This window comes from Phoca vitulina, unplaced genomic scaffold, assembly GCF_004348235.1.
Source record: "Phoca vitulina isolate PV1807 unplaced genomic scaffold, GSC_HSeal_1.0 scaffold5, whole genome shotgun sequence".
Lineage (NCBI taxonomy): Eukaryota > Metazoa > Chordata > Mammalia > Carnivora > Phocidae > Phoca > Phoca vitulina.
In genome coordinates, this window is record NW_022589708.1 from 60662999 (window position 1) to 60951356 (window position 288358).

Here is a 288358-nt window from a genome sequence, read left to right on the forward strand (position 1 = left end):
AAGAAAACATCTAGAGGTAAACACTGCAAGGACCACCAGCAGGAAGAAGGTTGGTGTTTCTGAGATTTTTCCAAGTCGGGGCTTAGAGAGTACCGAACAGGAGGAGAGGTGAGGTTGGAGAAGCATTTTATCTCGAGTGCAATGGTTAAGCCACTGACAAATTTTAAGCAGAGGAGTAACACGATCTGGCTTATATTTTAAAACAAAATCTTCTGGCCACTGCGATAAAAATGGATTGAATAGGTTGGGGTTGGGCTGAATGGGGGAAGGGTTCAAGAGAAGAAGCAAGGAAAGCAGGTTACACTGGTAGTAGAGGCCAGAGCATATGGTGATTTGGACTGGGATAGAGGTGATATAAGTGGGAAAATTCAAGATCTACTTTGGAGGTAGAGCTGATAGGACTTGTTAATGGTTTGGATAAGAGTTGTGAGGAAAAGAGAAGAATCAAGGATGACTCTTAGAAACTTAGTTTTGAACCACTGAGTGAATGATGCAGTAGACTTAAAGATACTGTTTAGGAATGTTTGGAACACCTATTAAACAGTTAAGTGACAAAGTAGAGCAGCATTAGATATGAGTTTAGAGTTCAGTGGTGAGGTCAGGGGTAGAGATAAGGAGAGTCAGGAGCATAAGAATAGTATTTGACACCATTGTGGTAGGCTGAATAATGACCCCCCAAATATGTCCGTGTCCTAATCCCTGGAACCCTAAAGGACCTATTGTTCATGAAGGCACTTAAAATATGTTTTTTGTAGGTCTCACACAACACCCAAGGTAAGTATTATTATTTTCCACTTAATAGATGGGGAACCTGACGCTCAGAGAAGTGGAATGCCTTGTTCCAGGTCCCAGAACTGGAAAATACCTGTTTCACTTTCAAGTGCCTTACAGAATTTCTGCAAGGATGGGTAAAGAGTTGCACTGTGTGCTTTGAGACTGGTCCTTTGCAGCATACTGCCTTGGCTGCCAAAAACCTGCCCTAGAAATGCATTTCTATGAGGCCTGTCATTTCTTCGCCCAGCTCTGGCCTATTATTTTTCTGACCTCCAGAGCCCTTGCCAGCCCAATCACACCTCATGGCCACTCCTCAGCTAGTTTGTTAGCTCTGGGAGGGCTTAGTAGGGTCATCACATAATGAACAACCCCACATGCCAGGCCCTGTGCCAGGCACCTAACTTTCATTCAATAATCACAATAACTCTTTCCATTGTCTTTGGAGCGAGCTAGAAAGGCTGGATTACTGGGGAATGGAAAGAAGACAGGACCAGGAGCAAGGGGAGCCTGGGTTCAAGTCGGGTGGTGGGGATGGGGGGTGGAGGTGGCGCATAGCCCTAACTGGGAGCTAAAGTAACCTTGGTTTGGTAATTTAGTCCTTTAAGAAAACCAGAAAGATTACACTACAGATGATTTCGAAACTCCCTCGAAGATACTTGTAGGAGAGATTCTCTTCTTTCCCCATCTCTAGGGCTCCACTATTATAGGCAGCAGTCTGAACCAAGGGTGTAGTGACCGCCTGCCTGTTCAGCCCTGGGCTGCCCCTCAACTCCCTCCTTAGAGCTGAGTCTGGGCCGCGACTCAGCCAATTGCCCGGGACGCTGCCGGGCTCCGAAGTGGGCGATAGGTCATTCCAGGATAAGGGAGAGGAGGCTCTGAAAAACTGCAACTCCCAGGAGCCCTTGGGGCGCCACTCGGCAGCCCGGGCATGGTGCATGCTGGGAGCAGTATATTGCCTCCTGCCGTGGCAGGCTCATTGTTAAGGCAGCTCAGGACAGGTAACCCGTGCGCATGCCCAGTCACGTCCCAACTAGTTCGGCTTCTTTCCTTCCTGCAGGATTCTTCTCTTTCCGGCCTCGCCCAGGCGCGCTTTTCCCCGCCCCACCCCCGCCCCCTTCTTAGGGATTTTGGAGGGGGCGGGACCTCTGGCAAGCGCGTTCCCAGGGGTGTTTACACGCGCGTTCATGGGAGATTAAAAAGGGAGGGGACCAAACATTGGATGTGGAAGGTGGCGAATCTAGGAGACCGCGGCTAATGGAAGGCGCATGCGTTCCAGGGGCGGCGCTGCAAGGCGTCGGGAATCACGGAGGGGCGGGGCGGAAACGGGCCAGTGAGCTGACGCACGCGCATTGGGCCGCCAGCGCCCCGCCTCCTCCTTCAGGTTTCCTCTCCTCCTCCGCCACTCTTCCGGAAGTGCAGCCGCCCTCGCGCCCACCAGCGGCCACCCCCTGCGGCAGGCACCGCCCCCTCCCGGCTCCGCCCCCCAGCTCTCCGCCCCCTCCTCCGGTGGTGGCGCCGGCTTGCAGCCCGGGTCGTGGCGGTTTCGGTGCCCCAAGCCGGGAGCGCGGAGTCGTTCCCGGACCGGCGGCCAGGCTATGATCGCGGGTCCCCGGCGTCCCGCTCCGGTCACCCAGAGTCCCTGTCTCAGCTTGTGCCCGTACCCGAGCGGTCTCCTTAGCCCGGCCCCGCGGCGCGGTTGTCGGCGGCACCCCCGGCGCGCCCCCTCCTCCCGATGGCGGCGGAGATCCAGCCCAAGCCGCTGACCCGCAAGCCCATCCTGCTGCAGCGGGTCGAGGGGTCCCAGGAGGTGGTGAATATGGCCGTGATCGTGCCCAAGGAGGAGGGCGTCATCAGCGTCTCGGAGGACAGGTACGGACCGCCGCCCCTCGGCCGCGAGGAGGGGCGGGACGGGCCGGCGGTCCCGGAGCCCGCGTCCCGGGCTGTGCCTCCACGTCGGCGCAAGTGTAGACATACTCCCCCAAGTTTTTATTATAATGCGCATCCTGGTGGTGCTGGTGTCCAGCTGAGCTCCGCCGCCACTGCGTGGCTCTGGGAAGCGGAGACCAGACAGCGGCGTGCGCTCTGGCCTTGCCCGGGGCGGGTGGCGCAGGCCGGGCCAGGGTGGTCCTTGGACTAACTGTGCGCCGGCTCCTGGACCTTGGTCCAGCCCTAAGGACCGGAGGGGAGGAGAGTGGGGCCGCCCAGCCCTGCAGGTGTGTGCGTGGGGAGGATGCTCCGAGAGCCTTTGCTAGATAACTAAGGGTTTTGGAGTACTCTGGTACAGTTCTTAGGGCTCCAGACGGAAAGTAAATGCCACTCCCTTCTCCCAGACAGTCCCACCGAATCCAGATCTGCTGTACATCTTACACTGAACTCAATGAATATTGCAAGTTGTGAAGAGAGTATAACTTTGGGCTTCTGCCCAAAAGGAGAGGTGCCCTTCTCTTCTTTGCTCTCATTTTCTTATTTCTTCGAGCTCAAGGGGAAGCGCCTAGAACTTGCAAGGGACCACTGCTGCAAATAGCTCTCGAGTTCCTTCCCTTTGCTTGCTTCCTTTCTTTTTGCTTAATTTTGCTTAATTTGCAGAAGTGGAGCCAGTTGTTCTGCCTTTAATAATTTCCCTTATTTTTCAGACAATAGCGTTTGCGCTTTAACTTAATTCATTTAATATTTAGAAATTAAGCCGATGAAGCTGATTTCCATAGGAATGATGCTTGAATATAGTAATTATGGTATTTATCTAGAATTGTTTCGATAATACCAACTAGCGTTCTAAAAAATGTAACACTATAGAGGTATATGACAAGGGGCTTTTACCTTAAAACAGTAGTTAGGTTTTCTTAATGTAAATTCAAATTATGCTGAGGTAGAGAATTTTTTTCTCTGTGACCAGTACAGTTGCGGGCAGGGGCAAAGCAGCAACGGGTTCATTACTGTCTTTATAGTCATTTCAGCACTTTGTATGCAGTGTGGCCTCAAAAAAATTTGCCCGATAGGTCTATTCATATGATGGATTCTTCAGTATAACTAAGATGAGTGTATTAATCATACGTGTTTGTCTACATCATACTCCCTACAAATGGCCAAAAGGTGCTCTATTCATTTCCTAGATCCAATGGGGAAAATTGTAAACATAGGCCAGTGGCAAGCAGTCTGCAGTGAACAGAAGAAATACATTGCTGAAATGGAGTACATGGTTTAAAAACCTTTTGAAATTCACAAAGAAGTTTATAAATGTTTAGTTTTTTGATAGAGGCAAAATTCCATTAAGGAGATTGCTTCTGGACCTAGAAATTTGTTACGGATTTGTTTCTAAAGGGATATATTGATGTCACTTTCCCAGTCTATAACTGCTGTAGATGAAACTGCTCAACCTAACTGCTGTAGGAAATTCATAAATAAGTTTGTTGAGTCAAGTAAATGAAGGAGAAAGGTGGTTAAACTTAAGCTCCTTTAATACTAGTTTTGAAACTTTTTGCTTTGGTTGATGGTTTGGGAGTAGAGGTTAGTTTTCAGGGGTTTTTTGTTGTTGTTGTTGTCTTAAGAGTTCAGAGAGATTTTAGAGGTTATTTGCTCTAACTGCTTCATTTTATGGATGAGAAAATTTAGGCCAGAGAATTTACCTGCCCCAATTCAGGTAGCAGGTGGTGAAGCCAGGCTTAGCTCCTGAGTCTCCTGATTCCCCTTTTAGTGTGTTTATCTTGAAGGAAGCAGCTTAAGTAGGATGCATTTCAAGGTTTTTGGAGAAGCTGAAGTAGCATATGTGAAAGAAACTGAAGGATAAATCTCATTTGATTACAGGACAAAAATGTGATGTTTAGCTATATAGTAGCTTAATTTTCACTTTTCTAGTCTACAATGTAAACTAGAATTATTCTATTAAACTAGGAATTATTTTATTATAGAGTTACTGTTAAATAAATAAGGCCCACCCATAAGTCCAGAATTATTCTTTACATATATTTTACTAATACTCAAATTGACAAATCTGTGTTTCCATGCTCACAAGTGATAATAACTTTGTTATTTAGAGCTCAGTTTTGATTATGGTTTTCATTAAAAGAGAATTGATATGTATTCTTTCAGAATCCACTGTCAATGCCATTTGACATAATGCTAAAGATATGAAGATAGAATATTGATTTTCGTCAATACATACAAAGCCATTTCCATTAACTGCTTCAACTAGAAACTAATAGTTTTCATTCCTGAACTCTAAGGTTAAATCACAAATAACGTCCTATCCTGTCTGGCAGTGTCCTGGAAGTTCTTTGGAAACCTGGTTTCCCTTTTTGACCTCTGAATCCAGATAGCCTTTATCTAACCTTAGAAAACACTTAACATTTTCTATTTTAAACAGTATTATAGATACTTACGGTCCAGTCATCTTCTCCACCGCAAGGCGTCGGGAATCACGTGTGTGATTTCCCGCGTGTGTCTTATTATTGTAGTATCTTTAGGGCCTAGCAAAGTGCCTGACATTTGTTGTGTATCAGTGACTGATATATTTTTGTTGTTGTTTCTGAAAGCATCTTAACTATTATAGGCATTTAGTTGATATTTGTTGATTGACTTTTATGACAACCTATTAAAGCCCTGTGTGGACAAATGTGCACTTTTGGGAGGAGTGGACTGGGTGGTCTTCAGGGTGCTTTAAAACTTTGAAAGTCCATGCATTGCTTCATTCATTCCATCAACAAACATTTACGTTTCTGTTGTGTTCTGAGCACTTGCACATACTACATTGGTGAAATGGCAAGATCCTTTCAAGATACAATTTAGTGGGGGGGTGGGAGGAGTTTTAGAAGATAATAAAACAAAACCACAACCTCCAAGATTTAGTATTGAAAAGAGAATTTTTGGATGGGGAAGAGTAGTCGGATTCCATAGCCCTTATTGTCTCCTACATTTTATCTTCTTTTGGGGGATTCTTTCACTTGGATTACCATTTTCATCCTACTGCTGCTGTCAGTAGAGGGTTGATAATATTCTAATCATCAGGCCAAAGAGTCAATAAAAACCCTCACCCTCAGTTTATCTTAGCACAGTTAGGACAGCCTGGAACTTTGCTGGATACCAAGGAAGGAAATATAAGGGAACATAAGAAATATAAAAACAATCTGTTTTCAAAGTTCAGATTTCTGGTGCTATCATAATACAGAACTTGTTCTGGGAACTCCCTGGCCATTTCTGAGATTGTCTTTGCTTTGCGTATAGCTAGATTCTGTCTCTAGGGGACATACCCACCTTTGGTACTTTAGGTTCCTCATGTCCTAGCTGCCTTCTGGACTGTCTTTTCTGAGTGGATGCTATCTTAATATTCCTTGCTTAGGAGCTTCATACGAGACATCTTAGCTCGATTTTGATTAACACTGATATCTAGTCTGCAGCTTCCCAGGGGCTCCCTTGTCTTGTGATCGCCTCTTCTTCAGTGATGAAGGCCAGGAGAGACCTCTCTCCAGGTGGGACCCAACCCCATCACGTTTATATATTCTTTATATGCATATTTTAACACAAGTCAACAATCTTGGCGTTCAAACAGAGAGTTTTAGTAACTCTGGGTAGTTACTAGGGGGCAATTAAAGGAAATTGTTCCTTCACCAGGAGTCTGTACCTTCGCAGTGGGTAAAGGGGGGTTCGTTTTTATCTCAGTATAAGGAGATGTGCTGAAGACAGGTACAAACAACGTCCTCTGGGGTTACCGAAGAATCTCTGCTCGCGGTGGTTAGAGAAAAGGAGTGCTCCTACAGATGGGTCTTGCAGGATGACTAGGAGTTATGTGAAAAAGTGAGGGTAAAGAGCATTGTAGGTAGAGAGGGAAAAGAAAACTCTCATTCATCGAGAAGCACTAGAATGGACTGGTTAAGAGTATAGATTCAGGAGCCAGTCAACATGAATTCAGAACTCAGCTCTGAGTGATTTGAAGAATCTGGAAAATTAGTGTCTCCAGAGGAGTGACTTTGAGTGAAACTTTCTAAAACCTCTAGGCACAAGAATTTGAAATTCTTTTCTGGATAAAAAGATCCAAGGCTGTGGTGGTGGGGTGTTGGGGAGGAGGCTCTGATGGGGGTGGGGGTGGGGGAGGAACTGTTGGGGATGAGTGTAATGGAGAAGGGAGTGTGGGGGACCTACCACCTTATATTCTAATTTAATTCAGGACCAATTTATGCAGCATAGTTAGGGTTCCCTGTAATCCCTAAGGGCAGACAGAACCCCACTCCCCCTGCCCCCCACAATGGTAAAAGAGTCAGATTTTTATCTCCAAATGAGGAGATCTGGTCCCTAGTGCCTGACACAAGGCAGTATATATTCATTGAATGAACTATGCAATGGCTGATCAATCACCAGTTTGGAATGAATTGGGCCTGAGGAGGTGGTGAGTTTCCTGGAGCAATGATAGAGCAAAGATATTTGAGATGAGTCTGAGAGAAACTTAGTAGCTTGCTTTCACCCAGGGTAAAAATACAGCAGGGGATGGGGTTGGGAAGGGACTGGGACAAGAGAAGGGTTGGATTTTTTTTTTTTTTAATTTCTAAGGTGTTTTTTGTTTTTTGGGTTTTTTTGTTTGTTTTTGTTTTTGTTTTTTTAAATTCTGAACTACTCGATTCTAAGTGGTCATGACTACTTGACTATTTCTTGAAAAGATATGTTAAAATTTCACTTCATTTTATAAATCCTCATGCTCTTGGTTGGATTTACCATTGGTTCTTATCATTGTGAATTGCACTATCTCAGTTCTCTGAGAACCATTGTTTCACTAATATTTAGACCTTGGCTCAGTTCAGCTGAGTTCCTGGTAGTTTTAGGCACCATGTATTTTATAACATTTGCATCAAAAAAATATTTTTGAAAATGCAAATCAGGGGTTTCCCACAGTGCAAGCATCGTTCTGAAAGTTGAGGAGTTCTTAAGAGTGATGATATGAGGTCGTTAAAGTGGACAAAATTAGAACCCATCTAAACAAATTTTTGAGTGTGTCATGTCTCTATTTAATGGCATAAAATTAATAAACTTTCAACTATGCACTTGAGACTCATCACTTGGTGGTAATAATTGCTGGTTTCAAGGTCCCAAAATGGGAATTTACCCCATGTGATTGTTAAAAATTAGACCTTGATGCTGAATTCAGAGCATGAGGCAGTCTTTATGCCAGCAAATCTGTCTGGAAACAGGCTGCTTCTGTGTCTCTAAAGGTCAGAATACAGATTGACTTTTTAAGAAAAGATCACTATGGGAAAGCTTGTTTAAGGAGGCTTACTGGAGGAGGCTTAGCTCCCAGTGACCCCAGAGCTCCTGATGGTTCTGAATTTCCTACTTAATGTATGCACTTAAACCAGATTCTGTCCAGGACCTCAAAGATCTTAATCAGGGTACATTTCATCTGGATATTGCAGGACAATGGAAAATTCTGACCCTCCGAAAATGAGTGATTCTTGAATTGTGAAATCCTGACCAACAATCTTATACCTCACGTGTTAACTAAACTTACTTTGAAAAGAAAAATAGATAAAAATCATAGGATGTTAGTAGCTGGACGAGGAGGCTTTAGAGGGCTGATCTTTTCCAAGCAAACCAAATCAAAACTGTTAAAAAAGAAAATGCTACTTTTCCTTGTATAGCATCTTTCCCTGTCTCTGTTTTCATGTTGAATTTGGCTTTGAGAGGGAAACATTTTCTATTTGTCATTGAGAATCATTTTGATGTCATTAAAAAGTTCACAGTTTTGGGGAAATTAAAACACTGGCATTTAGAAATCAATAAGTAAATTGTGACTTAAGATTATTTCAGGTAGTGAGCTGTTGGTATCTGTAGCAGTAGTCTAGATTATATACAATATATGCTTACCTGAAAGGAAAATGGCCATCAAGCCAAGCTTTTCTTCTTACCTACAGTATCAGAACAGAAGGAATTCAAAGGGCGCCTGGGTGGCTCAGGTGTTAAGCGTCTGCCTTCGGCTCAGGTCATGATCCCAGGGTCCTGGGATCGAGCCCCACATCGGGCTCCCTGCTCGGCGGGAAGCCTGCTTCTCCCTCTCCCACTCCCCCCTGCTTGTGTTCCCTCTCTAGCTGTGTCTCTCTCTGTCAAATAAATAAATAAAATCTTTAAAAAAAAAAAAAAAAAAGAAGGAATTCAAAAGGAGATAACACTTGTTTATTTTTATTTCAATAGATCTTCCAAGGAGATGCTATAGTTAACCTAAAAAATGACCTAACACAGAAAAACCAACTTTGCTTGTGCAACTTCAAGCAGTCTCATTACTTTTTTTTTTTTCTTTCTTTTTTTAAAGGGCAGGGGGCCTCCTCATCCAAATGTTGCATTTAGGCATCAGTAAAAATTAATTCAGGGGCACCTGGGTGGATCAGTTGGTTAAGCGTTTGACTCTTGATCTCAGCTACGGTCTTGATCTCAGGGTCGTGAGTTCAAGCTCCACTTTAGGCATGGAGCCTACTTAAGAAAAAAAGAATTAAAAAAAATTAATTCAAAGGTGTAAGAAACTAGCAAATGAGACCAGAAAAGAAAACAAAGTCATCTGCCGGTTTCTTGGCAGGGTACGCTGCTTTGTGCTCTCATGTGCCTTTAATTTAAAGATTCTTGGAGGAGAACTGGGCCCGGGAGTCTGATCTCAGCTGTCCCCAGCATTGACCTTGGGCACTTCCTTGGGCATTTCATCACTCCAAGCCTCAGTTTCTCCCATCCGGCCGAGGAGCGTGTAGGCTTTCCTAGCTGAGACTCTGGCAGTGTGGCGTGCCCACGTGGTGACTAGAGAGGTGTAAACCGTCTGCAAGCGCATCACCCTCAAACCTTGAGCCGAGGGAGGTGTGCAGAGGGGGAAAAGTAGCATGTCTCTGTGAGGCGGCTCCAAATGCACAATGCTTTCTGGAGCCTTTGGAGGGCAGCGCTGTTTCTGCCGGGATGAAATATTAAAGAGGCGTTTGTTTTGTATCGGTGCGTAATACTCAGTTGAACTGGATTCACTACATTCCTACTTCTGGATGAATCCTTTAGTTTCAAATAACTGAACAGTTTAGCTCTGGGTGGTTTGCTGGTCTCTGTGTCAGGGACTGAGTGGTCTAGAGTAATGCTTTTGACACTTCTTAGACCACCTATCATAGTGAGAAATATATTTAGCATTGCTACCCAAGACTGTTAGACTCTCACACATACACAGGTATATAAGTGAAACCAAAGTTTTGTAGAATGGTACCCTTTAAATGTGACATGCTTGCAACAACAGAAATTCTGTTGTTGTCTGTATGGTTTCACTCATGCACGTGATTTTGTGAACCAGAGCGGGTTGAGAACGGCAGTGTGGAATACAGAGCTTCAGAGAAACTGTCCAAGGTTTGTAGGGTTTAGAGAAACTGTCCAAGGTTTGTACCCTCTTTCTCTCTGTGAGAGAAAGTTTTGGAACCCTTCCAGCCCGGAGCCAGAGAGAGCTCAGAGAAGACCAGGAGCACAGCAGACTGAGCAGCTGTTTGAGGGGCTGCATTTTGGCTTCTTGTGATGTGTTCATTTATTACTGACTTTTAGGACTCAGAAATGGTGCTTCTCATCCAAATTATGAATGTCAGCTGCTCACCTCTCTGTGAGAAAAAGCTTTTCTTTTTAGCTGGTCTTCTTCGCTTTTTACCTATAGTGTGGAGCTATTTGGGGATTCTATGCTTTTTCCACTTGTTTTATGTTTTTTTTTTAAATTTTATTATTTTTTTTTTACCTTTTTTTTTTTTTTAAAGATTTTATTTATTTATTTGAGACAGAATGAGAGAGAGAGAGAGAGCACATGAGAGGGGGGAGGGTCAGAGGGAGAAGCAGGCTCCCTGCTGAGCAGGGAGCCCGATGCGGGACTCGACCCTGGGACTCCAGGATCATGACCTGAGCCGAAGGCAGTCGCTTAACCAACTGAGCCACCCAGGCGCCCCTTTAATTTTATTTTTTTAAGCAATCCCTAAACCCAACATGGGGCTCAGACTCATCGCCCCGAGATCAGACTGAGCCTCTACCGACTGAGCCAGCCAGGAGCCCCTGTTAATACATTTTTTATCTTTTCCTCAATTTCTGAGGATCCATTTGTAGTTTAAGTCACCATAACAATCCCTCTGGAGTATGTTTATGTTTTAAATAAAGATAATATAACCATAATAAGAAATAATCACTCCTAAACCTCATAACACAATGACTGTTAGTGTTTTATATATATTTCCTTCTAGAAGTTTTGCTAATGCAGCTTTCAAAAATAGGACTGTAATCGCTACTTTTATTATTCTTGCCCTCACTTAAAAGTATGCCACAGCTATCTTGTCTTTAGCCATCATTTTTAGTGGCTGTATATTTTTCTTTTACTTCAGTTTGCACTCATATTTATGTAATGCTTGCACTGTATGTACTTGGCCCTTTCTGAGCAAGACATCCTGCTCTCAAGGTACTGATAATCTAAATGTTAGGATGAAAACTGTTAGGCATATAGGTATTTTTCCCCCCAGATTTTTGGATTATTTCTTTAGGAAAAAGTAGAAGAAGTTTGCCAGATTGCTTTCCAAAATGCTTGTGCCATTTTATAATATTAGTTTATAATATTAGAATATTAGTTTTACCACATCTGACCAGCCATAGGTATTATTTTAAAAATCTTCTTTATAATTTACATGGTAGTTTCTTCTGCCAGGGTGGCATCACTCTGGCACTTTACTCTGTCAGTGTGTCACATCCCAGACTTGCTCCGTGAAAGCTGGTGGTCAGGAGATGTGTGTGACTACTGGCCACGGTCTTCTCCTTTGCAGGCTTCTTCCTCTTTCCGTTTGCCATGTTGTCCTGAAACGGTGTGTCCATTGTCCCCACTGGTCTCTTGGCCCTTGCTTCATTGATGTTTAATTTGTATGTTTTGGTTGGCTTGTGAATATATATTTTTAAGATTTTATCTATTTATTTGTTTTAGAGAGAGAGAGAGAGTGTGGGAGATGGGCAGAGAGAGAGGGAGAGAGAGAATCTCAAGTGGACTCCGTGCTGAGCGTGGAGCGTGACATGGGGCTTGATCTCACGACTCTGAGATCATGTTCCAAGCCGAAACCAAGAGTCAGACGCCCAATTGACTGAGCCACCTAGGCGCCCCTGAATATTTTTTATTGACTTGTTTACTTATTATTTTTCCTTTTGTGAATTGTCTGTTCCTGTCCTTTGTCTGTTTCTCCACTGACGGCTCCTGGTTCTTCTGTACAATTTCTTGTGTGTGTATTCCATAGATATAGTAAGGATATTAACCTTTTGTCTATTGTATATCCAGATATATGTCTTATCCTCTGTTTATTTTTCACACAGAAAACATTTACTTTTGAATTGAACCATCTGTCCTTTCTTGCTAGTGAAGTTTCTTCTATCATTCCTAATTTGGGGAAGTAATTTTCTTTCCCCAGGGAGTCATTGCATATGCATGTTTTGTTTATCCTGGTTACATAATTTGGTGAAAAAGTAACCTCTTGATTTGTTTGGAATGTGTTTCGTTGGATGGTGTAAATTGAGGAGTGTAACAGGTTTTTCTGAAATTTGCTATTGATTATTTCAACGTCATTTATTGAATGGTCCTTATGCTTTCTTTTGTATATATTTGTGAAACTGCCTTTATCACAAAATTAAATTCTCCTAATCAACAGGGCCTACTGTGGGCTTCTTTTAATACTGGTTCTACACTTTCAGTTATTGTAACTAATGAGTTGTTCTGGACAGCATCCCATTATTTGTCTCTGATAATAGCCTGAGTCTCTCTGGCCAGGTTGGTGAGTTAATAGGACTGGCGTCATTTGGCTCCAGACGACTGGCTCTTTCCCAAACTTTAGGATTTCAGAGTTTCAGTTTCCACATCTGTAAATTGGGCATAACGAGTCCTCCTGGAGTTGTTGGGAGGTTTAGATGAGCTGACATTCCTGCAGCACTTGGCTTTGTACTGGGAGTGTAGATGGTGTTTGCTGAGTAAAGGGGAGTTGTATTTTTTATGATACCACTCATGCCTCTAAGTAGGTAAGCTTTTCCTGTTGCTATGGTTCCATTAAGGCTTGACTATTTTAAGAGTCACCTTGGATACACAAAGGCAGGGCTATTGAATTTTTGTTTGTGTGTGTTCATAGAGTTCTGAGCCCTTGTTTCTCTTCTCTAGATATAGAAGGGTAATGTCACTCTGATTTTTTTTACTGCCACTTCCCAGACTTGCCCCCCGAAAGCCAGTGGTCAGGAGATAGATGTGGCCGCTGGCTGCTGTGTTCTCCTTCACAGGCTTCTTCCCCTTTCCATTTGTCATCGTCCTGCAACGGTGTGTCCATTGTCCCCACTGGTCTCTTGGAGGTCAGGGGCTGTATCTTCCATGTATTCCATGGGGAATATTTTGAGGTAGAGTTGTATGTCTAACTGAGCTACTCTCAGCTGGAAGCCTGGGCATTATAAGCCTGCAGCTGGTGGGTAGAGTTCACCTTTAGGCAGATGTTGACCCTATGCAATGTTTCTGGAAGTTTGAATTAGTAGCCGAGTCTTAAAAATCTGGATTTCACATAAAAGTCCAGATTGCTGGCCTCTCTTGACAGATGGGGAAGATGTGGCTGTGCCAGGCCTCAAGCCCCTTCCTGTGGGCCCCTTGCTCGGCCCACTGGCTAAGGTCATTTGGGCAAGGCCACGAGAGGGACATCCCTGCTGCCTGCTGGTGGGGAAACTGCAGATGAGATGCAGCTTTCCTGTCTTCCTCTAAATCTGAAAGGCAGCACTTTCCCTTGTGTGGAGCCAGTAGTTTGAGCTTTTTGGGTATTTGGAAGAAGTGGAAGAAATGGAAAGATATCCAGAGAGCCCATATTTCTAAAAAATTAGGTGGGGGTGGAAGGAGGAAGCACATATGTTAAACCTTGAGACAGCTTTTATAAGCCAGCCTCATGTTATACACAGTAAATATATAAAATAAAGGCAGGTATTGGTAAATTAGGCGGCGCATTTATCCCCTTATCCCCTCTCTGGAGGCTTTGTAACAGTGTTGGGACCTGGGGCTCAAGTCAGGGAAAGTTGGATTTGACACCTGGTGCTGCATCTGCCAGTTGTGTGATGACCTGTGCAGCTGTAAAATGGGAATTAAAATATACCTACCCTGTGGGATTATTTTGAGTGTTCAGTGATGCTGTGCTCCAAAGTGCTGCATCTAGCCATTCCTACAGGAATGTTGCGGTTTGCCTCCCTTCCTGCAGGCTGTTTTTCTAATGCTTTTTATTTTTTTAAAGATTTTATTTAAGAGAGAGAGAACAGGGGCACAAGCGGGGCAGGGGCGGGGGAGGGAGGAAGAGGGAGAAGCAGGCTCCCCGCTGAGCAGGGAGCCAGATGTGGGACTCGATCCCAGGACCCTGGGATCATGACCTGAACCGAAGGCAGACACTTAACTGACTGAGCCACCCAGATGCCCCTGCTTTTCTAATTCTTTAATAACTGTCTTGTCCCTCTAACTCTTCCTTGTCCCTTATTGTCTTTGAATCAGTCCTTCTTTCCCTTTAGTTTTCTCCCCACTCTTTCCTTACATGCCATTGCTTCTGGAAAGAGGACTCAAGCATCAGAACTAGTTCTGGAACCCTCTTTGATCCTCTTCTGAACTGATTTTTTTTTTTTCTAAGATTTTATTTATTTATTTGTCGGAGAGAGAGAGCGCACAATCAGGGGGTGTGGCAGGCAGAGAGAGAAGCAGGCTTCCCGCTGAGCAAGGAGCCCGATGTGGGACTAATCCCATGACCCTGGGATTGTGAGCTTTGCTGAAGGCAGACGCTTAACCACCTGAGCTACTGAGGTGCCCCTGAATTGACTTTTTCATAGTTTTGCATAATGTATGTGAAAATGCTTCATATACGTCAGGTCCTATACAGATGTTAAGGACTGTGACTCTAAATACAAAACACGAATGTATACTTTTTTTTTAATCTTAAGATTTTATTTATTTGAGAGAGAGAGAGAGAGAGAGTGCGTGTGTGTGAGCAGGGGAAGGGACAGAGGGAGAGGGAGAGAGAATCCCAACCGGGAGCCTGACACAGGGCTTGCTCTCAGACCCAGAGATCAAGATCTGAGCTGTGAAACCAAGAGTGGGTTGCTTAACTGTTGGAGCCACCTAGGCGCCCCAGATGTATACTTTTTTGAATCTAGAGAGTTTGTGTTTTCTTTATGTTCAATTTAAAAGTAGATTCTAGTGTTAAAAAAACCTGTAAAATTATAGTTATTTTGTAGATCTGGATTAATATTTTTCTGGAGTCAGTTATCCCAGGACCCCAGGATCACGACCTGAGCCGAAGGCAGACGCCCAACCATCCGAGCCACCCAGGAGCCCCTCAGTTATCTTCAATAGAAGAGAGGCTTCCCATGCTGTTAGAATTATAATAATCTGTTTTAGTGCTCATTGGCATTTCTGGCCCTTGGAAAATACTAGCTGTCTGATATGTTAGAGGTTGATTTTGTTTGCGGGAGAAGGGGTGTTGGGAAATCTCTAATTTATTATATTCTGATTTGAATGGCTTAATAAGTTCTCTTTATATCTCAAAGCTTAGATTGTTAAACAGTTTTGAAGAACGCGTAATTTTTCTCCAGAAGGTAAGATTGAATTAGAGAGGCTAGTTATGCTTAAACAGTAGTTAGCTGAATTAGCATGCCATTTGAATGGATTAAATTGGTTTGGAATTTGGTTGCACTGTGGAGAGTCTATCAGATGTACACAACGTAGATCTTTGCGCTTTATCTGAACAGAGTAGGAAAAAAGCTGAGAAAAAAGTTCACTCCGTCTGAAAAGGTTCACGGTAGTGCAGGGAGAGGAAGAGGTCCGGGCAAGGAGTCTTGAGGCTCCAGAGAGGTGTGTGGGTTGTCTGTAGGTACATATATGTGGGTTGACCTTTTTCTCTGGTATGATCTTTACCCCACCCCTCTGGTTTTAGTTTTTTTGTTTGTTTTCTTTTCAAGAATGCCCTGCCGTCACACGTGTATAGCCTCCCCCATTATCAACGTCACTTACCAGATGGTGCATTTTCACCAAAGTCCATAGTTTCCCTAGGATTCACTCTTGGTGGTGTATATTCTATGGACAAATGTATAATGACATCATTGTAATACCAAACAGAGTATTTTCAGTGCCCTAAATATCCTCTGTGCTCTGCCTGTTCATCCTGTCTCCCCCTTGCCCCCAAGCACTTATTCTTTTTATTGTCCGTAGTTTTGCTTTTTCCAGATTGACTTCTTTCATTTAGTAATATGCATTTAAGTTTCCTCCATGTCTTTTCATGTCTTGATGGTTCATTCCTTTTTAGCACTGAATAATAGTCCATTGTCTAGATGTAGCACAGTTTATCCATTCACCTACTAAAGGACATCTTGGTTGCTTCCAAGCTTTGGCAGTTATCAGTACAACTGCTGTAAACATCCCTGTGCAGGTTTTTGTGTGGACATGTTTTCATCTCCCTTGGGTAAATACCAGGGAGTACAATTGGTATTTGTACAATTGGCGAATCGTATGGCACAAGCATGTTTAGTTTTATGAGAAACTGCCAAACTGTCTTCCAAAGTGGCTGTACCATTTTGCATTCCCCCTGGCAGTGAATTAGAGTACCTATTGCTCCACAAATCCTTACCAGCATTTGATGGTGTTAGTGTTCTGGATTTTGGCCATTCTGATAGACTTGTAGTGATATCTCATTGTTATTTTCATTTGCATTTCCCTGATAACATGAGGTGGAGTATCTTTTCATATGCTTATTTGCCATCTGTAGATCTTCTTTGGTGAAGTGTCAAGGTCTTTGCCCCATGTTTTGTTTTGTTTTTTTAACTTGAATGGTTTGTTTTCTTCTTGTTGAGTTTTAAAAGTTCTTTGTATATTTTGGGTATAGTCCTTTTTTGATATGTCTTTTGTAAATATTTTCTCCCAGTCTGTGGCTTGTCTTCTAATTTTCTTGATATTGTCGTTCACTGAACAGAAATTTTAGGTTTAAAGAAGTACAGCTTATCAATTCTTTCTCTCTCTCTTTTTTTAAGATTTTATTTACTTCAGAGAGAGAGAGCGAGTGCAAGCATGAGCAAGGGATAGGGCAGAGGGAGAAGCATACTCCCCACTGAGCAGGGAGCCCAATGTGGGGCTCGATCCCAGGAACTGATCCACCCAGGCGCCCTTATCAATTATTTCTATCATAGATTGTGTGTTTGGTGTTGTACCTAAAAAGATGATCACCATGTCCAAGGTCATCAAGAATTTCTTTTATTTCATCTTCTAGGAGTTTGTAGTGTAAGTTCCTGACATTTTGTTTGTGGAGGCATTCATTTCAGAAGGCATCCATCTTGAATAAACATGTTGCCAGTTTTATGACACAGCTTCTAGTAAGACAACCAGATAAGGAACTAGGCCATTCCCACACATGAAGGTCCTTGTTTCAAAAAGCTCTGGGTAGAGGGGGAGACGAACCATGAGAGACGATGGATTCTGAAAAACAAACTGAGGGATCTAGAGGGGAGGGGGTGGGAGAATGGGTTCGCCTGGTGATGGGTATTAAAGAGGGCACGTTCTGCATGGAGCACTGGGTGTTATGCACAAACAATGAATCATGGAACACTACATCAAAAACTAATGATGTAATGTATGCTGATTAACATAACAATAAAAAATTTTAAAAAAGACAATTAGAGATATTTGATTAAGGGCTATCCATTAGATAATAGCATTGTACCAAGGTTAATTTCCTAATTCTGCTAAATTAACTTTTGTTATGGAAGAGATTATCCTTTTTTAAAGGAAATACATCCTTAAGTATTTCAGAATAAAAAGGCATCATGTCTCCAATTCATTCTAAATTGGTTCAGAAAAAAAAAATAATGATAGGCACATATATATGGCAAGAACAATGGTATATATGTGATAAAATGTAAACATTCAGGGCATCTGAGAGAAGGGTATGTAGAATTATTTATACTATTGTTGCAATTTTTTTGGTAAGTTTACTTATTTAAAAATAAAAAGTTTAAAATATATATATATTAAAAAAAAAAGCTCTGGGTAACCTAGGTGACTGCTTGAGAGACCCCACTTCTCCCTTTCAGTGCCCTAATTCTTGCTCTCATGTTTTAAGTTAGCCAATAAAGAGTGAACCCATGAAACCCTAGACACAACCCTTGGACCCTAGTAAAGGCAGAGCCCTGGGTCCATTCTCTCTCTCTTTCTCTACCTGTGACCTTGCTCTGTGACCCTCTGGAGTGCTGTGTACTATCCAGAACTTGTGAGTAATAGATCTTGTTCCTCAAAGTTCTGTAATGGTTTCTTGTTGAAATGCATTTTGCAGTTGGACTAAGAACCCAAGAGCTGGCGCAGCCATAAATAGGGGCTGTAGCAGGGGAAGTGTGTGTGGCGCTCGCTACGAGTGGTATGTGCGTGCAGGCATTCCTAATGGAGGGTGCTACCATCAGTAGGCTTGGGACTGTCAGAACAGAGTTTTACAGTTTTGCATTTTATATTTAGGTCTATGATCCATTTAGAGTTAATTTTTGTAAAGGGTGTAAGGTCTCTCTAGATTCATTCTTTTGCATGTGGATGCCAGTCTTCTGAGCCCATTTGTTGAAGAGACTGTCTTTGCTCCATTGTATTACCTTTGCTCCTTTGTCAAAGATCAGTTGTGTCATTTATGGGGGGGAGGGTCTGTGTGTGGGTTCTCCATTCGGTTGCATTGATCTTTTGTCTGTTCTTTCACCCATACCACATTGTCTTTGTTACTGTAGCTTTATAGTAAGTCCTGAAGTCTGGTAGCATTAATCCTCTAACTTTGTTCTCGTCTTTCAATATTATGTTGGCTATTCTGAGTCCTTTGCTTCTCCTTACGAACTTTAGAATCAGTTTGTTAATATCCATAAAATAATTTGCTTGGATTTTGATTGGTCGCATTGAAAATGCACATCACGTTGGGAAGAACTGATGACATCTTGACAGTATTGAGTCTTCCTATCCATGAAGGTGGAATATCTCCTCATTTATTTAGTTATTCTTTGATTTCATTCATCAGAATTTTGTAGTTTTCCTCCTATAGATCTGGTATGTATTTTGCTAGATTTATACCTAAGTATTTCATTTTTGGGAGTACTAGTATCAGTGGTACTGTGTTTTTAATTTCAAATTCCTGTTGTTCATTGCTGGTATATAATAAAGCAGTTGACTTTTGTATATTAACCTTGTGTCCTGCTACCTTGCTATACTTCTCTACTCTGTAATAATTTAATATTACTAAATGAATCTTTTAGGGTTGCATACATCTGGAGATATATATCAGTATCATTATTGAACCCAGAAGATCCATACACACTCTTTAAGTTGTGGATTTGTTGATAAGTGAACAAAAGGTTAATTTATTTTTTTAATTTATTTTTTAATTTAATTTTTTTTTTTTAGAGAGAGAGAGAACGAGTAGGGGGTAGGTAAGGGTAGAGGGAGAGGGAGAGAGAATCTCAAGGAGGCTCCACACCTAGCACGGAGCCCACTGTGGGGCTCTATCTCATGACCCTGAGATCATGACCTGAGCCGAAATCAAGAGTCAGACACTTCCTTATTGAGCCACCCAGGTGCCCCCAAAAGATTAATTTCTTGAGATTGCTCTGAGTAGCTTCCAGTGGTCCATTGGAACCAAGATGGTCCTTTTGTATGTTTGACTGTAATTGACATTTTTATATTTTGGCATAGGTCCTTGTTGATGTCTTAACCACTGAATAATTACTGGGAAATTCCATTCTTGAGCCTTCAACTGAACTTGAGCTAGCTTGAAAACTTGAAGTATTGGACAGTTTTTACATAGCACGATATTAAGTTTGTCCTTTTGAGTATGTTGTCATAGTATTTTCAGGGCCCAGCATTGCTTATTTCTACTTTTACAAAACTTGGTAATTGGTCTCTTTGTTGCTTTTCTTGCCTAGTAGTCCATTTCCATATTGTGTGGAACAGTGAGGTTAAACTGGTGACAAATCCTGGATGGATTTGCAGAGAGATTGGGATCAAAATGGTGAAATATTTACTTATTTGAAGTGTAATTTTGCTGGGAGATTGCCACAATTTGAGAATTAAATAATCATAGTACAAAAGAAACAAGATTTTTTTAAGGTTAAAAAAAAAAGGTTGCTTATTTGGGTAGTTCATTTCCCATGGGTACTAATTAATCCATACCATAACTGAAGTTCTGAACATTTGAACAAAAAATAGCAGGTAAAAACAGCTAGATACTAGCAGTTACATTTAAAAAATAATTAAACTTGGTTTTTAGGTGATAGTACATGCATGTGTGAAACTCAGAAGGCTCTACTGAGAGAAGTTAAGCTCTTTCCCACTTGTGGGTTTTATGATTTTGTGAAAGGAAAACTGATAGGATTTGCACATGCTCTGTCTGATATGTGGCCTGATAGGATCTCTTTGGGCATTTCTGCTTTCGCAGCTGTAAACTTCACTTGTAGAACTACTCTGGGGATTAACAGTGCTTGCATGTGGCCTCCGCGGCCTCCTCCTCCTCCTGATCTCCTGATAGCTGCATTCCCTCAGCACCCTCTTCATGTGTTTATTAAAACACCTCCTTACATGCATTAAAATTGTTTATCTGTTTACTTATGTCCTGCTCTGGGATCCTCAGCACTGTGTTTTTTCAAGGCCTCTGGCTCAGAACTTAAAACATAGTAGGCAGAATTGGAGCAGTAGAGGTTTGTGTTGTGTGTTATAACGTTCACAGTGAGGGAGGGAATCTGGAAACCAGTTGTCTTCTAGTGATAGATAATGGCACAGTCTCTTAGTACAGTGAGCTGAAACCAGCTCTGGAGTTTACTGGCAGAAGGCTCAAGTATCCTGCAGAATCTGAGGACAGGGATGCATTTGGGCTCTAGTAATAGAGCTAAAGACTGGAACATACGGAGAATCCGGAAGTCCTCCCTCCCTGTTGCTCATGGGTTTTTCTGTGTCTGCTTCATTCTTCTCTCTTGCTCACACTGGCTTTCTCTTTCTTACTTAGTCCACATGGCAGAACATGGCTGCCATCTGCTCCCAAAATGTACGTGTTCTACTGTAGGGAAGCAGGGAGATTGATGTCAGGCTTCCAGTCCTACTTCCAGAGTTCCTTGGGGAAGGACTTACTGGTCCAGCCATGGTCACCTATTCACTTGAGGATTATGACCACAAGTGGGTTCATGTTGCAGGTTATGGCAATCACTGCGGCAGCCCGTGGAGGGGGAGGGCAAGGGCAAGTGTCAGACAAGAGTTGTAAGGTACACAATCGAGCAAGTGCCCACTTCTGGAACAGCGTGGGCATGAGACAACACTGTGCCCTTGTAGCTTGGTGTATTGTTGGTTGTTGCTCTAGTAGCAGCAGAATAAGGAACACTGACTTCCTTTTCTCATGATCTTCATTGCCTTGTATTTTTTTTTTTTTTTAAATCTGCTCATATAGCACTTGGCACCATTTTCTCCTCATCACTTCATTTGCTGATGTGACATGTTGACTGCTATTTTCTCGTAGTGAATAAAAGGAGGAGAATGGGTAGGTATTTCAGTATGAATGTTTCCTGAGCAAAAGCCATTATTATATGACAAATTTTAGCACTAGTGAGTAGACCCCATATGGTAACCATATTTTCTAAACTCCAAAACACATGGCTAAAGAACAGTTTTTTTTTTCCTGATGGATGATCTTATATATATATATATATATATATATATTTCATTATATTTTTAACAAACTCAGATTTGAAAAATGACGTTAAGCACATATGGGCACGGTATGTATTCCATTTCAGGGAGAAGGTTGGAAAGCCTCAAGAATATTAATAGTAGTTAGTAATAGCTAACATTTATTGAGTACATACCATGTGCCAGTCACTGTGTTAAGCCCTTTTTGTGCCTTTTCTTATTTAATCCTCAAGATGATTTTATGAAGCTAGTATTTTACTCTCATTTGAAAGATGAGGGAACAAATGCAGCCAGGAATAGGCAGGGTGAGGATGTGTAACCCTGGGTCATTGGATGCCACAGCCCTTCCATCCAGCCTCACTGTGCCATGCCATCTTTCAGAGGCCTCTATGGAGCGGGAGAAGGACCAGCCTCCACGGGTATCACAAAAGGCCGAATTTGGTTTTTCAGAGGCAAAGCTAGCAAATCAGCTAACTGGTCAACAAATTATAATGCAAATTAAGTAGAAAGAGAGTAGGCATCCTTTTACATCCTTATGATACCCTTCTTTACCTGCTCCGGGTGTTGGTCTTACAAAATTGTAGATGTGAAATCAATCACCCAATTAAAAAATGGACAAAGGATCAAAAAGAATGAAATCTTGCCATTTGCAATGATGTGGATGGAGCTAGAGTGTATTATGCTAAGCGAAATAAATCAGTCAGAGAAAGACAAGTACCATATGATTTCACTCATATGTGGAATTTAAGAAACAAAACAGATGAACCTATGGAAAAAAAAAAGAAGCAAACCAGGAGACAGACTCAACTATAGAGAACAAACCGAGGGTTCCTGGAGCAGAGGTGGGCAGGGGGATGGTTTAAATGGGTAATGGTTATGGAGGGCACTTGTTGTGATGAGCACTTGGTGTTGTATGTAGTGATGAATCACTAAATTCTACACCTGAAACCAGTATTACACTCTATGTTAACTAACTGAATTTAAATAAAAACTTGAAAAAAAAAAAATGGGCAAAGGACCTGAATAGACATCTTTCCAAAGAAGATACATGAGTGGCTCACAGGTATATGAAAAGTTGCTCAGCATCACTAATCATCAGGGAAATGCAAATCAAAACCGTATTGAGATACTACCTCACACCTGTGAGAATGCCCATCATCAAAAAGACAAGAGATAACAAATGCTGGCAAGGATGTGGAGAAAAGGAAACCCTTACGCACTGTTGGTGGGAATGCAAACTGGTGCAGCCACTATAGAAAACAGTGTGGAGGTTCTTCAAAAAATTAAAAAATAGAACTACCATATAATTCAGCCATTACACTCCTGGGAACATATCCAAAGGAAACAAGAACACTTATGTTGTAGGGATAATCTGTGCCCCCATGTTCATTGCAATGTTATTTACAATAGCCAAGATATGGAAACAACCAAAGTGTTCACCAATGGATGAATAGATACAGAAGTTGTTTATATGTAATAGAACATTCCTCAGCCGTAAAAAGAAGGAAGTATGCCCATATGTGACAACATGGATAGACTTTGAAGGTATCGTGCTAAGTGAAATAAGTCAGACAGAGAAAGAAAATACTGTATGATCTCACTTACATGTGGAATCCAGAAAAAAAATCGAATTCGTAGAAAAAGGGATCAGGTTTGTGGTTATCAGAGGCAGGGGGTAGGGAGAGGGAGAATTGGAGGAAGGTGGTTATAAGACAAATAAGTCCTAGGGATGTGATGTTCAATGGGATGACTGTAACTAACACTGCCGTATGGTATATTTGAAAGTAGTTAAGAGAGGAAATCTGAAGAGTTCCCATCACAAGGAAAAAAAGGTTTTTTTTTTGGTGTCTATGTAAGATGATGGATGTTAACTGAACTTACCGTGGTAATCATTTCATAATAAAAAAAAAAGGTTTATTGACCTAAAATAAACAAAATTATAGGTATGACTTTGAGCTATATCAGAAAGGGCTATGAATTTATTGATGAACAACAGGGACTTTGAATGAGGAAGGCCTTTTAGGCTGCATGGGGCCTTTATCAGTTAGGCTCAACCAAATATAGGCTTCTGTTTCTCATACAACAAAACATCTGGAGATAGGTGGTCCTTATCTCTTCTTGAGCTGTCATCTCCAGCCGGCTTTCCTCCCTGTAGTTCAAGATGGCTCTTTGGCTTTCCTCCCTCATGGTTTCAAGATGGCTGTTTGGCTTTCAGCTTTGCATCTGGTCATAACTTTATCGCAAGACCACCTAACTGCAAGGGAGGATGGGGCATTTGTTTGTTTGCAACACTTTAACAAAATTGGATATTGGGGAGATGAATAACTAGTAAGACTGCTCATCTGAAGCCTTTGGCTAGGGGAACTACCCTATACTATTTTGACCAGTGTTGGCTTTAAGCTTGGGAATCGCTTTGTCTCCAAATGGGTTCCATTTCAGTTTCGTAGCCTGTAAGACTGATGTCAACTCTTCTCCTCCCCCAACTCTGTCCTTTCTGCCTTTGCCTCTTGGAACGGATTCCCAGATTGGCCTGAGTGCTGAGGTCTAAATCCTTATATCTGGGGACCTGTGTTCCTTAGGTTAATGAATGTAGGCCTGAGACTTTGATGATTAATGTGTATGAGTGCTTTGGCCACGGACCACCCTGAAGTTCATCGATTAATCTGGCAAATAGAAATATTAGAAAGCTGGCCAATTCTTGACAGCCTTTTAGAACCACCTGAAATCATTCATTTGCTGTTCTCATTTAGATGCCAGATATTGAATTGCTGGAAGAATTTGTAAGTGTTCAACCACTGTGTGTTTTCTAAACTTGCAGTGTGTTTTCTATTAATATTTATATTCAGAATATCTGGAGCAGAAGTACCTTGCGGAAGGTTTAAATTAGAGGTGTGTGGTAAGGTAGTGGTGCCCTCAGTGCTGCCCAGGAGGGCCTGGAGCAGCTGGAGCCCACCCCTGGGCTGTGTGCTTCTGGCTGGGGAAAGCTTTGTGTAGGTACTCAGGGTGCCAGAAAAGGTCGGGAAGCCCTTCTCTAGGCACACTCATGGCTTTTATTTGTACTTAAAACAACCAAATCATCAAACCTGGCCACATTTTCTCACTGACATTTTTGAGCAAGATATTGGAGAATCTTTTCTTTTTTTTTTTTTTTTAAGATTTTATTTGAGAGAGAGAGACAGAGAGAGCATGGGCTGGGAGGAGAGGAAGAAGTAGGCTTCCCTACAGGGAGCCCGATGCGGGGCTCAATCCCAGGACCCCAGGATCACGACCTGAGCCAAAGGCAGACGCTTAACCGACTGAGCCACCCAGTGCCCCAAGAATGTTTTCTTTATATTGTAATATAAGTAATTTGCCTAAAATTTAAATTGTAGAATTGTTCTTGGGCTGTTGTCAAGCAATGTCCTTGGTAGACATGGTAGAAAGAGCGTGAGAGAAGGACTTATAGGGCCTAACTTAAAATCATGCTTCTCTCACTTAATCTTGATTTTTCTGAGGGTCAGCTTCCTAATGTATAAAACAGGGAGAATAACGCCACCTTCTTCATAAGATTGTGGTAAGAATAAAATGAAATAATGGACATGAAAATACTTCGTGATGCTCTGTTAGGGGTCAGAAAGTCCCACGGCCATAGGCACAAGGCATGTAACATGAATGAGGGAAGCAGCGTGCTTTGAGAATAATTAGTTGTAAGTAGGTCGGGCCCCGGTGTCAGCGGGACAAGAGGGTGTAGCGGGGGTTGCGGCAAAGTGGAGTGCTAGCCTAGTGAGAGAGGACAGCAGCTTCTCAGATCTAGCAGATGTTTGCCAGGTGGGAATGCAGGCCCAGTGTCTCCAGATCCCTGGATTATCCAAGAAGTACTGGAAACCCAGATATTTATGTGACATCTTTTAAGTTTTAAAGTTATTGCAGAAACTGTTTTTACAAACTCTACAGACCAAGCAAAATATTAACACGGGCTGGAGTCTGCCCATTGTGTTATAAATACTAACTTCTTTGGGGAATAATGCATGCCAATTTATAATACTCATTGACAAAGTTTCCAGTGAGGGAACTTGAGGGTTGCCTCCCTCATTTTGTGCTCTCAGATATTTCTACTTCAGATTCTCCATTGAAAGTTTCTTCCCTGAGTATGTTGAGGAACATCACTATAATCCTGCCTCTATCAAACAAAAACTCATGAGGAGAAACTCTCTTAGTGGTTAGGAATCAGGCGAAGTCTTGACTTTTAGTTATGAAACAGAGATACCCCTAAAGTGTAAGGAACGGGGAGTCTATTATGAGCCTACAGGAAACATCCTGGAACCCAAGGAGGGAGGGAATGTGGCTGAGCCTTATGAACATCAAGGTTTGGGAACAGGAGAGACTTGAGGACTCTTTGGAGCTGTGCTTTCCAATATGGTATCCACGAGCCCCATGTGACCATTTAAATTTAAGTTTAAATTAATTAAAATTTAAAAAACCAGTTAGTGGCATTAGCTGCTTTTCAAATGCTCAGAAAGCACATGGGGCTGCCAGATCAGACGGTGCACATTATTGAGTATTTCTGTCATTGCGGAAACTTTTGTGGAGCAGCGTGGACAGAGGAACAGGGGCATGAAGTGGGAGGTCTAGTTAAAGGTTAAACTCAATGATGCTGGTGCCTGAACCGAAGCATGGGCAGTGGGGCACATTGAAGGATCTCAGGCTTCCTGAGGAAGGTGAGTCCTGCCTGGGAAGGCAGCATTGCGTAGGGGTCAAGAGTGAAAATTGGTGTCAGATTTGAGTCTGCTCTACATTTCTTAGCTGTATGGTCTTAGACAAGTTCCTTAAGGCTCAGTTTTCTAGACTAAAAAAATAGGGATTATGAAAGCCTTGGGAATGGATGCAATAACCCAGGGAAAGTAGGTAGAATCAGGAGGGGAGAAAGTGAGAAGTGTGATCAATGAAAATGCTGGGGAAGCTTGCAATGAGGACTGTTAGTGCTAACCAAGTTTCTAAAGATGAGTAGATTCTGGATTTTTGGGTTGGTCATTGTCCATCCCCATAAGGATAGCACATTGGATTGAGCGTATGGGCATTGGAGTCAGACTTGGGTTCAGGTCACCACATCTAGCTCTGATACTGCATAATTAACATACAAGCTCTCAATTACCTGGACCTGTTTTCTTATGTGCCAAATGGGCGCGGTGATAGAATTTAGAATTTATTTCAAAAGGTTGTATTAAGGGATGTATTTCATATAGAGATTTAGTGAAGAGTCTGAAATAGAGTAAATATTCAATAGATGTTAGTTTTTGTTATTTAAGAACTTATCCTTGAAAAGTGAAAGTTCAATATTGAATAATAGAGAATCACAGTGGATGTGGATTGTACAAACATGGAGAATTTTTACCAAATATGTGTTATTAAAACTAAAGGGCACCCTGTCAGAAATTTAGAATGTGAAGAAAATAATTTTGGTATAAATGAAAAAGTGTTACTTTTATGTACCCGGTCATTACTGTGGGACTCATTACCCAGAGCCTTATTGAGAAATACATTTAATAAAGTTTAGAATACTTGAATGCGTGGATGGTAAATACACACTGGATGATTGAAAAGGGTGCTGTGCGTCTGAGAGCAGACATAAGGTGCTCATTGGGAACTAATAATTACATGCCTTTCAGGGACCTGGGAGGAGGGCTTTCTCAGCATTTTATCATGATGAGTTGCTTCCAAGATGATTCTTTTTTTTCCCCCTGGTTACTCTATGGGATTGTTCTTCTCTTTCATTCTAGCATAAACCTGTACTAGGCTCTTCTTACTTTAAATCAAAAAGCACAAAGCAAAGACAGCGAAAGGTGGTTTGGGTGGTAAAGAACGCCAGAGAAACCTGTCTGGATTAAATCCCAGCTCTCCCATTTATTAGCTGGGTGACTTCTCTCAGAGAGGTTAAAGTCATTTTTAAAATGGGTCATGTTTGTGAGGATTGAAGGACAGAAGGAGTTGTATGTAAAGCTCTTGGCACATGGTAGCAGTTTTAGATGTGAGCAAATGCATTCATTCAGTTGATACCTCCAGTTTAAAGTTTAGATTTTTTAATTTTAGCTTTTATCTTTTGGAGGGGAGTTGTGTCCCTACTCCTAAGTACAGTGTCAGGCACATTATAAGCACAGAATAGCTGTGCATTAAATTAATAATCCAGTAATTTATGTAACTGTTTGTATATATGGAGAAGAAATTGCCTAGGGGTAAACCTGTTCTTTCTGCTGCTTATTTACCGTCAGTGATGCACCCAGATCAGGTATTATTATTAACTGGTTATTTGGGAAACAAGTACTCTATAAATGGTAGCTCTTATAATAATCCAGAAACTGGATTTTAAAGCAGAAAATTCACCTTTCATTATGGAGCTATTGTTTGGCTTTTTTTTTTTTTTTAAACAAATTATATCTTGTCTATATCAGTGATCCCACTGAACAAGAAGACCACAGTAGGCTTATAAATGCGATATCGTATTGAGAAGTGACTTGAACCTCTTTTGTTTTTAGAATCATTTTGATTAAAAAATGACAAACGTAATAAATGCTAGAACTCACACTGTGCCACTGTATTTTCAGTTTTTTAATAATGTTATCTACTTTATATGATAAAATTAAGAGATATTTGCTGGTGTTGTCACTCTTAATTTATGATTCACGGTACCTACCTGCATGGCAAAGTAATAACTTCTCACCATTTAATCCTAGAGGTTGTTAGTTTCTTTCCCATTGAACAGACGAGGTAATTGATCTTGCTCTAATACTCTGTGGCAGACAGCGTCCCGGCAGTGCCAGCGATCACTTATCCAGTGACTTCGACTTCATGAAATGTGACTGAAAACCAGAAAATAAGCAAGAGTAACCTGTAGCAGCCAAAATGTGGCATAAAAACTCAGCTCTCTAATTTGTACACTTTCCTCCTAGAAATACCCTTCAGACACCTACTTATATACCGATATTATACTGAAATATACTTAGTGAAATGTCGTATTTCAATGGCTTGAAGTTCCAGTTTTTTTACCTTTAAATATTTCTGACGTCAGGGTTAGAGGCTTTCAGCAACACTCGTGGCTTGCCCAGGATTCGATGAGTTGGCTGGGGTGGCTGGTAGACGTGCCTGGACTTGTTCACGTGGCAGAAAGGCAGCATCAGGAGAGAGCGCCCGCCCAAGCCCTCTCCCAGCTTCTGTTTGAGTCACATTTGCTAATGTCCCATTAGCCAAAGCAAGTTACAGGGCCTTGCCCAGAGTCAGGACTGGAGAAATACTCTGCCTCTTGATGAGAGGAGCAGTCAGGTCACGTTGTAAAGGTTTAGACGTGCTGGGATGGGAGGGATTTCTGAGGACATTTTGGCAAACAATCTTCCGTGATATTAAAATGAATATCATAATTTAATTAGTGTTTTTTTCTTTCTTAGTCATACATAAAATTGTGTATTTTATGACCAATGGCATCTTAGAGCTGATGAGATACGGCATATGTATTGGGTTACTGGGTTTTTTAATTAAAACAATACATATTCAATGTAAGAATTTAAAATAATACAGAAGAATAAGAGTTAAAGTGCTTCCTAGCCCCATTCCCCCACATCTCAGACCCTGGAAGAATCCTGCACAAGAACAATTTGGCATATACTTGTGGTAGGCTAAACGGAGGCCCCCCAAGCACGGGGACTTCCATGGTAAGAGGGCCTTTGCAGATGTGATTAAGTTAAGGATCTAGAGATGGGGAGATTATTCTGGATTGTTGGGGGTGGGCCCAGGGTAACCACAAAGGTCTTTAAAAGAGGATGAGAGTCGGAGGAGGACGAGAGTCAGAGGAGAAGCAGTGTGAAGATGAAGGCAGAGATTGGTGAGATGGGGTCACAAGACAAGGAATACCAGCAGCCTCTAGAAGCTGGAAGAGGCAGGAACAGATTCTCCCCTGGGGCCTCCAGAAGGAGCCAGCTCTGCTGACACCATGGTTTTAGCTCCTTAACTAAGACTCATTTTGGACTTCCAACCTCCAGAACTGTTAAGAGAATACGACTGCATTGTTATAAGCCATTAAGTTTGTAGTCATTTGTTACAGCTATAAATGGAAATAATATATTTGCTTAATTTCTTGCTTTTAAAGAATACATGGTTATTGACTAGGAATTCAAGTAGAGTCAAAGTATAAAGTAAAATCCCCTCTTTTTGATCAGCTTTTCCCATGATCTCTGGAGTACCACTGTTAACAGTTTCTTATGCATTTCTTCAGAAATAGTCACATTCAGGGCGCCTGGGTGGCTCAGTCGGTTAAGCATCTGCCTTTGGCTCAGGTCATGATCCCAGGGTCCTGGGATCGAGCCCCATGTTGGGCTCCCTGCTCAGCAGGGAGTCTGCTTCTCCCTCTGCCTCTCCCCGCTGCTCACGCTCTCTCTCTCTCAAATAAATAAATAAATAAAATCTTTTTTTAAAAAAAGAAATAGTCACATCCATTCTCTCATTTTGTACAAATATGATCATATCAGGTATGTGTATTTTGTTCTGCAGCTTGCTTATTTAATGAAATGTATTCTTGGGTATTTTCTTATCAGAATAAAGTGATTTATTTCATTCAGTACCTTAATTTATTTTACATACCCTTTTAGAGAACATTTAGGTTGTCTTCACATGTTTTTGGATGTTGTTTGCTTCTGTTTCTCTTTCTTTTCCTCTGCTGCAAACAGTGCTGAATGAAGCAGCTTCTGCAAACATCATTGGCTATCATCTACAAATATAATTTAAGCAATTGAATTACTACCTTAATGAATGTCGGTGTGTGTGTGCGTGTGCACGCATGCATGCTGGAGTGAGGGGGGAAGGCTGTATCTACCCATTCAACTCTTTGCCTATAATATTTTAACTCTTTTTTAGAGTTCTGTATATATGAAATACACAGAAAAGCACATAACGCATGAATGTATAGTTAAGTGCAGTATTGAAAAGAAATCCATGTCAAGACATTTAATACTCTTGGCCCCTCAGAAGGACCTTGTGTGTCCTTTGCTGATTACAACCCCCAAGAGGTAAACAGTATTCTGACTTTTCATTTGCCACTATTTAGTTTGGCCAGAATGCTAACAAACTTGATCATCTGGCCCTCAAAATATTAGGACCATGAAAAGAGCTAATTAGGGTATTCCTAATAATAAATCGAGAATTGACAGTTGACCTTAGCAAAATTACAGGAAGTGGATATAAGAACTAAAAACAAAGTGAGAGTTTGGGACATTTAGTGTTAGAAAAAGCAATCTCTGTGCAAGACTGTAGTTCCTGGGATATCTATAATTAAGGCATAAAAAATGTTTAAGAACATAGGAAAATATTTTAGGAAGAGTATCATAAAGGTGATGAAAAGAAACAGTGGTATTTGAAAAGACATCTGTCTGTTACCTTGAAAATTCACTCAGGGAGGTTGCCTCAGTGTGCTGAGATGTCAAGTACATGCATCCATTCATCATATGGTGCATTAGGCAACCCCATCTTCATTTTTAAAAGCTAAATTGATTCTAAGGGAAGTTGATTTAGAGCAAGCCCTGAAGGTCTAATTCTTAGTCTGTTCTCTTGCCGACTCCCCAAAGGAGTTCTTTCTGATCAATGCTGATTAGTCAAAGATGGAACTGAAAACTCGGCACATATAGTTTCTTGTCTTTTTTGACTTACACCCAAGCCCAGAGGGTAGCACTAAAAATGGCAAATATGAGTTCCTACTAGGTTTGGCCAGGTTCTGTGGTTGGGTGGCGAATACATGAAGATGGATATGCGTAGATAGAAAGGATATCACTCACCTCAAGCAGGTGATAGCTGTGAATATCTTCTGAGTTGGATTCAGAGTTGTATCATCTTTGCTGTTTTTCCCCCAGACATATTTGGCTTTCTTTGGCCTAAGAGCTAACTATCTGATTCTTTCCATTGGTAATTTGTATATGGATATGAAGTCTCAGGGATTTGGGAAGTAAGAAAAAAAGCAAAGTTTAGGGAAGAGTAATGAGTTTATCTTTCGGTTGCCACTTTGTGTGTTGCACACAATAATGGGAACGGTGGGGGGGTTGGTGGCTTGGTTAACACAAAGTAATGCTTTCACACTACCCTCTATTTGAAAACAGAAATAGGAAATCATGTATCTTTCTCAATAAAAAGAGCAAATTTGGGACAGCCTTGAGTGAATATCTCTAAAGGAGCTAAGTAAAGTGAATCCTTAAAAAGCTCTGCTAAATACTCATTTGTTTAGGAAATACACTTTTTCCCCCCTCAAATAAATGTGCATAAGTATTATGTATTTATTGTATGAAATTAGTAGAGAAAATTCTTTTAATTAGAAGCCAGGTGATGAATATTTGCTTAAGTACCTCAGTTTCATTCCCGTTTCTAATTTGTATGATTCCTTGATATCATCAAACTCTATTTTTGCAAATATGAAAAATAAGGCAACTAAGCCTTCTTTGCATCCAGTAACATCATTTATCTTGCTTTGTAAGGATTGGTGTGAATTTACTTGTAAGCTTCCTCTATAATGTCAAAAAAATACGAAGTATAATGTAGAAAGTATAATGTCAGATTTACTGTTAATGGACAACAGTCATGGCAAACATGTAGGTTGTTCTCCGGATTCTCAGATTTTATTTTGTGTGTATTTGATTGTTTTTAGAGTATAGATATTGATGCTATTTTAGCTCTGCCCTTTGCAAGTATCATTTTCATTTTCAGAACTGATAGCTGATACGTGGCTTTGCTTTTGGGCATCCATCCAGAATTGAGGGAAAAAAGCAACAAAGAAGAGTCTGGTTAACACATCCTTTCTTCTGTTGGAGAGCACCTGTCCATTTTTCCCCCCTAGATTCATGGTTTTATTTGTGGGTGGTGTGGGGAAGTAAACAAAAACCAAAGTTATTACGGTTAATTTAAAATTATACATATTCTGATACCTTGAATTCAGCATATGTTGGTGATTAAGAGTGCTGGTCTTCAAAAGTAGTTATGCAGTTAAGTGTGGTTATATAAGCACCAACTAGGCAGGGATTTTGCATTGTTCACTACAGTATCCTCAGTGCTTAGAATAGTACCTCATAGTAGATGCTCAGAAAGTATTGAATATAGGATGGAAGAATATATTGGCTGTAAAACCTATTGCTGATGCTTCTTATTACCAATCTGCATATATTTGAAAAATGCGTATATTCATAGTAGTTCAAAACCTCATATTTCATCATTACAATTTGAATGATGGTCACTATAGTTTGCTGTTTTGTGATTTTTTACAAAAGAATATCTTTTCAGTGAATCTATTTCATCATAAAGATTTTGGGGAACTATTGTTTCCTTAATATACAACATTCTTGAGTGAATAATAATCTCTTACATCTGTAAAGCATTTTATACTTTACAGATTTTTCATGCTTTACCATTTGGTCCTCACTGCAGTAAGGGGTTCCTGACACTGCTGATTATTTGCCCAGTTGTCTACTTTATTCTTTCTGGTTCGTTGAACCCTGATTTTGTTCAGGTGTGTACCCCTGCCTCACATAACTTAGGACTAAATCCCGAGTAGTCTAAGCCTGTTACAGTAAGTTCATTCCTTTTGCCAGGGACTAGTTTAGGAATGGGCATGTGACACCATTCCGGCTAGTGATCTAAGAGGGGATGTCTGCTGGGGGTAACGGTACATGTGGGAAAAGTTCCCTCCCCCTTTGAAAGGGACACACAGGAAAGAAACATCCCCTGTTTTTCTGCCGCTTTTGGTCATGACTGGATTTGACCACCTGGAGCTGCTACGGCAGTCTTGTGACTAGAGGGAAAGGTAGACTAAAATTAAGTTGGATGCTGACTATAGTGGGAGAAAAAGACGGAAAGAACCAGCTACCAAATTAGCCAGCCCTGGAGCTACCGCACTGCTGACTTCTTGTTACCAGAGAATAAGTTTTTCTTACTCCGGCTGACTGATAATTGGTATCATTATTGCCATTTTACAGGCAAGAAGTGGAGACTTGGAGCTCTAAATGGAATGATCATCACTAGAGGGTGAACTCACTATGGAAGCCAGGAGAATTAAAACACATATTCTAATTCCTTGCCTGGTCGTCTTCCTGTTTCCCAGTGTAGCTTCTCTATAAACAGCCCTGCCTCCCTACTTGGGAGGGAACCATATTACCAATTTAGGTATTTGTGTTTGAAATACGTTCTAGACAATTCCTAATTATTTGGTGATTAATTACCTGTAACAAATACTGCTTCAAAATTCTTACTGATGCGGTTACCAACTTTTCTTAATTTGGCTGACCTAAATGAGAACTTTCTTTACAAATTAACAACTTGAAGAGAAGTTCTTTTACAACTAAAGTAATTTTAAAAATTGTTTTGTGAATATACATTCCAAAAAGTTTGTTGAACTCTGCCTAAGTCTGTGGATATATATTTCAAGAATTGTGTTAAGTGTTGAGAAGTGGGATGGGTTCATTTATAAAGGAATTAAAATGGCAACTGACCAACCTATTGGATTGAATGAGAGAAGGGACTACATGTCTGACTTCAGAAGCTGTACTGACATTGGCTAATATGAAAGCTTTTGGTTGACCATATACATGATGTTCTTTGTACTGCCATTCTTTGTTGACATTCTGTCTGCATTCCACCCGCTTTTCTTTTCATCTTCCTTCCCCCCTTACAGGTAGAGGGTAAAGAGACTGTGACCAGTAGTATGTGTCACATCGCTTCTTATTACAGAGGCAGATCAGGACAGTGTTTCAATCTGAGTAAGGGAGTTTATTTATAGTTGAAGAATTCAATTAAAAAATATTCAATGCCATGTAAGAGATACTTGCTGGCGGAGGATTAGGTATTTTTTGAAAGACCATTATTCTTGGAGGCAGTGGTGGCTGATAGGAGGGAGCAGCAAAGAGGACTGAGCTAGTGCCCAGTCTCCTAGAGGGGATTGCAGTCTATGGCCCCCCACCTCCTCTTTGCCCAGTTGAAGAGACTGCTGTTCTGCAGAGGAGAGGACTGCTGTGGGGGGTAGAATCTGTCTTCCCTCAGCCCTTGCTTCTTCAGGCTTAGAGAGCTGGCTAGCTGAAGCGAGAGGACTAGAAGAGGACCAGCATTTTGAGTCTGTTCTTCCTGGTAGCAGAGTGGTTAAATAATTCCTCCAGCTTGTTCTTTTCCTCCCTAATCTAGGGAAATACATGGTGGGGCTTTCACTGGGTTCCTACTGGGATATTTTCTTAATTCTTAATTTCATTTAAAACTAAAAGTGAGCCCAAGTTTTCGGGGATTAATGGCAAAATAAAAATTTAGTCTTGTATAATTATTAAGAATTCCTCCAATGCTGTGATTTTTTTTTTCCTTCAAGATCTCTTTTGTCCCTAAGATTTTACTTCACAACTGAAATGAGTTGTGTGGTGTCCTGATAAGGGTGATTGAACCCCAGGATTAGCGCAGGTGACAGCATATGTTGCTGATTACTGACTTCTCTGTAGGGTGCACTTGGATTTCTACTTGAAGTGCTTAATGATTTGATTTCTCCTCTTTAAATTAATGTATCTGTGAATGGAGAACTTGCCCTTCAAACCAGCGTAACTTCTGTTCAGAGGACCACCTCAAGCCGTGAAAATGGGAAGAACGCTTAAAAATCTGTATGAAGATGTTGGGTGAATCATGACATGGAGTTTAGATATTATATTCTGCTGCAATTAACAGAAAACAGAAAATTACTGTCTCAGACCAGTTAAAGGGGTTTTTTTCCTCTTGTAATGAGAAATACAGAGGTGGGCATTCCAGGATTGGTCAGAACCGTCACAGACCCCTTCAGCCCCTTTAGTGATCTTATCGATTTGAAGTCTCAAGATGGCTGCTCTCCAGCCAGCATTGCATCTGCCTTCCAGGCAGGAAGAAGGGGGAGGGCAGGTGGCAAAAGGCAGATCGCAGCTGCTCCTGTTCTCTTTCAAGGAGCTTCCTGGAAGCTCAGTTCTGTGACTTCCACTTATATCTCGTTAACCTGAACTGTGTCATACTGCCACCCTTAGGTGTACACAAGGCTGGGAAACATGGGATGTGTCGTCACTCTGAACACAACTGGAATTCTGATGGCAAGTATTTTGGAAAGAATTGTGTGTCTGTTTCTAAATTAATGGGACTCGGGAGGAATTATAATAAAGGAATATTTATTTTTATTTTTTATTTTTTTAAAAATTTTTATTTATTTATTGAGAGAGAATGATAGAGAGAGAGCACATGAGAGGGGGAGGGTCAGAGGGAGAAGCAGACGCCCCGCTGAGCAGGGAGCCCGATGCGGGACTCGATCCAGGGACTCCAGGATCATGACCTGAGCCGAAGGCAGTGGCTTAACCGACTGAGCCACCCAGGCGCCCCAATAAAGGAATATTTATTGAAAACAGCATGCTGGATGTTGCACTGGTTGCTTTGGGGGCATTATCTTATTTAAGCCTTAGCATTCAGAGAGACATATCATGTACACATTTATAGTAAAGAATAAAGTAAGTTCAGGGTGGATTTAAAGAGCCAAAAACAGGATTAATTGTATTCTTTGTGGAAATGTTCTCACAGTCAACCTATGAGCTTAAAGGACTTTATCTTGAAACCCAGATATTATAATGGGAAATTTTGACAAATTTAAACATATTAATTTAAAAAAATCTGTGTGTTGGTATGCAGCATTCATAAATGAAGACTTGGAGAAAATACTTCCAACATAGATTTAAGAGTCTTAATATTCGTAATAGATAAAAAGCATCTATAAATAAATAGTAAAAACATAACTTTATTTAAAAATATGGATAGGCATATATTTCTCTGAAGAAAATATACAGATAGTCAAAAACTAGAAAAAGATAGTAAAAGCAATATAAATTAAACACTAAAACACCATTTTTTGTAATTCCCGCTTCACAAATATTTTTATTTTTATTTTTATTTTTATTTTTTTTATTTTTTATTTTTTTAAAGATTTTATTTATTTATTTGAGAGAGAGAGAATGAGAGAGAGAGCACATGAGAGGGGGGAGGGTCAGAGGGAGAAGCAGACTCCCCGCCGAGCAGGGAGCCCGATGTGGGACTCAATCCAGGGATTCCAGGATCATGACCTGAGCCGAAGGCAGTCGCCCAACCAACTGAGCCACCCAGGCGCCCCACAAATATTTTTAAAAATTAATAATAACCAGTTTTGTAAGATCTAGGGAGAAAAGGCACTTTCATATACTGTTGGTAGTCCTGTTGGGTTGATACCATCATTTTTTTTTCTTAGGTAGTCTCCATGCCCAACATGGGGCTTGAACTCACGACCCCAAGATCAAGAGTTGCATGCTTTCCCGACTAAGCCAGCCAGGCACCCTGATACCATCATTTTGGAGAGCAGTTTGGCAGTACCTGTCAAAATGCAAAATGTCCATACCCTTTGACTCAGCAGGTCCATTTCTTGGGATAAATTTTACAGAAATATTAGCATGATTTTACAAGGATGTTTATTGTAGAATTGCAATTAAATAAAAATGTGGAATGAACCAAAATATCAATCAGTTAGGACATGGTTAAATAAATTATGTTACAGCCACACAATGTAATTATTAACTGGCGAGCTGTCCGTGTACTATTAAGTAGGCAAGTTGCAAAGTAATATGTATGTGACACCTCTCTTAAAAAAGTGAATCTATTTATGCACATAAAAGAATTGGGGTAAGAGATGTGATGATTTTTCACTTTTTGTACATAGATATTATTTGAATCTCAGGCAGGGGCAAATCGTGTGTGTGTGTGTGTGTGTGTGTGTGTTTTGCGAGAATGATTTGCCTTTTTTTAAAGTAGCTAACAACTGTTTTAAAGCAGAATTTTAAAAAGTAAAGGGATAAATACATTTTTGATTCTATAAAAATTCTAAAATGCAGATAGTGATTTTTATGGCTTGTTTCCTGGGAGTGGTAGAGGAGGAAATGATGTGTAAGAAGAAAACAGTCTAGATTAACAATCTAAATGACAGACTATTGGGAGAAAATGTTTTTTCACCTACCTCCTATGAGTCAGGATAGGCTAGATTATAATAACAGACAGCCTCCAAATTTCAGGGGCTTACATCACAAAGATTTATTTGTCACTCCTGGTTCATGACTATTGAGCGTTGTCTGTGAGCTTCCCTCACAGAGCTGGTGGTCTGAGAGGCTCCACCGACTTGAGCTTCGCCCCTCACCGTGACGAGGAAGGGGCTTAGCGGAGCCTGCACTGGCTTTTAAAGACTTCTTCCCAGAAGTGACACCCAGCACTTCCACTTACTCTTTATTAATTAAAGCAAGCGCTATGGTCATGTCTGAATTGAAGGAGGCCAGGAAGTGTCATTCTAATGTGCTTGGAAGGAGGAGAATCTGAGTACTTGTGAGCACCTTAATGGCTATCACAGCCCTTCCAAGGGGGACTGTGAGATGAGCTTCTAGAACAGTGCCTGGCACATAGTTCTGGTGTTACAAGGGTTTTCGTTTTTATAGATTATTTATACTCAGCTAGGTGAATTTCTTAAGAAATATGTATGAACTGACTTGCATATTAATTGAATCAGTAGGCATTTGTTGAGTTCATGTCATTGTATCAAACCTGTGGAAGTTAAAGAGATTTGTCTGTATGTAGAGATTTTTAAAGTAAGATTTTGTGAAAATGTTTCTTAAATATTTTGAAAACTCCCTCCCCCCAAATTGTTTATTCTAACTGTATCTATAAAGAAAGTGTTTATTATAAAGGCAATTTCTGTGGGGCTTTTGGTATATTTTTATAAAATTCTAACGTAGTGAGGCCTTAATCTATTTAATAAGAAATTCCTATTTATGGTAGCTATCAGGGATGTATTCTCTTTTATTTATTTTATTTTAATTTTTTATTTAAACAATTTTTTAAAGATATTTATTTGAGAGAGAGAGTGCAAAGAGAGAGAGAGAGAGCACGATCCAGGGAGCAGGCCAGAGGGAGAGGGAGAAGCAGGCTCCCTACTGAGCAGGGGGCCTGACACAGGGCTCAATCCCAGGCCCCTGGGATCAGGACCTAAGCTGAAGGCTCAGACGTTGAACTGAATGAGCCACCCAGGCACCCCTTATTTTGATTTTTTAAAGATTTTATTTGAGAGATAGAGGCAGAGAGAGTGTGAGAGCATGAGCGGGGGGGAAGGGCAGAAGGAGAGGGAGAAGCAGTCTCCCTGCTGAGCTCGAACCCAGGACCCTGAAATGATGTCCTGAGCCAGAGGCAGACGCTTAACCGACTGAGCCACCCAGGCGCCCCTCAGGGATGTGTTTTATAGCAGTAACTCTTTAGCTATGTTTGTTTGGGTTTGGCTGACAGGGAAGGTACATTCCATCAACAGAAAGGAAATCTTTTTAGACAATATTCTGTACACATGAAGTCCAAGTACAGAGTTCTTTACTATTGTGATGCCCCATCGTTTAGTATAGTGCGAATAGTCTGAAGTTGTCCTCTTCTGGGCATGATGGAGTTTCTCCTCCCTCTGATCTTTCTTCCTTTTCTCCCTAGTTCCCTCAGTCATTTTCCTCTTACTTCCCTGAAGGACTCAGCTCTTTTCCATCCTGTCTTCTCATGCATGAGCAAACGTTTCACGTCCTTAGATTGCTTGGGATGGATGAAGACAGACAAACCTTTCTCCTAGGATCTGGGGGGAGGTAGAAAAATCTCTCCTGCCACTTCAATAAAAATGGTGGGTTGACTGTCCAGAAATTTCAAGAAATGTGTCCGTAGCCTGATTTATTTGAGAAGTTGGCTCACTTTCTAGGCCTTAAATTTCCAAGCTAACATGTTTGATTTACTGGTTGTCTTTTTCTTCTCTAGTTGTTAAATAGAAAAAGCTCTTAAGTCGTCGTACTACTTAAAGAAGCTTGATTAGAAAGGATGAAGCTACCCATGTGTTTCTACTTCTCTTAATTGCATCTGCCATTTATTCATTCAGCAGCCTTGGACTGACTGTAGAAATCAAAGTCTTAGGAAGAGAGGGATCACACCTTAGCTGATGTGGAAATATACTTTAAGGCCAAAATTTGGGATGCCTCTCAAGTACAAGGGATAAACACTCTACAAATTCAGCAGTATTTTGTCTCGTGACCCTGGGTCACCTGGGTTCGGTGCTACATTTTGGCAGCACTTCCTTTTTTTTTTTTTTTTTAAAGATTTTATTTATTTATTTGACAGAGAGAGAGATAGCGAGAGCAGGAACACAAGCAGGGGTGGTGGTAGAGGGAGAAGCAGGCTTCCCGCAGAACAGGGAACCCGATGTGGGACTCGATCCCAGGACCCCGGGATCATGACCCAAGCCGAAGGCAGACGCTTAACGACTGAGCCACCCAGGCGCCTCGGCAGCACTTCCTTAAGAGTATCAGTAAAAAGAGCGTATGAAGGTCACATTGTTTTGAGCACTGGCTCTGCGCTCGCACCGTGTTATTTCGCATAATCCTCATTATTAGAAGTTTGCTTTAGGCTAACGGATGGCTTGTCTCTGACTCTGCGGTATTGATAATAAACTAAGAATTGACAGTGTGGTGCTTCAATAGTTAATCTGTCTCTGCTTCCAGCTTCTTTTTTTTTTTTTTAAGATTTTATTATTATTATTTTTAAAGACTTTATTTATTTGACACACAGAGAGAGGGAGAGAGAGCACGTGCACTGGCAGGAGGAGTGACAGGTAGAGGGAGATGGAGAAGCACACTCCCCACTGAGCAGAGAGCTGACGTGGGGCTTAATCCCAGGACCCTGAGATCATGACCCGAGCCGAAGGCAGACGCTTAACGACTGAGCCACCCAGGTGCCCCTCTGCTACCAGCTTCTGAGCTTCTTGAGGGCAGGGACTGTATCTTGTTCTGCTGTGTATCACAGTGGGATTCCACAGCGTGTGTCGTTAAAGTTAGGTATATGAATGCCTGTGTAGGTGGATGGATGGATTAATAAGCGGAGTCAGTCCAGATGTACCACCTGGTCTCTACCCTGGAGAGCTTCATGATTTACAGATAATGAGTGGATCTTGAAATCATCAGTAGATGTCTGAAGGGTTTCCTGTGGTAGAGTATATGCGGCCTGTTTACCTCGTATAAGGTGAACGTACCCGTTGCTGTTGCTCCTGACCTACCCCAAACCTTCACTGTTAGTATACGGCGTCAGCCTGTGACTAATCCCCATTTTCCCAGAATGTTGCTGGAATTTCCCTGGACACAGAACATCACAGTTGCAGAAGATGGGAGGCTTGCCAGAGCCACACAATAAAGGCCTGGGGTGCCTCCTCCCTCCCTGTCGCCATTGTGAGTGCTGGGAGAGGGTGTGTTGAAGAGGGAGTAAGCAGTGCCACATACCTTTCATCAGGCAGCTGTTCCAAGATGGCTGGAGCTTATCCACCTCTGGTGAGGCTAGAGAAGGGAACAAAATAGGTGATGCCTTTTGCCTCTTTATAAAAATGTACCGTAAGGGTGAGCGGCGGAGCTCAACGTAGGAAAAAAAATGGTGCCTCACTTTCTTTCTTTGGCTTTCCTTTTCTCTCTCAGCTATGTCTGTTGGGTCATTCCTCACAAGACGTACTTCTTCCACCTTCCCCAACAGGCAAATAAAGAGGAACTCCAGAGGGTGTTTAGTGGAGGTTCTCTCCCTGACCCTTCCACAATTAGATAATGGGACTGAGGGCGCTCACGTAGGATTGGGGACTATTTCCCTCACTCTGCCTCATGCTGTGGGCAGTCAGAAATAAGGGTGAGAAGAAGCAGTGGTTACTTATGGAACATGCAGGCAGAGAGAATGATTCCTTATTTTTGAATCATTTGGCATGATCCTCCTTACAAGCCCCTTCCCACTATGGAAGTGGATGGGGAGAGCAGCTTAAATATAGTGTAATCCAGTAAAATTAGTCTGATGCAACAGTTTAAATGGTTTTTAGGGAAATGGTCCTTTTTAAACATGTGAACTGCTCTGATTCTTACACTTCCTTTTCCTTAAGGGTCCTCACTAAAGTGGCATCTGGGGAAGGGGGAGAGGACTGGGTGCGGGGGGGGCGGTGGTGGTGGTGGATGGGATCTGGAAACCCACCTGGTGACCTCCAGAGCCCTTTTGGCTCTGCCATGAAGCAGCTGCTCTGGCCCACTGCCCGGCCTGGAGATGGCTGAGGGATGACGCCCCTCCCTGGAGTCTGCTGCTGAAAGCTCTCGCAGGTCGAACTCCTGTTTTGCTTGTCATGCTCCGTCATGCCTGGTAGTGCTCCTGGCAGGCTCCACTTCCCTTTGGCTCTTGCGGCCATGCTTCCCCTCTGGGCCTCTGCCATATCCTTCAGCCAGCTCTTGGCCTAGTGATCTGGCCCCCTGTGGGTTTTGTAGTGGCGTCCCCTCGCCCCTTACCAGGCACTCCCATGACCCCCCGCCCACCCCACCCCATCTGCATCTGCTCACTTCTGTCTCACCCTGTTCAGGCAGGATTTTCTGGGTCTCGTGGAAACAAAACAAAAATCAGGGCCACGGAGGTAAAAAATCAACTCCAGCCATTGTTCCGTCTGACTTTGCTGTAGCACTGTTGACTTTGATGGAACTGACCGGACCCAGTTGGTGTGGTGTGGCCTGCGAGGCAGTCTTTTCCCAGAATCCTAAATGGGAAGCATGGCAGAGGCCTTCTTTCTTCTTTCACCCTGTGAGTACACCTTTCAAGAGGGGAGGTTGGGACACACCTCACCCACTTCCTCTCCTGACTCTGGCTCTCCTCTTTTCGCATTTCCCTCTGGGCCAGGCCCTGCGCCCTTTTCCTCGTCCTATTAGGTTAGAACGTCCCTTCCATATAAAACATGGTGATCTAGTCCTGTTGGCTTCCATGTGTTTACTAAAGTTGAAGTGATTTAGAAAAATATATTTTCTCTGTATAAGGCATGGGATTCCTGCTGCAAAATCATGTCCGTCTCCTCTCGTCCCCTCCTCCCTTCTTGCATTTGGCAGATGGACACCTCCGGTAGATTGAGGGCTAGTCATGTTCAGTACAGGTACACTGATAGCCCCACAATACTCTCTTCGTTAAATCGGTGAGAATTAAGGGACCTTGTTTACCTGGGAAACAGCAGACTTTAAAGCAATCGAGACTATTCTGAATTGAATATATCTTTTGGACTTCGTATCTTAAACAGAGTTAGAAATAATCTAGTGGCAGCTACCTCGACTCTGAGTGAGTTTTAAAGAACACAGTGTGATGGCTGGCCAGATTGGTCCTTTTGGGTTTCCTCAGGCCCAGATGACAGCTGCCATCTGGAAGAATACGGAGAGGACTAGACTGGTTGCGGAGCGGCCGCATGTACTAGTGATTCAAAAATCTGGGTGGAGCCTGGAAAACCAAACCAAAACAGAACTTCAGTAGTATGATGTTGATGAAACTATCCCGGTTAGTAGTGTAGTGGGATTTTCTGTTTGTAAGTCAATACAAACCACACTTCCTTCCATCCTTTTTTCTTAATTTTGTTTTTATCTTTTTGCTCTGTTGAACTTCATGTAGAACATTGGAGGTGTGTGTGTGTATGTGTGAGAGAGAGACAGAGACAGAGAGAAAGGGAGGGACGGAGGGAAGGATGGGATGTTTCGCTTCATATTAAATATTGCATTTTAGGTTTGTAAAATGCACTGAAATTGGAGGTTATTCTTTTCCCTCTTCACAAAGGTACGGGATTAACTCAGAGCACATTTGTGTTGTGATTCACTCCAGGAGGCTATATGCTGACAGTGCAGGGCTTTGCATCCTAAAGATAATACTTGAATTTTAAAAGGATGTTTAAGTGGAGCCCTTGACTTTCTTCTCTGTGTTTTGAGACCCTTCTTTAGGTAGTTTCTTTGTTTTTATTATTGTTCTTTATTCCAGTCTTGTGAATCTGCCCAGAGATTTATAAGCCCACTCACATTTCCTTGCAGCCAGTGTCTCCTGTGGCGGCCCACTGGTGGGTGAATGACTGTTCTTTTGTGCAGCAACACACACAGACGGCGTTCCGTAGACCACTGGCTCTGTCTCTAGTTACATTATCTGTCTCCAGTACATCAGGAACAGTTTACAAGTTTCAAATTCTGAACCTGGTAGAGGGCAGACTCCCTCTGTAAAATGAAAGTTAACTAGGAGAGATTTTACAATAACACTGATTCAGTTTGCTCACTTATTAAACATTTACTTACTATCTGCCTGGCACTCTGCTGGGTTGTGAGCATAAAATCACAGGACACCCCGTTTTGTTCTCCAAAAGCTCGCAGTCTGCTCAGGGAGGCAGGGAAGTAAGCAGTTACAGTAGAGAACTTAAAGTAGAGAAGTCTGATCAGATAATTTATAGTCTAAACTGGGACCCTTTTAAAAGTAAAAGTAAGGGGCGCCTGGGTGGCTCAGTCATTAAGCGTCTGCCTTCGGCTCAGGTCGTGGTCCCAAGGTGCTGGGATTGGCCCGCCCGCATTGGGCTCCTTGCTTGGTGGGAGGTCTGCTTCTTCCTCTGCGGGCCGTACCTGCTGCTTGTGCTCGCTTTCTCTCTCTCTCAAAATACATAAATAAAGTCTTTAAAAAAAAAATAAAAGTGAAGGTAAATTTAAAAACAAAGACGGTTAAGATGGGGGGAGCCTGGCTGGCTCAGTCTGTAACCTGACTCCATCTTAACCCGGTTAAGATGGTAAATTTCATGTTACGTGTTTTTTCCTGCAATTAAAAAAAAAAAAGCGAAAGTAGGTGCTATTACTATGTAGGCCAGAACAACAGACATAAGCCAGGGCAGACTGGCCAAAACAGATAATGGACAACCTACCAAGCACTCTAGTAGGAGGATGAAAGGGAGAAGAAGGAGCGGGGAGAATGACAGAACTGTGAAAGAACACCAAGCCTTGCTTTCCTCATCTCTAAAATGGGCATAGCACCTAATTCATAGGAGTTGTTAAACAGGATTCAGTGAATTAATTCAAGCTCCTGGGACTGCCTAAGAGTGCAGTAGTTTTTAAAATCTCTTTGAGATAGGGAAACCGAAGGGATCCCATGAAAGAAAAAGCTGGTTTTTTTTTTCCCCCTTTGCTGCTTTTCCTGCTTCTCTTCTTGCTGGGACCTGCACCCCCACCTTACACATGCCTTCAGGTATGTCCACCTTATAAAGATTAAGGAGTTAATGATTTCTTTGGAGTCGTCCGGCCCAATAGAGAACATCTAAAGAGTATCTGGATGAGGTCGTCATGAATGTTTTTCAAGACCACTGACTCCAGGCACCTTGATGCTAAGACCCCTGGCCCCAGGGTATAAGTGACTTATGGAGGCCACCTGAGCACGCGTCCCTCTTTGACCAGTTCCTGGATGCCTGAGATGACACGTGCCCCGGTCCACCAACCTCAATAAAAATTCCAGACCCTAAGTACAGATGAAGCACGTGCTCCTTTTCCTTTCTGAGTCTCCGAGACGCTCTGTCTGTGTCTGCTCTCTCAAGGTCTTCAATAAACTCTGCTCTCACTTCCTTTTGGCTTGCATTTGATTTCCATCCTTTGCAAAGCCAAGGACCCTCGTGGCTAGTCCTGCGAGACCTGCTCTGAGTCCTCGGACCTGGCCTCCCTTCATCAGCTTCAGCCATTTTTATTAGTCCCCTATGATTTTTCTTGGTTGTAGATGTCCATACATTTTCGTGTGTTTTTTACACAGGACAAACCTCTTGACAGCTGTCAACATGTAGGAATGCGTATCGTGTGAACATTGGGAAACTACCTATTTCCAACTTTTTCCCATTCCCTCTAGAAATCCTGGATATTCTGTGGTTCCTGTCCTCCCAATCTTGTGGTCGTTCCGTCTTTCCACAATAGGCAGTTATGACAGGCAGCTCTTTTTTAAGGGATGGATCCTTTTTTTAATCCATTGAAGTTCTTCACTGTCTCATCCCCTCCCCCAAGCTTCTAAAATAGAGGGCCAGGCTAAAGAGACATAATTAAATGGGTCTGCTCCCCCTGCCCCCTAATATTCCTTTCAAGAGCTGCCTTTGAAGTGATCGAACCCTGTTTTGAGATAATGTGATAAAGGATGAAAGATTAGAGAAGGGATCAGGTTGGAGGAGACCACTGTATGGTACAGTTTGAGTCATTCAGTCAGAGGCTTCTCCAGGCATACACTTTTCTTGGGCTAGTTGTGGACAGATGACTGGATTCTGATAGGTTGAACTTGCTAAAAGCAGGAGTTCAGATTTTGTCAGAGACACTCTAACCCTGTGTTTCAGGCCTTGCGTGATTATTTATAGTTCGGTTCCCCAGAACTAGGGTGTGAGCCGTCACTCTTGTACTTTTGTGACTCCTGATTTGCTTTTCCCAGTTCCATTCATCCCTGGGAGTGGCAAGAATCTTGTGTGTTGGGTCTCCATGTGCTGCAAGAGGCCACTTTCACTGTGCTCGTTTCACTTTAATTCATCATGGGTTTGGCAAATGTGAGTTGAGTTCCTGACTCTGTCTCAGGCACTATTCTAGGCAGGGGATAATATTAGTAAACAACATGAAGATCTCTGGCACTGTAGAGCTTACATTCTGGGGTGAGAAATAAACAATAATCACAATGGATAAGAGTGTGTTAGAGGGTGAATAAGCAGCCTGGAAAAAACACAGAGCAGGGTAAAAGGGCTGAGAATGCAGATATGGGTTGGGGGGAGGTGAAGTTTCCACTTTTTGCAAAGGAATGGCCAGGGCAGCCCTCACTGAGGGTGCTAAGTCCTCCCTGAGAAGGCGATATTTGAACCAAGATCGGAAGGGTGAGGGGCTAGCCGTGGGGCTCCCTGGCACGGGGAACAGCCAGGGCAGAGGCCCTATGGCAGGAACATCCCTGATGGTCAGCGGGGAGACCATTGTGGCTGGGAGGAGAGTGCTCAGAGTCAAGGTCAGGGGGACGGTCACAGAAGGAAGCACTGGAGACCGTTGTGAAGATGTTGGCATTTCCTCTGGCAAAATGGAGGGGTTGCTGCAGAGTTTTGATTAGAGGAGTGCTAAGAGTTCACTTATTTTAATGGGATCAACTGACTCGTGTGAGACTCGACCAGGGGCAGGGTGGGGGGGATTGGGGACAGCAGCTGGAGGACCAGTTAGGAGGCCAGCCCGTTGCAGCAGGAATCGTGGCTTTGACCAGGAAGGACTCTGGTGGCAGAGGTCGTGAGAGGTGGTAGGGTCCTGGATATGTAGACTTTGATCATTCAGACTTGACTTAGGGGTTTCTGGTCAGGTGTATTCTGGTGGTGCAGCACTGTAGCCAGAACCATTCCTCGTATTGGTGTGATGGTTTCCTCCTCTGTTAAGGTCACGTGTGTCTAGCACTTGTTTGTGTTAATGTTAGAGGTGCAAAATTCAGGTTTCTTGGGTTTCGTCTTGTTTCAAAGCTGGAATGAACATAGCTGTTTTTTAGTCTCGGTTATGTAATAAAGAGGAAAAAATGTATCTGTTTTTCTTAAAAGTAATAATCTTTAAAAAAACAAATAGATAATATACAGAGCAAAATTGTTCCACCCAGGCCCCTGGCAACCACCATTACAGTTCGGCTCCTGTTCTTAATAAGAGTCAATTAAAATATTCCTCCGTCTGGAGGGTTTCAGAGGTTCAGTATAAAAATGGAAATCATTTATAGAATAAGTATCTCCGGACTTGAGAGCTAAGCAGAAACATTACTGAGGCCAACTAAAATCCTGTGGAATTCAGCCAAGATTAGCCAGCTCAGAGTGCAGCCAGCTCTGGCTGAGGGCAGAATGCTGACAGGGCAGGGATGAGCCAGGACTTCCAAAAGGAAACCGGTATCTGCAGAGGGAATTTTCACCTGATGTAGTATTTCATACTTCACACTCCAGCGTGGTACTTCTGTTTGATTGTTTTAATATTGTCCTACATTGTTCATGTAGTTATGAGTAAGCCCGGCGAAGAATTTATGGTGAAATAGAATAGAAACCATGGTTGGGGGCGCCGAGAGCCCCCCGGCCACCACCAGGCCTGTTGCCACACCAGTGACCTTGCAGTGAGGATCTGAGGGAGGACGGATGCTGCAGGGGAGCTAATACTTGAGAATGTCACTGGAAATCTCCGACTCTTAGATGGGTGAGGGTGTGAGGCCCAAGTGTGTCTTTAGAACAGAAATTCTTTGGCAGTAGGACCTACATCTTTTCTTATTTTTTGTTAGTACTTGTCGCAGTACTAACTTGTGCAGTAGAGGCAAGACCGGGCTTGGAGTGAGACTGGTTTGGTTCAGATGTCAGCTTCCCGTGCTGTTATCTGTGAGGCTCGAATCAGCCTCTGCAAGCCTCAGTTTACTTCTCTGTATGGCAGTTTTTCATGTATATTTGCTAGAGGTCTTGGAAGGATCATCCCAACAAACACAATAGTACAGGAAGCATCATCTGCCACGCAAGGCTCATTAAATAGCTCCTTCTTCTTTCTCCACCAGTGGCTCAAACGATTCATTTTGATTGACGATTAACATCGTAGATGTTTATAGCTTATTTAATTTTGTGTAATGAATTATATTATATTTCATAATTCATGCGAATGATGGGCAGGGTCTCAAACAAACTGAAACAAGCCTAACAAAAATTTTTATTTCAGTGAATTTTTTGTCTGCAAATTTAGTGAATTTGATGTTTACAAATTCTTCGGTGCCTCTTGTCACATTAGGAAAGACAACAACAATAACCGTAAAGGCAGAGCTTCATTTCTGTTCCTGTGGATGGAGAGGAGGAGGGGGAGGAGCGAGTAGGGCACGTGATGTAGCCACAGTCGCCTCCACCCTGTGTTTGAATGGAATTCTCTTACTTGAGGATTCGGAATAGCCCAAAAGGGCTTTAGAAGCTGATTGCCCAGCATTTAACAAATAGGATTACAGCTAAAGATTGAGCAGCAGGATACATTCTTGCAGGGTTTAGACATCTTCCAAAGACATCTTTGTGTGCTCAATGGAACGTTTCCGTTTATAGCTGGGATCCGTTTTGATCCCAGTTTTAAACTGTACACTTCCAGTTTCCTTGTGTATGAAATGAAGAGTTGGCCTCGATTATGTCTCAGGTGTCCTTCAGGGCTGAAATCTTTGAAACAAATTGTGAGATCCAAAGTTTCAGTGTTAAGCTGTGGAGAAGCAGTCTTGAAAGATGTGTATGAAATTAATGGATTGAACTCTACACGTGGGAAGTCCCTCACACTGTTCCATCCACCTCATCATGTGGGGAAGGTTCACAGGAAGAAGTCGCTGAAGCACACCCAATGAATAGTGTCGGTTTCTCCTGGTCTGCTTTGGTCTCTAAACATTCATTTTGTCTACAGTAGATTTAGGGCACAGATGGTTACTGGTGTTAATTAAATATCTAAAAGGATTTGAGTCCCTTGGAAATTGATGCATTATAACCATGAATTTATCTTAATATTATCTTTATGGAACGTGGCACATGAAAAGAGAATTTCGCTATTGGCGAAAAATGGATTTCGGTTTCCTGATTTAATGTGGTTTTAGGAAAGGCTCTCGAATGATTAAAGTTTAAAGTTCTTCACTGCAACATGCTCTGTTTATCGATTTTAATTTTCCTGTATTTATCTTTGAAGGCTGTAGTCAGTAAAGGGAACTGTTCTAGAAAGCGTTACACCCTATGTAGGGGATAATCATTAACGACATCATGAGCTTTTTGTATAGAACTATTATGCATGTGGTGGAGAATTAGAAAACTGCTACTTGTGACAAATCAATTCGATAGAAGTCTAATCGAAAAACAAGAAGAAAAGTCCCTGTGTCATTATGGCCGAGAGGTCATCGAGCCCCTTTCTTCAGTGGCACTTCTCTTTTAGTTCTTTTGAAATATGTACTTTTTCCCCCAGTTTATACAAGCATTTACATTCTGATAAAAAAATATGGAAAGTCCAAAAAGGTATAGGAAGCAAGAGGTAAGAAACCACCCATGATCTACCATGTTGGAGGAACCACTATTAACAGATTTCTGTTAGCTCTTTTTTTCCCTCCAATTTTAGTATAGTTTTATGTATACAATCTTACAAACCTTGTTTTTGCCTAACCAGCACACTGAAGAGGGTGATTGGGTGGAAAAATGGAGCCTCAGCCATGAAAGGTACATGGGAGCCCCTGAGTCAGCCTGGAACTGCCTGCCTTCTGGCCTTTTTGTTTAAAAAACAAATCACTGTGGTTGGAATTCTGTTATTTGCAGCTCAAATCATCCTAAACTGAGAAAACTGCCTTGAATTTATTCATTCTTCCCATGTATGATTCCTTACTTTTGCACACAATGAACATAGAGCCTGTCATCCATAGTGGACTATACGCGGCCTTTCTCTTCTCATATCACATACAATTGCTACTTTTTTTTTTTTTTTTTTTTTTTTAAGTAATCTCTACATGCAAAGTAGGGCTTGAACTTACAACCCCGGGATCGAGAGTCGTATGTTCTACCCACTGAGCTTTGAGGGGGAAGGAAGGCGCCCCTTGGTTCCTTACTTTTGTAACATGTGAATGTAGAATAAATTTCCACAAGTGGAATTTCTGGGTCAAAGATTATATGCTTTTTAAGGTTTTTGACCTCTGAGGATTTCCTTTTTTTTCTTGTCAGCTCATCATAAGACTTTAAGAACATTTTTTTTATTTTAATGAGTTTCTGGTTTTTAAACTGGTAGAGTTTCCTCTTTCTTTCTTCTTTTTTTTAAGTGTTTGGTTCACCACAGTGCCTGCAATGTTCTTTCTTTCTTTATATACACCTCTTGGAGCAAGTACTATATGCCTGGCACTTTTTGCAAACGTTGCCTCATTTAATAAACCCTGGGGGTGAGTGATATTTCGCTCTTTTACCCAGTTTGTGAGTGTTCCTCTTTTGTAGGGGTATTTAACCACTTAGTGTTCACTGAATGTTTGGTCTTACCCTGGCATCTTGGGTTAGGTTTTCAAAATTATTATCCTTTCTGATTATTTACCTTTTTCTAAGTTTTGTGTTGCTTTATTTTGTCATTTTTCTCTCTTTTAAAGCAGAAAAACAGTTCTCTTTGTGACTTGGGAGTTACATGCCCAATTTTGTTCTTATTGTGAGTACATTTAAAATTTGAACTTATTTAACATTAACAGTATCTGTGGAGTTCCCATAAACGTGCTTCAGCACGTTGATTCCTTCCTTCCTTCCTTCCTTCCTTCCTTCCTCTTACTGCCTAAATTTTATTGAAATACTTAGAAATGTTTGTTCATACATTTTTTTTTATGTTTTGCTCCTTTAAGCATCATTGCTGAATATTTCTGTCATTTCAACACCATTAGCATCGTTTTGTTAGCTTTATTGTTCACTGCTATTTCTTCCATACTTCTGTATGTCTGTACTTTTTTTTTAAGATTTATTTGAGAGAGAGGGAGAGAGAGGAAGAGCATGCACGCAATTGGTGGGAAGGGCAGAGAGAGGAGGAGAGAAATCCTTAAGCAGATTCCCGACTGAGCACAGAGCCCTACGTGGGTTTCGATCCTAGGATCCTTAGATCATGACTTGAGCTGAAATCGAGACTCGACTGAACCTCGCAGGCGTCCCTCTGTATGTCTCTACTTCTGTAGATCTTCTCCTTTCTTGAGTTCTTTATTCTAATTTATTTTTTCATTTGCTTGTATGTCCTCCCTTCCTTAAGAATTTTCTTTCCAAGGTGCCTGGGTGGCTCAGTTGAGCGTCTGACTTTTGATTTCGGCTCAGGTCATGATCTCAGGGTTGTGAGATGGAGCCCCAAGTTGGGCTCTGCACTCAGCAGGGAGCCTGCTTGGGATTCTCTCTCTCTTTCTTCCTCTGCCCGCCCCCCGCTCAAAAAAACAAAAACAAAAAACTTTTTTTTCCAGAAAGGGTGTATGGAAAGTATATTTTTCTTATGTATTATATATTTTTATTTCTTATATTTCTTATGTATTCTTACATATTTCTTCTGCTTTATAATATTAATTTTAGTATTGATAATTTAGTTAAATTTAGACTTCTTTGGCCACAGTCTTTTCCCTTCAGAGTACTGTAAATCTTATTCCACCGTCTTTTAGTAGTTAGTACAGCAAATGAGAAGCCCGATGTCCATTTCATTCATGTTCTTTTTTGTTGTTGTTAATCTTGGTGGAGATTCAGATGTCTATTTTTCTCCTAACATTCAGAAATTTTGGGATGTGTGGATCTTTTATGATGAATTCTGCCAAGCTCTGAATGAATAATTTCAGTCTGAAAAACTCATTTTCAAGTTCTGTTTTTTTTCCCATTATTTACTTAACTATTATTTCTCCTTTACACAATCATTATTTCTCCCCTGTTTCATTTTCTCTTTCAGAATTTCGATTATGCACACATTTGAGCTTCTGGATCTGTTATTCAGTATCTTTTCTTTCTTTTTTTTTCTTTAAGATTTTATTTATTTACTTAGCACACGTGCAAGCAGGGGGAGGGGCAAAAGGAGAGGGAGAGAGAATCTCACGCTGACTCCGTGCTGAGCGCAGAGCCCAGCGCAGGGCTTGATCCCATGACCGTGAGGTCATGACCTGAGTCGGCCACTTAACCGACTGAGTGCCCCCAGGAGCTATTTTTTTTAGTGGTAATTTCCCGTTTTTCCTCATTTCCCTGTGAGTTTTGGGAGATCTCATTGAACAGCCAGATCTCCGCAGACCCGCCTTGGTTTTCTGCGGTGGCCAGTCTGCATTTCCCTGCCTGTTTTTTTGGCCTCCAGTTTCACCTTTTATCTTCAAGTACTATTCCCTGTTGCTCCTATTCATCTTTCATCCTGCTACCATTTGCATAGGTGGTTCACTGTTCTTGGAATCTTAGTGAGAACATACAGTTTAAGATTTGTAAACTTGGCTTGTTTCTCACAGTTACCCTCATTATTCAGCTGATTCCACTTCTCTTAAAATATCTGAGTCTTTTCTCCTGTCTCCTTTGCTAGCTTCTCTGGTGGCTCATCTGCCAAGTGAGGTCTGGTCTGTTCAGTATCGGTGACTGAGATATGCTTTGTCAGGGATTGTGGAGGTCATTGTTCCGTTCTTTTCATTACAGGCAAAAAACGGGGAAAAGTTGGGTTGATTGTACTTTCTCAGCAGCGGCTCAAGAGTTCTAGTAGTCTGTGTGGGGTAGGGATGGAGCTGTGGGCAACGGGAGACAGCTGCAGGGCAGAGTACCCCTTTTGTTGAGGAACAGTCTCCCTTTTGTGTTGCGTTGGCAGCTCTAAGCCGACTGGGGTAGTTTGCCTTCACCCTGAATAGCCGCCTGGCCTGGCACCCCGGCAGAAGCTCCAGCACAGTTCTTTGTCCCACGCCGGTCTTGCTTCCAGCCTCTGGTCCAGTTCACGAGCTGTCCGCAGGATCTGAAGAGGGGACCCTGGTGGACTTGGGCCCTCTGTGTGGTGGAGTGCTTAAGAGGTTAAGCTTGAGTCGGATAGCCATTGTGTTCTAATTCTGGCTTTGCTACTTACTGGCTGTTCAACATTGGGCATCTTGTTTAACCCTCTGAACACCAGCTTCCTGATGTATCTAATAATACTGAAATTTGTTAGCAGCTTAAGGCACTTCATCGGGCTTCCAGCTCTCAGTAGCCGGTGGATGGTAGAGTTTTGTTGCGAGTGATGTCCCAGGGACTGGCTGCTGATTGGGCTCTCATCTCATTATGCTCCTTTCCTAAGCCATCCTCTGCTGACGCTCTTCAAGGGTTCATGTTTGTGGATGAGGCTCTTAACTGGCCAGTTGGTAGTGAAGAATTTTCCTTATGGAGTTAGCTGGGTCATTTTCACAAAAAGTGATGAGGAAAGGGAGTCATGTGTCATACTAGTTCCAGGTGCTCACATGTAATTCTTTATTTTCTTTTTAAAGACTTATTTATTTATTTGAGAGAGAGAGGGAGAGAGTGCACATGCGTGAGCAGGGGGAGGGGCAGAGGGAGAGGGAGAGAGGGGATCCTCAAGCAGACTCCCCGCTGAGCACAGAGCCCAATGTGGGGCTGCATCACAAGACCCTGAGATCATGACCTGAGCCGAAGTCAAGAGCTGGATGCCTAACTGACTGAGCCACCTAGGCACCCCTCACATGTAATTCCTACAGTTTATTTTAATAAATGGTGTGAGGTAAGGGTCCATTTTTTGGGAAACAAATAATTAGGGCAGCACCTTTTATTGTGTAATTTATCTTTCCCCCATTATTCTTAATAACTTTTTAGTATGCTAATTAGTATATATGCTTGAGTCTGTTTCTGGGCTTTTATTTTTTTCCACTGGTCAGTCTATTTAATCTGCGGTAGTGCTATGATGTTTGAATCTTTCTTTCTTCAGTGGCAGGATTAGTTGTGAAGAGCATGGGGTTTGGAGACAGGCTGCCAGGGTTTGAATTCTCGCTCCTTTAATTCCTAAGAGGTTTACTCAGCCTCTCTGTACCTCAATTTCATCATCTTGAAAATGGACATAGTGGTAGTGCCGATCTGTGGGACCTGTGTAAAGATTAAATCAAATAATTCTCATAAAGTGACTAAAACTGAACCTTGCTTAGTGTTAAGTGCTCACTAAATGTTACTCATTATTACATCTCAAAATTTCTTCCCATATATAACACAGATGTTTGTAGTTTTGAGTCCACCTTTTAAAACTGGAGATCAAAAAACTGTAAAGATTCTCTTCTTCATGATCTTCTTTCCCCTTATTTCCAAGCAGAGATGTGGCTTTAATTCTACAAATAAAAACACCGAGAACTAATAGTGTAGTCTTGCAAAGTCCCAGAGGTGTGTTTTTGAGAAAGTGTGAATAAAAACCTGACTCTGGGCTCATGAGTCCTGGGACCCCATTTATACCCTCTTGGTATTTCTAGTACTAGTCCTGGTTTGTAATACATACTCAGTGCATGCTTTCCAAAATGAAGGAGAAGGAATACTTTAGCCTTTTAAAAAACAGAGTTTTAAAAAATACTGAGAGGGGCACCTGTGTGGCTCAGTTGGTTAAGTGTCTGGCTTCAGCTTAGATCATGATCTCAGGGTCCTGGGATCCGCACTCAGCGGGGAGTCTGCTTGTCCCTCTCCCTCTGCCCCACCCCCTGCTCGTGCTCTCTCTCTCTCTCAAATAAATAAAATCTTAAAAAAAGAATGTAATAGGGACTCCTGGGTGGCTCAGTTGGTTAAGCAGCTGCCTTCAGCTCGGGTCATGATCCCAGGGTCCTGGGATGGAGCCCCGCATCGGGCTCCTTGCTCGGTGGGGGGCCTGCTTCTCCCTCTCCCTCTGCTCCTGCTGCTTGTGCGCGCTCTCTCTCTCTGACAGATAAATAAATAAAATCTTAAAAAAAAAAAAAAGAATATAATGAAACCGGGTTAGAGTCGATTAAACTTTTGCAAAGTTACAATACCTGTTACCACCTTAAGAATGGCAAAGGCTGATTTTTCTCAAGGTATTCAGTGCCAAGAAATAAATTTAGTAGAGCAAGGAGAACTTTTTGGCTAAAATGTTTTATATATACTGATCAAAGCGATTGGATGTGTTCTGGTTGGATTAAGTGGATTTCGTCCACACTGACAAGGCTCGTCCAACGCCAACAAGAGTTGGAGGAGAAGCCTCGTAAGGAAGCCCTCATTCTTTTCAATGGCATAAGAGGAGTTGGGAGAGAAATTAGGATGTGACCATGGTTTTCTGTGCCAGCGTGAGTTGCAGCTCTGGGTAGCTGAGAGGATTTGACAGAACAGCATGCTGTTTGTCTTGTGTACCTCTAGGCCTGTTAGAAGTGAGTAAATCCAGACCTACCTGAAGCGCTGTGCAAGGGGCTGTAATGCCCATCGGCCATTTTCTTTGCTTCCTGTCTTCTGTTATCTAAATAGTGAAAAATTTCACCAAGCTTCCTGCATTTCTCCTTTGCTCAGTCTGCTACACTCTGAGCGGTCAGACAGCCTCAGAAATAAGATGGAGGCCAGAGAGACTGAGGCTTCAGTCAGGCTGCCTGGAGTGCCTCCCGGTTCTTCCCTGCCTGGGGGCTGAGGTGGGTGGGCATGTGCACACTGTAGTTGCTCATTTTTACAATGGAGATGGAAACAGGATCTCCCTCCTCGAACTTTTCTGAGGATTCAGTGAAGGAAAGCAAGTAAAGAACAATGTGTCTTATATAAAAAAATGCTCATTAGGGTGGCATCTTAGTCACTTTGGGCTGCGGTAACAAGTTACTGAGGACTGGGTGGTTTTCTCATGGTCCTGGGGGCTGGAAGTCTGATCAGGGTGTCGGCATGGTCAGGTTCTTGGTGCGAGCCTTCTTCCAGGGTTTTAGATGACTGTCTGTCTTCTCGTATCCTCACATGGCAGAGAGATGGTGTTTCTTCTTAAAAGGGCACCATTCATGAGGGCTCCACCTTCAAGACCTAATTACCTGTACCCAAAGGCCCCACCTCCTAACACTATCACATTGGAGGTTAGGATTCCAACAGATGAATTTTGGGAAGGACGTAAACATTTAGTACGGAACAGTTGTTATTATTCCTTCTACTACTACTGCTATTTCACTTCCTCAGCTAATAGAAGGAGAGATGGAAGCTTTACTCTAACCATACCACCACTCTCCATTGCTCTTCTGGTGTCCCCATATCTGGGCAGATTTCTCAGACTTTGGGAGTGCCTGCATACACTTTAATCTGACTGGATGCTTATTGGAAGGGATGCCCAGCAGAAGGTTTTTAATCTTTTTTACAATGTGCTGGATGCCTACCTTTGTCTTCCTTTATATATCAGGAAGCCCAGCATGTATTTGTTGGGCAGTTGGTGATATTTCTTTAAAAATGCCAGCTTTTGCTCATTTTCAGGTTGCTGTGTTAGCTTCAACTGCCTTCCGTAGCTTACATTCATGCATACAAATTACTCATGGACCCTGATTTGTAAACATGCTTTAGACTCAAAAATTTCCCCATTTTGCAATTATCTAAGTTATCTTGGCCATGGTTAACTGGTTATTATCAAAGCAGACCTGTAGGCCATGAGCAGTGTAACTTGGGAAGTGCCATTCTAGCAGAGAGGGCAAAGAGAGAATTGACCTTGACCCACTTAGGCAAGATGGAAGACAGCCAGTTCTTTGGCTTTGTGTTCTGTCTTTTTAATCACAGAAAGTGAAATCATTGCAGCAGTCACTCAGGCTCAGTTAATTGAAAGGACTCACAAGATTTCCTAAAGTATACTTACCTGGGGCTTTAGTAAAGACAATGGATACAACACAGCAGGAGAAAGAAAACACAAGGCAAATATCGAGGAGGTCTGGTACATCCCAGGTCCTTTCTCATTTGCTCACAGTACTTTTTGTTTTTGTATCTTGAGCCTTCAAGATACATGTGAGATAGTTTGGCCTAGACAAATAGATCAGTGGAACAGAGTAGAATCCACAGAGACCCACCCACATACACGGTCAATTGATTTTTGACAAATTCAGTGGAGAAAGTATTATCTTCTCAACAAATGATGCTAGAACAATTGGATATGCACATATTAAAAAAAGGAACTTTGACCCATGCCTTATACTTTTATAAAATGAACACCGAATAGATCATAGACTTAAATGTAAAACCCCAAACCACAAAGCTTCTAGAAGAAACATAGGACAAAATTTTTGTGATCAGAATCTGCATTTTACAAAATCCCCAGGGTTATTCTTATGCACAGGAAAATCGGAAAAGGACTGCCCTATAAGGTGTGTGTTGAAGGATGAGTACTAGTTATGCAGGTGAAAAAGGAGGATGGGGGGGGAAACAAATGTTTCAGCAGAGGGTCGGCATGTGCAGGGGGCACAAGGGTATGAGGAGGGAGGGCATGGCTCTCACTGCATAAGTTCATGCAAGAATTTTCACCACTGTGCAGTGAAAAAGAAAGAAAAAAGACAATATAATGAGTTTTTTATATCTAAAATTAAGTTTATTCAGATTTTAGAATTCTCAGATCACGTCCTTCTTCACTTTTTGTAAAATGAAAGTGCTAGCAAATTGTAGGGTTTTTTGGTTTGAAATGTTTTTTCCTTGGCAAAATCAAAAGCTGACAACCCTGTGTTTAACTCACCACCCTTTTAGTTTTAGTTTTAGTTTCTCTCCTGACCTATGAAATCCAACCAAGTTTGGCCATTACTCTTAGAGAACTAAGAGTAGTTGGGTAGAGTATTGGGCATCTGGGGCCAGAGGAGCGGATAGGGTTCAGATTCTGGAGGACCTCGTAGACCATGCGGGTGGACTTGATGCCCACATCTCGAAGGTTGAGCCCTAGTTGGATTTGCATTTTAGAAAGTTGACTTAAGTGGCGGGTGAAGGGATCAGAGAAGAGTGAAATAGGAGGCAGGAGACCAGGTAGGAGGCTTTTTTGGGTATCATTGTGAGTGAGACGAAGGCAATGTGATACAGCAGAGTGAAGACAGACTTCATTTACATCATGGAGGTGGAATTGACAGGAATTAACATCTATTGGACAGAAGAGGGAACTTTACATTATTTAAATTATTGTCTGACTTTAAGTTTTGGTGAATTTTGTATGCCCAAATAAGTATGAGTCAGCACCATTCTCAAACCTCTTAAATGGATTGATTTAAATGACTATGGAGTGGAGTGATTGAGCATCTGTGCAGTGTAGTCCCTCAAAGACAAAGAGAAACTCATTAAAATGAGATCAGAGAGTTAATCCATCTTCACACTTAAGTACCCATTCATGAAAAGCTACGCTGTGTGAGTCAGAAAATGCTGATTTCATTCATTTTATTACGTATGTAACTACTTGGGAGAATGCTAGCTAGTAAAAATATTGGGTACTGCTAAGCTTTTTGGACGTTTATTTTTGCAGGGATTAACTCAATACTGCTGCATATTATGTGGAGCAATAATTTACATATCGTGCTTGATTTACAGAATGGCTTCTGGTGAAGGGGCTCTGTGGTTTGTCAGCCTTAGCTCAAGATTCTTAGGAAATTCTTTTTTTTTTTTTTTTTTTTTTTCAGAGAGAGACACAGCGAGAGAGGGAACACAAGCAGGGGAGTGGGAGAGAGAGAGAAGCAGGCTTCCCGCTGAGCAGGGAGCCCGATGCGGGGCTATGACCTGAGCCGAAGGCAGATGCTTAACGACTGAGCCACCCAGACGCCCCAATTCTTAGGAAATTCTTATGAATTTCAGAATCTTTTTGGAAGTTAATGAATTCTTAAAATAATTTTAGAAAATAATTTCGTATCTACTGTTACTTTTATCTGACTTCTCCGACAAAAATACAAATGAGAGTTGACTAATAAACAGAAGATTCTCTTTCTCTGGGTTCTCTGCATTTAATGAGTTAGCGTGTAAGCTTTTCTGTTGGTATGGCTTAAATTTCAGCATGTTTTCCAAGGGAGGTCAAGATATAATGAATTATTTCTAGACTTTTATAGACTTTTCTTCAACCAACACATAAAGAAATTTTGCTGTTATAGGTTCATCTACACTGTTTTACACTGTGTACTTTGGTACATCAAGGAAGTTCTATGGGAGCTTATGGGGGAGGTTCGATATGGAAGGAAAGTTAATGTGATTTTGATTTATGGGCTTTATTAACCTTCATGAGTATATATTATGTATCTCAAAAACCCATAGGAAGGGAGGTGGATTATAGGAGGAGAGGATATCTGTATACTATGGTTTTTCAACATAACATGAAATTTTTCAACCATTCATGCTAAACCATCACTTTATATCGAGCAAAATTATAGAGGGCTACTGTTCTGTGTTTATTTGACTTGGCAGAGTAAAGATGTAGTATCATTTTCTTTTTGATTTTCCCGTTTTATACTATGTATTACTACAAAGCATGTCCGATACATTTAAAATTTGTGAGAAATATGATTAGTCTTAGTTACTATATAAAATAGGCTAGATTGTAAGGGCTTCTGTAATTTTATGATTCCACTCAGTACTTGTCTCTTGTCATAAGGGAGAGCAGATGGATGTTCAAAATAATGTAGATTATTTAATATGGAATCTGAATGCGTTTATGCCATTTAGTGTTTTCCAGTAGTGAGGAGAATTTAATCCCCTAATGAAATATATTTAAGGACTGCAGAAAATAGACATTTTCATCCACTCTGCTAACTTCAAAGCAGCCCATATGCTATTGTCTCCCTTATCACTTACATGTGCTACTATAATTTATGTATTGAGAATATTTAACATGAGAACTTTAAAAATGTTCTAGCAGGTTTATTCTGATACTTTGTATTGATTTCTTTTGGACATATATGCCAGGTAATTTGCCTCAGCTGTTAACACCTTAAAAGCATGACTTTTTCTAGGTTGTTCATTCATTTTAGAGACCCAGAAATTGTTTGTTATCCATTCTCTAGAAATAAAAAGTGTTTCATTTGTGAACTATTTATTAATATCCGCAAAGGGTTCTGGAAGACCTGGTAAACCAATTCAGATTGCCAACTGGATGACAAAACTGTTTAGTACTACTTGAAATTAATATCCATTACTATTTCTCTATTCATAATTCCTCTGTATTCAAAGGAGGCTATGCCTTTCTGTTACATACAATTATATATACAGTTGTTATGAGTTAAGACCTCAAGATTTTTTTTAACAGATATTTTATTTTTTATTATTTTTTAAAGATTATTTTATTTTAGAGCGTGCAAGAGCAAGCATGTAAGCAGGGGGAGGGGTGAGGGAGAGAAGCAGACCCCTGCTGAGCACAGAGGCTGACCAGGGGCTCAGGAACCTGAGATCATGACCTGAGCCAAAACCAAGAGTCAGATGCTTAACCGACTGAGCCACCCAGGCACCCCAACAGTAGGCTTAAGTCCTCTAGACTCTGAGCACCTTCAGACATTCACTAAGAATGATGATATCTTTGCTTTACTCACCTTAGGGTGTTTTGTAAAGGATAAAGAGAAATAGAGGAGGGCAGGCAAATGGATGGATTTTATATTTTCTGCCCTACTTTCTTTAAATTCATTAGTGGAAGTTATTTCCCAAAATAATGTCTTGCCTAACTTGAGTCCATATTATTCATGGAGAATTTCCAGTCACCACTGAAATACAAGAGGTAGTGTGCAAAAACGTGTATGGCGTGTTTCTTATGAGAACATGGACAACAAAGAAAAAGTAGTTATGATCTAATGATGCATGACTGGATTCCTGTTTTCTTTAACAAGGCCCACATTCATTCTTAGAGAATATTTTCTTTGCCTGAAGTTCTAGGACATCAGGGAAATGGGAGCATAGCTGAGTTAATTGTCGTAGTCTGATAGTTATCTAGGAAAGGAAATGATAACTGTCAGGTGCCTGGGTGGCTCAGTTAAGTGTCTGCCTTCAGCTCAGGTCACGATCTCGAGGTCCTGGGATTGGGCCCCACATTGTTCTACCTGCTCAGCAGGGAGTCTGCTTCTACCTCTGCCTCCCTGCTTGTGCTCTCTCTCTCTCTCAAGTAAATAAACAATCTTAAAAAAAAAAAGGAAAGGAAATGATAACTTTTGATCTGATCTGGGCTCATTTCCCACCATCGATTATCTTCATCTTAGAATTGACATTTTTCAAAATTTCTGTAAGAGGCTGAGCCATAGTCTCTCAGCTCTTGCCTCTTACCCCTTCTCTATATTATTCCTTCCAGTTATACATATCTTAGAGCTTTGCATTCTCATCTTTTTCACTCTTTCATATTTTTTAACTTTGAATATTTTCCATATCTTTGTCTTCATTGTCTTGTAGAGTGTTTTTCATTTATCTTTTAGTTTATAAATCCTCTCTTTGATTGTATCTAATCTGTTCCATTTGTCCATTGAAATTTTTATTTCACTAATATTATATTTTTCATTTTCAGAAGTTCTATTTGTTTTATTTTCAGTCCACTTACTGTCTATTTTCAACCTCTTTTATTCTTGAAACATATTAAATGTAGTTATTTTATATTCTATTTCTGATTTTAGTATCTGAAGTCTTTGTCGGTTGGTCCCTTTTTGCTCTTTAATTTTTTGCTGGCTCTCACTCTGATACCTAGTTTCCAGGTGGGTTTTGTCATTTTTAAAAACTGGATCCACTCATTTCCCTTAGAACTTCATCTGGGGAATTTTTTAAGGTCTCCTTGAAGTTGAGTTGCTCCATAAGACTGGGTTTGCTTTTGTTTCTTTGGTTGCCTGAGTACATGATAAACCTAGGACCACTTAAAATTAATTTCTCCATTAGAGGGTTCTCAGATCACAAAAGCAGAATAAATTTGTACCAAATCTTTCATGAGGGTCAGCTTGTGGAGAACAGCTTGATTTATTGATTGATTGATTTTTATGTAGATAAGTTTCCTTGCTGTCCCATTTTTGCATGGGGGGTGGGATATATTTCTTATAAACTCTTGCACCCAGGGTGTAGCCTTTGGAATCCTGGCTTAAATAAGGTTTCTCATTAGATTCCCCATGTTGGTTAGGCTCTAGACCTTTTCTCCTATAGCCCATGCCCAGTGTGACATTAAAATGGATACTTAAGATCTACAGGGTCCAACAGAAACTCTTAAGGTTAAAAGGGTAATAGTTAAAAAATTGCTCAGAACTCCCTCATTAGAGTTTTGGGGATCTGCAGATTCCTCACTTTCAAACAGGTTTTCAAATAACAGCAACAAAAAGAAGACCAGATTCTACTAAACTGAAGCCAGCATTTAATTGCTTTAATTCAGAAGGTCTTTCAGTGTCTCTTCTTTCACACTGCCGAAAATCAATGAGATTTTCCAGCTTCTCTTTCTGGGAAAGTGAGTTGACTTTGTGAGGTTTTTCCTTGTTTTTCATATATGGGTAGTAACTCTGTCACAGTCTGCCTTCATCAGCTGTGTGACTCTCTAGACTGGAAATGTTGTAGCCGCCTTTGGCTCTTTCTCCATCCTGTGATTTCTTCTTAGAGACGGTTCTAGGGCATGGTTCTTCCTCCGTATTCCCCTGCCACTACTCTATTATAACATGTTGATCACTAGAGCAGGCGCTCAACTGGTCTTACAGCTTTTAATTTTTCTCTTGTCTAATCCAAGTTGCTTGCTACTGCCAATGTAATCTTTTGAAAACATCCCCTTTCATTATGTAAACTTACCCACTTACACATGGTTCAGAAACTGTCCTTTATTCCTTTTTTTCATAGCATAACAAGTCTGATTCCTCCAAACCATAGGTCCCAGTTGGATTTAGATTCTGGAAGGGAATCTGCTGCCCTACCCTGTTGGAGTGGGCAAGTGAATTCCCTTTACACATTCTCAGCCAAGGATGCCCTTTGCTGCCCCTCTAATGGCTGCATCTTTGGCAACTCTAGGAAGGTTACACTTTCAGAGAGATAGAGAGCCTGTTTCTTTTTTAAAAACGAAAAAGTTTTTTTAATGTGGTAAAATAGACCTAACAAAGTTTACCATTTGAACCATTTTTAGGGGTGCAGTTCAGTGACATGAAGTACATTCGCACTGTTGTGCAACCATCCCTACTATCCGTTTCCCAAATGGAAACTCCATACCCATTAAACAGTAACTCTCCATTTGCCCCTCCTCCCAGCTCTGCTTTGTTTTTTAAGATGTAACAAGATTCTTGGCCATTTTGCTACATGTGGCTGCCCTGGAAGGGAGCAGTTCATCTCTTTTCAGATTCAGAACAGTGGCAGCCACGGGCATCCTCCGAATCACTGCTCTTTCAGTTTACTATTTCATTAAGTCCCTGTTGAGCATTTATCACCTGCCTGCCACTGTAGCAGGCTGTAGGACTATAGCGGTGAGGAGGATGACAACAGACACCCCCCCCCCCCCCCACCGCTGTGTATAGAGGCAAAAACAATATTTAAATCTACATCGTTCCTCTAGCGATCCCATCCATATTCCTCCTAGTGGGTGATATTGATGACCGTTCTCATATTGTTGAATTGCTCAGACTGACAGTTCAAGGCTGGTACTCCTGTTTCTTTTGCCTGTGAGGGACTCTGGCTGAGAAGCAGATGGCACTGCTGATGCTAATATCCAGGAACCCATCCAGCCTCTCTGATCTGGTGCATTCCTAGTGCTGCCCTATGGGTTACTCTTCACCATTGCACTGGGAATGTGTTCTTTTTTTTTTTTTTCTCTTCTATTTCCTGTTCTTTTTCCTTTTATGTATTTATACGACCTTTTCCAAGCACCTTCTTTGGGCTAAGTACGATATATATTTGAAGTAAAAGTATTTATAGGTATTTTTAAAAATCAAAGGTAAAAATATTCAAAAATAAAATTTTTTTTTGAAGTTCTCAAGGGATTTATGGACTTGCTAACCAGCATTGACAGGCAATGTGACTGTCCTGACATTGGCAAGATGCAAAGTGATTCTGGAGCTTCATTCTGCCCAGGAGTCTGGTAGGCTTGCCAGGGGAGTTATGCTAATACGAGAGAGCCGATCTGCAGGTAACAGCGCTGAGGGCTGAGAGGGAGGTTAGTCTGGGAATCCTAAAACCCACAGCTATGCAAAGACAGGAAGCTGTGCTTAAACATTAGCCACAAAGTTTAACCAAGAAAACAAACAAAGCAAAGCTAGAATGCTAGGAAACTAATTGCAGACCCAGAGTAGTGCTTAATAGTAATGAAACCACACAGAATTAAGACTTTACGGGGGCTTCTTTCTCTTGAGGCCCTTACTACTGATTGACAAAGACAGTCATTCCATGTATTTTGTGTGTGTTCATAATTTCTCACCTGCCGTATGTGTCCATTTAACTTCATTTTGTAGATTTTAAAAAACAATGAACAGACTGCCACTTGATTGTGATGTTTAAAATTCTAAATTGTGAAGGCTTATATGACCTTTGGTTTGAGAGAAGGGACCCAGCTGGTTAAAATACTGTCTGGTGTTGGCTGTAATAAGCATGCCTCTGTAGCACGTGACTGCAAATGACCAGAATGGCTGTTATTGTTTTTCAGGCAGGAATGCCATTAAAAGCTCCAGGTTTTGAAATATAAACCAGCCATGGCTATTCTTCAGCCACAGATTGCTAGGTTGCTACGGCTGTGAGAAAGAAAATCCAGGTGTCTGTGATTCAGTACAGTTGTTTAGGTCTGATGTAGTGGGTGGTTATGCTTGGCATCGAGCTGCCTGGTGGGGTGGTCGAGAAGCTGGACAGCGCCCAGCTTGAGCTCCTCTGTCTCAAACCCCTGGTTGCCTTAATTCACTCCACACAGCAGTCTGTCTAGCTGTGGAGAAACCCTCCATACAGAGATGCACGGTGTTTTGTAGACGATTGGGTTTAGTTTATTCACTATATGTGATCTGAATGCATATAATGAGGATCGGGTAGTCTGTTTTTATTATAAATAATCATAGGAAAATGGCTTTAAAAAAATCTTTTAGGTATGTTTTCCAAGAATTTCTGCAACATTATTTGCATTAGAGGAATTTTTCCCCCTTTACACAAGTCGCTGTAAAAACTACAAAAAGTTATTGACTGCCATCCCATTGCTTCAAGTTTTTCTGTTCATCTGCCGATCGCTAGGGGCTGCCTTCTGTTTGTATTGAGGTTGCAATGTGTGATCTATTAGAAAAGTATTCCCTGAAAATTCAGGGTCTTGAAAACACAGTCAGCATCACTACTCTCCCCCACCCCACCCCCTGCCCCCCCAAGTTACTTCAGCGGTGGCAAAAATAACAATTGTCCCCTGGGAAATGAAGCTCATTGCTATGGTAACTAATGAAGGTTGCATCATTCTAGGGCACATTTTTAAAAGCCTGAATTTCAACATGGGTAGACGCCTCGTCTTATTTTATTCAGTAGCTTAGCAACCTGTGGTATACTGTTTGTCACCACCCCCAATCTTCCCTCTTCTCTCAGAAAAGTGACCTATATAGATAGTTTTTTATTATGGGCACGTTTTCACTGTGAATTTGGTTCAGTTCTTAGGTATGTTTATAATGACCTTATTTTCTGGACCCAAAATGAGGACACGTGCTGTGTCTGAGAAGTGAAGGCTGTTTGTTCTACATCCTTGGCGGCCCACACCTAAGTCATTGCGGATCTTCTGCGTGCTGCACCCCTTAACTGTTGGTGTTATTCTGGGGTTCGTCTTTGGTCTTCTTTGTTCTTCTTACTTACCAGTGGCTTAGCTACTGCTTATGTGTTGGTAACTTTGCAAATCTTGATCTTCAGCTCAGGTCTCGAGACGCCCATGGACTCCCAAGTAGGCAGGCAGTTCACTTCTCGACAGTCCTAACTGGAGCATCCCCACACGCAGCAAGTTCAAGATCAAGTCAGCATTGCCTTCTACAAAAGTCACTTCCTGGTGAATGGGACTACCATTCATGCAGCTCCCCACACCCAGTCAGCCCCCGAGTCCGGATGCTTCCACCTCCTAAGTGCTCTAACGTCTGCCTTCTTCTCTTGTCCCGAGCCGCATCCTTTTTTGCCTGGTTTACCGGCTAACCAAACTGGTCGCTTCAGGGTAAGCAGGCTTCTTCCAGGCTTCCCCAAACAAACAAAAAAATTGTGATTTTGTGACTGGCTGGTTGGCCTTCAGTGGCTCCCTGTTGTCCTCAGAGTAAAACCGAGCCTCGGCAGCATGGCCTACAGAGCCCTGTGTGGCCTCCCGCCTGCTCCTCTGTCCAGCTGGTGTCTCCTTACTCCCATCTTGCCCCTTCCTGCCCCCACGCCTCCTTGTGCTCCAGGAGCACACTCCCACCCCCGGCCCCCTTCCTCGGGTAGATGCTGCCCCCTCCTGCATTTCAGACACCGTCATCTCTGGCACGCTTTCCCTAACATCTAACCCAGGCTGCATTTCAGAGTTAGATGCCCCCCATGTTTCTTGAACAGCATGGGCTTCTCCTACCCAAGCTCTTACGTGGCTGGGTTGTAATGCCTTGCCACCTGCCGCATGCAGTGGGTGGTGCGTTTTGGAGAACAGAGGTGGCACTTGTTTGTGTTTGTGCTTCCAGTGCATTTCCCATACTAGTGCCTAGTAGGTGTTTAGTGAATGTTTATGAGTGGATCAGTGATCAACAGGTCAGTGATTGAATGTACGTAAACGCGCTTGTGAGGCAATGGGGCAGAACCCCGAACTTTGAGATTTGAATGGTCTTGGAAAATCCAAGTTGTTCCAGTCCCTGCAGTTCATTGCCTCCATCTATATTAAGTGGATTCTCAAAGACTGCTAGAATTTAGAACAAAGGGTATATTTTTCCTGGATACGATGGGGGTGGGAGTGGGCCTGGTCTGGTGCTTGGCCGTATGTGTGTGGGTGTGTGTCCGTCCGTGTGTCTATGTGTCACACACACACAGTTCAGCAACTCTGGGTTACTAAACTCTGTTGCCAGCTTGTGTGTATTTAGCACAGTTCAAAACAAGAAAGTCAGGTGCAGACTAAAATTTGGGGATCTCATGAAGGGAGCATTTGACTCCCTTGCTGGATTGAAAGTTTGATCACATTGGCTACTGGGGGGGCTCCTGGGGAGGGCTGCCTGGGAGGAGGTCACACCTATGCTGGTTAAGGTTGTAGTGGAGGCAGGCAGTGGATTCCATTCTTTGGAGGGAGTTGGAGTGGGATGGGAGGCAGGATCGGAATGCCCTTCCAGTTCTCATTTCTTTAGGGTACTGGTAGACCCTGGAGCTATAGAATGAAGAATTTACAGTTCCCTCCCCATCAACCCCCAGCACAGTGTGCAGATTTCTTGGTTTCAGATCAGCTTCTTTGCTGCTATTCTGCACAAGGTCTCTGCAGATGTGATCAGAGAATTTCCTGGCAGTGGACAGGTTGGGGGTGGGTGGCTGTGGGGAGGAACTTTTGACTGATCCTCTTGATCTGTTGGAAATGATGAGTACCACTTTTTGGACCTGGCATGGAGCTTGGCCCTGGGCAGACGCCGAGTATGAGAAAATGTGATTCCTTCTCTGATGGTATTTAGAGCTCAAGTCAAGGAGCCAACTTGTGCTGATCATGGTGGAGTGTTGATAAATACTACAGTTCATCCAGCATCTTGTTTTCACCTTAAAAATGAAAAGAAAAAGAAAAACTCTTTTAGGTTTAAGGAATAATATTTAAGGCCAATATTTAAAAGTAATGTTTACCTGTTGAAATGTGGTGAATTGTGTCCAATATAGAATAAGATGATGCTGTTTTCAAAATAGCCCAGCTGCTAAACTGACTGAGGCCCCCCGGGGATATCTTGTCATATTATTTTTGAGACGAGAATTGCTTCTTTATCCCAACTGTCCCAGTGTCTGTTTCTGCCTTTGGTGAGAGCTTGGGGGAGAGGGTTAGGAGGGGAGAAAAAGACAGGACCTGGTAAGGTGGACGGTGCAAGGTGTGTGGCTCTGTCGGGTTCCTGTGAGCCCAGGGCTTTGTGTGGGGTGAATGCAATTTCTCTGCTTTTCAGGAGGGGCATGCATTTTTCTCCAATACACTGACCTCTACTGGCTTAACCATGACTCTTAATCACAGCTGGTTTTTTTGAATTTTTTTCCAAGGAAAAAAGTTTTTCACTTACTATTAAAAACGTTTTGTGTTGCTTTAAAAATATAATTTGCAAAAAAATTAATACTTACAGGCTTTGTATAGTGGAATTTACATTCATCTAGGAAATTCCTAGCTATGCAAATTTTACTTTTGACCTCTAGGATGTAGTGCCCTTTTTTTTTTTTTTTTTAACTGTTAATACACCTCTAAAGATAAGGGAACAAATATTTTAATAATAATTTTATTTTTCATTGTAAAATTATCAATTGCTCTTAATACATGTTGGTATAAGGAAGGCATTATGTTTAGTGAAGAGAGTACAGAATTTAAAATAACTGCAGGTTATCGATCTGTTCGGGCAAATTGTTTAAATTCTCTGGGCCTTCTCACCTGTAAAGGATGATTTCTGTTTCATAGAGCTAGTGTAAGGAATATATGTATACGCAGAGTGTTTTGGGGGCTGTTGTTTCTGTAAAAAGGCTTGTCACTATTATTAAAGTTAAAACTAATACTAACCTGCCACCCTTTTGACCCATACAGCTATTTAAAAAAAATCTTAAAACAGACGTGTATTAGCTGTATTGTTACGTGCCTTTTTTACTGGAATTTTTAGAATCACTGTTACCTAAATGTTTATATGTACATACGTACATAGATACGTATCTATATACCCTTATAATTTATGCATCTGCAAGACCAGGAGCATCGATTGCACTAACGTCATGGTAGTGTTACAGTCTGGGTGCGCCTGGCTTAGGTGCTCCCTTCAGCTCTAATCCTCACAGAAGAAGCTGGTCCACATCTATAGTTATTTTAAACTCAGTACGTTGGAAATGCAACTTGCTCTGTTCTCCTGCCTTCCTGTCCCTCCCGTAGTGGGAAGAGTTTTGCATAGTGTGGTGGTTGAGAGGAGCAGCCTTGGAGGCTAGACACGGTGTGGGTTCAGATGGTGGTTCTGTGTCACCGGGGGGCTCTCTGTGCTTCAGAGCCCACATTGGTGACATGAGATTAATAATTGTTGGGATTGTCGGGAGGCCACGTTTGGAATTTTGTGGGCAAAACAGTCCCCTGAAAAGCCCGACTTCGTTTTTGTTTGAGTATAGTAGTATCCATAGCGAATGACCTCTGCCAAGTGTCCTGTCTAGCTTGCGGTCTGTTGTCTTCTATTTATTGGCCTTTGTGCTCTGCCCCTCCCTCTCAGGTCACTGTAACATCTGCTAAGGAAGAAGAGGAGAATGAATCTAGCATAGACAACCAGCAGTCTCTGCCGCCTTGGACTAACGTATTTTCATTCATCCAGCACATATTTACCATGTATTTGCCATGTGCCATACACTCTGGCAGCCTCTGGCTAGAAGAAAAGAATGTCCTTTGTCATCATGCTGTTTTCTTATTTTTATTTTTCAGATAATAAACACATTTACCAGTGGGTAAATCAAATAACAGATTGTGGCCAGTGCAATGAAGGAAGTAAATGGAGTAATAGATAATGCCATCCCCCCCCGAGCCTGCGACCCTTTCCCATGTGGATTACATACCTTTCCGACATTGCCTTACGTGGATTCCAAATACCTCATAGCCCTTATCGTTCACAGTTGTAATGATGTTCACTTGTGTGTCCACGTGGAGCTCCTGCACGATGTCTGGCACATGGCAGATACTCAGTACATGTAAAAGGAATAGATAAAGGAACAGGACATCTTTGTAAGTTGAGGAGAAAATCCCTTACATCAAGGATTCAAATGTTCGGTACGTTGGCAAAGCCAGAAAGGCTTTGGATCTTGAACTGTCCCAAGCTATGGTAGATTCATATGTTTTTTTAAAAAAATAGTGATAATAATGACAATAATAATAATTGTTGGCAATTACTGAATGCTTGCCGTATGTCAAGTACCTTACATTTAAGGGCACCCAGGGGGCTCAGTCGGGGTTGAGCGTCTGACTCTTGATTTTGACTTAGGTCATGACCTCAGGGTCATGAGATCGAGCCCCATGTCGGGCTCCACACTCATCGGGGAGTCTGCTTGAGATTCTCTCCCTCTCTCCCTCTGCCCCCCCCCCCACGTGCACGATCTCTCGTTCTCTCTCTAAAATAATAAATAAATCTTTGAAAAAAAAAAGAACCTTACGTTTAATCTTCACAACAACTTTCTGCCATAGGTTCTAATTATAATTCTCCTTTTTCACTAACTAGGAACTCTTGGCTAACTCAAAGACACCTCTGATTTAAATGTTCAAAATTGAGCTCATGATTCTCACCCCACGTCCTGCCCTTTTCCATTGTTCCTCATCTCTGAATGACCGCACTATCATGTAGTTGGACAAACCCCAAACCTAAAGAAAGATGTTCCTTTCCTTCATCTTCTCTATCCATTGACATGTATTCGGATCCTGGTAACAAAATCCATCTAACAGTGATTTTGGGTAAAAATAAAGGAAATCATCTCACAAACAAGTCTACAGTTATTCTAAAGAGTTGGTGGAACAGGGGCATTATTGAGGCCAGGCCCTTTCTTCCTTCAACCCTGTGGACCTCAGCATGTCCACTTCTGTCCTCAAGCTTGTCTCATGATCGAAGGTGGTTGCCTCAACTCCAGGCAGAGTCTGTATTGCTTGTTCTTCTTAAATGTTTATTGTGGTGAAATTCACATAACATATAGCAAACCACTTTAAAATGTACAATTCAGTGGCATTTAGTGCATGCACAGTGCGGTGTACCCACCAGCTATCTTTAGTTTCAAAACTTCGTCATCACCCCAGAAGAACACACCATTACCCACTGAGTAATTACTCCCCTTGTGCCCCCACCCTCATCCCCTGACAACTTCTAATCTTTCTGTCCCTATGGATTTGTCTATTTTGGACATTTCATTTAAAAAAATTAAACAATATGTGACCTTTTTTGTCTGGCTGCTTTTTTTTTTTTTTTTTTAAAGATTTTTTATTTATTTATTTGACAGAGAGAGACACAGCGAGAGAGGGAACAGAAGCAGGGGGAGTGGGAGAGGGAGAAGCAGGCTTCCCGCTGAGCAGGGAGCCGGATGCAGGGCTCGATCCCAGGACCCTGGGATCATGACCTGAGCCGAAGGTAGACACTTAACGACTGAGCCACCCAGGCGCCCCTGTCTGGCTGCTTTTACTGAGTGTAGTTTTTGAGGTTCATACAAGTTTAAGATGTATCAATACTTCACTCCTTTTCATGGCTGATAATATTATATTATATATACAATTTGTTTTTCCATTCATCTGCTGATAGACATTTGGGTTCTTTGTACCTATTGGCCATTGTGAATTGTGCTGTTATTTTTTTCTTTTTAAAAAAATTAATTAATTTTTTAAATTCCAGTGTAGTTAACATACAGTGTTATATTAGTTTCAGGTGCCCAGTGTAGTGATTCAACAATTCTGTACATTACTCAGTGCTCATCATGATTAAGTGTACTCTTAATCCCCTTTACCTATTTCACCCATCCCCCACCCACCTCCCCTCTGGCAACTACCAGTTTGTTCTCTATCTTTAAGAGTCTGTTACTTCTTGAATTCCACATATGAGTGAAATCGTATTTGTCTCTCTGACTGACTTACTTCACCTAGCATTATCCTCTCAATCCATCCATGTTGTTGCATATGGCAAGAATTGTGCTGTTATGAAATACATGAACACATATCTGTTTGCATACCTGTTTTCAATTCTTTTGAGCACATACCTAGGAGTAGAATTAGTGGATCATATGGTTTACTGTTTTTTTGAGGAACTGCCAAACTATTTTCAACAATGGCTGCATCATTTTACATTCCTACCAGCAATGTACGAGGGTTCCTATTTCACTACAGCCTCTAGAACACTTACTTCCATAAAAAAATTATTATAGCCTTCATAGTGAGTGGGAAATGGTATCTTACTATGGTTTTGATTTGCATTTCCTATTGACCAGTGATGTTGAACATCTTTTCATGTGTTTGTTGGCCACTTGTTAATCTTTGGGAAAATGTCTAAAATTACTAAAGTCCTTTGTCCATCCTTTAATTGGGTTGTTTGTCATTTTGTTGTTGTTGAGTTGCAAGAGTTTCTTACATAGAATGGGCACCAAATCTCCATCATCTATATGATTTGCAAACATCTTCTCCCATTCTGTAGATTGTCCTCCCATTCTCTTGATGATGTCCCTTGTTGCACAAAAGTTTTGAATTTTTAAGAGGTCTAATTTATTTATTTTTTTGTGCTCAGGCTGTGGTGTCTAATTCAAGAATCCATTGTTGAAGGCAGGGTCATGAAGATTTGCCTCTGTGTTCTCCTTTAATAGTTTTAGTTTTAGCTGCAATATTTAGGTCATTGATCTATCCTTAGTTTTTGTATGTGAAATTGAGGTCCAACTTCATTTCTCTGAGTGTGTTTATCTAGTTGTCCTAGCACCATTTATTGAAGAGACTATTCTTTTCCCGTTTTAAGTATCCTGGCACCCTAGTCAAAAATGTATGGTCCATAGATGTTTGCGCCTATCCCTGGACTCTCTCCTTCACTCTGTTGATCCCAATCTAACCTTCTGCTAATAATACTATGCTGTTTTGATTACTGAAGTTTTGTAGTAAGTTCTGAAATAAGGAAGTGGGAGGCCTCCAACTTTGTTTTTCTTTCCAATATTGTTGTGGCTATTTGGGGCTTTTTGCAATTCCATGTACATTTGAAGATTGATGTTTCCATGTCTGCAATAAAAGTTGGAATTTTGATAGGAATTGCATTCAGTCTGTAGATTGCTTTGGGGAGTATTGTCATATTAATATCCAGTCTTCCAATTGATGAACATGGGATGCCTTCCCATTTATCTTCCCATTGTATCTTCTTTGATTTCTTTCAGCAGTGTTTGTAGTTGTCACTGTGCAAGGCCTTCACTTCCTTGGTTAAATATATTCCTGGGGGTTTTATTCTTTTGGATGCTGTTATAAGTGGAATTGTTCTCTTAATTTTCTTTTCACAATTCTTGTTGCTGGTATATAGAAACACAACTGATTTTTGTGTATTGATCTTGTACCATGCAATTTTGCTTAATTTGTTTATTAGCTCTCGTAGTGCTTTTGTGGATTCATTGGGATTTTCTGTATGTAAATCAAGGTTGTGTAAAGCAAGGTTGTTGATTGGAGATCTTTCTTCTGTTTTAATATAGGCATTTATTACCCATTACCCTCCGAGTACTGCTTTCACTGCCCCTCATTGGTTTTATTATGTCTGTTTTCATTTTCATTCATTTCAGAATATCTTCTGATTTTCCTAGCAATTCTTCTTTGATCCATTGGTTGTTTAAGGTTATGTTGTTTAATTTCCACATACTTGTGATTTTTAGATGCTGCAAGTGCCTAACTAGACTTTAGAGTTCTGAAATAGTGATTCTGACAGTTCTTGCCAGCTCAGTAGCTGTTTTGGTGTAGGGACTGATTCCTGGAGCTTCCTACTGTGCCATTTTCTGTGATGTCACCTGTATTTATTTTTGTTGAGGTAACAGTGTCAATATTAAAATGTCGTACTAGGATATTAAAAAAAAATTGTTTAAGTGAAGCTGCTATGTATATAAATGGTGTATGTATGGAATTACTTTTTACAAATTATTTGCCATTACATCTGTCCCTCTCATAAATTAGGATAGTTGAACAAGAAGATGAAATTTTTGCATGTATATGTAGTTTCATCACTGTATATCACTACATTTTATCTTGCGGCTGTGCGGAGAAAATGGCATTTCTTTATTGTGTCTGTAGTTAGTCTAGTTTTTCTCTTTCTACTCCATACAGGAGAAGACCCATTGATCAGCTAGGGGAAAAATCCAATACAATTTAAAACTTAGTCTAGTACAATGACTTAAATAGTGTGAGATAAAGATACTCAGTCTTTGTCTGCTTTTTACCCTGGATGATTTAAGTGTTTGGGGTGAGGGATGTGGCCTATATCATCTCCCACCAGTGGGGAACTGCTTATTTCCCTTGGTTTGATTTCTGCTACCTCCTTTGGCCTCTGGAGGAATGTTCCATTACCTTCTCGATGTGTTTGCCTTGCTGGCCTGTGCAGATGATGTCATGGCTAGTGTAACTCATGGTGGGGCCTTTCTGGTTGGTGAGAACCTAGTGGTGCTCCCTGACTGCTTCATTTTCTCTCTGGCTCCTTCTCTCTGAGCTCCTCTGGGTCTCTTCCATGTCTGTATCTGGGCCTACTGGCCCGGAACTTCATCCACAGCCTTTGCTGCAGGATTTCCAGGTTCCACCTGGGCCCATTGGTCAGCCTTCTAGCTCAGGAATCTGAGTCTCAGAGTTTACATTACCTGACCATGACTGGAAAAACCCTCTCTCAAGGCAATGGCCTGGCCTGTGAGACTATGGATTTACTGTGTAACCCTTCTGTGTATGTAAGATGCTTCATTTTATCTCTTCACACTTCCTTTACTAGTAAAACCTAAAACTCCCTGGACAGATGAATGCTTCCAGCAGACTAAGGCAAAGGTCACAAACTTGGACACGCAAAACAACAACAAAAGTAGTGATTTTCAAACACTTTCACTGTTGCATGTGTGTATGTAGACATATGTGAGGATAATACTTCAAGAGTAATGTAATTCTAAGTATACACAAGCCTTAAATTTAAGGAATATACAATCTATGAAGAGGCATAAGTGGTGTGCATATATATATTTATATATAAGTAAATATTTATGGTTGAGATCTATATGTATATAAAATATATATAGTTAAGATGTATATAGTTAAAGTCAAGAGGTTTGGTTTCTGTCTGTCAACATTTTCCCATGACTAAAAACGCTGTGATTGTTAACACACATATTTTTTCCTTTTGCAGGACCGTTCGTGTATGGCTAAAGAGAGACAGCGGACAATATTGGCCAAGCATATATCAAGTGATGCCTTGTAAGTATCTGGATCTCGGTCTTTAAAAATCAGACATGGACCCCACCTCCCCTTCCTTTCCAGATTGCCTTCTCTGTATTTTCTTCTTGAGTAGGGATGTCTGAGGGTTGGGATTATCATTATAATGGAAAGTACCATATTCAATCATTTTAGCTCTCAGTATGTAAAATAAGAAAATTGTTCTGACATTGACTATATATTCATAGTTTCTGAATAAGATTAATGGAAGAAGGACTACAGCACACAGGCTCTCTGATTACAGCTGTCCCCCTCTTTTCCAACTTTCTGTTTAACTTTTCCGTGGAGTACTTCCTTCAACATTTAAAATTTTGCCCGGTGATTACATTTGTGAAGTAAGTTTGTTCTTGCGTTATTGTTATGTTAGTCATTCAAATACAAGACAGTCAGCTTGATGATTTAGTTCTCACAAGGATTTGCTTAAGATTGAAACATTCTAATTGGAGGTTAATCTTATTTTCTCAAGCTCTTATATGAGAAATATGTCCTTGGGCTGATAGCTAATCTTTGAAATATATTTAAAAAAAATATATATGACTGATTCTTAGATTGGTGTGCTGGCAGAAGTTCTCCTCCAGGGAGAGAAGAGCTGGCTCCTCAAAATAGGAAATTTCTTTTTAGTCTGATGTTTTATTGTTAAAAATTAGTGAAGGTTGGGCATCCTGTTCCATGTTTATTTGAGTATAAGATAATTATTTAAATTCATTATTAGGTATATTAGTAAACATGTCCCTGACTCCCCTTCCTTCAGATCTTAATTAAAATTGACACCCTAGAAAAATGCCTCAGGTTTGTTGTTTGGGCCAGGTACCCTCTGGCTTACTGCAGCGTGCACCTCTTCCCTTGATATGAGTATCCTGATTTGGGAAGTATATGCCACAGTGTACAGCCAAAATAAATTCATGCTAAATTGTAGATGTGATTAAGTTTATGCCTCTGGCAACAGAATACTGTGATAACTTAAACAGCAATTTTGCTTGTTGATGAACAAATGAATTATTAAGGATATAATGGCTTTCTGTGATTTTCAAATTATCTTTGAGGTTTTGCGTGTCTTTAGAATTTTATAGTAAATAAATGATAACCACGAAGCTGAACCAAGTGGTCAGTCCTGCATTGGGGAAGAAGAAAATTCTTGTGATTCTTATATTGGCCCCTGACCTGTTGTGCCTCCAGCAGACGGCATTCAATAGCAAAAGGCCTAAGTGAACTTTCTCTTTAAGCTGTGGCAGTGATGAGGGCTCAGGTAAAACGAAAGGGAAAGGAATTCTCTGATGGACTGTTTTTCCTGATCTTTGAGTGATATAACCAGTCTTATCCGTGATCTTGCTTTTTTCATCAACCTTAACACGATATCTAACTAGAGGAGGTGGGGAAGGTCGGGATGTCTGTCACTCCCATGACCATGAAGACAGAGGAGAGTCAGATCTGAGCAGAATGATGAGAGCTCGGGGATGGTGAGCAAGGAATCTTCTTGAGATGAACACAAATAGGAACTTCATGGAGACACAGGATCCTAAACAATTGCTTCTCTGCCCCCTTCGCCATACACACATATCCACAAACATCAGAGAATGATATTCTCTTTATTTGAATATCACTGAGAATACAAAGAAGCCTCTGCTTGCATTTTTATCATTTATGAAGCTGTATGAATAACTATAGGTTGCTGTAGCTCCTACACCAGGCAGAAGTGCTCAATACATAAATGCTTATTGCAGACTTGAATCTGTTAGTAAAGAAGAGTGCCGAGAACAGCATCGGACATTTTCCTAGTGATTGAACACAGTCTTTGAGAAGGAGTACCCTTGAATTATTTGCATATTTTGCCTATAGCCTTCTACCAAAGGGAGTGAAAAAGGCATTACTTTGCTATTAAAATGTGTTTCGACCAGCTGCATTAGGGTCACGTGAGAACTTACTAGAAATGCAGATATTGGGTTCCATGCTAGATCTACTGAATCAGAATCTGCATTTTTAATAAGATGCCTAGGTGATTTGAATGTCCTTTAAAGTTTGAGAAGATTGTCTTCTGGCATTATAGGCAACATGCTGATCTATTTACACACATTTATATGAACACATAGAAAGCCTTATGCATATATAGTATTGATTTATAAATACATAGATTTAAGTATACATTATAAGTACACATTCTCGTGGATCAAACATTTATTGCGCACTTGCTGTATACAGGCCATTGAGCTAGTTGCCAGGGGTTGCAGATGAATAAGGTGCGTATGGTCAAGGTGATTTCCATAATCTTCCATTGTTGGATGGCTGCCACTACCACAGAGAGGTAAAAGAACAGAAGGCTATGTTCTTTACATAGCCTTGGCTTTTATGTTCCTAGGAATTGAATGCATTCAGATAACATAGTAGCTGATCTTTGAGCAAGAGTCCGTTTTGTTTAACTTGAGAGAGGCAGGATCTTATTGCATAAGGAATTATGCTATATTTTTGGACAGTTAGAAAACCTGAAATAGCTTTGAATTTCCAAAGGATTGTTTTGCATTTCTTTCTATTGAAAGGTGTTTTGTTAAGAGATTACTTAGTCTTATCCTTAAATAACGGTTCTGTGGTATTAGTTAAAAATAAGTAGAAAGGTACAGGATATCTGGAGGCTATGACATGGACATCACAAGGCAGATATGACCATATGATGTGTTTATAGTGGTATATAATAAGTAGTATTCCAAATCCAGAAGAGAACATAAAGAAAATATCTTATACATGTAATATATGGCTTATTTGTTTATTTTGTTTATTAAAATACCTTTTAGTATAATATTTGTCATGTTCAGGGTAGGATAGTAATGTTTTGTAGCATTGAGAAGAATTTGAAGTTTCACGGATGGGAAGAGCAGAAGGCATTAGATGAGAAGGAGTGAACGGTGAAGGCTAAGTGTGATGGTTGGGAGTGAGCCTGAAAGGTGGGTAAATGTGAGAAGGCTGGATGAATTTAGGGTGTGGTAGACAAGAGAAGGATAAGGAGCAGACACATCATGATCAAAAACACACCTGCTTTGGGTGTGTGCCCTCATACCCTGTGTTTTCTGAGAAGCTCCCGCTTCCCCTTTAGGAGGGAACCAGGAGAGACCAGACTTGCCTGGTTAAGGCTATTGGCTCCTGAGCCAACCTGATTTTCCCAGGATTTAGAATTTGAAGTAGGAAGTGCTTGTTTCAAACCTCAGCTGGTCCCTTGAGCTGGGAACATGTAAACCTTAGAGCTGTGAGGTATTTAAGTGCGTAAAGAAACAGTGAAAGCTGATCCACTTAAAAGGAAGTATGAATCAGAGAGGAAGGGCCACTTGGCTCTAGAGAGAGAGAAACCTAAGCAGGTGATGCCTGGAGGTTTTCGTCCTCCTCCCCCTGATCTCCAGAAGCCTGGCTCTGCTCCTGCCTTTGAATTCAAGAGATATGTCCATTAGTGCTTACATTCACTCCAGTGGGTTTCTGTTCCTCCCAACTGCAAGTTTCTGACACGGCCTAGCCTTGATTGTATACCTCCCAATTCCTGTCTGTTCAGTTTCTCCAGGGTCTCTCTGATCTTTAAAGAGAGAAGACTGAGCCGTGTCCCAATTGATGCCACTGTGATGTTGAGCTGAAAATAGTCTGGGATGAGTGAGGGCAAGTAAAGAAGAAAAGCAGAAAGAAATATTTATCCTGTTTAATTTCTTTGGACAGTTCATTCAACAAATTTTAAAAGTTTCTTCCATACTTGGGGTGCCTGGGTGTCTCAGTCGGTTAAGTGACTGCCTTTGGCTCAGGTCATGATCCTGGAGTCCTGGGATCGAGTCCCGCATCGGGCTCCCTGCTCAGCAGGGAGTCTGCTTCTCCCTCTGACCCTCCCCCCTCTTGTGCTCTCTCTCTCATTCTCTCTCTCTCAAGTAAATAAATAAAATCTTAAAAAAAAAAAAGTTTCTTCCATACTCAACACTGCAGTGTCCCAAGGATATAGTGGTTAAGTAGGGCAGATGATTCCTGTCTTCATGGTGTGTACAGTCTAGTAGGGAAGGCAGACTTAAAATAAGCACTACTCATGCTGTGTGCTGAGTGTTATAATGGGAAAGAAACAGGCGTCATGGGAACATGGTCACAAAGGTTCCCTGAAGAAAGCCCCATTTAAAACCCTGCTGTCGGGGCGCCTGGGTGGCTCAGTCGTTAAGTCGAGCCCCACGTCAGGCTCCCTGCTCAGTGGGAAGCCTGCTTCTCCCTCTCCCACTCCCCCTGCTTGTGTTCCCTCTCTTGCTATCTCTTTCTCTGTGTCAAAATAAATAAATAAAATCTTGAAAAAAAAAACAACTCTGTTGTCTATAGAGAATTTGGGGTGACTGATGACTTGTTTTGTAGTTTCCTATGTGCCAATGTTTATGGATGAGTGAGAACTAAGAGCATTTCCCTATCTAATATTCTTTCAAAAAGCCTATCTTCTTGACGTACCTTGTGTGATAGCTGCTTATTGCCTATGACGAGATCAAGTTACAGCATACCCAACTGGGACCTGCTTGAGCTTGGAAACCAGCGAGGGTTCTTTCTGAGGGTATAGAGTTGAGGTTTCAGTTGTAGCCATAAATGATTATTTGTTCCAGGCTTCTAATAGATACCATTTCAACCACCACATTTGCATCTCTCTACAGAGGGAAAAAACAAAACATGAAAAGCATAGGCATTCCCATTTTCATGATTAAGTTATTTTAGATTTACTTTTTAAACTAAGTTTGCCATTCATGGGGTCAAATAAAGGGATGGAGGAGAGAAATCTCAAGCAGAAGCCAGGGTGGCAGGTGTTTGAGATTTTACTTAGTGTATTAAAGTATTGAGTATCATGTATGGGCTTTTCCCCTTGGGCATGGAGAATAGGGTAAAGCAACTTGGCTGCCAAAGATGTAGTGACTAGGAGGTTAAGAGGCCCAGAGCCTCAGGACTGAGGGTGTGCTGGACAATTGGAAAACCTCTGTGGGTTCTGTAGTTGGCCAGGGCAGGCAGGTGGAATTTACTTTGGCTCCTAAATGTTTATGAATTTGTCCCCAAAGCAAAACAGAAGACAGTTTTTCAAAGATAAGTACAAATCAGAAGCACACCTAACACAGCAATAAAATGACCTGTTTTTTTCCAGCTCTCTGCCTTGGCGTGGTGAGCTGGCATTTGCCCGGTCTAGAGCTGTGTGCCTGGGCCCCCTCAGTTTTCACACAAGTATGGCCACTTGGCCATTTGCTCAGCTAACTTTTAATGTATAGAAACTCTAGTCCTCACTGAGAAGCATAATTCTGAACCGCTGCTTCCTGGTTTTTATCAAAAGCCTGGTTGAAAGAAAGACTATTTATGGAGGGCAGTATGCGGGCTGTGGGGTCTGATGGCTCATCAGCACAGTTCTCCCACTTTGGGTTAGCCCTCTGCGGGAATGCCTGCCTTCATTGCGCCCTCGCCTGTTCTGATGTGTGCATATATGAGCTGCTTTATGGCTGTTTTTGAGGTAATTGTCTACCATAATGCTCCGCGCGCCTTTGAAGAAGCACTAAGGGGGCCGGAAGCCCTTTGCTTTCTTACCAGCCCGTGTGCTACATCGTGTTGGGGTGATCCAAATGGATTACAGGCCCTGAGAGCTGATCTCCGTAGCTGGGCAGGTGAAATCCAGTCATCTGGGCCCTGCGCATCTCTTCCATTGACTCCAGTGGGCTGTTCAAATCTAGTTTTCTGTATGTATCATGAGGTGAAAAGGGTTGGGCGGGACAGCTCTAGGGACCTGGTTCACGGTCCTTATGGATAATGTAAAACATGGAACCTATTTTGTTTGCCAACAGATCTTTATTTTCATTTTCTTTCTGTTCCTTTTTTTTTTTTTTTAAAGATTTTATTTATTTATTTGAGACAGAGAGAATGAGAGAGACAGAGAGAGCACATGAGATGGGGGAGGGTCAGAGGGAGAAGCAGGCTCGATGCGGGACTCGATCCAGGGACTCCAGGATCATGACCTGAGCCGAAGGCAGTCGCTTAACCAACTGAGCCACCCAGGCGCCCCTTTCTGTTCCTTTTTTTTTCCTTTCTGTTCTTATACATATTTTCCTTAGTCGTGGCATTTTGCTTATTTCTATTGTTTGGTTTCATTGTGTCTGCTTTTTAAGTCATTTCAAATTCTTTGTGAAATGAGGTAGGGAATGCATTAAATTATCTTAGTTAAGACAACTAGAGAGATGAAGTTTGGACATAGGCTTACTGTTTACATGCAGTTCACCCCAAAATATGTATTTTTTAAGATTGGAGTTTTCAAAATAGCGTGTAGGTTGGAACCTGTCCCTGGGTGGCAAACTGGAATTGGATTTTCATTTTTGCTGCCAATTTGCTGAGTCATTTCAGGCAAATCCTTTACATTTTTCCTTGCTCTGGAGGCTGATGAATAAACTGTCCTTTTCCTTTGATCTCAGATTTGCAAAAATATTTTGGTTATGAGTTATGTTAAATAAGTAATTTATAAAGTACTTTCACGTTCTTGGTGCTTAGCAATATAGACTGTCGTTGCTGATCTGAACCCAAAGAGGATTAAGACAAGATTGACCGATTTGTGAGGTTGTGGCTAGATTGGTTTCCCTTTCCTGTGTGTTGGAACTTTAGTTCTGCAGCAACAGATAACGTGAAATTGAGGATTTAGAAAATTAAAATGAGTAATATGTTCGTATACTGTATACCTGAAATGGAAATGTGTCATTTTGTATGTAAATCGCAAGTGTTGATTTTTCCATTGGTCAAAGGAGAACTTTGTATAATTTAAGACAATGGGTGGAGCTCGTTTGTGTGTTATCCCACCTCTTCTACTGGGTCTGTTGGCGTTTTGGGGGAAATTCATGTGGATAGATTCGTGGTAGAAAGGTATTTTTTTATTTATTTTATTTATTTTTATTTTATTTTATTTTATTTTTTTAAATGTTTTATTTATTTATTCATGAGAGTCAGAGAGAGAGAGAGAGAGAGAGGCAGAGGCAGAGGGAGAAGCAGGCTCCCCGCCTAGCAGGGAGCCCGATGCGGGACTCGATCCCAGGACCCTGGGATCATGACCTGAGCCGAAGGCAGACGCTTAACCATCTGAGCCACCCAGGCGCCCCGAAAGGTATTTAAAATAATGAATTTGACAGTTCTGTTTTTATAAGGTGGTGATTGTTTTGGTGACTTTTAGACAACATCGTTAACTCAATTGAGGGACTTTTGTGGCAGACTAGGGGATATGGGTATAATTGGGAAATGGTCATCTTATTATTTTATACCTTATTTCAAATAGCTCCTTGGTTCCTAGTTGTGAAGTATATTGTTCCTTTGTTGGTGTCTTTTTGGTATAGGTTTTGTCATGGAACTATATGTAAAAGCAATATACTGTTTTTACTATCTACATTTTCAAAAATAGTTATGTAATATGATCTTTTAATTCTGTATTTACTAAGAAGAAAATGTGCCCAAGGAACTTTTGATTTTTAATGAAAATGAAAACATGGATTATCCAAGGTAAAAATAATAGATATTAACTAATCTGAATAATTATAGCATTTATTTAGCATACTCTTATTCGATTTTCATATGACAGAGTATTTTAAAATTTTATTGAACTTAGATCTTAAACTTGTAGCTGTAACTTAAAACTTGTCTGGGAGAAAAAGTGACCACTGCTAATTCACTATAATTTTGCTGATGTTACTCAGACTAAATTAAAAGGAAGCAAGTGGTTAGTTTTAGTAGAGTGCGTAAAATATTTGATTGAAGTGAAAAATGATTTTTAATGCTAGGCAGTTGGAGTCCTAATTATAAGTGTTCTTAGTAAAACATGGGTTGAATATTGTAAACCTAATAAATACTGTCTTGTGATAAACGGGACTGAATGAAATAGTGTCCATGAATTAAGTCTTTATTGTGCAGTGGTGGGTTGCTCCTTGAAGTTTTTTAAAGATTTTATTTATTTATTTGAGAGAGAGAGAGCGAGAACACGAGTGGAGGGGAGGGGCAAAGGCAGAAGGAGAGGGAGACGCAGACTCCTCACTGAGCAGGGAACCTGATGCAGGGCTCCATCCCAGGACCCCAAGATCATGACCTGAGCCAAAGGCAGACCTGACTGAGCCACCTAGGCGCCCCTCCTTGAAGTCCTCTTATTGTAGGATCCTCATATCCAACTTGATCAGGATTCCTTTAACACCTGAAGTTTTATTCATGGAAGTACCATTGTTTGCTTAGTTTTAAAGAGACCACTAGAACATCCCGTGAGGATTAGTGTGTCCTGCCAAGTAATGGAAAGCAGCAGTCGGTGTGATTGAAATCCACAGCTTCAATGAAACTTGTGTTTATTTGAGCAAAGTCCAACCAATAAACAAAGGACAGAAGATAAAGCAGTCATAAAATGAAGAGGTTATAGGTGTAAATAACAGAAATTAGGTAACTTTCCCCCTAATAAGAGTATTTTGAGAATGCCTTCTCTTAACTATATATTTTTTTAAAAAGCAAAAGCAATATATATATGTATATTTTTTGAGACCACTTAACGGATAGAAGTATTAGAAATACAAGTAGCCAATTTCTCTGTAATCCACTTAATTACTAACTCTGTTGAGGTTGATGTCAGTCTCTTGAGTTCCATTTGTCTGGGGCTTGTATCTCTTGAGCTTTTCTCCCTTCAAATTATATGGTCATTAATATAACCACCCAGACTGCAGCTTCTCTTTATTTCAGTTTTCCCTAAACCTTAAGCTGAATACCTGCCTGAAACTACAAAGATTTAATTAAAAAAAAAAATGCTCAATGTTATGAAAGTGTTTAATTTTTACGATAAGATTTAACAAGCCATCAAGTTCTAAAGTCCTGATACTTACATGAGAGACTATTATTTTTCATTACTCATAGACCTGTGCAAATTTCTTATCCATCTTATTTGTACCTTTTATTATCTTCCTAAAATTTTACCAGATAATTTCTTTTGGTTGTCCTCAGTCTGAAACGGAAAAGAGGGAATTGGCAAGTCTTAATCAGCATAGAAATGAATTCTTGTACTATTTTATTGAGGAATAAACTGTGAGCATTTTTTTCTTAGGTTTTAATAGACTATGTTGGGGAAAAAAATAGGAAGCTAATGATATAACATCAACAAGACCAGTGGCAGGGCCTTGAATTACTGGGTTTGTGTAGGAGCAGGCCCAGGTAAACTGCGTACAGCTGATAGACGTGGGAGGCCGTGGCAGATGGGGGTCGCCCCACAGAGCTTACCAGATGTGGTTATCCTCTCTCATGGGGAAAACAGTTAAAGGTGGGGGAAATAAATATATCTTCAGGTTTTGTATTATGCTGTATTTATTTCATCTGTGAAGGAGAAGGCCAGTGGAGGGGCTGTATTGTAATTTTATCGGTCTGGTCAGCCATTTCACTGAGCCCTTGGAGAAAGCCACTGCGAGGTGGGAGAATAGAAGTCCCTCAGCCACTTTAGCCCCGACCTCAACCTTCAGCCATCAGATGGAGCAATTCTTTCTTTATCGACTTAGGAACCATTAGTTTTACATCATTTAAAGCTGAATTCTTATTTGTGAAACATCACATTTTTGCAACCTAGCTACAAATATTATGCTTAAATCATATTTTGTTTCTTTCCTAACCCTTCCTGCTGAGGGACCCCTTTTTCCATTTGGCCAGAATTACCATTAATTTACTGTGTCTTTTTATCCTTCCCCAGACAGTTTTGCCCCTTTGATATTTTCTTGCATGGATAGGAGCGCATTCTGTATGGGCCATAACACTAGTCTTTCAGAGCTTGCTTTTTTGTTAATTTCTGGTGAGTTGAAGGTAGAAGGATCTCTCTGTCAATCTATCTACTCCCCCATTTCCCAAAAGGAAAGACATTTACTGTAACAACAGACATGGGCATCAATATTCTTTTTAGTCCACTCCCTGTCTCCTTGGCCCTGCCAGGGCCTATGGGTGACCAACCCAGGGCCTATTCCTGTTAGAGTGTCACAGTTGGGAAATGGTTTGAAGAGCATCATAAGGCTCACCTACCAAAAGTCTTTCCCTACACACACACACACACACACACACACACACACACACACACACACACACACACAGAGGTTTGCTTGGTGTTTTACCAATAATGCCCCCATGGAGGGGCGGTTTTGTCTTTGGGGGCACCTGGAAGCTAATGCTCTTTAGCTCTGGCATTCCCCTGTCTAGAACCATCTTGGGTTCAAGTATATGGGTTCTAGAACAACAGGATTTCTGAATTTATTTTGTTTATGGGACTCTCTGGGAAAGGTCTTTTCCTTTTGAATTCTGATGGTGTTTCTTACTGTAAACATAAAGTGATTTGGACTATAATGGTGACATTGGGATGAGTCTTAACAGTTCCTGTACATGGTTGGTGCCAAAATCTATAAATTCCTTGGTGACAGCTATAATTCCTTATCTATCATTATATCACATGCCTGGAACATAGTAAGCATTCTAGATTTTTGTTAAAAGAATAATAAGAAATTTAGTAAAGGGGAGAAGAAATCCAGAAATAAAGAAATAGCAATGTAGATGTCAAGGTAACTGATGCAGTGTTGTAAAAAAAGTCATTTAAATCACATTCAGAGATCAGTGGGTTTTCTAACTATTACACAACCAGGTATGAACTTTGGAGGAAATCACACAGAAAAAACTTTTATATGGTCAGGCAGGCAGCTAAGTGATAAGGTTATTCTTGACTAGTTTATAGCCCTTTGGGCTGCAGTCAAGTTTTGCTTCATATGCTCATGCTTATATCTTAATATACACCTTTAGATACTTAAAACTTTTAACAGGAATAGCAAAATAATAAGATTAATATAGAAATAATCTTGTCACATGAACACAAAAACAGTTTCATTTCTCCATGTACATTTTTAGGTGGCTATGTACTTTATGTACTTGTAATCACAATATATTTTTTTCTTTTGCTCTTTTCAGCTAACATGATAATTTTCCATGAAATCATTAGATTTTAATTCTGAACGCATGTTACAGGCATCTTAACACCTGCCTAGAAATTGTGCCAATATAGTTGATGGGCCACAGGTGAGAAAGACTGACTTTCTTAGGGCAGAGCATTAAATAGCATTTGACTACTTTTTGCAGCAGTGTACTTTTGGGAATCCAGCTTAATTTTGTGGCTGATCAGAGTGAAGATACTCTGCTGCACTGGTGGAAGTGGGGGGGGGGGGATTATTTTTTGTGTTTCCATTTTCTGAATATATCATGATTGAAAATTAGAAAAAAGTAAATACTTCATGCAGTTTGGAAGATCTTTTTTGTTGTTCATGGTCCTTTTATAGAGAACAAAAAAAGTTACTAAGTGATCTGTTTATGAAGTGGCTCTGTTAGTAGAACTTGAAATTCTTCTATAGTTTAGAGGTAATCTAATTTGGGTATTTCAAAATAGGACTGTGTGTTTGAATGAAGTCTTTGAACCTTCTCTAACTTCTTTTTTCCTGCGTGACCTTGAGTAAGACATCTAATCATAACTGTGGAAAGTAGGAGTAAAGATATCTGAGGCTGATTATGATTATGATGATGAGCAGTTTGTCATCTACAGGGCCACTGTGAAGGTGGAGGAGAAATTTAAAAACTGTGTTGGATGTGTTTTTAGAACAACAGTTTCGGTGTAGCATAAATTGCCAGCAGGCTCCATTCTTGGGAGCCTGTGTAGATAGAGAAGGCAGGGACCCGGAAGCGGTCTGCTCAGCAAGCACTTCTTGCCCACACTGGCTTCCAGGCATGCTTAGTTTACTTAGGCTCAGCTAAGTAGCCAATTTCACAGAACAGGGAGGCCCTCCCCAGACTTGATTTCTTTCCATAGAGCCTGGCTCTGTGTCCGGTTGGTTCCCCCTTAAACTGAGACAGATCCTCAGGCTTTTTCACTTAGCAGCCTTCAGTGCTGAGAGTAAAAGACTTCTGTTAGTCCACATGCCCCGAATCAATTCTGCATCAAAAAACAGATGTTTATACTAGTGTGTGTACATGGGGGAGGAGGGAATTACAAGATCTTTCTTTGTATTTTTTTCCTTAGTTGAGAAGAGATAGGTTGTTTCTATTAAAGATGGGGTTTGAGTGGAAGAGATAGATTGGGGACAGAGGGATTACACAGCACAAAATATTGTTAATCTAGTCAAGCAAATTTAGATTCCATTCTGACAGAACAGCTGAGACCAAGCCCCTTGGAACTAGTCCAGTTTGAGAATATCTTACTTGTTATATTCATTAAAAGGATAACTGAAAAACTAGGGGTTGGTTGTGAGATTACTGTTTTTATTTTTTGGTGAGTGGGCGTTAAATGAACTGTTTTTCAGGAAATAGTGGGGAAAAAATAGCCACACACTTTTAGCTAGTTAGTCACTCCTGAATCAGTGAGAATCATCATTTTGTTAATTTCATCAACATGTTCATTTCTTTCAGCTCCATGTTCATGCATGTCTTTTAACCCGGAAACAAGAAGACTGTCCATAGGTCTAGACAATGGTACAATCTCAGTAAGTACACATAAATAAGATTTCCAGTTGAAATACTTCCCTTCCTGTGGAGTATGTATGTATGTATTGGGATGAGAATTATTTATTAGTCTTTTTCAAATTAACAAATTAATTTTCTTGCTAAGTGAAGTAGAAATTGCAGGGCAGCAGATTATGGTGAGGTGTAGAGAGAGCTGGTATCAGTCTCAGTTTAAACATTGACAAGGTTCAGCTTGCCTTCCCATGGACCCAGTGGCTAGAATAGGAGCTTTATGAGGCCCGTGAACGGACTACACGAATCTGTGTGTTAGTGAGAGCAAGCAGGGATACTCACGGCTGTGATCAGATGGTTAGTCATGGTGTCATATGCTTCTTCAGACAAGTGACAGAACACAAGGGAAATGTCTTCTTAGACCTGCATGTCTGATCTCTAATACTTGATGTTTTCCTCCTTTCCCTCTTCTTCTGCTCCTTCTTGTCTTAACTCCCTCTAGCTGTGAATAGAGTCCTGTAAATTGTATGAATTTGTAAAAAAAAAAAAAAAAAAAAAACACAGAATCTACATTAGGCTGTAGGGTAGAGTCAGATAAATATTAGGCTCTTTTTTACTGTAGATCTCGAGGGAACTGAAGTGATTGGGGATTGGAGTTTCAGGTTTTACTACTTAATCTTTTTTTATATATTTAGTTTCCGCTACTGTATTAACCGAGTGTAATAAGACTGATCTGGTAAATTCTCCATTTTGGTAAATTATGCAGTATTGCCTTCAGTCCCGGCAACAGAGGCCTGTGAATTAGAGGACCTGTGAATTAGAGGACCCTGTTCTGGCCACATTTCCCCATGGGAAGAAGGACCTAAGAGGTTAAGGGGGTGTGCCCAGCCCTTACACACCCACTCCCCATATTCTGAGTACCTGACTGGAATTTTCCTGACCCCAAACAGCTTAAAGCCTGCATGTACTATATTGTGGAACTTCAAGGAGTCTAGAAGTGCTAAATTCGTTCCTGTACGCCCAGGTGGTTGAAGGTATATTTGTCAGGATTGGAGGAAGAGACCATATTTTATTTAATAGTTTAACTTGATATATAACTTTTAAGTATTTAGACATATGGAATGTGGGTTTCCATCTGTAATCTTAACCTGAGTCTTACACCGGGTCTGAAGAGGTGGGCTTGAAATTTTCCATTTGGTCTTTAGTCAAAACATTTATTTGGTGACCGTTACGGAAATTTTAACAATATTATTAAATATAAATCTGCCTGTTGATAAATATTTATGGAATTTCTGTAATGTCCAGTGTAGTTGGGAGGTCTGTAAACACTGTTCTGTAGGAGGACAGAAGAGAAGTGAATGATACAGATCTTTATCTGCTTTAAGGAGAGTTATATTTAAAAAGCAGGGTATGTGGGGGATAAATTTATTTTTAAGAGATGAAGGGGGGGTAACTAGATTGCTCAGTGAACTGAAGTTCATGGCAAAGGAAATCTGAAAAGATGAGTTAAGATCTATATATTGTCCAACAGTTCATGGAATCGTATATGTAACACTCACTGTCCATGAAAAGACTTAAGTGTAAATATGGGTGAGTCTTTGCATTTTTTGAAATCGGTGTAGGTGGTTAATGGGTGCTGATAAATTTGGCTTTGAAGGAAAGAAAGGTGAACAAAGTAAGTTATGGAGGGTTCTGGCTATTTATCGTATATAAGAGGAGAGACCATCGTAGCTATTATTCCTTTAGTAAATGAAACTGCCAGAGAAGCAGAACATAAATCAAGGGGCTTAGCTTGGGATGCTTCTGCAGGTGTATCAGTACAGTGTGGCTGTACCAAGCCTTACCTTACCCTGATCTCCTAGAAAAGATTAAGGACCCAGCTCGTGTGACATAATTTCCTTAAAAGGACCTGTTTTATATTGTCAAAGAGGATGAATTGTATACACTGTCTCTTCTCATCTGAAGAACTGTAAAGAGTTGAGTTAGGAAAGGCACATGGAAAGAAGGGCTTGTTTAAGGTTCAGCGTTCTCAATGGGGTTAGAAACACACAGAGTCTCGGCTGTTCACTTTCCAGATGTGACAAATCCTATGCAGAGACTATTCATTCTGTTTCCTGAATATAGCAAATAAATTTTAAAAAGAAATAACTGGTTAACTTTTTTTTTTTTTTTTGGTTAACTTATTTTAAAACAAAGAAAGGAGGAAATCAGAAAGTAAATCCTTGTTTCTCTTTATTCTACTGAATAAAAAAGATTCAAGAGGCAGTTAACCTTATGTAACTGAAATGAATTAGAGATGAAGTAGAGACAACCAGTACAGACCATGCTTTCAAAAACTTGTCTGCAAAAGGAAGGAGAGGGAGGGTGAGCGCTGCAACAAGATGAGACATTAGACAAGCAGCAGGAGGGTCCTGAACAACTGGGAGAATTTAGCTTTAGGGAAGAATGGGGAAACTGTTGAGATAGAGTGAAAGGCAGAGGCAGTTGTGAGATGCAGGAGAGGAATGACCTTTTCAATTTCTCATGAAGTAGCAGGTTAGATCACCTACTGAGAGAAGCTAGAATGGGTGAGGGTGTGTGTTCATGTCTGTACATTTTGCTCTTGCTAATCTTATGACCCCGATCCCCCTTCTGCCGTCTTGGTGTACAGAGTCCCAATTATCTCTCAATGCCTTGTTCCAATGTCACCTTGTCCCTTTTTGTGGTTTTGTTTTGTTTTGTTTTGACGGATGGTTCCTAAGCCCTACCAGTTGAAATGAATCACACACATTACTCAGGTTAGCTATATTGTATTGCTCATTTAACTTGTTTTGTAAAAAATTTTTTAAGTCTGTCTCCTCAGTTAAAGTGTTGAGTGTTGAGGACTTGGCTGGTTTTTTATTCATCTCTTCTCCCGGTGGATCTTAGTATGGTTCCTTGTACAAATTAGGGACTCAGTGAATAATTTGTTAAATAAGTTGTTGACTAAAATACAAACACTATTATTACTTAATAAAGCTGGCTGTAATAAGTACCTGCTTGAATTCTGAGATAGTTTATTTGTATAATTCTGTTGCCATTCAAAATATTTGTCACAATGAAATACCTTCTGCAGGGGAAAACAGTATGCCAATAGTTTAATTCATCTATTCATCTTGAGCTTTCAGAAATGTCATCTGTTGTGATGTCAAAAGAAGTCACTCATATTGTGCAAACTGCTATTCATGCTGAAGAAGGACTTCGAAGTTTTCTTTTTTTTAATTGTTATTTATTTATTAAAGATTTATTTATTATTTATTTGAAAGAGAGCATGAGCAGAGGGAAGAGGCAGAGGGAGAGGGAGAAGCAGACTCCCCACTGAGCAGGGAGCCAGACCCAGGGCCCAATCCCAGGACCCCGGGATCATGACTTGAGCCGAAGGCAGATGCTTAACTGACTGAGCCACCCAGATGCCCCAGGACTTTGAAATTTCCTATCACAATACCTCATGTATTCTAGCCAACCAACGAATAAATCTAAATATCAACAGTGTGCAAAAGAGTATGCTCAATTCTAACATGTGGCTCCTGGTCTCAGAAGGCTTATTCAGCTGGGGGGAAAAGGGAGTGGGAAATTGTAAAATAAATAACAAAGAGTAAAAAAAATAACAGCCCCAGCAGCAGTACACCAGTGAATGTGATGCTGATGGGACAGTGAGGTCAGGAGAGCGTGGGAGGTAATGGCCCGGGTCAGCTCCGTGGAGACAGGCTGTGAGCTGGGTTTAGAAGATGGGCTAGGATTTTGTTGGCTGAAGATGGGAAGGTAAGGTATTTCAGGCAAGGTGAATGGCATAGGGGAAGAAAGAATGGTGGTAAGAGAGGGCAAGAAGTGTTTGGAGAGAAATGAACCAATTTGAGAAGTGGAGTATAAAATATACAAGGTGGCTGGGGGGTCCTGGCTCAGGATGAGTAGTTGGCATATGAAGGAGCTGGATCCCCAACAGGTAACATCTCCCTCCAGCACCACTGGAAGACTTTCTAAGGTATTCAGAGAGGATAATTGGTGAGGAAATGTCCACGCAGAAACGAAAGAACTTCCTTAAACTAATTTTTACCGAGTCTACTGAATAACGGCTTAGTCATAGAGATGTATAGATGCTAATCTTTATAAATACATAGATTTTCTGCTTCATCGAAACTGTTAGTGAGCCGAAGTTTTTATTGAAATCTTGCCAGATAAATGCATACTCATTGAAGATTTATTTTTTTGAACAAAGCCCCCAAATGATAAATCTCTGTTCTCTGAAGATTGTTTTCATATATGTGTTTATGGTAAATTTGGGATGAGAAGAAAAGATTGATCTATATAATGGTTAGCATTCAGGATAATGATTATTATGTAAACATAAACGATACTGACCATGTATGGATTTGTTGCTGTTGTTTTCATAGTTCTTGCGGTGATTATGTTCCTGTAGTATATATTGCTGTTAGTTCACATAGTTGTCCAGGGGAATGAAAAAGGAAAGGGAACGAAATACTTACTGAGCATGCACTGTGTCCTAGACACTCTGTTTCATATCTATCACCTCATTCTGGCGTCACAGGAATCCTGTGATGTAGGTGGCATCACTCAACATTTCTCAGAGAAGGACACTAAGGCTCGGAGAGTTCATGTGCCTTCTCCAGCTTACTTAGCCAGGAAGCAGAGCTGGGAACTCTGGGTGCCTGTGGAGCTTGGGCTTTCTCCTCACCCACGCTGCCATCCAGGAGCCACTTCTTTGTCCATAAAGATTTCCCGCTAAAGGGTTTCCATTCCCTGCCCGTTGTTCTTGCCCAGTAGGCAATTATATCTCTATTTCCTGAGTATTCTTGGGCATGTTGCCTCATTTGTTTGTGGGACTGTCTCCTTCACCAGACTGTGAACTGCCTGAAGGCAGAGACCATGTCTGCTTCAGTCTGTATCCTGACAGAGTTCTTGGACCACTGTAGATGCTTTGTAAAACGTCGAGTGAGGGAAGAAAGGTGTTTCAATTTATGTCATCGGGATGCTAATGCCAAAGTCAGGCACTTAGCCAGCAAAGGTAAATTGCTCTCCGCAGTTGACACATGTGAGCGATTCTTGTTTACATGACTAGTTTGGGCATATGGAAGAATTTGGTGTCCATACTCTGCTTCTTGAAATCCATAAACCAGAGATTCACTAAGCAAACAACTAAGAAACCGAAGCAGAAATATAACATGTTCCTGACACTTTGTGGGACCCGAAACGATGCTGTGAATAAGTCTCTCATTGCCTCTTTTTTCACTTAGACTAGAAATCTGTTGAACTTTTGGGATTGTTGAAGGAATATGCCTTCTTACATCATTTTCTATTATTTAGAGATTTCTGTTTTACAGATTAAATTAACAGCTTTACAAGAGCATCGCTCTGTGGTCCCCAGTAGTTATTCCTTAGGTGGTGTGTTCTGAAACTGCTTCACATGATGGAATTCCCAGGGGTGTATGCCTTGGCAGGATCTCATAGACGGCGAATCTGTATCATAGGTCACAGGAGTCACTCAGACAGAGAGTCTGGTTGCAGCAGGGAGGCAAAAAGTGTCCCCCTTCCAGAAGGCTGATAGCTTTAAGGGAGAGGTATGTAGTTTCTGTGAGAGGGGATATTAACTTTTTCAAGTAAGAGGAGAAATTACCTTTTTGAAAATATAATCCCTAGCATCCACTAGAAGGAAACCAAAGAATCATCAGGGCTGTTTTTATCATCTGAAACCAGGATCTTGAACTCCCCAAGTGTTGTATCCTATTCAGAAGGTCTGAGGAATTGTAGTATGTTAGCAGTCCTCGTGTGTTACCACGAGAGCAAGCTGAGGCGTTACCAGTTGCAGCATAGCAATACCTGGTATGTTACTTTCCGTCCTAACAAAGTACTACAAACCGAGTGGCTTAAAACAACAGAATTTGTTTTCTCACGGTACTAGAGACTAGTGTCCAAAATCAGGGTGTCGACAGGGCTCCTTCTGGAGGCTCTAGGAGAGAATCCTTCTTTGTTTTTTCCAAGCTTCTGGTGGTTGCTGGGCATTCCTTGGCTCGTAGATGTGTCCCTCCAATCCCTGCCTCCGTCTTCATGTCCCCTTCCTCTCTGTGTCTCCGTGTTTACACATGGCCTTCTTATAAGGACACCAGTCATTGGATTAAGAGCTCACCCTAATCCAGTATGATCTCATCTTAACTAATTACAACTGTAAAGAACTTCGCTCCAAATAAGGTCACATTCTGAGGTTCTAGGTGGCCATGCATTTTGAGAAGACACTGTTCAACTCGGGATACTTCATAATATTGTATGTACAGTATTTCCCTAACAGCGTTCTAACAGTTGATTAGGAAACAGTTTGGTGAATATGCAGTATGATGCCTTCAGGAAGAGGTATCCAAAGATATTAAAAGAAGATGGTTCAAAATCCCCTAGGGGGAGATAAGAAAATATTAGAATTGAAAGAGACCTTCATCCTTCTACAGCTAATGCCACCCTCCCCTAGATTAAGCGATGTATTGATAGGTCACATGTTAAGAGAGTGGTGGCAGAGCTGGGATTTCCCTGACCTTTAGTCAGATTTTCTTCTTACGATACCAAGTTAATTTTTTTCATACAACTAAGACAGCCCAACCACAAGGAATTGCCCTAGGATGGTCACCAATCAACTGGAAGCTTGTGTTATTCCATGCATCTAGCCATTGCTAAAAAGATTTTTTTTTAAAAAGGATTTGAGCCTTTAAAGTAACGAGATGTTTTAGATGAGTTGTTTATTACTGTGGGTTGTAATGAGCCTATAGGGACTGAACCCAAATGGTGAGGTCATGTTCTACAGTGATGACAGGTAGCCTACGAATGAAATACTTCAGCTGCTACCCAAGCCGAGCACCCAGTTGTGCCACTCCTGCTGGAGAGATCCTGGTGCATTCCAAGTTTTGTACTTAGAGAATAATTCTTTTTTTCCTGCTTAGCAGTAAGGGTCCTGGGGTAGCTTAGCAGTTGGGTCCCAGGTACTGGGACCCAACTGGGGTGCTGACATGCTGCTTGCTTACTATGTATTCATACGGTATAATTCACTGAAGGTGGTTTTGTCAAAGGAAATACTTGCTGTTTTTATGGGAGTTATTATGTTGTCAGTATTTGTGTGGATCACAGAACTTCTTAGAATGTCTCAAGGACCAGCTTCTCTCCCCAGTTATGTCATTGTATGTGTAATCCTGTTATCTTTTGTTCAGTACCTGCATATTCCCTAAAAACTCAGTCAAGTGGTAGTGAATGCAGATGCTAAGGGCATTCTTTGAGGCCCAAGATTATTTTGTGGCATCTCCATTGCAATTATGAATTTTTGACGGCCTTCTTGGTCCCCCGTTTACACTGATTCTGTAGCATCCATATCTATAGAATACCCAGATTGCCCTATATTTTAAATTGGGTGCTGAGAAGATTCAGTAGAGTACATGGTAGGTTGAAATCATTTATACACTATCTCCAGAAGTCATCTGCCACAAAGGATGGCCTTATGAGGACATGGTGTTACTATTTCAGAAGGTGGTCATCTTCTTATCTTGACCACATCAAGTAGTATATCTGTGTTCCAGAAAGGCAACGGCTAGGAATTGATGAGTATATTATGTTCCAAGTAACGTTCTCTTAGTCTTATACCTCAATAATCTCTCTCTCCTCCCTGGATCCTGCCCATTGGTTTTTGTTTTTTAAAGATTTTATTTATTTATTTATTTGAGAGAGAGAGAGAGATTGAGAATGAGTAAGGGGAGAGGGAGCTCCCAGAACCCTCGGATCATGACCCGAGCCGAAGGCAGATGTTTAACCGACTGAGCCACCCAGGCGACCTGCCCTTGGTTTTTAAACACAGTCGAGGTTTATGGGTTTTTAAAAAAATATTTATTTATTTATTTATTTATTTATTTATTTATTTGAGAGAGAGAGCACAGAGCGAAGGGGCAAAGGGAATGGGAGAGGGAGAACCCCAAACAGACCCCTCTGAGTGCAGAGCCCAATGCGGGGTTCAGTCTTACAACCCTGAGATCATGACCTGAGCCTAATCAAGACTCGGGCACTTAACTGACTGAGCCACCCAGGCGCCCTTATTTTGTTTTTTTGTTTTTTTTTTTGTTTTTGTTTTTTAATGAGAACAGAGACATCACAGCTCTTCCCTATCCACCTGGTGTTCTGTCTCTCTTCTCTCCTTATAATCACACTTCTCACCAAAATTGTCATAGTAGTGACTTTCTGCATTTCCCCATTCCCCCTTCGCTACTTGGACCCCTGCAGTCTGGCTGCCACTGCCATCAGTCTATCCAAAGAGCTCCGGCTCTGGTTACAGAAAATCTCCTTGTGGATCTATCCAGCTGACATTTTTAAGTCGTCATCATGTTTGACCTCCTTGCAGCATTTAGCTCTGCTCTTTCTTCCTGAAATAGTTTCTTTATGCACATCCACAACCCCGGACTCTCCTGGTTTTCCTCCTGTTTTCTGGCTGTTTTGTCTCTGTTTACATCATAGGGTGTCCATTAGCCAGCTTTGGTTTGGTGTTGGAGTTTCTCCACATTTGCTTCTAGGCCCTCATCTCTCCCCTCTCTGGGCTGTCTTACCTGTGTCATGGCTTCATTTGTTACCCATATGACAATAACTCTTACTTTTTTTTTTTTTAAAGATTTTATTTATTTATTTGAGAGAGAGAATGAGAGAGACAGAGAGAGAGCATGAGAGGGGGAGGGTCAGAGGGAGAAGCAGACTCCCTGCCGAGCAGGGAGCCCGATGCGGGACTCGATCCTGGGACTCCAGGATCATGACCTGAGCCGAAGGCAGTCGCTTAACCAACTGAGCCACCCAGGCACCCCAACTCTTACTTTTTTATCTCTTTTCAGACCTTTTCTCTGACGTTCCCAGGCCTTCATATTTCCTATTGAATATCTCAAAGGAACCTCCAGTTCACTAGGTCCAAAATCAGACTCACATGCCTCCCCACATACCTAGTCTTTCTCAGAGTTCCCTATTTCTGTGAGCGAAACCACTGTCCACTTGGTTGCGTGAGCCAGGGCTCTTTGGACTCATCTTCCTTCCTCTTTGCTCGACTCTGCCCTGTCCATCACTTGCTGGTTTTTGCCTCCCAAGTACCTCTCAGCTTCCACTCCATTGTCGTCGTCATCATCGTCATCCTCAGCATCCTCATCACCCGTTACCACCACTACCATCGCCCTGCTCATAGTCTTCTCCTTGGACCCTCAGTTGACTTCCTCACTGGTCATCCCATATCCATTCTGCCTCCTCCAGTCTCTTTTCCATATTGGAGCTAGAAGGATCTTTTCAAAATACACATTTGATTTTGTCCTGTCCCCTGCCAGCCCTCTCCAGTGGCTTTCCCTTGCTCTTGGGCACAGGCCCAAAGTCTTCCCATGGCCCATGTGACCCTGCCGGGTCTGGTCCTTCCCTCCACAGCCTTCTTTTGCTCAGTGCCCTTCCTTCTGGAGTTTTAGCCTCAGCTACTTTCAGTCGCTTATGCCCACCAGCTTCCGAGCCTCTGCCTTGACTGAGCTTCCTTTCTCCTTGCCTGCTTAACTCTCATCCTTCAGATTTCAGTTTCATTTTCATTGCCTTGGGAAGGTCTTCCTTGGTCTTTCAGCAGTTCCCATCCCTGGATTATAAGTGTCCTAGCACTGCGTGCCCGTCCTCTGTAGCGGCTGTCAGAGTGGTCATTTTATACTCATTTGTGTGATTACTCGATTAATGTGAATATTCAGCATAAGCTCCACCAGGCAGTGACTGTGTCTGCTTGACTCTCTGTTACATCCCTGACACCCAGCGCAGTGCCCATGAATTGCAAGTGCTCTGTAAATACTCACAGACAAATTAATGAGTGAGTTAATTAGTATTGTCTGTTGCACGGACAGTACATAGAGGCTAAGACCACAGGCACTGGAATCAGACTGCCTGAGCTTAATCACAGCTGTTTGCACAAGTGGTGTCACCCTGGGCAAGTTGCTTGACTCTCTTTGCCTTAGTTTCCTTAACTGTAAAATGGGGATAATAATTATAACCATTTATAGGTTTGTTGTGAGGATTATCTGACATAGTACACATATAAAGCTCTGAGAATAGTGCCCACGCATGTCAAGTGCTCCATAATATTAGCTCCTTTCCACGTCATTGTCTTAGCAACAGCCGTGTCTTCCATTGGTGGTCACCAGGAAGACGGTGAAAATCCATGTCTTGTGGATTTAGCAGACCAGTTCCAAGGGGAGGAAGTATCTTAATGGTGGCCTACTCCGTAGGATGGTTCAACTGAATTCTGGTCCTTGTCTTTTTTTTTTTTTAAGATTTTATTTATTTATTTAACCGAGAGAGACACAGCGAGAGAGGAAACACAAGCAGGGGGAGTGGGAGAGGGAGAAGCAGGCTTCCCGCTGAGCAGGGAGCCCGATGTGGAGCTCGATCCCAGAACCCTGGGATCATGACCTGATCCGAAGGCAGACGCTTAACGACTGAGCCACCCAGGCGCCCTGGTCCTATCTTTTGATCTTTGCTGTGTCACCATAGTAATTCACCAGTGATTTGAAAAAACATGGACTGTCAAAGACTAATTTTTCTGCCAAAAATTTTCTCATCTAGGTTGTTGCCATTTTAACCTTCATCACTCACAGGAAAAGGTTGAACTCAGAGAGGTGTGCAGATTACTGAAGATGCTCTGAATGATACTTGGAGAAGATGTAGCAAATTTCTTATCACAGAGACACCCTTACTCTAGTGGACTGTGAAGTGTGGGAGGTGGAAATGCTATCAGCCATTGGGGCTCTGTCACTCTCTATTTATTTAGGAGTCTGAGTTTTATAGACCCAACGTTCAGACAGCTGTCTGTGCCCCTACAAAGTTTTACACTAGGAATCAGTCTTGTTTCATAAATCTTTTCTTAACCATTTCCATCCGGGCATATAAGAATATTCTCTGTGTGCACAAATATTTTGCTGATGTTCACTTGGAGCTAATCTTTTCTATAAACTATAGAGTTGGACCACGGTTCTCATGTCACTGATATTTAGATGGCAAAGTTCAGAGCCCAGAGGGACTGTTGTGGCATTTCCATGTCAATCACCTTTGAAGGCATTCCTCCCAAAGTACCTTGACAACGGCAGTCGTGAAACCGACCCCCCAAAGAGCCATCTGACATTTATTCTTTTGCTATAAAGCCTGAGAACTCACTAGAGCCAAAATGTGTGAAGGAAGCAGTTATTCTTGTATAGCCCTTCCTGTCGCTGGATTGCCATCACCTGGACCTACTTCACCTACACAGTGATCTGAGACAGTCTGGAAAACAGGCTGCCTGCTTGCTGGCTCCAAGTTTGTGGCAGCGGAGAGGAGAGCAGCATTCAATATGCCCTAGTCCCTGGGGTTCAGTGGGGGTTCAGTGCTGGGCTGTGTTTCTTTGTTTTACTGTAGAATGCTATAGTGACTCAGGGTCGTGGTAACCCAGAGTTTTTGTTTCCGAATTGGGTGCCCCTCCCTGTTTATTTACTGCTCTGCCCCTTGAATATAGGCTCCACAATCCACTCATCTCCATCTCCTTACAGATGGGGGAATAACCCTTCCCTCAGTTATCAGTGAATATTGCATTTTTATAAATACTGGTTTAGCATCAGGAGACAACTATCAGTATAGACCTTCAGCTCACTGAAGCAAATTACATGGTTGCAAAAAGACTGCTAACCGTATTGGCACAAAGAACAGTACAGCTTTTCCATCCTTAGCAATAACTCAGGTCCAACTCGTTTCCTGGATTGGAAAGAAGTCAAGATAGGGCAGCTTCTTCTGCCCCGATCTTGTCTGTCATAGATAGGAGAGAAAGGGGCTGGAAAAGTGCTTTTCAGCAGGTTGCATGGTGTCATGGTTGGGTATGTGGTGTGGTGTTTTAAATGTAGTCAACCCTGAGTTCTCTCCGGATTTCTCCTACTCGCTCTGGATGTCAGTGCTGCCAGGCCTCTCCCTGGGGCTGTTTCTCTTTTTTTGTGAATGACTCCTGCAGCTTAGTTATCCCTACATCTACAGTTCTCGAGACCGGGGGCCCCTTCTGTCCTCCTGAGCCTGAACCCGGACTCTCGATGCTTCTTTGGCATTCCTACCTGGGAGTCTCCAGGACCCCTCTGGGTTAGCGTATTCTAACTGGAGAGCATTCCCTTTTCCCCAGCATGTGCTCTTTCTCTTCATCCCTTCAGTACATGGCATCACTGAATAGCCCCAACCAGAAATAGGAGTTAGAGTAAATCCGCATTTCCCCTCCAATGTCGCAGCAACCACTGCCCTGGCCCACTGACCTCAGAACACTCTCCAGACTCTCCCTCAATGTCTGTTCCCACTGGTACTTTTAAAATTCCTGTCTCTTGCATGGTTTGCCTGGGCTGCTACACGAAGCCCCAGATCGGTCCTACTATCTGTTGTCTCTAGTTCCCTCCAACCCTCTGCCATCAGATATTCAAAATTCTGGTGTAATCATGCCACTCCTCTTGTATAGACTCTCAACAACTTCCAGAAGGATAAAATTCAGATCCCTCAATTCCTGCCCATTTCATCAGCCTCATCTGTCACAACCCTCCTACCCAAATATCAGACTTGTTTGGTTCACACATCAGTGCCCATGGACATGGAGTCCCTTGCTCTCGGCTTGCTTCTTCCCCTCCAGAAGCTCCTTGCCTACCTTTAAGAATTGATTAAAGCCCCAAATCATTCTTCTGAGAAGCCTGCCGTACTCCAGGGCAGAGTGAAAAGGTCTTCTTAAGGGTTCTCATAGCACTTAGTTCAGATTTCTGCCTTAGTATTTATGTGATACTTATCAGTTTACATATATGTTTCATTTATATTGTGTATGAAATAAGAGAGTATGTATAGTTCGTGAAAGGGTCTGGCAAATAGGAGACATTTCATAAGTGCAAATTTCCTTGTTTTCTTGACCTCCATTAGCCTGAGCCACTTGAACGCAGGAAACATATGCATGGCTCCTTCCAGTGCCCAGTGGAGAGCCTTACACAAATGGAACCTCAGTAGTAGTGTTCAGGAGAATTAAAGCCAACCAGTTTCATTTGCATTTCTGCCCAGAAGTTCTTTCTCCTTTCCCTTTCATGCTTACGGTCTAGTCAGCCTTCTAGAAGTTGTTTTTCGTCAGCTCTTTGCTATGGAGGAGGCGATTGCACTCTCCTCCTGGCCTCTGTCAGGTAGGGCTACTCAGAGTTCCTGGTAGAGATCACCGTCAACACACTTGGCCTTCACACATCAGGGGCAGATATCTGGGGAAGGCGTCCTGGTGGTTGAGGTGTGAACTTTGCTTCCAGAGAAACCTGCATCTCACTTCTGGTGCTCCCATCTTTTAGCTGGATAATGATGGGGAGGTGGTTAACCTTACATAAACTTTAATTTACTCGCTCTAGATTGGGCATAATAATATGTGCCTCTTGAGGATTTATGAGGATTACATGAGATAATTTATATAAAGGCCTTAATAAATGGTAATTATTACTTTACTTTTTGATAAGGTTAATTTTATTTGAAATTAAAGACAATGATTTGTTACATAATTATTTGCCATCTAAGTTCAAAGATAATTTTTTTAAAGCAGAACTTATTTTTTAAAAAGATTTACTTATTATTTGAGAGAGAGAGAGAGGGAGAGAAAGAGAGCGTGTGGGGGGAGGGCAGAGGGAGAAGAGAAGCAGACTCCCTGCTGAGTATGGAGCCCAATGGGAGGATTCTGTCCATCTCACAACCCTGAGATGATGACCTGGGCTGAAATCAAGAGTCAGATGCTTAACTGACTGAGCCACCCAGGCGACCCTAAAGATAATTTTTTTAAATAATAATTTTAAACCAGTTTGTTTCTGGTGAGCACCTTTTTTGGGGGCTAGTAAAACTGGGTTTTATATGTAATTTTTGCTTACTCCTTGCTGTCTGCATTTTTATTGGTTTGAATAATGTTCAGGCTGAAAATTTGTGAATTTAAATCCAGAAAAAGATAATTAACATTTTTGTACAGAGACCATGATTAGAAATAGTTAACCATGTAAAGCAACACATCACGATATATACAAATTGAATCTTATGTTGTATACCGGAACCTAATATAATGTTATATGTCAGTTATATTTCAAGTTTTTAAAAGAGCAGTACATTATTGTGTTTTCCTATTGACCTAGGAAGTGAAACATTGATTAGTCCTGAGATTTGAGTCAAAAGTATATTTGGCATTGGGGTGACTGGGTGGCTCAAGTGGTTAAGTGTCTGAGTCTTCATTTCAGCTCAGGTCATGATCTCAGGGTCCTGAAATTGAGCCCTGCGTCCAGTTCCGCACTAGGTGTGGAGCCTCACAATCATGAGGGAGTCTGCTTGAGTTTCTCTCCCTCTCCCTCTGCCCCTCCCCACCTTGCACGCATACCCAAGCCCGCCCTCTCTCTCTCTCTTAAAGAATTAAATAACTAAATATTTTTTTTAAAAATACATTTGGTGCTGATTACAAAAAGTAATAGCTTGGCAATTAGGCTCTCTTTCCTTTTTAAAAATTATTTGAATGTCTGATAATTGTATGTATTTTCATTCACACCTTCTCTGGGTAGTCATACTTACTGAAGCCATTACTAAAAAATATTATACTTTGTAATACGTATAGCATATTGCATACTATTATTTTCACATATTTCAAAAGTATATTAATAGTGAGCTTAAAATAACATTTTACTTAAAATAACTTCAAATTTCCTTAAAATAGCATTTTAATTCTTGTATTCAATTCTTTAAACAAACATCTGTTGAGTAGCTTCTATATGCTAGTCAGGGTTCTGAGTGTTTGAGATCCATCAGTGACCACTCAGCTCCAATCCCTCTCCTTGTGTATGTTGCATTTAGTAAACAAAAAAATACAATAACTTCTGTATGTTACAAGGTGATAGGATGCTATGGGAAAAACAGCAGAGTCAGTGGGATTGGGAATGTGAGGGCAGGGGAGAGGAGACGAGTTGCAGTTTTCAAAAGGATGGACACGTTAAGCTTCATTGAGAAGGTGTAATTTGAGCAGAGGACTTGAAAGTTGGGGTAGTGAATTGTGCTGACATCTGGGAAAAGAATGTTTAAGACAGAGGCACTGACAGTGCGGAGGCCCTGAGGCTGGGTGCTTATAGTAGTACAGTTAAATCTTGACTTGGTATTTTTTAAAAAATGAAATGTTTCTTTATTTATAAATATTTATTGATTTGTTCTCATATGTTTTTGGCAAAAATGCTGACATATGGGGAGACACACTATGAAGAAAACAAGAACTCCATTCCTTTCAACTTAAAATCCGCAAGAAAAGGTAAAATAATGTGATCATAGATAGCTTTAATTTAATGCAGATTGTAAAATAGCATGATAGCTTTAATTTAATGCAGATTGTACAATGGCATGAAAGATCTGCAGTCTCTTGATTTTCAGCAAAGGAAAGACCCATTCTGCCTTATGAGTGATCATGTGAACGCAGACCATTCAACCTTGCCTAGAAGGGTAAGTTTGAAAAGTGATGGAGATCAGAGAGAGGGAACAGTTGGCTGGGAAAGGAGAAACAAGTGCAAAGTCTAGGTAGCAGGATGTGGCGCCAGCCCCCGTCAAGGACAAAGGTGGTTTACTTGGAAGCACATTGGAAAGGGCATGGGTTCAAGAAGGATGGTAAGGATCTGATGACTAAATGTGTAGGAGAAATTGAGTGGAGAGAAGCAGCAGTTGGCAGAGATAACTCCCAGCCGGCGTAAGTCAGTTGCTGCCATTGACAGCCGGCATTGGCGTGGTCCGTGCTCGTGGTATACCAGTGAGTCCTGCTTCCAGATGTCTGGCCTGGGTAATGGGGCAATGACGGAGGCATTAGTGGTGCTTTGTGCTTAACTTTATTTCATGTTTGTTGTAATGTATTGTTATCTGGATTCTCTGAAGGATCAGGTGATTTCAGAATTTGCAGTGTAATGTTTTCCTTTGCTCATAGCAATTCAATGAGACATTCGCCTGGGTTTCAGTATCTTTTTGAAGAGGCTCTTTGAGGTTTGTTTGAATCAAAAGATCAGTAGATAAAAAAAATTAAAGAGACAGACCCATGTTTTGAGCCTGGGCTGTGCAACCAAGTGAGCCTGTGACCTTGACAAGTCCCTTAGTATCCGGGGACATCAGTTTATCGGAGGAGTGAGTCACTGTGCTAGGCAATCTCTAAGACCCCTTTACAGACTCTAGAATTCCAGGAAACGCAAAACTTAGCAACCAAAGGTCCAAACTTGCAGCCGCTTTCATAAGTAGGGACAGTAGTCACAGTCTTTACTGTCTCGCTAACTTTCATGACATCAGCTATCAGCAATTTCCAATTTCAGCAGGCAGCTTTTTTGTTCAGAATAATTTTGTCAAAAGTTTTGAGCCCAGAAAATAAGTACTGGCAACTAGACATTATATAAACTGAGCTCTCATGTAATTTGCTGTTTTAGTGTGACAGTAGAACTTTTGTTGTATATAGCTGTTATTCAAAGTATGCAATCTCTTTCGCTCTCCATGAAGGGTAATGGGGGCATAGGGTACTTTAGCAGCTTTCTTTGTGTAAATACATTAGTGTTCTGGCTTCAGGTTTTGGCCTTGAGCAGGATATTCCCCATTCGTTGAATAACTTCCAAGAGCCTTTGTCCTTAAGATTCTGAAATTTGCCAGAGGCAGTCTTGAAAGTTGTTGCATTCAAACCTGTGTATCTTTTTTCTTTTACCTTCTCCCTGCCATCCTCTTGGGAGAGATATTATTGAAAAACCAACTGCATCTGGTTACTTGCATTCGATGTTAGAAGACTCGGGGTCGGAAAGCAAAAAATGTGGACCATCCACTAAAGAAAGATGATGACAGGTAAACCATTAAACACCCAGGCAAACCTAGAGAGGAAGCAGCCAGCCCTGTGGTTTATGTGTGGAAATACCTTGAAACTGCCTTGCGTGTGTTTTGTGTGTAAACCTGAATTTGAACGAGAGTTTATGGAAAGAATTTGGAGACCTCAATTTGTTGTTGTTGGTTTTTTTTGTAGGTATTTTGAATCTAGAGAGGCCAAAAGCTGCTGTTATACAAACCTCAGTTATCTTTTCTCTTGCTTCCATGTATTGTGACATATGTCAGTCTTCTTAGAAATATGACTAGGGGTTTCTAACAGAGTTTGGAGCCGAGGCTGGGAGTTTGCAGCTGAAGTATTCCTTCTCCCCATTTTGTAAAATACATGTGGTCAGAAAAGATTAGGGTCGTTAGGCATTTGAGAGGAGGGGGAAAAGGCACCTTCCCTTCCAGTTCCTGGGTGGAGAGAATGTTCCATTGTTTGGTGGCCAGAGAAACCTCTTTTCGTAATTTATAGACAAACAAGAATAATTCTTTGAACTCTGCAGGGCACATTGGCAGAATCTGCAAAGAAGGTTAATCAAAACCAAAAGTCAGGTCAGTCACTGAACCAGTAGTTCTCAAACTGTGGTCCACAAGGTCAGAGCTATTATCATAATAATAGTAAGATGTTATGTGCCTTTTTTACTCTCATTTCCTAATAAGTGTACAGATTGAATGCAGAAGTAGATATGAAGATCCAGCTGTCTTCTATTCATGAGATGTGCAAAAAATGGGAAACAGTGCCACTCTTTCAACTTAATTTTTTGTTTTGTAAAATACAGATATTTAATAGCTATTTAATATAAATAGATTTATATGACTGTCATACATTTTGTTGTTATTTTAATGAATTAACATTTTAAAATTTTCTCAGTTTCAATTTCTAATATGATAAATATCAATAGATAAAACCCATGGAGTCCTGAATAATTTATAAGAGTAAAGAGAACCAGAGAATTTGAGAACTGGTTAATTTAAACAGAAAGACAGCGAAGAGATAGACATATTTCAGGTCACTGATTGCTGAAGTGTGGAAACAGTCATAAGTAAGAACATAGGAATCTTCAAGGGTCTTTCTCAGCGTCATCCTAATGGGATTTCAGCTTTTTAGATCTTGTGTAGGAAGGAAAAATAATGGCACATATTGAAAGCAAGTCCAGAGAGAGCACGAGACATATTGGTAGAAAGAGGCCAAATGAGAACCCCATGGGTAAGGTGGAGACTCCTTTGTCCTCACCCCATGGACTTCTTTCCATAGATGGGAAAGAACAGCTAGAAACCAGGGGAGGAGTGGGCCTCTTGACCTTTTGCCTTCTAAAAAGGGATTAGGAAATGAAGTTGTTCCCCCCACCCCTTTAAATATTTGAGCAGAAGTCACTACTTTCCTGGAATCTCTTTTCAAAATTCTAAATTTCTCAATAATGTTGAAACACTGCAATTTTTTAGTATAAAAATGGCCTTCAAAATAGGGTCAACTTCTGTAAAATTAGGTTTATTTTGTTTATCATTGTGGATTTTCTGTTTATTGTATGTTCCATCTGATTTCAGAAAGTGTTTGTGGAAGCTTGCAAGAGTATACATAATAAACTGAAAGTGATAGAATTTAGGAAACAAAACAGATGAACATATGGGAAGGGAAGAAAAAATAAAATAAGATGAAAACAGAGAGGAAGACAAATCATAAGAGACTCTTAACTCTAGGAAACAAACTGAGGGTTGCTGGAGGGGAGGTGGGTTGGGGGGATGGGATAACTGGGGATGGACATCAAGGAGGGCCCTTGGAATGAGCCCTGGGTGTTATATGCAACTGAGGAATCACTGAACTCTACCTCTGAAACTAATAATATGCTATATGTTAATTAAATTTAATTTAAATAAATCTTTTTTAAAAAACTAAAAGTGAAAGTGAAAATAAAAATTGGAATCAAGACGAGAGAACATAATCTGTGTGTGTGTGTTTACCAAAATGTGGAGATAGCCATTAAGTCAGAGACATAGAATGTTAGAGTATGTGTGTTTTACATGTTGTGGTCATATAAAGATGGACCAGATAAATATGTCATACACAGTGTCTGTCTCTGCTCAGCCTCTTCTATGAGGAAAGAAAGGTCCTGTGTGGGCCCTCAAGAAAAGATGGAGGCAGCCATGTTTTATAGCTCATGACCCCATTTTCTCTGAGTATTAACTGATTGAACTGAGAGTGGACACTTGGCCTGAAGACTGGCCAGGGGACTTGTATGGACTGGCTTGGGTCCGATTCCTGCCTTAATTTTGCACCTGGAAGTACCAAGAGAACAGGCCAGTGGGTGGAAAGTGAAGCTGAAAGGTCATGTTATAGACAGGGGCTTGGAGAGGCCACGTGCAGGCTCTATTTACGAGGGAACAGAAACTGAGTTGTCAGAAGAGACTGTGTGGTTGAGAAGGATAAGAGATTGCACTTGGAGAAAAAAGACACAGAGATAGCAGGAGAGAAGTGCTGAGCCTGCAGGAGAGAGACACAGGGTGGGCAAGTGCAGTGTTGGTGGCCAGCAGGCTTCCCTTTATGGTCTCTGTGTCTTTGCCATAAATCCTCTCTTCTTTACTGGCTTGACTTCCTGGCTACCAAAAGAGCCTGAGTGGAACCTAGAGTAACACACAAATGAAGATTATAAGGACTAGCACATTTTGTATGATTAAGACTTGACTTTGATTCTGGACTACCTGATAGCCAAGGCAAAAAGGAGACATTGTTCATTCTGAAACCATACAATAAAAAAGAAGGTAGTTTTAAAGTTTTCGAACACTGAATTTAAAATCAATCACCTTCTTATGTATAGAGGTCCCTTAAGGATTAAAAATAGAATTATTGTATGATCCAGCGATCCTACTTATGAATATATACCCCAAAAGATTCAAAGCAGGACCTGCAAGAGAGATTTGCACACTCGTGTTCATTGCAGCATTATTTGCAATAGCCGAGAGATGAGAGCAGCCCAGAAGTCCATTGAAAGGTGGGTGGATAAAGAAAAGGTGATACAGAGGGTTCTAGAGCGGAGGGGGGTGGGAGGATGGGTTAGCCTGGTGATGGGTATTAAAGAGGGCACATTCTGCATGGAGTACTGGGTGTTATGCACAATGAATCATGGAACACTACATCTAAAACTAATGATGTAATATATGGTGATTAACATAACAATAAAAAAATTAAAAAAAAAGAAAAGGTGATACATACATACAATGAAATAGCATGTAGCCTTAGAAAAGGAGATTCTGTCACATGCTGTACTGATAAACCCTGAGGACATTATGCTAAGTGAAATAATCCAATCACAAAAAGACAAAGACGGTATGATTCCAGTCGTATGAAATATCTAAAGTATCATAGAAACAAGAAACAAAATCAAAGAAACAAAAAGTAGAAAGGTGGTTACCAAGGAAGTGGGGTGGGGGGTGGGGTGAAGTTAGCGTTTAATGGGTATCAAGTTTTAGTTCTGCAAGATGAAAAAGATTCTAGAGATATGTTTCACAACAATATGAATATACTTAACACTATTGAACTGTACACTTTAAAATGATTAAGATGGTAACTTTAATGTTATGTACTTTTTACCACAATAAAAAAAAAAATCAGTCACCTTCATGTATATTAACAACTGAGACCCTAAGTAATATATTTCACAATTTTCTGAACATTTCTAAAGCAGATGCAGAAATGGATTTTATATGGAAATATAAAGTGAGAATTTTACCAATATCGGGCCTTCCAACAAGATTTCAGCTTTCAATCAATTTCTCTCTCTTTTCTAATCCATGTTTAGTATTTAATCTTCAAAAGTTACTAAAATTCATAAGCAACTTGCCTTTGGGGTTTCATAAACTTCATTGCCAGCAATATGGAAGACTAGAGATCTTTTTTTTCCTTCTTTTCTTTTCTTTTAATTTCAGGTGTACCATATAGTGATTTGGCATTTCGATGCGTTACTCAGTGTTCATCAAATAAGTGTGCTCTTTAATCCCCATCACCTATTTCACCCTCCCCCCAACCCTCTCCCCTCTGGTAACCATCAGTTTGTTCTCTGTAGTTACAAGTCTGTTTTTTTGATTTGTCTCTTTTTTTTCCCCCTCTGTTCGTTTATTTTGTGTCTTGAATTCCACATGTGAGTGAGATCATATGGTATTTGTCTATCTCTGATGGGCTTATTTTGCTTAGCATCATACCCTGTAGATCCATCCATGTTGCAAATGGCAAGATTTCATTCTTTTTTGTGCCTGTATAATATCCCATTGTATATATATACCACCTCTTCTTCATCCATTCAACTATTGATAGACACTTGGGCTGCTTCCATAATTTGGCTATTATAAACAGTGTTGCAACAAACATAGGGGTGCATGTATCCTTTCAAATTAGTATTTTCATATTCTTTGGGTAAATACCTAGTTACTAGTGTGAACACTGAATCATATGGTAGTTCCTGTTTTTAATTTTTTGAGGAATTTCCACACTGTGTCATCCACAGTGGCTGCACCAGTTTGCCTTCCCAAGTCAATTTCTCTTTCATGGAGGCAGATACAGAAAGAAGACACCTATGTTCCCAGCCAGGAATGTAGTACCTCTGTGTTCATGAAGCTTCTTACATGCATGTCTGCTCTCTCCAGAAATGGCTTTGCATAGGCACATGCATGAGTACCTCAAAGCTGTCTTTGTGATACTTTTGCTGGATAGTTAAGAAGATGACATCATTTCTTCTTTCATTCTTACCACATTTGGGCTAAGTTAAGAGTTCCTGTTTATATTTTGTATGATCTTGCTGGTCAGTTTGAGATCTATTTTTTCTAAGAGGAGAGGAAAACTTGTACAGAGACTCTAATTCTGTTTTCTTCATAAAAATTAGATTTATCAAGCATTAAATCAGTTTATATGCTCTGATACACAACAAACACAACAAAGAATCAGTAGCTAATAATCTAATTTTAGAATATATTTCTGTTCTCTAAAGTAGTGCTGTATTTTAAGAAATAAGAGATCATTGGCAAACGTTCAATTAAAGCAAGCAACTAAAAATTGGTGTATATATTTTTTATGCATACGGTACTGTGGTTCTGTTATCAGAATTCTTTGGGATCTATTTCATTGCACCTTAATACTTAATAGGTGAGCAGGTGGGCCATGTTTAGAAGCTGTATAGCATTCCTTTGCTGTAAACTCATACTGAAGAGTTAGGGTCACCGTGGGACTAGCAGAGGAGCCAAACTCATTGCCTTCTAACCTATTGATTGCTAACATATTCTTGTATTTGCAGTGGTTGAACATTACTTTGGGGAAAAAAGAGAGCGAGAAGAAGGAAGGAAGGGAGGGAGGAAACAGGTCAGGAAATGTGCAGGGTCCAGCATGGCGGCTGCTTTCCTGACATGTATGTGAAGTTTGGGTATCTCTGCGGGGTATGTAGATGCTTTGATTTCTTCCAGCACCTGGGCCTCACTGTGCCCCTGCCATGCCTGGTTCTCTGGGCGGAACCAGAAGCAACAACCCAGCACTGTGGATTATAGTCTGCTGTTCCAAGAATCCAGGACATCCCTGGGAACTTGGGGTGTGTAGGAGTCTAAGGATGACCAGAAAACAAAACCATACCTTTCATTTTAGGGAAAATACAATGTACTATCTGTTGACCTCTAATTTAGACTGACGAAAAGCTGAGTAACAACTTGACTCAGGCAAGGTGACCTCTGTTACCAAACAAGAGCCATGGTATCTATTTGGCAGATAAATTTTTATAAACCAATAGAAAGTAATTACTGTTCTTGTGAAACATGCCACCCGGGGGTTGAGAATGGCATGTGTATACACAAGCATGGGCTTTGATGTACGTTCTTTAATGACAGGGCATGCTGGCAACTTCTCTTTGCAGTACGATGTTGCCCAAATAAAGTAATATTACCTTCTGATTGATTCATTATGGAGGACTTGGTTTTCGTAGGAATTCAGAAAGACAAAGAGGAGTAGAAAAAGTGTGGACAAATGTACAAAGCAGCATAATAGCATTATTCCATTTATATTCTTTACTCCACCCTCAGCCCAAAGCACTGGCTGTTAGTAACAGCCCATAACATTGGACCTTAACCAGTCTTGCCATTTTTTCCCCCTCTGTCCTTAATTTGATCTGAAACATGCCTTTTTCCTTTCCTTCTAAATCTTAGGAATAGAATGGTGCTTCATTTTGCCTTTGGAGTTAACGACTATGTTAAATGTCCCATTTAACCAAGTACCCTATCCGGTATTGATCGCCTCACTCTAACTGCCACAAATCAAGATTTTTGGTGGATCCATAGTGTGTCTCCAGGAACTGTGATATCACTATTTTTCAGTTTTAATCCAAAAGTAGCAACTATGAATCTGTCTTTTTTCACTCAGAGTCTACCAAGTAATGGAAAACAATCCCATTCCTGGAAGTTAACAACAGAACTCTTAAAAATGATCTCAAAAAGAACTGTGAAATTTAGGCAAAGAAAATTATAAAAATTTACTAATGTACATAAAAAAAGACTTATAAGTCCCTGAATTTAGAGGTTTCATGCAATTCCAGTCAGAATTCTTAATGTGATTTTTCTTGTTATATAAGAAGATTATAATAATCATCGACCTACATTTATTTTATTTTATTTACATTTAATTAATTAACATATAGTGTATTATTAGTTTCAGAGGTAGAGGTCAGTGATTCATCTCTTATATATAATACCCAGTGCTCATTACATCATGTGCCCTCCTTAATGCCCATCACCCAGTTACCCCATCCCCCCACTCACCTCCCCTCCAGGAACCCTCAGTTTGTTTCCTATGGTTAAGAGTCTCTTTTGGTTTGTCTCCCTCTCTGATATCATCTTATTTTATTTTTCTCTCCCTTCCTCTGTGCTCCTCTGTTTGTTTCTTAAATTCCACGTATGAGTGAGATCATATGATAATTTTCTTTCTCTGACTGACTTACTTCGCTTAGCATAATACCCTCTAGTTCCATTCACGTTGTTGCAAATGGCACGATTTCATTTTTTTTGAAAGCCGAGTAATATTCCATTGTGTGTGTATATATATGTGTGTGTGTGTCTGTGTGTGTGTGTATGTGTGTTTATATATATATATGTATATATATATATACCACATCTTCTTTATCCACTCATCTGTCAATGTACATCGGGGCTCTTTCCATAGTTTGGCTGTTGTGGACATTGTTGCTATAAACATTGGGGTGCAGGTGCCCCTTTGGATCACTACATTTGTATCTTTGGGGTAAATACCTAGTAGTGCAATTGCTGGGTCATAGGGAGCTACATTTTTTTATGAAGAGAAATTAGACACATAGCCTCTGTGTTAACACACATTTGATACCTGCAGTAATTAAATCATTTTCATTTTGACACAAGAATAGAATAGGAGGGCAACAGAGCAGAGTTAGATAACTCCCAAACAGACCCAATTATATGTAAGAACATAGAATATGGGAAAGAAGACATCACACGTCAGTCGTGGATGGGAAAAGTTATTAAATAAATAGTGCCAAAGCAGTTGGCTTGCTTTTAAGAAAAATATTGATTTTAATCCTCATCTCATGTCTTATAAGTAGCTTTGATGTACGAAGTAAAGCCTTAAAAAATGAAGGAAAAAAAACTAGAAGTGACTAAAGTGGACATTTATAAACAGTCTATCAGGAAGAATGTGTAAGCTCAAAACAGTGCAAATCACAAAGGAAAATATAATATTTGCATAAAATTCCAAAACTTCTTGGTGTAAAAAAAGCTACTTAACTGCATTTTAATACATTGTTGCTTAAAATATGACAGAGGAAAGATAATCTGTTCAGTCGACAAGCATATACAAATAGATGAGAAAAGCACTAAAATCGTATAGACAGTGGAAAAGTCATAAAAGGAAATACTTAGGGCAAATAAACATTTTAATTTGTGAAATTTTTTTAAATTTTATTTTTGCCTGAGTAATATCAACTTTACTATATACCTCTTGGCTGGCATTGAATAAAATGGTCTGTCTTGTACACTGATAGAGTTAATTGGCATTAGTTATTTAGGAAAAGTATTGGTCATATGTAACTAGAACTCGAGAAGTACTTGTACCTTTATATCAATAACTCTACATTTCTAGAAAACCATCCAAAGAAAATCCAGCAGTGGGTGTTATATGCAAACAATGAACCATGGAACACTACATCAAAAACTATAATGATGTACTGTATGGTGACTAACATAACATAATTTAAAATAAATAAATAAATAAATAAATAAATAAATAAGAAAGATTATTTGTAATAATAAATATTATTTTAACAATTGTTTTTATAATAATAAAAACACTGGTGTCTTAGAAATGTAACAGGGACTAATTAGATAAAATCTTATGTAGCCTCCCAGTGGAATATTATGTAGCCATTAAACATGTATTTTCAAATAATATTTAATGACATTGGAAATGTTCATGTGATGATGTTAAGTTAAAGAGGAGAGCTACAAAACAGTATCAGTGGTACTACTATTCCAGTTTAATGTGTTTTTATGTATACAAGGGAAAAGATGGAAAAGCAAAATAATAAAAGTATTAATAGTAATTAGCACTATTTGGCAGAAGTACAGACTATTTAAATTTTCCTTCCTGATAGTGTTCCATTTTAAAATTTATTATATGATACATGTTACTTTTATAGTAAGAATAATAAATGTATTATACATATTACTTTTATAGTCAGAATAATAAACATTTAAAATGAAGCACATTTCTTTAGTGCATCTATTTTTGAGTGTGAAATTCAAGTAGGCAAGAAAAATGAAAATATAGAGTATTTGAAAACTATCATCGTTTCATTGAATAGATATACAAGTAGATCTAGAACTTTGGATAAAATACATTTTTTTCTTATATCTCCAGAACATTTATGAAATCATGAATATATCTTGACTAAGAGGAAAATCTTAGTAAATTCTGAAAAGTAAAGATACTATGTTTTCTGAATATAAACCAATAAAACTAGAAAGCAGCAACAAAAAAGTAGCCATAAATATAAGTGCTTGCTAATTAAACATTTTTTTCTAAGTAATTTCCTAATTGAAAGAGTAAATGAGTGTGTGTGTGTGTATATATATATATATATATATTATAGAATATTACTGAAATACATAAAATAATATAGAAATCGTTTTAAAGGAGAACCACTTTGTCTAAAAACCTATGGAATATAGTCAAATCTATATTAGAGAATTGTACCTTAAAATTTTACTTTAAAATAAAAAGTTGTTATACATGTGAATCTAAGCATTCAAATTAAGTTACACCAAAGTGATAAAATAAACCAAAAGAAGGCTGGGAGAGAGAATTATAAAAATGAGTACTGAAATTAAAGATAGAGAAAAAGACAGTAAATAAAACCAAAAGTTGAGTTTTAGAAAGTACTGATAAAATAGATAAATTCCTTGGCACATCTCATTAAGGAAAACAACAAATAAGAAGTATATAATGTTAAGCGTAAGGAAAGAGGTGTAACCACATTATATATATAGCCACTCATTTCTGCTATAATGCAGCTTGTTTTTAAAAATCACCACACTATGTAGAATTGCACAATAAAAGCCGCAAACGGCTTAGGGGAAAATGAGTTTAGGAATACAATACTTAAAAACTTTGTTAAACACACACATACACACACACACAGATACACACACACACAAACACATATACACACGCACAACTTAGTCTGTGATACATAAGAAATAAAGATGGAACACTCATCAAAATGTAGCACAAGTTTTAGACATGCGAAATTAGGGAATACATAAATATTATCATAACTATGGCACTTTACCTTGAAAAAGGCCTGAAGTTTGCTTGTGGAAGTGTGCCTCAGAAGGATTGCAGCTTGAGTTATTTTGAAATGGTAGGAGGAGGTAATCTGAAATCAGAAGGCCAAGTTTTAATACCAGATGGAGATAGGTGTGACTCCCAAGGGGTGGTACACTGAGGTAGCTGGTAGATGTTTGAGATCTGTGTGTCTCTGTTTTATGTATTCCTACCTAGCTTGGTTCAGTTTTCTGTGTTCATCTAGTGTTTCTGGACAAAATCATGTAAAAGTGACATGAAATTTGAGTATGCTCAAATTGTTCCCTAATTTTGTTCCCAATCGTGTTGAAACAAATTCACATCTTCAGAATAACTCTTGCAGCAGAACTGCCTTTATATGAAAGACAGTTAAAAAGAATCAGCAGACAGTGTTATGTTAGTTCCATGGTAATATGTTTGAAAACTTTAAGGAAGTAGATGATTTTACAATAAAATATAAATTAATAAATTTGACCCAAAGAGAGTTAAGAAAGCTTTAGGAGACTCATAACTATACGAGAAATTAGAAAAGTTGATACTTAAAAAAGAACCAGGCATTCAGTATTTTATAGCCAAATCCTAATTCTTTGATTAATGTTGTTCAATGTAGTTCAGAAGTTTTTTTTTTTAAAGGAAGACTCCTTAATTCATTTTACAAAAGTAGCATTTATTTTACTTAGCTCTCATAGAGTACTTACTGTGTGCCAGGCACCGCTTTAAAAGCTTTATAAATATTAACCAAATCCTCACCACAGTCTTATGAGGCTATTACTGTTGTGGAAATGGAAACTAAAGTGCAGAGATCTTGAGCAGCTTGTCCAAGATCATATAACTAGTATGTGTTTTAGCCAGGATTTAAACCAGACAGTTTGGCTCCAGTGCCCAAGCTCTTAACTCTTAACCACTGTGCTTTGCTATCTTTAAATGAAAACTTAAGGGAAATAGCACTCTGGTTCCTCAGCAACTTTCTGAGTTGTATGAAGCACAGCACTTGCAAAGTCTAAGATCTGACTTCCCCAGTGGCTGTTAATAAGGCTAGAGAGTAAAATCTTCCAGAAGGAGGGGGAAGCTAAGTTCCCATGGAGTTATGATCAAAATTTAAAGCAAGGAAGGAGAGAGCTGGCAGAAAAATTCCTTCTCCATCCGTTTCTCCAATGGATTCTTCCAAAGCCTGGCATTTAAATTCGGTCTGTTAGAGACTTCCTGTATGCTAGAAAACTAACTGGGCTTCTTCAGGAAACACAGGCCAGCTTGGTGATGTAGAACCTAACTTTCTCTGCTTCTTTTTGCTTTTCCTTCATTCACACTGCTGATATTGCACCATCAAATAAAGCAGCAGTACTTAAGTTTTGCCTCACGCTCTCCTTTTTAAGAAATCAAGCTGTGGTAGGATTTAAGGAGGAAATTCATAGAACAAGAAATGAATATGGCAAATAAACATATAAAAAGTGCTCTAGCTCATAAGCAGTTAGGGTAATGCATATTAAACCTTAGTGAGTTATATTTGTTTGCACAGCAATTTGGCAGAAAACTGAAAAGATGAGTAATATCCAGAGCTGATTAGATATGGGGAAATAGGCCATTGCATGAATGTCAGATGGTAGGGAATTGAAATGCTGCATACTTCTGAGAAGTGAGATCTGACAGAGTTTATTAAAATATTAAGTATTTATAATCTTTGAGCTAGCAATCTTTTCAACCTGTACATTAATTCATATGTTTATACATGCAAAGACATTTCATGCTGTATTGTTGTAATAGTAAAAAATAGAATGTCCATTTAACAGAGAGTATGTGAATACTATAAAATATGGCATATTTATGTTTTGGAGTACAAAAGAGCCACCAGAAAGAATAAATTAGAATCATGTGTTTTGCCCTGGAAAGATAGCTCTGATATATTATAAATGAAAGTAGCAAGTTGTAGAGTAATGTCTATAGTGTGACCCTGTTTTTGTGCAACAAAACAAATAAAAACCCCTCTATGCGTTTACATATGTTGATATAAAGATAAAGGAGAAAGAAAGATGTGAAACAAGGCACGAGACTATTAACACTGGTTTCCTCAAAAGGGATGAGATAGAAAGGTGGAGATAATTACTGACTTTTTATTTATATATACCAAACCGTTTGAGCTGTTACAGTGAACATTAAAAACTATTAGGTGTGGTGAGAAACCAGAAGCTTTCCCACTAAAATCAGGTTTAAGGCAAGGATGACCCCCTCACCGTTCCTTTTCAACATTGTACTGGAAGTTCTAGCTAATGCAATAAGACAAGAAAAGGAAAATAAAAGGTATCCTGATTGAGAAGAAAGAAATAAAACTCTTTGTAGATGACATGATTGTCTATGTAGAGAAATCTAAAAGAATTGACCAAAAATACCTCCTGGAACTAATAAACAGTTATATCAAGGCTGCAGGATACAAAGTTAATATATAAAAGTCAGTTGTTTCTTGTATACCAGTAATGAACCAGCGGAATTTGAAATTAAAAACACAGTACCATTTACATTAGCACCCCCCAAAATGAAATACTTTGGTATATATGTAACAAAATATGTACAAGATCTGTATGAAGTGAAATACAGAACTCTGATGAGTGAAATTTTTAAAAACCTCAATAAATGGAGAGAGATCCATATTCATGGATAGAAAGACTCAATATTGTCAAGATGTCAGTTCTTCCAACTTGATCTATAAATTCAGTGCAATCCCAATCCAAATCCCAACAAGTTATTTTATAGATCTCGACAAACTGATTCTAAGGTTTATGGAGAGAGAGAAGACCCAGAAGAGCCAACACAATATTGGAGAAGAACAAAGTTGGAGGATTAACACTGCCCAATTTCAAGACTTACGTAAAGCTATAGTAATCAAGATAGTGTGGTATGGGTGAAAGAATAGACAGGTAGATCAGTGGAGCAGAACAGAGAGCCCAGAAATAGAACCTCATAAATAAAGTCAACAGAGGAGCAAAAGGAATACAATGGAGAAAAAAATAGTCTTCTCAACAAATCGTGCTGGAACAACTGGATATCCACATGTAAAAAAAATAAATCTAGACAACAGGTCACACCCTTCACAAAAATTAACTTGGAATAACTCACAGACCCTAAATGTAAAATGTAGAACTTAAAAAACTCCTGGAAGAAAACATAGGAGAAAATTTAGATGACTTTGGGTTTGTTGATGACATCTTATATACTATAGCATAGGTATGATGAAAACAAGAATTGATAAACTGTGCTTCATTAAAATGAAACATTTCTTCTCTGCAAAACACTGTAAAGGGAATAAAAAGACAAGCCACAGAATGCGAGAAAATATTTGCAGAAGATATATCTGATAAAAGGAGTTATCCAAAATATTTGAAGAACTCCTAAATCTCAACAATAAGAGATTAAAAGTGAGCCAAAGATCTTAACAGACACCTCACCAAAGAAGATCTACAGATGGCAAGTAAGCATATGAAAAGATACTCCATATCCTATGTCATCAGAGAAATGCAAATTAAAATGAGATACCACCACATACTTATTAGAGTGGCCAAAATCCAGAACACTGACACCACCAAATGCTGTCAAGGACGTGGAGCAATAGGAACTCTCATAACATTGCTAGTGGAAATGCACAGTGGTACAGCCACTTTGGTCGTTCTTTTAAAACTAAATATACTTTTACCATACAGCCCAGCAATCCTTGCTTTTTTATCCAAAGCAGTTGAAAACTTGTGTTTCCACAAAAGCCTGCACATGGGTGTTTATAGCAGCTTTATTGATACTTGACAAAAATTTGGAGGCAACCAAGATGTCCTTCCGTACGTGAAAGGATAAACTGTGGTACATCCAGTCAATGGAATAGTATTCAGTGCTAGAAAGAAATGAGCTATCAAGCCATAACAAGACATGGAGGAAACTTAAGTGCATAGTACTAAGTAAAAGAAACCAATTTGAAATGGCTACAAACTCTATGATTCCAACTATATGACAGTCTGGAAAGGGTGAATCTTTGGAGACAGTGAAAAGATCAGTGATGCCAGGGATTAGGTGGGAAGAGAAAGATGAATAGGCAGAGCACAGAGGATTTTTAGGGCATGACACTATAATAGTGGATACATGTCAATATGCATTTATCAAAGACCACAGAATTTGCAATACCAAGCGTGAACCCTAAGGTAAACTATGGACTTTGGAAGGGGTGTAGGTTCATCAGTTGTAATAAATGTACCACTCTGGTGAGAGATTTTAATGGGGGAGGCTGTTTGGAGGGGAGCAGGGGGTATGTGAGGAATCTCTGTGCCTTCCTCTCAATTTTGCCATGAATTTAAAAATGCTCTAAAAAAATTAAGTATTAAAAAAAAGTTAGGATGATAGATATATGGACAGTTGAATGTAAAGAAGGGATGATAGGAAGATGGATTAAAAAACTGTTTAATGTGTACATCTTCGATCTACTGAGCTTTGATTGGTTAAACCTAACAAAATATTCCAGGCTACAGCCATACTTTCATGTTATATTGTGAGTGTTAATAGATAAAAATCTTTTAAGAAGTCAATTTGAAAGTATCTATCAAATTTTAATGGTCAAATTTTAAATGGTCATACCCTCTGATCCAACAATTCTAGAATTTTATTTCATTGAAATATTGTTAGAGATGTAAAAAGATAAAATATATTGAATGTAGTATTTTTAAATATGGAAAACTGGAAATGTAAGCATTTATCAGTAGAAGACCATTACTGCACGTTCTATGCGGTCATTAAAAAGAATGATAGGGTGGGGGGATGGGTTAGCCTGGTGATGGGTATTAAAGAGGGCACGTTCTGCATGGAGCACTGGGTGTTATACGCAAACAATCATGGAACACTACATCAAAAACTAATGATGTAATGTATGGTGATTAACATAACATAATAAAAAAATAATAAAAATTAAAAAAAAACAGCACACACACACACAAAGAATGAAATTGATAAACATGTACTCATGTGAAATGATATACATGATTTGTTAACAGAAAAAAAGCCTTGTTAGAAAGTATTAACATTTTAAGTCAGAGAAAGACAAATACCGTATGATCTTATTTATAATGTGGAATTTAAGAAACAAAACAAACGAGCAAAGAAAAAAAAGACAAACCAAGAAACAGACTCTTAACTATAGAGAACACACTGTGATGGTTACCAGAGGGGAGGAAATAGATGATGGGGATTAAGGAGTGCATTTGTGATGAGCACCGGGTGATGTGTGGAAGTATTGAATCACTATATTGTACACCTGAAACTAATATGACACTGTATGTTAACTATACTAGAATTAAAATTAAAAACAATTTAAAAAGTATTAATATTTTGTTTTATTATGTATATTATTCCAATAATACTCTTTATAATAGTTATCTCTGAGAAACAATATCACAAGTGACTTTTAAATGCCTGTCTCTCTTACATTTCTTTAAAATAGCATATTGTTTGTTTGATCAAAAAAATAAGAAGAAAAAAGGCTGACAGAATCTCCCAAATTTTCTCCATGATTACATGTTTCTATTTTCATAGGGAAAGCAAATAAACAAAAAAATTAAGTGTACCAATGCAGTGAACTGGTAATTTTATTGTGTTTGTTAATTCTAATATGTTGATTCTAAATACAGATCTGCATCCAGTTGTTTCATTTTATACCTTGCCTTGTCCTGAAAGGAATTGAGTGACCTTTTGCCCACGCTAGAGAACAATTTCAGTATAATCAAAGTAACATATGAATTCTATGAACTCAGCAAACACTTGCCTAAATAATAATGGTCTTTAATATATTTATTCAGCGTGTATGTGAGGAAATTTGGGGCCCTCTAAAGTGGGAGGCTCAGGATCAAGCTACTCTTGCTTGGGATTGAGGGTGGTGGTGAGTCGAGGCCTAGATGCGTGCATAGCTTCCTTACCCATACCATCAGCTTCTCATGGGAGAACGACTTTACTCCCTTTAAAAATTGGTCTGCTCTCTTCAGTTGTGAGTCTAACTCTTCAGAAATGAGAAGTGAGGGGCACCTGGGTGGCTCAGTCGTTAAGCGTCCGCCTTCGGCTCAGGTCATGATCCCAGCGTCCTAGGATCAAGCCCCGCATCAGGCTCCCTGCTCAGCGGGAAGCCTGCTTCTCCCTCTCCCACTCCCCCTGCTTGTGTTCCCTCTCTTGCTGTGTCTCTCTCTGTCAAATAAATAAATAAAATCTTTAAAAAAGAAATGAGAAGTGAGCATAGTGCTACTTCTTGAAGGAATACTGATAGAAATTTAAAAAGTGACAAGTTGAGTAATGTTTTTACTGAGAAAATCATGGGGAAGAAAATCCATTTTGTAGATAAGCTTCTTAAGGAGGGACAGGGTAGGAAAGTGAACACCCAGAGGAACTTTGTTACCTCCTATATTCTGTCACATCACCTCATACTTACCTTTGTGGCATCTGCCACAAAAACAATAAAATAAGTATTTTCTTCTAAAATTTACACTGTATCAGCTCAGTAAATACCCAGATAGCAATTAAGGAGTTTACACATCTGTCCTCCCACACACCTTTCTTTAAGTCCTCAAGGAAAAATTCTGGAAGCCTCCACATGTTTTGAAAAGACTCATTGTTCTGTTTTTGAGCTCAGATGAAGTCATCAATTTGTTATCCTTTGCAGCTTTCCTTGTTTGACAACTTACTATTTAAGAGTATATGGATATTTTGCATTTGAGAGAAGCTGAAGGACTCAAAACCTGGCTGGGGCTTATAAACACTTGATTGGCTTCTACATATAGGTCATTGTATATGTAGATGCTTAGGTGAAGAATGCACACATGCTCACACACAAACTCACCCACTCATGTTTTATGTGTCCTCACAAAGAGTATATACAATGCATTATATAGAAACTATTTTTGAGTAAATTTGACATTCATATTAATCTCATGAGATTGGGAGATGCCGTTCACATTTCTGTTTGGTCAGTGCTTACTGATTTCTTACTATACCAAGACACTGTGCCATGTACCATAGGGATTTAGGGATGAGTAAGATGCACCCTTGAGAAGCTTATTGTAAGGAGAAATAAGTTACTGATATTAGAAACAATCTTTTAAAATACCTAATTTGGGGGCGCCTGGGTGGCTCAGTCGTTAAGCGTCTGCCTTCGGCTCAGGTCATGGTCCCAGGGTCCTGGGATCGAGCCCCGCATCGGGCTCCCCGCTCTGCGGGAAGCCTGCTTCTCCCTCTCCCACTCCCCCTGCTTGTGTTCCCTCTCTGGCTGTCTTTCTCTCTGTCAAATAAATAAAATCTTTAAAAAAAAAAAAAAAAACCTAATTTGCTTCTCTAAAAGAGGATTGCCATCCATTTGCTCATTGGCCAAATTTTCAGCTGTAGCAAGTTAAATGAGGGTTATCTTCAAAATTGACAAGATGGTGTCAAGACACTGAACTTGATCCAGTTTTCTTCTCACACATACTCAAAAACAAACAAAAAAACAACCTCAGTGTTACAAAATAAAAATTATAATTGCATTAGATCATAATTATGATTGTTACTTTTAAAGATGTACAAAAATGCTGAGTTGATTGGCAAAATACTAATGTTGGATGTAATTCTGTGATGTTTCTTTATGCAGTCTGGTTTTATCGAAACCTAATTATTCACTTAAAGACTTTCTTTTTGCTTGATATTTTTCTTCTCTTTTGCAGGAGTTTATTTTATCAGAAGATTATAACAAGATGACTCCTGTGAAAAACTATCAAGGTAGGAGTGAGACAGCAGTGTTTTTACCTAGATTTTGAGATGATTTTGACGGTTTCACTTTACAGTAGTCAGGGGGAGCAAAACAGAGCAATCCTTTCAGGTGAATATTATCTGAGTCTTTGAAGTAAGAAACTGAGGCCTAACGAGGTTGGGTGACTTGCCTGAGGTCCTGTAAAGTGCAGAACCAGACTGGGTCGTTGTGACCTCAGAACCTCTGACCTTTGTCCTTTGTCTCTCTGCCACACCACACAACCTCAAAGCAGTGCAGCAGATGCAGAGAAGTGGGGTCAGTTTTAGGAGTGAGCTACTTTACATGGGGCTCATTTCATTTTTGGTTAAATATCTTAAAAGGCCTAAAGTGTCCATGTTGTCTAAGGGAAAGGAATTAAGGTTTTCTTGTGTCTTCAACATTGGCAGTGTACCATAGATGGATCAGGAGCCATTTTCTGTAATGATTTATTTATCTAGACCAGTGATGTTATAGGATCAGAACATTAGAGGTGGATCTTTTAAGACTTAGAGGTTATTTCATCCACATTTCTTGACTTCATCCATCCTGCTTGATCATCCAGACTCTCTTCTGATACCTCCAGAGACATACCTAGCAATCCATCCTGATTTTTATAAAATTCTAAGTATTAAGTTTTTTATTTCTAGATTTTGATCCAAAATTCATTTCCCTATGGATTTGTTCTTTAATTGCTTTCACATAACACTTACCAAGTATTCACTGAGTACCTACTGAGTTCCAGTAACTGAGGATTATAATAGTAAACAAGACATTATAGTACCTGCCTATAAGCAGTTTATAATTATGTAGAGGTTACAAACAGATAACCAGGTCAATAAAATGTTATGTTATAAATACTAGAATGTTCCCCTTTTGGTTTTTGTTCAGCCTGTTGGAGCCACAGAAACTAAGTACAATCTCTCTTACAGATGACAGCTTTTCAGTGATTTTAAAACAGCCATGAAAGTTCCCACCCTGGTCTCTTCCTCTCCCCTTTTATCTCTTCTATTTTCTAGCCTAAACATTTTACATGACCTGAAGTTTTGTTCTAAAAAAATTTTTTTTAGTTGTCTTGGTCACAGATCTTGGGATATCATGTTCTACCTCTGGAGCCCTTTAAAAATGTGACACATTGTGGTAGGCAGCCTCTAAGATGGCTCCTGATGATCCTTGTCTCCTGTTATTCATGCCTTTGAGTGTCAACTCCCCTTGAGTGTAGACTGGACCTAAAATACGGCAAATGATGGATGTCACTTCTAAGATTAGGTTACAAAGAGACTAGTCCTTCTTGCTTGCCCTCTCCTGCTTTTGCTGGCTCTCGTGGAAGCCGGCTGCCATCTTATGAGCTACTTTATGGAGACGCCTATGTGATGAGGAATTGAGGGAGGCCACATCAGTAGCTGGTAAGGAACTGAAGCCCTCCGGTAGCTCAGTAGCCTATGAGGAACTGAATCTAGTCAACATGAGAGACATGGAATTGTGCAGGTCCTCCCTCTGTCAGTCTTACAGATGAGACCATAGCCCCACCACTTGACCTCGATTTCATCCTGTGAGACACCTTTCAGCAGAGGCACCAAGATTTCTGATCCACAGAAACTCTGAGATAATAAATGTTTACTGTTAAGCTATTAAGTTTTGGTGTAATTTGTTATACAGTAGATAACCAATATACATATGTAATGTGGTAACTACAAAATGGTATTTCCTTCCTCTTCTGGTCACTGTGCCATGAAGGGTGAACTTTTGACAGCCACTTTACACTGTAGGCTCATGTGGAGCAGTCAACTCAAACCCCTTAATGGTTCTCACTTAAGTTTTATTGGGTACTGATAAAACTGTTGAAGCTGTTGCCTTTTTTGGTGTGGGGGGTCTTTTGTTTTGTTTTTAGCCTAAATGCTGGACTACAGGTTATTCATCATCTCATTTTATTTAGTCCATCATCTCAGCTTATCAAGACATTTTGAAATCCCAGTTGTGATTAAAATTTTTTTTAATGCAATGCTAATAAGTCCATGAGAGAAACAAGAGGGAGAGTCCCATGTACCAGAAGCAAAGGGGGAACTAAAACTCAAAGTGATATGCATACTACCTGACATTGCAGCTATCCTGGGGAGAAAAATAGAACTTCTAATAGCTAGAAGCTTTTGTATGAACATTGACTTAGGGACAGAAGATGAGACCTAGGGCTTGAGTGAGATGGGAAGTTGCAACTGATATTTACATATAAAGATGAAATGCGTAAAGGGCTCTATATCACCATGAAAAAGGAGAGGACCAAAACTCTCCACTTATTGGCCCAGAAGACCATAGCATAATTTATTCCCGATCTCAGATCTGGATAGAGGGAAGAATCTTCCAGATAAATGAAACTTGCAACCTAAAATTTTGGATTTGGAATACAAATTTAAATCATTCATGTAGTACTAGAAGCTCCAGCTTAAGAATTTAACATAAAAATTGGTCCTGGGCCAGTGGTATCCTCATGGTTCCTGCTAGAAATAAATTCAAAAGCTCTCTTCAACAAAACAAGTAACACAAATATCCCACAGCAAAAATAATCCCTGCTTAAGATGAATTCATAATAATAAAAATAAATTATAAAAGTTAAAAGGAATCAATCCACTATGAGTAAATATTAATAGATATCAAAAATGGAGGTGAAATAAAAATTTTTTCAGGCATAAAAAACTGAGAGAATTCATAGACCTGCACTAAAGGAAATGTTAAAGAAAGTCCTTCAGGAAGGAAGTAAATGATGCCAAAGGAAAATAGGGATCTACACAAAAGGATGAAGAGCACCAGGCGTGGTTACTATGAGATATTTTCTTATTATTTAAATCTTATAAAAAGACAGTTTGCTATTTAACTAAAAATAATAAAGTAGCACGAGGGTCATAACATGTAAAATTAAAATGTTTGGCATCAGTAACACAAAAGCCAAGACCCAGGGAGAAATGGAAACATACTATTGTAAGATTCTTATGTTACACATGAAGTGGAATAGATTCACTTGAAGGAAGACAATGATAAGTTAAAGATGTATACTTCTAGCCCTAAAGCAACCATAAAATAACAAATCAAAAAGTTACAACAAATAAGCCAACCAAGGAGATAAAATGGAATCATTAAAATCATTCTCAATGAACCCCTCTCCCCCTGCCAAAAAAAAAAAAAAAGAAGAAGGAAAAGGCAAAAGAACACATGGGAAGATAGAAAACAAATAACAAGGTGATAGATTTAAACCTACCAGTTATCAATAATCATATTAAATGTATGTGGCCTAAGGCTAATTAAAAGGCAGAGGCCATCAGATTGAGTGAAAAAAAGGAGGCCCAAATGTAAACCACCTACAAGAAATGTACTTTAAATATAAAGACATAAAGCAGTTACAAATAAAAGGATAGCAAAAGATATACTGTGCAAACAGTAGTCAAAAGAAGGCTGGAGTGGCTATGTTAATAGTAGTCAAAGTAGACTTCAGAGAAAAGAATATTACCAGGGATAAAGGATTATATTACCAGAGATTATTTCATAATGATTAAGGGGTCAATCCATCAGGAGGGCATAACGATCCTAAGTGTTTATGCTCTTAATAAACATAGCTTTGAAATATGTGAAGCAAAACCTGATGAAACTTCAGGAAGAGAAATAGACACATCCTCAATTTTAGTCAGAAATTTTAGTATTCCTCTCAATAATTGATCGAATATATCAATAATTGACAGAATAAGTAGGCAGAAAATCAATAAGGTGTAAAAGGCTTGAACAGTACACAGCCAACTTGCTCTAATTGACATCTGTAGAACATTCCATTCAACTAAAGCAGAAGACACATTCTTTTCAACTTTACACAGAACATTTATCAAGGTGGATCACAGTCTGGGCCATAAAACGAGTCTCAGTAAATTTGGAAAAATTCAAGTCATGCAAGGTGTGTTCTCTGATCAAAATGCTATTGAAGCAGGAGTCAATAACAGAAATATCTCTGGAAAATCCCCAAATATTAGGAAGCTAAATAACCATGGGCCATCTAAGTAATCCATGGGTCAAAGAAGAAATCAAAATGGAAACAGCATATCAAAATTTATGGTATGTTGCTAAAGCAGTACTTAACTAAACACCTATGTTAGAACAGAAGAAAGGTCTCAAATCAGTGACCTTAGTTTATGCCCCAGAAAGAGGGGCACCCAGGTGGCTCAGTCCGTTGGGTCTGCCTTTGGCTCAGGTTGTGATCCTGGGGTCCTGGGATCGAACCCCCTGTCGGGCTCCCCATTCAGTTGGGAGTCTGCATCTCCCTCTGCCCCTTCCCCCGTTCATGCTCTCTCTTTCAAATAAATAAATAAAATCTTAAAAAAAAAAAGAAGAACAAATGGAAACAAAGCCAAGTGGAAGAGAAGAGAGATCATAGCAGAAGTTCATGAAATAGAAAACAGAAAATTAATATCAGTGACACCAAAAACTGTTGTTTTTGTTTATTTTGAGAAGATGAGTAAAAGCGATAAACCTCTAGCCAGACTTACCAGAAAGAAAAGAGACAGAGAAGATGCAAGTTACCAATATCAGGAATAAGGGAAGTGATACTATTGGAGATTGTAGGGATATTTAAGGATAATAAGGAATATTATGAACAACTTTATGCCAATAAAATTTGACAACCTCAATGAAATGAACAAATCTTTGAAAGGTAAAAATTGCAAAAGGTCACTCAAGAAGAAATAGATAACCCTAATAACCCTGTATCTACTAAAGAAATTGACTTTATAATTAAAACCTTCCCACAAAGAAAACCCCAGGCCCAGATGGCTTTACTGGTGAATCTTATCAAATATTTAAGGAAGAAGCAATACAAACTCTGCACAAACTCTTTCAGAAAAAGACTTTCCAACTGATTTTTGAAGTCAGCATTACCTGACACTAAAACTAGGCAAAGACAGTACAAGAAAAGAAATATATAGGCCAGCCTTCCCCATGAAAACAGATGCAAAAAAATCTAAACAGAATTTTAGCAAATCAAATTCAGCAGCATATACAAAGGATAGTACATCACAACCAAGCAAGGATTATTCCAGGTTTATACCCAAAAAAGATGGAAGGAGGGATTCAAACATACTTCCATGCCATTGTGCATAACAACATTATTCACAATAGCCAAAAAGTGGAAATAACCTAAATGCCCATGAATGGATGCATGGTTAAACAAAATGTGGTGTATCAAAAAAAATGAATTATTTTTTGGCCACAAAAAAGGAATGAAATATTGATACATGCTACAACGTGGATGAACCTTGAAAACACGCTAAGCGAAAGAATCTAGACTCAAAGGACCATACTTTGTATGAATACGTTTATATGAAATGTCAGGAATAGGGGAGGACGGGCACCTGAGTGGCTCAGTTGTTTTAGCATCTGACTTTAAGTCAGGTCATGATCTCTTGGTCCTGGGATCAAGCCCCACATCGGGCTCCCCACTCAGCGGGGAGTCTGCTTGTTCCTCTCCCTCTGCCCCTCCCCCACTTGTGCTCGCACTCTCTCTCTCTCAAATAAATAAATAGTCTTAAAAAAAAAAAGAATAAGGGAATCCATTGAGACAGAAAGTAATTGGTGGTTGCCCAGGGATAAGGGAAGAGGAGTTGGGGATGTGGGTTTGTTTTGGGGTGATGGAAATGTTCTGTAAATAGTACATTTTTCCATGATGATTGTACAACATTGTGAATATACTAAAAACCACAGAATTATACACTCTAAAATGGTTTAAATGGTGGTTTTTACCTCAATAAACATTTTTTTAAAAACCAATCAGTGATACCAAAACCAAAGACACTATAAGAAAGGAAAACTACAGACCAGTAATTCTCATGAACTTAGATGTTAAAATCCTTAAAAAAAAAAAAATTCTAGCAAATCCAACAATATATAGAAGGAATTATACACCCATGACCAAGAAGATTTATTCCAGATATGCAAAGCTGGTTTAACATTTGAAAATCAGTGTAACCCATCACATCAAAATGCTAAAGAAGTAAAATGATAGATCATATCAATTAGTGCAGAAAAAGCATTTGATAAACTCTGACACCCATTCGTGATAAAAACACTTAGCCAGCTACGAATAGAGGCGAACTTCCTTACTCCATAAAGAAACATCTACAAAAACCTACAGCTAACATTGTACTTAATTGTGAGAAAGGAGATGCTTTCCCTCTATGATCATGAACAAGACAAGGATGTCTTCTCTCAGCCTTCCTATTCAAGAAGTATAGCCAGACTTCAAGCCCACATTTCTGAAGCTTAGTGATACCTTTAAAGGGTTTCTTTTTGAATGAAAGGATTCTGTCACCTTAGAAAAGAGTATGTGCTCTGAGTTTTGGGGCTTGTTTTTTTGTTTTTTCAGTAGTCCTAGGCAGCCTGACACAGAAAGAGAATCAACTTTGGCGGAGAGCCTAGGGTCTTAGTTCTCGTTTCATCACTCATTGATTGTGCAGATTTGAGCAAGTCACTCAACCTGTGTGAGCCTCTGTCTCCTCCCGTCACATGATGGCAGCTCAGAGGGCTTAACCCCCCTTGTCTTCTGGACTGCTGTCATCCCCTTGGACTTAGAGAGTGATGGGAGAAAGGGACAAAGTGCTGGGGGCTACTTTCTTGCTGAAATAGATTTGAGAAACTTGAACCATTAGAGAAGTTCATTTTTATTCCATCATTGGTGGAGCTTGAATTGGACATTTGATGACAAGATCCTCAGGAGTTTCTCCCAAGAAATCATACCTTTTAAGTTAAAGACAACATTTTGATCTTGAATGGTGGCTGATACTCTGACAGGCAGGTGTTTACTGTAGAGAAGTCATAGTATTATTGCTTCTGTAGCCCTTCTGTGTCCCTTTAGATTCTCTATGCTTCAAATATCAGATTTTAAAATATCAGGCATTTGGTGGAATGGCTGTCCTGTGGGTACTCATTGGTTTGGTAGCCAATATAAAAGAGCCATCCTGCCAAGGCCAGGTTGTGTCTATAAGATGAAGAAACTACCCACTTTTGCAGGGTCATTACAATGACTAAGTGAAAGAATATATTTAAGTACTTGGCACTTGTTAGACACTCAGAAATTGGCAGGCGATACTGTTATTGTCAATAGAGCTGCACTGGTCCATCTAGTCCATACTAACTTTATTTTCATGATCAAAATGGGAAACTGATGTTTTCTCTATCACGTCATCACGCTTGTGACGAGTCTGCTCTTGCCCACCAAACTGCCAGCTCCTGGGCACAGGGCCAGTGAGGTCTGGGTTCCAGGGTATTGATCTTTGTCTATTCCAGTCAGCTCTGTTCAGTGGCCATGGACCTCCTCTGCCTCACCCTCTGGAATTGTGTAAGAAGAAAGCAAATTTTTATGGATTTTATTCGATAATTGAGAAGCCATGAGACCTTGGCCAAACTACTCGACTTCATTGTGCCTGAATTTACCCACATGTAAAATAGGGAGATGGAGTAGATGACATGAACAGTTTCTTCTAATTATAAAATTGTGTGATGCGGTAATTCTGTGGATGGTGTTGCCTCTGTGTATGAGCAACCCTGGGAGATTTGCCCTCCTTATCACATGTATGTATACTTTGACATAAGGGTTATTTCATTCTCTTTTACGTGGCACTTGGGAATAATTCTGCCCTCCTTTCTAGCATTTGATTTCTTACAAAAAATTCATCTAGAACTTTGTCATAGGTTTAATAAGCCATACTTCACCAAAAGGAGCACAGTAATGCTCATTACTTTTTTTAAGCTTGCATAAACTTATAAGATCATCGTGTGTTCTATTGTCCTGTGGTCACATTGAGTCTGGCATTCTCCGGTCCAGCAGCTCTATCATGTCTGAGAGAGGTGGCCCAGGCCCTTTGGTAATGGGGACTCTGGGTGGTGGTAAACTTAGATTTGGTGCAGGCGGGAAAGAAATGGACAGTGGGAGGTAGGAGGAAATAGACAGTGGACAGGTGGGAGGAAATGAATAGTTTTTAAAAAATCGTCTAACAGCTCAGGCATGCCCCTCGACAGTGGTATACCTCTTCCCTGGTGAGAACCACTGTTCTGTGTGTGTAATGGCTGTCTATACTATGCAGCTTCCTCTGGGGTGGGGAGAAGAGAATGACGCATCTCTGTGGACCATGCTTTATCAATCTCCTTTATGATGCTTTATGGGTTATTTTCTTGTCTCTTGGCTTTTAGCGCATCAGAGCAGAGTGACGATGATCCTGTTTGTCCTGGAGCTGGAGTGGGTGCTGAGCACGGGGCAGGATAAGCAGTTTGCCTGGCACTGCTCGGAGAGTGGGCAACGCCTGGGAGGTTACCGTACCAGTGCCGTGGCCTCGGGCCTGCAGTATCCTTTGCTGGACAAAAATCCCTTGGTGGGAACTTAGCTGTTGACTCCTTTCTTTCATGAAAAGTTTGGGTATGTGCAACTTGAAAGTTTTTTGTTTTATTTGCTGAGTTGCCCTGCTGATTTAGATTCTCATTGACTTGACCGATACACAAATGATGGAGGGTCCTCACGGAGGTGGATTAAAGTGAGGTGATTTCCCCCCAAATAACAGATCCTGCTGAGCAGGTTGTGGGGTGACTGTGACACAAGTCTGACATCCAGACAGGACACAGCCCAGGTTTATGAGCCTCAGTGGTCAGAAAGAATTTTGGAACATGGAGATAATAAAACCATCAATGAAAGACAGCCTTTTATTTTTGTACCTGCGGAAGTAATTTACACACAGATATTGAGGTTGTGAAGAACCACCAGATTCCTATTTATTTTTTAAATATTTTTGGAGAAGCCACTGTGCCAGGACCACTAGTAGGTTAGCTGGTATCTACACGGTAATGGTACAAACTTTGTTCCAGGTACAAGCCCCTTCCAGGATATGTAGAGTGATACTAATTCTCATCTTCCAAGTCTCTAGGACCCATATGCCCAGTGTGAATGCCCCCTAATGCTGGGTAATCCTCACGTCTGGCCCACTGGGCTGTAGCAAGCACAGGCTTGATGGATGTGAAGCCTGTATGGACGATGCCACCATGTAAGGAATAACAGGCCCTGAGCTTCTTGGTTTAAAAAGCAGAGAATCACTCTCCACCTTCTGACGAATGAGGGAATACATGGAAACAGATCACTTGTCAGCAAAAGCAGGAAGAAATAGTAAGACTTGCTTTCAAATGTTCATCTTATATTTATAAAATGCCTATTCAGTGATTCTCAACAATCTGACAAAGTACTTTGCTGTCTCCTTGCAGACGTGCAGCAATAGCTTTATGTGTGTGTGTGTTTGTTAGCTAATGTTGCTCCTATTTTTCTCTCTTATTTTCCTCACTTGGAAGAGCAAGATGAAGAAACTAAGAATGGCCATCATGGAAGGTTGTAAAAATGGCAAGTTACCAAGCAGGCCAGAAATGAGGGTGATAAGGAATGGCAAGCAGGACCAGCTTATCTTTGAGAGGGTGGTACCACCTGTTAAGAAAAGAAACTCCAAAGTTTACTTTCTAAAAGCCAGTTGAGACAAGCCTAATGCGTGAAATACATGAACTCTCTTGTCAATAGATGACTGATTTCTTATAGTATTAGAATTGGAAAGACCCTTAGCCGTCATCTGGGTCAACTCCCCGTTTTACAGATGAGCCAGCTGAAGCCCAGAAAGGGTCGCACGTCTTACCTGTAGCCACCCAGCTAGTATGTCAGAAAAGCACCAGAACCCGGGTCTTCTGCCTTGGACTGCTGTTTTCTCCCATCATACTGTGTTACCCTTTTGAGACCAGAACTAATGGCATCAATAGAATGCTGGCTTCGGTAGCACTTAGCCAAGCCAAGGAATATAGAAAAAAGGCAGATCTTGCCTTTAAGAAGTTTACTTTTTAAACTATTTGAAAATGAGAAACAGAACAAAATGCCCAGAACTGAAAGTCTCCTGACTGTGGTGGTTTCTGACCCTTCTCTTCAGGCATCTCCTAAAGTCACCTTCATTTTTCAACCATTTCCTTTGGCCACACACCACGTGGTTTACCAAGCAGAAAAAATCATGTGATCAGATATCAGAAGTCTTTTGTGTGTGTGTGAAAGCCTCTGGGTTCATTTCCCAGTGTAAATGACCATCTAGTCCAACCTTGTTGTTAAGGGGGAGGGGAACTGCAGTACTACAGAAAGGCTCTTCCAGAAGATTCCCTCATCTCTACAGCTCTGCCTCTCACAGTGCCTGCCCTTGCTCCTGATTTAAGAATGGCCTTATATCCTTCTATCTCTGATATTTTTCCAGTGCTCCACACTGATGGCATAACAGGATTGCTTTTGCCAAGGGAAACATGCAGGAAACGTGCGACTTTCCCAAGGCTGGAGGGTTTTTTCTGGGAGCTGCCTGGTGCACAGATTGTTAACAGTGTTAACGTACCTATATAGTGTTGGGGCTCACATTAAAATCCAATTTTTAAACACATTTCTTCATGGGAACCCTCCATCCCACCTCTTTCTCCTCTTCTTTCTTCCACCTACCATACTTACAGGTTTCTTTTCATAAGGGAAGGAAGAAGATCTGCTGAAACAATATATATAAAATGTTTAGAGTATCAGTACCCCCAGTTTCTCTTCCTGGTGGATAGTGGTGGCGTACATAAGAACCTTCCACAGATGAACCACCTTTTTCCTATCTCCACCTCACAGTCATTCATCCACATCAGCAAGTGATAGAAGTCAGGTTGAATTCAGCTTTTTTCTCTTCCTTCTGGCCTCATAGGGGAGAAGTACGTGTGCAGTGAAAATAATAAAAATTCAAGTAGAGTAATAAAGGAAGACAAAGAGACTGACCTTTCAACAATTGAATTACCAATTTCTTTTTTTTTAAATTTTATTATGTTATGTTAGTCACCATACAATACATCATTAGTTTTTGATGTAGTGATCCACCATCCATTGTTTTCGTATAACACCCAGTGCTCCATGCAGTATGTGCCCTCCTTAATACCCATCACTGGGCTAACCAATCCCCCCCCGCCCCAAAACGCTGTTTGTTTCTCAGAGTCCATAGTCTCTCATGGTTCATCTCTCCCTCCAATCCCCCCCCCATTTTTCCCTTCCTTCTCCTAGTGTCCTCCATGGTATTCCTCATGTTCCACAAATAAGTGAAACCATATGATAATTGACTTTCTCTGCTTGACTTATTTCACTTAGCATAATCTCCCCCAGTCCCATCCATGTTGATGTAGAAGTTGGGTATTCATCCTTTCTGATGGCTGAGTAATATTCCATTGTATATATGGACCACATCTTCTTTATCCATTCATCTGTTGAAGGGCATCTCGGCTCTTTCCACGGTTTGGCTATTGCGGACATTGCTGCTATGAACATTGGGGTGCATATGGCCCTTCTTTTCACTACATCTGTGTCTTTGGGGTAAATACCCAGGAGTGCAATTGCTGGGTCATAGGGTAGCTCTATTTTTAAATTTTTGAGGCACCTCCCACCAACAGTGTAAGAGAGTTCCCCTTTCTCCACAACCTCTCCAACATTTGTTGTTTCTTTCCCTGTCCATTTTTGCCATTCTAACTGGTGTAAGGTGGTATCTCAATGTGGTTTTGATTTGAATTTCCCTGATGGCTAATGATGATGAACATTTTTTCATGTGTCTGTTAGCCATTTGTATGTCTTTTTCAGAGAATTGTCTTTTCATATCTTCTGCCCACTTTTTGACTTGATTATTTGTTACCCACAGCGAATATCATCCTCAATGGGGAAAAGCTGAGAGCCTTTCCCTTAGGATCAGGAACATGTCAAGGATGCCCACTCTCGCCACTATTGTTCAACATAGTACTAGAAGTCCTAGCAACAGCAATCAGACAACAAAAAGAAATAAAAGGTATTCAAATCAGCAAAGAAGTCAAATTCTCTCTTTTCGCAGACGACATGATACTTTATGTGGAAAACCCAAAAGACTCCACCCCCAAATTACTAGACCTCATACAGCAATTCAGTAATGTGGCAGGATACAAAATCAATGCACAAATCAGTTGCTTTCTTATACACTAACAATGCAACTGTAGAAAGAGAAATTAGAGAAACAATTCCATTTACAATAGCACCAAAAACCATAAGATACCTCGGAATAAACCTAACCAAAGAGGTAAAGGATCTATACTCTAGGAACTACAGAACACTCATGAAAGAAATTGAAGAAGACACAAAAAGATGGAAAAATATTCCATGCTCATGGATCGGAAGATTAAACATTGTTAAAATGTCTATGCTACCCAGAGCAATCTATACCTTCAATGCCATCCCGATCAAAATTCCAATGACATTTTTCAAAGTGCTGGAACAAACAGTCCTAAATTTGTATGGAATCAGAAAAGACCCCGAATCGCCAAGGAAATGTTGAAAAAGAAAAACAAAGCTGGGGGCATCACGTTGCCCGATTTCAAGCTATATTACAAAGCTGTGATCACCAAGACAGCATGGTACTGGCACAAAAACAGACATATAGACCAGTGGAACAGAATAGAGAACCCAAATATGGACCCTCAACTCTATGGTCAAATAATCTTTGACAAAGCAGGAAAAAACATGCAATGGAAAAAAGACAGTCTCTTCAATAAATGGTGCTGGGAAAATTGGACAGCCACATGCAAAAGAATGAAACTCGACCATTTTCTAACACCATTCGCAAAGATAAACTCAAAGTGGATGAAAGACCTCAATGTGAGACAGGAATCCATCAAAATCCTAGAGGAGAACATAGGCAGTAACCTCTTTGACATCGCCCACAGCAACTTCTTTCAAGATACATCTCCAAAAGCTAGTGAAACAAAAGCAAAAATGAACTTTTGGGACTTCGTCAAGATAAAAATCTTCTGCACAGCAAAGTAAACAGTCAACAAAACAAAGAGGCAACCCACAGCATGGGAGAAGTTACTTGCAAATGACACTACAGATAAAGCAAAGGGCTGGTATCCAAGATCTATAAAGAACTTCTCAAACTCAACACCCAAAAAACAAATAATCAAGTCAAAAAGTGGGCAGAAGATATGAAAAGACACTTCTCTGAAGAAGACATACAAATGGCTAACAGACACATGAAAAAATGAATTACCAATTTCTGAATAACTTCAAAATCTTTGGTTGCTTTGGCTAAAGATCTGAAGCTTCAAGTATTAAGAGCTATAACACTAAGAACAATAATCAATTTAACAATAATTAGAAGTAAAAACCAAAGACCAAATCCTCAGTTTTCACAGTGTAGAAACCAAGGCTCAGAAAGGTTAAGGGACTTTCTCAAGATCACATGACTAATGCCTGGCAGAACCAGGATTAGAATTTGGGTATTACAGTCTTTTGGCTAGCCCTTTGAGCAACTAAATACAGTAGAGTGGAGGTATTTCCCAAAGGTCACATGGCAGGTTGATGTTAGGAAATAGAACTATTTTCCTTCACCACTTCACTTACTAGTATTTAAATTTGTGAATAATTTAGTTTCACCTTTCAGTCTCGTCATTTGACCATGTTTCGATCACATTTTTCATGCTTCCGCAGAAATAATTTAGATACTCTTCATTTTAAGATTTTATTCATGCTGGATATAGTTCCAAGATGTCACCCTATATAGTACAAGGTCTTTTCACCAAGAAGTCTCTTAGATCTATTCATATTCAGGGCAAGGGTACTGGAAAGCTATAAGATTATCTTGATTTTTATATTTCCTCATATCATACTTAATGCCAATCACTCTGGCTTTGAGGTTGTAGTATAATTTTATTTCAGCTCTCTTTCAAGTAGCTTTTGTTGCATTTATATTTTTTTAAGAGAATACTACTATTTACCTGCCATCATAAAGACTGTTGGGTGTCAGTGCATTTGTTTTTTCATCAGTGTCCTTAAAATTAATCTGGGTGAATGTAAGGCGATCTTATTCCATATCAATCTTAATATTGTTTTACATATATTTCCCTTGTTCTTGAGACTGGAAGAATTTGTGGTGCCTTGTTCTCCTTCACTTTTAAAAAAATGTTTTATTATGAAAATTTTCAAAACATGCACCAACTGGGAGAAGAGATTATGATGGACACTCACGTACTCATCAAATCCAGCATTGATTCTATGATCTTTTTTGCTTTCTCTCTCTCCTTGCTGGAGTATTCAGAAACAAATTTTAGACCTTATGTCATCTCATCCTTACATACTTAATTGTGCATCACTAAAAAATACAGAATTTTTCAGTAACCACAATGCTATTATTACTCCTAAAAATTTATAACCACTGCTTGATATTGTAGAATAATTGATCCATTTTCACATTTCACTTACTGGCTTTTTGCAGTGAGTTGGTTTGAAATCGGGGCCAGACACAGTTCACACAGTTGACTATGGTTGTCATATCCTAAATCTCTCAATCTAGAGCAGTGATCTCCTCCCTTCACTTTTTTTTAATGCTTCTATAACTTGTTGGAGATACTGAGTCCATGTTCCTGGAGACAGCCCTGCATTCTAAAGTGATCTCTGCTTCCTCATGATGTCATTTCACTTTTTCTTCTACCTGCACTTCTCCCATATTTTTCTGTAAGCTGGGAGTTACCTCTACAGTCTTGATCCAGTTCAGATCCAGCTTCTGGTAAGGACACTTGGTGTTTGTGCTGTCTGGTTCATATTGCTTCGCAGCAGGAGGCACGTAGTGGTGGGTTGTCACCCCCTCCCAGAGATGCCGGGATTGGTTAGTGTTTTAGGTGGTGACCACCAGGTCCCTGCAGTGCTGACCTCCACATCAGCCTTGCCTTTAGTGGTCTTGCCTGAACCAGTTATTTTGTTAGGGTCGCAAAATGGCTATTTTGTAATCATATCATTTTTTCCACATGTATTAGTTGGAATTCTTCTATAGAGTAGAACTTTCCCTCATTAACTAGGGCTATTTGGTTACCCTGAGATATAATTAGTATGGGAAAAGCAACATAAATTCTTAGTTATTTCTCTTTAATTGCTCATTTTCAGAGTAGAGATTCAGTGCCCTGGTTACCTCCAATAGGCGTCTTTTTTTTTTTCTTTTTGAGCATTATTGTAAACTCTTAAGGTTTTTTTAAAATAATATATCTGGCAGATTTCAATAATTTGCCTTTTTTGATGCGAATATTGTCCCATCTTTGGCCAATAAGAGCCCCATCATATTGGCTCCAGTGTCTTTTGATAGAACCCCACTTGCCTTTGAAGGGAGCTTCCCTACTTTTTGGCACAACACATCTTAACCTCATCTTGTACCTTCCTGTCCCAGTCCTGAATCAGCTGTTTCTTTTAGTGAGGCATAGTATTCAGAGATAGCTAGGAAATATATGTGTGTATATTTCTAAAAAGAAAATAAATCATCAATTCATATAATAAATTCACATTTAACATTTTAGGGTTTTTACTTCATTTTTGTACTTGATTCTTTCACCTTGGGCTGAAAATTATGGCTTCTAAAACATTAACATATTTGCTTTATCCTATGGTACATTTAAGCTGTTTCAAAATAATAATAGCAGTATTATAGCACCAAGACTACGGAATGAGATTTTAGCTTTCCTTGCAGTTCTCTTTGTCCTTAGAATATATTCTCCCAAGGATGTACAGTTGAAACGCTGTGTGTTAGAGGCACTTGAATAATTCTGTTAACTATGGTTATATGGTTAGCTATGCTTATAACTATGGTGATCACCATAGTTATGGTTCACCAATTCTACTTTGTTGTCAATTTGGGGGATTTTTTTCTTTTAATTTTATACATATTTTTAATATGTAAAATAATGACATGACTCCAGGATGGAAACTATGACAAGGAAAGTCTCACCATCAGCCCTGTCCCTTCAGCTCGTTTCTCCCTCCTCCATAGGCAACCACTTGTGTGAGATATTAACTTACCCTTCCAGGGCTTCCTTTTGTAAAATAAGCGCCCACACGGGTACACACACACACACACACAGACATTTCTATTGCCCTCTCTTTCTTATGCAAAGATAGTGTAGCGAGCGTATATACCTTGGCTTGTTTTCCCCGCTTTATAATATACCCTGGAAATTCCTACATGTGTTTGCTTATGATATGGAGCTCTTTTTTCCCCTGATACTGCATAGGTATATCATAGTTAATTCAGTAAGTGCCCTTTTGATGGAATTTTTTTGTTGTCTTCACACTTTAGCTATTTAAAATAGCATGGAGCAAATAGCCTCAGGCATGCATTTTGTACTTTGGCCAGTGTATCTCTGGGATAGATCTCTAGAAGTAGGGTTGCTAGGTGTTATCAACCTGGGAAGCTCACTAGAGACTCAGTGCCTTAGGTTTGTACTGGACACTGGTCACGTAGGCAGCCTGTCCCTGACATGTACCAAAATTCCAGACTAAGTAGGAAAGCAGGTATTTGGCATAAACCATATTCTGTGTACAGTTAAGGCCACTCTTGTCTGCTAAAGGTGGGACCCTCCGGAAATCCAAGGTGTGAGACACCAGGCCAGCTTTGTAAGCAGCCTTTTGAAGGCTAGCATTCAGGCCGATTTCACACATTTTCATTTTCACACACCATTTTCATTTTCATCTTCATTTCTTCTTGAACTATGTGTTCATACATTTTGCCCATGTTTCTATTAGGTTTGTGGTTGCTTTCTTCTTGATTGTTCTTTTTGTGTTAGGGATTTGACCTTTTGTAACATAAGTTACAAATATTTTTTCTAGTTTATCTTTTGGCTTTGCTGATGGTATTTGTTGTTGTTTATGTTTTTGAGTAGTAGCCTTTCCCACTCCAAGATTATAAAGGAACTCTCCCATCTAGAACTTACATTTGTAATTTTTTACATTTAGATCCTCAAGCCATTTGCAATTTATCCTGATATAGAATGTGAAATACAGGTCCTGTTTTGTTTTTCCAAATGACTGTGCAGTTTATGCCAACATCTTTTTTTTTTTTTTTAACCCATCTCTTCCTTATTCATTTGAAGAGCCACCCTCATCAGACACGTACTACATTTCTGTATGCTTTGGGATCTATTTCTAGACTTGCCATTTTGTTCCATGGGTCTGTTTGTCTGTTTATGCACCAATACCACACTTCTAATTACAGAGATTTTGTAACATGTTCTAATATCTGGTAGGGCTAACCTCCCCTATCACATACCACATTGCCATTTTTTCAGAATATCCCTGGCTCTTCTTGTTTATTTATTTTTTATATGAACTTAAATAACTTCCCCAGCTCTGGGAAAAAACATATGTTGATATTTTTATAAGGATTATATTAAATTTGTAAATTCATGTTGTAAGGAATGACATCATTATCATGTGAAGTCTTATTGTCCCATAATATTGCGTCTTTTATTTTGTTGTGTCTACTTTTGTATCTTTTAGCTAAGTTATGTCCAAGCTTTCTTCATATGGGATTTGCACATTTCTTGGTTTTATTTATTTATTTATTTATTGCTTGATTTATGTATGTAAATCCCTCTGCTCAATTTTGAGAAACATCCTTAATGTTTACATGATAGATTTGATGTTGAAACCCGGCATGTGTTTATTGGTGACCAGTCAGGCCAAGTAACCATCCTCAAACTGGAGCAAGACAGCTGCACCCTGGTCACAACATTCAGAGGACATACAGGTGGGACTGCAAGCAGAATCTCCGTGTGCCGCTCTCACAGTGACATATCACCGGCCACGTGTTCTGGCGTTCGGATGCCATGTTGTGAAAGTGACAGAGTCCAGTGTGCTCAGATACACGTGATACATTTAGCTGATTTCAGAATGGTTCAGTAAGATATAATGTCAAAAATTTTCTACAGTTTTCAGTGCACACAAAAAAGGAGCCACTCTTGTTTTGAAAATGTTGGTAATTTGGTTCTATGTCTTGTCGCGCTGGAGAAAGCTAGTGTTGGCGTGTGTTGATGAGACATTGTTTGAGACCATGTGGCAACTGCACAGACCTCGAGAGGCCAAAAATACAGCTGCCTTAGTCTGTCTTTTCCATCCTTGGAGCGAGAAGATGGTGTGCAAGACAGACTCCCCCCACTTCTAAGACGAGTGAAATAAAAAAATATGTTGTGGGTAGCTGGGCTACATAAAAAGGTACAGGTTCCTTTTTAACTTCCTTCTGGGTTCTTTTATTATTTAGGGTTTGTTTGTTGGGGAGGGAATCAGGATCTGCTCAGGATCATGTAAGCAAGGTAATATAAAATAATCCATGCTTAGCCTTTGAAACACTTGAATAGGTGGTAGTGATTCGTTTTTCCTAGTATTTTTAATATGTGATGTTGACCCTGGGAAATGAATCACTGCCTATATTCATGGTTCTTAATGGGCTTTTTATGTCTCCCACAGATAACCAACCTATGATTTAGTACAGAACAAGGTTCATACTGAGTTTAGATGGCATATAAGAACACAAATAGGTGAATAAGGATGTAAAATGGGATAGTACCTAGATCATGAGGGATTTCCTCAAGGGGAAAAAAGGAATGCAGTAAAGAAGAAATTGAATCCAGAGGAAAAGAGTCATAAAAAATCATCTTAATTATCCTGTGTTTTCTGGGAAGAACACATAGAAGCATCCCCTGTGGAAAGGACCCAGGTCCTTCCTAATTGGATTTCTCTTTTTAGCCACCTACACCCTGGCTGAGCCTCGCCAGGTGGGGACCCAGAACTCTTCCCATGTCAGGAACCTTAAACTTCTGTATTTCACTGCTGACTTCAGTCTCCTAATATCCTGCTTTTCTAAACCTTACCTCCGGCTCCATTTGCTCTTGCCCTTGTTGACCAGTCCGTCCTTGGTCCCTCAGTCCCCCGTGTCTCTCTTGCTGCCCCATCCTCTCTTGCTTTCCAGAAGGCTGTCACTTCAGCCACGAGCCGCCCAGCACTCTCAGTTCAGGTGCTCTGGTGCTTCTGGAAGAATGTGTGCACCATTCACAGTGTCGCCATTCCACCACGAGTTGCACCTGAGCCCCAGGCCACCATTACCACTGGCAGGTTCAGCATTCCAGTTCACCTGCCAGTGTCGCCTCAGTCCCTCTGCACGTCCTCAGTACTCCCCTGGACTTCTCCAGACCTTCACCGTTCTCCCTGAGCCACTGCTCCCTCCCCAGACTCCTCCTTCAAGGAAAAATAGAGGTGATCAGATAGAAGCTTCAAAAAGGTTTTTCTTGGGGCGCCTGGGTGGCTCAGTTGGTTAAGCATCCGACTCTGGATTTTTGGCTCAGGTCATAATGTGGGATCAAGCCCCAGCTCCTCGCTCAGCGAGGAGTCTGCTTGAGATTCTCTCTCTCCCTCCCCTTCTTCCCCTACTCCCCCCATGCACCTATGTTTGCGCGCTCTCTTTCTGTCTCTCAAATAAATAAATCTTAAAAAAAAATTTTTTTTCTTGCCTGCCCTATATTCCTCCCTAACAAACACACTTCCTCATCTTTCGCCCTCCTGTCTCACCAAGGAGTCTCCTGTCCTCTGGCCCAGGGCTGAGTCTCCGGGGGTCTCCACATCAAAAACTATTCCCTTTGTCTTCCTTTTGACTAATTCACTCTTCTCAGTGTATTAACATGCTTAAATGTCTTGGCTTTCTGTTCAATGAACAAAACTCTCTCAATCCTGTATCCTGTTGTAGCAGTTTTCGTCATATTCTCTTAACAGCAGTGCTGCTTTTTTCTTTTTTTAAATTATGGTAAAATGTACATAATCGAAAATTCACCATTTTCATCATTTTTAAGCATGCAGCTCAGTGGCATTAAGGACCCTCATTATCACCACCATCCATCCACACAGCATTTTCTGTCTTAGAAAACTGCAACTCTGACCCCATTAAACACGAACTTCCCCCAGCCCCTGGCAACCACCATTCTACCTTCTGTCTCTACGAATTTGCCTGCTCTCGGTACCTCACAGAGTAGACTCCTATGGGATGCGTTGTTTGTGACTGGCTTCTTTCACTTGGCGTAATGTCCTCATGTTGTAGCAAACAGCAAGGCTTCTTGAAAGAATATCATTTTCCAGCTCCTTCAAATTCTTCACCTCTCACTTGCCTTCCACCCACCTGCAGTTTGGCTTGTCTCTCGCTTGTCTGACACTGCTGTCCCCAAGGTGGCCAGTGACCTGCTGGTTGCTAAATCCAGTGGACGTGTTTTAAACCATGTCATACTTAACATTTCGCCCTTCCTTCATGCTTGTAACAGCCCTCCCTTTGGCTTCTGTGACACATTCTCTCCCAGTTTTCTTCTGTTAATCTGACTGCTCTTTCTCGTCTCCTTAGTGATCTTTTTTGAGTTCTGCCCTGAACCTTGGTCTCTTTACACTCATTGCTCTCCCTAGTTGATCTCAGCCACTACTCCCTGTCATGGAAATAAAAGGTTCAGTTATTTCCTCAGATTCTTCACAGCCCAGGGAGAGAGACAGGAGTGAAAGAGTGACATGGCGGCAGGGGCAGGGGGAAGCCGGCCTGGGGCACTTCCAGGAGCACAGAATGGGCACTTAGCTCGAACAGGAGTGGGGGTCCATCAGGTAGGCCTTCCCAGCAGAGGTGTTGTTGACCTAAGATATTTGGGAAGGAGTGAGTGTTGAGTTCATGAAAAAGAAGTGAGGCAAACACTCTAGGCAGAAAAAACCAGCATCGTCCACGGCGTGGAGATTTGCAAGAGTGTGCTCTCCTGGGAACTCTAGTAACTCCTTTTGGCTGGCGCACTGAGTCTGAGGTGGCGGGCAGCTGGAAAGGAAGTGAGAGTCCGTTTGGATCACTGAGGCATGAGCCTGACGTCAATGAGAAACCATAAAAGAGTTTGAAGCAAAGATGTTAACCTGGTCAGAATCTAAAAGATTGTTCTGGCAGCAGAATAGAGAGTGTAACTGGAAAGCTAGTAGGAACTGCCCCTCAAAATGTGGCAGGAGTACACGGCAAAGCCAGGAGTGGATGGGCCCAAGGTGAAATTCGGGGGCTGAGTTCGGCAAGCCTGGTGACCAGACTGGGTAGTTCCCAGACCTGGTTTAGGCAGAGGTGGCTTTCAGCTTGGCTCTTTAGTAGTCAGCCGTTCACTGTACGGCTGAGAGTTGTGCTCTGAGTCCTCTGTTGCTGCCTTGAGGCCAGAAAAGGGCCGAGTAGCTGCCGCTTACTGCTGTGTAGTGAGCCAGATGTGGCCCAAGGGTTTCCTGTCTTCTGGGTTAGTTCTAATATCAAATGTCGTCTTGGCATTATGCTTTATCTTTCTCAGAGTTTAAAGCATTCCTCTATGACTTTATCATGAACTATCTTTGAGGAAGACCAGATATGGCCCAGGAGAGTCACTAACTCACATGAAGGCAAATGTAACAGGTCACATAGTCAACTTACTGTTATTATCCGTAGACAGTAGTATTTACCCATCGCCAGTCTGGCTACAGCACAACTCATTCATTTGTAGCCAGAGCAGGGATGTCTAAGAGATTCCTTGATGCAAACATAGTGTTGAGCTCTTCCTCTACAGTCGGCCCATCCTGGGCCCTGAGAGGTCCCAAACTCTGGGAAAAGGGGCTCTGTAAGGATTAATCTCCTCATTCCCTAACCCCAAAACAAAGACCTTAAGATGAACCCAGATCCATTAAAGAATGATACTGGGGGTCTTGTCAGTCCAGATCCACACTGAGAAGCAGACAGTCTGGTATGTATACGGAGTCCTAACCATTCACCCATCACTCTGTTACAGTACAGAAGGTCGTATAAAAATGTGGGTTAGAGATGGAATTGGCCTAATACCACAGGCCAGCATAGCATTTACTAATCCATGGGGACCTAGGAAACTAGTTTTATGTTCCTTTGCTCCCTCTGCTGGTTTTATTTCTGGAACTAAATGCCAAGTATCATAGTTCTTTGCTATTTCTGCAGAAATCAGAAAGTATTTCTCCCAAAAAGTCACACTGACTTGAACAAAGGGAGGAAGAATCAGATTTTAACCATTGGAAATTCATAGTATTAGTAAAGTCATTTTTTTCTTTTACTTCTAAGGATTATTTTGGTTAGTGTGAACATACTAGAAACAGAAGGGATTGAACATAAGTTGCCAAAGCACACTGCTTAACAAAAATTTAAATACAGTCTTGTTCATTAACTGTTAGGGGAATTATTGAAAGTAACAGTATAACTGTAACAAAAATAACTAAAACAAGGAAAGGCATAGTTCAGTGCAAATACGCAAGTTCAAATCATTAAGCTGAAAACTTGATTTTTGTTTACAGTGAAGGCTTTCACATCCAGTAGATGTAGATTTTTATCGAGTCAGCCACGTCGTTAGCCCTCTGCATGATGAGTGCTGGGATATAGGGGTGAATCAGACAAGCATAATGCTTGCCTATTCAGCTTCCAGTCATGGAATGCAGTCATTAAACCAATAAATGGAGGTAGTTCTTCAAAAGGTTATGAGCGCAGCAGTACTATGACGCCCCAGTGCAGCTCAGAGGCTGCTTGGGGAGCAAGGAAGAAGAGGGCCTCCCTCTCCAGAACGCTAAAGGGAGACTTCTGGGGAAGTGGTGTTTGAATGAAACCTTAAGGAGGAAGAGGAGTTACCCAGGTGGCGAGACCATTCTAGGCCCCAGGTGGGTGACGCGGGTATGCGGCTTGGGGTGGGAAAGTGTGAGCAACTGTATGGAGTCCCGTGGGCACTGTGGAGAGCCAGGGGCCAGGAGGGGAGGTTGAACTTCCAGGTGATGTGAAGAACGTCGGACATTGTTCTCAGGCAGTGGGAAACCAGTGATGAAGTGTGAGCCGGGTGGTGGCCTGCTTTCCATTTTAACGAGTCACTGTGGCAGCCATGGCGGTGGATTGGGTGGGGACGAGAATGGATGTGCGGAGACCATTTCGAAGGAAGGTGGCTGCCTGAGTCCCACTTGTTTGGACTGGGCGGATGGCAGTGGGCATGGCGGGAAGAGGAGGGACTCAAGGACTTTTTAGGAGATGAGGAGTCAGCAGCACTTGGCATTCGGGTGGGAGTGGCTCCCCGGTTTCTGGCTGGAGCATTTGGGTGGATGGTGCTGCCATTTGCCGAAAGCAGGAGCACTGGAGGTTAGAGCGGTCTGGGGAGGGAGATCACGGTGCTTGAAGAGACGCCCCTGGGAGGTAGCAAGGAAACAGTAGCATGTCTGTTTGTGGCTCTCGGGAGGAGGGGGTAGCCTGCAGGTAGAGCATGTTCAGATTTACAGCAACACTCCTCACTTCAGCCTGCAGTTACTGCAAAATGCAGCAGCTGAAAGGTCAGAGATTTTATTCAAGAGGCCTTGTGTTTTGGGGACTCCGTCGCTCTCCTGTCATCACAGGGAGTCCGCACTCCTTCACCTTGTAGGTGGGATGGCACGCCCCAGGCGAGGTGCCACATCACACGGGTAAGGCAGACCCAGCCGGTTTCAGCCCTGACTTTGCAACACTGCACGTAGTCTCTCTAGCTTTTGCAAGATAGGTTGTAAAAGTCTCTTAAAAATGAGTTCACTCTGTATTTTTGTAACATGTATTAAATTTCTAAAACTTTTCCTACTCTTGATCTAGTTTCATGTTTGGGAATCGCTTCTAACTAAATAGGAACGTGAGCAAAGTTTTACAAATAAAAATGTTCATCTTAGCAAAATTTATAATAGTTAAAAGTTGAGGAAAATGTGACAGTAAGTGAAATAAGGTATATCCATGTGTTGGGATATTACGCAACCATTAAAATTTTCATTTATGAGAAAATGTAATAGTATAGATAAATTTTATAATGATAGAGACCTTTATTTTTAAGAATACATCCATGTTAGAAACTGCTCTATCAGTCCTATGTTATGAAGGTCAAAGGCAGGGAGAAGCATATATCAAGAAATGAGGGGGAGCAGAAAGATGGAGGAATCTGAAGTGAAGTAAAATGGAAGAAAGGATGTTTGTGATTTGAAATATAAACACAGAAACCCACACCCGCCGTAGCCCCTGGCTCTTGTTCTCCAACTTAGATACGGAGGGTGAGAAGGACGCCCTGGGTGTGGACTGCGCAGAGGTGCGGGTCTGCGTTGCTCTGGAATGCAGGCTCACTGACGGGGGTTGCCTTTCCGTGCTGCCAAAAGCATCTGTAGGAAGGACTGTTCAGGAAATTGTCTGCTGAGGGCTGCTGGAACACTCTCCTCGGAAGGAAGAGGCCATTCCGTCAGCAGCTCTCCTCTCCACCCCTCTGTGCCCCCTGTGATTTAGTGCGCTGCCTTCCCACCGGCCCCCATCCCAAGGCTCTGCCAGACGCCTCTGTAGTGATGGCTTATTAATCTTCTTTCTTGTCTCCCATTCCTCTCTGCCATCCAGTTCACAGGCCAGGTGCATAAACATTTATTAAGCACCTACTGTGTACCAGGCACTGGGCACTGTGCTTGAATACAAAGATACAGAATGTAAAGTCTCCTGTGGGGACATGTTTGTAATCTGATAAGTTCAATGCAGTGGGTGAGTGTGGGGATAGAAACACACACAGAGGTGGGAACCTCACTTTGATTGAGAGTGTTGGGGAAGCGTTCCTGCAGGAGACGGCGTCTGAGCTCCACCTTGAAGAAAGGAAAGGTTTCTTGGGTGATAAAAGGTAAGATGGGCACTCCAGGCAGAGGGAGTAGCCATGTGTTCCAAGAGAGAATACCACACCAAACAGAGGATGCATGTCCTTCTTGTTCTCCAAACTAATGCCATCATCTTCAGCTAAGTTTGTGTTGGGAGTAGAGTCTGAGTCTTATTTGATTTGATTGTATCCACAGAGCTTAACCTGGTATCTGCCATATAGAAGATGCTCAATACATGCTGGATGCACTGATTTGAAATGAGTGCTACTGTTTGCGATTTATATGCCAACCTCCAAGAGACACCATTGCTAGGACATGTACATAGAGTTGGGATGGACCTCAAAAGTTATTTTTTTTTCCTCCCCAGTCCCATCCTCCTTCCCGTCTTGAAGCTTTTTCTTCCATCTTTTCGACTCTTACTGAAGCGTCGTGTAATACTCTTGAGTCCTCAGGGGTGTTCACAAGCTGATCCAGGACCAGTGGCATTTGGTGATAATGTCTCCTTCGTTTCCTTCAACGTGAGACAGCTCTTCAGTCTTCCTTTGTCTTTCATGACCTTGGCATTTTTGAGTACCAGCCAGAATGTCCTTCCATTTGCATTTGTCTGCTGTTTCCTCATGGTTAAATTCAGGTTATGCATTTTTTATAAGAATACCATGGAAGTGATGTTACGTCCTTCTCAGTGGATTGTGTCAAGAGGCACGTGATACTGATTTATCCTGTTTCTGGTGATGTTAACGTTGATCATTTGGTTAAGGTAGTGTCTGCCAAGTTTCTCCACTGTAGTCACCCTTTGTAATTCGTAAGTATTTTATGAGGAAATATTTTGAAACTGTATAAATACTGTTTCTCATATTTCTGTCCAGTAATTTTACTATCCATTGAGACTCGATTGATGACTCTTTCCGGAAACAGTTATGACTGTGGTGTTTGCCAGATTGTGCTTTTTCTAGTCATTATCTTTTCCACACTTTTTGGTTGGAATTTTATTATAAGGAAAAACTTTACTTCTCCCCCATATTTATTTTTTCCATTGTTTATACCAATATGGGTTCATGAGTTCTTATTTCTATGTGTGAGAATTCGTTGCTATCATTTATTTATTTTCTTGCTCAAATTGTCCCTGATTTGACCAATGGGACACTGGCTTCTGTGACCTTTTGACTGTCCCTTCACTTTTTTTTTTTTAAGATTTATTTGAGGGAGCGAGCATGAGAGAGAGAGAGAGAGAGATCATGAACAGAGGGGAGGGGCAGAGGGAGAAGCAGACTCCCCACTGAGCAGGGAGCCTGATGCAGGGACTGGATCCCAAGAACCTGAGCCAAAGGTAGACGCTTAACTGACTGAGCCACCCAGGCGCCCCCTGTCCCTTCACTTTTTGATACAACATGATGTTCCTGGCTCATCTTGTATACTCTGTGCCTCAGCCCTAGAATTAACCATTCATACAGACGTTTCTTTCATTGAAGAATAGATAGTATTTAGAAGTATATAGAAGCCAAAATCTGAGTGCTACGTGTGCTCACTCTTGGGGGGAGCTAGGAAATATATGTGCGTGCTCACATATCTGTAACTATTTCTGTGTCTTTCGTATTTGTGTGTGTGGGGGGGTGTATGTATACACACACACACACACACAAGTTCATACTGATACTTCCAATTCCAATCTAACACCAAAGAGTTTATTCTAGCCTCCCCCCACACCTGTAACTCCTATGAAGATAGTGAGAAACTCAGCTCTCATTATCCTCAATATATTTACTTGCTCAGTCCTAAAATACACACAGAATAGCTTCAGAATTGCTAACCTACGTAACCCATATACAAACCTCCTAACTAAAGTACTATATTTGTGTACAGATCTTATATTTTGCCTTAGACTATGTAGTCAAATTACTATTTTCCAAAGTGACTTTTGTCAGTTCTCCCCCTGCCTCCCTTCAGTGTGGTCGTATCATTCATTTGTAATACAGTTAGGTTCACTTGTTTCTGTTTATATTCTATTTTGGGTCCACACCCTGCCCCCCACCAACACACTCCTTGTTAATTTTATTTACTTATTTTTGAGTATGTGAAACATTAATATGGTTCCAAAACACAGAACCAAACAAAAAAAAAATATACTCAGAAAAGTGCCACTCTGCTTCAGCCCTTCTCCATAGTTGTTCCCATGCACCTGCTGAAGGTAACAAATCTCATTCATTTCTTACTTACCCTTTTTTCTTAGATGAAAGATAGCACAATGTAGCTATTTTTCTGTGCTTTGCCTTTTTCACTTTACAGTGTGTCCTAGAAATCACTTGCTATCCGCCTAAGTGATCTTGTTCATTGTTTCTCATAGCTGCAGAATACTGAGTGAATGTACCATAGTTCATGTGCTCACTGTGAACTATGGTACACTGTCTTACATGAGTGCCTTTTCCCCCCATAGGCTTTCCAACAAAATACGTATCATGCTTTTCAATCTTCTAGGCCAAGAATTTTGATAATGGTTCATGCAAAGATGGTAGTAGTAGAGGTGGTGAAAAGTGCTTAGACTTAAGATACAATTTTGGAAAAAAAACAATTCAGAGTTTACAGTGGATTGCTGTGGAGGCTGATGCAGTGGTTTTCCAACTGGGGTCCTCTCCAATTCTGTTTAGATAGTAGGCATCAGTATTAACAGTCTACACTAGTTACTTCTTTTTACTTGCCTGATTTATGAGGTTTTTGGTGATTCTCACCTTCCTCTTGGGCCAGCCTTAATTTTTTTTTAAAGATTTATTTATTTATTTTAGAGAGAGAGGACACACAAGAGGGGGAGGGGCAAAGGGAGAGGGAGAGAATCTCAAGCAGACTGCTTGCTGAGCGAGGGGCCCTACGTGGGGCTCCATCTCAAGGCTCTGAGATCATGACTTGAGCCAAAATCAAGAGTTGGCCACTTAACCGACTGAGCCACCCAGGCACCCCTTGGGCCAGTCTCATTATATGTCCTAGTAAATTTATGGCATTATAATAGCTAATGCTAACTGCTCTAACAGATAATTTCTAACATTTCAGTGGCTTAATGCAGCAGTTTATTTTTTGCTCACGTTACAATCCAGTGCGGGTGTTTTTGAATTACAGCTCTCTTCCATATGGTAATTCAGGGACTCTGGCTCCTTCTAGAATGTAGTTTCTCCGTGCCCTGAGTCTTGGAGTCTTTGAGGAGTAAGTATGAAAAGAAAGTGAAAAAGGGGCGTCTTAACTGCCTTGGTCTGGAAGGAATGCAGATTACTTTCCAGGTTCAGTTGCTGAGAACTCGTCACACGCCCCCTAGATGCAGGAGGGCCGGTAAATGTGGTCCCTGCAGGACAGCAGCTTTCCAGGAAGCACTCCATACATGGAGGGGGCGTAAGGATCGAGGTGGATGGGTAGCTAACTCTGCCATGGATATTTAACAAAGTAAGTCACTTGCGTACTGTGTGGGAATAAATAACTTGTGTTGCAGGATAGAACATTCTGAAGTATTACATTGTCAAGTACTGAAGAATGGTTAAAAAAAAAAAAAAGTACAGAGTAGTCCCCCCTGATCTGCGGGGGACAAGTTCCAGGACCTCCCAGTGGATGCCTGAAACTACAGATAATACTGAGCCTTAGGCATACTGTTTATCCTGCAATACAAGTTATGTGAGTGGGGTCTCTTCCCTCTCAAAATACCTTATTGTACTGCACTCACCCTTCTTCTTGGGATGAAGTGAGATGATCCAGGGCCTACGTGATGGGATGACATGAGGTGCATGACGTAGGCACACAGTGTTAGGCCACTGCTGGCCTTCTGAGGGTCCTGCAGAAGAAGGATCATCTGCTTCGGGACCGCAGGTGTCCACAGGGAAGTGAAACCGGGAACAAGGAGGGACTGCGGTAATCATGGAGTTTAACAGCAGGGAACGAAGAGTTGGTGTACAAAAGGAGGAACAGGATTTAACTTTGAAGGGTTAGTGAGTCTAGTAGAGGAGTTCCAAATAACAAGGATTGTGGATGAAGAAAAGATGTTTGTATTTTCATTCGTCTGCTCTTCCATTCATTCAAGAATGTGCCACTGGCCGTGTGCTCGGTGCTGTTAGGTGGCGGCAGGAGGTGGACTGTATGTATACTGGGGGGGGCGTGTTTACTTGTACATGGACAGGAGGATGTTGTGCAGGTATGGGGAGAAGCGACGAAGCATAAGCCAGAACAGTGGGACTTTTCCCCGCCTTTTTGATCTTAAAAAAAAAAAAAAAAAAACCCTCTGAGAATATTATGTAAAAGAAACTTTCCTAAAAGCTTTTAAAGTGCAGCACTTTGTTAGAACAAATTGATCATCTAAATAAGAAAAATGTCAGATTCTAATAAACAAGATGCTATTTCATGTTCTTTTCAGAATATAATATTTTTCAATCATGGAAAAATGAGTATTTCTCACATTAAGTGTTTGTAGGCTTTGGGCTCATCCTAAATGGAAAAAGTTAATATTGTTCTCATCATGCAGGGGTTTGATTTATAAGGGGACTACCAAGAGAAAGATCTGTCATAATATTTTATAGCCACACCAGTAGAGTAATGCTAATAACCAACATGTGTACTGCACGCTACAGTTTACAGAGCGGTCCTATATAACTGATCCAACCTGATTATCACCCCAACCGTATGAAGTAGGTAAGGGCTAGGTTGATATCATCATTAGTAGTAAGAGTAGTTGTATGTAGATGTTCAGATGTAGCGCCATTATCCCCATTTTACAGTCGAGGAAATTGACACTTAAGGATGTAAATGATGTGCCTAGAATCTGTAAATTTAAAATCCCAAAGAGAAAATAAATTTTAAATTCTGATGTTGTGGTCTAATTGTATCTGTGTTCAAGAATAAAAAATTCAGTTGAGCTTTCTAAAATTCCATTTACTTCTTGTCTGTTATTGTCAGGGTGGGAGGTAGGCAGAAGTTAAGAAAATATGGTTAAGGGGCACCTGGGTGGCTCAGTCGTTAAGTGTCTGCCTTCGGCTCAGGTCATGATCCCAGGGTCCTGGGATCAAGCCCCACGTCCGGCTCCTGGCTCGGCGGGGAGTCTGCTTCTCCCTCTCCCTCTGCCTCTCCCCCTGCTCATGCTCTCGCTCTCTCTGTATCTCTGTGTCTCGAATTAATAAATAAAATCTTTAAAAAAGAAAAAGAAAATACGGTTAATATTTCCAAGTAGTGTGATATTTTCCATTCTTTGAATTACGTCTCTTGTCAGACAATTAATTTCCTTTTTCTTTTCTTTTGGTTTTATAGTAATTGATTTTATGGTACATTAAATGTGAGGGGGAAATGCTGAAAGGGCAGGACTTTTATTCTGGGAGCCAGTTTTTTTTCTCTTCGGGGACTTACTTGTTTGTTCTATAAGCAAAAGAACTGCACTAGATCCTAACTCCTTTGTATTCACATTTATTAGTGAATAATACTGTCGCTTTGTGACTAATGTCCAGCTGTGTCTGTTCTCGCAGGTGGGGTGACTGCTCTCTGTTGGGACCCTGTCCAGCGAGTGTTGTTCTCGGGCAGCTCAGATCACTCTGTCATCATGTGGGACATCGGTGGGAGAAAAGGAACGGCCATCGAGCTCCAAGGACACAAGTAAGGCAGCTGATGCTTTTATTAACAAACTCGGAGAAAAGATTCCCAGTGGAAAGCTAGAACAGGCGTGTGGTCGGTGTCTATGGCAGGATCTTAACATGGGAACAAACATTGCCGGAACACAAATAATAGCCACTTTGAATCATATCTGTGCGTAGGTATGTTTACTTATTTATACCTCATTTAATTCCACGGAGGATTTGAGAGTGCTGGCAAAAACCGTAAAATAAAATAATGGCAGCAAAGAAATAAAAAGTAAAAATGAGAACCAGGGACACTTACGAGTAAAAATTTGAGAATGCGAGAAAAAAGAGCTTAAAAATATAAGCCATGAAGGCCTATGGAATTTCAATAATTGAGTTCAAATGTGGCAAGATTCCTGGCAGCTTAAGGAAAAGGGGAGAGATAATAAGCTTACACTATATATTTTGTACTTGACCAAATATTTATTGAGCACTCGCCTTGATTCATATCAGGCTCTTCTTCCTTGACAGGCAGATTTCACAGGGCTGAGAGGAAGAGCAAAGAAAGCTTTGTGTTTCCTTGGAGCTGTTCTCAAACTTGCAGTGTGCAAAGAGTCACCAAGGAATTTGTGACAGTGTAGACTCCTGGACCCTGTCTTTGGAGAGCCCAGTCACCGTCTGGAGCTGCAGGTGTCTGTGCTGTACGAGGCCTCCCAGGCAGCTCTCTTGGCAGCCCTCAGACCACACTCTGACCTGTCCTACCCTGTGCGCCCGCCGGTCCTAGGGGCAAAGCCTGGTCGTGGGCAGAAAAGAATTGTAGATCTGCTTTCGAGTTCTAAAGCTAATCTGTATTGTTTTAACTTGTGAAGTTTTCACAGTGATGTCAAGAGCAACTGTAGACAGCCATAGCAAACGTTAGTAAGGCTCCCACGAGCTGACTGGTTCTAAGCAACATTAGCTCTTTTTGTAAATCTACCCAGTAAATATTCTCCTAAGTAGTTACATCTACAGTTGGATTATTAGATATGAACGGATTCAATTTTGGAGGGCCTCTGCACAAATAATTATCTTAGTGTTAGAATTTAGTCTTTGAGAAGTAGCTGTGAAGCCTTCTTTCCCACATTAGAAAATGGGCCCGTTGTCTGGGGCCTTGTCTGGCTTGTGGGGCCACTCGGACCTTGTCATCAGCTCATAAGAGGAATCGTTCCCTTGTATTTATCTCCGTGACAAGGGGACATGCATCAGTATTGTATAAAAGGAGTTGACATCATCCATGTAAATGAAGAAAAAGAGAAGCCAAACACAGTCCTGTTTAATAATACTCAGTTATTCTCCAAAATGCCAAGTAATTCCTGCTGCCTCAGGTCTTTCAGAGAAATAAAAGGCCAGTTTTGAAATATCAGTAATATTTGTTGGGCTCATTCAGATTAGCTCATAACTAGTTTTATTTTTGCACAGTGGTGAATAAAGCCTGCAGGCAATCTTGCATGACCCATCCACAGGGTAGTAAAGTATAACAGTGCTCAACGCCAGCAGCACTGCGTGCTGAGTGCCCCCCCACAAACTGTTGACCTGGGAAACTTGCACCTATTGTTTGGTAAGAAAGGAAAAGCTGTAAAATTGAGATAGAGTCTCTCAGTCCCAGAAAAATGCAACCTGAGCTAATAGGTCTTCCAGTTTCTAAGGAATACAGACCTGGCCTTTTCGAAAATGAAACAAACCATACTTGGGAGTCCATCCCAATAATCCACACCCTTAGAACCTAGTGGGATGGCAGGCTGGTGAGATCAGGAGCCGCCGGTCGGCACTGGCTTTAAACAGAAATAATGGCAGAAGGCCTTTGCCTGGTGCTTTATTTAGCTCAAGCTGAGGAATAAAGGGAACTCTGTGAGGGGCTCCTCGTCACTGGGCCTTAGCCTGAGAGGGGCTGCCTGGTGTCACACGTCTGGGGGAAATGAACTTCCTCAGCATCAGTTGGTGTCACCCTGTTAGAGTGGGTTTGAGTGCCCGAGGTGGAGACAGGGAGGACACCGGAGCTGCTGAAAGGAGGAGGATGGGACTCACAAAAGGGGGCGGAAGGAAGGGGCCAGGCCAGCAGGCAGGAAGGAGAGCCACAGGGCCACGTCCATAGCCACCATTCCTTTGCCCTGAAAATTGGCCACTGGATTGGTGTTCAGTGATTGTATTTCGTCAGAGAGCAAACACACAGATACCTCAGTGCCATCTTGTAAGCACTCTGTATACGTAGGAGGGAAGCCAGATGTCATCTTTTCGATGAGAATACTGAGTCCTCAAAGCCCCCAGCTGGTAGCTTAGTTCTCCCAAACCTTAGCTCCGTCCAACAGAGAAAGCTCCTTAGAGCCTTCTTTGTATCCTGCACTGTGCTAGGGACTGGGGGTACTGAAGCGAACGTTGACTAACAGATGGTCCCCTCAGTGCTCCATGATTTTTTTTTTTGTTTTTTTTTAAAGATTTTATTTATTTGACAGAGAGAGACACAGTGAGAGAGGAAACACAAGCAGGGGGAGTGGAAGAGGGAGAAGCAGGCTTCCCGCTGAGCAGGGGGCCCGACGTGGGGCTCGATCCCAGGACCCTGGGATCATGACCTGAGCCGAAGGCAGGCGCTTAATGACTGAGCCACCCAGGCGCCCCCCATGATCTCTTTTGTCTTTCTACTTTCGAGGCCAAAGAGTTTCTTCTTGGGGCCCACGGCTGTCCCTTGCTGTCCTACAATTCTTCATTTTCCCACCTTCCCCCCAGGGTGACTACAGGTGGTTAGAGTTCCAAATCGGGCACCGAATTGGTGAGCTTGGGAACTGGGCAGAGCCAACCAGACCAAAGACGCAGAGGGGTGGGGAGACTACCTTCCCCTCTGGTGGGAATATCCAAGCATGATGTGGAGGGACAGCTCCCCAGGTCTTCTGTCCTAGGTTCTGTGGCTTCATTCCATCCTTCAGCAGCAGAAATATGACAGTTTTGCAAGTAATTTGATTTGGTATATAAAAATCCCATCAAAGCAGAGAGAGCTTTAGCACTAGAGTAACTAAAATGTCTCCAAGTCCAAGGGAAAAAAAGCTAAGAAAGTATACTTCTATACAATTTTATCTGCATTTGACACATTTTAGTGTTTTTATTCCCTGCAGCAAGTGGAACATGATTATGTGCTAGCTCTGTGAAAGGAAAGGCGTAGAAAAGGTTCTAGTTTTAGGGACCAGTTATGTTTCTGAAGTATCCATTACCAGTTGGATGGATATTATGGAAGCATAAACCTAGACATTTATTGTCCCATGCCCATGTCAAATCTAATAATGATACTTGGGCTTTTTAGATCCTTTTTTACTCTTAGATAATACCTATCATTTCATGACCAACTTTATGACCATACTTTTCCTTTCTAACAGTATTTTTCTTAGGCTTCTAAGACTTGTGGCAATTTAATTTAATGGTAACGTGATTTAAAGCACAGGTAAAGATCTGAGCGGTTTCTTGGGATGGAACCTTCCACCAATACTGGGATTCCGTAGGTGACATGGGATGTGGTCACTGCCCGGGCTGTTGTCACACAGGGCCTCTGTATTTTTCACAGTCCCAGCTCTTGGTTTTTCTCTTCTGACTCTTAGCATATGTAAGACTTTTGTTACAAGCATCTTCGAAGCCTTTTGGTAAAGAAAGGGGCTATTTGTAAATAAATATCCATCGGTAGAATTTGGACCTTTCCCTCTTTATCAGGCAAATTGCGTGTAAAGTTAGGAAAGGAAGTAGAATTCTCACATTCATACTCTCCTGGGTTTGGGAAAGGAGAGCAAGGGTCAAGGAGAGCAAGCTTTTTCTCTTTGCAAATCTCAGATTTAGGAGCATTTCTCATTGTAGCACTAGAGAATTATTAGGATCCAGGGGAAGAGATGTCTTTTCCATTTCTAATTGAGCTAAATGCATAATAGATCAAAGAATTAGCAATGAGGGTTTTCATAGAGGGGAGAACCTTATCAAGGGGGAGATGCCATACTGCGTGGTCATTAATCGCTGGCCTCTGAGCCAGGCCAGGCTGTGTTTGAGCCAGCCCTTCTGCTAATGGCCATGTAGGCCTTGACAGGATTCTTCATCTCTCTGATCCTCAGTTTTCTTATCTCTAAAGTAAGGATAATACTGGAAGGAGAAACCCTCAAAGATTGTCAAAAACCATAAATGATAGAATGCATATAAAATAATCAGAAGAAGGGCGCCTGGGTGGCTCAATCAGTTAAGCATCTGCCTTTGGCTTAGGTAATGATCCTGGGATCCTGGGATCGAGCCCCACATCAGGCTCCCTGCTCAGTAGGGATTCTCCTTCTCCCTCTCCCTCTGACTCTCCTCCCCACTTGTGTGCACGTTCTCTCTCTCTGTCTCAAATAAATAAAATCTTTTAAAAAAATCAGCACAAGAGTAAGGGCTAGTAAGTGCCGGTTGTTGAAATTATTCTTGATAACAGAAATTACAGTAATTTGAAAATCAAGCTTTTGGATAGGAGTCGTATTTCTCTCTGAATATAGCATTTTCAATGGAAATACTGCCACGTGTACTTACTCCCTCTATAAGACATTCAGCAGCTGTTTACTGAGCTCCATCCATATACCAGACTTTGTAGTAGGCACTCTGGATGTAAAGGGGACTGTGAAAACAGTCACGGACTAGATGGAACAAGCCGGATGCATGAGGATGGGGTAAAGGTAGGACAGTATGTCAGTGTGACAAAAAAATGGGAGGCTTCTGTGGAGGGAGTCATTCTTGATTTGGGTCTTAGGAGATGAATAGGTTCTCAGAGTTCTCAGGATCAAGAGGTTACCCCAAACAGAGCTGCATGAACTCAGTACAGTGTTTTCAGGAAATGGCAAGTAGACAGAAGGGCAGTGGCTAATCTGAACTTCTACCATAGCCAGTAAAACAACCAAATGTTGCTGATCTCGAACGAGTGCTCCTGGGCAGGATCCCTGGGGAGGGAAATCCTTCCAGGGCCCCCTTGGTGTGAGATGACCCCAGGTATCAGTTACCCAGGAGACCTCACGTGTGTGGATTACTCATGAGCTTTCTGGTCCTTGGAGCTTCGGGAGGTTTATGAATATGGGAGTTCTGAATCTAAGAGAGCGAGTGCTCTGGTAGCAGGTGCCTAACTGATTAGGTTTTTCCCAAGTCACCTAGGGCTTTTCATCAAAAAGATGAAAGCTCCTATACATTTAAGCTCCCCCCTACTCTTAGGAGGCAGAAGAGGGCCTAAGCTGACATTTGGGCAGATGTTAGCTTATGTCTGAAAATCGGTTTCTATAAAAAGAAGAAAGGCTTCTCTACCCTCTTTCCCAAGCAAGCATCAGGCACAGGGCCGGCCCGCGGGGCATGCGACCTGTGCAGTCCCACAGGGCCCCGTGCTTGGGCTAATGTTGTACTGTCACCGTCTGGTCATTATTAAGACATTTTTAGCAAGGGGCCTTGTATTTTCATTCATCGTCAGGCCCCCCCAGACTATGTAGCTAGGCCTAATAAGACATATGTTCCCTCTAGGGCTGGTGAGAAAGGAAATGAGGCCTTCCCTAGTAAGTGTAGTCTTTGGAGATGGCAGATTCTGGTCGTTGTGAAAAGTGAGGGTTTTGTGCACCGGTGAAGACCATTTGCTGTGCAATACATGGAGCTCTCAGCTGTGAAATAATAACCAGTTTTGAAATGCTTTCTAGTGTAAATGCTACACTGATGTCAGATGAAACATGAATGTAAGAAGAAGGTATCTTTTATTCTTTATAACCCTTAATCTGTGAACCTGGAGATGTTCCCTCACCTCGTTTTTAGCTGCAAGGTGGTTACGTTGTGAACCCTTAAATCAAGAAGTCCCTGAGCAGCTTTATTACAAAGCTTGGAATCCAGCATTCGTCACGGTGTTCCACTCTTCTGTGTTGGAATATTAACAGTATTGGAGCCCCATAAATTATGTATTTGTTGCTGAATGTTGCTGCCAGCCATGAGTGGCAAAGCATTTCCTTCTGTAGCTTATTTTGGGTTTACAAGATCACTGATGTGTATCAAGACACCTTAACAAATGAAATGTAGTTCAAATCACAGGGTTACGAGTCGACTAGATAGATTTTCCTTCTTGCCCTTGAATGTCAGAACGGTGGCGCTCCATACTTTAAGACAGGTGAAATAACAACCAAGAGAGTTGGAAAACAACAGACTCTCTTTTTAACGAGTACCTGTCAAAGATTTTATATCAGTCATTAATTAATAAAGGAACTTGTAAGATGTTACAGCCAGTTCAAAGGAAAATCCAAAGAGCAGACGTATGCATCGGCAGGGGAGAACGGAAATGAATTTGTAGGTAGATTCACAAATGGCTTCCTCCATGGGAGGGGCGGGGCATGGAGACTCGTTGCATCTTCACTGGAAAGATTCATTTGCCATAATACCAGGTTAACATTTACAGAGTTATAAAGTAGCGCAGTTAAAGGTGCTGCAAGATGCAGGCCCCTGTAGAATCAGATAACCCAGAAAGGTGTGCCTGATAACACCTGATCCTCCACTGAAGATGCCAGTACTTTCTTTTTGCCCATGTCATTCTTTCACAGTTCTTCCCCTGTCCGCTCCTGTAATCATGATAATCTCAGAGATTATTCTTTATCACAGAAGAAGGTTGGCCTCCTAAGGGCTGGCCTAATTAGTAACATCATGCTGTGAGAGTGTTAATTAACCATACGGGTCTTCCTGGTTTGCTTTGCAAGTAGAGAGCTGTAGAGTATTATTAAACAACCGTCGAGCCCACAGAATTAACGTCTGCCTGGAACTGTTTATAAGGAGTTCTGGATTGGGCTTTGCAAAGCCTCTGTTATTTGCTATACCAAGACTAGGAAACCAAGCCCAATATTCTCCGCCATGTCACCTGTAGTACTTACACGTTGGTTGAATTCCTTGAAGTTTCCAGCATTTGCCAGGTTTCTGGCCTGGTAGTTTCCTTACCACCTGTAAGACCAGGACCCTACAAACCAGGTACTAGGGCCAGTTTTCTTAGGAGAGCTTTGTAGCCACTGCGTAAGTTTAAGCGGCTAGTCATATCTGAATGAGCATTATTCTCTAATATGACATTCTAGGTAAGGACTAGGTTGGTTGCCCAACTATATCCTGTGGATAGATGCTAACTGAACCTATGAAATAACTATTTGCCATTAAAATTAAGGGAATTCAGTAATACTTTTTGAATTCTGGGGGAATCATTGAAAACTGGACGTCATTTTTAAATGTTTCTCTTTAGCTTATAAAAGCAGAGTTTACAAGATTGTAGGTTAGAGATAGGATAAAAAGTAGGAGAAAAAGCACCCTCCCATATCCAGAAAATAGAACATTAAAACAACATCAGCAGTATTCCAGACAAATAACCACAGTAAAATGTCCCTCTTCAGTTCATCCGGTCTTGTGCAACTAGTTCTTGTTCTGCTAGTTCTTGGTTTAGCACTCTGCATTCATGAAGCTGTCTGCATCCAGACTAAAAAGAGTCCAGAAATCCATGGAAATCCTGACTCAGTCCACTAGCACAGCTTAAAAATTACCTAAGCAATGTCAGCTCTGTAGCCTTTGCCCGAGAGTCTCTTCTTTTGAAATATCAATATTTAAAAATACCTGGTACATATAGTCCTTTTCCGTGAAACTCTTGAGATTATCCTTTCTGGCCTGTAGCTTATAGCAAAGCCCTCAGGCAAGCATCAGAGTAAAACAGAAATTGTCTATAGATTATGAAGACTTCAATGGTTAGTTTTTTTTACTGTGACAAATAGTAATCATAATGCAGGAGAATAAAATTCTCTATTGAGATAGCCTACATAACTATCTCCTGAGAGTTTTGATCAGTATTTCCCTGGAGGGGAAAGCATATTAGAGACAATGAGTGCTCCAATAAACCTCCAGGGTCCTCCCATAAAATATGCAACTTCAGAAATACTTACATTAATAAAATTTTATCTAAACTGACTTGACCTAGGGAATGCCGAGCACCTCTTCTGATCTGATGACTCTTCCCATGAAACTCTTAAAATAGCAACACAGCAAACACATACAGTTATTTATAGCATCTCTCTTTTTATAAGGCAGAGGAGTACATCTTTACAATTCTCAAGGATCCCTCTAGGGAATCTCAAAGATAGTTGTAGGTGTAGGAAGTATCCTAAAGTTTTTATTTTATTTTTTCAAAATATAGGGTACGGCCTAGGAAGGCAAAATCATGAGTTGTCAAAGATGTTTTTGGGACTTTAACCAAGTCAACATAAAGCTCTGAAAATAATGTGGTGACACACAGAATCTTTGCTAGCGAGGCAGATTTTATAGAAGGTAAAGAATATCCTTTTGCATTGTAGTCAAAGGCATTAATCAGCAAGGCAAGGAAGGAAGCCATCAAAACTGAGGGAACTGTGCCAAGATTTTAATGCATTTTATAGCTCTTTTTTCAGACTTGAGTATTATAAACCAAAGCAAATAAAATTCACTTTCCAAGTTTTGTCCTTCATTTTTCTCTCTCATATTCTGGAACAAATTTACACTTCACTTTAGAAGAAGTGCCTTTCTCATCCATAGTCTCTCACAAATGTACAGTGGAGTTTTCCAGAAGCTGCATGATGAATGATTATCAGAACAAATACAGAAAGAGATGAGTATCTATCTGGCTCTCTTCTATTAAGCCAGACATTAGAAAGACTTGCAGAAATGTTAATGCCATTTTTGTCATCAAAATTTGTCACCTTGGGAAATGTAGTTAATTTTCACCAAATCTGTGTTATCTATATTAAAATAGAATGGATTCATCATTGCTATTTTCAAATGAATCGATACTTTTTTTTAATTCTCAGTTTTGATTTCAAATACAATAAATATTGGTAATTTCTTATTTAAACCAAAGCTCTTTGATGTCTTCTCAAAATAGTTTTAAGAGTGTAAAGGGATCCTAGACGAAAAAGTTCGAGAACCATTGCTTTTAAGACACAACTACTCTATTTTCTCTTTTAAAAACAAAAGCCCATACATAGTTGTATCTTGTTTCCATCATTACCCCTGGCATAATCTCAACCACCCATTTTAATTATAATAATTAACCAGAGTAACTAACTTATATTTCATAGAGAAAATTGGGAGGAGGGAGGATGTGGATAATTGAGAACTGTCACATACAAGCATTTTAGCAGATGAGCAAAGCTCATGAACACACACAATAGAAATTTCTACTGCAATATACACCACTCTTACATCTCCTTCAGGTGGCAAAAATGAACATGTTCATGGATGTGACTCACCTAAGTTATAGCCTCTCTATCATAAAAAGTGAGAAGCAAACATATATAAACTTAATAATTATACTTTGTAATCAAAGTTTCAGTATTCTGACCTATTTAGAAATTATCTAAGTGGGTATCCAATGATTATTTATCAATTAGCTCTATGTATAGTAATCCGTTTTAAGTTACATAAAGATCTTAGGGATTATCTTTAAGTTGATGTGCTATAAAACATAATTGCTATTTATATGAAAAGTTTATCAAAACAATTAGTTGAGTTGAACACGAATTTATATTTTTCATATATAGCATTACATAGGCATAATATTAGCTTATTGGACTAGTTATCCTGTATATATTTAGAAGAAATCAACCCAAGTAAAGTAAGATGTACACTTGCTCATACTTAACACTGATGAATCAGAGAAAGACATAGCTGTTTTAAAATTTATCACACTCGTCTCACTTGCCAAAGAGTTCACCTCAATTCTGTGAACTTAGATTCTTAAAATGTTACTGAGTTAATAGTTTCTGTAAAAGGATTTTTAAGTCTAGTAAATTTCAAGTTTTAGGGGCTCAATTTTCTTTTTTCCATTAAGTTTATGAAAATTCAATTTATATAAGCACTTGTTTATTTTTAAAAGCCAAACAGAACAAGTTCTTAAAATCTAAAAAGTACTATAATCTAAAAAAAAATTTTTTTTAAATTAGAAAGAAAGAATACTGTAATCTAAGTTACTGATGCCCTCTGGCAATAGGCTAGTGCTCCAGACATGAGAGGGAAAGGCCTTACTGAACTGTAGTCACAGACACACAGAGCTTTAACAGCTTCGGTCCCACAACTTCAGCCACAGGTCAGAAGGAAACACGAAAGCACACAAATCACCAGTCCAGATTGCAAGGAACTGTTCTCCTCCCCAGTGGGCATAGAATTCTTAATTGATTTGAGCTCGAAATAGAAAAATATTCAAACAGAAACAACCAAGAAGCCCTATTTCCTGTTCCCTCACCCAGTGGAAAATAATGTCTGTAACCTTTTGTTAGTGATCACCACGTTGTCAGACCATAGAACTGGACGCTCCATGGTGGCTGCCCCCAAGAGGGAATACTTCGTCAGCCATGTATGAACTGGAAAGAAAAATAAAGCACAAAATGAGTAGAGAGGGAATGAAAACTAGAGAAAACAGAGAGTCAGCAAAACTCAAGTCTGTTGCTTCTTTGGCTTCACCCTGGAAGCCAAGAAATGGCGCCTGGGCTTAAGCCACCATGATGTACTCCACACCTCAACCAACACAATTTACCTGGCTCTGGCAGGTCAGTGCAGTGGGATCCTTTTTAAAAAAAAAAAAAGTAAAATCATGACTTTTGAACAAATACAGCATGACCATGTACCACAGGTTTTATTTAATTAATCAATTAAGGAAGGAGCCAGTCCCATATTACAAGTAGTTCAACAATCAGCTTTTCTCCTCAAGTGTCGGTAACTGACAAAGACCCTCTCTTCCTGAGGCCTCAGCATCTTAAGTAAACATTTTGATTCCATCTGATTTCTAAGATCTGTGCTTGGGGCTCAAGGGGGAGCATGCGCATTGATTGACTTTGCTGGGCGTCCTGCCTTTAGGGCTTTCGCCTTGCTCTCCAGACCTGTCACTGACCCTGGCTTTCTTTTGCAGTGACAAAGTCCAGGCCCTTTCCTATGCGCAGCACACGCGGCAGCTCATCTCCTGTGGTGGTGATGGTGGGATCGTGGTCTGGAACATGGACGTGGAGAGACAGGAGGTAGGTGTCATGGCAGGTCATGGGGCCACTCTGTGGCTGCTGGGCTGGACTCTGCAGTTCTGGCTGGGCTGAAAAACGCCTCAGCCTCCCCTCCTGCTCATTTCTTATTTCTCCTATGATTAAATGTGAAATAAGACCTGTTATGTCAGAGAATAAAAGATTCTAGTAGAAAAGGAAATTCCTTTTTTTTTTTTTTTACTCCTCCCAAATTGGCTTGTAACATTCATGTAATAGTGATTTCATAAGAATTTCGACCAAGATGAAGCTGTTTAGACTTTGAATCTGTTGCTCCATTCACAACCAAAGTTCAGGTGAGAAAAGAGGGAACCATCTGTTTTCAGACCATTATCCCTTAAAGTGCCCTAGGAACACAGAAGACTCGCTCGCGTGTTTTATGTTAGCCAGGGAATGGTGACTAATGTGTGACAAATGGTATTTGGTGAAGTAAGAGTCCTTAGCTTGATATTAATAGAAATATCAGAAATAACTAATTTTTTATTTGTGCTGCTTTATAATCATGCTCTAAACAGTTCTCCAGATGCAAATATATACACCGTCATTTTTAAGAATACATTTAAGTTTTCTTCTGGCATTCTGTTTTTATGAGTTTTCTTTTTTCATCTTTAAGCATCTTATCAACGGACATGTTTACTCAATATCCCCTTGACAAGAACTTTGAAGTTAGCCGTATTCTCATTTCCCTAGAATTATGCTGGGTGAACTTTCCCTTTGACGGTGTATATTCATCTAATGTATTTCCTTGCAGGATGCAAGAATTAGAAAAGCAACACTTTAAAAAGACAAAAGCAATTTCCCACCTTCTTTCCATGCCCTCACCCCAATCTCATTTCAAGAGAGTAGTTGCTATTATCTACCATGTAATGCCTTTCAAATGGCAGTAATTAAATGCTTAAGAAGATTAAAGCCTGACTTGCTCAAACCATAAATCCGTGGGAGTTCTATTAGTAACTAATTAAAATGATCATTACTGTTAGGAAGTGGGGAATTGTAGAATATTGCTTTTGAAAGTACCACTTGGCCCCTTCAGTATAAAGGCAGGGAAATTGGTACAGCCATGAGACTGCAGATCCTGCACGATAGCCTGCCCTGGGCGAGGGACGGTCACACCTCGTCTGTCCCCACTTCTTCCCAGGCCTAACTGACCAGACCAGCAGAGGGGGAGCCGCCAGGCTCTCTTCCCTGGGTGCATGCAGACTCCAGCCTTGATGGACAGAGGCTCAAAGGAGGATAATGATGTGCTTTCCAGAGATGAACCCGGTTGGTTGATGGGCAGTCCTTTGAGCCATCTTGCTTAAATTATGCCCTTTGACATGCAGATACAGGGGCACTTGCAACTTGTTGACTCTCTTGAATCTTCGGGTGATTCAGAGCCCAAATGAGTAGAGAGGGTCCCAGCCATTTTTTTTTTTTCAAGTGTCATATTTTATAAACCTAAATCCCCTGAGATGTATCTGTGGGGCTTCTGGGGGTCATGGCCAGTGCTGTGCAGTGCTTACCTCAAGAGGCCGGAGACATGTAAGGAAGCAGTCCCTGCGCTGGTAGGCTTTCTGGAAGAAAAAATATATGGGAGACTTCAGAAAACCATTACATGGTGTAAATGATGCGATTACAGTTGCTGTAGGATAGAACATGAGTGCTGGGCATTTAGGAAGGGGCGTTACCATTGTCGGCAAACGTTCTCAGCAGAGAGTTTGTGGAAGGACATAGGCGCTGAAAGATTGATGGGGTCTGGCTATGCTCTGAGGGGCACAGGGAACACCACGAGGAAAGACAAGGTGAGCGAGAGAAGTCGCGCCCTGTGTGCTAGTGCTCCTGAGCAGTAGAAGCAGTCAGAGATGATAGCTCGGCCGTGGGGGTGGCGTTGGGGGGCAGATGGAAGGCAGAGTGGCTGAGCCCACATCTCATAGGCTAAACGTGTTTCTACTGTTAACGAAATCCATTCTTGCAAAAATTGTATCCTTTTTTAGAAGTATGGGTAAACATGGTCTTTGTAGAGAAGTTACAGAGTACCCCTTAACAAATAGAAAACATGTCAATGGCTCAGTCGGTTAAGCGGCTGCCTTCGGCTCGGGTCATGATCCCGGGGTCCTGGGATCGAGCCCCACGTCGGGCTCCCTGCTCGGTGGGGAGTCTGCTTCTCCCTCTCCCTCTGCCTGCTTCTCTGCCTACTTGTGCTCTCTCTCTATCTCTCTGTCAAATAAATAAATAAAATCTTTAAAAAAAAAGAAAAAAAAATTGCTCATAATAATACCACCACCCCAGGAATATCACCGGTAACATCCTTCCTTACAGTTTTCTCTGCAAAAACACGTGCACAGGGTTTGTTTTTCGGGGTGTTTTTTTTTTTTTTTGGACAAAAAATGGAATCATACTACACATGCTGGGTTTTTTTTCCCCTTTCCCTGTTCCTTACTCCCATTTCCCTCTTCATAGATACCCACTACAATGTATTTGATATATGTCCTAACCCTGCATGTTTCCTTAAAAAAGATATAGTAGTGTGTGTGACAATTTTTTGTAAATCCTCCTGATTTTCCTGCATTGTAAGTGTTTTGAAAAATCACAACATAGATAAGTCTTTTAGGGATAAAATGTTTTTCCTGAAAACTCTGTATTATACATTTTGTTAGATCAGTCTTTAAACTGATTAGAACTTGAAAATTACAAAGCAAATCAAAGCTTACTTCTTAAGAACTCTTTGGTTTTAATAAAATAAATAGACCAAGAATTGGAACTCTTCAAATGTCACCTTCTTACTTTTCTTTTTTGAGACAATGTGTAGCTTTAGGTTCATTTCTGCTTGTAGGTAAGAGAATAGGCTAAATCAAGTCTGTTCTGTAACAGGGCTTCTTCAGAAAAGGATTACATCAACAGAAAAAAGCTACAAGAAAAAATCTTGTAGAGAGAGGGGACAGGACATTGTTTGCCGCATTTCTCAAACTTGTTTGATCTCAGGCTTCTTTTATAGTAAGTGTCCTGTGAGTCAAAATGGAGTTCTCTGGAACTCACTTCTGAGAAACCCTGGGGTTGGATATATTTTTCCAGGTTCCTTAGGTTCAGTGATATGTGGAAAGAGATCTGTCCCTCATCCAAATGATAAATGTACAGAGTTGAACGTGGAACTCTAGAAACAGATGTAGAATCACTGTACGCATAATCTGTAAAGATTTGCTAAAGAATAGCTTTAAGCTTAACATATCTTTTAAACCCATTTGACATCGTTTCGAGTACTCATGATGAAGTTGGGCAATAGTGAATAAAGGCAGAATAGCGTGTGTTCCATGAGGCAAGGCACAGAGTCTCCAGGCTTGCTGGGCCCTGCCGTGAGCGGAGGGTGGACAGGCAGCTTTCCTGGGCACCCACTGCGGTCAGGTTGTATCCTCCAGTGCAGGTAGCTGTGCACATGTGGACTGTGCAGTTACACATAACTCTGCATAGCCAGAGCAAATCTAATTGCATGTGATCCGAGAATATGAGATAAAGTCAACATGGCCGTCAGAACCCTGTGCGAGTGACCTGGCCCCAGCCGCCCCCCGCCCGGCGCACTGCTTCTACTCCCCGGGCCTTTACACTTCCTCTTACTTAAATAATTGATATTAATAATATTGTCTTGTTTAGTCTTCCCTCATAAATTATAAGCCCCATGACGGGAGAGATTCTTTTTATCATCACTACATCCCCAGGGCTCGAGATACCATAGGCATTCAGTAGATGTAAATGACTGAGAAATCACACCTCCGTTTCCTAGAAACACGTCTTGATTCTGTAAGTTTCATCACTGTTAATGGCTCCGTTGTCCTCACTGCGTCGCAGTGTGACCTGTTGTGTGCTTTATTTCACCAGACCCCTGAATGGTTGGACAGTGATTCCTGCCAAAAGTGTGATCAGCCTTTCTTCTGGAACTTCAAGCAAATGTGGGACAATAAGAAGATTGGCCTAAGACAGGTGGGTGATATGGATCCCTCATCAAAATGGAATAGAGTGGAGACAGCTTCACCTGTGAACCTAGAACTAGCACCCCCAGGCAGGGGTTGTGCGCGGGGGGTGGGGTGGGGGGGGTTCAGGCGCTACCCTGGAGCCACTCTGAGAATGCACGTTCATTTATTCCCTTACCTACTGCAGCTCATTCCTCCTGGACTCGGTTTCTATAGTGACTTGTTCCAAGTAGTTAAGATACGATTTTAGAATTCTAGTGGCATCTACGGAAATACACCTTAAAATTAGAGGGATCATGCTTAGCTCATAGTGGGACCAAACCGTAGAATTATATAAGAGGTATTTATTTCTTCTTAATAATTTCACTTTCTCTCTTGCCATCTTAGTTTTAGTCATTTAGAGCTACTTGTAATCATACAGCATTTTCAGTCTGATTCATGGTTGGGTTTGGTCCTCCTCAAGGAAATCAGTGTTAGTCACCTAGTTGAGCATGGCCAAAGTGTAGACAGTAGATTGAACTGGATTGCATTCACACTGTCCTTCATCCACCGGGTGGTCCTCTAGAGTTCATGCTAACCGTAGCTGGGAAGGACCTAGGATGGGCGGAGGGGGTGCTGTGGTCGGGAGGTGGGGGTAGAGGGTGGGTGTGGTGACACAAACAGATGTGTTTCCGGCGGTTCTCCATTTGAACAAAGAGCCCAAAAAGAGAACGCAGCTGGTGTGTTCGTCCGTCTCCTGGGCGCTCTTGTTCAGCATCCTCAGCCGGATGCTGTTGGCCACGGCCGCACCGACGTGGCGGGGCCGAGTTGCGGGAGCCCTAGCAAGCCTGTGCTCTCTCCCCCTCCAGCACCACTGCCGCAAGTGTGGGAAGGCCGTCTGCGGCAAGTGCAGCTCCAAGCGCTCCTCCATCCCTCTGATGGGCTTCGAGTTTGAAGTGAGGGTCTGTGACAGCTGCCACGAGGCCATCACCGATGAAGAGTGAGTTCCAGCAGGGCTGAGGGGAGAAGGGGACCCGGCACCGCCGCCGTGACCACCAGCGCCCTCGTTCCTGCTGGTTTCCAATACAGACCGTGGCCCGGGCGCAGAGCCCTCCTTTCTGCCAGGACATCCGCGCGCTCTCGTGAGATAGGAAAAGAGAGTCCGCATCAAGAACTCATGTCTTCTGTGCTCTTCCCCACCCCAGGGGCAAGTGGCCTGCCAGCAGGGGTTCTTCAGCCAGCCCTGCCAGCCCTTTATTTCCTTGAGAGTCGCTCCGGAGTGCAGGAACCCAGGCTTCATTTTCTAGCCCAAGCTGGTATTTTTACAGGAGCTCAATCAGCCCATGGGCTCCAGAGGCTGCATTTTCTCCGGAAGAGCTGAGCTGCTTTTTAAATATCTAAGAGGCCAGTACCACTAGTTGTCCAGCGACTCAGTCTTGCTTGGTGGTCTTGCCCGATAATCCAGGACCTTAGGTTACTGCACGTCACTGTGCTTTTGGGGGGTGTGTGTGTGTGTGTAAGGGCACTTCTGTGTTATCTCTTCAGTGCTGCTCATTGCAGACTGCCCCAGAGGGAAGCAGAATGCTCTGCAATAGGTTCCCCTTTTAATGAATGACAGCAGGGTTTCCTAGGAAACTTGTCTGCCCGATTCTCCCCCACCTACTCCCCCACCTTGTATACGGTAGAATCATTTTAAGTACTAGATGGGTGTCTTGAAACAGCATGTAAATAGAAACGTATTTCAGATGCACCAGAGGAAGTCAGCATTTAAAGGAAAGTCGTGGCAATTAAGTATTCTCTTATGGATAACCCTAATGTATGTGTTTTTTTCATTCTTCTTTATCCATATCAAATATAAATTAAGATGCCCTTGCATCAGTAAGCATTTATGTTCATTGATTATTTTCCACTCATCGTATGTGATGAAATTAGAGAGTTCTTTTCATTAAAGAGCTGCAAGAGACTTTAGAGATATTCTAAATTAATTATTCATTTTATAGATAAAGACACAGACCCAGAGAGCCTAAGCAGCTGCACATTAAACCTAAATCTTGAATTCTAAATATTTTAAGTGATTATCTTAGGATACTGAAGACTGTCCCGCAGACCTAGCTACAGGTAAAACTGTCTTCAGAGAGCCCACTGCTGAGGAATGGGTGCCCTTGAAGCCTGATGACAGACCAGCCGTCTCCTTCCCCATGTCCCTGTCCCCCTCCACATGTTGTCGTTTCTTCTGCCTTTTCTGCATTGCCTCTAGATCACCTAGGCAGTCGACAAGCCTTCTTACTAAAACAATGCATAGATTAAAAAATACAAAACAAATAAAAATGTTTGTTTATAGATTGTTTTACTTGTTGAAGTGTTAGAATACCATGGAAAAACTAAACCTGCAGTTATACCAGGAAAACGAGGAGAAAGAATGGGTAACCCTTCAATTAGAATGGTATCTTAGGCTTTGTAACAGGTGTACTTTTTTTTTTTTTTTTTTTTAATAGGCACAGGTAGACTATTATACCAGCAGGTCCTTCTGAGATCAGACCTAGCAGAAGCACTGAGGTGTTTGTTTTAAGATTTGTCAGAGGCATAGATGAGATTTTCATAGGCTCTATCAGAGGAACAAGTAATCCATAAGACTTTGGGAAATGTCATCATCTCTTTCCCATTTTGGAGAAGATAAGAATCCTTTCACCTTTTAAAAAGCTGCCAGGGTGGCTCAGTCGGTTATGTGTCCGGGACTCTTGGTTTTGGCTCAGGCTGTGATCTCAAAGTTGGGGGATTGAGCCCCGAGTCGGGCTCCGAGCTCAGCATAGAGCCTGCTTAAGATTCTCTCTCCCTCACCCTCTAGCCCTCCTGTTTGTGCACGCTCTCTGTCTCTTTCAAATAAATAAATCTTTTTTAAAAAATCATTAACAGGTTCCCAGGGAATAAAGGTAGATATGAGGAGCAGTTTTAAAGTGAAGCACTTGTCTTAGTCATTTGGCTGCACATTAGAGCTTCATGACACCTTAGATCTCTCCTCCATTCACGTGTCACCACTTTTCACTCTTGGAAACTTACTTTGCTCCTTCCAGACGTGCACCCACGGCGACCTTCCACGACAGCAAACATAACATTGTGCATGTGCATTTTGATGCAACCCGAGGATGGTTACTGACTTCTGGAACGGACAAGGTTATTAAGGTAGGACGCCATCTTCTTTTAGAAGCTTTCCATCTTTGGTCCTATGTCAATATACAGGAGCCCCAAGACTGTGTGAGGTCTGCTCACAAGGTTACTCTCAGCAGTGAGCATTTTTGAGAACCTACCATGTGCAGGAGGGCCCTGCCTGCACACACCAAGACATGGCTCTTGGCTTCAGGGAACACGTCACCTGCTGGGGACATACTCTTTTTGATGGTTAATAATAGGTCCCGTATTCAGCAGCCAAAAGAGTGATACAGGCAAGAATTACCTTGAGAGCTCAGTAGAGGGAGATGGGGCTATTGGAGATGGCTTCAGGAAGGAAATGGGGTTTGAGCTGAGCATTGAGTGAAAGGAAGGACTCGAATAAGCCAGCAAGTTATAAACAAGACCTTTTCCCCGTGAGATCAGTTAATCCAGAAGCATTCCTCCAGGGCCTGTCTGAGGACTATGCTGAATTTATCTGGTGCCCCAGCAGAGGCCCCAGACGGGAGGGGCCACAGCTGCATCACGGGCTCACCCCGCACACTGAGCGCTGCCACCCCAGGCCGCTCTGGTCCCTTCTTGGAGGCAGCAGCAGGATGTGGTGGTTAAAATAACCCCCTTCGAAGCCACTAAGCCCCTGGGACTTTGAGCAAGTTTAAAGTAAACTCTGGGAGCCTCGGTTCCTTTCTTTTTGAAAAATGGGACATCTTGGAAGACTGTTTGGAAGACTGGATGAGAGAAGATCTGGAAGGGACACAGCACGTCCCAGGGGCCCACTGGGGGCCTGATAGATGTTCGTTCTCTTGCCTCAGAAGGGAACCTGATCTGTCAGATTCTGCACTAGCCGGATGAGAATTCCCCACGGCCGTGGATTTGAAGTCTGTGTCAAACATTTTCATGGCAAAATACCATTTTATAGATGTAGAAATCATGTTAGTGTAGTACTGAGTTGCTTGGCAAATTAAGAAGTTCACTTGTATTCAATGACAAGGACTGTTGATCCTCAACGCAATGGAATTTCAGTTCATCCTGCATTTTCTCTTCCTTTCCGCAGTTATGGGATATGACCCCAGTCGTGTCTTGAGGACACCCCAGGCGCAGACAGATAGCATTTACTCAAGAAACGGTTGTTGGAATCCACTTGATTACTGGGGCTGTCAGCAGACGCGTGAGAGTCCGAGAGAAGCTCGCGAGCCGGGCTGAGTTGGCATGGGAGCTAGCGAGTGGACACTGGCGAGGGGACTCTTTCAACCTGTTCATACAATAGAAAAGAAGATATTTTTTTTAACAAATGGTTTATACACTCTGGCTGTGCTACATTGTTTTGAGCATACTGAAAACTCTGTGTGGGGTGTTTAATTTGTATGTGTTTCTCACTTCCTTTTCGTTGTTGCTCTGTGTGTTAGAGAGATGAGGAAGGCATCTGTTGGGGGTAGTTTTGGTCGTTATAAAGTCCTTTCCATGTTTCCTTCACGTGGGCATGTATTCTGTGGTCGGCGTCCTTTTCCCTCCCTCTCTGTCACCTCCCCTCCGCTTCATGTTCCCCGGTGTATGTGTTTATATCGACACTCTTTATTCTCAGTGTTTCTGCTTTCACAGACCTCCTCTTCGACTGAGAGGTTCGGGAAACCATTCGTGTGGGTTTTCCGACTGACTTGAATCACCTGAAGAGTAATCCGTTTGGAATGTCTAACGCATTCCTGTTGGGCCGAGTAGACGCGACCTTGTGCTTCTGCCTCGCTCAGTGTTCTGTCTGTGCTGTGAGAAAGCTGCTCCCGACCACTGTCGTCACAGAAGCGATGATTGTAACTCAGAGCTCCGACTCTCAGTGCCTGGGTCATTTCTCCTTCAGTTGGAGCCTTCTGAGCCTTTGATGTTTTCGTGTGACTCACATAGCTCTTCCTCATTTACAGTATTGAAAACAAACGCAACAAAACAAAAAAAACCCAAACCCCATGTCCTTCAGAAAAAAGTGTCTTTAAGATGTGTTTGTCCACGCGACATCACCTCTGAATTTGAATGTGCTCCTTCCTGCAAGATTGAATCCTGCTCTACTCCTCACCATCTGTATTTTCTTCCCCTTGAAAAACTAGATATTTAAAGATTTTTATCTTCATGTATTTTAGCAGAACACTTTGCACACTTTCATACTAAAACTGTGTGATCTGAGACATAAAAGGTACCGAGTCCTACAGCTTATACTGTGTTCCGGTTGGGAATGTTAAAAGAAAAAAAGAAAACAAGAAAGAAAAGAAAAAAGAGGGCTTTAGAAAAGGAACCCGAAGAACTCTAATTTTAAGGGAATCCAATCAAACTTGATAAAGTGAAATATTCTTGTGTGTAGTGGCTCAACTGGGGATGTTGAGTCCTTTTTAGAAATTTTATTTTCACCGTTGGCAGCCGGCGTGTGCCGTGAGCCTGCCCCGTTGTGTGCCCTTTACACATCCCACCTCATTCACCCTCACCTGTCAGGGGCGTCGGGGGACCACCGAGTCTCTTGAGGATCACCAGGTTCAATGAAGCCTTGCAGAGAAACAGGCCAATTACTTGCCCTTCACTATCCAAGCCGTCTGCATTATCTTGCTCCCTTCTGATTTGGCAGGTTTTTGTTGGTGGTGTTTGAAATGCTCCCTATATCTATCTATCTATCTATCTGTCTATCTATCTATCTATCTATCTTTCTTTCTTTCTTTCTTTTCTTTTCTTTTTTCTTTTTTTTTTTTTGAGGGGGGAAGCTATTTTTTCCCCCTCACGACTATTAATTACTTTTCTTTCCAACCGGGAAGAGTACTACCCTCCATCCTCAGCTGCCATACTCCCATTCTCTGAAGACCCCTGACCCGCGTGCTCCCAGGGCGGGGCTTCTTCCTAGGGACGGCTCTGTCGCCACAGCCGTGGGAAGCAGGAGCGGTGGGTGTGCCCTGTGCAGCCCTGGCACATGGCGGCCGTCATCTGAGACATCAGACCAGCTCATGTGACCACACTCTAAGGTTGGACGCGTGTGTACACACATGCACGCACGCACAGAAGCGGTTTCCACTTGTCACTTCACTGTCCCCTTCCACACTACCCTTGGTTGCCATCAGTCAAAGCTGTTAGAATTAAGCTGAGTCTTGTCTGCATGATTGTGAGAGAGCTTTAAAAAGGGAATGAAATTCAAAATACTCAAATATCTATTTTATAGTTTACTACTGGAACTTGGAGCCACGTACTAAGTTGTACATAATAGAGAACCATGTGTTGGAAACGAGTAATAGAACGAATCGCTGTGTTTTCCCTTCCCGAATTTCGGAGCGTGGCCCGTATGCAGAGAGGGAGGACGGTGTCAGGGAAGCAGTAGATCAGTGCCCAGCGAGGCTGATGGGCTCTGAGTTAGGTCCAGAGGAGCTCGCACCCCACTGGGGAGGCTGATTGTCCCTGCTGGGTCACGAGTGTCCACCGTGGTTACTCTGGGCTGCGACCGCGCACTTCACTGCAGCCATCTCCCTCCCAGCGTGGCTCATCCCCAGCCCGCAGAGCCACTCAGAGCCACTCAGAGGTTGAAACCACTTGCCACCTCATTGGGGATGAGAGTCCCGATCAAAAACCACAGATAGATCATAGTATCCCCCTGTCTGCCCTTTTCTTTCTCCTTATGTGTGTGGGTGCTTGAATTTGTTAAGAAGTATTTAGCAAACCAGCGGTGTGTGTTTGTGATACTGTGAATTCTTGAGTTTTACGATGAGTGTCTCCACCATTTTTTGTAACTCATGGAGAGAGAGATGCTGGTGTCGGGTGTCTTCCCAGCATTTTATGGGGCGGTGGCTTCACTCATTAGGAGTGAAAGCTGACGCCAGCACTTGTCTTTTCTCCTGTCATAGTTCTTGTTTTGCCCTCTTGGAATTGCACTTTACATATATTTTTGCTCTGTTACTTCAGCAGTTCTGGCAAGGAATGCCTAACATGGTCATGTCGGGAAAGTGGCAGGACTGCGCATCTCATGCACAGACTTTTGTTATGCATTTGGTAGGATAAATCCAATCACATGCTCTTGGTTTCTCCAAAGAAATGTTACTGGAACCTTTCATGGTCTGGGTTTGTGTCCACAGTAGCAAAGGTGGTTTTACATTAAGTACTTGGAATTGCATGTCTTTTTATATGAGGTCAATCAATGATGTATTTCTCATTTGATGGTTTCAGTTATTCAAGGAATCATAGAATCACAAAACTGGAAGGGATCTTCAGAGATCTAGAATGTTCCAAGCAGAAAACATTTGGTCATCCCAGGCAGTCGGATATAGCTAAGGTGTCAACAAGAGAATCTAAAAGTTTTAAAGAATTTTCCAGGGACACTTGCTTTTGGGCATTAACTACTAATGGCATGACTAGGAGGAATGATCTCTAGGCAGCTCTCAGGAACCAGACCTGATCCTCTTATGGGTGAATCTGACACTTCTGTTGGCCCCAGCCCTGTTTCTGAGGGGGTGGGTACTATGCAGTGAGGCAGTTCTTGCAGGTCTTGATCAGCATAAGCTCCTTCCTACACTCTTCCTCAAGGACCCCTCCCCAGCAACAAATCCAGGTGGAAATCTGAGGGCATTGAAAATTCATCTCCCCTGTTGTCTGAAGGCCGGCCTTGAGTGAGTCTGAGTCTACAGCCATTGCCTTTCTTAGGAAATACCACCTTTTCATGGTTTGAGATTCATTTTTAAAAAGCATAATTTATTTTTGCTTAACATTAATCCATTTTTAAAGCCTGGAGATTGACTTTTAAGTAAAGGGATAGCTCTAAACTATGTACCAAAGTTACTGGACATAAATATTCATTAAATGAGATTCCTTTGATTTTGCTTTTTCATAGTTTAATCGTATATAAGTGATCTCGTTCACTAAGATACGTATTTTAAAGTAAAAGAAAGCACTTTGCCAAACAGTCTTTTTCTCTCCTTTGAAACAATGGTAAATTTTAACCGACTGGATATCTATTAAGTTGATTGGGAAACACAGAAATTAAGTCCATTTTAAACACGGAGTTCTCTTAGACGATCCTCGAGAGTGTAGCCCATTTCAGCCATTTGTAGAGCACCTGCTGCAAGCCAGGCTCTGAACTAGGCCGTGGGGGGCCGGGGCCCATTCCCTGGCCTGGGCAGAGGCCACTCGAGGGAGTGGATGGGTCATGTCAGTCCCATGGGGTCCGTTCTGTGATAGAAGTGTGCGGGGGCCCACCCCAGGGGTTGTGCACAGGGTGCCTGCCCCCTAGCAGAAAGGACCTCTGAGCGGAGGGTTAAAGGTGCAATTGGAGTGAGTCCAGTAGGGAAATGATGTGCAGGCTGCTGAGACAGAAACAGGCCTAAGATCTGGCATCAGCCTGGTGCGCAGAGGCCACAAGTGGTTTGGAGTTGCCAGAGAGTATCAGGTGTTCGGCTGCAGTCCTGGGGGGGAGGGGTTGTGGGGGGGGCTGTGCGGGGTTCCGCATGACCTCAGAGGGAAGCAGCACACAGAGCACCATGAGGGCTTCACTCAGCGTTTGAGAGTCAGGTTTTCCTGCAGCTGACTGAGGCCAGTGTCTAAGCTTTTTGTTTTTTTCCTTTAGAAAGACCTGGGATGGTTATCTTAAAATTACCCATGGCAGCTAATTTTTGAACTTTCTGGAGGCACAGCCCCGCCCCGGAGGCCGTGAGGTGGTGCTGGTGGCCACCACATGCGTGGACTTGGCCTGGGAGAACGTACAAGCTAATTCCCTTATGACACAGGTGGGCCGGGCTCAGCTGCTCCCCTTTGACAAAGGAAAGACCATGCCGGGTGGTAGGAGACTATTCTAGAAAACTGCGGCATCACAGGCGTACACAGAGCCAAGCCCGTTGGTGCGTAAGCCGGCGGCCGCCCTCCATTTCCCCGCTGGTCTGAATTGTTCCTGCAAGTCATGGGTCTTCTCAGTGCAGTGTGGGAAACGTGCTAAGTCCTCACCGTAGCGCCTCTCGCCACCTGGAAGGGAACATTCCCACAGGTCAGAGGCCGTGAGAAGGGCTCAGGCAGCGCCCCCTCTGACACCTGACTCTGCCCAGCAGGGGCGTCCCAGCACCCCCCCCCCCCCCCCGCCACCTCCCCGAGGCTTGGCACTTTCTGGTTCTTGCCATTCCATCCATTTGCCTTTTTCTTTCACTGCCCAAGTGTCCTGTGTCCGTAACTTAATTCAGGAATATCCGTGTTCATTTTTCAACTTCAGCTCAACTTCACAACCGAGAATTATATACATACCACCCCTTGGGGGTTTTAGTTTGTAATTTTGCCTTTAAACGTGATCCTTTCCACTGAGAAGCCTATTTAGGCCTAACACACAAAAGCAGTCCCTAAGAATATGATCTGTCCAAAATTGGAGTGGGATTCCTCCTTTGTGTTTCGCACACCAGGGAATGTTGGAACACACAGTAGAGAGTCCCTTGTCAGAGACGGGGGCGGGCAGCTGAAGCCTGGAGGAGGGACTGGATTGGATGCTCGTTCTTGAGACCCCTTCCAGTCCTGCGATCCTGTGATTCCATGAATGTTTACTGTTGGACTAATGGCTGACTTTAGTCCGACAGGCGGGAGTATAGTATCGGGAGGTCTTTGTCTTCTGTCCTATCAAGGAAATTGCTCTCTGCATTTTTCCATCGAGAGGTCTGGAAAAGATGATGAAGGTGGAAGTTGATCATGGTACCATCTCACTAAAAAATAAGATACCTCAAAATGTTCCCCTTTGTGACTCAAAAACGGTAGCTGACTTTCTTGGGAGAGAAAATGGCAAGGAACCACAGGTTGGTTTAAAGGTTAGATTGAGAATCTGACCTTGATATTTTTTTCTCCTGGTTCTCTGGGAATCAGAAGAGGGTGAACTCTAATTCAAAAAGGGAAAATGGTTTGCAAAGCGTATTTCATTTACATGCACGTTTTTTTCCTCCCATTTGAATAGATGGCAGCCTTAGGTCCGTAGCATCCATCCATATGAAGTCTAGACCAAACACTTGTGTCACTGGTAACCATGGTACTCGTCCTATATTTGTGTTGGACGCCATTTGCCTTGCCTTTTAAATGACTTATTTTCATGTACTGTCATTTCGCAAAAGAAAACCTTTATATGAAAAGTACAAAAACTGTTATTAACTAGACAACGGGGAAGGTGCTCGCCCCCTGTTCATGCCTGCCTACCTACCACTGTCCCTAACCAGGGCAGCGGACTCTTCCATGCTGCACGCCGTCCGTCTGGGGCCCCTGCAGAACCTGGCTGCAGCAGGCATGTTACTTCATGGATATCTTTTTCTTTCTTTTTGAAATGAGATTCCCCAAGGGGTCAGGTTGAGGATGTCATGAGCCTGAAGCAGGAACAGATTGTTCAGATGCGGTTCTAGCAGAACCCTTCTGGCATCGCCATGCTCTCTGCCACTGGAGACTTTGACATTGACTTCCTGACTGAGCAGGTGGGACTGAGCAGGAATTTCTTAACAATGTTAAAATGCCTGTGTCCGGTTCTACGGTTCTACGTTCAATGCTGCTGGATGTTGTGAATGTTTTTAAACTCTGCTCACGTTCTCACTGTGTTCCCTCTAACCGAACCATGCCTGTGGCCATTACCAATGTAAGACTCTCAATGCAAAGTTGCCTCCACGGTTTAAAATAAATCTCTGTGGAAACCTTCCTGCAACTTTTGTCCCATCATTGTCGTCGTCAGGCTGAAACACATACACCCCAACAGTCCTGCTTTGGTATTACCCGGGTGAGGGAAGGTAAGTCTCTGGGCCGCTCCCGCACCTGTCTAGACCCCAGGGAGAACCGCAGGCTGGTGAGCCACCATTTGCCCCGGACTCTGTGCACCGCAAATGGGCTGTGGCCACGTAGTCCTATTTATTTTCTTGCTCTTTCACGTAAGTCTGCTCTAACCGTAGTTAATACACTTTCCAACTGAGGAGAAAGGACTTCAGGGCAAATACAGCTAGGAAAAGCCTCTCTGAAAACTCAGGAAGCCCATTTTACGGATAGGAAAACACGTGAGAAGAAAACAGTGGCTTGCACGGCATTGAACAGCCCCGTGAGTGGGGGAGCTGGGGTGCCCTTCAAACCATGGCCCCTGTGACTAGTGGCCCCTCTCCCGCAGCCCCTTTGTGCCAACACAGCCCATCCCCACCCCCCACTCCAGAGGCCCCACTTTCTTCAGAAAAGAAGGGATGCAGTCAAATGGAGCCAATGCTCACTGCCCTTTCCGGGCAGACGCACCCAGAAAAACCCCTTCCTTGGGACTCCTTGGCTAACAGCCTGGGTCTGAGTGCCTCTGAGGAACCGCCCACCTTCCTTTTCCTCCACTATGGATGATGAGTGAGGGTTGTTCCGCTCTGAACACCAGGAATGTATGTAGATATTCCTAAATCTGTTTGTTGATTTTGCTACAACTTTGTCTGCAGTCATTAGGAGGTAAAGTGGTATAATTTAGAAGTTTTTTCAAACTAGCACTAGAATGCCAGGTGCATTATCGAAGCCACTCCTAATCTTAAGCAGATGTAATTTGTTTATGTAAATATGCACTGTCCCATAATCATGCTCTGCGCCTAGGGCCACACAGGGGACACACAACAAAGGCAGTGTGGGGCCCTCCCCCGGAGGACAGACGTGCACAGCCCGTTCGCACATCTCCCTCCTCCCACCCTGCTTCCCTCAGACCAACAGTGTGGGGTGATCTTGAACACGGAATTTTTAAGAAAACCACATTCTCAAATAAAGGAGAGACTCATACAGGAGGGGAAAAAAAAGCCTGCCACAGAAGATGAAGGTTGGCTTCTTCCTGGCCCCGGTCATCCTTATTTTAAAGTAAAAGTTCCCAGTCACCGAAGTTCCTCGGAGCTACAGTGGCATCTCTAGGAGGGAGTAGAAGTGACGCCTGCCCACTGGCCCTTGGTCCATACCTTCTCTGGCCCCGAGCTGGCCCGGCCTGGCTTGCTTACTCTGAGCCGCTCTCCCGGGATTTCTGTCGATTCCTCCTCTTCAGCCGGTGACGAGGCTGTCCTCGCAAGAGGCAAGTATGTGGAACGGGGTCCCGATCTAACAGCGAGGGGAACGCAGCTGTGAGAAGGGCAGCTCCCCGACTGGCCTGTGCCTGTGGCCGCCGGGGCCCTAGATCAGTCAGGTCACTGACACCCGCCCAGGGCCCCCACGGGCATCAGGTGCCGCCCCTGCCCACAAGGGTCCCCACGGCTGAGGGTCCTGATGTGCCACAGGAGGGAGACCGAGCAGGGGAGAACAGGAGTCGAGTGGAGTGTGACTGACTCAGACCCTGTGCAGGGGCCAAGGGAGCGTCTCCATGGAGACGGGTGTGGCGGGGTGGGGCCTGCGGTGGGTGGGAGTGCGATGTGTTCAGGAACTGGCAGGTGGTAGCCAGGGGAGGGGCAACCACCCTCACCGCCACCGGGTCACAGAGCCTCATAACTGCTCAGCGAGGGTGGTTGTCCATGATGGACCAAGATCCAGAGAGAAGACCCTGGCTTCGCCCGAGGTCAAGTGTTCTCTGGCGCCCTCTCCTCCCAGCCCACCTCCTCTCCCAGAGCTTGTCCCTCGGGACTCGGCCCAGCTAGAGAAGAAAACCTTAACAGATAACGGCCACCAGAAATAGAAAAGCAGAGTCACGGCTAACTCGCTTCCCGGTGCTGCTTTGGACAGATCCCATTCCCCGGGGTTCGGTCAGCTTCCCAGATGACCTTTCACCTCCCGGGGGATCACCTTTACCCAGGGCCCTCGGGGCCTGGCCTTGCCCAGGACTCTGATGACAGGGTTCACAGCCTGAGGACCTCTGTTCTCCAGGGACCCACTGAGTTCAGAAAGATGGGGAAAAAACGGGGTGTAAAATCAGGTGAGGCACTTTTTACAAAACCCACCCCAACAGGCAAAGGACACGTCTCACCAGCAAAGCCTGGGCACAGTCATGGGGGAAGGGGGACAATCCCACCCTATCCTGAGTTTCATGGAGGGGAGGGTCCACCTTGAGAGGCCCCCAGCCTGAGTTAGAAAAAGAGGGTTCACAGACAGACAGGAAGTCCCCTTGAAAGAATCTGTACGGAGGTGTGCGGGGTGGCGGGAGCGAGGCCAGCCACTGCACGCTGTCTCTCTCCCCACCCCCACTGCATCCCAGAGCACACCCTGTCCTTGAACTTGGTGTGGAACCCCCCTACTGACAGCCTCACAGCCATGAGAAGAAAGGACAGAGACGTGGACAGAATTCTCAAGTGAAGAGATTCTGTGCTTGGCTTCTTTCTAATACCAATACCACTAATAAATAATACAAAGGAATGTGATCATACACTCCTCTCTCTTTCTCCTTCAAAACAGCATCTAGCCAAGCTGCTCAGGTTCCAGAGATTCTTCTTACAAAGCCCCTGAGCTGTCGCCCCTCGGCCTGGGTGGAAAGTCCTGCTCCCCTGAACCTGGGACTGTGTTGGGTCCTGTGTCCTCCAGGCTCTGGGACATGGACACCCATGCCAGCCCATCCCCTGAGAGCAAGATCCTCTGCGGAGTCCCTCGCCCCTCTGCGGAGTCCCTCGCCCCTCTGCATGCTAAGACACGGTCTCCTTCCAATGCTGGGAGGGCCACACTGGAGGCCAAAGGGGATTAAACACTCAGACTCCTGCCTCCTGAGTTAGCTATCTCGCTCAAATGAGTCTGGCCTCTCTGAGGATCCTGGCTGATGATTTCTCGGATTGCTGAGGTGTTTTCTTCTTTTCAGGGAGGAATATAGTAAGAAGGGAAAGAGCTGTTCCTCTGCCAAGTCGCTCTGCCTCATCCTCCCACCCCGTCCTGGCCCCAGACTACACAGAGGTTCCTCACCTAGTGTCACCCCCACCCAGGCCCCAGGGCTGGCTGCAGACTACACCCCCGTTTGCCCACAGACCTCGGGGAACACAGCGTCCCTGCAGTGAGCACATTGGGAAACAAAATCTTGTTCTCTTGTGAAGCCAACGAAAGAAAAAAAACCAGAGTAAACATTTGAGAGCTGTAATGAGATCAGAGGATTTTAGAGATAGAAAGGATCATATAATCTGGGGGCCTTATTTTTTAAATTAAAACTAAACTTCTTTTTACAGAAGCAGTACTTGTTTATTATGGAAGCCTTCTGTTGTCCCACTCGTGGAGGACAAGATCCGTGTGCTCAGGCCCCTGCCCAACCCCCGTCAGGCCTCCCAAGTCCACAGACGGACGGGCTGCCCACACCCGAGAGGCCCCGGTGGTGCTCTGTGACCTGTGGGCGACAGATGGCAAACTGCAGATCCAGGTGGTGGGCTTGCGAGCCCAGATTTTATAAGCACACAGGTTGACGTTGGCGTTGTCAGGATGACATACCTGGGAGGAATAAAGCGGCTGGGGGCTCTCCGTGGCCTGATGGCGCTCACGGGCAGGCAGAGCCACGCATGTCTCCCTTAGGAAGGGGAAAGAACTGAGAAGCCAGTCTCCCAGCACGCCTGGCCTGAGTCTCTCCTGGTGTGTGTGCTTCCCTGAGCACATCCCCTTTGCATTTAGAACAGGATATGCAAAGCTTCCTCAGATCTGTGCATCGGAGGGCGAATCTGTGCTAAGTCTCCAAGCCAGGTCTCCGTGGGATGCTCCACAGCACCAACACACGCCTTTTCCTAGGGGGGCGTGGGTGTAGCAAAAATCAGATCATGAGGCGCGCACAGTTTTGGAACCGGATCTCTTCATTTAATGATACAGTGCAGACAGTTTTCCTCTCCCACAGACATTTATCTATGGCAGAGCTTTCAGGTTTGAACGGATTTCTTGTACAGGTGTTCCATAATTTATTACCTCCCTCTCCTCTCACTAGTGCTGCGACGAGCAGCCTCGTTTTCCAGATCTCTAATTATTTCTTAGGATGAACTCCAAGGATATCTATCCAAATGTTAGGCTTCTGAGAAACTGGCTTTCGGAAAGGGGACAGCGATGTTGGAGATTGTGCTCCCGGGATGCTGCGGCGGGCCCGCGGGGACGGCAGCCTCTGTGCTCGGTTCCCCGCCTGTGAACAGGGCGACAGCAGTGCCCCCCTCACGGGGGTGGTGAGGCCACATGCAGTGTATCCAGGGGGCACCTCCGGGGTCTGGGGGGTGGGGGGCTGGCGTGTCTGCTGTGACTGCGGCTGGGCTTAGTTGCCTTGTTTGGGGAGGAGGTCTCTCCTCTTTGAAAGTTCCTCGTAGAGTTGGGGAGGGCAGATCCCTAAGAGAGCCCCGCTCCCCTTCCCTGCCCTTCCAGCAGGCTCCCAGATAATTCTGGTTGTCTCCTTAGGGATGATTATTTACCTTTGCACACTCATTATTTCGAGAAACCTGGGTGGGGGTGAGGTGGCCTGAGCCTGTCCCCAGATCCCCAGTGGTCTCCCGTTGACTTCCCTGGGCCCCTGTTCATGCCTCTTGGGCCCGGAATGCCCGCATTTACCAGCCCCCTCGGCCACCAGGCCGCTGTAGTCGGGAGGGCTCCCGGAGGAGGGGGCACCCTAGCCGCACCCCGACCCCAGCACCACCCCCCTCCACCACGCACAAGGCAAACCGGAGACAAAAGCTCTGCTTCTGAAGCTGAGGCTTCTCCCTTTCTCGTCCCAACGTGCCCCTCTTAAATGGAAATGAAGCAATTCCCCAGTCCTCATTACACTGGTTTTAGGTCATTCCTGGGGAGATTCAATCCTGTGGCTGCTCAGATATTTTTAGATGAACCGAAAGCCGCATGGAAATTAAAGGCTGCGACCTCCCCCAAAGAGTGATGAGCCCTGGATGGCCGGGTGCCCTCGGGCCCACCGCTCTGGCAGCGGCCCCGGCTGCCTCTGCACAAGGGCGCAGGATGAGCACCTGGAGAGGGGAAGGCGCCCCTAGGTGCGAGGCAAGGGAGCTGGCTGGGGGCACACGCAGCAAGCCCCCACCCGGGCCCGTGTGGGACGGCAGTGTGCACAGATTTCGCCCTTGACCTCCCGGTCCTCCTGATCCGGTCTTTATGGGCGTCTCAGTGGAACCCAGTGCTGCACCCTGGCCCCTCCTCAGGAGGCGGAAGGAGCACAAGGGAACGCCGGTGACGATGCCCGAGAGCACGCTGCATGCTGCCTGGGGGCCACCCAAGCCCCTGCCTGTGAAATTAGCGCCCAGACCTGCCCCTTTCCCAAGTGGGTCGTGCCCCTCTGTTCTCTGCTGTACGCACTCCGGGTGAGGGCAGGGTCTGTCCCGCGGGCTGTCAAAGCTCAGGCCCCCAGCGCAGGCTAGCACTGAGCACGTGTCCAGTCATACCTGAACTAACTCCTGCCTTGGCATGTGGGATCCATACTGGAGATGCTTGGAACACCCCCCCTCCCCCCCGCAGCCCACCTGCACCTCCACTGCATCACGGCTCTTGCCCAGCCCCGGGGCTGCTTGCTCATGCTTTGCAAAGAACTCCATCCGGGCCTCTTTGATGAGTGGTTTATTCCCATGCCCCCTGGGAAAACTGCAAAGCAGTGTGGCTCTTTGGAACGTCAGGATTTTGAGTCATGGGAGATAATCTGCCAGGATCGGTCTGCAAGGTCAGTGAGCAAAAGTGGGGCACACTCAGGGCGCACAGAGGGCAGAGGTGGAGGTGGGAGTGCCGGGCAAGGCGGCCCTCCGAGACAGTCGACACCAGCAACAGGGAAGCTGATGGGTGCTGGCAGCCTCACACACAATGAGGGAGCCCCACCGGATGCGTTTAAGGGCAAGAACGTCAATGCGGAAGTTCTAGATCGGGCTTTTAGAAATAGCTGTCACACCTGACATATGGCGGTACAACCATACCTAAGATCAGGTAAGAGATCTGGACCCTTGCCTTTCATTCCTCCAGGATGGACGGTGCACGCCCTTCACAGTGAGCCCAGGGAATGTGGCATGCTCCTGTGGCATCTGTCGCTGGGGAGCCCAGGGCCGCCCACAGGGGAGAAGAGTGACCTCCCGCCATCCTTATTCCCTCTGAGCCGTGCAGGCCAAGGGCACCTCTGCTAGGCTCTCTCCTGCTCAGGGTTGGGGAGGGGGGCACCAGCCCTCACCAATTTCTTTGTGGGCGAGCCTGGGAAACACCAAGAAGAGAGGCGGCAGCTTTCGTGGCTTCTCCCAAGAGCATAACGAAGACTCCTCGGGTCTGAGCACAACCATGACTGGCCCCTCCAGAGGGGGGCTCCTCTGGGCCAGGGAACTTTCCAGGTGCTGCTGGCAACTGCTAAGATCCAAATTAATGTGTATCCCAGAATCAGCCTTGTTTTGGAAAAGAGCCCATGTGGTACATTAATAAAATGCAGTCTTGACAAAACCGCGTCACTCACCTTGTTCTGTGCATAGACCCTCGTTCCACTAAGTGCTGTCCTTTCTGATTGTAGATCATGGGTGTTTGATTTCGGAACCAACATTCCTCCCGAGGAGACTGGTACCTGAAATAAATATGATAGACATTCACAAACAAAAACTTACAAAACCCTCCCAACCCTCTTCTCTGTCAAGCAGTGTATTAATTTTCTTGTTGGTGATGGAAGAAATGACCACAAACTTAGTGGCTTAAAACAACGCAGATGCATTTTCTAGGTTCTGGAAGTCAGAGGTCTGAAATCAAGGTGTCAGCAGAGCTGTGCTCCTCCTGGAAGTTGGAGGGGAGAATCTGCGCCTTGCCTTCTCGAGCTTCCAGAGGCCACTTGCTCTCCTTGACTTGTGACCGCACCACCTGGATGACCTCTTCTTCCAGCCGCACATCTCCTCCTTTTCCTCTGGCTCTCCGGCCTTCCTCCTATAACGACCCTTGAGATGATACTGGACCCACCTGGATAGTCCAGGATACTCTCCCTGTCTCAGTATCACTTCTGCAAGGTCCCTTCCCGCCAAGGAAAGGTGACATAGTCATTGGTTCCAGGACCGAGGACATGGACATCAGGGGTGGGGGGAGTGGTCATTCTGCCCACTAAGGCAGAGAAAAGGCAGCATCCGCAAACTGCCTTCCTCCTGGTTTCTCTGATTTGGGTCATTTTAACCCATTAGGAGAGAACCGGCTCCATTAGCCCGGCCCCTCCCATCTGAGCAGCATGTTCTCTGGGAAATGCACCTGCCCACCCCTGACCTCAATGCCTTCTGCAGCTGCCCCTGCTTTCCAGAAGCCTCCCTTTCCTGATGCTCTGCCGACTCTCAGATGACATCAGGGCAAAGCCTTCAGTGAGGGCTGGGGTCTCTAACACGGCTCGTGGATGGTTCTTCCTCCCTTTCCACAGGGAATTCGTAGGCCATGTGTGGGCATCAGCTACCCGGCCGTGACAGGAGGTGGGAGTAGGGAGGCGAAGGTACTCTTCGGAGCGGGCTTCTGAGAAGCCTCTACCGCCCAAATGAGTATTCAGGAATCCCAGTCCACATGTCAGGAACTCCTGCTGAAGTATGTGTGTCCTGAGGAAGAAGCACCAGGCAGACCCCCATCGTGACCTCCCAGCTGTCTTCAGCTCCTCTCTAGGCCCACCTGCATGCTGTCCAGTCTGGCCCCCTTCTGCCTGGTTTCAGGTGACCGGAGAGAAAGCCCATGGTCCCATCGGACAGAATTCGGCTCCTCCCATGGATGTGGACAACATGCCTCCCTTCGGACAGTTGGGGCAGCAAATGTGGGACCACCGACTTGCCATCAGGAACAAAATCAAACCTACAGAACCTCCCAAGAGGTCAACTCGCTGCTCTGGGGTCTAGTTCTTCCTGCAACGCAGGGATCAGGGCAGTCGTGAGAATATACACACCTGAGGAGGCAGCGTGCTCTGGGAGGGCGGCGGGCAGCGAACTGTGCCGTGGGGCCCTGCCGCTCAGTGGCCCTGAGAGGGGTGGGCAGGTGGCCCTGGAGGAGGGTAAGTGGCCCCCTACGCTGCCGTCCCCCACCCACCACCCACCACCCCAGAGGGTTTTCAAATCCAAATGCTGTAACTAGCCTTGCGATGCTTCCTTCTCTGGTCCCATGACACTTTCCTCTCCCAGGACGGGAGCCTCCTGTCCCGAGAGGAAGAGGAGGGGGAGATGCCAACTGCAGCGCAGTCTAGGAGCCCACGGTGCGGAGAAGTTGGTACATGCGTGTATGTTTGTTATGTCTGGTCTGCGCACAGAAAACGACGAGCAGGAAATAAGAAATTTAGCAATACTGCTTACGTCCCCAGGGTGGGATGAAGTGAAACATTGGCTTTCTTTGCTATCCATTTCTGCACTCTTTGAATTAGAATATTTTACAATGAGCATATAATTCTAGGATTATTTCTGTTATCATAAAACATACATTTTTAACAAAATGAGAAAAAATACTATTGAAGTGTATGTGACCTGGAGAGATAGTCACACTGTACAGAATAAGAAGTTGCAACACGGCAGGCCAACAGAATCTCGTTTTTTGCGAGGAAAGGTGTCGAAACAGGAAATATCTCCAAGGATGATATTTTGGTGCGCTAAAATGTTTAAAATGCTTATCTTTGAATGGTGGAACTCTTATTTATATGTCCTCATGCCTTTCTGTATTTTTTAAATATTTTTTTTTATTTTTTAAAGATGTATTTATTTATTTTGAGAGAGAGCGCACGTGCATGCTCATGTGTGGGGCGGGGGCAGAGGGAGAGAATCTTTCCATCTTTCAGGCTGAGCGAGGAGCCTGAAATGGGGCTCAATCCCATGACCCATGAGATCATGACCTGAGCCAAAACCAAGAGTCGGACACTTAACCGAGCGAGCCACCCAGGCGCCCTATCTGTATTTTTTTTTTTAACATGAGGTGGGAAGCACGCAAGCGTTCCAAGTGGCAGCACCCTGGGCTCTTTTCTGGGCCACTGCTGGGAGTTTCTGCTTGGCCAGCTCCACCCACCGCTGCCAGCGCCTGGCTCAGGCCCGAGCCCGCCGGAGAAGCCCGGCACCACGGATAGGGCCCTGGAGGGCGCTCAGAGTCTGGATCTGGGCACCTACCAGCAGTGTGACGGAGGGCGAGTCACCGTAGCAACTTCAGCCTTGGTTTCTTTACTTGTAAGAGGGAGATCAGAGCTGGCCAGCCCCCCTCCCAGGATCAGAGGGGTTTGCAGCACGAGAAAAACGCGTGCGTGGACCGGGAAGCTCTCGGTGCATGTCTGTTGTAGATTTCATTTCTGTCTTGTTATTTGTAATTCCGAGTTTTGACTTTCATCCCAGATAGCATTCTTAGGTGTCCATGTCCCAATTTATTTTTGGAGGGGCCTGCCTTGTTAGTATATGTGGATTTTGAAGTCTCATGAACACTTGGTCTCCAACAGCTGTTCCCCTCCATCCAGTGGCCTTGAACACTTTCTTTGTATTCACTGCCCGTGGCGCTCTCTGTGATTTAATTTGCGAGAAGCAGAAAGGACTTCTGCCAAAAGCTATCGGCCCCGTCAGCCTGCCACGACGGATTGTCATAAATGACTCCTGAGTAAAGGAAATGAAGGCTAGAAGGAGGGTCCACACAGCAGGCCTGCAGCCCCCTCCTCCAGGAGGCCCAGCTGTCCATGCCCAGCGAGGCTGAGGGCTGGGCTCGCTCACCGGGCCTGTCTGGGCACACCTCCTCTCTCCTGGCCTCGGATGCAGGAGAGCCAGGGTGAGCCCCTCTGCACCTCCCCACCCTACCCAGGAGATGGTTGTGTGTTTTGTTTCCTGCTTCATCCCCTAGGAGAACACACCTGATTTAAATGTTAACAGAGTCACCTGCAGGAGGATTGGCTGCACCATTCATCCCGCCAAATTCTCTCCTCTAGGGCACAGCCAAGTGGTAGGTGCTTTTTAAAGACTCCTGGAGAAACAGCACAGTTTTTAGCAACAGGCCCTTCAAGGGCTTTTCTATCTTTTTAAAATCTCGCTCATCCCAAATCCGCAAAACAGGCCTTTCCCTGCCCTTCTCCCATGCCCAGCCACCTGCCAAAGGAGCAGATCTGAGATATCATTTGCTTCTGTGTGCTTTCTGCCTCCCAGATCACCAGCTTCATCATTATAAAGAACCTGTGTAGCTCTTCACATGCAGCACACATTTCTCCTCCCTGAGAAGGAGGTGAAGCATCTTTTTTTCCTGACCACTAGTGATTTATAATCCTTGTGACTCCCAGCCGGGTTTCTGAGGCCCTGCCCATGTACCTCCAGAGTCTTTTCAGGCCAGCAAAGAGAAACAGAATAATAGTCTGCTGAAAGAATAACATAAAAATATGTAAGTAATGTATGTATGTATGTGCGCATGTGTGTGTGTGTGTAAAATTTTTTATTAAAAGAATTGGAATCAAGAGAATCCCAACGAGGTTTGGTGACTTATCCAAGTTCCCAGCAAGGGCATACAAAGTGGAAAACAAATGGCAAATTTCCCTTTTCTTGACTCATTAAACCACATTCAGTCCCAGGCGACACTGAGGCCAAGAGAGTGGGAATGTATCCCGTTGTTTGCAAGTCATTGTTCCCTGAGGATGAACTTGGCACCAGGAGCTCTTTGCCCCACTCATATAGAGCCCATTACAGGCCTGTTGTTAACACAAATCAATGTCATTCTCCTCCCCCAAAGCCCTTCAACACCCGGGGTTCCCGACTGAACTAAGCAAAAAACTCCTTGGCCTGATGTCGTAGACTTCTTTTGGAGAGGTACCCCAACCCCTCCCCTCAGGGGTGGGCCCCACATCCTGTCTAAAACAAAAAAAACACATAATGAAGTTGTTACCCTGAGCCAGGCACTGTGTTTGTCCCATGTGGCCTCAAGCTCCCCCCTCCCCCAAGAGTGTGGAAACAGAACCCTTGCACTGAGGGCAGGTTGACTCAAGGGTGCCATATTTGGCCCACGTGCATGGAAGAGCAGAGGAGGAGAGAGCGAAAGAGTTGTGATGAGTCTGTGGACAACTGTCCCAGAGAAAGACGTTTACCCCGGGTCCTCACAGCAGTGCTGTCCTATCCCTGATCCGCCCAAAACCCAGCTGTGCCTCTGCCACCGAGTTCTGTGAGGGCTGTGCCCTTGTAGCCCACTAATAAATTATTTTTGCCCATTTGGCTTGAGTGGTTCCTGTTACTTATAACCTAACAGTCCCGAAGATACTCGGCTTAGCTAGAAAGTCTGCCAGTTATTCTGTGCTAATCAGCCACCATTCAAAATAACAACATCCAGGGGGCACCTGGGTGGCTCAGTCGGTTAAGCATCCACTCTAGATTTTGGCTCAGGTCATGATCTCAGGGTCGTGAGATCCAGCCCCGCGTTGGGCTCTGTGCTCAGCATGGAGTCTCCTCAGGATTCTTTCCTCTCTCTCTGCCCCCCGCCCCTCGCAACCCTTGGCATACATGTTCTCTCTCTCTCTCTCTCAAATAAATAAATCTTTTTTTAAAAAATAACAACATCCAGGTGGTACTGGCAGGGCACTGTTGGAAATGGCTAACAGATGCTTTGGTCACTCATATTTGAGTGTGAACCAGTTTGGTAACTTCCTTTCCTCCAAGACTGACCAGATAGGATCAGGGACGTTTGGGGGATTCAGAGTTTTGATGAAGATGAAGATGAAGATGAAGATGAAGGTGAAGATGAAGATGAAGATGAAGAAGAAGAAGAAATTTTAGAGAACGGGGTCCCAGAGGAGGGCAATCCTAGGTCTAGGGAAGGCACCTTCAGCTGCTGGAAAATGTGCCCAAGGTTAGTCCTGCTCCCAGTAATAGGGAAAATAATTCAGTATCATTATGACTCATTAGTATTTTTAATTTATACAATGTCTTCCTTCCAAGGAACTCATTATGTTGATGGAGGTTCATTATAAGAAAGAGATTTGGGAGTGGAATTTATGTTGGACACAGTCTTCTAAATATGGCAACAAGGACCTTTATTACATGGCTGCATAACTTGAAGCAAATCTCTCTCTATAAGCTAATTAGGAAGGGAGGTAAAACTGTGTCATGTCCGGGTGATGCTGAAGGAGAGATGTGCAGCTCTCTTAAAGCATTATGAAAACCACATTCCTAGCCAAATATTAAATTCATTAAACTTGAAACTAACATAATGTTCTATGTCAATTATACCTCAACAAAAAAATCCGTGGTGCTTCTAAAATCATAAAATATCTTGAGTTTAGTATATTTGAACAGCATTAAATATTGCTTGATGAGAAAAATATATTGTAAATTTTACATTTTAGCGTAAGACAACTGAGGGGTATTTCTATTCAGATACCTTCAAAGCCAGCTTGAAAGAACTGTCACTCTGGCTCTGGAAAGTTACTGGTGTAGATCTTAAAGGAGCAGACACCTGCACTGGGGAATCCCATTTGGTACTTCTCCATGTGTGCAGTAACAGAACATCCCATAGGGGTCATGGGAGACTCACACACTGACCTTACAAGGTATATAGAGACCGTTTCCAAGATCATATCATCTGAGGAGGCCAGCAACACAGGTTCCCACAGAAAATGAGGCAGAGTGAGCAGGAAGTGAGGAAGGGAAGATAGAAACCGGCTGGGAAGGAGAGGAGGAAGACAGAGCAGGGTGTGGAGCAGGGACTCATCCCAGCTCACCCAGGACTCCCCTAGTGTTGTCACTAAAAGTCCTCCATGCTGGGAATCCACTTAGTCCTGGGGAAATCCAGACTGCTAGTCACCGTAAGGTGGAGTGTAGCAAAGTTATTGCTCTTGTTGTTTTTAGACAAGGAAATGGACATTTATGAATGTTAATGGGAAGGATCCACCTGATGGGGGAGGGGCGAGCCCTGGTCAGTTGCCCTGACTCCATGTCACTCACACAAGTATTAAAATGCTGTGGTTTCCTCATCCTCCCCAGGCCATCCAAAGTCCAACCCTCATGGTGCACCAGCAAAACCACTGTTTCTGGAGCAAGATGACTGAATTTGCTCCCTGCTGTCACATATGAGGGAGGCTCTTGCCTGCCACTTTTGGGACACAATGAGAGCACCTGCTTTACAGCAGGGAGAATCTAAGTGTGGGCACTGGGGCCTCTGCTCATTAAAAGCATGAAGGTGCTTAATTGGGATTTTGTTTTTAAAATTCCCCCAAATGAGGGCCAGGTAGAACTGCTATGAGTAACACTTCTTTAAAAACACCTGCTGAATCCCAGCCAGGTAATCAGATGAGGCCCTGGGCCCACAGGCCAGGAGGAGTTCCAGGCACAACACTGACTTTCCAGACTGGGGCAGGGAGACCAGAGGAGCAGTCCCAGCAGAGCCCAAAGAGAGCTCAGCCCTGCCCTGAGTGCCACAGCAGCCCAGACCCCACCCCTGGGGCAGGTGGGGAGGCCCAGGAACAATGTGGCCAGGAGCTCAACTCTGGGAGGGTTTTGTGCCTCATCCAAAGCAGCCTCACTGGCTGGCAGGAAACCAAAAGCCAATGGGCAAATGATCTCAAACTTTCGGATTCATTCATTCTTTCTCCTTAGAAGGGCCAGATAGAACTCCCCAGAGCCTCACCCATGGCTCCAGAATCCTTCTGAATGTGGGTGGTGGAGGTAGGGGTGATCCTATATGTGATTTCAAGAGCTTCAGACCCCACCCATCTCCCCTGTTGTGTAAAATCTGCCTCCTCACCCTAACCTACCAATCCTGTGGGTTAAAATATCTTAAGGATGAGACAAGTAATGAGCTGGGGCTTGCCCTAGAAGATATTAAAATGTACTGTGAATAATTAGAATAGTGTGGTCTTGACATAATAATTAATAGATCAGCGTAACAGACTAGAGCTCAGAAAGAGAAGCAACTTAATGAGAATTTGGTATACAATAAAGATGGCATCACAACTCAAAAGAAAGGAAAGCATATGCGATAAATAAGCAGTGCTGTGTGACACTGTTTATTAAGAATACAAGGGAGAGGGGCACCTGGGTGGGTCAGTCAGTTAAGCATCTGACTCTTGATTTTGGCTCAGGTCATGATCTCAGAGTTCTGGGATCAAGACCCGTGTCAGGCTCCCTGCTCAGTGGGGAGTCTGCTTGAGATTCTCTTTCTCTCTCTCTCCCTCTGCACCTCCCCCCATGCTCACACACACACACACACACACTCTCTCTCTCTCTCTCAAATAAATAAATCTTTAAAAAAAAGAATATAAGGGAGAGAGCATGAAAGAGAAAGAAATAAAAAGAAAGGCTCCTTACCTACCCTATTCAAAAGTGACTTCCAGATGCATTAAAAAGCTAAGAAAATGTTATAAGAAAATGGGGGGGGGGATGTAATTATTTCGAATAACAAGGGATTTTTTTATCATAAAAGTGAATAAATCAGTCTTAATGATAAATATACAGCCTGACTACATAAAAAATGTAAACTTCTGTGTGGCAAACCGAAATATCAAAAACAAAACTAAAAAAGAATTTGCCAAACTGGGGTGGGGGGAGGACTTGCAGTAAATGTGCCAAAGAAGGTTTATAAGGCAATTTTAAGAGATAACAATCTCAATAGAAAAATGGGCAAGGGACATGAACAGGCAATTAGCAAAAGAAATACAAATGGCCAATAAACTACCACCGACAACACCAACTTCAATATCACTAGCAACCAAAGAAATGCAAAGGAAAATAAGATGTCATATCTCATCCATCAGTTTTGCAAAGATCATTCACTTGAGAACGATAGGAAGTAAAAAAAATAAGCACTTCCAGTGCTGGTGGGAATATAAATTGCTACAGTTTTTCTGGAGAGTAATTTGGTTAATATATATCAAAGTCTTAAAAATGCTCACACACTAGGTCTCTGTAATTTCACAACTAGGGACCCATCCTACGGCAATAACCAAAGATGTAAACAAAATATATGTACAAAAGCATTTATCACGGAGTCACTTTCAATAGTGAGAAGTTGGAAACAAGCTAAATATCCCACAATAGGGGGTTAATTAAATAAATTATGGAACATTCATCCAATAGACTCATTCTAAATAGAAGTAACATTTTAAAGGATATTACATGATGTGAGAAAACATTTAAAATACAATGTTAAGTGGGAAAACATAGGACTCAGAATGATATATACAGTGTGGTTCCAGATGGGAGTAGGGGACATGCATAGAAAAAGGCTTAAAGAAAATAGACCAAAAATGTTACCAGTGGTTATTTCTTAATGATGGAATTACAGGGTTTTTTTTTATTAATCTCATATATTTTTATTTCCCCACTTTTTAAGTGAATACTCATCAGAAAAAAAAGGTGATCTTGAATAAATGCCTCCTCCCATAACTCACCCCCACATACAAGTCCTAAGATGGCACCTGCTAAGATGAGAACAGATCCCTTGGTTTCCTTAGCTGTGAGCTGGGACCCAGCGAGTAGTGTTGGCCTAAGGGAATGAGAAAAAAGAGACAGACGTTTAGAGGGAGGGGAGAAAGGAGAAATAAGGGAGGGAACTGAGAATGGTCCAGAATGTGGAATAATGCTGAGACCATACTGGCCTTGCTGGGGCCTAGATAATACTCTAGCATCCATTCATTTGATTTTCTGAAGAGATCAGAAGAGTCTGGGCACCTTGGAGTCCAGACTCCAAAATGGTAAAAGGAAACCTCAGGGAGACCTCTGATGTAGCTGGATGGTGGCCCTCTCCTTCTCCATCCTCCTCTCTCCTTCCTTTTCAGTGGCTTCTTAGGGGAAAGGCAGTGCAGGGAAAATTCTAGGATAATGATGAGAGTGGAGGAATAATAGGAACCCCAGTAAGCACTGGGGCTGGCTGGTCATCTTTTGGGACTACTGTCCCCTTCCCGATTTTGCCCAGAACCATATGGGCTCTCAGGAAACATAAAATTTGGGGTTAAGAGGCTCTCCTGGACTGAAAGGTTGCTGTTTAATCCTTCACCAGCCATTGTGCACCCCACGGTCCTTGGAGCAGGTGGTCCAGGAAGTGACCCCCCCACCTCTGCACAGCACAGCCTGAAAGGTGCCTCTGCATTTATTCCTCACCAACTGATACTTCTGAACACCTGCTACTATCAGGCATGTGTGGGGTGATCTGCACTCAAAGCTGAAGAAAATACAGTCCTCCCCTTCTAGGAGCTCACTGATTACTAAGAAAAGGCACCAAAAAACAACCGTAATAATCTGCTTCTCACTAAGAAATGGACTTACTACATGCCAGACATTGTGCTGAAAGTTACAATGCTTTTCTTTCTTTCTTTTCTTTCTTTCATATATAAAAACACACACACACACATACACACATAGTTGACCCTTGAACAACACAGGGTCAGGGGCACCAACCCCCCATGCAGTCAAAAATCTGTGTATAGGGACATCTGGGTGGCTCAGTCGGTTAAGTGTCCGACTCTTGATTTCAGCTCAGATCATGATCTCAGGGTCGTGAGATCAAGCCCCTCATCAGGCTCTGCTCAGTACAGAGTTTGCTTGGGATTCTCTCTCTCTCTCTCCCTCTCCCTGCCTCTCTAAAATAAATAAGTAAATTCTTCAAAAAAAAATCTGTGTATAATTTTGACCCCCCCAAAACTTAACTACTAATAGCCTACTATTGTCCGGAACACTTAACTAATAATATAAACAATCAAATAACACGTATTTAAATATATATCATATGCTATATTCTAATAATTAAGTAAGTTAGAAAAAAGAACACATTATTAAGAAGATCATAAGGAAGAAAAAGTGCATTTATAGTACTGTAGTTATTGAAAAACATCCACGTATAAGTAGACCAGTACAGTTTGAACCTATGTTGTTCTAGGGTCAACTGTATGTTTATACTTTTTTACACACAGTAAAACTCTGCATCTGTGTGTGTGCGTACAGTTTTGAGTTTTTGTAAATGCACAGTGTTGGGTAAATGCATTAGACTATGGCATGATTCAGAACAGTTCCTTCATCCCAAATATTTCCTCACAGTCACCCATTCCCTTCATAGTCATCCCTCCTTCCACCCCAAGCACCCTGCAATCACTGATGTGTTTGTTCTCAGTCCCTATAGGTTCGCCTTTCCCAGAATGTCATGTAAATGGAATCATACAGTATGTACCCTTTCAGGTCTGGCTTGACTTTTGTCAGTTCATTCAAGATTCATCCACATTGTTGCCTACATCAATATTTTGTTCCTTTTTATTGCCGAATAGCATTCCGTTGTGTGGAAGGACCGCAGTTTATCTACTCACCAGCTGAAGGACATCTGGGTTGTTTCTAGTTTGGGGTGACTATGAATAAAAATAAAGCAGCTTAAGCATTCACGTGCCTGTTTTTGTGTGAATGTGAGTGATTTCCTTTGGGTAAATAACTTACAATCCTTTCTTTAATCCTCACCCCTAGCCTATAAAAGTATCATTATCCACATTTTACAGAATAGGAACGGGAGGTGTGGAGAGTCCTAAAGGGGTAGAGCACCTGGACTACTGTTCAGCCAACACAGATTGAGCGCCTCCTAGTGGCCAGGCAGCATGGGCCCTCGAGGATCCCTGCTCTGTGCAAGAAACCAACCTGTCAACAGGTAATTCCTAACGTGAGGCAACAAGCTCACGGAGGGTACTCTGGGAGCTGAGAGGAGGGGCACCTGACTAAGCTCCGCGTTGGGGGTGTGCCCAGTTGAATCATGGAGGAGAAGTGGAAGTTAACCAAGTGGAGGACATTCCAGGCAGAGGAGCAGCAGGGACAAAAGCATGGAGATGTAACTGTTCGTGGCACATTCCAAAAATAATGGGCTGACTGGTAAAGGATCCACGTAGGAAAAAAAGTAGGAAATTTGGGCAGGTAGGTGAGGTACGACAACAAAGGACTTCAATTCCAAGTTAAGGAGTTTGGATGTTAACACAATACTAGCTGACATTTCTACAGTACTTAACTATTTCCCAAATTCTGTGCCTCTCTGGGAAGCTTGACGGCTTGTGAGCTGGAAGGAAGTCTTTGAAGCAAAATGGCGCATGGTAAAGCTCAGGGTAAAGATTATTGACAAGAATTCCTGGTACCAAACACACCCAGTGTCTGAGGAAACATTATACCCTGGAAGAACTGTTCTTTGCTTTCCTCTGAGGCTTTGCACCCTAGATCCCTTCATGGATGAAAAGAGAGCTTACCGAAATCGTTTATGTGTCTAATTCTCCCACTAGACCAGGAGTCCCTTCCATTTCTGAGTCCTCATCACTGACCACAGTGTCTGGCATATAGTAGGGGATCTCTGCACGTTTATCGAACAAATAAAGTGTTTTGTTCACTAAATATTTTGGTTAATAAATAGTTACCACATCAAGCTCAGATCACCTATTTCCAAAGAATTAGAATGTAATAAAACAGATGTTGTGGAAGATTATTGTCAACAATATTCACCCTCTCTTCCCCACCTCTGTGGGAGGAGTATGCTCCCTGACTTCTGGTTTGGGGCTCTATGAAGTGACTTGCATTGGCCAGTTGGATGTCAGCAGATGTGAAGCCAGCAGGGGCTTGAAATGTACTTGCACACTTGGACCTCTGCCATCGCCATGGGAACATACCCTGGTCAGCCTAATGGTCCAAGGAAGATGTGAGACATTTGGAACATACTCTGGCTCCAACCTGCTGCTTTGAAACACCCTGCTAAACCCAGCCGAGATCAGCCCAGCAGACCTGCAGAAGAGTCAGCAAAAAACACATGCTTGTTATCGCAGGTCTCTGAGTATTAGAGTTGTTTGTTATGTAGCAATAACTGACAGATACGACCCTGCACTAAAAAAATGCACCAACTATAATTTAGTTGTCCTTCATTCAGTAAAGTGAGTCACAGACTCTGGTTTCTGAGCACTTCTGACTCTCAGTTTCCTTGTCTGGAAAATCTGTAAAGCTGTTATGAGGATTGAATGAAGCCCCCCCCCCCCAAAAAATACTTCATGCAACCCCTAGTACATTGAAAGTGCTCAGTGTGTGCTATTTATGATGATGATGATGATGATGTTTCTGGACCTTGAGTCCCTGCCTTAAATAGCAGTTTTCCCTGGGTGTGGGGAGATGCCAGTGAGCAGAGAGCTCCAAATCTCCAAATCACAGAACATCAAGCAACGGAACACTTACTGTACACTGATGTGCATCCTTCCAGAATGACCTACACTGAACTCCCCCACCCTCTGCCAAAGAGCTAAGGCACCACTGCCTGTTTATTACAGTCAACAAGCTGATGACGCAGCTGTCCTGGAGGAGGTAGACTCCGTCTCCTGGTCGTGTGCCCTGCGGTGGGAGCGAGGCTAAGATGTGGTGGGTTTAATCCGCTAACGCTCGGGCTGTGGCAGGCTGCCAACAGAGCACTTAGCGCGGCCTCCCCTCCCCTCCCATCTGTCTTCCCTCCGTACAGACGCCTAATACCACTGCATGCTAACAGGCAAAGCGTCTATGGTTTGAGAACACCCAAAACACAGGGGTGAACACAGCAACCAAACAGAATCTGTCTCACGGGATCACTTCGCCTTCATAGGGCATCTACCCACAGATCTACCCAGAGCAGCTCATTTTGTTCCACTGAAGGGTAAACTATGAAGATCTCTCCGCACCCCACCTAGCCCCACAACAGGTTAAGGGGAATTATTTCCAAACTTTGTCTAATTCATATACTATGATGTCTCCACAAGGGCCACGTGCAGGTGTGGCCTCTGATCGTATCTTGCATTTAACCAATCCTCTGGCTTCCAAATCCTTCGGATCTGGTTATAGATTCTGCAAGTCCTGGTGTTGTCCTGCCCTCAGAGTGTCGGGAACCCACTGGTGTTTGGCTGCAGGTTGGAAATGTTTCTAGAGGCCCAACTGAATCTTGGAAAATAGAAAACAACCCATCCCACATTACATAATTGGGCCGGGAAAACATGTTTCATATTAGAAAGGCAGCCAGCAGTTTCTAGGACTCAGAGGTCTGGGTTGTTCCTTTGGCTCTGGACCTGCTTAAGAATGACAATATTTTAACCTCTCCACGTTCAGCTGCCCCCTCTGTCATGATCCTGCTGCTTTGTGTATTGTACTCTGTCTTCCACTCTGGAGAGGATGAATAAATAGCAGAGCATGAGAATTATTATGCTTCTCAGAGAGGTTGGGAAGATCAATACAATGTTTCTCACACAAATAGGAAATGAAAATGAAGAGATTATCAAGGTCCTTAGAAGCAGACCGGAGCCGTACAAAAGTACAACAGCACCAGCTGTGTAATCGAAAAGGCAGTCCCCTTAGAGTGTGACACCTGACATAGACTCCGTAAAGGCAGAGTCCCAGCCGGCCCTCCAAATGGTGCCCCAGCCCTGCCCATCCTCCGCTGGGCAGGGCTGCTCCCTCCCCCCGCCCAGCGCTCCTTAGCACCCTGTATTTCACTATAACACAGCGGGCCGGCAAGGCCGCTGGTGGTAGAACTGTATCCTGGTAACGCACTCCAGAGGCAGACGGACTTGGGTTCAAATCCTGGCTCCTCCACTTGATCTTGGGCAAGTGATTCAATGTCTCTCAGCCCCAGTATCTTCATCTGTGATGCAGAGGTAAGAAAACCTCCACCCCAGGATGCTCACCAGGGTTAAATGACGCGTGATGTGTGCACAACACTCCTGATGCCCAGCACGCAGTCAGTGCCCAGCGGGGTTCTGTCGGATGGAGGGCGGGTGGGGGGTGGGTGAGCAGCAGGTTAATGCTCTGTTGTCAGTATATTGTAATTCTTAAAATAATTTTTGAGTACGGGGCCCCATATGTTTGCTTAGCACTGGGCCCCACAAACCATGAAGCTGGTCCTGCTGAGAACCCACATGGAGGTCAACTGTGTGGCTCTAGGAGGCTTTGCTGGCCTATAAAGTTATAAGGCAACTCGACCCCATATTTGGGTTTGGTACTTGGGGCAAAGATACTACATTTGGAACAAAATCAAAGATGAAAATATTTTGTACTAAACCTGCACCATTTCACAGCAAGCTTCTGGGTATTTGTTAAAAGAGAAAAAAAGAAAAGAAGAGCAACCTAACCACTGGGGAAAAAGGTCCTTCCCCACTCCCACTGTTTCCTTTCTCATGGAGAGAGTGTGATGAGTACGATTCTGCCCTCCCTCAGCCCCTTCTTCCCTCAATCCAGGAGAGGTGGAGCCATTATCAATAATTAATTTAGTCTATTTGGGAGTGGGGGAACCTGGGTGGCTCAGTCGGTTAAGCATCTGCCTTCGGCTCAGGTCATGATCCCAGGGTCCTGGGATCGAGTCCCGCGTCGGGCTCTCTGCTCAGTGGGGAGCCTGCTTCTCCCTCTCCTCCCTGCTCGTGTTCTCTCTCACTATCTCTCACTATCTCTGTCTCTCTCTCTCTCAAATAAATAAATGAAATCTTTTTTTAAAAAATAGCATATTTGGGAGCAATAAACTGGGCATGCTCAGCTCTGCTCCCCGCTCTTCTCCTCTCCTGGGAGGAGGAGGTGGTGTCTGTCCTGGGCCGGCCAGCTATAACAAGGTGAGTGAGTCTGTCTAGCTCTTGGCTGCGATATCAGGAAACCCGTTTGGCTCTCACACTGCACCACACCCTTCAACTAGCCTCATCAGTCACAACAGTGATACGCTGGTTTTCAGCTATTACTCAACTGTCTCACTCCTCAGTTTGTTCAGTTCTTGGGTGGGAAGAAGGTTGCTATTAATGGATGCCCTCAGTGACCCCCAACAACCACACGAACCCCACCTAGCCATCTTGTGATTTAGGACAAGATTTAATTAAAATGCCTCATTAAAAGCTTAACTTAGAGTGAGGAAATGGTATAGATACTGGAGAGAAGCTCATATTCATGGCATCTCCAAGCTGAAAGGCACCAAGAGAATTTACACCAGACTCCTTGGTTCAAGAAGGAGAAAATTCAAAGACATTAAAAGCCTGATACATTGGTTCTCTAAATGTTAATGGACGTCAGAATCATCTGGAGGGCTTGTTAAAACAGATTTCTTGGGCCCATCCCAGAGTTTTGGTTTCAGTAGATCTGGGGCAGGGACCCTACCAAGTTCCCCAGTAATACTGATGCTGCTGGTCCAGGAACCCTACTTTGAGAACCACTGGGCTGGCATAAAATGAGTGAACCTGTTATTACAGAATGGGAACCAGAATCCAGGTGTCCTGTGTTCTAACTGAATGTCCTTTTCAATTCATCTTCTTGCCTCATGGTTATACCTTCCTCAGCCCTGGCTGGAAGCTCCCTTAGCTGCTGGTTTTATATTTGCACACTCCACCTGGGATGAACCAGCACTCCTCACCAAAATAACATCTATAATGAGCCTTGAGCTTCCTGGAAAAAAAATGCTTTAACAATGCTAAGTATTTCTGGCACTAACACATATTATAAAAAAAAAAAATCATGAAAAGAGTGTTTTTTGTTTTTTGAAAAGAGCGTCTTATGAAGAAAATTTAATGCAGTGAAGGATGCAAACACAATCATGCTAAGGACCAAGAACCCAAAAAGTTGACCGATGTGTTTCTGATGCTTCTATGGTATCATCTAGGTCTCTGTTTATTTTGCTAAATACAAACAAGAAAACTGCTCATACTCTCCCAGGGTACAGGTAGCAAAGTGTTTTTCAAGTCCGTCTTCAGTGAGCTCTGTCTTATTGACCACACACACTGCATTATTGATCTAGAGACCACAGTTCCCCTTTCAAAATAAAGGCAACCAGGGCCAAAAGACCCATTTCCAAACTCCACACCTCCATGGCAACCACCAGTCCCATATCCAAGTGACGACAATAATTGTGCTCAACTGTCCCTTCACGTCAGACTCCTTCCAGGAAAACGCCACTTGTGCAGAAAGCTCAGCCACAGAACTGTGCAGAGATCTCTGATGACAAGGGGTTGTCTGGGCAACCGAATCCTCAGTAAGGTGCTCTGGGATTGCACCTAGACCAGAGCTGTCCAATAGAAATATGTAATTTTTCTCAAAAGTAGCTGCATTAAAAAGATAAAAAGAAGCAGGTAATCCCTCTCCCCCTGCTTGTGTTCTCTCTCTCTCGCTTGCTCGCTCTCTGGCTTGCTCACTCTCTCTCAAATAAATAAAATCTTTAAAAAGGGGAGGGGGGGCACCTGGGTGGCTCAGTCATTAAGCGTCTACCTTTGGCTCAGGTCATGGTCCCGGGGTCCTGGGATCGAGCCCCGCATCAGACTCCCTGCTTAGCGGGAAGCCTGCTTCTCCCTCTCCCACTCCCCCTGCTTGTGCTCCCTCTCTCGCTGTGTCTCTGTCAAATAAATAAATAAAATCTTAAGAAAAAAAGAAGCAGGTAAATGTTAATAATATATTTTATTGAACTCAGTATATTCAAAATAGTATCATTTCAACATGCAATCATTATAAAAATCTTAATGAGATGGTTTTTTTTTTTTTTTTTCCAGACCAAGTCTTTGAAATTGACTCATTCTTACCCTTACAGCACACTTCAGTTAGGACTAGCTACACTTCCAATGCTCCCTAGCCATACTGGACAGTGCAAGACCAGACCCTGGCCCAAATGGGCATTTTGGAGCACATCAGAAGCTGTTCAGATAGAAAAGCAGCTCGGCTCAATGCAGAGCATCTGGGAGGGGCAGACACGTACCATCCCACCTGAGTCCTCCCGGCTCTCTGTGGAGTTCCACACTGTGTTACTAAAAGGTTTGCTTGTCTGCAGCAGGCATTCTTTTGGACCAAACTTTTTATTTTTATTTTTCCCAGAACCCCTAATTTTAATACACACATGCCCAAATCTACAGAGCTTAGGAATACAGATACACACATCATCATTTTATGAAAAATGGAATGTCCTCATCTTCCCATAGTATCTACCCGGTGGGTGGTCCCCTCCCGTTCCCCACAACGTGCTGGGTCTCCCCTTGAGGCCAGTGAGTAAACCTGATTGCATGAAACCTCACCATAGAGGATTCTCACTAAGATGTCGTCTTAAAGACCCACAGACCTACATATCAGTCCGTATCCACATAGATGAAAAATGTACACACGAGATTTATCCTCTACTTAGGTTTATAAAACTTACCAGAACACTGAGTTGATTTTCCTGCTTGAAATTTTCAATAAATTTCCAGATTTTCTTGGGATCAGACAAATCCACATGTGCAGAAAGATGTTCTAAACCAGAAAAAAAAAGTTGTAAAGCTTTTTTAAAAAGATATAAACTAGCATATTTTAATTTAAAAAATACATATGTGTGTTTTTAAAATAAAATAGTTTGGAGGATAATACAAGATGGAAAGTAGCAGTCTCACTCCTCAGCAGTAAACCACTGCTAACAGTTTCTTGTTAATCATCCGGAAATATTTTAAGCACATACAGTAGTTATATACATATATTTAAAGCATAATATATATTATGTATATTAAGCATGATATACATATTATAAATATGCGCCCCCTTTCCATACAAATAGGATCAGACTATACATTGCTCTGCATCCTTATTTCTCACTTAATATATTTTAGAGGTTTTTTTTAAACTATCTATAAGCTTGCCTTCTTTCTTTTATGGTTACCTAACATACTTCAGCATGGCTGTGTAGGGCTTCCTCCTGCCGATCATTTAGGGTTTTTGTCAATATTTTGCTCTTAAGACTAGATCTAAGGTACATCGTAATTACTAGATGACGACTTCCTTTGTGACTCAGTCCTTGCTTATGATGTTTACCAATTTCCACCTTGTGTTATAGTCCCTGCTGGACGCAGCTCCCTCCCGTAGTATACCGGGGACTTCTTGATGGAAGAGTCATGTTGAATGCCCCCCTCTTGCCTCTGGGTGGGGCACACAGCCGTACATGGAGACGATTAATGTATATTGGCTGTTCAGCCCCTTCTCTGTCCCCGGCACAGGAATCAGGCTTATAGTCTAAGTATGCCATGGGGCAAGGACATGCCCTCTGCGCCGTAGCGGGCATCTGTGACCTACCCCGAACCCAAGGCAGAGACTCCTGCTGCCGCAGAGACCTGAGAACCGACCCTACAGGTCAGGTTCTGAGCAACAGCCACAATTCCTTTGATGAAGCAGAGTTCCGGGCCATGCCTCAGCTTCCCCATTAGCTGAGTTACAGAACCCAAGACTGTAGTCAGAATTTCTTTCTACTGATCTTAAAACATATTGTTTCTCACTCTGAAACAAAGGCTCAGAAAATGAGAAAACCGAAAAAATCCTACATTTTCCTGCCTCAGAAGGTTTATCGTCATCTTAAATACCATATTCAGCTCCAGTCTGGCGCAGCTGAATATTCCTCTACTTTCAAAGGATAGGAAAAGCATGATGTGTACAGGACTACGCTCTTTAAAAAAAGGCTGTGAAGGCCTTGGCTCAGCCAGAGCAGACATGGGCTGCCTGCTGACTCCTTCCCAGGTGGGGGGGTGAGCACCCCCACCCCGATGACTGCAAACTGAGCCTGTAGACACCCAGTCCTTTCTTCTGGGTTCTTCCCCATAACCACCCTAAAATTCTCTCCTACCCAACAGTGCCCAGTAACACTCATATAAAATCCAGGTTCAAAAAACAACAAAATTCAAGTGAGCGAAAATCAATTCCACTTTGAACATTCCACAACCTCCTTGAATCTCCTGGAGGCACCTGGGGTGTCTCAGCATCGGACGGAGGTAGCAGCATGGAAGAGAGAATCACTGTCCTAGATAAATCAACCACGGAGCCCGCTGAAATGAAGCATCGTGAAAAGATGAAGGAAATCATCTGTCTCCCTCTGGGAGAAAACAGGAGGCCAGGAAGCACCCAGAAGGAAAGGCCAGGAGTCTGCTGTGACTAGGGGAAGGAGCTAGGACAGACACATGTGCATCAGAACCCCCAATCCGCTGACCTACACATGTCAAGGCTGACCCTCGGAGCCAGTGGGCACCGCCATACTAACTCTTTGAAATTGAACAAAACTCAACTGGATCCTTTCTGCAGACAAGCCACCATCTAGCTGCTCCGTGGCCCAGGAGTCATGAGGGGACATCACAGGAACCCCTCTACCCGTGTCAGAGCGTGAGTCTGATGAGCAAATGGAAAACAGTGCATGAATGCATCCTTAGTAGAAATCGCTACGTAAGAATGAGGTGCTAGTTAATATTAATTTTGAGTAGTCAGGAAGCTAAACCAAGCCAGTGATTCGCACAGGACCTTGCATCTTCCCTGGTGCCCACACTCACCTGACTCGGCCAGCCTGCTGCACACCTACCCAGGCTCTCCTGCCCAAGGGACCGCTGTACCCAACCATGCAGAGAGGACCTGTCCCTCCAGCGCTCTCGGCATTGATTCAAGAGAACTGGGGAGCTTGAAGCAGAGAATGTAAGGTTGGGAGTGGTAATAGTATAAAAAATATTGAGAACACTAATAATCTTCTCCTACTGACTGAGAGCTAAACGTATACCCTGAACTTCCCCACGTCATAGCACATATCATGTTATGCCAGTCAAGTTTCTAATTGAAACCTCTTTCAATAGAGGGAGCTGAATGCAGGGATCGGTCCCCAGAGGATGAAGATGGTAAGAAGCTAACTGGGACTGGTCCCTAACCAGAAGATCGGGAGGAGAAGGAAGCCACCGGCCTGGTCTGGAGGAATGAGTGGAGGAGGTGGTGTGACCTGAGCCAAGGAGACAGGCTCGCCACCGAAAGGAGGAACCTCAGAGGAGGTCCAGCCGTTGCCAGGGAAGTCAAATATCCTGTTTCTCTCTTCTTACCACCTACCGCTCTTCCTCAATGGCCAAACCCAGCTGGAAGCTGGCTGATATGAAGGCCAGAGAAACACATAGTTGGGGGTCCGCACAGCTACTCCCCATTTGCCCCCACTGTGCTACAGAGCTGAGCAGGCAGGTGCTTGTTAACCACTTGGTCCCTCCCAAGACTGTGAGGGGTTGTATCTGACTCTATCACCTCTGTCTCCGGCTCCTAGCACACCGCCTGACACATGGTTCACACTCAAACACGTGTTTAGATATAGAGTAATATCACCTCTACTTTTCAGATGGGAAACTGGGGTTCACAGAAGCTGAGAACACCGCCCAAGCTCACAAGGCTAGTGAGCACAGAACCAGGACTCAAAGCTGAGCCCAGCTCCTTCCTACACCGTTTGTGTGGGGGCTGCACGTGCTAGACCGCATGAGGCTGCGAGTGGTGCCTCTTCATAAACGGGTCGGGGGGAGCAGTCGATCCCCCTGGCAGAGCCTGGAGGGTACACTGAGTCAGTGAAACCACGCCACAGGGATGAGCAGACAGCACTGTCAGCCCTGGGCCCTTGGAGCTCTCAGCGCTGGAGGCCACCTATAAACACACACACAAGAAAAGGGAATCTCCCCTGTGTGCGCTCCAACCCCACCTTGTGTAAGGCAGGAGGTGAAGGGCTGCCTCTCTCCCCACCCCAGGAAATACGTGTGCTCCGTCTTTTCAGCTCTACCCTCCCAACGACGGCTCAACATTATAAACAGAACCATACTGTCATCTTTTTTCATATAAATCCACTTTGCAAAAAATGCAGCCCAAACCACAGCAGGCTGGAATCCGGGCAAACCCTCATCTGCCTGTGGCCTGAGATTAGTATTCTTGTTGCGTCCTGCAGCAGGCACAGCTGAAAGTTATCAGCAGGCAGACAGCCAGCTTTCAATCTCAAGAACTGCAGCCGCAGATCGCCGCGGCACGCACACAGTGGAGGAAGATTTAGAGACCCTCACTCTCGCTGCTGGCGCGGAGCCTCTGTGCGGCATCTGATGGCGGGAGACCACAGACGTGCCGTGAGAACAGAAAGGACACTTGCTTTGAAAGCGTTATGAAAAATAAGAAGAACCAGCTTCAGGAGCGGATGCAAAATATTCCATTCTAGACTGGAGCATTTCCCCCCACCCCGGCCACGCGCCGAGGTTGAGGGGGCGGGGGCGCTGTCTGCCCCGCCCTCGGCCCCGCCCCCGGGCGGCTTGGGAAGCAGGTTCGCGGCGGAGGAGGTGATGAAGGCGGGACTGGAGGGCAGGCTCGAGGGACGTTCTGCCGCGAAAGTGAGGGAGCCATGGTAACTGAGGGCCATTCCCAGGGGCCTCTTCCGTCTTATCATCTCTGCAGCTCCTAGCACGCGGCCTGACATATGGTTCACTCTCAAACATATGTTCAAAAATAGAATAATATCACCCCATTTTTCAGATGAGGAAACGGAGGTTCGGGGAAGCTAAGAACACTGCCCGAGCTCACTTCACAGTGGGTTTTCCATTCGGGGCCAAGTTCATGGGGGCCAACCTGTGCAGGTACACAGGCCCCACATTCAGAAGGGCCCCACACTTGTTTCAGTGCTCTGCCTTCACTGTCTTGAAATGTTTAATACTTTTTGCACCAGGGTCCTACATTCTCATTTTGCGCTGTCCCGCAAATTACGCGGACAGTCCTGGCTCCGACTCTCTCAGAAAAGCCAGAGCACAAAACGTGGGCCGGCTCTGAAAGCTCTTGTGAAGAGGTGGCTCTCATCAAGACCTAAATGTCTCTTGTTGTCCCTCTTTATTGGAGAGCCATTGGGTCAGTTTACAGCTTGGCGTGTCGTGCTGCAGTCCCCTTCGATGTGTCTCACCGGCGGGAGCTCCTTCCCCGGTGGAAGCCCCAGCAGAGTCATCGTCCAGTCTAAGGTCTCTGCAGCAGGGACTGGCCCCTGCCTGCCGACCGGGATGAGCGGTCAAACCCAGCCACTAGAAAGCTCGGGTGGCTGGGCTGATTCCAGAGCAGAAGCACCCCAAGCCGGCCACTGCCAAGCCAGGGGGTGCGGGCAGCAGCTCAGCCGTCTCGCAGCTGATGGAGGTCAGAAACCCCCAGCAGAAGAGGCAGCTCACCTGCTTAGCGCTCTCCCTGATGATCTCACCTTTGGAACTTCGAGCTGGGTCTTGATCTCGACAAACCAGGTGAACTGTGCCACCTGGTGGAATTCAAGGAAACCATCTGTGAATTCTAGAGATCGCTGTGGCTATGGAGACCAGCTTTTCCAGATGAATTAAGACGTTCGGGCTCACAGGAAGAATACCTGAAACGGAGACTCCTCTGGAAAATCTAAATGGATGGTTGCCACAATTAGAGCAGCAGATATAATAGCCAGGGTGATCCTGGAAGGTGCTCTCCTGCCTATATGGGCTGACTGATGGGGCATCCGGGATTAGGTCCTGATTTTTGTAGGGGTTTGAACACATCAATGTTAAGCAGCGTCGCTCTTGGTCACACCTGCATCCGCAGCATCTCACATGGCACCTGACACAGGACGCAACCGGGCTGCACTTTAGACTCGCCTGGGGTGTTTTTAAAAGCTCCAGATGATGGGTCCAGGCCTGGGTATGTTTTAAAAGCTCCCCAGGTGAGTCTAATGCTCAGCCCAAGTTCAGAAACACTGGCCTAACATGTAGCAGGGACTCGATTAATATTTATTGAATGGCTGAATCCATAATTGGCACTCAGACTATTCCAGCAAAGACCATACTATCATCAATCAAAGTTTATGTAAAGGGCAATGCCTTGGCTGTGGCAGTTAAAAAGTAATCATTACAGAGCCTGATTTCTTCACTTAAAATAGCTTGCTTTATTAAGTGGGGTCTGTTTCATGGGAGGCTCTCAGCTAACCATGTAACCAGCCCCTCTGCTCTGTCCTCCTCCCCACAACACTTCAGAGGACCTCCCAGTTGCTAAGATGCACTTATTCCTCACCCTGACTTGGCAGACAATGAAATACAACTCCAAATGCTATAATATTCCCCCAGAAAAATGCCTAACTTGATTTCAGAGGAAAAAAAAACAAAAAACAAAAACAACTTTGAGCGTCTGGAGAAGTGATACATTCCCAGCCTATTTCTCCAACTTCTACTGGAACATCCGTTTTTCTGGAGAAGAATCTCTGGAAAGACATAGTGGACTTGTCTAGCCACCACAGTGCCATTTGGTGACCCAGAGCCATTGAATTCATGCAGGAAATTCTGGCATTTACTCAGAGGAAGACTTCAGCTGATTAAATAATTTACGGGGCACCTAGAGAGCCTTTCACAAAATCAAGATTAGGGAAGTGAAATAGGAGGCCAGCCCCAGCCCCTCTAAGCCTGGAGGCTGGACCCCAGAACACCAGGAAGGAGGAAGCAAGTTCAACGCACTCCCCTCTCAGGTTATTCGGGGGGGCACTGGTTCTGAAGTAGGGTCCACAGCCAAACTGCAGTGGACTCCCACCCTCCTCTCCACGCCACCCCCAGATGCTCACTGACAAGACATGAGGTGGGGATCGGGTATCCACACCCTTTTAAAGTTCCACTGGTGATTCAGAGGCCCAGAGTTGGCTGGAACCCCTCACTGCTCTTAACGATGTGTGGCCAGGACCTGAGCTCTCCTGTGAATTAATTAAGAGTTGAGGAAAGGCTCCTCCAGTCACTTGCTCTGTCCACCTCTCGCTGGAAGCTCAATGCACAGCTGAGAATCAGCAGCTGTGCCGCTCCCCATGGGATCACGGTCAACTCCTAGCCATGCTGGCTGGGCCCTCCCTGACCTGCCTGTGACATTGGGCACTCTCCCCAGTGTGGAGCGGCCACAGGCTGGCCTTGAGGCCCTGTGGACACACAGCAGGCTGCTCACCTCGCTTGGCTCTGTCAATAGCAGTTTGCTTTTCCCAATGCCACTGTTCCCTCAGCTGACCAGGAAGGCTTTGCAAGGAACTTGGACCTCCAAGGCATCAGGCACAAAGTCCTTAGTTGCAGATGCATAGCCACTCCTGGAAGCAGGAAGCCGATAGACAGAATGGCTGTCAGGAGCCAGGAACAGAAAGCCCTGTGGGGAGAAAGCCTAATTCTGGGGTGGGCATTACTACTCCCCCCCCAGCATATCACACAGCTCCTTCCTTCCTTCGTCACTTCCCTGCTTCCCTCCCTGGGCTCAGGAACAATCCCATCCTCTCAGGCTTTACATTTCCTCTCTCATTAGCTTCCTGAACTTTCAAAACGATTAGACTCTAACAATTTGGCACCCAAGCCAGCTTTCTCTGACTGCCTCTGATACTGGAAGTGCCCCTCCCCCCAAAAAAAGTCCTCTGATAGATGGATTATTTTCCCTTTATCCAATTTCGGGGGGGAAAGAAGAGGAGCTTAGGAGACCATTGGCATCATGCCCATGCCTTCTACCTAGCTGTAGAAGGACTGGGTGCAGTGGGGGGCTTTGCAAGGACAGAGAGAAGCAGGAGGAAGGAAGGTAGCTGAGTTCGGTACGGCCTCAGGGAAAGCAAAGACTGCTCCGGGGCTAGGGGGTGTGCGCCGCACAACTCTAGGGGGCATTGTTCAGATTGCAGTGATGGGGCATTCGTATCTGCTTCGAGCAGCTGCTTGCAGATGGCAGCAAAGCATGCGAACGAGGTGCCTTTTCTAATTTGCACAAACGGATCACACTGGATAAAAGTAACCCTGAGTTCTTTAACCGTTTCTCTCAGCCCGTTTGAGTTCCCTCTTCCACCTTTGCTTTCCTGGTATTGGCTGGGTATGGAACCGGCTGAGGGTGGTGGAGGCAGAATGGAGGCAGATTAGCTGGAGGAGGCCCTGAGGGCAGGAGTGTCCCCACACACGGGCAGGCTGGGTCTCAGAGCTTGGATCTCTCGCCCAAAGAGCCCAGTGATTTCTCCCCTGCAGTGGAGAACAGTTCCCTTTCTCCTGAAGGTCCTCCTAGAAGCCCAGCACCCTCCCCCACACCGTGTTTCCACACAGACTGCCAACGGCTGGGCTCTTGGGCCTGCACGACTGCCAACTACAAGCCCGGACACTGCTGAGGAGGCCAAAGAATGTGTATGAGCCCAGGTTAGGTTTGGAAGTCACTGCCACCGACTGGGGACAGTCATGGCCCCTGTCTCACAGTCGAGAGACCAGGAAGAATGTTCCTGTTCCCGCCCTCCCTCCGACTCACGGCATGTCCGGGGCAGCTCAGAGAACACCCTTCCCACCGCTTCTGCTGCTCGTGGCGCAGTGCGGCCGGCAAGACCGCGGACTATGCCGAAGCTTCCTGGGAGGCTGACTTGAAGCTAAAAAGAATATCAATAATAAGGGCTTTGGGTCAAACAACTTGGGTTTAAATCACAGCTCTGCTTCTTAATAGCTCTGCCATCTCCTGTGTTGACTTAACCTTTCTGCGCTCCTGCAGCCCAGAAGAGGAGACTTTTCTGCAGAGAAGGGAAGATAAAAGCTAACTATTGGGCAGCCTAGAGGAGATGTATGCAAGGCATTTATTACCAGACTTGGAATAAATTAAGAGCTCAATACATAGTAGTTACTATTAATATTACTATTATTAATAATGACATCAATAATCCCCGTGTTCAAAACTGAGCTCCTCATTTGCCCCCCACCCCCATCCCAGCCCTCCAAATCATTAGGGACTTTGAGAGCATCTTAAACTATAACCAAAGATGAAGCTGTGTTTCCCCAGACAAATGTTGGGGGGCGGGGGGGCAGGATCACTGTGAAAGAATTTTCTTGCAGAAGCAAGCAGTTCCTCAGAAAGGGCTAAGGCCCTGGAGTCAATGAGCAGGGTCCTAGCCAAGGACAGGTACTGGTGGGGAACGAGTGAGACCTTCCCAAACCACAACAGAGCCAGAAGAGGAGGCCACAGAGAACCTGCAACTAACTGCCCTGAAGATCCCCTCCTTCAGGGGCAGGAAGCCCAGAGGCTTTTCTCTCTGACACCTAGCTAGAGGAGACCTGAGCCTCTGGATGACCACGCTGATCCTATTAAACACTAAGGTTTGCCGAGGGCAGCTCCTGTGGATTAAACCTCTTCCTCAAGCTCTAGGCTGTGAGCCATGCCAGAGGGCGGTGCCAGGCTGGCCTGCAGGGCATGTCACACCCTCCTTCTGTCCTTCGTCCTGGCTATTTGTCTTCAGTGCATGATCCTGTCCTGGGTCAATCTGTTGTTAACAATAAGGTTTGGGGGGCCCTGGGTGGCTCAGTTGGTTAAGCGTCTGCTTTTGGCTCAGGTCATGATCCCAGGGTCTTGGGATCGAGTCCCCCATCGGGCTCCCTGCTCAGCGGGGAGTCTGCTTCTCTCTCTCCCTCTGCTGCTCCCCCTGCTTGTGCTCTCTCGCTTGCACGCGTGCGTGTTCTCTCTCAAATACATAAGTAAAATCTTAAAAAAAAAAAATAAGATTTGGCTTTTTTGTATCCCCCATCCACTTTCTGGGGAAGTATTTTATCTTCACAAACTCTTGATATCAGTCCCTGTTTTTCAGTGCAGAGAAGAAATGAATGACTTGCCTAAGATCACAAAATGGTAGGTCATAAAGCCAAAGGAGGGTTTCCATTCTTTTAACACCCAGCCTGGGGCACCTTCTACTACACCAGTGATGCTTAAAGGATGAGCGCCAGACAAGCAGCTTTAGCGTCACCTGGGAACCTGCTAGAAACGTGGTCTTGGTCTACCGTGGGCGTGGTCACACGCCCTCCAGATGATTTTGACTCAAACTGAGCAACCACTGTACTTAGTGCTTCCTGAACCCCTGAAGATAGGAATCACCAAGGGGCGAGCTCCTAGGCATGTTTCTCCCAATTTACCCAATATGGAATTTGCTTAGGCCCCACCTACTTCTGTGAGGGACTTAGGAATCAGGTTTTGTTCTCTTTTTAATTTGTTCCAGGTAATTCTTAGGTTCAGGCAAGTTTAGGGAACACTGACTTGGTGCTGTTGCACAGATCAATATAGGGGAGCTTTATAAAAGTCATGGTGTGCCAAGAAAAAACAGCATAAACCCAAACTACAGTGACTCTCACACTGGAATCAAAATAAGGAATTATCTTTCCCTCCATTTCACTAAATGTACAACAACAGGGAAACCCACCTGGATTGCACCCCTCCCACTCCGTGAACGAGTCTGGGGAGAGACTTTTAGAAGCCTGCTTTCCCAGGGCAGGAAGCTGACTCAAGCTCTTGGGGCTGCTCTCTGTGTAACATGGAAAGACCCAGCAAATAGTGGCCACCGCCAGAGTGCACCCCTTTGAAAGAAAGAGGCTGCCACTGTATTTGCCTAAATCTGGGGGTTGGGGGGCAGGGTTGACGGTTACACTTCCCACCATTATCTGCAGTCCTGCCTCCTGAGAAAAACAAGCACTTTTTCCAAAAGGATGTGGGGTGAAGAGAAGGGAGCAGCCGCCGCTTGCCTCCCCTTGGAATGATGGAAATGTGCGGGGCTGCCTTAGGAACTGATAAAAACCCTCGTGCAGGGAGGAGAGGGAGTCTCTCAGATGACTAGGCCACAAGAGAATCACCTGGAGGATTTCTACAAAATGTCAGTGTAGGCCCCGGTGCGGACCAACTGAATCAGAATCTCTAGGGGCAGGGCCCGAAACTGGTATTTTAAATTCTTGCCCCGTTATTCAGACAGGATTGAGAACCACTGCATAAGCCTAATTAATTCTAAGATAAAAACCATCTCTCCATCCCCGGGAACTGGCCGCCCCTTAAAATCACAATGAGGTGGAGAACCGGCTAGGGCACAGCGAGGGTTACCACCAGGCCAGTGAAATCATCAAGCACCGTTCACCAAGCTCACACGGTGCACAGTGGACACCCGCCCCGAAACCCGCGTTCGGAATGTTCCAGCTGGCGCCAGAGGTCACAGTCCACAAGCTGCGTTTTATTGGTGAGAAAAAAACACACCCAGGAAAGTTCTAAGCCAGAGTCCTCGGCAGCAGTTTAGAGCTCGCCCGGCCTGACGCCGACAGCAGCCCAGCGCAGTCACCCGAGCACGCCCTGCAGGGCGCCAAGGTAACGCCCAGGGCCTCCGAGGCCCGCGGGCCGCCTGACGTCAGTGGGTCCCGGCCCAGGCGCGGCAAAGCCCCGCCCCTCGGGCGCCAGCCGGGTCCCCGAGCGTCCGGGAGCTGCACCCTGCCCGCCCTGTATGTGTGCCCGCGGGCTGCTAGCCTGCGGGTGCCACTGTCGCTTCGTCGGTCCAGCGAGAGCGCGAAGTCCCGGGCGCGTCCCCGCCAACCCTGCTTGCCCGTGCCGAGGCGGGCCACGTGACGGCCAGCGGCCCCGCCCACCCGGCGCTGCACCCTCGGCCGCCCGCGCCGTCTTACTTGGTGTATTCGCGCAGCCCCTCGGCGAGCCTCGCGGCGCTGCGGTGGAGGGACGCGGTGGGGCCCGCCCTCCCGCTGCCCCCGCTGCCCCCGCCCTCGGGAGCCGCCAGCGGTTACGTCATTCCAGTTATGTAAGAGCCGCGGCCTCCGGGGCTCTTCTCTACGCGGAATGCGGCAGGGTCTTCCGTACGGCTTGGCCCAGCGCCCACTCCTGCCCCAGGCTCAGAGCGCAGGGAGCGGGAGGGCGGGGCCTGCTGCGGGCCGCACTCAGGGCCACCTAGTCACCTCGGGGTTGAAAGCGGGCGTCAGTACGTGTTTAGGGGATACCTGTCTGCTGGGTATGGCTGGGATGCAAAGATGGCACCGCAACTCACCTCGTAGAAAGTGCTTACCCAGAAAATCGTGCGGAATGAAAAAGATGAGGCTCAATGATATTAAAAAGATTTCTCCATCTGATGAGCTTCATCATAAGGGGTGTTGTGATAACTAGCATTTCCCAGGTTCCTAATTAGCTTATTGCAGGTAATGTCCCGAGTAACTCAGCAGCGAGCGATACAGCTCCCCTCTCCAGCAGGTGCAATGAGTCAGATTGGTAATGTGAACACAGTGACATCTGGCAAGAGGCAGGGCTGGGTCGCCCACCGGAGAGGTAAGTCTGTCTTCTAAATCCGAACTTCTGCCCCTAGTTCGGCGACTTCATGCGGTGCCAAGGAGGGCCCCTTTATCTCCTCCAAATCTCCATCGGCCCCCCACCTCCACCCCCCAAACTCCAGAAAACATACAGTGTAAGCAAAGCATGGTTGCTGTGGAGATCTAGATCCCAGTGAAGTCATCTGGCCCTGTTGTGTACGCGCATCAGGCATCCCTGTCCACATCTCACCTCCGTCCCTAATTGAGAGACGGGGCACTCAGTTAAATTCTGTACTGCTGTACCCAGCTCACCCAGAGATGGAGCGACTCTTACCTAAGAGGTACAGAGACCTGCTGGTTTCATGGCCTCATTGCCTAGGATGTGAGATAGAGGATCACTACCCCCCACCCCCACCAAGTGGATGGGTTTTTACGTCAGAATCTCTTTTGAAATAAGTTTCCCCAGAACAGTGTGTTCCTCTGAACAGGACTGTGAGGTTCTACCGCATTGCTCTTATTCCTGACAGAGTGATGAAAGGAGGCCTTCTGTAAAACCGCCCAGCCTGGTGTGACTTTCAATACCAGTCTGGTTTGGCTGGGGGAATATTTTAGATTCCCAGAGTTACACAACTGTGCTTTGTATACTCTTCTTTGTGTCAGTGATGGAAAAGGTGTCAGTCCGCTCTGCATCCCACTCACCACCTCAGGAAATACGCTTTTGGCTCGCAGAGGGGTGAGAAATTGTTTCGGACCAGAGTCTATTGAGGGCATCAGCCGCACCTTGAAGTGAAAGGTTGGGTGGAAGGCCAGCTCTCAACCTGGCGTGCGAACCTCCCCGGGCACGCTGCATAGCCACTCTGTCTCAGTGTTCTTATTCATAGAATGGGAGTGAAATGCTCACCTCATCACCTCATGAGGTTATGGTGATGGTTAAACACTTTTGTAAAGAGCTTAGCAAGATGCCTGGTTTCATCCGAAGTGATCAAAAAGTGTTCACTTCCCTCCTTAAATTTGTCCTTCTGTTCCTTTCTCCCCTTACAGTATAGCCATGCCATGTACATTCAGTCGATCGTCCATGAGGGCACGAAGCATGTAATGTTTATCCTCAAATCAACAAGCATCCACAGGGTACCTAGTGTGTGCATTATACACACATCATGGGAGGTTTTAAGAAAAGACAACCCCCACCTCAGAAGGGCCTTCCACTCTCCCCTGGCTGACAAGGAACATATACACAAAAAGAAACAGAGGACAGGACAGGATTAATGGGAAAAGGCTCCAGTTTAAGTAGGAGTTAGCTCAGCTGGATTTTTGTCCTATTTCTGATTCCCAGTGTGACCTGGGGTAATAATGATAAAATTTATTGAGGGCTTGATATGTGCCAAGCATTGGGATTATCTCACTTAAGCCTTACAGTGACTTAGTAAAGTGGCTCTTGATATTATCCCCATTTTACAGATGAGCAAATTGAGACTTAAAGGAGTAAGTCCCTTAGCTGAAGTCATAGTGTCCATGCCGGAGCCATACTGTATGCGGCAAGTCACTTAGCCTCTCTGGGCCTTAGTTTTCTTACCAAATGAAAGGGGGAAACAGATGACATGTGGGGTCCCTTCTAGCTCTGACTTTCTATATTTAATAAGAGAATTACATAAAAATTTTAAATAAGTTAAGCCCAAGGCGCTTTTAAGAGTGACACTGAGTGGGGGTAGCTGCTTCATTTCACATGGGTAGAAAGACTCTAAAATATTTCTTATGTGTCCCAGCTTTCAATTTGCTACCCAATAAACCAAACAAAGAAAGCCTCCTCCAAAGCTTCCTTCCAGTTGATTTAGAGTCCTAAAGCTAATTTAGACCAAACTGGAAGGAGAAGCAGAAGGTGTGGCCTAAGAAATCCATGGCTTCTCACACAACAGATATACATGATAGGAAGACTGCAGACACACACACACACCAGTGTTCGCATCATCTTCCACCGAAGCTCAGTACCAATTTCTCCAGCCCAGTTGTCATGGCAACACCAGCTGCCAATGAGATCATGGAAGACAAGGTTATAATGGCAGTGGTGCCTTAATATTTTACCTGGCAAAACCACTTAGATAATAAGATGAATGACCATAAATCATAAATCCATAGGAAGCCCAGGCACTGCTCTTTGTATGTGTTTAATGTGGACTTGGGGGTGGGGAAGAGAAATGAGGGCAAAGGGAAAGGAACAGAAAAGAAGGGAGGATGAGGCTGGGGGTGGGGAGGAAGATCTCTGATGCTGTGACTCCTCAGCGTGGATCATGCACAGGTCCTGACCCTGTTTGTGCATGGATTCAAGAACTGGTCTCTTCTGTAATGACAATAAGGGGGTTAGGGGCTCCCAGCCTTAATTACAAAAGTCTGATTATAAGAAACCCAAGGCGACACTAAAGGAGGAGAGAAGCAGCCCAGGGGAGATGTACGTGGCAGACAATGACCCTCCCATGCAGTGGCTCACACAACCACCCAGCAGGAAGCCAGACCCGATTTAGAAGTACCTTTCTGGTTGCGCCCCGAGTCCCTTGATGCCCACCAGCTTTTCCAGACTGGTTCACTCCAGGGCTGTCTGCTGTCCATCTGAACCAACTTCCTAAAGAACAAATCCATTTGATGTAAGGGTTTCCTTCCTTTCACAGTGGGGATCTCTAGGAAGAGCTTTGGCCCTGGGGAACCAGGGTGGGAGAGAGACTCGGTTTACACTGAATACCCTTTTGAGCCTTTGAATTTTGTACTATGTGCATGAATTAGCTATCCAAATAAAAAACAGGCAAAGGTCCACTTTATTTCCCTTGTCCTCCTTCCCAGAACTAGAGATGGTAGTGGTGAGATGGGCCAACGGCAGGGCAGTCGTGAAGCCCGGGTCAGTCAGTCTCCATGTACCCAAGCTGATGAAGGAGGTGATTTCCCGAAAATGGGGCTCGTGTTGGTCTGAAACTCTCATGGTGTCTGTTTCTAGAGCTCTAGTTTCATGGCAAGCCGGTTCCGTTCCCAATGCAAAGGCAGTGGGGGCTCAGGGGTGGGGGTCGAATGAGAGCCTGGAGGTTGTCGTAGCTGGCCCTCACCTACTTCCCTGTACCACCTAGGTCCCCCTGCCGCCCAGGAGAAGGGCCACCGGCGAGGCAGGGAGAGACAGGCAGACACAGAGTGGCAGGGACTGGGATCGAGAGTCAGAAGACCCACATTCAGCTCTGACACCTCTTCAGAGGAGACACTTGACCTCCCTGAGCCTCAGTTTCCCCTCTACACAGCAGTGTTAACTGTCTAGTCCTCACAGCATAGTAGTGAGGCTGAAATAAAAACCTGTCCTCTTATTTAACAAATACTCATACCCTACTTGCTATGTGCCCAGCACTGTTCGAAGCTCACTTCAAACGAGCCTGCAGCATAGAGAATTTCAGTAGAGTGTCCAAGATCACGTGAGAATCTAGAAAGCAGCACAACCAGGATTCCAGCCGGACAGCCTTCACGCCTTTTCTGTACGGATGGAACACCTCTCATAGTGGGTTCTCCTCAGGTTCTTCTTCTAGCCACTTCGGGCTGGAAACTCCTCCCCTTTTTTGGTGTGTTGACGGGTTCCTGTGTTCAAATGGGTGACTCATAGTCCCCTCGGTTCCCTCTACCGCATTCCTCCCCTGCCCTCCATTTCACACCCCTCCAAGGACTCCCCGCCAAGCTAGAGGCACTCAGAGACTCAAGGGGGAGCATGCTGGTGGGGGGGCACTAAGACCCACAGTAACAGAGTGAGATTGGGTTTTGAGCCTGTGAGCGAGCGTGCGTCCCTTATCTACACCTGCAACGACCCTGCCCTTGTCCGCTATTCAGTCCTGGGCCATTTGATCATCCTGGGGAGGCTTGGAAGGACTGAGGAATACAGTTTCATTTATGTCTTATTTTTTATTGTGGCAAAATATACATACCATAAAATTCATCATCTTAATCATTTTTAAGTGCACAGTTCAGTGGTTTTAAGTACATTCACATTATACCATCACTACCATCCATCTCCAGAACTTTGTCATCTTATAAGGCTGAAACTCGGTACCCCATTAAACACTAACTCTCCTCCCCGCCCCCCAGCCCCTGGCAACCATCCCTCCACTTTCTGTCTCTGTGACTTTGACTATTCTAGGTACCTCATATTAGTAGAATCATACAGTATTTGTCCTTTTATGACTGATTACGTGCACTTAGCGTAATGTCTTCAAGCTTTATCCATGTTGTATTGTGTGTCAGAATTTTCTTCCTTTTTTTTTTTAAGATTTTATTTATTTGAGAGAGAGAGAGAGAGAGAGTGAGCAAGAGAGCAGGAAACGGGGGGGAGGGGAGGCAGAAGCAGACTCCCCACTGAGCAGGGAGCCTGATGTGGGGCTCGATCCAGGGACTCCAGGATCAAGACCTGAGCCGAAGACAGACGCTTAACTGACTGAGCCACCCAGGCGCCCCAGAATTTTCTTCCTTCTTAAGGTTGAATAATATTCCATAGTAAATACAGCACATTTTGCTTATCCACTTATCTGTTGATGGACATTTGCCTTGCTTCCATCTCTTAGCTATTATGAATAATGCTGGTGGACGCTGGTGTACAAATATCTCTTCAAGATCCTGCTTTCAGTTCTTTTGGGTGTATAACCAGAAGTGGAATTGCTGGATCCCATGGCAATTCTATTTTTAATTTTTTGAGGAAACTTCATAAGGTTTTCCGTAACAGCAGCACCATTTTACATTCCCACCAATGTTGCACGAGGGTTCCAATTTCTTCCCATCCTTACTGACACTTGTTATTTTCTGGTTTCTCTTGTTGTTATGGTTGTAGAATGGCCACTCAAATGGGTGTGAGATGGCATCTCTTTGTGTTGCATTATTATTTTTTGTTCTATATCTTAAAATGCTTCTAATAATTTCTGTGCAATCTGCTGTGCCCCCATCTTGTCTTCTTTGCTTAATATACCTTAATTATCCACATACCCTCACACACATGCAATAGTGAAATTACAGTTTGCTCCTTAGGTATGAGGTTTTGTGGATGTGCATAATTTAGAACCAACTCCACTTCTTTTCTCTCACTGGCTTTAATCCATTGTTGAGGACCATTGAGTTTCCCTCAGGTGAGTCACATGGCCTTAATCCAAAAGGCTTGGCAACTAATTTCATCAAGTGTTTTGGTTGAGTTGGGCTCATTTCACCAGACACACAAGGTGGGAAATGACAACTGTTTTCCCCAACTGAGCTCTCAGTTGTTCATTTGGCAAAATAAAATGTCAGATTACTGATCTTTCCATTTTGATTCATGGAAAAAACATGCCAGTAACAGAGAATGTGCCTATTTAAATGAATCTTATGAATATGGGGCATTTTTGAAGGCAGATCTCTTTGTATCCATAATGGAAAGTTCATGATATAGCAAGTGGAAACAAGCAGGTTGCAGAATAATATGACTAATTTGATATAACTTATGGTTATATATACATAGACATGTTCCGAAAGGATACTAAAAAATGAGCGCTGGTCACCTTTCAGGGGACTGGGACTGGGAGTTGTGGTAGGGTGTGAAATCTTTTACATTTTACTTTATACCCCCTGCCTCTACCTGAATGCTTATCCGTAAGCATGTATCACTTTTATAATAATAACAGAAAGTTGTAAAACAGTCATTTTGGGAAAATAAAAGGGCTTTATACTATTGATTTATCTCCTGTCTCCAGCTGTGGAGGAATAGCCCTGTCCTAGGTCAGGTTCCCTGGAGACAGAGCCCCAGGTGGAGCTTTGTGGAAAGTGATGGACTAATGGAGTAGTCTTGGGAGAGATTAGAATGCGAGTGAGGGAAGAAGGACCGGAAAAAAGAAGAAGTTGGGGAAGGATGTGGCTTCTCATGAAGTCTGGCCTGATCCCGCAGAAAGCTCCGGATTTTCAGTGACACCACAGAGCTTAACCTGCCCTGAAGCAAGAGGGTTGAGCTTTTACTCCCTCTTCCCCAGCTCATCCTAAGCTATGAGTAACTGTGGATGTTGGGGGGCGGGGAGGGGGTCACTCTGGTGCATGTCCTGGCAAGCTGGCTCCACTAACCAAGGATGGGTCTCCAGGAAAGGCTGCAGGTGTGAGCCATCAGCCACAACACCAGAGTAGGCTGGGGTGGGCCCACCGGGCTGGCACAGGGCGTCCCAGCGGGATCTGGGCTACACCCACGTCCCCCAGTTTACTGGGGGCTGAACGGACACTGGCTTCTTTACAAACAAACTTATAAACTGTAAATCGATTTGTGAAATGCCCTTTTTTTTTTCTGGCTATGGAAAAGCACAGGCTACAGACATTTTAAAGCAGAAATATTCAAATGAAGAAATAAAGAGTAAAACAATTGGTTTGGAAGAATCCCGTCAGACTGCAAGACTTTTGCAATGGTGGGGAAAATCATCAGAAGGCTGGAGGAGCTCGGAGCTACCGACCAGGGGCAGAGTTGTTTGGGAAGTGAGTGTTCTAACCTAGGTACTGATGGTGTGGAGGGGCTTTTCTTTTTTTGACTTCGGGGACAATGTATATCTCATCGTTGACTGTATCTCCCTTCTGCTTTGGTGGCTGAGAAAGTTCAAATCCAGATTTGAATCCGGGACTAAGTAACCCAGGGAATATAGGTAAATAAAGGTAGAGATTGATCTTGGAAGGTGTATTTGAAGGCCCCAGATTTCATGAGCTGCCTTGACATCTTTGAGCCTCAGCGAGGCTCAGAGGACTAACCACGAGTTCCCTGCTCTGAGCAGAGATGCCCCCCACCCAACAGGAAAGGCTCCCACCTGCTAGCTCCCTTATGCAACTGGCTGCACCCCAGACATGGTTCAAACAAGCCCATCACATCCGCCCACCGGAACCAGAGGTTACCCCAGCCTCTCATTACTACAGAGCATGGCCCCTGCGTGCCCTGGTTGGTCGCTCTGTCCCCGTGTGCAACCTCCATGGGGCCCTGCATCGCATGCCGTGTCCTCCTCCCCGGGGCTGTGAACACATGTGGCTAAGAAACTCCCATCATTCGCATCTGCCCAGGGTCAACTGTGGGGTGTTCAGCCATCTCCTACTATTTAGGGCGAGGGACCCCTCTCTCACCAATGGGGTAAACAGAAGGCAGTCAGAACAGAGAGACATTTTGAGTCATGAGACTTTGGGGGCCTTATTAGAACCTGCCATACATGCAAACCCTGAATGTCACGCCCGCTCTGCAGAAAGTACGAGCTGCCTTCTCTTTGCCTTTGGAACTGTACTTCCACACAATGCAGTAAGAAAGTTTTACACTTTAAAAGCTAACGGATCTAGCAAAGAAAGTGTTCTAGAGAAAACAATAGAAGATGCATTTGAGAAACACCCACCTCCTATTTCAGCTCTGCGAGGAATAGCAAAAGGCTGTCGCTGACGAGAGCCAAGATAAGTCGGCTGCTATCGTACCAGCTGACCTGCAAAGTGAACTATTGCAATCCCATCTCTATAAAAGAGAGATTTACTTTCTTCTTAGCTCCATACCCATAAAAAGAGAAATTACCACTAGAATCCATCAGGATTTTTTATTAATTCATTTTTTTAGAATCCACTATGAACTCATTCGCCCAGCTACAGATGAGGAGTTTTATGGAGCCCAGTTTGCCTCGAACGGGTCCCTGATGGGTGTCGGCTTCTGTGTACAATCATCTGTACCCATGGAAATCCCGCTGGAAGGAAGAACAAGAGAAGCGTCCCCAGGCCGGGAGGATTCTCTCCCCCAGGGGATTCAGGGAAAGCACCGAGGAACAATTGTTCCGAGTTTATTTCATTGACAATGAAAGATGCCCACAAGGAAATGAAGCACAAGATTCATTTGTACAAAAATGAAAGTTATTGACCGCTATGCCTGTTCTCATGCTAAAACAGATGGAAATCACATGAAATACTAGAAGTGGCACCCACACTGCCCTCAGGGTCATGACCAAGATGGAACAGTTCTGGGTCAGCCTAGGACTCCTGTGTGGCCTGAGGGCACATGTGTGGCTCTCTGACCCACAGAATCATAATCTCTGCAGACCATGGTTCTGCATTTTAAACAAACCCTTGGGTAGTTCTGATGGTTCGCTGAGGTTTGTGAACCACGGGTGTGGTTGACCCCAGTGAAATGGTTCCATTTTTACCGCTTTCAACGACCATTTCCATAGATTCAGGCAAAGAATAGGGACAATGTGGTTTTTACCGTGATGCCCAAGGTAGCAAATAAAATTAAATGACTTCAGTGTATAGCTCATATTTGCTGCAGTCTTTTCTCAGAATAATCAATTATCCCTTCTAGTCGTATGGATCTGGTCTTTGACTTCTCAAAACATCTGGAAAGTTCAGATGTTATCATGTTAATTTCTCCAGAATACCATTCCTGCAAAGGAGGAATGGCTGACTTTTTGGGGTCACTCTTGGCGGGGTGCTTTCATTCTGCAGGTATATGCAGTCCACTTAACATCAGTGTTAAGTCATAATCAGGGCTCTGGATTATGACTCTGAACGTCCCATGCTCATCTTCTATCAAAAAGCCTAGATGAAGGAAATGATCCTAACGGAATACATAAAGGACATGCAACTGATCACTTCCTAGACAATCTGAAGGTCCTCTCTGGGTTAAGCCAGACCTTCAGAGAACCGTAGTCATGGACAATTTGCCTTGGCCCAGAACTTCTTTTCCGAAATGTGCCTTGTCATAACCACCTCACATCATTGAAGGAGGCTCTAATAAATTATAATTCATAGACTGCAGGTGCATTTGTTTTTGTTTTTTTTTAAAGATTTTATTTATTTGACAGAGAGAGAGGCAGCGAGAGAGGGAACACAAGCAAGGGGAGTGTGAGAGGGAGAAGCAGGCTTCCCGTGGAGCAGGGAGCCCGATGCAGGGCTTGATCCCAGGACCTTGGGATCATGACCTGAGCTGCAGGCAGACGCTTAACAACTGAGCCACCCAGGCACCCCTGCAGGTGCATTTGTATAGCATGCTGAAGATGTCACCCACTGAATTCCTCCATGTTCCCTCCATGAATGGATGCACAGCAATATGGGCTTGCAGACTTAACTCATGTTCCTCCAGAGGGGACATATTTTTTTTCCTCCGTGGAAAATGTGCAGTTCATAGATGAAAATTTAGTCCAGGTTTTAGTAATTATTGAGGACCTATGACCACAATTCTCCTTTGCAAAGGGGGGTGGGGTACATATGAGAATGATCACCCTACTTCATTTCTCCCTCTGGGGTGAGAATCTAGTGTGTCAGTGTAGGGGGAAAAAGAGGTTGAGAACTCCAGCTTTCTAACCATCTCAGTTTTTTCTATAGTTCTATTTTTTTTACTATATATTTTTCTTTAATTTTATTGTCTCCAATACAGCATTAAAAAAAACCTCCAAATTTGTTGTGAAACAAGATATAAATAGAGAAAGGAATGAAAGCAGGAAATAAATCCTTCTGGCAAAGGGGATATTTTGCCACTTTCACAAGCGTATTTGGTAAGTTATCATGTATACCAAGATAGAGATTTCTGCAACACTCCAGGGACAGTCATGCCTATCAGAGACCGGGCATCTCCAACATCTGAGACCTGGCTATTGGTGTACCCAAACCCCAGCCAATGTCTGTGGGCTGCTAACAGCCAGTTTTACGATTTTTTAAAGGATTTTTTTCATAAAATCCTCTTTCCACCTTTACCCAGGGCCCAGGAACACAGTCTTAGAAGCATGTGTGGGAGGAATGTGGGGGGCATGGGCTCAGGTCCTCAGTGTCGACAGATGAAGAGGAGTCAGCGATATGTTCCCTTGGGCATCCTCCCCTTGTCACAGTCTCTCCGTGGCCAGACTTCTCCTGTAAGTCACTCACTAGGGCACCGTAAAGTGTTTTAGCACCACTGTGGGGTGAGGACAGTGCTGAGATGTGAGCGGGAGAACCTCCATTTGCTCGGTCCCAGAACGCCAGGGTGATCCCCAGTAGGATTGTGGATTTGCCAATTGTGGCGTGGCTGGCGCCTCTCCCTTTCCATGCCCCAGATGGGCATGGCTCCTCAGTCCCAACACGCTTTCTTGCTGAGTCTCAGTAGAGCCTCAGAGTCATTCCCAACACAATGTGCATCCGTGATGGGGGCTAGCGGGAGAGAACAAAGCTGTCTGCCATCCTCGGCAGGTGCCTGAGCCAGTGGTGTGGTCCCTGTGCACCGAGGGAGCATGCCTCTGCAGGGGGCTGCCAGGCCATTCTCCTCCATAAATAACAGAGCCTGGCTTTGCCCTAACTGAATAGGCTTGGCTTATTTTTTTAGATGGGAGCCTAGACACTCTTTTCAGGTCCTGCGCAGGAGTTAGTGTCAGAGACGTTAAGTGACGTGCTGGTTGATGTGTGGCCTGGACTGAGCTTACACATGGGTTTTGTTGGCTTTCAGCTGTGTTCATCTGTGTCCAAACAGTAGCTAAGTGACTGGGAGTGACTGATGAGTCGTCACCTAGGGAAAGCAGGGTGGAAGGGGCTGCCCATGGAACACCTTGCCTGCTCCAGTCTCTGAGCTCCCAGCATGGAGAGAGTGACATGCGGCACAATGAGAATGACTTCGGGCATCACAGAGGAGGGCAGGAACTTCAAGTGGTACTCCCTCTGATCTTCCATGGCTCAGGTGAAAATGAAAACCTGAGCAGTCCCTGAGGGGCAGGGGCAAAATAAGGGCTTTCCACCCTTTGCCCAGCAGAGGGCGCATCCAGCACCTTCTTCCCTACCTAGGAGGAATGGGGACCAAAAGTGACAGCAGATGACAGATGCCCAAATTCAATGTGAACTCTCCACAGGACTCACAGGTCCTTTTCTCTGGAAGCATGGAGAGGAGTGAGCCTTTCAATGAGCCATTTGAGAGGAGTGAGCCAACCTTGACGGCCAGTGAGGAGTTGAGTATAAAGCATTCCCCCTCAAAAGCAAGCAAGTAGTTTAGTACCACGTAAACAGAGGCTGTGCATATAGCTGAGACAGAAGCACAGTTGTGAAGGTGCCCCTCTCCCCTGCCCCCCGGGGCGGGCACTGGCTCTAGAAACACACGTGACAGAGTCTTCATCTAAAACTCTAAAGCAGAGTGCCTGGGTGGCTCAGTCGGTTAAGCATCCGCCTTCGGCTCAGGTCATGATCCCGGGGTCCTGGGATCGAGTCCCGCATCGGGCTCCCTGCTCAGTGGGGAGTCTGCTCCTCCCTCTACCCCTCCCCGCACTCATGCTCTCTCAAAAATAAATAAATGAATAAATCTTTAAAAAAATAAATAAAACTCTAAAGCCCCAACGCTCCACTCCGACACACCAACATGGCATCCAGCCCCCAGGAACTTCCCTCATAACAACGGCAGCAAGAGGGGATGTCAGTGTTTGCTTTTTGGTGTCATCCTGAACTTCCAGACAGATGGATTTGCCAAAGGCTTCCCAACCCTCACCTGACGTTAAGTAGATTTGCTTCTGTAGAGTATTTAAACCCAGAGACCAAACAAACACCTACATTAACCAGACCACATGCAGCCCGGCCAAAGCCTACACAAAACTGGTTTACGCGACCAGCAAGCCACAGAGATGTACGTAGACAACGAGGGAAAGCAGCAGACGCAGGCCAAGCCAAGGATTTGCAGTAGCGCCCTCCAAGGTACGCCGTGAGGACGTGCTGCTCTCTGTGATGCCGGGCTCCCCCGCCAGGCCAGAGCCCCGAGGGGGACCGACTCCCTTGACCTTGGCAGCCTTTAGAGCTGTCCTTGGGATGCCCTTACCTGTCAGAACAAACCCATCTGATTAGGGGTTGGGAAAGAGAGCTCCTTACCTTTCCCAAAAGACACCTGGGGTCATTAAACAAGAGCACCTTTCTCCCTTTCGTAACAAAGCCACCAAAGTGAAGCTAAGATGGTCTCGTTTGAAAGACATACCTTTCTGTAACCTCAGGTTGCCGTGGCTGAACGACAACACAGCAGTAGCAACAGTAACAACAAACCTTGAACTTGTGACAGTCCTTGGAACTGCATGTGATTCAAAAGTGTCCCATTCTCGGCCTCACCTTACTTCATGCCCTCAAATAAAAAAATCCCTCTGCGAACTCATGAGCACAAAAGTCCCACTCTGAAAAGAGCCACAGTGCTTTCCCCAGGCCCAGGGAGGCAAGAGTTTCTTTAGTCTTCTAGAATATGCAGCGCATCTTGGTGGTTTCTTAAACGCCTGTAGGGAAGGCTTTACTACCTTTCCAGCACTCCCTTCCCTTGCAACTGTGCATGTGTGTGTGAGTGTGTCTGTGTGTGTATTTGTACATACACCCGTGTGCATGCATGGGCGTGTGTGTGTGTGTGTATTTGTACATACACCCGTGTGCATGCATGGGCGTGTGTGTGTGTGTGTATGCGTGCGTGTGTGCCAGAGTGGGTGGTTCTCAGTCTTCATGGACAACAAATCTTCACCTGGACCACACGTAGACAACCGCTGCACGGGACCAGTAGGCCCAGCACGGCGTGGCTGAGCACGAGGACCCCTACTGCAAAGAGGTACGGGGTTTTGTCACAGTAATCCTGAGGCTGCTGGAAAGGGGGAATAAAATCAGGCAGGTAAACGGAAAAGAGCCAGTGGTTTCCCAGAAGGAAACAGAGGCAGAGGAAGAGGCTGAGGCTTAGGTGTCTATAACACTTGTGCACACTTGGCCTCCAGGGATATTCATCATCGTTGACATTGTCGATCACCATGGCCTGGGACAGAAGCCGCCTCATCCTGGTGGATTCGTACAGCAGGAGAGACCCCTGGGTTGCGGTAGGGAGCGAAGGGGTCAGAGGGCAGAGCAGCAAAGCAGGGGGATGAGAGGGGGGAGAAGGTACAGGAGAAACAGAGAGATTTATTTATTATGAAAAGTGTGCACACTGGAGTTGGAAATGCCGCCAAGGAGTGAAATTTACTTTTGAAGAATGAGAATTGGCAAGAATGAAGGCATCAATCCTGAGTCAGCATCCCTGGTAGCATTTGCCTTTGAGATGTGTGAGCTGCTTTGGACAAGGGATTTGTTGACTGAAATTCATCTCTGCACCCAGAGTTTCGCTGTTGCTCTGGTTTGCTTCATCAGCCTTGAGGTCATCCTTGGCCTTCCTGGCTCCAGTGACCTGCTCCTCCCCCTCCTCCCATGGCCACAAACCTGCCTGGGGTCATCAGCTGAAAATGCCCTCCTCCCCACCTGCTATTTAAGCCACCGGGTCTGTGGCATCTTGTCCCGGCAGCCCGAGCTGAGTAATGCAGATGCTAAGTGCTTTTAGGCATGTTGTCTTATTTAAAACAACCCTATGGAATGCACATTACTCCTTTAGAAACAAAGGAGTTAAAGACCAGGAAGTTTAAGGATCTTGGCCAAGGTCACGTGTATGAAAAGTGGAAGAGCCAGAGTAGATCACCAGCTCTGTCTTCAGCCAAAGCTGGCATCCTTCCCCCAAGCCACTCTGCGTCTCTGACTCTTCCAGTAGCTTCCCTCTTTGGTGACCCTCAAATGTGTCCCAGGCCCTGACCTCACCTGCATATAGGCTGATGGAACCCAAGTCTGCAGCTCCCTTCCAGAACTTTCACCCAGACTTCAGACGCGTGTGAAGCTCCACTGAGTATCCTCAGGCCCTCGGCTCACTATGTTGTTTTTTTTTTAAAGATTTTATTTATTTATTTGACAGAGAGAGAGAGACACAGAGAGAGAAGGAACACAAGCAGGGGGAGCAGGAGAGGGAGAAGCAGGCTTCCCGTGGAGCAGGGAGCCCAATGCGAGGCTCGATTCCAGGACCCCGGGATCATGACCTGAGCCGAAGGCAGACGCCTAACGACTGAGCCACCCAGGCGCCCCTCGGCTCAGTATGTTAACAACAGAATTTGTTACTTGCCGTATTCCCCTCATTTGGTGACATTGCCCAAGCTAGAAACCCAGGATGCTCCCTGCTCCTCACCTGGCCAAGGAAAGCTGCCATGCTGGGGATACTTCCAGTAATTCCTTCTGCACTGGAACGAAGGGCAGGGTCCAGCCGTATTGGTGTACCTTCCCTCTTGCTCACAACTTTCCTCAGTCACAACCCATGGCTCGCGCCTCAGGGCTGCCCTTTGCTCTGCTCTGGGGTCCCACGGTCTTCTCACCCCCAGTTCATTGTGTCTGTCCAGTCACTGTCCTCACCCCCAGTTCATTGTGTCTGTGGACAGACTTTCCCTTCTCCCGTCCTAGTGTTACGGAACCTGGACTGGATCGCCTGACAGAAGAACCACGCGGCACCCGGAGATCTTGGAGGATAGGAGATTTATTTAATGCCGGCGGGCTCAGAGGAGAGCGGTCTCCAAAGGTCTGAGCCCCGAGCACAAAAAAAGGGGGCAATTTATACACTTCTACGTCCGCATACTTGGCACTTTTGGCACGTGTGTGAAGCGGGGCAGGGAGAAGAACCCAGAAGAGCCCCGGGGCAAGGACTGGGACTCTCTCGTTGGCTCGGTCAGCCATCTTAGGACACAGATTTTCCTTATCACTAGCACACTTCCACCACACATGACTTTGTAACATGGATGCCTGGTCCTGATGCTGGACCCTCTGCCCTGTGAGGAACCCCCAGCAGACTTGCCTGCTACCTCCAGGCCACTTGGCAGGCCTGGTCAGTTCCAGATGCCATGGGACCACGCCTCAACCCACGCCTCCATGCATCCAAATCCAAAGGTCAATTTTAGTCCTTATTTTCCTGGAACCCCAGTTCTTCAGCAAGAGGCTCATAAACAGATAATTACTTGTGTTGGATGCTTCCACCACTCACCATCTCCAGGGATCTGTAATTCCAAGCAGGGCCATGGAGCATGAGTGTGTCCCTCCTGTTCTTACGAATCCATCCAGTCAAGAGCACAGACCCTTGTCCTTTGAGCGTTAGCCTTGCTAATTCCTTGTAGAGGGACAAAGACTATCTCGCCCCTAGTGGGTAGTTCCTGGCTCCCCTTTGAAATGCTGCTCGCATTTTATTTCACAAAGGACCACCATCCTACCCAGCTCTGACAGCACTCACATGTTTCGGTTCCAGATGCTTCCTCTAAAGATGCACCCACAGAAGACCACAAGTCATCTTTGCTAAGGAATCCTGGTTCCTTATCTTCCCTGTGTCTAGCAACTTGATCTATGATGTCTTCAGAAGACCTATGCCTCTCGTCCATTCTCTTCCAGAGTCCCAGGCTCCCCACCTCTTCTAAGGCCAACCTCACGGCACCCCTAACCCATGGAGAACTGGGCTTCAGAAAAAATCCTCCAATAACCGACAGTGTGGCAGATTGGTGAGGGGGCAGCACGCAGCCAAGAGATGGAGCAAACAAGGTTCCATGCCAGGGCAGTGGAGTGGGTGATCATCAAGAGAGGCAGAGGACAGAGGAGCCCAAGCTGTGTCTTTAGGTGGATGATGATTTCAGATTTGGACGTGCCACATTTAAAATTCCAGATGCAAATGTAGGTGGTGGGGACCTGCAGGATGGTGGGATCAGAGCCTGGGGGGTGAAGAGTGACAGGTGGGACAGACTTACCTGGGGACTCTGTGTGCAATGGTGACAGTGTCTCTGGCAATGGGCCTTGTACAGAGGGAGGTCCCCATGCTGGAGTGAGTGCCCAATGTGCACCTTCTCGATTAACGCTCCCAGAGACCTGAGGTGAGCTGCATTAAATAAATGGGTACCTGGGGGCACCACGGCTGGAGCCATCGGGCCAGAATATGAGCAGTGATTTTCTCTGGGTGGTGGAATTTACAGGTGATTTTGATTTTCTTCTTTGTGCTTCTCCTATTCTCTTATTTTCTACCATGAAGAGTTATTACTTATGAAAAGACAGCACAGCCTAAGTAAAGTTGATGGTCTGCTGCTTGGCCTGTATGATCTCAGTTAATGCTCACACCAACCGTGGAGCTGCTTATTATCGTCTCTGCTCCATGGATGAGGACACTAAGGAGCAGAGAAGGTAAGTCATTTCTTCCCTTCAAGCCAGGTCCACAGTGGGTAAAAAGGACGAGATGGGTGTCGGTCCAAACTTGTGGCCATTGTCTACACCACATTCCCCAGATGTCTAAATCAGAGAATGTTGAGTTGGAGGGGCTCTTTGCTGGGAAAGTGCTCCCGTTTGGTCCAACCCTGCCCAGGTTTTCTAGAAGTATGACTTAGAGCCTGGTTGGGAGGCAGATTATTTCCATAAGAAAAGGAGAGTGAAGGCTCAGAGAGGTCCAGAGAGCCACCTGCAAAGAGCCGCCTCACCCAAGGAGGTCTTCCTGGAAGAGGGCGTATGCTCTGGACCCCTGTGAGCAGGGAGAGGTGGGAGGGACCTCCTTGGAGCGGAAGTGGTGTGGTGAGGGTGAAGGGTGATGGGTTTGGGGAATAGGAGAGAAACAGTTTGACGGAGAAGGGCCGCTGAGGGGAACTGTGAGTTCGGGCAGGAGTGGATGGCACACCAGCTCTGCCATAAACTCAAGAGAAGCAACCTGTAAGCCTCAGTTTCCTCATCTGTAAGCTGGAGCTGATGGTACAGTTCGGCTTTCAGTTACTCAGCGCCCGTTTTCCTTCCTAGCGGGGCCCGATCCCGTGGGTGTCACCCACCCATCACAGGTATACAGGAGAGAAAATCCCAGCATCTGCCCTCCCTAGAGGCGCCTCCCCCACACTCTCAGCATGCCAGGGGGAGGGAGCAGCAGGATGCCCAAGGTCCACGGATCTGGCTACCCTCCCAGGACTGCTTTGTGGGCAGTCCTTGTTCCTTGTATTCAAAAATCCTTTTTTGTACTTTACAAGTACCTGCCTCAAAGGGGTCTTGTAAGGACTAAGGGTAGAGCCCTTAACACTGCACGTGGTACATGGTAAGCATTCACTGGGTGCTAGAAATTCTTACTCAACAGTGAACTATTGGAAGATGAAGTGGAGGGTTAGGTAGGTAAATGGCCACTAAATCAGTGTTTCTGAACCTTTCTTTTTATCGTGGCCCTCAGTAACAAATACATTTTACATCACAACCTAGTAGTTGGGGGACTGTATGTCCTTTGCTGGCTCAGAGAAGTCGTGGGTTGTGCTGTTTTCCTGCAGGACTGTTATTAGAGCTTGTACTCGCAAAAGCGTCCCAGTTTGGATAATAAACTATGTGTCCGACGTACCCAAACACACATGTGTACGTGTGTGTCACACAGTACTTACTGGGTACTCTCAGAGTTTCTATCCTGTTTTTTTTTTTTAAATGGTCACAACCTACTAAATTCATTTTCTGATCTTTCCAGTGGGTTGTGACTCTCAGTTCTTTTTGGTGACTTTGGGAAAAGTCCACTCGCGGCTGCTCAGCTTTCTCTTCAATAAAATGTAACACTGTGGCGGATCTGATGCATTTCAGAGAGGATGCTGGGCATCGTGATGCAGTGTCCCGAGAGGGTTAAATACAAAGCACTGGACTCCCTCAAACTTCTCTGTCTGGGGATTCTATAAATCTGCCTGCTGTTGCGCTGACCGTTATGGACTCACTGTGTATTACCTCGCCATGATGAGCACAAAAATTTAATTTGGCTTCAAGCAGGTTTAGATTGCCAGGGGGAAAAAAATCAATGCTGTTTATTAGGGCCTTAGTTTGTTCATTAAAATAAATTACCTTTGGGTTCTGGGCTGGATTTCATAAAGGAAAAGTTTGCCGTTGTTAAGAGGAATAGACCCCATGGATGGAAACATCTCCACAGGAAAGTTTCAGTTCACAGCCTGATGATGAGCTAGTCAAGTGAGAGAGGGCTGAGCAGAGGTAATTGCTGAAAACTTTGCCCTTGTTTGGAACATCTCTATGGTGCTCAATCCATCAGAGCTTTCCTCTAACACCACGGGGCCACAGGGGATAGGCGGCCCCACTGAGCAGAGAGCCTCTGGGTTTCCCTGGAGCTAAACAGAGTCCCAAGCAGATCCCGTAGGGATGTTGTTACAGGGTGGGGGGACCACGTGTTACTGCACATTCCAGAACACCACCCCCCAGACTGCTGTCAGGACCTGGGGGCATTTACTAGTGAAGTAACTCAGACACGAAAGGCTCAGAGCACTTGCCCCAAATCAGACATGTTTCCCGTGAATTGAGCCAGTGACTTCTGGCTGCAAATGAGAGCAGCAATCTTGAAGACATTCCTTTGATGTCCTATCAGTACCCTGACCAATGCCACCGGCCAGCATCTCCTGAAGGCGCCAAGCTCCAGAAGGAAGCCAGCAAAGAAATCCGACAGTGGGTCCCAATGAAATTTTATATATGGTACTCTTGATTGTTTTCTCTTGTGCTTCATTTTTTTAAAAGATTTTATTTATTTATTTGAGAAAGAAAGAATGAGACAGAGAGAGAGAGCATGAGAGGGGGGAGGGTCAGAAGGAGAAGCAGACTCCCCGCTGAGCAGGGCGCCTGATACAGGACTCGATCCTGGGACTCCAGGATCATGACCTGAGCTGAAGGCAGACGCTTAACCAACTGAGCCACCCAGGTGCCCCGTCTTGCGCTTCATTTTTATGAAACCATGTTGGAAAAATGGATGCTTGTGTGTTCTAGCTTTGGATACAGGAAGCTCTGGGCAGGGCGTGGACCGTTGGGAAGGGTCGCTGATAAATGGAGGCAGACCTAACATACCTTAGACCTGAGGTGCTTTGGGCAGGTGGGACATTTCTGTGGGCCAGGGGTTTGGAAACTAACTGCAGACTACGCAGGCCCCTCCATATTTTTTCTTCTGTCACTTTTCCTGTGAAAACAGATGTCAATACAACCCATGAGCAAATCAGCTCCCTACACTGACATAAGCTGAGAATCACAGAGAAGCACTCCTACCCCTGAACATGCAAGTTTAATGTTTGATTGATGACTGCAGCTAACGGATTCGGTGCTAATCAACTAAGAACGAGGAGAAAAACAGAAATAAGAGCTGCTCAAATTAAATACATTTGAACTAGCTGCAAACTCCACTGCCCTTCACAGGAAACTTTTTAAAAAGAAGCACAGAGAAAGGCCAAGATTACACTGGCTGGATTCAAAGGTAAAATTAACTGGCAGTCAGTGACTCCTCTTTGTCAACTGCTATCGGACCAAAGCCACAACTCAGCACACTGAACTCAGGGCAGCAGGAGGGAAGCTATTGCTAAGATGCCCAGCTCTGGGTGAACGCTCCTCATCTGGAAAAATCCATGTCTCTGCAAACAGACTCCAGGACCCACCTTGCTCTGTTTCTTCCACAGCCCTGGGCTTCGGGGGCGGGTTGGGGGGGGGGGTGTTCTGGCTCCTCTGTGAGCAGCAAACAATTAAAGGATGCATACCATAGGGCCCGTAAGTTCCATTTCTGCAAGAACTACAAACAACGGATAAATATACTTCACCTTTAAGGCTCCAATGATCCCACGCACTAGCAAACAGAGACGAATGAGGAGCTGCATGGGGCAGTCTCCAAAAACTTCATTCCTACAAAGGGGAGAGAACAAACGAGGATTAAGAGAAATGCATTCAAGAGCACAACGCCAATTGGGAAGATTCAGGAGATTTCTGCAGAAGCCCACATGCTCCTCACATAAACTGTAACCTGATCGATTCCCTGCTTGTGGAGTGCGCCCGGTCTCACTGGCCACCTGATTGTTAGGATGCTCAGGGGACTGAATGGCTGTCCACCAGACATCAGGCAGAGCAAGGATCAGACATCACTTCGTCTGGCTATTAACTGGCTGTACCCTTTCTTAATGGTAATTTTAATCCCACTAGCAATGCTTTCTCTACTTTTCTCAGGCCTCTGTCTTCTAGGCCTATTATTAACTAATGGTGGTACGATATATTATTTAAAATATATGAAAAAAATGCCTATTGCCCTCCATGACCAATCTGGCTCAAATGACCGGGCTTTGGATGGGTTCCAGCACACATCTTGGCTGTGAGGAGACATTGACCACTCCGCGAGCGTCCCTCACATTTCCCAGCCCCCTTGTGGGTAGCCCAGTGCTGTGTGACTACTTCTAACCAATGTCCCGTGGGATACTTTGGAGCCAAAGCCTTTAAAAACTGACATGTGACCCTTGGTTTTCTTCCCCTGCTTTGACCTCCTGGAATCCATGGGTCGAGATGGTCAGTGCTCAAGACTAAAGTAATTTGGAGTGTGAAGTCATCACATTACCCTGGGGAGTCCTCTGGAACCCTGGGGGGTTCCTGACCCACAGTGGAATTTTCATGAGCAAGAAATAAACCTTTATAGCGTTGAGCCACTGAGATTCTGGGGCTAATTTATTACCGCAGCGCGGTCAAGTTACCCTGACCGATACATCTGTCAACAGAGCCCAAGAAAGGGGACGCTCACTGTAAAATCGAAGTGTTCTGTTAAAATGACATTTAAAGTTTTAGCTCTGATTTGATTTTTATTTCCCATGAATGCCTTGGCACTTAGACAAAATAAGCCATTTCCCCACGGCTACACCATATTTCACTGAAATTAATAAAAATTCCTGGGTAGGCAGAGACCCACAAATTAAGGGCCCCAGAGTAAAACCAGATACGTACGTTCCTCCAATCATCAACCTGGGGAGGCTTGCCTTCCTAGATATCTTGATGTTCCGCTGAAGCCATTACTAGATGGAAATACTTCCCAAGTCTCGATGCAACCTTTTCACACAAAGACCTTTAAATGCTGGATGCCAACGTTGTTGGATATGAACTGCCTTTCAATTCAAAACCCAGCTGCGAGATGAACATTGAGTAATGACTTCTATATCTGCTCATTCTTAATGAATAAAAGCAGCTGCTCCTCACAGGAGGGTCAAACAGCACACAGATGGCTTCAGAGGATCCTAATAAATTTAATAAAAGCGTCTTTCCCCTTGTGTTCTTCACGTATTGCTTAGTGCCTACCTTACCTCTAGATTTTCTTTCTATCTGATCGGCAGGATCACAATGACCCTCTTTAGGCTTTTTGGGGGGGCTCATATTATGGGGTTTTTAAAATTATGTTTTTACATGTTTTATTGTGATATAATAAATATAACAATATTTTGCCATTGTAACCATTTTTACATGTATGATCCAGGGGCACTAATTATATTCCCAATCTTGTGCATCCGTCACCACTACCTAGTTCCAAAACTTTTTCAACGCCCCGAACAGAAACTCATAACCACGGAGCAGTGATTCCTCAATACTCTCTTCCTGCAGTGAGTGTAGGGATTTTAGTGTAATATCTATGGGAACGGCCCTTGTAGGTTCTTGCTTCATTTAAGCAGCCTTATTAGTGAATGATCTATTCCAGTTAAAGTCATTTTCCAGATAACTAAACCACAGGCTCCAAAAGCTTCCCCCCGCCCCAGTAAAAATCTATCTTTCACTTGATAGTTTTTGCACAGGACATTTTTTTAAAGGATGCTCCTGACTTCCTAAGCAGGGTCGAGCAGAGCCGTATAATACATGTTTTATTTTTGAACTCCCTATAATAATGACAGCTTCAGGGCCTACTGAAGTGGTTGAATTATCTGCCCTTCCACTAAACGGCCCTAGACTTCTCAGCTACTTTAGTTCGGGGCAAACTTTAGGGTTTTATTTTGTTCTTTTATTTCCCATCAAGCTGTCAGCTTTCGCTTATTACAAATCTAAGAGTACTATTTTGTATTAGTTTTTTGTTTTTTAGTATTTAGCTGCCTTTTTTTTTTTTTACTGAGGGAAATTCACATAAAATAAAGTTAACCATTTTAAAGTGAAGTGTTCAGGAGCACTGAGTGTATTCACAAAGTTGTATAACTGCCCCCTCTACGTAGTTCCAAAATATTTTCATCACCTCAAAGGGAAAACCCAAACCCATTAAGCAATTAGGGTACTGGGGTCTTATTCAACAACTCCCATGCCCTTTGAATTCCTACTCCAGTGGGCTGTGAACTTGGAGACTAGAACACCAGGCTTGCTAGGTCTCTACTGAAATGGGTCTAGCTAAGTTCTGTGTACAGAACCCAGGGGCCCCCATTAGTGACATTCCAGGGCCTGACTTCAATTTCACTGACTGACACATGACAACGATTTTTAGCTACTCCGGGAGCTTCCTACTCCCTCGACACTTCACACTTCCAGATTATTGAGGTTATTTAATTTATGTGACTTATGGAAGTATTTATTCATGCATTCAGCAAAAGAAATTCACAGAGCACCAACACATTACCATAGCACTTCTCACACTGCTCACGACAGGCTTCCACATGGGAACCCAGGAGCTGGGAGGGGGCCTTGGGAAACCTTCAGCCCACTGGCCCCCAACCTGGCCCACATCATCTAGCCACAGATTTTTAAAAGCAGCTATGTGTCCCCACCCTGGACATATCGCATCAATGTCCCAGGGCAGGACCCAGGACTCAGTTGTTTTAAAACGTTCAACCAAGTCATTCTGTTATGATTAATATGCGTTTGGAAATCCTCCTTGGTCCAGCCAGCTCCTCCTAGCACACGTTTTATGCTTCAAGATGCGGCGCCGTGGTCCTGAGGCCGGACGCGGCTGACCCGTGGGGTCCAGCAGCTCAGCAGCCGGCTCACCTGTGAAGGCCACGGAGAGTGGCGGCGCCCGGAGGGCGGAGAGCATGAAAATGAAGCAGGCTGCCAGGAGAAGGAGCAAGCACCGGCTTAGAAACACGCAGACCCTTTCACTTCCTTCGCAGTGCCGACTCCTGATGCCTCCGTGAGGCCCGACCTTCTGGCAAGTCAGCAGATGGCAGGAGGTCCCTGCCCGACTGCACGGGAGGGAGGGCAGGGTGCAAGCCCAGACTTGCCTCTCTGGGAGGGCTGAATGTCGCCGAGGAGCATCGTGCCAGGTCAAAGACCCACATTTCCTGCACCACCTCTCCCAAATCTGACAGCTTCTAGAAAAGGAGTTTATGAACTGCAGCTCTGCCCGCCAGGATGCCGGAAGCCACCAGCATTCGCCCAGCCAGGCATGATCGACCCTGCCCTTCCTGGGAGCCTCTCCCCACTGCAGATGGTTCTTCCCCTCCCCTGCCCAAGATTCACTGACAACTTGATTTATCACTTACGGAATTTGCTTCACGAAGTCTTTTTCCCTTTCTGTTTCTTTGGCTCCATCTCCCACAGAATATGCTCAGAGATGATCTCCTACAATTCTTACTGACACACAGTGGAAGAGAGCTCTTTGCTGCTTGCTTGGGGTTTTTCTTCCTGCTCCTGCCCCCATTTCGCCCCTCTGGCATTGGGAGAGGAGAGTGGCACGGGAGTTGCACAGCCTTGGGCCTGTCACTCATTAGCTGTGTGGCTCTGGGCAAATTAGATGACCTCCTGGGGCGTCACGTTCTTCTTCTGTACAATGCATTAGCAGATGCACACCCCAGCTCAGTGTATGGCACTACTATGATTAGGCAATTATTTCCCCTTGTTGTTTCTTGGTCTCCCCATCTGTTAAATGGTCTGCACATGCAGGTTTTGCTTGGCTAGCATTTTTTTCTTAATTATGAATTTGAATGCCTTTTGGGTAGCTTGCCCCCCCATCCCCAGTTCTCGATGCTAAAGTTTTGATAACATCACACATTTATGTATCCTGCTAGGTTCTGATGCCAGCGCTGAGAACAGAGGCAGGATCTTGGAGTGCATATCATGGTGGCTTCCTCAGCATTCACTCCTTCCTTTCTAGGTAATCAGCCCAATTTTTGCTCTCGTCTCCCCACCTGCCCACCTTCCCAGTCTCCTATGCAGCTAATGTGCTCTGGCACCAGCTGACTCCACCCTGGGCTCTGGAGAAGGGCATGAGGTTTAGCTCTAAATTAATCAGCAGAGTAGTATTCATTGGATATGCTATCATTTGGTGGATAAGCTTATGACTCATCTTGGGCCAAGCATACTCAAGTGGAGAAAAAAGGAAATAAGCTTTCTCACTCTTCGGGTCGAACTTCCAGAAGCAAGGCTTCTCTCCCTCCCTGGCCACTGGTGTGCAAGCACCGTGCTCTAGGGGCTGTTGGCTGCCATCTTGCCACCACGAAGGCGAATCAGCCTGAGAATGACACGTGGAAGGCAAAAAGGAGAGGCAAGAAGAAACTAGGTCCTCAGTGGCATTTGTCACCCACTGAATTACACACCCATGAAGCTAAACTATTTCTGTTGATATGAACCAATAAATCCTCTTTATTAATTAAGCCAGTTTGAGTTGGGTTTTCTATTACTTACACTGAACCCTCTGTAATTAGTTTAATCTACAAGGCCCATTCCAGTTTTGGATCGTCAAAGATCTCAGATTTATTTGTGAATCCCAGTCATCTCTGGAGGAGAAAGGATCTGAGGCTGCGCGTGTCTGCAGCCGAGAGCCTCACATTCACGACACCAAACCACAAGCTCTGCTCCTACTTGTCAGAGCAGGATGGACAGGGCAGTCCCTCCCCTTCAGCAGGCCCCCTGAAGTTGCCCTCCATGCCAATCTTGACCTTCACCTCCAGGAGATGTCGAGGAGGACAGGCACGCAGAGTGATGGGCCTCAGTGTTCACTCCTCCCTTCAAATCACCCTTCTCTGAATTAGCTATAATGCTGATCATCATTCTAGGCATTATTCTAGGACTTTCCTAATAGATCTGTTAAAATGATCGAGTGTCATAACCCATGTAAGGCAAGAAACACAAGGTCTGCTGCATGATAAACGGGGCTAAGCGTTAGCCACTGTCATGATCACCACTATTATTATTCAAGATGTGTGACTTCCCTTGGATTCCAGACCCCACCTAGGGCCCAGTTGCGGAACTGGAAGAACAGCAGTGAGGAAGGCCCTGTGGTTCGCAGGGACTTTGAATGAGTTGAGCAGGGACAGTCCCAAACCCAAAGGGAGGTGACATCAGACTGTGCCTCCAGCTCACGAGAGGCCCCCTCTCTGCAGCACCCCTGTCCGGGCCTAAGGCTCAAACCTGCTCTCTCCACATCATTCTCGGGTTCCCTGGCCATGCTAGCTACAAAATCAGGATCTCTCCAAAACAGGATCTGGGAATCTGTCTGAAAGCCACCGCCTGGGGGATGGTGAAGTAGGCCGTCCGCATACCATCTTTTTCATAAGCAGGGCCGAGGAGGTTTCGGCCAGGCCTTCCTTAGAGCCTGCTTGCTTGGGGCAGCGCGAGGTGCTGCAGCTGCGGGGTTTCACTGGGATGGAAGCCATCAGCGGTTAACAATACTGGGGCTTCTTGACCACTTGGTCCTAATAAGGGCCAGCGCAGCCCCAGTCAGGGATCAGCAAGCCGCACCTCCCCCCTGGTCCCCCTGCCCCCTGGCAGAGCTAGTTCCACACTGATGGGTCACCCGAGCTCTCTGCAACAGAGGCTGAGTTGCCTCAGGACCTTGCTCAGGCCAGGACGGTGCTTTCACAGCAGTGACCACTGCTAATAAACACTGCTATGCTTTTGAGCTTATTGAGCATGGATTCTGAGGTGGCTCAGAGCTCTGCCCTCTGGTTTCTGACAAAATGAGTCTCTATCGGGTCAGTTTGAAAGAGCTTGGTGACAGAGCTAAATCAACTGAGAGTCTCAAAGGGGCAAATAATTCAGAGTTAGAGCAATGTGGGAGGATATTAGAACCAGAGGGTTGGAGCCAAACCATTCTTTATGCCAAGAGCACAGATAAACTGAGTCCTGTCTTAGCGAGGGGGCGAGGAGAAAGACGGTGTCCGGATTAGCCAGCTCAGCATCCTTGCTCACACCTTCAAGTAGGTTTAACTCTGCCGCTCCCACCATGGCTGGTTGGAGACATGGGAGCACCCCGCTGTGGGTCAAAGTGGGCAGCCAGAAGTATTCAAAGCTTTTTTAAAAGGGGTAATCTTGACAGGAAAAGTGGGCAGCTCTTAGCTTAGTCTGTTCTCAAGGATCTCCAGAACCTGTTCCTATGAATAGCAAGTGTATCCCCTGCTCTTGCTTAAGGTGAAATAGTTTAATGTGGCAGCCAAGACTAAAACCTGGTCGTTTTTCTCTGCAGCACCACCTTTCAAGGTCCCCCTGACTACCGAATACCCAGCAGGCAGGTGGCAAAGGGCGCAGGAGGATTACCTCAAAGTAGACTCCCCTTCTTTCCCAACTGCCCTCCCCACTTGCCTGTATCCTTAAAGGCACCAAACCCCATCACCTATGCCACTCCTGTCCCCTCCTGATACAGCCAGTGATTCTGTCTCTGCCTCATCCTTCCCACCTGTTCCTCTTACCCTCCTATATCAGCACCTGCAGCATCCTCTCACCTGGCTTGTTTCACAGCCACCCGCTCGCCCTCAGAGGTCACGGCCAAAGCAGCTTGCAGGGGGTGGCACTTGCTCGGCGCCTACCCCGCTTCATCACAGACATTCACCCATGTATTCTAGTATTTGACAAAGGTTTGGGGAGATGCCAAATGGGCATGATGAGCCACACCAGCGCAGACCTCACAACCTCATAAGGGAGACAGATGGGAGGCATACCCGAGGAGCAGTACATAGCAGTGGGTGAAAGGGGCCAGCAGCGGTGCCCGAAGCAGTAAGAAGCCCAGAGGAAGGGAGTCCTGGGGCAATCAAGGAACACTTCCAGGAGGAGGTGATACAGCCCTGGTGTTCATGGGTGGGTAGCGTTTTGAAAGGCTGAGTTGTGGAGAGATGGCTCTTCAGTCGAAGGGAAATTCCTAGAGGAGACAAAAGATTCAAGTAAGAAAAGTTCCGGGTGGTTTTGGGGAGTGTTAGCTGAGCCTAGGTCATTCGTAATAGACAAATGCGGATGAGATTGGAAAGAGATCTTGAGAATAGAGCGTTTTTGGATTTTATTAGGAAGATAAAGGGCATTGAGGGATTTGGAGCTGGGGGTGACATAATCAAAGTCAAACTGCTGGAAGAAGGATGGGGCCACGGCATGGTGACAGGGCAGGGGGACCAGCGAGGAGGCTGACCCATGATGGAGCCTGGCGAGCAATTGAGGGTATAGGCGGGGCAGGGCCTTGAGTACCAGTTGGGTGTGGTGATGCAGAAGAAGAAGGAGCAGGGACGTGACCCCAGTGCCATGCTTGGGTGACAGGGACGATGGTGGTGTTGACAGAGATGCGAGGGACGGAAAGAGGAGGAGCTTCTGGGAAAGGACACGTGTCTGGTTCAGAATTCACTGCCTTTAATGTGCCAGGCCATCTTATAGGCATCTGTGAGTCCAGAGCCCCAGGACTTTCTGAAAGCAGCCCCACTGCCCACATTCTCGACGGTCCAACGTTTCAAGGCTTCCAGCTGTTCAGGTAATGGGGTGAGTTAGTAAGAAGTACTGGGCGGGCCGATGTTAGAATCTCCTTTGCTGATCTCTGGCAAGCGTGGCCATTGTGCTTCCACCGAGTGTGAGAGCAGTTCTGTGGGACTGTCCCAGACGAAAGGGATGGAGGAAAGAGCCCAGATGTGGGGGGAGCCACGGAGCCGGGAGAGAGCAGCCTCTTGAGCCCATGAGGAATGGAGTTCTCTGATGGCACCTGTGGTTGGTGGCCCTTTGCCTGGCAGCATCCAGCGGGAATTACTACAAGAAGCATCTAGAAGGGGATACCAGGCCTCCAGGCTTGTAAAGACCCCAACAGCCCAAGCCTGGCACCAGCACTGGCCACATGGCAAGGACAGCATTCTGCTGGGCAGTTGGCGCAGGGAACAGGGGGCCTGGGTGAGGCTCCCCCTGCCTGGAAGAAGGGGATGCCCTTTCTTCCAAGAAAAGCACCATCTGCTCCTAAGCTGTATGTCCTTGAATCTACCCCTACTAGGAGGGCGCCTTTTAAAAGTTGCACAAAGGGTCTGAAGTAGACTCATCATGGCCTTGCCCGGAGAGTGGAAGCATTCTCTGCCCCAAACCCCAAAAGAGTGACACCCCCTCTCCCCAGCCTCAGCTCCTACAACCTGGACTCCTATGTGGCTGAAGTGCCCAAGATGGATTTTCTCGCTAGTCTGGCAAGTAGGAAACTGAAGTCGGATTACTTTTATCTAGAGGGAGAGACATTTTCAAGTTTTAAAAGTAAATTAAAAAATAACAACACAACACAACATGTACTAGTGCTCACAGCAGAACTGTAGAATAAAATTGCCATTCTACGTTCAGTGTGTGGAGTATTGTGAGCCCCTCTCCACCTCGCTGGGGGGCTGCAAACATCCAGGGGCACAGTTCTTTGGGTCCAGTCGCAGGCTGGAAGGCCTCTCTCCTGGCGTCCCTCCTGAGTCTGTGCTTTGTTGTCCCCTTTCCAGCTGCTGTCTCCGTGTGGAGCTCAAAAGCACCTCCCAGGATGCCCGGATAGGTGTCAATGATCTGGGTCCACCACACTCGTCGCATTTAATTGAGTTATCCTGTGATGGCTGGAGGCCACACACACTGCACATGCATTTATCAAGATTTCATTGCTTCCCAGTTATTAAATTCATCCTCCAGGCCAGCGTCAGGGCACAGGGAAGCAAATGCACCGCGACAGAGTGAACTTGACAGAAAAGAATATATAAGATGGGAGGCTGATGGTCAGGGCTGGGTAGTGGTCCAGGGCAGCTCTGGAAAGTTCTGCCGGATGGCTTGGTGGAGTCTGATGCATGACAGAGACTGCCCTGCTCTTTTGATGGACAGACAGATGGATGGGTCACTCCCGTGTGGCCTCAAGCCCCTCTCCTCTCCCCTTCCCCACCACCATTTGGCTAACTTTACATGTGGATAGGGACCAGCTGCAAATTAACCTAAGGGGATATCTGAAGACTGCTGTAAAAATACAACTTTTCTATCTAATTGCATAAGTATATACTACTTAATAGGAAATGTGGAAAATGCAGAAAGAAGAAAATTTAAAAGTCATTTGAAAGGAAAACACTCTGGTGTATATGCATCCTGGGCAACATTTTAAGAAATTTGGGATAAGACTAGGGAGGCTTTTTTCCAGTCTAAATTCTAAGAGGAATGTTAATTGTGAAATTCTCCCTCTCTCTCTCTCTCTCTCTTTTTTTTTTTTGTTAAGTAGGCCCTGCATCCAGCATGGAGCCCGACACAGGGCTTGAACTTATGACCTCGAGATCAAGACCTGAGCCGAGATCAAGAGTTGAATGCTTAACTGACTGAGCCACCCAGGTGCCCCTAATTATGAGATTCTTAAGCATTCACAAAAGTAGAGAATTATAGAACAAACATTCAGGTACCTATCACTTGGGTTTTTTTTGTCTGCATGCTTCTTGTTTTAACTTTTTGGACTTTTTAGTTGGAAATAATCCCATTGTATATTTCCTAAGGATAGGGATATTCTCCTATATAACCTCAGTACAGTTGGCAACTTCTCTCTTTTTTTTTTAAGAGAGTGTGGCGGGGGAGGGGAGAGGGGCAGAGGGAGAGAGAGAATCTTAAGCAGGTTCCACGCTAAGCGCAGAAGGCGGCAACTTCTTAAATTCACATTGATACAACACTTTAGCCTACCATCCATATTCCAATTTTATTGACCTAATAAAGTCCTTGGATCCAAGGGTCTGATACTGCATTTTGTTGTTTTATCTCCTTAGCCCCCTTGAATCTGGAACATGTCCAAAGCCGTTCTTTATTTACTGTGATGTTGACATTTTTGAAGAATAATAGTTGTGTGGACTGAATGTGTCCTCCCTAAATTCATGTTGACACTGTACCCCCAGGGTGAGGTGGGGCTTTGGGCGATAATTCAGATCAGATGGGGCCATGAGGATGGAGCCCCCATGAAAGAGATTAGTGCCCTTACAAGAGACACAAGAGAGCTTGCTTCCTCTCTGCTCCCCACCATGTGAAGATACAATGAGAAGTCAGCAGTCTGACACTAAAAAAGAGCTCTCATCAGAACTGGCCCATGCTGGCACCCTGACCTTGGACTTCCCACCTCCAGAACTTTGAGAAATAAATGTTTGTTGTTTATAAGCCACCCAGTCTAGGGTAAGTTGTTATGGCAGCCCAAATGGACTAAGACAACAGTACCTTCCACTGTCTTTGAATAGAACATTCCTCACTTTGGATTTGTGATGCCCCTTTGTGTTTAGATTAAGGTTGTACGTTCTTGGCCGGGTTGCTGTGTAGATGATGGCCACCTGTCCCTCATTGGTGATGTTAATTTTGAACCTCAAAGTTTTCCCCAATTTTTCCACTGCATAATTACTATTTTTTTCTCCCTCCCAGTAAGGAGTATATGGAAAGATTCTAAGACAATGCAAACATCATGCTGGTTGATCATCAACATTTCCTCTTAGATTTAGCATCCATGGAAGATTTTTGCCTGATCCAATCTTTACGAGGGCAAGTGGGATGTAGGAGAGCTCAGAGTGGAGAAGTGCCCTTTTGGGAGGTCCAGGGGACAAAGGGAGCCTAGTGTTTTCAGAGAAGCTGAGATGTTTTTGTCCGATAACATTTTCCAGGGTGAGAAGTCAAAAAGGAAGAGATGACACAAGAGGTGAGCAGGGCTCAGCTTACAAAGGGTCTTTCGAGTGATCTGATGTTCTGCAGGAATGGGGAGTCACCAAGCAGGGAGAGACCTCCCTGGCCATGTGTGGAGGGCGTGCTGAGGGGACCAGGCAGGGGGAGCACATAGGAGGCCCTCCATGATCCAAGCTGAAGACAGACTTGTTCACAAAACAAATAGCAAAAGGTCAGGGATCAAGCAGACCCCAGATAGGGGAGGGCCAGTCAAAGGTTTTCCATCACCTTTCAGGGGCACTTGAGGAGCTGATGGCCTAGACCAGGGGACTTCTGGTACAACCCAGAAACATCCCTTTTCCTGGGAAACCCTGAGAGTAATACCTCCTCTCTGGATAACTTGGTCTCACTGTCAGGGCTCTCGTTCCAAAAATGGGTAGGGATGTGTGTGGAGAGGTGGGGTGGCAGTTAATTTCAGGAGAACATAGAACAACAATATGGCCGAAGGTGTCGCCTCTTCCAGAGGGCAGCGAACCTGCCTGTGTGTTTTCATTCCTGCCAGAGCCTCAGGGCCTCTGGGCAGAGGCCCCAGCACCACTGCTCCCACGCTGGCTCCCACATGGTAGCTGTGCCCTGGCGGGGGGGGGGGCGCTGTAGCCCCCAGAGCCATCCCAGGGAAGAAAACGTCAGGCTGTGCCTGAGGAGGATGAGATGGGGGCTGGACACATCAGCTAGAGGACAAGGTAGTTCATTCATTCACCCATCTAGTCATCCAGTGGGCAGGTATTATGGTCCTATGATATGCCAGCAGTGAGCTGGACCCCCTGGGGGGAGCTGGAGACAGTACATGGCTGTCCACACGCCAATACTGTTGTAGCCAGGCACCCGTCATCGTCCCCTCTACCTTGGTCTGCCCTGCCTACAGACTGCTACTTCCTGACATTATTGCTCTAAGATTTTACAGATGAACCGTGAGTAAAGGGATCCTTGTGGGAAGCCTTAGACAACATCTCTCACCATGAGGTGCCTGCTTTCATCCCAAGGAACCTCAAGGCTTGGGATTTGCTTCAGGATATTCCAAGTGTCAAGATGTAGCCTGGGCCTTCTGTAACATGACCCAGCCCCTTGGGACACAAAGGACTCCAGCAGGTGATGGTGGAGGAAAAGTCCAATTTGGCAAGGAGATAGAGTGGGGTGGACACAAGGAAAAGCCAGGGGTTTCACACCTGCCTGCCCTGTCTCCCAGCCCCACTGCCATTATGCATTGGTTGTCCCAGGGACTCCATTCACTCAAACATTCTTCGAACACATATTATACTGAACACACATCCTATGTACTGGGGAAAGCTAAAGATTAATAAATAAGGCGTAGAACTAGAAGGTACCAACAGAGGAAAGGACGCTGTCCTCCCAGGCCTACCCCAGGGCCACCCTGAGCCAAGCACAGACCAGCCCATGGGTCACTTGTTCTCATGCTACAGCACACGGCTAACAAGTCACAGGACCCCAGACCCCAAATCCTTCAAAGCGTGGGCATTTCTCAGGGCCGTGACTCACCATTGCTGGCGGTTTTCAAAATGCACGGATGACACCTCTTCTCCAGACCTCCTGGCATGGTTCTTGCTCACTGACAAAGCTCTGGGGGTCCAACATAATTTTTTACCAACGTCATGGCAGGCTTTCCTCAGCAACTATTAACTACCTCTGTGTGGGTCGTCTGCACCGGCAGGGGGGGTCTCAGTCAGCCTGGGATTTGGGGTGTCAGCTTCGATGCGGGGCTGCTTGTAGGTGCGGCCTCGCTAGCCGTTATCTGGTGGGCGGAGAGAGCACCTCTTATTTCAGGAATAAGGAAATCAAGCTCAGAGAGGTTAAGACGCCTGCCCACTGATGCCCAGCTGGGGAGATACAGGGTCTGGGAGGTGAGATGGTAATAACTATGACTTACCGAGCCGCTGTTACGTGCCGGCTGCTGTGTTAGCTCTCTCTATACAAATTCTCATATTTAATCCCCACCATAATCCTGTCTGAGAAGTAGTATTAACTCTATTTTACAGATGGCGCTTCAGAGACTCAGAGAAGTTAAGACTGACGTCTAAAGTCAGAGCTAGCGACTGGCAGAGCCCACACAGGACCCAGGTACACTGACAGAGCTGGGGTCCTTCTCACTTCCACACACATGTAAGCGCTCTCCATTGTAACACCACTCTCCGAGGGCGCAAACACAAAGGGTAACCATGGACTTGACCATGGCGGCTTGGGACTGAGACCCAAGAAGCCTATATCCCGTCCTAGCTTCATGGTGGGCTTCCTGTGGTCTGAGTATGTTGGTTGCCCCTATGAGAAAGAGCTTCTCTTCCTTGGAAGAAATACCATTAATTTTATTTATTTTTTTAAAAACGTGTGTATATTTGGGGTTTTTAAAAAGATTTTATTTTTAAGTAATGGCTACACCCAACATGGGGCTCGAACTCACAATCCCGAGATCAAGAGTTGCATGCTCTGTTGACTGAGCCAGCCAGGTATCCCAGTGTATCCATTAATTTTAAAATACACAACAAAATCCCAACCAATCAAGTAGGACAGCAAACTCCCCTGCCCAGAATGAGGTAGCCCTGTAAAGGCATTAAGTGGAATGGTGGGGGTACCTCTGTTCCTTTGCCCCTAAAGCCTGGTTAGGGGGCAGTTGTACAGTTTTCTACTGGGAGAAGTTTTTGTTACTTTTTGTTGTTTGGTCTCTGGGAGGGCTGGCTGACCCAGGCAGGATGCAAAAGACAGGACTGAGCAAGCCTGCCCCGAGTGGGCACAGTTCTGTTTGCAAGCATGCTTTGGGATGGGCAAAGTGGGGGTAAGGGGGGGCGGGAGGTGCCGGCCTCCCCTTACGTCACGGGGATGGAAGGCACAGCAGAGCGAGTACACTCAGCGCGACTGGAACAGCCTCGGGCGGTGACAGAGGGCAGCTACACCTGTGCTGAGTACAGACTTGTGGAACCACTATGTTGTCCCCCTGAAATGAAGGTAACATTGTGTGTCAGCTGTGCTCACAGAAAAAGAAAATGAATGTTGATTTAAAAAAAGGAAATAAATAAAATAAAATAAAATAAATAAAATAAAATAAAATAAAATCTCATCCCCGCCCGTAGTGTCGGGGTTTGCAGACCGGGGAAGCAGGGCAGGTGGCCGCGCTACGGGCAGCCCTCCTGGGTGGGAAGACTTCCGGGCAGGGCAACCCGGCAGTGACAGGTGGGTAACGGCAGTGCAGGGACAGAGGTGGAATGATGGCTGGGAGTAAAGAGCGCAAGGCCTGAAGCTGTTGTTCGCCGTCATTGACTTCACTGCCACGGCTCAGCAGGGACCTGCTGGCCGGGGGACACCCAGGCCGGAAGCTCTTTTTCTGTCAGTTTCTCTCTACCGCTGATCCTCCACTAACTTGCAGACAGGCTGATTTAGCCAGCGCTTTGTGCTCCAGGGATTACAGCGAGATATGGGGCTCTCGTTCCCATCACTCTGCTTCCAGGGCATGTCACACTCACAGCCTGGTCAGGTATCTGCAGGACCCCCGCTACGGCAAGTCAGAGTCAGGGTGAGGGGAGGCGGGGGCGGTGGGGGGGGTCAGTCTCAAACCCGAGGCACAGCACCTGCGCCCTGCCAAGGTCTTTCACATGCGACCTCATTTCGTTCCCCAGACCCCACGGGGGCAGCCATGCCCCATTTTACAGAAAGAACCGAGATTCAGCCAGTTTGTACATTCAAAATCGCTCAGCAAGTGAGGGGGAGAGCTGGGATCTGAAATGAGACCTCCGTGCCTCTGTGTGAAATCTGGTCTCTGTGACTTCCAAGCCCACGGTCTCTCCTCCTCGCCACAGAGCAGGAGGAAAGAAAGGCTTCCCAGTGCCAGTCAAGGGCTGCAAGGAGGTTGGCCTGCCTTCTCCATCAGTCCCGTGGAGGCACAATGTTCTCTTCCCAGGGAAGGAGTACTGTCTCCATTTTGCAGACAAAGAAACAGAGGGTCAGAAGTGTGGAGAACTTGCCCAAGTCACAGAGCTAGATTGGAACTCAGGTATCTGACGATCTGCCAAACTCAAGATGCCTGCTCTCACTCGGGCAGAACCCACTTTGGTAATCCTGATCAGGGTGCAAAGCAGCAGAGCTGAGCATAAGGGCTCCTTGCCTCCCGATCCTACAGAATTCAGAGCTAGGTGGTTCCCACACAGCCTTCTGCTGATCCTGACTCTTGAGGCTGCCTTTTCAGAAGCACCTGTGGAAGCTGTGTGTGAGTCCTTGTCTTCCTGGCACAAAGTAGGCCTTCAATATATATTTGATGATACCATGAACTACTAGTCACGTGACTCTTCACCAGCCTCCATTTTTTCCACAGTATCCTTGCAAAAACCACCACCTTGGTGTCCTTACAAACAGCAAATCGGGAAAACTGCAGCCGTGAATAAGCAACAGCTTCTTTCCACATCATTTGCTCAGCTTTCCACGGATAGACACGAAATTAGACCACCTCTCTGGCTGGATGGGGTTCCCCAGGTGCATGCCCTTTTGTTAAATAGAAAGTAGGCCTCCAGTTATAAGCAACTGGTGACTGAATGAATTATAGATTTATTGTTGGTGCCCATGCTTATCGAGGTCAATTACCACAGGGGCACCATATAAACTAAACCACCTAAAACCCTATCTAGAAAATCAACCGTCCTGCACCTGAGGACAAGCCCACTTATCTAAAAGGGCAGGAGAGGGTCCCAGCCCAGCGGAGCTCCTAACCAGCAGGGACAGTTCTTTTCCTCATCCTTCTGAGGTGAAGAATAGGTGTGTCTGGTATAGACAGAAAGCCCTTGCTCTGGGCAAGTCTCGTCATCCGTGTCGGCTGGCAGGTCTGAGGGGAGAGAAACCCCACAACCTCTACCGCTGACAGAGTTAGAGACCATGTCACCAGTCCCTATGCATCTCTCTTCCTGTCTCAGCTCCAGATGTCCTGCATCCCTGCCCTCCCAGACAGCCTTTGGAATTCTAGAACTTGTGAGCTTCACTAACACAGGCCCTGGGCACCATGGATGCTGTATGTAAATCACATTGAGAAGCTGGTGGAATTTTCTTCTCAGGGCTAGGTGTGGACTTCACATCTACCCAGGGGCCATAACATTTTCCTCCTACCTCACAGAAGGGAAATAACAGAGGGAGGAGAAGTAAGAGAAAAGTGTTCCTCTCATACCTACAACCCAGGATATTCCAGGTTATAAATCTACAACAGCTTTGTGGAAACCACCTGTACTTGTCTGTGTCACATCATAACGATACAAACATTTGTACCTTGGGCCACTGAATGGGGTAGGAGGTGCACACATTAGTTTCCCAGGAAACTTGAACAGTGTCACTATAGGACATAACAGAGGGGTGTACAGAGAACTTTTTAAATGCAAATACCCCAAATTGACTGATCTTTTTAGTCACTAACTGCAAATAGTGGTAGAAGCATCAATTTAAAAACCACAGTATCAGACCCAATGAAGTAGTTTCCAACAGAACAAACCAACACGAGGCACGGGTATTTAGATCATCTTCTAAATGGGGCAATTCTTATTCCCTCCAGCCCTTTATTTTCATAAGCTGGGAAGATGGATGAGAACTAAGAGAAAATGATGTGTGCTACTAATTCTGTTATGCCTTCGAGAATGTTCCTGAAGAGACAGGTGGCTGTGACCTTGCAGCTGATCTCTGGCAGCCAGCCAGAAAGAGAAGACGGAATTCCCATGCAGAGTCCCAAATGCTGGCCAGCAGACTTCGTAAAGCGTGTTCAACTTCACTGATAAGGAATGACACGTTACTCAAAACAGCTGTGAGCTAACATCTCTTGCTTATCAGCTTGGCAAAGATCAGAGAGTTTAGGATTTTAGTGAGGAGAAAGGGAAACAGAGCGAAGGATACATTGTTGGTATCACTTCTTTGGAGGGCAACGTGGGACAACCTGTCCCAACCAGAGCGGGCAGGATGATGCATATAATAGGATTTCATTTGTGTAAACATGGCCCACATGTATATGTAAATGCAGAGGAAAAGCTCGGAAGCAGACACATCACACGGTAATAACCGCTGCCTCCGGAGAGAGGGACCGGAACCAGGACCACAGGAGGAAGGTCGGAATAAAGGGCTGGAGGCACCAATGGGAAGGATTTTCATTTCTATTTGATACCCTAATCCTGCCTTACTTTGCTACCCATGAGCAGGTTTTACTTTTATAATCTAAAACATTTAAGAAGTATTGTTTGAAAGAAAAAGTAGCTTGAAGGGCATTGATAAGCAGAAACCAGTCGCTGGAGTAGAGAAACAAAAAGGGGAGACAGGATGTGATGGTGGTGAGGAAGTATTCTGTTTCTTTTTTGGAATATTTTCTTTAAAATTATGAAAGTAAACTAACAGAAAAAGAAAAATTAGATCATAGGGAAAAGAAAACCGTTTGTCGTTATAAACAGATTCACACTGGGGAGGGTATGTGTTCTGGTAAGCACTGTGAATTGTGCAAGACTGTTGAATCTCAGATCTGTACCTCTAAAACAAATAATGCAATATATGTTAAGAAAGAAAAAAAGAAGAAGAAGAATGTAGCAGGAGAGGAAGAATGAAGGGGGGGAAACTGGAGGGGGAGAAGAACCATGAGAGACGATGGACTCTGAAAAACAAACTGAGGGCTCTAGAGGGGAGGGTGTTGGGAGGATGGGTTAGCCTGGTGATGGGTATTGAGGAGGGCACGTTCTGCATGGAGCACTGGGTGTTATGCACAAACAATGAATCATGGAACACTATATCTAAAACCAATGATGTAATGTATGGGGATTAACATAACAATAAAAAAATTAAAAAAATAAATAAATAAACTACATTAAAAAAATAATAAAATAAAAAGATTCACTACTACGTTAGTTCCCACACAGCCTAGCCCATGTGAGACAAGCAATCCTCTGACTTGGCCACCAACTGTTAGTATTTTGGAGCTTTTCTTTCAAGTGTGTGTATACATATGTGTATGTGTATGTGCACACACGTGTGTGTGCACACACATATAACTAGATGGCTGTATTTAGCAGGCACATTAAATTCACACTTCACGTTTCGACATAAGAATTCCTTCTGTTATTATGTGGACTTTATAGCCATCATTTTAATAGTTCTATCACATTCCACAGAGCAGGATATATATCATGCTGTACCTAAACATACCTCATGTTGGATATTTACTTACAATTTTTTATTATTTTGACTAATCCTAGGAGACATATCTTTCCTTGAAAATTATTTTTTCCATACATTAGATACCTCCTTAGAATAAGTAATTAGATGTGGGATTATTTAATTTAAAAGGGTGAGCAATTTTTGGCTTTTGGGATAAAATTAATTTCCAAAAGAGTTGTATCCACTTAGGGTGTCACTAGCAATTCACGAAAGTGCCAGTTTCATCATATCCTAGCCAGCATTTGGTGTTAGAAAGACTAAAGCATTTTTATTATTTTAATAGGTAAAAATGGAATTTAATTATGATTTTCATTTACATTTTTGTTTACTAGGGGTATTGCACATTCTTTCATTGCTTGTGTTTTGGTCGTCTGTCCCCTTTCGTGAATTACTTTTTATGGTATTTGATGTGGATTTATTTCAACTCAAAACAAAAACAAATATCTTTTGAAGGCCAAGCCCCCCAAAAAGCTGCAATTTGAAAACACAGTAGTGAATCTGCTTTTTTATTCACAGAACTCACTGTGTGAATTTACAGGTTCAAATGAAAGTTCCCACTACTACGGTGGAAACATGGAAAAGTTCCCACTATTACGGCAGGAACATGGAAAAACTCACAAAACTTAATGGCATGCTCCCTAGCCCTTTGATTTTTATTTTTTTTAATGATTTTATTTACTTATTTGAGAGAGAGTGAGCACAAGCAGGGCGAGCAGCAGAGGGAGAGGAAGAAGCAGGCTCCCCGTCGAGTAAGGAGCCCGATGCAGGTCTCAGTCCCTATGTGGCACTCCATCCTAGGATCCCGGGACCATGACCTGAGTGGAAGGAGACGCTTAACCGACTGAGCCACCCAAGAGCCCCCTCCCCAGCCCTTTTAAACAGAAGCTCTTCTAAGAGCTTCTCAAATACAGCAGATGCTCAACAGAGTAGATCCATGTTAATCTTGGTGATAATGACAATTTTAGTCAATTTCTAAAGTTTCTAAGTACTAAGAAAATGAAAATGCTTCTTACTTGGTGGAGGGTTTTCTTTTTTGGTAGAAATCTGAAACAGGAAGAGATTGGGGGGAGGAGCCGGGCAGTACTTTCCAGTGTGAATTAACAGTGACTTAGAAGTCCATCCTTACGTAAGACAGGTAGAGGATTGCTTGTCTCCCATGGGCTTCTGCATCAGGAAGAGTAGTGATAATAGCCCCTGTTGCTTCCTCCCCTGCAAGTTGACTGATAATAAAGGCAATGAGGAAATTAATTGATAATGATTGCCAAATGACATTCTTAACACGCTTTCAATTTTCAGTCCAGTTGGTGTATCTCTGTGGTCCTCAAACAGGGGCAGCTTTGCTTCCCAGGGGCAATGTCTGCGGACAGTTTTGACTGTCATGACGAGGGTGGGGTTGGTGGCTAGTGCCTGGTGGACGGAGACCAGGGATGCGGCTAAACATCCTGCAAGGAGGGGCGCCTGGGTGGCTCAGTCGGTTAAGCGTCTGCCTTCGGCTCAGGTCAGGATCCCAGGGTCCTGGGATCCAGCCCCACTTCGGGCTCCCTGCTCAGCGGGGAGCCTGCTTCTCTCTCTCCCTCTGCCTGCCACTCTGCCTACTTGTGCTCTCTCTCTCTGTTAAATAAATAAATAAAATCTTTAAAAAAAAATAACAAAACCATCCTGCAAGGAGCAGGGCAGCCCCCACAATAAAGAATGATCTGGTCCAAAATGTCAGTAGGTCTGAGTTTGAGAAACCCTTTTATATCTGTTTAACATCCCTAATAAATATATTTTAAACCTCTGATTTGTGTCGTAATTCAACAGTGAGCCTGTATCTATAGGTGTCTAAGTTTTCTTGACATTCAGCACTGGGTCGGTGTTGAGCATTACTTATTTTCACCCCAAAGCTCCAAGGTGAAGCAAGAGCACATCTTTGACTTGGTAATGGTATTTTTAGTGATTCCTTTGGTAGACAGGACTGTTTGATCCTATATGAGATGTGATGGGGACCCCAACTCATTGCTTGGTTTTTCAATAACATTAAATGTTAAGCATTAACCATCTCCATCCCTGTTCCTCCAAAGGCAAATGTTAACCAGAATCACTGAGTATTTCCAACAAACCTTTCAGGTGCTCCAGACACAAATCCTTTATTGTCTGTAGCTCTCTATGTAGTCTATGCTATGTTTCCTCTCCCAACTATTCTCCATCATGTGTGAATTCAGCAGAGGTTACTGCATACCTACTGCGTTCCAGGGTGATTCCCCCCTTCCCTATGCACCCTTCATTGTTCGGTTCCTATGAAATGGAAAATGTACTTCCTTTGAACTCTAGGACACTTTTATAATGACCAAAGTCAAAGCCACCTGCTCAGAGACCTAGTAGGTGGTCCCCACTCACTGCCCTGTAGTTAGCGAGTTATTTCTAATAGTTCAGCATAACTTGCTCTCGCCCTGTAGTTCATTGTTCCTTTGCGATAATTCTCTCCGCAAGAAAAACCATTTTCCTTAGACTCGTGAAGATTAAAGTTTTCTTTCCCTTCACACAATTAAGAAAAGCACCTCCACAATGCAGTCCTTTCCCTTCCAGGAAGCATAAATCAGCACATTGCCATCTTCCTCTGAATGATTCTGAGAAACCATCTGCTAGGAGCGTTTCTCCAACTTGAAAGGCTGCACGGGCTGTCCTGACTCACCTTTAGAGCTGACGAAAGAGCCAGATCCAGAATCCGGGCAGAACTCAGCCACGCTGGGGTCCCAGGGTTCCAGGTCTACATCTGTGGGGCCCCTCTTCGCGTGCAGGTCCCCCTCTCTGTCGCGTGCTTATTTCTCTGCTACTCGCTTCGGATCCCTTGCCTGCGGCATAACAGCAACTCCTGGCTTTTGCCTTGCGGCGGGGAAGGGGGGGCGGGTTATCTGCCTTTCTCCCTCCCACGTGTGGGTTAATAGCACACCCCACAGCCAGCCTTAACAAACTGGCGTGCTCCCCACGGCCGGAAGGGGGCAGCAGACCAATCCGCGAAGCTCTCGCAAGGCGGTGGGTACAACGCACAGCTGAGGTTATAATGCAGGGGAGTTATAAATGGGTGCTGGAAATATTCCATTTCAGTGCCGTAGCTCTCGTCGGTGGTGCAGGCCTGCCTGGAGACGCTCTTGTCGCTTCTTGCTCTCCCTACATGCCTGGTGGCAGGTGAAGAAGGGTCCCGTGAACAGGGATGGGTTAGTGGCGGGGTGGGGGTCCTCACGGAGGGGCTGAGCACGTGAGAGGTGCCCTCAGGGCTGGAGGACTGCGTGTAGAAAAGAGATGAAACGTTCAGTGTCATTGCAGACCTGAGACAGAGAGCAGTGTTCTGGGGGGCAGAAGCATGTCCGCCGTCATAAACTTGCGATCGTCTTCAGTCTGAAGCAGGCCGCTCCCCCCGGAGACAAGCATCAAGTCGCAGAGGTTCTCAACTGTCACTTTATAAGTGTCTGAGACTCTATGAAAATGCAGACTCCTGTCCCACCTCCCAAATTCTGAATCTGTAAGTCTGGGTTTGGGCCCAGAAATCTGCATTTTAGATTCGGCCAAGTGTCCACGGACCACACTCTGAGAAGCAGTGCAGTCCTATGGCATGGAAGGCAGCCTCCAAACCTGACATGTCAGGTTTTGTGTTGTTGTTTTCATGGAAAAGACCCGTCTACAGGGGTGAGGCTAAGGTGGGGCAGAGGTTCCGGCGCACAAAATGTAAGGAGGCGGTCCTTTTTAAGGCTGAGCCTGCACTTGCACAACCCAGAAAGTGACGTCTCCTCAAGTCTTAGGTCCAGTGCCTTTCTAGTTTCAGCCTCATCCAGCCCTGAACCAAGCCGACCACTTCACTGCACACGGGGACCTGGTGGAGGAACTGGGCAGTGTCTGGGTCACTTGAATCTTCTCGGCAACACTGGGCCACACCTCCCCCTCAGCAAGTTGAAGTGCGGTGGTTATGAGCAGGGAGGGCAGAGCCTTCACACTCCCAGACCCTCCATCAAAGCCCTGGGGCTGGCTGGAGGGGGACAGTAGGCCTTTTTGAGCATATTTCAGCCCAAGGGTCAAAACAGACTAAATTTCAGGTTATGGGGCAGTCCTCCTGGGGGGTCAGCGAGGGAGGAATACTGGCTGGTCTCTCAGCTTTTCCAGGTGCACCTGTGGGCCCAGCAAAGGGTCAGAGAATATTTGCTCCCAAACTAGACAATTTATATTTATGTACGGAAATAGAGGGATTTGTTTTTGAAAAAGCAAGGGTCTTTGGAAAGTCATGATGAGATTCGAAGTCTAAATGATAGTAACAATGAGAATAGGCTTACATTCGGGGCGCCTGGGTGGCACAGTCGGTTGAGTGTCCGACTCTTGATTTCAGCTCAGGTCATGATCTCAGGGTCCTGGGATCGAGCCCCGTGTGAGGCTGCACGCTCAGCGGGGAGTCTGCTTCTCCTTCTCCCTCTGCCCTTCCCTCTCCTGCTCATACTCTATCCCTCTCTCTCTCTCAAATAAATAAATAAGAATAGGCTTATCACTTAAAACAGTGAATTTAAAATGAGGAATTAGTAGGGGCGCCTGGGTAGCTCAGTCGGTTAAGCGTCTGCCTTTGGCTCAGGTCATGATCCCGGGGTCCTGGGATTGAGCCCGGCGTTGGGCTCTGGGCTCAGTGTGGACTCTGCTTCTCTCTCTCCCTCTGCCCCTACTGCCCACCTCTGCTCAGCTTTCTCTCTCTCTCAAATAAATAAATAAATAAAATGAAGAATTAGTTACAAAAGTGGAACGGCTAACAGAAAAGGCAAACGGAAGTTTTGGGGTGGGGGGTGGTAGGCAACTCAGAGATTAGCAGCTGACGATGGAAGCAGCTACGGTTGGAAATGAGTGCAAAACCACTGTTGGAAATGCTGCCCAAAGCAGGGCAGGTGCTATTAATATCATCCATTTCACAGATAAGTAGAGTGAGGCACAGGGAGATTAAGTAACTACCCAAGATCACAAAGTTCCTGAGTGGGTAATGAATTTAAACTCAGGCAGTGTGATCCAGAGTCCATGCTCTTGCCCACTACACTTATTGCCATACGAATAAAGGCCACACGGGGAAATGTTAGTAGAGTTGAGTTAAAAATTAAATTAAGAGTGTAAGCTTTATTATGCATGTTGTCACGAATAAGCCTTGAGGTGGCCTACATAATGGAGCCCTGCTGGTAGAAGTGAATTCAGTCATTCATTGAACAAATAGGGCTTACTCTAAGCCAGACACTATGAGTAAAAGGGTTACTTCATAAAATCCAATGTATCCCATAAGGAATTTTAATTCAAAAGAGTAATGAGTTAATGAGTGTATCGCTGAGTTTAATTACAAAGGAGTCTGTGAGTTAATGAGGGTATTCCTGATTCTTGACAGAAGCCATAGAAATAAAGGGAGGTATTAAAGTTGGCCAAAGACCAAGTTGCATACCACACAAGGAGCAATCAAAGAAACAATCCACTGACTCCCCTGTTCGCGGAGGATTGTTCCCATTTTCCTCCCCCAGACAGTGCAGAAGGTTGTCTTTTCTTGTGTGTTATTCTCCGATAAATCAGCCCTGTACAGCCACTCTTGTTCTTCTCATGCTTTCCTTGGAGAGCTTTCTACTCTGATGTCACTCTTCTATTTGAGTCACTTTTTCTATATTTACCATCCACTAATCCTGGCAGCTTCCTATTTTGGGAGAAAACCCTGAGGGTCCCTCACGTCAACTTCCACTTAAATCAGAAAGCATTTTCAATAAACACTTTATTCCCTTTTGGACTTTTCTCAACATTATAATTTTCTTGAGGATAATTTAAGAAAAAGAGGAGCAAGATGTCTGAGTCCTGAACTAGTTTATAGTCAGAAGAAGAATGGAAACGTCAACCCCTGACCCAGGCTACAACTGGGATGTACCTTGAGGACATTATGTTAAGGGAAATAGGACAATCACAGTAGGATTCCACTTACGTGAGGTACCTAGAGTGGTCAAACTCAGAGACAGAAGGTGGTGGTGACTGCCAGGAGCTCGGGGGGAGAGGGGAAAAGGGAGTTATTTTTAATTGGGTACAATTTCACTTTTGCAAGATGGAAAGGTTCTAGAGATGGATGGTGGTGATGACTGCACAACGGACCTCATCCATGTACTTGATGTTACTAAACTGTGCTCTTAAAATGGTTAAAATGGTAAAGTTTATGCTATGTGTATTTTACCACAATTTTATAAATAAATAAATGAACAAGAACTCCTGGGTCTAGGAGGAGAAAAAAAAAAAGGTAGTCAATCTCGAAGATTCTAAGGGCCCTGTGGAACTGGGTAGTTTTCGGGGCAGAAAATGTCAGGGCATGCATGAGCCCCACTTCTGGGGGTCCCAGTGGCTCTAGGGAGGGTGTGAAGACACGATGTCCCTGCGGATTGATTCTTCACTCCCTGGGAGGTTTCCAGCTTCAATCCTTTGACTCAGGTCTAGTTAGAGCATTGAGGGAAAGGAATAATTCCTGTCTTCATGTACCTCTTCCTCAGAGTCCCCAGGAGTATGTGTCACAGTTGGGAAAATGCTCAACACCACCTACCAGGGGTTCTCTTCCCCCCACACCTCCTCCCCTACCATCTGCCAGCCCTTTGTGGGACCTTGGCCTCTGGTCAGAAATGGCTGCCTTCGCCAGGCTCCCGCCCCAGCCCCCCAACTTGTTCTCTCTCCTCACCTGGATTTCTGAAGCCAGAGACACTGGGTCAGGCTCCTCATCATTCTCACATATTTACTTCTCCAGATCACTTTTTTTAAAGAGTGATTTAGTTGAGTTCCCCCGGGGGGGAGAAATCCTCTGGATAAGTTGATTCTTTTTTTTTTTTTAAGATAGAAAATCAAATCATCCCCCAATAATGATGGCTTTGCCCCTTCCTTTTGTTTTGTTTCCTTGTCTAATGTATTGGCTATTGCTCTCAAAATGGTGAAAGCTTACCCACTTTGTCCTGTTCTTGATTTTTTTTTAAAGATTTTATTTATTTATTTGACAGAGAGAGACACAGCGAGAGAGGGAACACAAGCAGGGGGAGTGGGAGAGGGAGAAGCAGGCTTCCCGCTGAGCAGGAAGCCAGAGGCAGGGCTCGATCCCAGGACCCTGGGATCATGACCTGAGCCGTAGGCAGACGCTTAACAGCTGAGCCAACCAGGCACCCCTGTCCTGTTCTTGATTTTAATAATGTTTTTAGGGGTGATATTTTCAAAATGCAATGCTTAAAACCTGGACAAGGGCCCTGACCAATCAGAATGGCAGCACCAGCCAGTCACCGGCTGTAAACAGTCGGCACAGCTAAATCACTGTGCAATGTCACACGTGACAGGCACCTAGTAAGCCCTGAGTGTTTTATCATTAAGCATGACATTGTTTGTTGATTTGTAATAGATTTAAAACAATATTTTATTTTTATTATTTTTAAAATTTTAAATTCAATTAGCCAACATATAGTACATCATTAGTGTCAGAGGTACAGTTCATTAATTCATCTGTTGCATATAACACCCAGTGCTCGTCACATCACATGCCCTCCTTAATGCCCGTCACCCAGTTACCCCATCCCCCCACTCCCCTCCCCTCCAGCAACCCTCAGTTCCTTTCCTTAAGAGTCTCTCATGGTTTGTCTCCCTCTCTGATTGCTTCCCATTCCGTTTTCCCCTGCCCCGCTACGATCCTCTGGCAGTTTCTTATATTCCTCATATGAGTGAAACCATATGATAATTGTAAAATAATATTTTAATTTTTATTTTACCAAAAGTTTTTTTTCAGGATAGAGTCAAGGGTCTCCATAACTTGGTCTCAACCTATTTTTCCAGCCTTCTGTTTCTCAACGTGCCTCAGCGTGCACCTGCCTGATCCTAATCTTCCGGCAACTGTGGATCAGTAATGGGGGACTGTCCAGTCATACAAAGCAAGGGCTTCAGGATCCCAGTGTTTCATTCCTTCTCGTGGGCCGCTCTCTTCCTGGAAAACCTTTCCTGCTAATAATACGGAAAACCACCGAGCTTTCAGGACTCAGTCCAGACAGACTTTCCGAGGTCTTCCTCAACTATCTGCTGCGCTCTGGGCACCTCCCAACAAAGAAAAGTTAGGCCCCTTTCTCCTTTTTGCACTCCGAGGGGATCCTGGACACACTTCTGTGGGTGCCTCTCATGCTATGTCCGTATTTGGTTGTTTCCATTTTGTCTCCATTGTGCACAGGGAGCTCCTCTACCCCTCACATGGAGTGAGCACAGGCTTTGGTGCTTAATTAGCACTCAGTACATATTTGCTGCATAAATGAGTGAACAAATAAATCTCACTCTGAGCAGGAAGATTTTCATGCAAAACTGATACATTTTTTAAATGTTAAACTGATGCATTTTCGTTCCTCTTAACTTACGGTGCCATCATGAAGGCCAGAGATAAGCATCACTGTTCCGATTAGCTGTTGCTGAATAACCACTCCAAGCTAAGTGGTGTAAAACAATGATCATTTATTATTATATCTCTCAGTTCTGGGAGCTGGCGGGGCTCACAGACAGATGGAGGCTGAGGCTGCGGTCGTGGAGGGCTTTCCCACTCACAGGTACAGTGGTGGCTGAGGCTAGCTGGGGCTGTCAGCCGGAACACTACATGTGGCCTGTGCATGTGCCCTGGCTGCCACACAGCATGCTGGCTCGGATTTAAGAGCACATGTACTGAGAGATGGAGCACCAGGGGAGGCTGTAATCACTTTTTATGATCTACCCTCAGAAATAGTGGTTTGCGGGTAATGTTTAACAACAGCTGTGTGTGTGTGTATGTGTGTGATCCCAGTCCTTGCTGCCTTCTGCCCTATAAATAATTCCCCTGTGGCTTTTTCCAGCCCACTGGTGTGACTTCACTGGGCTTGGAGCTAGAGCAAGATGTCCACTCTCACTGGAAAGCTGGTAGCATGGCCACCACAATTGATGCTCAGCAGTCACGTAGCATCACCTTCTCTGTGCTCTGTTGGTTGAAGCAATCCAAAAGTCCACCCAGGTTCAAGGGGAGGGGAAATACTCTGCCTCTTGATGGGGGATTGGGAGGTCACAGGGTAAGAAAAGTGTAAGGAATGAGAGATCTTGTTAAGGCCATCTTTGGAAAGCCCAATCTGCCTCAACCACCAAGAACAAAGAGATCCGAAGGAATGCACAGAAGAAAATGTGACATTCAGAAAATCCCCGGAGGATAGGCTGGTGAGTAAAAGTCTTTCCTCCACTGGAAGAAGAGGATGGGAGAGGAAAACAAGAGGGTAACCTCTTCTGAGATTAAAAAAAAAAAAAAAATAGGAGGAGGAGCCAAAGAACAGAAACCACAGATAGAGGAGAGCTGCAAGTAGAGATCTTTTCTCCTGTTTTTATTTGACACTCTAGGAGTGGGACATTCATTCATTCATTCAAGAACTCTGTTTATTATGTGTCCGACACTGTCAAGTGCAGGAAGGAAGCAGTAAATGAAGCAAAAGCCCTCGCTGTATTAGTTTGCTAGGGCCGCTGTAACGACAGTCTGTAACCACAGACTAGGCGGCTTAAACAACAGAAATTTATTTTTCTCACAGTTCTGGGGGCTAGACATTCAAGATGAAAGTATTGGCAGATTTGGTTTCTTCTAAGGCCTCTCTCCTTGGCTTGTAGACGGCCACCTTCTCCTGTGCCTGCACATGGTCTCTCATCTGTGCGTGTTTGTGTCCTGTTTTTCTCTTCTTACAAGGACACGGGTCATATTGAATTCAGGCCCACCCCAGTGACCTCCTTCTAACTTCATTACCTCTTTAAAGACCCCATCTCTAAATATGGTCACATTCTGAGGTACTGTGATTAGAACTTCAACATAAGACGTTCTGGGGGAACACAACTCACCCCGTAACACCCACCTTCATGGAGGACACGTTGTAGGACCTCACATGGTGCCCTTTGACCAACGTCACGTGGTGTAGCCACTAAGAGGTAAAGTCAAAGCACTGTGCTCTAATGTCACTTGAAATAAATCCTTCCTCTGTGCGGGCCTGGTAATAACGGATGTATGGTTATGTTCATGGGTTTGTTTCCTATTTTAAGAATTTTTTGTTTTAGACTTTATAACACACATCATTCAAAGACCAAAGCCTTCATGAAAGATACTCACAGAAGAGTCTTGTTTCTACTCCTGTCCCCTCCACTGTTTCCCTCATAAATAACCATTTTTATTAGCTTGTTGTTTTTCTTCTATTACTTCTTTTTTTTTCTAAGATTTTATTTATTTGAGAGAGAGCAAGAGCGAGAGCGAGAGATCACAAAGGGAGAGGGAGAGGGAGAAGCAGGCTCCCCGCAGAGCAGGGAGCCCGATGTGGGGCTCAATCCCAGGACCTTGAGATCATGACTTGAGCCGAAGGCAGACTCTTAACCAACTGAGCCACCCAGCCACCCTTTCTTCTAATATTTCTTTGTGCAAATATAAGCAAATACATAGGTATGTATTCTTATTTTCTCCCTTACACAATATGTAGCAGTATTCTTTACCTTGTTGATGGTGGTTTTTTTACTGTGTATATCCTGGAGAGCTCTCCATATCAACACACGTAGAGCCTTTGCTGTATTTTTTTTTTTTTTTTTACAGCTGCATAGTACTCTGCTGGGTGGACAGGACATCATTTATTTAAGTTGTCCCTTATTGCTGGAAAATTGGATCATTGTCAATTTTTTGAAGTTACAAACAATACTCCAATGAATTGCATAACCTTTATAGCTGTCATTTTGTCCTTGTAGAGGTGTACCTGTGGGATACACTTCCAGACATGGAGTTGCGGAGTCAAAAGGTAACTGCATCTGTAATTTTGTTAGATACCGACCAATTCCCCTCTCTAGGGGTTGTAACATTTAGCATTCCTACCAGCACGGTATAAAGAGGCCTATTTCCACATAGTTTTGCTAACAGAGTGCATTGTCAAACTTTTGGATTTTTGCCAATCTGGTAGGTAGGAAATGCAATATTTATTTTCAATTTCATTTCTCTTTAAGTGTGGTTGGGAATTTTTTCCTAGAGTCATTTTTGTTTGTCTGCAATCAATTTATTCACAGTCTTTGGTCATTTATCTATCGGGTTGTTTATCTTTTTCTGCTTGATTTCAGAAGCTCTTTGTAAAATGGGCACTGTGAGGTGTCAGGAACAAAAAAAATCTCTGCCCTCACAAGGCCAACTTCCCATGAATGATCCCTTTCTATGACTGGTGCTGCTAGAAAGAATTCTTTTCTTTCAGTGCAGGGACTGAGGCCATGGGCAGCAATGAATGATTACATTGCCATTGTCTTCATCTGTGAGCAACTTTCTGGTTTGACCTACTCTTCCAGGAAAATAATATATATTCCTAACAGAATAAATCAATTTCCAAAAAGAGGGGAATGTGCACTCATGCAGTTATTAAAGATCATGTTCTCAGAAATATTTAAAGAAATGGGGGAGTGCTTATGCTATGTTATTACCTAAAAAGGCAAGCCACAAGGCACTATGCACAGCAGAAAACCAGTCACACAGAATATATCTAGCCATTAGCACAGGAAAAATAGTGGAAGACTATACCGCAAATGTGTACTGGGATTATGGATGATTTTAATTTTCTTCTTCATCCTTGCTCTATTTCCTAATATTTTTTACAATGAGCATGTATTGTTCTGAAAATTGGCAATAATGACAATATTATTTTTTAAATAATAATATTGAACAAAATTTAAGCTAAACTTTCTGTCTTGAGGGAACAGGAGCTGTTGATTTGGAGCAAAGCAGGTGGTGCTAGGGAAAAGCTTATCCTTTTCAATCCTGTGAGCTCACTGATGCTCAGGATCAAGTTATTTTCAGTACTCCATTCACATTCAGCAATAATAATTTCATTTGCTATTTCCCCCAGAGGCTATAAGGTTTCTTTGGAATAACCAACATTTTATGAATTGTGAATTACTGAGGTTCACAGGTTTCCTGTAACAATACTTCAACTCATCTAAATCAACTCCATCTCAATTTCAAATTTCTAATCAGTGCCTGGTCACTTTCCAGGCACTGAGGCCAGGCACCTTAGTCTTGCCCTTACTTCCTTAGTCTTCATCCCATGCAACTGTTTTGATCACCTAATGAGTCTTTCTTTGAATTATTTCCTGTAGCTATTGATTCCCCTCTGACTCCCCAGCTACAATACCCATCATGACTCAGACCACCTGTTGCCTCCATTATCACAGCAATCTTCTGCATCAGAGAGGGATGTGTCCTGAACAAAACTGCCTAGGTTCAAATACAGGCTCTACTCCTGTATGACCTTAGGCAAGTTTCTTAACTTCTCTATGTATTTCTTTCTTCATCTACAAAATGAAGGTAGCAATACTATCTAATTTATTAATTTGTTGTGAGGAAATACATGTCAAAGCACATGGAACAGCAGCTGGGCACATAGTTAATGATCAATCAGTGCTAGCGATATCAATTATACAATTAATTTATTGGCATCTACTTTGGGCCTTTGGCTAGGTCAACGATCTTGAGTTACATTTTGTCACTCCTTTGGTTATAAGCCCCCATATGAGTCTTGTACTCGGCAGTGGCTGACTAGGTTGTTTGAGACAACATATCTTGCTGGGAACAAGTAGAAATACCGGAATCTCAGAAATATCTAGTCAGGGAGAATTTTTTAGACCAAGATCTGAATAAGGAATCAAGTCAGTAGAGGTGAGTGACATTTGAAGCTGATTCCAAAAGTAAAAGCAGTGAATGAAAAGCTGGAAAGTATGAAGAGAGGTTTCATCAATATGAAAATGTTTAGAGGGATAAAATTAGAGTTTAAGAACTTATTGGGGGGGGGGCGCCTGGGTGGCTCAGTCTTTAAGTGTCTGCCTTCGGCTCAGGTCATGATCCCAGGGTCCTGGGATCAAACCCCACGTCGGGGGGGGGGGGTCCTTGCTCAGCAGGGAGTCTGCTTCTCCCTCTCCCACTCCCCCTGCTTGTGTTCCCTCTCTCGCTGTGTCTCTCTCTGCCAAATAAATAAATAAAATCTTAAAAAAAAAAAAGAACTTATTAGAGGGGAGAGGTACTGGAAAACATCACAAACATATTTTTTGGAGAAAGGGTCAACTGGAGAAGCATATCTCACAGGGATTAAGGCCTAGTTTTAGAATCATAGCAACACCTGATTGGATTCAGGTAATCAGCTTCTAGCCTCTCTGTCTACTAAAAGCAAAAAATAAGTACCTCTGAAAAAAGATAACATCAATAAAAGTAACCAGTCATATAAGAAAACAAGTTTTGACAGACAACCAAAAGGGAAAAACAGACAATAGAAAGAAATCCACAGAAGATCCAGATTTTTTAAATAATAAGACATACACTTTGAACTATTACTAATATATTCATGGACTTAAAAATCAAGATGAATAAACTTGGCATGAAAACCCCTGAAAACTATGCAAAATAATCACATGGATATTCCAGACCTGAATAATATCCAATAAATAAAAGAAAAGACTGAGTGGATAAATAAACAGCAGATTAGTCACAGCTGAAGACACAATAATGATCTGGAATATAGGGCAGTAGAAAATGCACAAACTAAACCACAAAGACAAAAAAAAAAAAGGAGAATATAGTAAAGAGCATAAGAAATATAAGGAACCCAGTGAAAATGTTTAACATATATGTTATTGGAAATGGAAGAGAGAAGAAATTGAGAAGATATATTTGAAGAGATATGGCCAAGAATGCCCCAAAATGATAAAAATAATTAAGCCATAGAAACAGGATATGCTTCAAATTCCAAGCATGACAAATACAAAGTAAAGCATATTTAATCACACAAAATAAAACTTAAAGATAAAAGGCAAAGTCTTAATAGCAGCTAAAAACAAAAAAAGCATACTACTTTTCTAAAAAAGCAACAGTTAAATTGATGCTGACTTCTCAACAGAACAGTAAAAGCCAGAATAACAACTAACCGAGAATTCTCTAACCAGTGGAAATATGCTTTGAAAATGAAGACAAATGGGATCATAAAGGATTGCATTCCAGAGTAAAAACCAAAGTTACTGATGTTAGAATTTCAGTGTTGGGTAGCCCCAAAGTACATTTTCTTCCTTTCTATTAAAAACTTAGAACCAATGTCGTGATAATACAAATTCAACAGAGACAAATGCTGATTTTGTCACCAGTATGTTTACAGAAATTAAAATTCATTTCTTACAATGCTTTGAAATCCTATTACCATGAAATACTCAATACTGTGAGAACCAAAAAAATGAAAGAATCATTTGTTTACATCGTAATAGAAACACGTTAAATAAATTATTTTATAAATAAAATCTGTTGGATGGTATAAAAAATGACAGCACAATAAAAGTATTTTCAAAAAATAAGCACTGAGAGAAGTCATCACAAGACCCATAATAAAGGAAACCTAAAGGGTATGATTTTGGGGGTCAAAAGAAAATGATCTCAAAGAGAGGCATAGAGATGCAGCAAAAAATGAAGAGAACCAGAAAGGATAAAAATATGTGTAATTATAAATAAACACTGACTTCTCAAAACAATAATAGTAAAGTCTTCTGGAGTCTTAAATACATGTAGAATTAAAATTCATGACAACAAAATGTAAAAGTTGAGAAGGAGGGGTGTAAATGGAGCTAAAATCTTCTAAGATTCTAGCATTACAGTGATGTGATAAAGGTAAAAATGTATATTATACTTTAATAGTTCAAGGATGCCTATTTTAATCTCTAGGATAATTACTAAAAGAACATATAACTGATGAAATAATAAAGGGAAATGGCATAATCAATTACTCTGAAAGAAAAAAGAAAGAAGTGGGTCTAGAATAAATAAGTGGGTCTAAAAAAAAATGCTAAGATGAGAGAGCCAAATCAAAATATACGTCAGTAATTATATTAAATGTGAATATAAAATAATACCCCAATGAGATGACAAATTTTTCAGAGTGGAAAACACAAAACTCAGTTATATGCTAGTCACAAGAACCACACTTTAAATATAAGGTCACAGAAAAGTTGGAATGGAAAAATAGAAAAGATATACCGCGCCAACATGAAAGAAAGGTGATGTGTCTATACTAACATCAAAATAGACTTTAAGGAAAGAAGCCTTACCAAAAATAAAGAGGGGCATTTCATAAAAATAAAAGTTAATGTGCTAAGAAAATACAACAATTGTAAATATGTGTGTACCTAATAACCTAGCCTCAAAGCATATAAAGCAAAAACTGACAGAACTGGAAAGAGAAATAGATCTGTAAGCATATCCTCTCAGTAACTGATAGAACAGTCATAAAAATTGACAAAGATATAGAAGATTTGAACATAGTTAAAAACTTAACCTAATTCATATATAGAGAGAACATGGCATCAAACAACTGAAGAATGCCAATTATTTTTGAGTGAACATGGAACATTTATCAAAATTTAATATATGCAGGGCCATAAGCAAGTCTTAACAAATTGAAATAATTGAAATGATACAAAGTATCCAAATCATATACTTTGTGCAGACATAGATTATAGTGGAATTGAGCTAAAAATCAATAACAAAAAGGTAATTGGAAAATCTCCACATATTTGGAAATTAAGTAACATACTTATACATAGCCAGTGGGCCAAAGAAGAAATTACACTGAATATCAGAAAATAGTTTAATTGAAGGATAGTTAAAATGTGACATCAAAACATGTGAGATCCAAGTAAGTGTATTTATAGGGAGACCGATAGTCTTCAGTATATATATTAGAAAAGAATAATGATTAAAACCAATGATTGGGACCTCTAGAATGGCCAAGTAAGGGATCAGGTTGGGTTTGGAGCCCCGCAAAATCCCCATCTCCAAAGAATCATTACTATTTGACTTGTGGGGCAGTTCACTGAAAAGCTCCGTCCAAAGGACTTGTCTTTATTTGACCTAAGTCAATGCTACTTCTGCGCAAATAGCCCTATCCTCAGGGCATTTGTCAAAAAAATAGTGGCAATTTTTTTAGTATCTCAGTTTCCTGAGGCAGTGTTACCAGTTGGAGCATATAAGAAGCTGAGTAGTAACCTAAAAGGAAAAACTGGGGAATAATGTGGAGACTATGAAAAATTCTAACATATTTATGGGAATCTAGAAGGTCACACATATGTGACTGTGTACATGCCCAGGAAACACCTAAGGAGGTCATAATTCTTCACCTCTGACTGGCCTTGAGGTCTTGCACAAGCAAGGAAGTGAGGGCTAAGGCAGAATTGTAAACTGCCTGCATGAGCACTGACAGATCAATTGAGATCATCCAGTCTAAGCAATAGAAAGAAAATGAATGAAGAAAATGCACAGAGCCTCAGAGACCGGTGGGACATCATCAAGCTCCTAACTTACATATAAAAGGAGTCCTAGAAGAAGAATAAAGAAAGCGGAAGAAAGAATATTTGAAGAGATCATGACCAAAAACTTCTCAAATTTTGGGGAAAAACTGCATCAAATCTGCATCTCCAAGAAGCTCAACAAACTGCAGGTGTATAAACTCAAAGAGATCCACGCCCAGGCACATCGAAGTCCAACTGTCAAAAGCCAAAAGACAGCAGCTCCAGGGCAGCCAGAGAAATGATTCATCACCTACAAACCCCCAGTGGCAATGGGATTTTCCAGAAGCCTGCTCCTGGACACAATCCAGGTAGAATGTGAGGTAACAATCATTTGCGAGTCATCAACAGCCACCCTATTGGTGAAGTCAAAGATGGAAGACGGGCAAGTGTTTCCCTCTCCATTCCTTAAAGTCTCTAGCCCATCCTGGCCCTCCCTACCCTGTGAGTCAGGCCTGAGACGGGCAGAGGGGTCATTGCAGACAGCCTTAGGGGGTCTGTGATGTGACAATGATTGCCAGCCTTCTGAGGGCTACAGTACCTGCCCAGTTGGGAAACAGCTAAGCAGTAAGTAACTGTTGGCTTTAGATTGGATAGCATCGGTTCAAAGCATAGAGTTATATATAATGTTTTCCTTAAAACTAAGTTCCTGTCTTGAAGTACAATATTGGAGATTAGGCGTGTTTCTTTGATTCATGTTTTTATATCTCTGTAGGTACACATTTACAGTTTTATCTTATGCTTTATATCTAAATACACATTTGATATTGTACTTAATTTATCTCTTCCTCAAAGATAATTTAAATGACCACGAGAAAAACTTGCAAATGAATTTTTCTCTAACATACTAACCTGGAGACTCCCCTTCGTTCAGCTGCCATTTACTTAACATGTATTATGTACCTGTCGTTGTGTTGGATGCCGGGCATAGAGATGTGAGACAAAGTGTTCCTAGTGGGACAAGAGGAGCGTACTCTCAGTCTTAACTTGGTGGAGACTGGGGTGTCAGGAGAGGCTGCTAGAGGAGGTAACCGCGTCCTGAAGGGTTAGCTAGGTGAAGTGAAGTGAGGTTAGGCAAGGCTATCCAGGGAGAGAGAACAGTATGGCGGGGAACTGAGGAAACCTTGGCACGTTGGAGGGATTGCGCGTGGCCAGAGCCTAGGCATCAGGGAGGGTGGCTGAGAGATAAGGCAAAAATGGTTTTCTGTTTATTGAGCACTTGCTATGGACCAGGTACCGGGCTAAGCACTCGACATACCCAATTTATTTCCTATAAGAGCTCCATGAGGTGGGTACTGCCTTCTGTGGATAAAGCACATTCCATCGGGAAAAGGGTTCCACAAACAGATGGAGAAAGAGCGGCCCGGGAGGTGGGACTGGAGCAGGATGGCCTGGTGTTATAGAAGCCAAGGAAAAAGAGATTCAAAAAGGACTAGAGTCAAATGCTGCCCAGAGGTCAGTGAGGACGAAGGACTGAACAACCAGCAAGTCACTCTTGATCTTAATGAATACAGTTTTGGTGGAGTGAGGAGGCAAAAGACAGATTGCTGGAGGATGCAGCATACGTGCAATTCAGAAGTGGTGGATAGCGGTTGGTGGCTGCTCTCTGAGAAGACTCTTCAAGGAGGAGAGGGCTAGCAAATGGGCTCAGGGAGTTAGCGGATTCTGTGGTCAGGCACTTGGGTGGTGGTTTGAAGATGAGAGGGACTGGATTGTGTTTGTGGGCCCAGAGGCCAGAATGAGGAGAGAGAGAGAGAGAGACGGGGAAGGCCCAGGAGTGAGGGATCCCTGAGGAAATAAGGTCCCCACTGGGTTGTGAGGAGATGGGGGGAGGGTCCAGCTTTGCCCAGGAGCCCAGAGGAGGGTGTTAACCCGGACGTGGGTGCCAAGAGGGGAGCTGGAAGCTGAAGAAGTTTCAGCCCATGGGCCTCTGTTTCTCCACACTAGGAACCCAGATCCTCTGGCAACAAGGGGCAGTCCCCAAATACTTATAATACAATACAAGGAGAAGTTTCTTGTCAACAAGTGCCATAAGCGCATTTCTCCTGCTGTTGCCAACAGGCAGTGAGACTCAGGGGGAAAAGCAGGTAGAGTGAACACTTGGTGCTCACGGACCCATGATTTGTAGTTTTGTCCTATTCTCGAGTGACTCCGTGGACTGAGCCAGCCCCCCAGAACTGACTTCTCCACCCAGCTTTGTGGGGCTCTCTCCTCAAGAATGCCCCCACTCTTTGTTTATGGAGCTCAGCCCTCAGAGGAAGGCCCGCCAAGAGCAACAACTGGTGCTAGAGCGTCAGAATGTGTGTGGCCGCGGCAAGAGCCAGAGAAGAGCTTGGAAGAAACTGGACAGAGGGAAATGCGGAATTAGGCAACAGTTGGCATCTCTGGCCAAAAGGAAAAAGGAATTTATTAATCTGATTCCGTGAGTGCTCTGTTAGTGCGAACATTTCCCAAGGAGTAAGAAATAAAGCTTTAGTGTAATTTGGAAGGTGGTTCCTTCTGGTGTTGGGATAGGTCCAGCAAACATTTCAGAGGAAAGTCAGAAGCCTGCACAAAAGTGGTTTTTGTTGTTCGTTGGTTGGTTTTTGTTTTGTTTTGTTGCAAATTGGGGACAGGTCTCACATACGAAAGTAGACTTTTGTGAGTCTTTTTTTGTTGTTTGTTGAAAAATATAGTTATTTTCTTCAGTGGTAACATTCTATGTTCTTTGATATGCTTCTTAGTGTGGGTATCGGCATATTTTCCTCCAGCAGTAGGATTGCATGAGGAGAAGAGATTCATTTAAAATTAGTGACCAAGTTGCTAAATGTTATCATTAAGTTGCTATCAGTAGGTCCAGGGCTTGATACAAATGCTGTCTCTCTCTTACACACACACACACACACACACACATCTTCCTAGTGAAAATATCAGCCCGATGGTGTTTACAAGCAGTATTGCTTGACCACGTAATGCACTTCTAGCACTTACTAGCAGAATCTTGACTCACCTACTTAATTGTTTGAACAGGTTTTTAACTTACTCAAGCCTGAGTTGTATAATGAGGTTAATCAAGGTGCCTATCTCACATTATGGTTAAAAGGATTAAACAGGTAATGCTGGTGAAATGCCCAGCATAAAAGGGCTGAATAAATGAGCGGGTAGTTGATGTTGTTCCTGACATTATAATTAGAAAGCTGATTGTTGTTGACTGCTATCCTGGACTCTAGTTGACCCTGAGGCTTTGCTCATAGAGTTTCCGAATCCAGGTCAACAAACGCTTATTGAGGGCCTGCTTTGTGTTCTCATAGAGGAAAGAAATAAATGTAGGCACTTGAAGAGGAAGGCACTTTCTCCCACCTTGAGATATCAACAGCTACATAAATAAGACAAATAACCATAATACAACATAGAAAATCAAAATTCCAAAATTCAATGAAATTCAGTTCAAGTCAACCAACATTTTTATCAATTACCTCTTATACCCCCAGCTTCATATTAGATACTGGGTTATAGGGACGGCGACAAGGCACGCCCATGCCTAATTTCAACCTAGTGCGACAAGTCAATCAGGGGAGTGGGGAGACACGGTGGCATTGAGGAGGTGGTGACTGACTTCATCTGGAGGGTCCAAGTAGCTTGTTTTTTTGTTTTTTTTTTTAAGATTTATTTATTTATTTGAGAGAGAGAGAGAGAAAGCATGGTGGGGAGGGGCAGTGAGAGAGGGAGAATCTCAAGCAGACTCCCTGCTGAGCACAGAGCCTGATGCAGGGCTCAATCTCACGACCCTGAGATCACAACCTGAGCTAAAACCAAGAGTTGGAGAGATGCTTAACCGACTGCACCACCCAGGCGCTGGAGGGTCCAAGTAGCTTTCAGAGGGGACAGCTGTGGACAGGAATTCCAGCCCACAATGGGAGAAAAAAAAATCCGTACAGAGGATAGCAGCATGTTCCTTGGCTTGGAGGCAAGAAACTGAGGGTTTCGTCCAGAGAACTGGGTATAGCCTATTTGTACTGAAACTTAGCTTTGGAGACAGTGGGAACCTTATTAGGGTGTTTGGATTTGGCTGTGGGGTCTTCAGAGCTTTGTGAGCAGGTGTGACGTGATGTGTTTTAGAAACACCCCTGGGGCTACGGTAGGGGCGGATGGGAGGGTGAGCTCAGTCCCAGAGGGACTGGTGAGACGGTCACAGGGGTCCTGGCCTAAGCCAGCTGCGGTCAATGAGATGAAGCAGGGGGCCTGGTTTCAAGAAGTGTTAACTGGGAGGGTTGATGATGGATTCAAAGTCTGGTGAGGAAGAGGAGGGAGTCGGGGGTAAGCTCCAGGTTTCTGGCTTGTGTGGCTGCGTGGATATGTTGGTGCCCCCGGCTGCCCACAGCGGAGCCACCGTCTAGCTCTTCACTGTGAGCGTGCGCGCACACATACCCCGGCTGCTCCCAAGTCAGAGCATGGAAAAAAGGGGAAAGCCCAGAAATCTCCCAAAGGGATTCATGTTGCTCCATCGCGTGGTGCTTGGCGAGGCCCGCTGAGTGAAGCCGACCCCGGCAGCTGCTTCCAGAAGGCTCAAAATGGAAATCAGTGTCCTCACCAGGTGCATGCCCCCCTTGCTTCTGCCCATTCTACAATGCCCAGACCTTCTCATCCCTCCACCCACCTTTGTAGTTAACTGGAATGTCTGTGGATAGTTCTGAAAGTTCTGATATCTGATACCTGAGATGTATGGCAATGTTTTCCTTTCTCTCTCTCTCTCTGTTCTGTTCTGTTCTTTTCCTTTCTTCTTTCTTTCTTTCTCTTCCTTCCTTCCCTTCTCCCTAACTTACATTTTGTTGTGAAATATAATACATTTACTGGAGTACATAAAATATATACATACAGCTTAGCACATTTTCATAATGAACACACATGCAACCAGCTTCCAAGTAAAGAAATAGAAGACTGCTAGCCCCTCAGAAGCCCCACTCACGTCCTCACCTAGTCACCACCCTAGTATCACACCTCCCCGCCTCATCCTCCCCCCTACAGGTAACCACTATCTCGAATTATGGGACTCACTTCCTTGCTGTGCCTTTTTGTGTTATCACCTATGTATATTTCCATAAACAATAGCGTTTAGTCTTGCCTGTTTGGGAATTTATTTTTTGAAATTCTTTGATCCTGCTTCTTTCTTTCAACATTATGTTTATAAGATTCACCCACATTATTGCACGTAGCTATGCTATCCGTTGCGTGAATATACTACCATTTTTAAATTCCATTCTATTGTGATTGTCATTGGATTGTTTGCAGTGTTGAGCTTTCCTGAACAAAGCTCCTCAGACATTCTTGTATGTGTATCCTGGTCACGATTCCTAAGTTTCCTCAGGGTACATATCTGGAAGCGGAGCTGCTGGGTCATAAAATGTCTTCCCTATTGTTCAGTATTACTCCATATTGTCAGAGCTCCTCTTTTCCATATCCTTGCCAACATTTGGCATTGTCTCTCACCTTATTGTTTGAGCCTCTGTTCCCCCGCCAAAGACTCTTCTACTAAAAGAGTCCCCTCTATGTCAGTGGGTCTCACCCTCTGTTTTCCGGGTGACCTGTAACAGCACATTCCCACACGTGGCACCCTGCTGTGAGCGTGACCATGAGAATGTTCTGAGCAACCCCCAAGTGAGGATGTCGAAACTTTAAATGAATTCTGGTTGGTTTAACAAAAGTAAATCATTTGGGGGTTACAGTACGTTATTATTTAAAAGCAAAAAATCCTGTGATGCACACCTTAAGTGACCATGACATACTCGTGTGTTCTGATACCCTAGTTGAGAACCCCTGTCCTTGTTGGCTGAGATTCTGTGATTTTAGCAGCCTTGAGCTTGAATATACTGACCGCCTCTTCAGCCCAAAGCCATGGCCCCTCAGAGTGTTTGTCTACCAAACCTCGGCTCTCACAAACACAGCCGTTGGGACAAAGAGAGAAACGGTTAAATTTTTCTAAATCAAATGATACAGACCCAAGGGCTTGTTCTCTGGCATGTGATACTCATGAACATGTTTCTTGTGCTGCCCCCACAGGGTTCGACCAGCTGACCTGGACTTGGCCAACAGCCCTGTTCTCCATCATGGCCACCCCACCATTCCGGCTGACTAAGAAGATGTTTCCCTTCAAGGTGAGCAAATGGATGAGGCTTGCTTGCTTCCAGTCAATGGTGGGCTCCTCACCCAACATTCGCCAGAAGAAACTAATCCATAAGCTGCAGGAAGAAAAGGCTTTTCGGGAAGAGATGAAAATTTTTCGTAAGAAAATAGAAAATTTCAGGGAAGAGATGTGGAATTTCCAAGACAAGATCCGTGCTTTCCGGGGTCAGATCTTAGGTTTTTGGGAAGAGGAAAGACCTTTCTGGGAAGAGGAGAAAACCTTCTGGGAAGAGGAAAAAACCTTCTGGGAAATGGAAAAATCTTTCCGAGAAGAAGAGAAAACCTTTTGGAAAAAGTACCGTATCTTTTGGAAGGAGGATAAGGCCTTTTGGAAAGAGGACAATGCCTTATGGGAGAGAGATCGGAACTTTCTTCAGGAGGACAAGGCCCTGTGGGAGGAAGAGAAAGCCCTGTCGGTAGAGGAAAGAGCTCTTCTTGAGGAGGAGAAGGCCCTGTGGGAGGATAAAAAGTCCCTCTGGGAAGAAGAGAATGCCCTCTGGGAGGAGGAGAAAGCATTCTGGGTAGAAGGTGGTGGCCATATTGCTGAGGAGCAGAGACCTGAAGACAGGCACTATAACGTTGATGGAGGGCCACAGTCACCAGCCTTCTGCCGAGGCAGAGCTTGAGCATAGGAGATGAAGGGCCATGGGGTCCAGACTCTGCTGGATTGGGATTCAAGTCCAGGGTGACCCCATGTGCAGGAGAAAATATGCACTTATTGGTCTCCTTGCTTCAAAAGATCTAATAAAGTCCTGAGGAGAGGTTTGGAAAAACAACTGCTTCAATAAGGCCAGCTTCATTTTTTCCAGTTTTTGTAATTCTCCCAGGCCGTATTCCCACCCTCCAGCCTGTACTGCTACCTGCATACAGCTTGGTTCTGGGCCCTTCACCATGAGCCCTGCATGTGTGTGTGTCCGTGAACAGAGACCCATGGCAATCTTTGAAGGTCAGAATGGGAGAGAAGAGAAGCTAGAGACAGATAGGGACAGAGAGCAGCTGAGCCACCTACACCTCTGTCATGCTGTGGGACAATCATTTCTTTTCCACTCTGAATAGTCTTAGAGACCTGGGGTGGGCTAACAGCTTTTCAGAGAAGGCCACAGTGCTCTTAAACAACTCACCTGTGCTGCTTTCTCCCCTGCAGGCAGACCATTCAGAACACACGGGGGGAATCCCCTAGTGGTGCTGGCTCCCACCAAACTTCTCAACTGCCCCCCTCTCTGTGGCGGGAGGAAGGGGCATGGCATAAGGCCAAAGCTTTAAAGCCCCACCCACAAAAGCACTGCCCTTCCCTGATGATGAAGTCATGTGCACTATGTAGGACAATCTCCCTGCCCTGTGTGTTCCCATTCACACAGGTGCCCCTGCATTATCAATTTCTTTCTTTCTTTTTTTTTTTTAAGATTTTATTTATTTGACAGAGAGACACAGCGAGAGAGGGAACACCAGCAGGGGGAGTGGGAGAGGGAGAAGCAGGCTTCCCGAGGAGCAGGGAGCCTGATGTGGGGCTCGATCCCAGGACCCTGGAATCATGACCCGAGCCGAAGGCAGATATTTAACGACTGAGCCACCCAGGCGCCCCTGCATTATTAATTTCTTTAAGTTTCTCCCCTTTCATTCTGTTAAAATTAAAATGCCCCAGGGCAGTAATACATTAAATGAATGTACACTAATGTGGTCAGCAGCTTACATGCCCAACTTCTCTTCTGGAACTAGATGGTCTATATGGGCATTGGTATGGAAATGACTAGAGAATGGACCGTAAGACATGTCGAGGCAAACTTCTACTTTCCACTTTCTGAGGCCTGGCCCTCATTGCTTTTAATGCATGTACTTACCTTGCCTTTGTACATCCCTCCCTACTTGACAAGGACTTTCACACTCACCAACTCGTGTTGCCATCACCACAACTCTGTGAGTTGAAAGGGAAGGCACATAAACCCATTATACAGATGTGGAAACAGAGACCTAGAGAAACAAAGTGACTACATATGGCCAAGCAAGCAGCAAATGGAAGGGCCAGGACTAGAGCCGGCACTGTCTGCCTCTTGGTCCCATTCCTTTTCTAACGACAGCTCTAGGTCATGGAATGTGGCTTTAGAGTAACTCAGCCAACAATGGCGTCAGGGCTTGGGTGAGCCTCACAGCACTGGGGAATTACACTGTGGTTTGGGGTGGCCGTGGAGAGACCGGGAGAGGAGAGGACAGGGTGCCCCTAGGTGTGCTGAGCACATGCTCCTGATAAGAGAAGAATGGGCTCACTCCAGAAACAGCCAGGCCTCTGTGACTCTGTATCACTCTGGGAATGTTTGGGTTGTTGGCAAGACCTCTGATTCTCAGGAGTCAGGGCCCGAGCAGTGGGAGCAGCATCCTCCTTTATCACACACCCTGTCTTCTATCCTCAGCCCCCAATGGGCCCCTGGACAAAGACTTCAGCAAGCTGTGGGAACAAGGTGCCGGTGTGGAGAATCAGATTTCAGGGGGAGACAGCTGGGCAGCCCAACTCAAGAAGCCCTGCCTAGCAGATGGTGTGCGGGATGGTGGGAACCCCAATGCAGCAAGAGCCGCAGACTCAGTGGTCCCCAGTGATTCTGCTCCAAACAAAAGCGAATAGAATTGTTAATCTTAAGACCAAAAAAAAAAACCCATGAATCTGGTGCAGTAGGAACTGGGGTGCAGTGAATCGAAAGACCCCTCCCCCCTGCTTTAACAGCACCCCATAGAAACCATTTGGAGACAGCTGCCAATTGAAGGATTGGAGGAGCGGCCCAGAGAGGACAGGTGTGTCCCTCTGTGATTCTATCCTTCCTCCAACAAATAGCTATGAACTTCCACAGTCCCGGGCTCTGTTCTCTTAGGTCTAGGTGGAGAGACAGGCAGGTAAAGAGGCCAGTGCATCTGTAGGTGATGAGAACAGTGAGAGACAGATCCAAGGAGTGCTCCTTTGATGTCTTTTAACTGACTCTGGCAGTGGCAGGGTGGGGAGGAAGGGGGGCAGCGGATGGAATCTGGAAAGGGGGAGGGGATGACTGCGTGAAGCCTAACAGTCCAGTGGGAATTAGCTAAGGGAGGGGGGCTGAGAGCTAGGGGGGCTACTGGGAGGCCAACAGAGTCCCCTGGCTGGGGATGAGTTGGATTTCGTCAATGTGGGAGAGGCCAGTGTCAAGGATGATGCATAGGGTCCTGACTGGGACACAAGGGGGGTGACTATGCCCGTCATTGAGAGGAGGCCAAGGAAGAGCAGGATGGGGGGCTTTTCAGGACGGGGGGGGTTGATGAAGAGTATAGTCTGGGACATGCAAGATGGCAGGACCCCTTCATCTGCCGTGCAGAGCAAGTTCTCCAAGCCTGGTCAGCACTTGGGTGATCTCAAACTTTCTCCTTGTTTACCATCCAACAAGAGGTTGGGCAGCCAGCATCCCTTTGTTACATAAGGTGTGCATTGGTCAGCTACTTCACCATCCACTTATTCATCCAGCCACCACTCTGCCTTGCTGGCACTGGGCTCTATCTGGGAACGTGTTGATTCCCGTCCACATGAAGCTTGCAGTCTAGGGGGAAGACGATCATCAAATCATCACAATGTAATTATTTGTAAAGTTCGACAAATACCAGGAAGGAGGAGGGTATGTGGGGCTGCCTCTCTGAGAGCACGCCAACAGTGCATCCCACTTGAGTGTGTTAAACAGAGAGCAAGATCTCTAGAGATAGGAAATAAAACCCAGATCTAGACAAAAGAAAACATAAGGTTAAGTAAGCGGTGTTAAGCTAATAATGGAGAGTCATTAGACCTTCACATAGGTTCACAGATAAAAGAAAGGATGCAGATAATGTCCTGCTCTGTGTTATTATTACTAGTGTTATCACACACGTACATAGACTTCTTCGCAGAGCAACAGCCAAAGCTGGTTTCTTCGTTAAGGCAGCACCCTTAGGTGCCTAAGGACAGCATCACTGAGCTCTTGGAGGGGTTGCCTGGGTGCTCCATGACTTGAGTCACAGGCAGATATCTAAGGAGCAGCGTGGCTCCCCTTCTTTTTTCCTGTGGCAGGGAGCATGTCATCTGTGCCATCTTGGGGTCCCGTTCATCTTCAGGGCCCCAGATTCAAAATCATCTTTATTCCAGAATCATAATGCAGACACTGGAAGATCCAGGAGTGCCAGAAACAGCATCTATTGCCATATCTATTACCTCGCCACTGAATTCACTCCGAGGAGCTGTCCTCTTTCCTCCAAAGCCTGAGCCCACGCTGAAGCTCCTACCTGAACCTGCCAGAAGGGGAAGGATAGCATTTTTAAAAAAGATTTGTTCATTTTATTATTTTTTAAAAGATTTTATTTATTTACTTACTTATTTGAAAGAGAGAGCAAGAGAGCACAAACAGGGAGAGCGGCAGAGGGAGAGGGAGAAGCAGGCTCCCCGCGGAGCAGGGAGCCCGATGCAGGACTCCATCCCAGGACCCTGGGATCATGACCTGAGCCAAAGGCAGATGCTTAATCGACTGAGCCACCCAGGTGTCCCATAAAAGATTTACTTATTTTAGAGAGAGAGAGAGAGATTGGGGGGAGGGCCGAGGAAGAGGGAGAGAGAATCTTAAGCAGACTCCCTGCTGAGCATGGAGCCCGACAAGGAGCTCCATCCTATGACCCTGAGATCATGACCTGAGCTGAAATCATGAGTGGGTCCCTTAACCGACTGAGCCATTCAGGTGCCCCAGAAGGATAGCATTTTTGAAGTGCAGTAGTTTCCTTAGGGCAACGTGATCTGTTCATGGGACTTGTAAAGGCTGTGGACCACATGCATCAGACTCACCTGGGGTTGGCTGCCAAAAACATGACTCCTGGGCACCACCCCAGACTAGATCTCAATTTCTGGGGGCCAGGCCTTAAACCCTGTATTTTAAAACATGTTTTCCTGATGATTTTTATTTTATTTTTTTATTTTTATTTTTATTTTTTTTAAAGATTTTATTTATTTATTTGACAGAGAGAGACACAGCAAGAGAGGGAACACAAGCATGGGGAGTGGGAGAGGGAGAAGCAGGCTTCCCGCCGAGCAGGGAGCCCGATTCGGGACTCGATCCCAGGACCCCGGGATCATGACCTGAGCAGAAGGCAGACGCTTAACGACTGAGCTACCCAGGCACCCCTCCAGATGATTTTTATGCAAGCTAAATTCTAGAAAACACTTGTGTATAATTAAAAAAAAAAAAAAGACACTGGGATAAAACTCAAAGGTCCCGATTCTATTTCCAGTTCTGCCACTCATGGCTAAGAGCTTGAGGGGCAAAGATGAGCCTCTGTTTCCTCAGCTGCAGAAGTAGTGACCTTTCTTTCTTTCTTTTTTTTTTTTTTTTAAGATTTTATTTATTTATTTGACAGAGAGATAGAGAGAGAGCACAAGTAGGCAGAGAGGCAGGCAGAGGGAGAGGGAGAAGCAGACTCTCCACTGAGCAGGGAGCCAGATGTGGGACTCCATCCCAGGACCCCAGGGTCATGACCTGAGCTGAAGGCAGCCGCTTAACCAACTGAGCCACCCAGGCGCCCCAGTAGTGACCTTTCTAACTGAAAATGTCCCTGTTGGCAAGTGTTGCAAGGGAAAGGATTCATAGCATAGCCTCTTTATAAAGAAATCTTCCAAATTTCTCCCCAAATTTCCTACTCTTGACCCTTTAGCACCTTCAAGGTGGGTAAGAATTTAAGAGTTATGTAAACAGTTTTTGGAAATTTTTTTGTTCACTTCTGTATATGTTTTAGCACCTCTTCTGGAATATGTTATCTATCATTTCCTGGCACTTCAGCCCAAATTTCCTTTGAATAGTTTGTTACATCTCTATAGAACCAAGTTAATTACTTAACTAATCAAGCTCTAGTACTCTGTGGATTAGTTACTGTATTTATAATTTCAAGCTCCATTGAAGGTATCTTCCTATGCAGTGTTTCTTAATGAGAGGGCCTTTGGCATTTGGGATAGGAAAATTCTTCACTATAAAGTATTTTCTAAAACTTCTATGACGTTTAGCATCTCTGACCTCACAAATGCCTGCATTGCTACCCAGTCTTTGATGACAACCAAAAATTACCCCACCATTTCCACACATTCCAAGACAGGCAGTTCTGCTCTATTGAGAACCGCTAGTTTCTCAACCAGGACATGCTTAACTAAGAAGTTGTAAGTTTTCATGATCAATCAATACAAATTACTTCTTTACAAAGGAGTACGCCCTGTACGTCCCAGTGGAGCCTCAACAACGAGATTTCGGGAGGGAGTGGGGTGGGCTCAATGTGAGAACACTCAACGTGCTTGGGTCAAGAACACAATTTTACCAGTTCAGTTACCTTCTTTTACCTGATACTTTTTTACCGATGACCGTTTGACTAGGAGGGTGATGCTTCTGTGGTTGGATAATATTTTGGAGTGTGTAATACTTTATTTTTTGTATGTGACCTTTTTCCTATTTAACCAGAGTCATCCATTTCCTAGAAAGGATTAAAATGTACATAGGAAGAAGCTTTATTCAGTTTTAGCTTTCAAAACAGGTCCTTAAGATTCATTTCAGAAGCTTTATGAGAGGTGGGAGAGAAAAAAAAAAAGAAAAAAGAAAAATTTTCCAAAGGGCGAAACCCAGAAGAAGCAAGGATGAAAAGAGGAGGCACTGGTAATGAAAGATTAGGGAAAAAGGCACGCACCAGCTTCTACTCCTTCCCTAGAGCCCAATCAAGAATGGTAAAGAGATTATTAGAAAGATATAAATCCATGGGAACAAAGAGAGTAAGAGAAAGGGAAGCAGAAAAGCAGATGGATGAGCAGAGCTGACTTAGCAGAAGCAGAGCTGAATTTTAAACTGGCAGTGGGAAAAGCCAAGAACCAACCCAATTTATGCGGCTGAGCCACCTCCCTCCCCCAAAGACTCAGGCATTAGCAGGCCAGATACTCCCTGAAGCATAGGTAAAGGGGGAGCTAATGACAGGAAGACTGGATGAAAGTCTTTTTAAGAAGCAAACTCCTTGGGGCACCTGGGTGACACAGTTGGTTAAGTGTCTGGCTCAGGTCCTGATCCTGGGGTCTTGAGATGGACCCCCCGGCCCCAGGGTTGGGCTCAATGCGGAGTCTGCTTGAGACTCTTTCTTCCTCTCCCTCTGCCCCTCCTCCCTGCACATGGGCACTCTCGCTCTCTCTCTAAAATAAATAAATAAATCTTAAAAAAAAAAGATGCAAATTCCTAGACCTTCTCCCCCCACCCCCCACCCCCCATCAGTGCAGCCAGGAGGCTGCTGTCCTCCATTTTACAGAGGATTGGAAATTTATTCTTTGGAGAGGACAAAACTCAGGGTCCTTGAACTGGAGACATTGAGTGTAGTTAAAGATGATGATTCCTTGCTAAAATTGGCTAGAAAGTCAAAACGTACATTAAAAGTGTTGAGATACTCCATCCCACCCCACCCTAGTGGTAGCCAACATCCAAGATGGCGCCGAGGGAGTCTTTCCCTATGCATGCCCTCAGGTAGTCCCCTCCCACACAGAATAGAACAGATCTGTGTAACCAGTAGGGTGAACAATGACAAAGGATGACTTCTGAGACTATGGCTTCTACCTTGCTCTCTCTTCAGTCACTCAGTACGGGGGAGGGCAGCCGCGATGTCATGAGGACACATGGGGAGAAAATGAGGCCTGCTGCCAACAACTAGCATCTCTTGCTAGGAATGTAACTGAGCCACTTTGGAAGCAGCACCTCCAGACCCAGGTAGAAGACTGTAGACCAACCTCTCACTGAACTTTCATGAGAGACCTGAGCCAGAACCACTCACCTAAACTGTCTTTGAATTTCTAATCCACATAATTCTGTGAGATAGTAATTTTTTTAAGTCATGACGTTTTAGAGTAATCTGTTAATGCAGCAATAGATTAAGCACGCACACACACACACACCCCTTTTTTTCCCCAGAAGAAGAATTCTGCTCCCAGAATGCTGGCAGCCAAGCTTGTACCTTCTATGCACAAGACTGGAAGAGCTTTCTCAGGGAAAATTGACCATTCCAGAAGGACAGGCCTAAAAGCGTAGCCCTGGGGCCTCACCTGTGCACACAGAGCTCCCAGTCAACTTTATATTGGCACTTCCTTAAATGTGAACAGATGTCCAAGGATCAGTGGGCACTTTAGGAAAGCCTCTAACATGACCTAGGCTAAAATTAACAGATAACTGTAACTTGGAGGAAATAGAGAATATGCAAGGAAAGATAAATTATCATTAATATCCTTAAAGAAATAAGAGAAGATATTGAATCCCTGAAACAAGGATAAATAAAATGGTAGGAATTTTTAGAAAATCAAAAAAAGAGTTACTGGCAATATGACGTGGCAGGAATAAAAAGTTCAAGAAGTGAGTTGGAAGATAAAACTGAAGAATTCTCTGAGAAAAATGAGCACAAAGATAAGAAAATAGGTCAGGGGAAGTTATAAATACATCCATCCATCCATACATACATACATAAATGCCTCATCCAGGACTGCCATCCTCCAAATAATGAGACTCAAAAAGAAAAGGAGAAGAATGTAGAAGAAGAAATTATCCAAGAAATAATTCAAGACTATGTCCCAGAACACAAGTTTGCAGATTGAAGAGGCCATGAGTGCCCAGAATGGTGGATGAAAATAGCTCCGCCCAGGATATGGGATTTCAGAACACTGAGGGCAAAGACAATATACTGAAAGCCAAGAGAGAGAGAGGAAGAGTGATGGGAGAGGGAGAATAAAGCACAGAAGACCAGAAATCAGAATAACTGCAGAGTTCTCCACGGTGGCACAGTGGAGGACCATGGAGCAGGGACGTCAACAGCCTGAGAGAAGTGACTTTCATCCCCGAGTTCTATATTCGGCCAAACTGTCCTTCTAGAACTGTGTTCTGAGTGATGGTCCTAGCTCTGCAGTCACCAACCCCAATTCTGTGGCTTTGGGGGGAAATCCTGTGAACACCCTAATATCCTTCAATAAATACCTTGTCTGATAAACTAGCTCAAGTGGGTTTTGGCTCTTTTTGACTGACTAAGTACCAGAACAAGACAGAGAGTAACTGTCTTGCTTTAGGCTTTATTCTCAGTGCCTAGAGGATCTTGGGCACTTAGTGCTCAGTACATGTTTAATGATACAGGTGAGTGAATGAATGAATGAATGAATGAGGGGAACAGGGGACAGTTCCCCTGAGGTCAGAGACTGTGACCCTTAGCCCCCCTAAGAGGAGTGTGGGAGCCCCGTAGGTGCTTCCAGCCCTGCCCCTTCTCAAGTTGGAGCCACGTACGCAGGTTGGCACCCAGGCCATGCAACTCCAGATCCAAATGGGGGTGAAGGAGAGACACCCCCTTGATCTACGGAGGGTACCACTATGATAATCTCTTTAACTCCAGAGAAGGGCGAATCACATGGATGACTTACTTAACTCCTGCAGGTAGGGGCAAGCACCCAACACTACTTGCTTATTTTTTTGCCCATCGTGAGTCCCTCCAGCCGGAAAGGCTGGTTTTACTCATGCGTCATGACCGTACTACCAGCGCATGCCTCCCTTCTCGTCCACAATGCGGAATGAGCTTTGAAATAATGTACAAGGGTGCTTGGCAGCGGTCCGATGGGGGCTACATTGGTGGGGGGCTGTGTCACTGCACACCACGCTGCACTTTTGCAGAACTCAGAGCTGGTTGCTTAGCAACAAAGTGACATGCTGGTTTAACTAGTTCTAGATCCACATTTCCCTAATCAATGTGGAAGAAAGACCCCAGCAAAGCCTTGAGAAAAAGAGACTAATCGCTAAAGCTGGTTGAGAGCTCACTCTGCTTCAAACACTGTTCTCAGTGCTATGCACTTTTTTATACTCAGTGGATCCTCACAGCAACCCAGTGAGGTGGCACTAGTATTAGCTTCCGTTACAAATGAGGAAACTGAGGCACAGGGCGCCCAAGGTGACACCACCAGTAAGAGATGGAATGGGGATTTGGACCCAGGTCATTTCTGCTCCCCGCTCAGTAACCACTCTCAGATGCTTTTCCTTTAAAGCAGCTAAGACAGAAAGTTCTTCCAAGGGACAGAGGTGTATACTTTAGCCCCATAAAACGTTAAACTAGGCTTCATGGACCCCATTGATGGCAAGTCCCTTACCACACATGACATATCACCAAGAAGATATTCTGATGACAATTGCCTTGACTCTCTCACTCATCTCACTCCAAACTCAGTAGAATGTCAACCACATTCGAACTTGAGCCAGGGGGTCATTTCTTGACCCTGACATCCCCAGGGCTAAACCTGGCTCAGGTGATGGAAATCTGTGGCTGAGCCAGGAACCTGGCTGGGGACAGAAAACTGGAAGGAAAGAATCTCTTTGCAGGAGGTGCTGACATGGCAGGGCTGGGGGGGGCGGGTGTGATCACACCCCTCCCAAGACCCAAATACAATCTCCTGATAAGCTGCGGCTGGTGCTTGCCTGTGGAAAACCACCCAGGACACATTTTACTGAAGCCCCTGGGCTTGAGATTTGTGGCAGCCAGCTGTCTCTTCCTAAGACTCAAAGATTTGTTCAGACCCAGGTTCCAAAACCAAAGCCTTTTACTTCTTCCCTGTCATCTTGGGTCTTCAGCCCCAGCAACTCAATTCTAGCTACATTTTCACTGTCTGCCTCTCATCAGTTGAGCTGCTCCCTAACACAGATCTCTTTTTCTAAGCTGGGGCCTCTCTGACTAACCTCTTTTTTATCCTCAGCCCTGTACCCTCCCTCTAGTTCATTCTTTGCAGCTCTCCTGGGAGTGCTCCTGGAAAGAAGGGAGCCAGAGGGGCACCAGGAACCATTTGCCAAAGCATTGGCCTCTTGGCTTCTGGAACGTTTCCCATATCCTCCCTAGACTCTAACTTGACCTCTTCCTAAATTATATTCCCTTTTAATAGCCCCGGTTGGATTTCCCCCCAAAGTACGGTCAGCTCCCCAATGTCAGCCCTGGTGGCCCTTCCAGAGGTCGTCAGGCAGGGGATTCAGGGAGTCATGAAGTCATTCCCTTAGCATTTCACCAGTTCGAAACTGAGCTTCATTGTGAGGACCAGAAATCCTGTTAGGTTCTTCCTCATCATGACATATTGCAGGGGCCAAGGGCAGGCTGCCCCCCAAATGTGCCACTTTGGCATATTGACGATATTAAATAAAAGTTACTTAAGAGCCAGCCTGTGCGGGGCGCCTGGGCAGCTCAGTCGTTAAGCGTCTGCCTTCAGCTCAGGTCATGATCCCAGGGTACTGGGATCGAGCCCCGCATCGGGCTCCCTCCTCCGCAGGAAGCCTGCTTCTCTCTCTCCCACTCCCCCTGCTTGTGTTCCCGCTCTCGATACCTCTCTCGCTGTCAAATAAATAAATAAAATCTTAAAAAAAAAAAAAAAAGAGCCAGCCTGTGCAAAGAGGACACTCAGACCCTCCTCCATCCCCCAGAAAGCAGGAAATGAATCTCCCATGTGAGCGGTCCCCTCCCTGTACCAGGAGGTGAGAGACAGCCTTATCTTCAGAGATGGGAAATTCAGGGCTGTATAAACAACCCTTGTTACTTTCTACTAATTGACTCCCCCAGCCCAAATTCTGCTCAGAACTCCTTACTAACTGAAGCTCCCAAACTAAGTTTTCCTTGTCCTGTCAATTCCTCACAGATTTATTGTCTCCTTATCTAAAAAGCATAAAAACTGCCTGCCTTTGTCATCTCTGTAGGTCTCAATTTCATTATCGGGCCTCCATGGGCAGGCAAAAAAACTGTTTTTTTTCCTCCTGTTAATCTGCCTTATGTAAATTTAATTCTTAGTCCAGCTGGAAGACCTTCAGGGTAGAGAAGAGTTTTTTTTTCCCCCTTCAATGTATTCAGACCTACACATGCACCAGAGATTAACCCATGTCTTGGTTAATGCTCAGTTAACTTCTTTTCACATCATTTGCATTTATGTTATCATTTACTGTTAACTTTTATTATTGTGAGGGCTTATAGCCTCATTTCTAAAACTGAACCATTGGCTCCAAAGTGGCTTATAAATGGAATGTGCTGGAATAGAGATGATGTTTTGGGGAGTAATGGGTGATGAGAAAGCAGGTATTGGAGGGTCTGGAAAATCAGTTTTAAGAGTCTAAATTTATTATTAGGTTTTGGAGAACCATTAAAGGTTTTTATTTGTTTGCTTGCTGTTGTATGTGAAAATTTCTTTTGCTATTTACCACCCCAGCTAGCTCATGGAAGATGAGATTCTGTGAAACAGAGCATCATTTGTTGGCAGAAGACTCTGGTGAGTTTGAGACGCAAGCTGGAGGGCAGGGGCGGGGAGGGAGGAACTCCTCTGGATGCTAAGAGGAAAAGTCTTTGCAATTCTCAGCTGGTGGCCAGAATTTCTACCCTGCAGGGGACTGGAGATTCAGATGGGACAGAGGCCTGAAGCTGAAGCGCCTTCTTCCAGCCAAAACTTGACACCCGCCGTTGTTCCCAGGAGTGATCTGAGGGACAGAAAGTGGGCAGCAGAGATGGAAGAGAGAAAGGAACATGACAAAGTGCAGATGGGCTCCAGATGTGTGCACCTTGGCCCCTCTCTTCTTCCTGCCTGTCCCCAGTTTATCACTTACATGCTACGTGGCTCAGGACCTCAGAAGAGTAAATGTGGTCATCTATGTAAAATGCCGAATGCATAGTAGTTCCTCAATAAATTTCTACTCCTGGCCTTTACTCCCTGCTCCACCTCATAGACTATGTCCCATGACACTGTAAGGCAAGGCAGAGATTTTGTCTGGTCCATCTTTGTATCTTCAGCTCCTTCAGCAGAACATGGCTTACAGCAGGTGCTCAATATATGTTTGTGGTCGTGAGAGAATGGACCATAATTAACTAAGCCCTTCTACCAGCACTGAACATTATGTTTGTTTCTAAATTTTCTTCATGATAAAAATCACCACAACAAATATATTTGTTCCTATTTTGGATCATTTCTTTTGTTTAGACTCAAGGAAGTAGAAAGAGTGAGCCAAGGGGTAAATTTCCCTAAATTCTTTTCTGATGTGTCTGTATTCACTGACCATTCTAGCAGCTCTGTATAAACATCGCCGGTTTTACTCCTGTGTCAGAGAAGCTCATTTTTCCACCTACATGTCTCTTTTACTACTCACACCAAACACTTCACTCGTGACACTTCCGGTTACCCGATGTGGCTAGGTTTCCCGAACACCAAGCAATTCTCTGCAACACCAGCAGGGTGACCCACAGTTTAGTTCACTGTGACACTGTTTACCTGGAGATGGCATCGGATCCCACAGGTTAAGGGCTCCGTCCCACAAACGGCCCCCCCACTGCAGATGCCAATCGCAAAGAGTGGGTCCCAGGTTCCCCACAGCTTGTGTCTGATTTGGCTGTAAATCAGAGGTTCCCACAACCCCCTCCTCAGGCTTGATAATTTGCTAGAGCAGTTCACAGAACTCAGGGAAGCGCTTACTTCCATTTACCAGTTTCTTAAAGGATATAATAAAGGATACAGATGAACAGCCAGATGAAGAGATACACAGAGCGAGATCTGGGAGGGACGTGAGCACAGGAGTTTCTGTCCTTGTGGAGTCGGGGTACATCACCCTCCCTGTGTGGATGTGTTCATCAGCCTGGAAGCTCCCCCCAGACCCATGCTATTGGGATTCAGTTCAGGCCCCCTGACCTAGGTGTGCTCCACTCTTAACTCTTTCCAGCCCCACTCCCTCCCTGGAGAAGTTGGGGGCAGGAGGAGTGCTGATAATTCACACTTCCGGTTATGGCTGGGTCCTTCTGGAGACCAGCCTCCAACCAGGAGCACACCCAGAGTCACCTCAATGGAATGAAAGAGGTTTCTAGTACTCTTATCACTTAGGAAATCACAAAGGTCTTAGGAGCTTTGTGCCAGGAGTCAGGGGCAGAGACCCCAGTAATTTTTTTTTTCTTTATATCTCACAACTACCCACTCACTAACTTTGAGTATTGCCATTACAAAAAAAAAAAAAAAAGTGTAAATAGGTGAAAACGGGGCCTTATTTTGGATTTTAAATTTGCATTAATTTTACTTGTGAGACTACATATTTTCTAATGATTGTTTACTAATGTTATTTCCTCTTCTGTGTGGAACCTCAGCTTACTTCCTTTGTTTTTTAAAACACAGGGTCTTTAGCATTTTTCCTACCAACGTGTATGAAGTATTTACACACTAATGATATTATCTACTGTCTTCCTGCTATAAATTCTTTTCCCATTCTGCTGTTTGTTGTGTTATTTAGGTTCTGCTGTATGATTTTATTTCAGTTATACTGTGGTCACTCTTCATGTTTAAAAAACCTGCAGACATGTTTTTTTTTTCCCCCCTGGAAAATTTATACTTAGAAAGTTCTCCTCCATACACAGACTTGATAAATATTCACTTCTATTTTCTTCTGGTTTTCCCCCATTCATAGTTTAAGTGATATAACTCCTGAATGAGTATAGAATTACATTAATATTTAGTATTGGAGGGAGGTAAGGGCCAGAGATGTTTTGAACTGATAATTAGGAATCCCCTCACAATATATGAAATAACTCTTCCTTTCTGTTTGTTATATATTAAATTTATATGTGATTTGATATTTGTTTCTCTTACTTCTATTTAATGTTTTAGTGTGTTAGTCAGACTTTCCAAAAGGACATTGCATAAAAATTGGGCTTCCTAGTTTTGTTCTGGGTTCT

The 288358-nt window shown here is 43.6% G+C and overlaps 4 protein-coding genes and 1 long non-coding RNA gene across 5 annotated transcripts; 2 read left to right on the forward strand and 3 right to left on the reverse strand.

Moving 5' to 3' along the window:
* Positions 1-2274: 2274 nt before the first annotated feature.
* WDFY2 (WD repeat and FYVE domain containing 2) lies at positions 2275-172665 on the forward strand. The gene is made up of 12 exons (XM_032403088.1): positions 2275-2643; positions 74648-74715; positions 87169-87242; positions 121675-121729; positions 129954-130104; positions 139251-139363; positions 151749-151875; positions 162787-162892; positions 166757-166858; positions 167697-167827; positions 169899-170007; positions 171047-172665. The coding sequence occupies exons 1-12, from the start codon at positions 2507-2509 to the stop codon at positions 171074-171076; spliced, it is 1203 nt and encodes a 400-aa protein (XP_032258979.1). The 5' UTR covers positions 2275-2506; the 3' UTR covers positions 171077-172665.
* An 8377-nt stretch (positions 172666-181042) lies between these two features.
* On the reverse strand, positions 181043-215542 carry DHRS12 (dehydrogenase/reductase 12). Its single transcript, XM_032402623.1, is given in 11 exon segments — positions 181043-181613; positions 184289-184393; positions 185664-185741; positions 200418-200483; positions 201871-201947; positions 201950-201962; positions 206663-206745; positions 208431-208455; positions 208458-208566; positions 212903-212997; positions 215519-215542. Coding segments are annotated over 11 exon segments (789 nt in total). The 3' UTR covers positions 181043-181499.
* A 10423-nt stretch (positions 215543-225965) lies between these two features.
* TMEM272 (transmembrane protein 272) lies at positions 225966-238475 on the reverse strand. Its single transcript, XM_032402624.1, is given in 5 exon segments — positions 225966-226319; positions 232909-232976; positions 232979-232990; positions 236078-236428; positions 238439-238475. Coding segments are annotated over 5 exon segments (822 nt in total).
* A 1217-nt stretch (positions 238476-239692) lies between these two features.
* LOC116631682 lies at positions 239693-254011 on the reverse strand. Its single transcript, XR_004299239.1, has 3 exons — positions 253791-254011; positions 245444-245696; positions 239693-240161 (listed from the first exon to the last, which is right to left on the reverse strand). It is a non-coding gene; the product is annotated as an uncharacterized LOC116631682 (long non-coding RNA).
* A 19544-nt stretch (positions 254012-273555) lies between these two features.
* On the forward strand, positions 273556-274257 carry CCDC70 (coiled-coil domain containing 70). Its single transcript, XM_032402514.1, has one exon. It carries the CDS (start codon positions 273556-273558, stop codon positions 274255-274257), a length of 702 nt encoding a protein of 233 aa, XP_032258405.1.
* The last annotated feature ends 14101 nt before the right edge of the window (positions 274258-288358 follow it).

Excerpts from the sequence above, each read along its gene's own strand:
- CCDC70 (XM_032402514.1), top strand. The coding sequence starts at position 273,556 with ATGGCCACCCCACCATTCCGGCTGACTAAGAAGATGTTTCCCTTCAAG.
- WDFY2 (XM_032403088.1), top strand. The coding sequence starts at position 2,507 with ATGGCGGCGGAGATCCAGCCCAAGCCGCTGACCCGCAAGCCCATCCTG. Across the intron at positions 2,644-74,647 it reads ATCAGCGTCTCGGAGGACAG|GACCGTTCGTGTATGGCTAA; the intron begins GTACGGACCGCC and ends TTCCTTTTGCAG. Across the intron at positions 167,828-169,898 it reads GAGGCCATCACCGATGAAGA|ACGTGCACCCACGGCGACCT; the intron begins GTGAGTTCCAGC and ends TGCTCCTTCCAG.